Below are 272189 nucleotides of genomic sequence, written 5' to 3'. Positions count from 1 at the left end.
ACCCTGGGATCAGCTGGCACTGGGGGTCAGGCTGTAGTATTGGATTGTAATGTTATTGAAGACAGCCTTTTTTTTTTTTTTTTTGCATAAAAAGGATCATCCTAATGTCTTGGTGTTGGGGGTAGGGGTGTAAACATGGTGCAGCCAGTCAGTAGACAAACTGAAAGTTACTTTATCTGACTCACAGGCAAACGTCCACCTGCTGATTTGCATGGCAGTTGAAGTCCAGTAGTTAGTAAGGAATGCAGATTGCTTCAACAGCTGATAAGAATCAGCGGGTTTTGCTATTTCATGATTCATTTGGGTCAACAAGATAAGCCAGGGCTTTATCACATACACTGCACTATGTACCATTTTACTAGGACTTTATGATGTGCAGCGCTGCACCTCATTCTGTAAAAATCTGTTGATTCACATTCTTGCCTTACGTTAAATGACAAGTGCAAAAAGAAGTTGTGAGCACATACCTAACACTTGGACTTCTACACTGATAATACAAACAATATATAGGATATAGGCTATAGGTCTCCCCTGACCCTTTACATAGAGCCAGGCTGTCTGTTTGTCCACTCTCATACCATGTGCATTAAGAGGAGGAAATAAATAGTCTGGCTCTGTCCAGAGGTTAAAAAAAAAAAAAAAAGCCTCACCAGAACCACTAATGCATCATGATACAATGTGTTTATTAGTAAGCATTACAGTTGGCGGTATGTGTGTTTGGACAGAGGCAGACTGCGTCCATCTCTTTCCAGTGCTCCCTTCCACTAAAAGAAGAATAAATGTTGTCATTTTTTTTTTCTTTAAACATCTTACATAAGCGAAGTAAAATCAAAATTTATAATATAAAACAAACAAAACAAAACAAAAAAAAAAATCAAAAAAGTGCGACATTCATCACACATCAACCCTGCACCTTGTCATTCAGTCCAGTGTAATTGACCCAGTGCAGCATTTCTGTAGAGCTGTGTCATCTCCAGCCAAAGAGGGACAGCTACACAGACAGCAACATGACTCACACATTTCATTTAGACTGTGGAAAAAATGTGCCCTCAATATCTAGGATAAGTGTGGCATGGACACTGTCAGCAGCAAAGCTGATCGGTAGGTTGACTGAAATATACAAACCGATGGAGGCTACAGGGTGTTATTAATGCTGAATTTTAAATATACAAACTGTCATTAATGGAAAAGTCCTTTTCTGTAACTCTGTTCTTTGGACAGAAACGAGAAAGCCAATATGAATCAGTGCTAAACTTGCTGATGCAAGTCTACAGTATTCTTTTTTTATGACTCCACACCAGTCATAATAAAACCTGAATGTGTGACTGTGTCTTTATTTTTGCAGGAAATTTAACCCAAATGTCACAGGTGAAAATTATCATAACATTATTCGAGTGTATTGCTGCTTCAGACTACTTTCTAAATATTTAAGTCATCCATTCCTTTTCTGTCAACATGTCGTTTTACATTAGAAATTCATCACACCTTTACACAGTATATACCGAGTAACTCGCTAATATGATCCCACAAATAAACAAACATATTATACAAAGAGAAAGCATGATACTATATTATCTGTCAGTTATCTATGCTAGACCCAGGATCCTTTGTCTCACTTTAATACGAAGACCATAAGCCAGGGTGAAGCGCTACCCTGTCCAAAGGTAATAAAGTCTACCAACCAGTAGCTCACTATTAACACATTATATTTTCTTTGTTTAATGCAGGCATGTTCTTTCCCCAGTTTCAAGCTTCGTGAAAATGAGCTGCTGGATGTAGTTTCATATTTGCTATTTCATCACATTTTTAAAGCTCAACAATTGTGCAATAGTAGCCTATAAAATACGTTACTAAGTGATAGCAGTCTTAAGTTCTGCTAAAGGTAATCAGCTGTTGGTTGTAGCACTATGTTTCCTTAGACAGCAAGGAATGTATTTCCTAAAATGAATCATTTACCCAGTGGACATCCTGACCAAAGCCTCTAAACACTGTGTGTTCCTGAGAATAGCAAATGTTAGCAATATATTTTAGATGTGGCTATCTTTCATCTTGCGCTGAGGTGACAGAATCGCAGGGGAGGCAGGTGTGATCACTGGTGTGTTTTTGAACAGTTGGTTGGTACGGTACGATTTCCCAAGGGAAGAAAAACAAAGATCTGACTAAAGACTCAAATAGCACATTTTACAACCACCATGTCACCATTTTAGCACATTGGAGCTTTATCACAGACATCCTGTACGACTTTCAAATGTTTTGCCTTGCAGTTTAACACACGTACACCATCAGTAGTGATATATAATAACATCAGCGCTTCGAACCTGTATGGCATGGCTTAGGCTGACTGGATTAGCACAATACAGACTCTGCTCTGTGAGCAGCAGCTTTCTTATGTGAGGTGAGACATGACAGGCGCTTCAGCAGCTCCTTTTGTTTTCCTGCAAAGGAGGAAATGGCCACATTCCTCACATTACCATGTCCATGGGGTCTGACCAAGCCTCCCGTCTGCTGTTTTACTGGGGACAACAGGAGGGCAACCTGAAGCCGCTGACATTTTCTCTGGGGGTCTGGCTAATGAATAATACCGCTGTATGGCCATCCCAGTTCATAACCAGAAGTTTTATCATACAGCTGCATACATTTGATGTGTGTTGATTCATGGATAACATTTTAACAATTTTCTATAACTTCAAAAATTTCAAGACTAAAAACACAAGTCTAAATCATAATGTTTGCAAATGCAGTTGATTTCTAGATGTCTTTTCTGAAAACAGAAAAAAACAATGAGACATCCCATGTTTGTGCCCTCTCACAAACAAATTCTCAGCAAATGCCAGCAGCCACATTTGTGCACTGTGAAACAAGTGAAGGTGAGCAACATTTACACAAGTCTGACTTGTTGCAGGTCTGCCAAGGAACAGTCCCTTGCACCTGATGACATAAGAAATTCCTCACTTGAACATCAAAGTAAACAAGTCACATTGAGCCAGTGAGGAGGTCTAAACAGGACTACGCCTGTGGGTGATACTGTTTACAGATAAAGCAAGGACAAATATTTTCATGGTTGGCCTATGGCTTTATCACTTCAGTGGGTTTCACACTGTTCCATGTCAGCTCAATTCAACTAAATGTAACTCGATTTGATTTACTGAATTCAATACAGCATGTTTCAGGCTTATATTCTTGTTTTTTTTTTCCAAATATATTTCTAATAAACGGAGGTAAAGGGGCATCCAAACAATAATACAATGTCATAGTAGAGTGCAAAAAGTAAAGCTGCTTATACGTCTCTGTAATATGTGGCACTTGTGGTGCTGAGATTGTTCATTGTGTGCTGGCAGGCCTGAGCGTCATCTCTGCAGCTACACCAACATCCTCCTGCCTCATTTGCATAAACAATGGCGTCCAGATGGCCTCACTGACCTACGTTACATCTCACTAAATGCCTGTTGGTCACCTGGATCACTTTATCAGGGTTTTCTCATACTGGTGGGACAGTAGAGTAATTCCTGACACCCAGTACTTTAAGAACAAGACTACAGCAGCCTTTTTCATGATTCACTGTCTGTGACACATCTTTTAATTCTTTACTGTATTCAAAGCGTCTCAACAGCCACCTTCAAAGACAGGTGAGGGCTGTCTCTTCTGTTGCATTAAACAATGGCAGCTTTTGAGGCAATCGGCGCATAACATCCACACAGTGACTCATTCTGTTGAGGATGTGTGAGTGAAATATTAAGTAACAATACTGTATGTAATGTACATTCACACTTCCACCTTTACTAAGGTAACCTTTGGGTTTTTATTATAACATTGTTTGTTTTGTGTGTCTGGGAACAAAATTACACGTCAACCAAATTTTTACAAGCTTTTTGAATAATAATAAAATTTTAATATAAGTTATCTTGTGTATTTTAAACATGTTATATATAGTAAATTACTTGTATATTGAAACGTCACTGTATTTTAATTAAGTTAAATACACCACTATGATGTTCAAGCGTTGCAAAGATCATCTGATGCTCACGCATTCCTTGTTGCCACCGTTGCAGAAACCTTTGGAAGGTGCTGAGCTCAATTTATCCATTTCAGAAAAACAAGCAACTTGTGTTTAGCTCACAACATAGATCTTGTGTCAACAGATAACATGAGCATTCTTTTGAATGCTTGAGTTGTCTGTTTGAATGCTGACTAATGTTTAGCAAAAAATAACTTCTTTGAAAGAAGGTTTAGGCAACCAGAAATGGCATAAACAAGTTAGAACTCATAAAGAATTTATTTCACCAACACTGAAGGCTTGCCATTGTTTTAGATTCATTCACGGATATGTTTTTAATTACACTGCTGAGCGTTACCGATCTTCAAAATAAAAAAGGTCAGCTCATTTTCAAGATGTACATTTTGCGATTTCTAATGAATTGTTTACTTTTTAATTCAAAGTATGGTATTTAGTGGGATATCACAGGGCTTGAGGCTAGAGGGCAGATGTTTGGGGGAAACAAAGCACAGCACACACTATCTCCTGCCCTCCAGCTTAGTGGCAGATGCACCTGTCACCCCCCCCCCCCCCCCCCCCCCCCCCCCCCCACAATATGGACTTGTACAACAAGAATGCAGTGTATGCAAAACACAAAGCTGACCAAGCATAGCCAACAATTCAAGAATACAAAGGGAGAGACTTTAAATATATACACTAGGTATTTTACATCCTCTACAAAATAAATCTCCCATCTGTTTTCCCTATAGAGGAGACCTATTCAAATCTAATGCTTTTCTCTGGCCCAAATTCTTAAAGCCATTATGTTGAGAGCAGGTGTAAGAGCCATTTAACATCACACCAGCTGCAGTTCACTTACGACTGTGAACAAATGTTCAGGCTGTTAAACAGGCCAGACGTTGTTGCTCATCTGAAAAACTTGCCATTTTAATCCACACCATCATTTCTGGATCCGAGTCACAGTCACAACAAGTGAATCTCACGTTACAATCATGTGGGTATGCGCTTGCGCATATACACTCACCTTCCCCCTCCCTGTCCATTGCAGGCCTGGTGCTGTCCTTGTGGAAGCAGATGGCTGGGTAAAGCCATCACTTCCAGGCCTGATAAAGTTGTCTCCTAGGGCCATGCTGAGTGCAGAACCCCCAATCTGCTCACAGGCCAATGAGAGGTAATGGATGCCTCAGTGCTTCAAGCCTGGAAACGACGCTGTGTCAGACAGAGAACAGGTGGTGGACCTCTGCGACAGAGGCCAAATACTTAAAAGCCCTGCTACTGGAAGGCAGGGGTTAAACATTGGGATTTCCATCTCCAGGGCAGAAGGGAGGATTTGGACTCTTTGTCTAAATTCTGAGCGTATAACATATAATTTTGAGCACAGAAAAAGATTTTTGGCACCCACACATGTTTTGAGCAAACAAAAATATATTGTGTGTTTTACTGTCATCCAAAAAAAAACAGAAAATAAAACCTCAATGTTAACACACTTATAATGCACACAATCCATTTTTGCTCACACAGATTAAATTAGTATTTTAATAATAAATTCTCATTAAAACCTAATTCTGCTTGTTTTAAAAGACCTGAAAATATTGGTGCAGAAATAAGTTTGTTTACATTTGGATAACACAATGCGCCTTTCAAAAAAGCAAAGTACTTCAGGATTTCAACTAATAGATGAGAAACTGATAAAGACAAAACAGGGGTCCATCCCCAGGATATGTGACTATTTAGTTTTTCCTTGGATATATTTATTATTGAATCTACGTGTGGTAGCAAAGGTTATTGTCTGAGAGCAGCGCCTGACACAGTTTCCTCTGTCTGCCCCCACCTCTATCCCAAATGTCTGACTTTGTGTTTCTGGCAATTTGCTCCCATTGTGCAGCACTTCCTGATAGGAGGCACTCTGGAGAACTGGGCTCAGTCAACTGCAAAGGAATGTGACATTCCTTTCTAAAATTACGGATGTTTCCTTGGATTTCTGGGACAGATTTCTGCCATTTTCCCTGTGGTGTCTGGAGAAAATGTTTCTGGATAGACACACACAAGAGTGTATATTTTAAACTGGTTGCAACCTGAGGACATCAACTGTTTATATTAACTGGTAATACATGGATGCATATTGTTATTTTGTCCCCATCACTATTAATAACTAAAATAAACAAAGTGAGTATTTTAAGCAGGATAGGCTATATGAAACTGGAAATAAGCTGCTCTGCATATACCTGCCATGTCCAGTGTAATGATGATACTGAACTTGTATCATGAATAACATTTAAAACAATGCTTCCCAACCTTTTTGACTTCTGACCCAAAAGCAACGTCTTGCAAGGGAAACTGAGGAGTTTGGCTCTTAGCTACAAGAAGCCCTTAGTACATCCATCTATCCATCCATCCACTTATTCCATCTGCTGGAGCCTATCCCAGCTCTCTTTGGGTGAAAGGCAGGGGTACACCCTGGACAGGTCACCAGTCCATCACAGGGCCACATATAGACAGACAACCTCACACGCTCACACTCACTACTATGGGCAATTTAGAGTCACCACTCAGCCTGCATGTTTTTGGACTGTGGGAGGAAACCGGAGTACCCAGAGTAAACCCACGCAAGTACAGGGAGAACATGCAAACTCCACACAGAAAGGCCCCTGCTGGGTTTCAAAGCAGGAAACTTCTTTTTGTGAGGCAACAGTGCTAACCACCAAGCCACAGTGGTGCCCTAACATTGTGACCATTATATGTTTATCTTCAGACTTTTTAGGGTGGTCTAAATCAAGCTGTAGTAGTAAGAATAAGAGAGAGGACAAATCAGGCATCCTGTTTGAACAAAGAGAGGACTTTCCATAAAATAAAAAAATCAAATTCTGTTACACCTGGTTAAACTAACACACATTTTATTTGTCTTTTTTTGTCAGTCTATACTAGTATTTAACTAAATACTATCAACAGAGTCAGTAGGTCAGTAACTGAGTAATGAAATTCATAGCCCTCAGATTTGAACAACTGAAGCTAATGTGTGATGTGCTGTCTTATCCTTCTCTTTGAAATGCTTTTATGTTGTAGCTGAATCTACTTTTAGTCACACCTGTTAAGTGTAGCAACATACAATTCTCAAAAAATAAAAGAATCTGTTAATATTTATCAAAGGTGCAATGTCAGCTGAGGGTTTTTGTAAATACAGATCTAAAAGAACAAACAAGGGGGGGGGGGGTTTCAGACGTCAGGAATGAGGAAATCCCACCCTGACCCTGCAGATAGAAGACAGGAAACAAAACCATTTGCATACAAATTTACCCTCAGTAGTGCAACATGTGCAGCTCAGGGTGAGTTTGTTCAAAGCGTGGGAGGAGAGCTGCAGACCACTGATAGTGCCCTGTCAGGTGGCCATTACGTGCCTGATGACATCCACAGGCTCTGAATACAAGGGGGTGAAGACAAAGAGGACCCATTTATGTCAAGTCCAGAGATGCCTTTAACTTTAACCTCTCATGAGCTGAACAACAGCCCAGAGCCCAGAGAAAATTTGTTACATTTTCTTACTTTTAGGGACAAAAGTATTTTTTTCATTTGACTGGAAATCTTATAAACTGACAATATATATATATATATATATATATATGGATGGGTAAAGCCATCACTTCCAGGCCTGATAAAGTTGTATATATATATATATATATATATATATATATATATATAACTGAAGCTAATGTATATATATATATATATATATATATATATATATATATATATATATATATATATATATATATATATATATATATATATATATATATATATATATATATATATATATAACTCCATCCCTGTTGCGTAATGAACAGATGCTGCACATTCCTGGCCTTTCACTGTAAATTTTAAAGTGGCGTCACTTCTTCTTAATAAATTAAACTGACAAATGCATTTTATCTGTGTAACTCAACACGTGTATTTCAAAGCTGCCATTAAAAGCATCTTTTAAATTTGCTGAATCAACCCAGCAGCTGCGAAAGCCTGTTGATTTATGGTGCAGTCGCCCTGCAGATAGATCACCAGAGGTGACGACAACTTTCTCTGTGATCTTCAGCAACACTGACACGTTTACAACTTGTCTCATTAAAGACTTAAACATACAGAAGCACCAAAGTTGACACAGGCATTAAAGGAGGGGAAGCAGGTTAGGGTCATTAATGATTGAGTCTGAATTGGCTTTGGAGATAAGGCAGAAATATGGAATTTCAAGCTGTGGTACATTAACGCAAACCCAGTGGTTTTTAAATGTCATTAACTGTGGCAAGGAAAGCAACGTTAGACGTGTTACATACAGTGGGTACGGAAAGTATTCAGACCCCTTTAAATTTTTCACTCTTTGTGTCATTGCAGCCATTTGCCAAAATCAAAAAAGTTCATTTTATTTCTCATTACTGTACACTCAGCACCCCATCTTGACAGAAAAAAACAGAAATGTAGAAATTTTTGCAAATTTATTAAAAAAGAAAAACTGAAATATCACATGGTCATAAGTATTCAGACCCTGTGCTCAGTATTGACTAGAAGCACCCTTTTGAGCTAGTACATCCATGAGTCTTCTTGGGAATGATGCAACAAGTTTTTCACACCTGGATTTGGGGATCCTCTGCCATTCTTCCTTGCAGATCCGCTCCAGTTCTGTCAGGTTGGATGGTGAACGTTGGTGGACAGCCATTTTCAGGTCTCTCCAGAGATGCTCAATTGGGTTTAGGTCAGGACTCTGGCTGGGCCAGTCAAGAACGGTCACAGAGTTGTTCCGAAGCCACTCCTTTGTTATTTTAGCTGTGTGCTTAGGGTCATTGTCCTGTTGAAAGGTGAACCTTCGGCCCAGTCTGAGGTCCTGAGCACTCTGGAAGAGGTTTTCTTCCAGGATATCTCTGTACTTGGCCGCATTCATCTTTCCTTCAATTGCAACCAGTCGTCCTGCCCCTGCAGCTGAAAAACACACCCCACAAGATAGTTGTCTTTGTGGAACTTTCTCCCATCTCCCTACTGCATCTCTGGAGCTCAGCCACAGTGATCTTTGGGTTCTTCTTTACCTCTCTCACCAAGGCTCTTTCTCCCTCGATTGCTCAGTTTGGCTGGACGGCCAGGTCTAGGAAGAGTTCTGGTCGTCCCAAACTTTTTCCATTTGAGGATTATGGAGGCCACTGTGCTCTTAGGAACCTTGAGTGCTGCAGAAATTCTTTTGTAACCTTGGCCAGATCTGTGCCTTGCCACAATTCTGTCTTTGAGCTCCTTGGGCAGTTCCTTCGACCTCATGATTCTCATTTGCTCTGACATGCACTGTGAGCTGTAAGGTCTTATATAGACAGGTGTGTGCATTTCTGTTTTTTTCTGTCAAGATGGGGTGCTGAGTGTACATTAATGAGAAATAAAATGAACTTTTTTGATTTTGGCAAATGGCTGCAATGACACAAAGAGTGAAAAATTTAAAGGGGTCTGAATACTTTCCGTACCCACTGTAAGAGAATCCGTGAGTGTCATAGAGTTGGGTACAGTGTGATGACTTTAGCTTCCTGCATATTTCAGTAGGTACTGCGAGGAAGTTGTTCTTGAAATGGCCAGTTTAAAAAAAAAAAAATCCCTTTCTTATCTTGATGTTCTTATCTTCCCTCACCTCCCTGTCAAGTGACAACAGCTGCCTTAATGTACTGAAGCGTGAAGTCTTCAAGAACCAAGAGTGTACACATTTTTACACTGTCCACTACAGTATGCAATTTGTGGTCACTGTGTCTGGTCAATATAAAAACATATATATTCTGGACACTCACTATTGCCTTGAAATGATCAAACATTATTTTAGCCAAAGCTGCAGGATTTGGACAACAGGCAACATTGTTTTTGGTTTTAGCAATCTTGCTATTTCAACACATTTAAGAGTCAAATCTGAAAAACCTAAGCAAACCAATAGGTGATAGGCCTAGTGATAATACCTAATCTATTTCATCTCATGATACATAGTAAATGTGTAGTATTTCATTTCAATATTTTAGAGCTGCGGAGAGATAACCCTCTTCATTTACGCTTAGAGCTGACGATAACATCACACTGGCTTGTGCAACCTTAGTGGCTATGTCTAGCAGCCCCTGGTTGTCCAAGGTGGTCCCCCATCTAAGTACTAACCAGGTCTGAGGCTGCTTAGCTTCCGAGATCTGCCGGGATAGGTCAGTTCCAGGACAGTGACGCTTAGGGGTCACCACAGCGGATCAATTGATCAAAAATGCATATAAAAATAAGTGGACAAAAACCCTTTGTGTTGTTTTTTGTGAAAAGCAGAAAAGAGAAACAAAACTTCCACACCAAATCAAAATCAATCATGCGGATCACCTGGCAATAACAAATATGGGAACAGTCCAAATATTCCTAATATTGATATATCAATAAGGCCAAATCACATGGTTTCACAGTATTTTGACTGGTGCTCTTCTAATCATATCATATCAAAGTGATGGACCAAACGCCTGGCAGTCTGACATCATGAGCGGAGCAGATGTCAAAGGCTGAAGGTGTGAGCTATGACATAATATAAAATATAAAAAAAACAGAAACCTGCCACCAGTTTAATAGAAAGGAACAACTTGAGAAAAGCAAGAAAAAAAAAACAATTTTTGAAAAGCAGTTTATTATTCTTCCTATCTTGTTAATCATCCCCTAAACCCTAATATTTACTTACTGATCCTTTAAAAGGGTCCAAGGGTGACAAAACACTGATCAGACCACAGGCAGCAGAAACCAAACCTTTACCAACCTGTAACCTCTGCAGGTTCATGGTTCAAAGGCAAGTGAGAGTTAAAAAAAAACAAAACAAAGTATGATGGTAATATCAGATTTTTGCTAAAGGTAAAACTTCTTACTTTTCAACAGCGTCACGGAAAGATGTTTTTTTTTTGTTTTTTTTTTAAACCAGAAAGTTGGAAGGGAGTCACTTCCTCAGGCATTTCATACAAATCAAAACATGTTCAGCTGTTTATGTCACTACGAGTTAAAAAATGTAAACGCACTCTTCCTCTCACCAATTCATGTGTGTCCCAGGAGATTGGTGTAGTGTAGATTATAATCAGTCGTTTTAGATTGTTTTTCCAACTTTTTCCTGTGGTTTATTTTTCAAGTGAAGTATATCACAGCTCTAACAGACTGAATGGCACCTGACCTTTGCTTCAAAATACTCATTTTCACTGTAATATGACAGTTGGGGGAGGAAAAAAAAAATCCAGTTAAAGTGTTGTGTGCTTTTAGTTTAGCTTGTAAACAAACTTGTGGCAGGTTTCTGTTTTTTTATATTACGTCATAGCTCACACCTTTAGGGTCTTTAGGGTCACGTTCAGTCAAACCTGTGCATGTCATTGCGTAACACAGAGAGCGAGGGAGAGAAAATGGAAAATGGAGCTGGCCCTGGATGTTCGTGGTTACAGGGCGAAATCTGCAAACTAATTGCATGAGACAATCAAAATGGATGGCCTCATTAGCTGTGAATGAACAAGGAATGTGCTAAATAGTTTTTACATAATGGAACACACCATTGGTGCATACACGGACAAGCTGCATGAAAAAAAAATTCCTGCCCTGTCTGGGTTACATATCTATAAAAATATGCAGCCAGGGGAATCCAACTGTAGGCCCGACCTCCATCCTACAGCCTCTGACAGCCTGTAGCATTCACCTTCAGCCTTCAGAAACCCTTCTCCGTCATGTTGCACTTGCCATTCCCAGTCACAGTCAATCTTCACTCTCCCTGACGGCCTAATGCTTTGGCTGGTAATCTGAACATGCAGTGTTGGGATTAAACATTCCAGCTCCAAACCCAGCCAGCAAACACCACAGCCTTTGCATGCTGGCTCAATCCATCTGCACTTTCAGGGTCCACTTGTTGCATCAGTTTCCACCTGCCACCGCAGCCTATTCCTCTGGCTGAACGCTGCATCACGCAGTCTCTATGCACAGCTTCAGGAAACAGAAAGCCAGATCCAAGACCACTGTACCCCTCCAGCTCCCAGCAGCCAGCTGCAACCCACCACATCAGATTCTGCCAACGGTTTGCTGCTCTCAGCATAAGCAGATTCAGTCTCAGCACTAGCATCACCCTACAGGCATCTGGCCTCCACAGACATCAGCAATTATTGCCTGTATTGGCTGTTGCTACTGTTTGCCAGTAATTTGAGTTATCCAAGCAATCATCAGTCAACGATAAAGTGTTTACATCTGCTGGACAACTACTAAGGAAAATTTGATTTAATGATACTGTATTTTCATTACCACACTCTGTTTTATCTGTGTCTTTACTAACATCTGGCTCTTCAGCCGCCAGCTTAGCCAGATAGCTGGCCACTTGCTGCTGGGTTTTTAGACATTTTTCGCACTTACCAGCTGGAAACCTCTACCTGCTGTAACCAAAAACAGTGCTATTAGAGTGGTGACAGTTGTGATTTGTGCAGCTACACTACACCAACTTCATAAGGCTTAATGAAAACTGAGGGAACCTGCAGGTTTGGGATGATATCATCTGTAGGTTCATCGCTATGAGCCGCCGTCTTTCACAACATATGCTTTCATTCGAGAAACTGGTGCTGTCAAAATATTGATGTTTGTCACTTCTGATTAAATCATGAATGCCACATTTTAAGTTGAAATGTATAAGAGAAAAGATTAGTGGTGAGCACCTCACAGAGTAGAACATCTTTACAAGAGTAGGAAAATCACCAAAATCCAGAAAAGGATGAAGGAGGCCACTCACGCGTCACCAAAAGGAGCGTGTGATAACGACGTCATGACCATCACAAGGAAGCTCATCTTCCACATCTGTAAAAAGCTTCACAAAGTAAAGGTATGTCTGTGTCATGTCACACAGTAATTTTATGTCATGGTGTTCATCCTGATACTTCCCATACTTCGTCCACCACTGTTTACATGCATCACCAGGCAAACAATCCCACACTGTAAGCGGGACACAAGCATGCACGTAACACACTGATTGTATTGTGGAGTCTTTTCCTCTTGGCCTCTCTGGCACAGCTCCCTTAGCACGGAGCCCTCAGCGGGGCAATAAGAACGCGCCCCTCTGTCTCTGCAGGATACTTGAAATCTTGCAGTGACCGTCCGGAGTCGCACTGCACGAGATGAGTCTGGCCACAACCTGCACCCTCTCATTCAAACCCCACCCGCCCAGAACAATAAGACATTCCCATAAAAATAAGGAACATGGTTTGGAGATAGAAGTGGGACATGGATGCATGCGAAGCACGACAGGCATGTTCTCTGAGGCCCCACCACGGAATGTGCAACAAAGAATGCATGCAGGCTGCAACAATTGTGGGAAAAGTTGTCTTATCTTATGAAGGAAGTTCAGCATAAAGAGACATGTTTGTCATGTCTGCCAAAGGGCAACAATCTGTGATGGGTACTCCATCACTCAGAAGCAGCATGAAGGATGCTTAAGAGAGGATTCTCACTTTATGGACCACTATGATAACATTTTTCACACACAGAAATAATCATTTGTCAGACAGACTGACATTTTGCCATTTTCACACTCAGAAGCCTTTGGCAGTTGACTCTACCTGGTTTAAAAAAACATCCCCACCAACCTCCACTGGTTCTAAGCAATCACACAGAGATAAGTAATCCCTCTAAAATCTATCGTTATTCTCCTTTATACCCATGACTAGCTATGATCTTACAGATAAGGGAAATTCCTGAAACAAATACCGCAGATGTCTCCTTCCCTCCAGATGGATTGATAATATGGACTGATTTTCCCACATGGTATTCACAAAGTTAGTTCATTCAAGGGCAGAACTTAACAGATAAGTTGGCTTTGTGTGTTTGCTAGAATGTCTTTTGTGTGACATAAGGTGTTCAGTGTTGTGTTTGGACTGTAGATCCATTCCTGCAGGGAAACTAACTTTCAAGCCAAGGACCTAGATGCAAGCCCCTAAATTACTGGGCCTTACCGGGATTCACATTCATTACTGTTGACCTTAGTATGACAGCAGTGCATTTAATTGCTCCCTCTGCTGCTTATTCGTGGTAAAACTAGCCATGAAAGACTCAACACTCCAAAACCACCTTTGCACTTGAGCTCTCCAACACTGATTTGCAGCAATAATTCATATGTTATCTCCATGAGTAAAATGTCACATAAAACCGTTTGAACCGGAATGTTAATTGAATGTAATGGTATTGCCAAAAAAAAAAAAAAAAAACCTACTAAAGCGCTAAAAATATGTTCACTGGAGGTAAAACAGTGAAGTAAAACAGTTGGACCAAAGACATTCTTCAGTTTATTTTTTTTTTGCATATTTCAGTAATATATCTTCACACTACAATAGCCTTCATTTAACTAAAGACAGAATTTTCCTTCAATATCTATGACTAAAATGTGTCAATTTGACAATTCTCATCACAAGGTCGACTTAATCTCATATTTTTCAAAGCTTTCAGTCACATTTCCTGCTCTTCCTTGCGCAACCACTTGTTTAGTAATTATTGCCAACATGTTACCAAACTGGCGTTTACTTACACATTCACAAGACGGAGCAACATTAGCTTTCAAACTAGGCATTTTTAGTTTGAAATAAATGTGTAGGTGGCTAATGAAAGACACCGAAATGAAGGAGCTAGTGTTTTTTGAGACACAAAGTCAGGTCAACTCAGACCCTGCTGCTTCAGTTTCTTTGACCATTTCTTTAATATTATGACACTGGTTTGGGGAGCCAATGGTATTAAGGTACAAAACTAAATTGCTGGAATGGCCCTTTAAAAGCATAACATAATCATTTAAAAAAAAAAAAAAAAAGAGAACACCTTGAGAGATCAGATGCCTTGATAGGTTTGAGAGCCCAGTGCTGGCAATTTCATTTATCCATCCAATCAATTATCAACTTAACCATTACTCAATCAGCTTGCAGCTTAAAGAATTTTCCTGGGAAACATTACGTAAATAGTGCTCTCTGGACTTGGATCGGCTCTTCCCTTTTACTAGGCCTCTTGAAGGAATCTCCACATATTAAAATTTTTTACCTCCCTCCAGACAGCCAGAGGAATGCCTCCCTTGCCAGATTCCTCAGTGCTGTTTGCTGGGGCTTACAGCACTAGTAACACAGACTACCGAATACCAAAGTGAGAAGTGACTGGACTCAGACAGCTGAACATTACTTCTGTACTGTTGTTGTAACAGTAAGACTGCAAAAATGAAAAACACATATTTCTTGACAATGATTTTCCACTTTATTTCCATTCTATCAGTGTGTCCTTCATTAGGAAAGTCATAAAATATAAGAACCCCATCCAACCCCCTTGGCCTTTCAGTGTTCAGTGCCCCACATGGTTGATATTAACATTCCATAAGCTTTCTAACAAGAGGACAAAGCAGGCCGCAGGGGAAGGTTCATGACAGCGCTGGCACGGTGCACGCATTCCTGCGCTAGACTGGCTGGAGGGCCTCTGCTGGGTGGGTGGTGATGGCGGTGGTGCTGAAGGGGTTTGGGACATGAGTAAACAAGAAAATAAAGAGAGCTACAGTATGAGTGGTCTTCTCTCTCTCCCTGCTGTCTGAAATGTCTGGACAGACGTGTACATACATGTACGCATGGTGTTTTCCCAGTTGTGACAGATGTGCAGGGAGGATGGACAATCCTTTCATTCACAGCAACATTTTTTTCCTCTGGATGTAAATCTGAAGCGCAAATTAACGCCGCATTCCGGGCGATTTTGAAAAACTGGAATACACAGCCTCCTACAAGAAAAACTGCGAAGGAACCCCGCTTAATGTCAGGAGTCCAACAAGTAACTGTGGTGGAATTCAGCAACCATAGTCAGTTATGTAAGGTCACGTAGAAAACACCATCAATGGTCAACACAGTTTTAAGGCCATTTCAAACAGAGTGCAGACAAATTCCAATCATGATTTGATAAGGAAACCTGTACTTTAAAGAGGCCATTTCGTAGCCAAGTGGCTCACTCACAAAATTTTAACATTAGGTTAGATACAAACCATCACTGTAAAGGAAATCAAACATACATAAAATCATGTTTTTTTTCTCCTAGCTGCAACACTCATATGGCAGAGACCGTACAAGCTGGAATGCAATGCTCCATATTGTAAAAACACCTTGGGCACAAGAGCTCACGTGACTGGTCAAGTTGAACATATCCAGTGACATACTCCTGAAGCAGGTGGGACATATTCCTATAAAAACTGGAACAAATCCGGAGCCCTGGCACACTGCCTGCCGTTAGCCGTAAGTAACACTTGTGCTTTTCTTTCTTTTAGCCCTTCTAATTTTTTTTTGCCCTTTTCCACCAGATTACAAGCTGGCCAGATGAAGAGCATTGGGAAACGTAATGTATTTTTGATGACAGCTATTATAGAATTTGCATCGTAAACCGAGTATCTTTTTAGACTTACGTGTGTAATTTGCCAACAGAGTTAAAGACGTAGGGGATGTTCCTTGATTACTAAAAAAAAAAAAAAAAAACCCCTCAGGTGAACTCAAAGCTCCCTTACTAAGTGTACAGAACACACATCTCCAATACCAAATGTCCCACAACTGTCATTCTCCACAGCATCCACGTTAATTAAGCACATGATCACACACAGTTTGTGGCACTGCGATTCCACACACTTTCTCCGATTTATTCCGCCTTACTCAGTCACTGACCATTCTGTACAGATGTCTGGGCAGAGTCGGGGCCTGAGCGATCAGGTAGGAACTTCAAGACTGTCCTGATGTTGTTCTCTCTCATACCCTGGATGTGGGTGTCCAGTCTCTGAAAAAGCTCATTGGTCCGTAACAGTTCGTCTTCCAGGAAATGACTGACCATGTCGTCTGCAGTGGACACTGACACATGCTCCTGGGGGGAAGAAAAACACACGAATGTAAGACTCTTCGCTTACAAAAGGCAGGAGCAGTAAGACAGTAGTGTGGACTCTTTGTGATCAGACTCACCAGTGGAGAGGTAGAGGGAAGGGGTTTTTCTCCAGACACAAGATTCAAAGAATCTTCAGAGCTGGAACTTTGTACCTGAGCAGCAGGGCTGCTTAAATTTGATGTTGGCATTGAGTTTTTCTTGGAGAGTCTACTGGAGGAGGAGGAGGAGGATGCAGATGAGTGAGGCCTGCTGTTCTGGGTCTGCTCTGTGGGGGACTGGGATGTGGCCTGCAGCTGCTGAAAGAGCCTCTGGATCTCTCCTTCATAGCGAGTGGTGGTCTCCTGCAGCGTAGCTCTTAAGCCATCTTCATTCCTACAGATTAAACAAGGTTCAGGTTCTTGATCCTTTGTATGTGTGTGTGTATATTTACGACCTACCTGTCCTGAGCCGGCTGTGGGTGGTCAGGTACGGCATGGCTGAGCAGGGCTTGTTCATATTTCTCCTTGTTGGACTCCCCAGCTTGGCCGCTCATCTCACTAAGGGCCTGTCGTAGCTGTCGATTCTCCTGTTCCAGGCTGCCCAGGGATGAGACATAACTCTCTCTCAGGGATGCAAGTGAGGAGTCCCCCCTCTGCAGAGAGCCAAGTGATTCAGGGCATCAGCAGAGAGACAGATGAATCAGATTTACACACAACCACCAGATCCAAATTAAGACAAGAATCCTGTCTGCAAAGCTATGCAATGACTACATAACAACTATGTCAAAGCAGACAAACCTTGGGTGACTGAGACTCCAGTCTATGCAGCAGACCTTTCAGATGATGGTTTTCACTTTGTAGAGTCTCCAGCTGTGCCTGAATCATCTGGGAAAAATCAGAAACAGGAAAAGTGTGACCTACTTTACTAAACCAGTCAGCAGATGACAGTATGACACCTCTAAACCCTTAAGAAAACATAAGGGCCCAAAACACAAAGCTCTTCTCAGGAATCAGAGCTTTCTGCAGGCAAAAAGTTACAAGCACAACAACTGCAATCCTCGACCTCCTCTGAAAAGCTCAATAAACCCTAATGTAATAACTTCAGTTTCATGTTTCTTCTCTTACTTTGAGCTCCATTACTTTCTGCTGTGCCTGCTCCACCTCACTGTGGAGCTGCTGCTTGACATCAGCCAAAGAACCGCTCATCGTTGTGATGGCGAGGTCACGCTGGTGCAGCTCGCCCGTCAGCTTTGACACCTCCTTCCTCATCCCCTCCACCTCACCGCTGTGAGTCTGTTTGGCCCTTTGAAGCTCTTCTCTGAGCTATGGAATGAATCCACAGAGGCATCAATACAGGTGATATACTGGGCTATGAAGAAACCACAACAATAAAGAAACCGCAATAGAACCTTTTTCATTTCAGAAAGGCAAGAGTCACGTTCAGCTTTAACACTCCTCAGTTCTTGCTCTGTCCTTGAATGGTTGTCTCTCTGTTGGCTCATCTTCTTCAGTCTGAGCAAAGCACAAAAACATCAAACTGATGTTGATAATTCAAAACAAACAGAAAAGTTACACATCCAAAATGATAAAAACATGTGCTTATGAAGAGGCTAGTGTTCACCTCTCTTTCAGACATGCCAGTTCAGCCTTGAGATGCACTTCACATGCTTGAGCACAGTGAAGCTTGGTTGCAGTTTTCTCCAGATCTTGCCTCAGGGTTTCCACAGCACTACAGCCCTGAGCTGTGAGACAGTCCTCCAGAGAGCTGCACACACAGGAATATCCACTAAACATTGTCATTTCACCTGTTCCTCGCTTTTCTGTTGGACTGCTGCAGACCAAGCTACTGACCCCGGGAGTAACAGTACACACCGCCCTCTTGTGGGTGTGTTCCTGAACTGCGTCATAAGGCTTCACATACATTACCGAGAGAGATTCACCCACCGAATGACTTGATCTTTAGCCTGCACTAGTTGTTTCAGTCTGGCAGCTTCATTACAAAGTCTTTGGCGCTCAAGACTGGCTCTTCGCACAAATGCATCCTGAGAATCCAGCGTGGCATGCAGTTCCTCCCGCTCCTCTGAAAACACCTGCACAAAATCAGCGGCAATTGTTCTTTTTGATATACAGTTTACTATCAGATGATGAAAAAGCAATAAATGTCCAAATGAATGCAATTAAACCTAAAGAATATTTGGCATTTTGATTGAAAAATAGCTTAAATAATAAATACATTATCAATAATCTAGGACATTAGGGGCCCTGCTATTTGCTCCTCTCGTCCTGCTCACCTGCTGATCTCTCTGGTGTTGTCCCAGCCACACCTCGAGGGGTCGGAGTCGTTCTAGTTCCAGCTCCTGTGAGTGCAGGCTGCCCTGAGCCTTCTCTAGCTGAGTGCGCAGACGCTGCACCTTTGAACAGCATTCCCTGTGCTCCTTCTGGGACTGGACAGGTAATGTCAGAAACTATGTGTGAAAAGTCACCTGCTTTTACTTTACTTCAGAATTAAACACTGTCTGACTTGACATCCCATGTATGGTTAATATTTTGCTTTTACTTTCACATGTGTGAGCTCATCAGTCAGACTCTTATTCTGGGCCTCCAGTGCTGTCAGTTGTTTTTGATACTGGTTGCACTGCTGCTCCCACTCTGCAGAGCGCTGATGATATTCCTGCAGGGAGAGGGATGGATAACTATGTTCAAAATAACCACTAGTTGGCAGTGAAGGGTAATTTGTAGGTGACTAGGGTAATGCGAAGAAAAGATGGGAGGGGAATTGGACTGCTGTACCTTTATTTTTCCATGGAGTGCTGTCACCTCTGAAAGATCTGTCACTTTTGTGCTTCCATTGATCTCCTTGAGCTGTTTGCGCTGACACTTGTAGTAACTTCTCTTTAATTTTTCCAACTACAAGAAAAATGTTAATGCTTTTTATCAACATATGTCTCCACTGTAAAAGGATTTTCTAAATTCTGGTGCAATATTCATATCAGGAGATATATCACATATGACTGTCAAGCAGAAATAAAAGTCCACAAATCTGTACATTTCCACTTTACCCAAGTGTTTTCTAGATTTTAAAGAACTTAAAAGAGTTTAACAAAAAGTATACCTACTGATCGATTAACTGACAGACTTGACTGATGTTTATTGCGCAGTAGACAAGTTGCCTCACCTCTTCAAAGACCTTCTGCAGTTGTTGCTCGTACTTGGCAACTAGCTCTTGTCGACCAGTCTGGGTGTCCTTTAGCTGGTTTTGGAGCAATCCAATCTATGATGATGGGTGAAAATGGTGATGTAGGTTAAACATCAACATTAAAAAAAAAAAAAACATTATATAACACCAGTGACATGCAACCATTCTGGCTAGAAAACATTAGCCCCCTCTCAACTTTTGTCTCAGTTCAGAATGAGAGTGACTACGACTCAGGAGTCACAGTTAAGTCATCACAATAAATGTGAAAACCCTGGATTAAATATAACTGATTCAACTGCAGTGAAAAACACTACAATATAACTTCTACCTCACCTCCAAGTCCCTCTGCTGAATGAGATTTCTGGACGTCAGTAGATCCTCTTCTGCACTTTTCAGCCTGTGCTCCATGGCCTGCATGTCAGTCTCCCATTCAGTCTTCTGACGATGGATCATAATGTCAATCTGTCGCATCAGCTCCTGGAGCTCTGGCTCACATGATGACAGCACAGAGCTGCAATACAGATGGCAAATCTCAGCACACAGGGGTGTACACATCTCACCGTTTGTCTGGCTTTAAGACAGTCTAATTATATTACCTTAGATCAGCATTCAGCAGATATCCAGAGGAAGACTCCATTTGGTTGGAGTCTTTTATCAAGTCTTTTTAAGATGACTAGCCCAGCAAGCTCTATGACAGTACTCAGTTACCAGTTAGCGTTAGCCATAACGTTACTGAGCTAAAGCGACGTCAGCAAACGTTAAGTTGCGTGAGATGAAATAAACACTCAAACAACTAACGTTACTCCAGATTACTTTGCACTGTAGCATGTGTAGGTGCCGTAAGCAGACAATTAATGTCTGCAGTATAGAAAACAAACGGTAGAAAGTAACATTAATTTCTAATTTCGGTGTGTCTAACTGCTTTTGTTGACATCGCTAACTGTGCTACGCTGTTCAACCGTTACAGCTCTATCGAGTACATTTGATTTCCTGATGTAAGGCGGTAACTCCACCTCCAACCTGTGACCTCAGCACGCTGTACGTAGACCTATGCGTTAGAGCCAAAGAGTTTAACGTTAATATAAGAGAGGATAAGATGACGCAGGGCGAAAATGGGTTCATTACGTGATCCGTGCGTGAATGAAGCCTCTTTCCACGTCCTTTTGTTCGATTACATAGGGCAAAATTGCCACAGATTGCTGAGAAGACGGCAACGACAGGTAATCCATATTATCATCAATATAATATCAATGCATATAAATCCAGTTGTCAAGTCAGCCATTAAATTGTGCTTTCCGGTCTCTTTGAGCACGTGGCTCGTTGGTCTAGGGGTATGATTCTCGCTTCGGGTGCGAGAGGTCCCGGGTTCAAATCCCGGACGAGCCCAATCTTTTTGATTACCTTCGAATAAAAAAAATGTAACCAATTGTTACCATACTAACGCGAAACGTCACCTCACTGTTAGCAGTGTTAACGGTACAACATCTGTAGCATTAACGTACCTTTTGGATTTGTTGCGGTCGTTCTGGGCCTCATTTCGTCCCAGTGCATGTTGCACTTAAAGAAATGGTCCTAATTTATGTACTTGAGAATATACTACGTGTTAACCTAAAATATTTCGACGTCACTAGGCTTTAGCTTACATTAGCTTGTGTTAGGTCGAACAGAGGTGTGAGATATTTCATGTATTTTACAGATTTTTGTGTGGAGCTCAGCTCATGGAAGTACCCGGCTCAGAATGACACACCACCATAACAAATAATTTCAATCAAGGGCGGGTTTCCTATTTAACACCAACTTTTACAATTCAGTGTTGTGGCTCGTTGGTCTAGGGGTATGATTCTCGCTTTGGGTGCGAGAGGTCCCGGGTTCAAATCCCGGACGAGCCCTAGTAGTTTTTTTTTTTTTTTAAGGAAGATACTTTTTTATGAACTCAAATTTGTAACTAGGGCTTAACGTTTTGAATTAGGGGGTGAGGGTTTTACCATATCCATTATCATTGTTTGCCTAATTTCCCCCTCCCAACCTTTTTTCAACACTGATTTCTCCACCTGCTGTTTATCAAACAGTGAACAAAGAGCTGCTCTGCTCTCCCAGCTGTTGTTTTGTGAGGGACTGGGCCGTGAGAAGACAGACGCTCCCACCCCACAAACACATCAGACACTCCCAACAGGCGGCAGACGAGCCAACTCTCCCCTCTCCATTCGCGGCAGTGCAGTTGTGCAGCGCAGTCTGAAGGGACAGGTCCATGGTTTAGGTCTGGGAGATTGTCGAGGTTGTTCTGGGAATAACATCAGTAATCGCACTGTAAGTTGGCTGTGTAGATTTACGTTTTTAATCTTATCTTAAACCCTTTTCCTTCAAATATAATACTTACTAGCTGTTTGTGATGTAATATTTCAATACTTTGTTTTTAACAGAGGGAAATAAACTGGAATTGTGGGACCTGCAGCAACAATCTGCCCTTGTAATTAAAGAAAACAACAAAAAAACTGGGACAAATACTCATTCTGTGACCCACCAGTTTGGCCCCACCATGGTTCTGTGTGAGGACAGCGAGTGCAGCATCTGCTTCTTGCCTTACTCTAGGACGGACAGGGTTCCCCGTATGCTCCACTGCAGACACACCTTCTGCGAACTGTGCCTGCAGACAATGTCGCAGGTCAGGAGCGGGCTGCTGACCGTGGGCTGCCCTTTGTGTCGTCGGGTGACCTGCATTGGCCGTGGCCTCAGCCTGCAGGAAGCACTGTGGGTCAACAGCAGGTTGTGGGACCAGATACCAAAAGACGTGGACAGAGAGGCCGGGGAGCAGGAGGAGGACGGGCTGGAACAGGAAGCCGAGGAGGAGAGGACAGAGGCTAAACTGGAACCTTCATTACAAGCACAAGGGTGGGTTTGTCAGTGTAGACACGTGGACGTTTAACCCAACAAAAATACTTTGGTTGTGCGGTTCAGTTCCTGTTCAAGGTATATTCAGTCTGAGTAGTACTACATATGGTGGCAGAGACACATATAAACTCAAAACAGCGTGACCTTTAACCTCTCTCGTTACCATTTATTTTCAGTTTCCCTTGTTTTTCTGTAAACTCTATATAGTGTGACATGCTGCTTCTGTAGGGTGAGTGTAAAAATGTTAAACAAACAGAAAGTGAAATTGTGTTATTTTAGAGCCTGACTCCAAACAATTCCAGCCATACCTACCCATTCACACATTAACGTTAATTACTAGGTTTGTCCGCAGAGCTTTTCATTAGCATGTCACCTCAGCAGGAGTAAAACATTGTCTAAAACAGGAACTTTGCCTTTTCAGTGTTTCCTTAAGGTCCTCCGGAACAAAACTCAAATTGCCCACATTCTTCAGAAAGTTCAATCTGATCAAGCGCCACCAGGAGAGGATCATGCCCGGCAGCAATATGTAAGTTCTGACCGTGTGATAAGTGACTGTGATAGTAGAGGTATCTCTGTAAAAAAAGGTATACTCATTTATTTATTTTTTCTGGTTTTTCTTTTATTTTGAAGAGAAATGAAATCCTGGCGCAGGCTTTCAAGTGAAGAGACCATTTAAAACAACGTGGACCAAGATGCTGCAACATGTTGCAGCGCTCAGGATATTATTTATGGATGGTAAACTAGAAGACCTGACTCAGCTTTGTCAGTGGGAGTGAAACTGAGGCCGTTAAGACCAGGAATCCATTTGAGTCCCTGTCAAGATGTTGCTTTGTCCTCAGCCAAAGGTGCCCTGTCTTACCATTATTTATTCCAGACCTATTTTTCCCAGCTGGTGCTGTGGGATTTGGTTCAGCAGTCCCAGTGGGGCTGACACCCTAAGACCCCCCCTCATAACAGATGGTCTCCTGAGGACACTCTCTGTTTTATTACACTACCCCTGCATGTAACGTATTGTTTTATTTATGACAGCTACTTGACAAAGTATTTAATAAAACTATTTTTTGAAAGTAATCTTTGCATATCCACTATTTAATTCTGGTGTATTAACAGAAATATGAGCTCGAAAGAAAAACATGACAATATTCTACTTTTCCTCTGTGCATCTTTTATGGCACATAAAGTATTTAAGTGACTAAAAGAAGAAGTGAAGCCAGCAGATTTCTGAGCAGCATAATGCGAATATTACTTTTTGTAGGCTTGATACACAACAAAAAAACATCACAAAAGACTCACTCAGCCATGACAGTGGATTATAAACTCCATTCACTGAGCATCTGGCAAGCACTCCATGATAGACGACATCAGAATTTAAGCTCATCACTTTCATAGAAATGGCCTGTAGTATTCTGTGCCAGTTCAAAAATATACAGCAACATCTCCTTCTGGGCGGAAGAATTAAATCTCAGTTCCAGGTCACCGTTTGGTATTACAGTCTTCATATTGAGGTCATGGCCTGTTGCCTGTTTGGAGACATGCTGGATGGAGCAAGAAATCTGTTAGTTGTCACACTGGTTTGGTGGCCAATAACTGTAACGGGCTGTCTCAACAAGCCCATTAAATACACTTTATCATCTTCTCACAGATGGTGTGTTATTCTGCCTTTCAGTACCATTTATAGATTCCCATATTTCAGTATATTAACCACTGTGACTGACATGTCCTCTATAACGCCAAACAGGGAGCTGCATCCAGTTTCTAAATGATCTGGCATCAGATGGGTTTGGCTGTCACAGCTGCGGTCTGGGCTACAGCAGGAAGGCAGCAACCCAGCAGAAAACTAGCAAACAACAGGGTGGTGGAAATGGCACAGGACCAATTTCAGTTTTGCAATGCTTGTAATGGCTCCTCGTGAAGGCTTAAGTTTGCTGATCACTGGGATTAGGGTTAAATGGAGCAGGAAATAACTCCCAGGGCCGACTGGTGGTGGTGGAGGAAGTACTAAAATCATTTACTCAAGTAAAAGAAGCAATACTACAATATAATTAGTATGAAGTAACATATAAAATGAATACTCAAGTAAAACACAAGTACCTCAAAAGGGTACTTCAGTGTAGTACTTGAGTACTTGTGTATTTACTTGGTCTGGTCAGTCTGATTAATGACAGTTACTAAATCGGGAGCCACAAACATATTACCTGGGAGGAACTGTGGTTATCAGTCTCTGCAACACACTGGCACAAGGCAGTGTCCACACTACTACCCATTACAACAAGAAGTACATCCCTACATGGAGTACACTGAGTGTTTTGTGTGCCTGAATAAAACAGATAGAAATACAGTACAGGACCAAAAGCGCAACATACTAAGACAGACCAAAGTGGATTAGTGACTGGGTACAGAATCTGACTCCACACAGGCCCCAGGGTCACCCTGTGACAGCAAAGCATTTTTACTTTTTTATACTTTGGTTTTCACTTCAACAAAGCTGCTGCAGCTTTGTACTTGGATACAAATATGAGCATGGGATCAATCTTTTTTTGTAAATTTCAGTAAGCATACAAATAAAAACATTTTTCCAAAACGTCAAAATTTCCCTTCAGGTAGATCCTGCATTTTCAGCTAGTGTCACTTCTCTTCCGTGAGCACAAATCTGCTTATAATAATTGAAATGTTTCTGTTAATATGATACCCACATAGTGTGTGTTCTTTCTTTCTTAAATTTGCATTTATTAAACTATAACCAAACAAAGTGGGAGGTTTTAAAAAAAATGGGGTCAACATCTATCTGTTTTTGCCCTGGGGCCTGTTTGCAGGTTAATCCAGACCGGGCCAGTAGAGCAGGCTGTTTGGATGACAGGATCCACTCCCAAGTCATCAACAGAAACTGGGGCTATCTGTTGTTGTGCCAAATAGAAACCATGCACGCCACAACTTGTTCACTACTTGCTCGTCACAGCTGTTGCTTCATGATTGGTAACCTACATAATCACACATGTACATCGATTTACTGACTTACATGTGATTTTATTATCACATTACCTGTTCAGAGTTTTAGGCTAAAATGATTAACAAGACATTTACAAATCAAGCAGATCATCAATAAAGGAAATGAGAACTACAAGGAAATGAGGCTACAAGAAGCCACAACACAATAGGTGGAAAGACAGAAGTATGAATGACTTCAGATATGTACAGTGTTAGAGAAAAATAAAAAAAAAAGGATTCTGCCTGACTTTGGTAATAAGACATCTTTATTAACCATTTGAAGAGACATGCTAGATCTCTGTACAGTGTGATGGAGAACCAGCTCTGGACTGATCAGGTCTGCTGCACAGAGCTTTGACAGAACATACACACCCTCAGGGAACAGCCATGGCCTCCATCCTCAAATGCAGACCCCTAACACACAGAGACGTTTGTTCCTTACTTGGTCCATGTCCAGGGAATGTAGAAATGGGTCTTAAAGAAGTAAAGGTGGACACTGCTATCATATTTAAGGGCACTAAATACAAAAGAGTGTCTACGGCTACCCATCAATCAGTTTGTCCTTTTAAAAATAAATATGCACTACGTAATTCCTCAAAAAGTGCTCTTATTACAAGGCTGTATGGTCAGTGATGAGTGGTACATTCTTATTTCCAGATAATAAATAGGCAGCAAGATAGAGGGTTGTACTTTTTTTTGTTTTTTGATTTTCAGGGATTCAAAGTTGAAGTTCAACCTATCTTCATCACTCCCAACTCCACCAAAGAGCATGTTCAGTCAAGATCTCCTGCAATTTATGATCCATCTCAGTCTCTCTTATTGTTATTATTGTTATTTGGCTCATTATGTTGGTTAGAAAGTTCAGTTGTTTTCACAAGAGTGCTCCCCTTTATTGAACGTGTGATGATTCATAAATGTTTTCCACTATTCTATGACACAATAACTCCAAATGTTCTGGAGGTAAAGATTTTTTTTTTTGTTTTGTTTTTTTAAACACCATGTTTCTAAGACTTACATTGTGACTCTAATTCTAAAACTTTCCTAAAAAGTGCAGTAAGATTTCACTTCAAAAGATAAGTTAAATCAAAGTAGTGTTCTCAACACTGGCCGACTTCATCGGCAGTACGTTATTATATCAGGCTCTGGTTGAAAAAAGGAAAAGAAAAAAGAATCCAAATTTAACATTGCATAACGCCAACGTCAGTAGTCAGTTTTAACACAAGCAGCAAAGAAAACCACCTCATCTCAGTGGGAAAATGTGGGGTGACAGTTTCTATGACAATCAGACAGGTCTTGAATTAAGTGACTGTACATTTGTAATGAAGCTTTTCATAACTTCAAGTTAACCTGAAACATCTACATGTGCAAATTAGTCTTTTGTCAGGAATAAAACAGGGTTACAATGTCCAAAGTCTGCCATTAAAATCTACAGATCACACAGGGAACTTTGTTTTTATGCTCCTCTGTTTGATTCTCCACTGCTCACTTGTATGTGCAGACTATCATAATCACAACTACCAATATGTCACACAACAAGGTGTTGCAAGTGGGGAAGTCAATGACATCCTGCAAACGAATGGTGGCCTACACGGTGCCGTGAGGTGGTGAGTATGACACGACTAGGCAGTGGCCCTCTATTACAGTATGACTGCATTCTAACGTTGCCTATACAGAAAGCACACATTTACACGCACACGCACGACAAAAAGAGATTCTGAAGTCAAGTATACAAATCCAAGTCAACAGTAGTCATAAACAAAAAGACTAAATGTTATCAGAGTGCATTAAGTCACTGGTGTATTGTTACCATTTACATATTCCAACTTGTGTACACTGGTAGACAGTACCTATGCTCAAAAACTAGGCATGCATTAGATACTCAAGATGTTATTGGTTCAGTTTGTTCTGTAAAGAAAAAATTATGGATCCAGGGTTATGGGCAGGACCTCTGGACAGGCTGTGAATGTTTACATTTAGGTAATAAACCTTGGTTGGTGGAGATGGTTAAGTATAGGTATAAATTTGAAAAAGCTAGGTAGGGATTAACATCTTTGCCCATAACAACAGTGGCATCCATAAGGATACGTTTAAAAATCACCTCTGCATCTAAAGCTCTTTAACTCAGAGCTCAGATGTTTGCAACTTAAAAACAAAAAAAAAAACAAAAAAAAAAAAAACACCCATTCCAGAGAGATTTCCCTGCATATAGAAAAATACAAAAAAAGAATATGGGGAAATTTCCTTTCCTACCTAAAAATGTATACACAGAAAATGGAACTTGGGGATCTGTTTTTTCCCTTACATCTTCATCTATTTTTTTGCAAGTTGTAAGACGTTTTGGCAGTTTCGTTAACAAATTAAGCTACACTACTTTAGAACCAAATTCACATATTACCAGCTCCAACCGATGAACAACAGGTGAGGAGGCCAGATTCTCAACGTGCAAAGTCAGCTGCAGGTTCACCAATAGGAAGCAAAATAACAAGCATGTGGTGTAAATGATGTTTGTTTTTAGTTGGGGTTTTTTTTTCACGATGGGTGATGAGTATTAACAGGAACAGCCGCCTTCAGTAGTCTGGGGCTCCTGTGGTTTGTCCAACTTGATGTCGATCACTGGAAAAAAATGTTAAAGAAACTTTGGAAACACTTGGATCAGTTACATGCATCTTAAAGGATCCGTGAGCTTGTATACTACTTTAAAAGTGGAAGCGGAGGCCTGAAGCCTTCTGTAATTTTCTACCATGTTGTGTTCAGAGACCAAACCACAGTGTATCTTTTAATGCAGGTACGGTGTAGTGCCACTTTACTACCACTAGATGATGCTACTTTATAAGGCTTGATTTATATTCTACCTCAGGCATCAATAACTCGGCCAAATGCAGCCAAAATACTTCTAATGTAACAATAAACAACACAACTTACCACAGAAATGCAGTTTTTCTGTGAAGTAGGTGCTGGAAATGAATATTCTAAAAAAACAACCTCTGACATGTGCAAGTTAGTCAGCTCAACAGGGAATCCTCTATTATTAGTGGGGTAGTAAACTGACAATGGATGCTGGCACTGCAGTGCTACAATTTAAGCTGATACCCAGTGGTTTGTTAATGAGTTGTTTGCTGTATGTTGGAATGATTCTGGAGTGTTTTTCACAGTGCAGATAAGGTGTTATTCCCAGTCAAACCTGCAGACCTATCCACAAGCGATAAGAAACAATACTGTGTCATGGCGTTTACAGTAGATGCTCCTGTATACTACAGCCAGCAAATGTGTTTACACAGCAGCTGCATGCCCTTACTTACTATTCATTTTATTATTCTTATTCATTATTCATTTTTGTCTTATTATTCAAACGTTATGCATGTATAAGGAGGGAACCTTAAACCAAAAACTGTGGCCAACATTTATGCAGGTGAGTTTGAACACAGCCCCACTGTAGCTTTCGGATGCACTGAGAATGAACCAAAGCAGTGGAGATGTGGACCACAAAACCAAAACGATGACCACATGCAGTAGTCATATGTGTTTTATATAGTATGCAGTGAAGTCATATGAAGGGTAGTCTTTAAATGCAACCTATTTTTGAGTGCTCCAATTTGGTTTGGTTCCCTGGAATCAGTGGAATCTGGAGGCCTTATCTCTGCAGTCAGCATTAACAAAACAAATGAGCAGCATCAGGCCTGAATATTTTACGTCTCTGATTGTGTGTGTGTGTGTGTGTGTGTGTGTGTATTTAGCTACAGTCTACAGCATTTTCTGACAGCAGTCCGTAATGAGTCCTGTTACTGTGCGACTGTACTTTTAATACATTTGCTCCAAACCTGTTTTCTGAAAAAATATCTAGCTATGCTCCACTATGCTGTAAAAAATGCTCCACTATCTTCACAGGTTAGTTTCTAAATCTGTCTGTTGCCTAAAAGCAGTAAACCACAAAACCAAAACAATAAGAAAAAAAAAAAAAAAAAGACTAAAATGTTCTGTAGAGCTGAGAGGAACCGCAGAGATGTGCATTAGCTCTCTGTTGGTTTGTCCTACAATACTTTTCACATCACACACAGGAATTTGCTCCACTGTTAATATAAAAATATTGATTAGATTTATTGATTTTGCTTTACAAATACACATTTAAAAGATACCAGTTGGTAGCTGTCCTACTGGTATCTGGGGAGAGTGCCTTATTGTTATTCAAGAGACAGCACAGGAACTGACATACACTGACACAGGCATATTTGAGTGAATCTGTGGGGTCTAGGAGGAGAAGCACTATCGTCTGTAGAAGTATTTAATGATTAATGCAGAAAATACAATGGTAATGTTTTAGCTTGACCAGAACACAGGATCAAGTGATGCACATGCTGATGCACATTGGCACTTGATCGTGCTTCGCCGACAACATACTCTAAAAATAAGGCTTTGTTTTTCAAGGTTCTGAAGAGAGTTCTCACCAAATGTCTCCATAATAATCTCCAAAATACCATGTGAACACAACTTTCTCAAACAATCTTGGAGCTGCACCTTACTTTGGCTGCCCTTTTCTGGTCAACATGACTCTGCTCTGATTAATTTTGCTTCCTGACTCTCTTATTAACATGGCTGACCCCAGCACTTGATGTAGGTCAAGCACCCTCCACTCTCTGTCTGCAGTGATAATATGCAGTCACAAGGCACTGGCTGGTTCTCAAAAAGGGAGCGGTAGACTGTGCCTTACAGGCCTTCAAATCCACCATAAATTAGCATGACCTGTCCGTACCAATGGAGGGTTAAAGGGTATCTAAATGCCTACTGAAATGAACAAATCTAGGACTGTATTCCTGCCTCTACACATTTCCTTTTTACATCACATTGTTAGCTATGTCCTACCTCTTCACATTCATTCTTCAAATTCTTGTATATTATAATCCATAAATTGTTCAGTAATATAAAAAAGAATGTAAATATCCAGTGCACCATGCCTATATGCACTGTCACCAATACCACAGGCACTTTGACGCCTTATATACAGCATGTAGACCATGTATGTATTAGAACAGGACTAAGCCTTATTTTTGCCCCTCGCCCAGTGAGATCAATACTTTTTACAATGCAATAACAACAGGAACTGTTCCATTAAGTGACAGTGTCAGCAGAGGCACAGCGCTGCAGAGGACCTGTCATCAACCGCCATCCATCCCCACATCCCCACACCTCCACCTCCCACTGCTCACACCCACATCCATTACGTCTCATTAAGATGGAAAAAAAAAAAAAAACCACGGAGAGATAAAGATAATTGGCTGAATGGAAGTAATGCATTATAACCAAGAAATATGGATGCCTGCAATAAAAAAGCAAAAGGCTGATTTCAACAGCTCAGAGGTCTGCTAGGTGACTGGGTTTACTAATGAGGTCGTGCTGTAAGTAAAAAGGTTCAACGGCTGGCTGTAAATGTCGAATATGGTTATAACCAGTAGTGCGCAGGGAGTCCACGTGCAGGCATTCCTTCACTACACCAAGGTCAGCATCTGATTTCTGTTGAAGTTACAGCAGATAAATGTTGCAGTACTAATCAGCACATATGGTGAGACAGATTCACACTGACCGAGTAATGACAGTGCTATATGCACATGGTTAAAATCAAAGGCAATTTCGTAATTCATCCACAGTTACCATAGAGATGACACCCTGCTTTGTGTATTGATGCTGTCAGGAGGAGAAGCAGTGGCAGCATTAAATGTTGTTGAGCTACTGCATCTGCACAGAAAAATATTCATAGACTATGTTTTGGTTGCAAGTGGCAACATTTCCAGGACAACAGAATTGAAATCAGGCAGAAGCAAGTATTACACAGTATACACAACTTACAAGTAATGTTGAAAAGATGATTAAAATGATACATGGCTAAGCGTACCTACACCAGAGCATCGTTAGCTCTGTCTAAACTACATCTCTGTTGCAACTGCACGTTTTCTAGTCTGCCTTAAAACAATTATCAAGTGCCCATTTGTACATTGCAACAGGATGTGTTTGTTCTAATCATTCATCCTGTCCATTAAGAGATCACGTCCTAATGCTATTTTAACGGAAGAGATAGTGGACAAAATACACAGTCCTTGTTCCGTGCTACACTCCAAAGTTTTGTTGAAGGTAATGTAAGGTTAAAAAGGTTGTTTTTGAGAATCAAACCATGTATTGTGCGTAAATACCTCTTTAAACCAGAATAGTGGGTTTTGGTCCAGGTCTTGTATAATTGTACTATTTTACTTGGACAGAAAAATTTCACATCTAACTAAGATTGTGTTATTGTGACTCACATCCACTATATTAACAGATGTAAAAATCAGTGCTAGAGTCTGAGAGGAACCCAGAGAGCCTGATGAAAATTACAGCTAAAATTTGCATCAGCTGCTGAATTCATCTCCTTTGACATCAGACATAAATGTGCATTTCTCTGCTCCGTGTTGACTCCATAGAAAACAGATTGAACAGATTCTCTTCTTAAATGTAATCAAAGCAAATAAAATCATGTCTAAAGATGCTCTCAGTAATTGTTATATTCCAATTAAATTCGCAGCACTGGTTGCGACTTCCTAAAGGAATAAAATGTTAAATGTTTCACTTAACTAATTTAGCTTTATGGGAGTGGAAAAGTTCTGCATCCCCTGACAAATCTGCCACAGGTGGAGCTGTGACATGCTCTGCTGACAGCAGCAGATATGAGGTGCCAGTTAGGAGAGCTGTGTGCAGCTGCAGCAGCAGCAGCAGCAGCAGCAGCAGCAGCAGCATGGGTTGACTGATAGCTGCATGCTGAGACTCCCATCACTGGTTTAAATGAGGAAACCTGCCAGCCCACCTCAGACAAAACTGCAGGTGCCTACTCTCTGACAGACAGGCTCCCACCTGCATTCGTCAGGCACCAGTGCTAAAAAACAGTTAGCAGGAATGTCACACTGAAAACACAGGCAGCTGGCACTTATTTAAACATGTGCCAGAATAAAGAGTTCATTCATGAAACTCTAAATTTAGAGGTGAAACATGACAGATGCCATCTCATCAGAATTAAAATGTTTCCTCTCACCATGCAATATTTGAACATGACTATTACAAGAAGTTTTCCCCAACACAAGTAACATGTAAAACGGTCAAAGGATACTCCCTTCTTTGCTTGTTTCTTGCATACTTTCCATCCCTGGAAGAGCAGCTGCCACGCGACGAAACAGCTGCAAAAAAATAATGATATGAACCAAACTCAGGAATTGTCAATTCTTTTAACATTTAGATATTCTTATACATGGTCAAATAATTGAACTGAAACTTGAATTTGCTGACATGACATCTCAGTGGATAATGTTGACAGGTCAGAACAACGTGAACACTGCAGCCTTTAGAGGCAGGACTGCGACCTTTGTTGTGCAGGTTTCACGCCACCACGTTCCATCCTGTCATTTTGTTCTTACTGCCAACAATCCTAAAGTTGAAAGTTGAAGGTGAAGAATAGGCTACTCTGTCCAAAGGGTGAAAAGGCGAGGCGCCTGCCAGCAACACCATTCACTGCTAGACACAATACAGCTTGCCTTCGTCTAACTGCTTATTGACTCAACAGACGGTTGTTGTTTTTATCAACGAACAGCTGTTTCAAGACAAACGACTGTTGTTGAGGCAGACTGTGCTCCCCTTTGTTCTGAATCCCCCCCCCCAACATTATCTAATTAAATGTTACTTAAATGTTAGGAATGCACGCCACAGTTTAGTCTTGGTGAGGTGCTGATAATGGCAAATACAAAGGAATAAATACTATACTATCACCAGTATTCACAGTATTTACAGTAACTGCAGTATTCGTATGTAAAACGAGACCCTTAAAGGTACCATGTGAAGTTTTTGGCTATTACAGCCATAGAGCAATATTTTGAAAAAGGATTCATGTTGTGTATCTTATGTACACACACATGCAAGCATTTCAGAGATATTACTGCTGCTAGTTTCAGTGTGTGTATCACTGACCCACAGCTGGTGGCAGTAATGCCAAGAAACACAGCCAAGCAGAGAGGAAGAAGCAAGACCTAGCTAACAATGATGAAAACAATGTAAAAAAAACCTCACTTTTTGTTCTTTGATTTCTGCAGTGTGTTTGGAATCACTGCCGTGTTGGAAAATACCTGACACTGAGACTAGGTGTGATCTTTTTATTCAGTATTTAGGGAAAAATATGTTGACGTTTGTCCATATTTGTTTTTTTTTTTTTTTTTCATGTAATGACTTCGCCTTCAACTCCGGGTTCTCTCATTCGACCCACGCTAAAAATGGTAGTGCTGTGGTGTTCATGGGTCTTTTTGTAACAGTGTTCATGCAATAACCCTAATATGGAAATCACGTTTAAGCGCCTTTGTTGATCACAGGTTAGGGTTGAACCAACTAAGATGTACTGTAAGAAGACAGTGTTGACAAACAAGCCATAGCATGACAAATTATTTTTGATAAAGTTGTTTTATAATATGGAAATCCCAAACTCTCTCTGAACTCACTCACCTGTTTGACGTTGTAACCTGTTTTGGCACTGGTCTCTATGAACATGACGCTCAGCTCTTTAGCCCTCTGTTCACCTTCCTCAATTGTGATTTGCCTGTGGATAGAGGGTAACTGTCAATAAATCACTGCAGATTAACACATTAGAGATAATAATACACCATCTACAGTATGATGACATCAATCAGAGGGTGATTTTCACATATTAAAATGCAACAACGACAAGCAGATACAACACAAAACTCACGGTAAACCCACTAACTGAATGTCCTTTTATTCTAGGCTACTGAGGGACACAGCAGACTTAATTAGCTAATGACTGAAAATGATTAATTACATTGTCCTGTGAGAAATTAATAACAGCTGATTTGCGCTGCATTTTAATGAATCTGGCAGTGATTGTTTGGCTCTCACTGTGAAACAGAGATTGTCAGGTGTCCATTAAAACAAATAGTCAGTGCAGTCCTGCTGACTCTACAGCCTGCACAGCCATTTGTTAAAAACATCTGCCTTCAACAAAAACCATGATGCAGCCGGTCTACTTATTTCTTTGTTTCCTTCAATACAGAAAAAAAAAAACTGAGCTGTTAACACAGCAACATTATATTAAATGACCCTTGTCTCCTTAAATGGCTTTGCATCACTGAACAGAAGAAAGAGAAATAAAGTCTTTGTAAGCTAGGAAAAAAAACAACATTTCAGCAGTGAGAGCTGGAGAGGTATTTACATAACACCACCTGTGCTCCTGTGGATATTTCTACACGCTTGTGCCTGAGTCCCAACTTAAACAACACCACAGTTTATTCATCATCAGACAGGCTGTTGGCAAGAAAACTGCATAATGGATGCACAACATGTGGCAGCTTAGCAATATTCATGCTTGGTAGCAGAACATTTGTAGCTTCAGAGCAGTTTGGTCCAGAAATATGAGACACTGGTTCTCACTTAAGCTCCTAACAATGACATCTATTTAACATTTGTGTTAAGGGAGCTGTACCATTACTATCCAAAATCATTACCAAGTCAAGACGAACACAGTCAACTCTACTAAAATCATCCTGCCTACAATTTTTTGTTTCCCACACGCTATTTAATTGCTCATTAATGACGCAGCAATCGGATTATTAATATTAACAATGCATGAGATGACTGTGTAATGTGACAGCTGTCACTTGGCTTGACAAACCCACTGAGAATTATCACTTGACTCTGCTGCTCTCCTCAGGTCTACGGAGCAATTTAGCATCTTTCAGCTCATTGTTTTGTTTTATTGTGTGCAATTTATTGCTTTGGTTCACTCTCCAGGCTTTCTTCACCATCCTTTCCCAGCAACAGGAACAGCCTTTTTCAAGAAAGCTCTGATAAACCCACTGCACACTACCTGCCCAGCAGAAAGCATTAGCAAGTTGTTGGTGAACACAGTAGAGCAGTTACTATAGGTGGTAGCTCCAGCTAGATATTTCCCTTGGGATTACTGGTAGAACTAAAGAGTGATTATTGGATTTACATTTGCCAGTTGGCCTAAACACAACTGAAATGGCTGCTAATGTTGCTCTGGTTCTGATGGCTGTGTAAATAGGCAACTCTGTTCACCATAACAACTTTATAAGGTGACAATATGTCAATGTCACCTTATGCTTTGATCGCTACTTCAACATAGTATTGATTGCATGGATATTGTATTACTTGTGTTATGCTTGTGTACCTTATGCAGAATAGAAAAAGCATGACAACAAATTTTATATTTGATAAATCACCTCAAGCTCCCACAGAGGCTCCAGATCATTGAGATGGATTGTATTTAGTCAAATTCCATTAATTTTAACACGAAAGCACGAGCCACTTAGCTGATACTGTGTGGTGTACAATGCAAGATTCCTTTCATGCAGGACTTTGAGGGCACTGTACTATGTAACTGTCCACACTTTTACTCTCCTAAGCATTCCCAGATCTCCTCCAGGATGTCTAAAAATCAAACTGCACTACTTCTCAGTAATGCCATACACATGAATTTTTACTTTCTTCTTAATGATGTGAAAAGTAAATGTAGATGTTTTGTTGTTGATGTAGACTAGGACAATGCAACAAAACTGCATTATTGACTCCTTTTAGAGATGCAGCTACACACACAATATAGAAACACCTTTAACATGTAAACTACAGAAAACCTCACACTGACATGTCTGATGACTTGCCTCATTTTTCAATGTCAGCCACATTATTTAATGTCAGATCATCCATCGCTACTGAAACTCTGCCAGTCAGTGGGTACATATAACACAACCAGCATAACACAACCAGCATTTAATCTTGCATTTAAAAGATTCACAGGTGTGTCCAACCAAATTTGCATTAGGAATATCACTATGATTGACCTCAATTTTCTCTGTAATAAATAAAGAAGAAAAGGTGGGAAAAAGAAAAGGGAAATGTGTAAGACTCATATTGGTTGAGACAATGCAGTTAGAAAGTGGAGCACTGAAAAGCTGTAGGGTAGTGTCATTGAAAAATCATTAAAATTTCATTGTAATTTTTCTGCACTGATTTTGGGCCAAAAAACTGCAGTAATGAAGGTGATTCACCTTTAAGCAAAGTAATTTAGGAAAGTAGGGTGAGGTAATGCTAATGCAGGAAATACCCTTTACTTCTTTACCATGGAACATTTATTAGGGTTTTAACTTACAGACCTCATTAAGAGCCAACTAATTTGAAGTTAACATAACCTATAAATAAAAGGGAAAACGTAAAACGATTTTCAGCACTCTTCTGCTGGAAGCCACCATTTTAAAAGTTCTGTATATTTCACTTAACAACACCCCCAGTCGCGGAGTTATAGCTCAGCTAGCACAATATATTGAGATAAACAGATGGCAGATGCTATAAAAGCATTCACATATATACAGCTCAGTCTTCATTTAATCGGGTCTTAAAATGCTCCTGAATACATTTAAGAATTGTAAAATGCATATATGTGCAGAGTATATATATATATATATATATACAGTGGGTACGGAAAGTATTCAGACCCCTTTAAATTTTTCACTCTTTGTGTCATTGCAGCCATTTGCCAAAATCAAAAAAGTTCTTTTTATTTCTCATTAATGTACACTCAGCACCCCATCTTGACAGAAAAAAACAGAAATGTAGAAATTTTTGCAAATTTATTAAAAAAGAAAAACTGAAATATCACATGGTCATAAGTATTCAGACCCTTTGCAGTGACACTATTTAACTCACATGCTGTCCATTTCTTCTGATCCTCCTTGAGATGGTTCTGCTCCTTCATTGGAGTCCAGCTGTGTTTAATTAAACTGATTGGACTTGATTAGGAAAGGCACACACCTGTCTATATAGGACCTTACAGCTCACAGTGCATGTCAGAGCAAATGAGAATCATGAGGTCGAAGGAACTGCCCAAGGAGCTCAGAGACAGAATTGTGGCAAGGCACAGATCTGGCCAAGGTTACAAAAGAATTTCTGCAGCACTCAAGGTTCCTAAGAGCACAGTGGCCTCCATAATCCTCAAATGGAAAAAGTTTGGGACGACCAGAACTCTTCCTAGACCTGGCCGTCCAGCCAAACTGAGCAATCGTGGGAGAAGTGCCTTGGTGAGAGAGGTAAAGAAGAACCCAAAGATCACTGTGGCTGAGCTCCAGAGATGCAGAGTGGCCCGACGGAAGTACAAGACACATGAAAGCCCGCATAGAGTTTGCCAAAAGACACATGAAGGACTCCCAGACTATGAGAAATAAGATTCTCTGGTCTGATGAGACCAAGATTGAACTTTTTGGCGTTAATTCTAAGTGGTATGTGTGGAGAAAACCAGGCACTGCTCATCACCTGCCCAATACAATCCCTACAGTGAAACATGGTGGTGGGAGCATCATGTTGTGGGGGTGTTTTTCAGCAGCAGGGACAGGACGACTGGTTGCAATTGAAGGAAAGATGAATGCGGCCAAGTACAGAGATATCCTGGAAGAAAACCTCTTCCAGAGTGCTCAGGACCTCAGACTGGGCTGAAGGTTCACCTTTCAACAGGACAATGACCCTAAGCACACAGCTAAAATAACAAAGGAGTGGCTTCAGAACAACTCTGTGACCGTTCTTGACTGGCCCAGCCAGAGCCCTGACCTAAACCCAATTGAGCATCTCTGGAGAGACCTGAAAATGGCTGTCCACCAACGTTCACCATCCAACCTGACAGAACTGGAGAGGATCTGCAAGGAAGAATGGCAAAGGATCCCCAAATCCAGGTGTGAAAAACCTGTTGCATCATTCCCAAGAAGACTCATGGCTGTACTAGCTCAAAAGGGTGCTTCTACTCAATACTGAGCACAGGGTCTGAATACTTATGACCATGTGATATTTCAGTTTTTCTTTTTTAATAAATTTGCAAAAATTTCTACATTTCAGTTTTTTTCTGTCAAGATGGGGTGCTGAGTGTACATTAATGAGAAATAAAATGAACTTTTTTGATTTTGGCAAATGGCTGCAATGACACAAAGAGTGAAACATTTAAAGGGGTCTGAATACTTTCCGTACCCACTGTATATATATGCATATATATGCACAGTCTTAGCCAGAGCTTTTGTTTTCTGCTGTTATGGCAGCTGTGAAGCTTTTACTGACAGATCCAGTGAGATATGTCCAGGAAAAAACTGCCATCACCAGCAGTTTCCACAAGTGTGCCAATGGGAATTTCTTTCTGCAGCTTGTGGCACATCCGTGACATTTCTCCAATACTGTAACAATAACAATAAAATGGTGCACAATGGGTGGTTAGCACTGTTGCCTCACAGCAAGAAGGTCGTGGGTTCGAAACCCGGCCTTTCTATGTGTGGAGTTTGCATGTTCTCCCTGTGCTTGCGTGGGTTTACTCCGGGTACTCCGGTTTCCTCCCACAGTCCAAAAACATGCATGTTAGATTGAATGGTGACTCTAAATTGCCCATACGAGTGAGTGTGAGTGTGTGTGGTTGTTTGTCTTTGTGTGTCTATATGTGGCCCTGTGATGGACTGGTGACCATTGCTTCATATTTGACAGGTAGCAAAAGTAGACAGATAATGGGAAATAGTCTGATTTTATAAAAGGAAGGAAACCTCCAATCACCAGACAGCACAAAATCACAGCTGTTTTTGGCACTAAAATCAGTCAACCACACCAAGTCAGCTGTTTCAGCCAAGTGTGGATTTGAGAAGTCTCTCCCAGCACAAAAGCAACCCAAACAGCTGTCCAGGCTTGCTTTCACAACGTCCCAGAGGACTCTGATTAAGACGGCACAACAGCAATAATACAGATGAGAAAATGGGTTAATGGTCCACATCATTTATTTGTCAGCCTTCTAACTTCAACTTGGAAATGTGCTACAAATGACAAAATATACTCTGTATATTGAGTACACAAAAATAGGCGTGCACTGTGTCTAATATGGAAAACACTACATGCGTGAAATAGATGTTTATTATAGAAGAACCGTAAAGTTGATGAAGGTTAATTTTTCAAAACATAAAAGATGTATTTTGCAAGAAAGAAAACACCATTTTGGTTAAAAAAAAAAAAAAAAAAAAAAAAAAAAAATCATACCCTCAATGCACCCACCAAAAAAAATTCCATATATCCAAACAAGTTGAGAAGAAAATAAATGTAAAGTGGATTGGCTTAATTTTATCTGCTTCTAAAGGGCATCAGAGAAAAGACATTTACATTAAAAAAGAAGAAACTTTAGAAAAGATCAGCCACATTATTGGAGGGGTCATTTTGTTTTCACATTTTACTCCTTACTTTACATCTGAAATCTATCTCCAGCAAAGCTTTTGTACATATGCACCATTAATGTAGTTTGACACCAAGACAGAAGTAATTTCACGGTTCATTTTACCCTTTATTTTTTATTCTTCTTTGAGCACTATATATTTCTGCTTCATGTCATTTAATTTTGACATTTCTGTCTGCATCCCCGCCTCAGATTAATCTCACATTCCTTAGCAGCTGTATTAAACATCCTGTCTCATCAGCATTTCATCACCTCTCCTTAATACAGCTATATGCGCACATACATAGTATACATAATTCTCATACAGTATACATAATTCCCTTGTGCCTACACTTAATGATTGCTCAAGTGTCACAAGGGAATAAATCACTGAATAATTTCCCCAAGCCAGCAATAATTTTCTCATTTCAAAGGAAGTGGTCTGAAAGGAACTCCTTATAATAAGAAGCAGCTGAGTCCCCTCATGTCCCATCACAGTCACTACAATAATACCAAATATGAGCAGTTATGCTAATATGTGCATTCAATGAGATTTTTGCTATATTACATAACAAATACTACTATCTCATACCTGTTTTCACACTGATGTGGTATTAATATTAAAATAATTTGGTAAAATATTAATATAATGACTAATTCAGCAAGACACTCCAAATCATCTGCAGGGGCAGCCTGTGGAGTCAGCCTGTTGTTTTTATCAGGTTTTGCACATCATGGTTGCCATGGTGTTAAGACATAAAAGGAAATGCTGACTAAAAGACAAAATGTGACACAAGTCCAAAAGTTAAGAGTCAGCTTCAGTAGTAACTACAGTACGTACCTTTTATCTGCCAGGTCTGTTTTATTGCCAACAAGCATAATGATCACATCACTTCCTCTCTCTGTTCTCACGTCGTCAATCCACTTTGACGTCTGCTGGAATGAATTCACGTCTGTCGAGAAAGAGGGGAAACAAAGCGGAGTCAAATTAAAAATGCTGTTTGTACAACTGCAGCAACATTCAATATGCCAGCACATCACCTACTGTTACTGCTTTTAACAAAACTATTAGCATGTCACCTGGATATTTAAATAATGCTTGATACAGCACGCTGGCACTATTTTTTACCAGTGAGAATTATAAAATAAACTGAACATTACTAATCACAATTATTATTCAAAAATAAGACACCATTTAGCATAGTATTTGGAGAAAATTTCACATGGTGGGTCATATGAAAATTTTATACATATAAAAGATCTTACAAATTAAGGTCTTAATGTAACAGTTTTCACAGTAGTGAAAAAACTGTACATAATAAATCCATGTTACACAGTACATTCCTAGCTCTGTAGCATATTCAGGTTCTTAATAAATCACATTGACCTTGACACATTCATTCAGTATACAGGCATGTTGGCATGCAGACCAGAAGGGTCGTCGTATTCTTGGACTGGGATTTTGATGAGACAGACCTTATGTCTATTTCAAGATGAAAATACAGAAGGGTTTTGGAAGATGCTAATCAATGTTTTTTTTAATTAGTATTATTTAATTTATCAAATAAGGACAATAAATATTAATACACATTGGTGTAAATGTGGCAAGAGGTTTCATCTGTAGTAAATCATTGGTTACCATATTACATTCATCTGCTGAGGATTAAAATAAGATTGAACTAATGCAATGTAGATATCTAATGTACGTTTTCTTTCAGTCATGGTTACTGGATCTTACAATGATTTGACTAAGGGGAGGTTAATGTGATAAGTCTGATCCCATTGCTCAGAGGATCCAATTTTGAAAATATTAAGATGACATTTGATATTTGTGAAATTTCATCTTGGACATCGACTCTGGGAAATCCATTTGTCACACTGTTTCAGTTCAAGCTTTTGACCAAGAATCTTTATAGTGAAAGACCGATTAGCTCACTCTTGTCAAAAAAAATGCACCTATAACAGAAAAAATTCAAATGTCATCAAATGTCAGAAAAATTTGTTTGGAGAGACACTGACTTGTAATGTCGTAGACCACCACAGCCACAGTGGAGTCCCGTATATAGCTGGGGATGAGGCTCCTGAAGCGCTCTTGTCCCGCTGTGTCCCAGAGCTGCAACCTTACCTGGGGTTCAGAGAGAGAAAGCTGAGGAGGCTGAGATTATTCAGAAAGTCAGAGAGCCTGGAAACAGTAGGCTCCCGCCAGACACACACAGGCTTACACAACACATGCACAGCACACACAAGATTCACATAAAGGCATTATTTATATACTGTAAATGGAGTCCTCATGCTGACACCTTCAAGGTCATGCTGCTGTATGTAAGATTCCCTACAATAAAGACGTGCACATAGGTTTCAGTATCATATGCTACAAGGATAGCTTACTGTCAGTAGGTCTAAATGCATGCATGACATTGCCATATGAATAAACAGACAAACACTGTGTTTTTCTCTCAGAGAAACAGTTACTGCACCGTTGACCCATCCCAGACATTTAACATCTTTGTCATGACATTATAAAGCTGTAACTGAGCATCTTACCGTTCGATCTTCCAAGTACATGGTTTTCGACAGGAAGTCGATTCCAATTGTAGCCTGGTTTAGGGAAAGAAGACATCCATGGATCAACATCACTGTAAATACCATGAAAAGCCAGTAGTATCATTTATTAAAGAACTGAATAATGGAAGATACAGAAGACAAAGAGGAGGAAAGATTGCTGTAAGATCCATAGTTCACTGCAGCCCTGATCATATCACATAATGCTTTTCTATGGGGATAATGAAAATAAGGAATATAATGCAATACAAAAAAACAGCAGTGTAAAAAGAAGCCTATGTGAAGCTTATTGTATAATGATTCAGCTCTGCATCAAATGTTGAGGCCAGTTTTTATATTATCTTTTGATTCAGTCTATCTTTAAACTGGAGCAGGTTACAGTACGTCAACTATTTGTGTGAAACCAGTCCACTTCTATTATCAGAACTGCATTGTTTCAACATGTTGTATATGCACTGTTGTATGGTTTTATGCAATGAAGACCCATACCAGTCCACTTTTTCCATTTATAACGGCAATCTAATCATTCTCCTATTGTGTCATAAGGCAGATGGCACTGTGTTCCCTCTTCTAGCCATGTTTACCTTCCACAGCCAGGCCCATGGCTTTCTACTTTGCTGCCTGCCATAATACCATCAGGCACACTGGCTCAGACAAATCAAAATGTAGAAATCCGTGTTACCCACCAGACCTGCTCATTATAGACATGGATATTAAATTCAAACAAAGATTGCTTAATATAAAGATCAACATTACTGTGCACTGAAATTGAATGATAGCACCATGGTATTTGGTAACAGCAGTAACTTCGAGTGTTTTCCAGTCTTGATAATATTTCTTTGGACAGCATGCACCCTAAATATTTTTATATGGTGTGAAAGACTTTCAATTACATGTGAGGGCACATGGGTGGTAAAAGCTGCAGCTGGACTGACCCATGGTTATAAAGTATCCCCCAGTTGTGTGATACAGCCCATATGACCCCAGATGTAATCTGCAGTACTGGCTGGCTGGAGAACTTACTGCCACTGAACGATAGGTTCAAAGAGTACTTTGATACAATTTCAGAGTATTTATCTGTACCAAGACACATTATGATACATTCAAACCATATGTGAGTAAGCAGGTGGGTGGATCTGTTGTGTATGTCTATGTTAGGCAATTCAGCAGGGTGCCCACTACCCACTTTGACAGAACTGGGCATCAGCAGCTTGATCACGCACTGGTTTCCTTGGCGATGCCAGCTACCACAGCGGACTAACTCAGAGTCTGGCATGAAGACAGGATGTCATTTATACTCTTCCTTTATATTCACTCAGATCAAGCACTGATAGGCTAAAAATAATCAGCGTCACAGGGTTTTTAAAAAGATTGTCTACAGGTTAAAGGGAAATATTTGGTAAAAGTGATCATTGATAACTGACAAACATAAAATTAACTGAAATTAAAACGCTTTGAATCACCTGACAAAATCAAAAATTACTCACATAATAGGTTGAAGAAAGTTAAAAACTCTTGAATATGAAACTGATGATCACAGTTTTTCTTTGGGGACCGCAGAGATGCTGTCGGCTTTTTCTGGCCTCAGGTTTAAATATAGTATCCCACACAGACAGCTATACATGAACAGATTAGATCACCAGAAATTATTAATATTTCTTCTAAATTTTTAAAGAGTGCACATTGTTGGAAGACAGACTGTGGCTCTTTTGCTCATTGTCAGTGACTGAGGCACAAAATGCTTTTAACAGAGCTGAGGAATTTTACTTGAACTTTATTCCTATTACTTTAAAGGTATTTTGGACTTTTTAACTTGAATATATCTTTAAGATATTTTTAACATGCAAAATCATCATTAAATAAGTTGATTTTGATTTGAGTTTTTGATGAAGACCTCAGGAGACAGTTTAAGAGTAATCAACTTTTACTGCTGTGTCCTAAAGAGAGTTTTAGACAAGTCACAGGAAAATCCAGGTATTGCAAACAAAATTACTATGATCAAGCCAGGATTATTCAAGGGTACTCTATGTTACTAAATGAACAAACTAAAATCATCAAAACTAGTATTAATAACTTAACTTGTCTTTTCTCTGCATATGTAAACACAATAAACAGCATTGAACTGCATTTGCAAATAAATATTTTTCATTTATTTATCACATATGTGTATATATTGCAAATACAATAACTGTGAAACTACAAAGTGAGATAAGGAAAGCTTTTAAAACACATGTACAGTGTTTGACTGCAAAGTATATTTAGTCAAACTCAACATACAGTGGGTACGGAAAGTATTCAGACCCCTTTAAATTTTTCACTCTTTGTGTCATTGCAGCCATTTGCCAAAATCAAAAAAGTTCATTTTATTTCTCATTAATCTACACTCAGCACCCCATCTTGACAGAAAAAAACAGATATGTAGAAATTTTTGCAAATTTATTAAAAAAGTAAAACTGAAATATCACATGGTCATAAGTATTCAGACCCTTTGCAGTGACACTCATATTTAACTCACATGCTGTCCATTTCTTCTGATCCTTCTTGAGATGGTTCTGCTCCTTCATTGGAGTCCAGCTGTGTTTAATTAAACTGATTGGACTTGATTAGGAAAGGCACACACCTGTCTATATAAGACCTTACAGCTCACAGTGCATGTCAGAGCAAATGAGAATCATGAGGTCGAAGGAACTGCCCAAGGAGCTCAGAGACAGAATTGTGGCAAGGCACAGATCTGGCCAAGGTTACAAAAGAATTTCTGCAGCACTAAAGGTTCCTAAGAGCCCAGTGGCCTCCATAATCCTCAAATGGAAAAAGTTTGGGACGACCAGAACTCTTCCTAGACCTGGCCGTCCAGCCAAACTGAGCAATCGTGGGAAAAGAGCCTTGGTGAGAGAGGTAAAGAAGAACCCAAAGATCACTGTGGCTGAGCTCCAGAGATGCAGTAGGGAGATGGGAGAAAGTTCCACAAAGTCAACTATCACTGCAGCCCTCCACCAGTCGGGGCATTATGGCAGAGTGGCCCGATGGAAGCCTCTCCTCAGTGTAAGACACATGAAAGCCCGCATAGAGTTTGCCAAAAAACACATGAAGTACTCCCAGACTATGACAAATATGATTCTCTGGTCTGATGAGACCAAGATTGAACTTTTTGGCGTTAATTCTAAGCGGTATGTGTGGAGAAAACCAGGCACTGCTCATCACCTGCCCAATACAATCCCTACAGTGAAACATGGTGGTGGGAGCATCATGTTGTGGGGGTGTTTTTCAGCTGCAGGGACAGGACGGCTGGTTGCATTGAAGGAAAGATGAATGCGGCCAAGTACAGAGATATCCTGGAAGAAAACCTCTTCCAGAGTGCTCAGTGCCTCAGACTGGGCCGAAGGTTCACCTTTGAACAGGACAATGACCCTAAGCACACAGTTAAAATAACAAAGCAGTGGCTTCGGAACAACTCTGTGACCGTTCTTGACTGGCCCAGCTAGAGCCCTGACCTAAACCCAATTGAGCATCTCTGGAGAGACCTGAAAATGGCTGTCCACCAACGTTCACCATCCAACCAGACAGAACTGGAGAGGATCTGAATGGAAGAATGGCAGAGGATCCCCAAATCCAGGTGTGAAAAACTTGTTGCATCATTCCCAAGAAGACTCATGGCTGTACTAGCTCAAAAGGGTGCTTCTACTCAATGCAGAGCACAGGGTCTGAATACTTATGACCATGTGATATTTCAGTTTTTCTTTTTTAACAAATTTGCAAAAATTTCTACATTTCTGTTTTTTTCTGTCAAGATGGGGTGCTGAGTGTACATTAATAAGAAATAAAATGAACTTTTTTGATTTTGGCAAATGGCTGCAATGACACAAAGAGTGAAACATTTAAAGGGGTCTGAATACTTTCCGTACCCACTGTATTTACCTACTTCTACTTTTAGATTGTAACTGTAGTTACCCAGAGAAAAGAAAGAATAGGATGACTGAAAACAACAGTGTCCTAGTAGTGGGTACACTACTGTAGTAATGGATTAGCCCTGAAGTATAATCAGGATAAGGGATGTTTGTCACTTTCTGTTGAAAGCAGTCAGATTAATGAAATACTTAAAAGCTTAAAGTTGACATGGGGAATTTGTTTCTTGCTTATCTACATATCCAGCAGATACAGGGTGATATAAGCATTCATTTAGAGTTGAAAACAATGATCTGAAAATTGAAGAGCTTAAGGGACGTGCAGAGAGGGGTGATAATTCTTTGTGAGTTTATTACAATAAGAAAAACCTTTCATATCTATATAGCAATTTTCTCCATCATTAATGTGGCAATTTACTGGAATAGCTTTTATTCCAAATAACAACCATGTAATCCTGTGGAGAAATGTACCAGTGAAACAGATGCCACAGAGCACTGCCGATTTGCCCATCTTCTTCCAGTTCATTACACCTAGAGGTTATGATAAATGACCACAATTACAGTTTAATGCAAACTAGAACGTGAACATCAAATATATCTGAAGTAATTTTCAATGTTGAATTTCTGCTTTTACACAAGTAAAGAGAATATGAATAGTTTCTCCCCCATCGCTGTAACCATTAGGACTTTTAAGGTCCTCAATCTGGCAGGGACACTGATAAATCAACAGACCTTGAGTCACAGTGAGGATACTGGCATTTACAAACTGAGTTTTATTTGTCAGCTAACCAGTCTGATTAATGTGAATTATACCACCCATCAAAGAGGAAATAATTCAGAATTTCTTTAGAAGCAGCAGGTTGCATTTTGTAACATTTGCAGACCATAACAATAACACATACATCAGTAGTGCCAGTTGACATTCATAACTAGTCTATTTAACTCACATTAATCGTGTCACAATTGCATGGGTAGATTGCTATCCCTATGCAACATTAATTTAATTACAATTTAAACCCCAAAATAGCCAATTAACAATTGCATAATATATAGAACAAGAAAATCCTCACATTTACGGAGTCACTGTACAGCTTGACTGAATTTCTGGCATTCCTGATAAAAACATTAGCAATTATCAAAATACTTGTGTGTCTACCTAAATATGGAAATAATGTTGTACGGTACTGTTAATGTAGAACATTTTGCTGAAATACTGAAATATGATTCAAAGAGGCTGAATTCCATATATTTTTTATACAGAATTTTTTTTTGTTGTTTTTTTATGTTCAGTACATCAGCTTCACCAGATACTACACTAAGTAGCTGAGTATTCAGGCAGAGCAGACAGATGCAGTCACAGCCTGGTGGCCAGGCCTGACTGACAGCTCCACCAAAGCTGACAAAAGCGTTCTGCCTCTGGAGGCCTCTTGAGCCCCTCAGCATGTGCTGCCAGGCAGTGAGGACGCCCTGCCTCTGTCTCTCTCGGCTGGGTGGCTGCTTGATTGGACTCTGCTGCTTCAGAAGCAGCAAATCCGGCTCGCCTCACTCACATCCCCCTGTTAACTAAAGCCACTACCACACTTTTCATCTTTCTGATGACCCTTGGTCTCTAAGTATACTGCTACTCTGCCTTCACAGCATTGAACTGGATCTGCTTAAATCTAAAAGCGTGATGTACATTAAAAAAAACATGTGGTGATATGTAAGCCTGGAAAGCATGACACTTCATAAATCTTCCCATCAGGACAGATGTCTCCTGCAGGCTCACATTCATAGAGTATTTTCACTCTCGCTGGGCAAATCTTGCCTCCCCTCTGTGTAGCAGCATAAACACTCAACCTGAGCTAATGCATGCAGCATTTTAATTAATACTCAAAGGTCTTGGGAGTTGAGCTAGAAAAAGACTGCAAAATCATTTACAGCCCTACCTGTCACTGAGCCAGGGAAGAGATGAAGTAGCATTAACATGCGCGCACACATGCATGCAAACACAAACACACACAGTACTAATTTTAAAAAAACAAAACAAAACATACATTTAGTAGAGATTGAGCTTTTACTCTGATCTATGGCCATAACATAATTATTAATCCACTCTGTAACAAAAACAAGAAGGTGAGTGTGAGAGAGCATTGAAGAGGTTGTTTTTGTGAACACAGGGATAAGTGGAGGATTCAAATTACTTTGTTTTATACACAAATAAAATAACCATCTGACTGTTATATTCCTCCCTGGCTGCTGTTATCATTTGGTGCACAGGCCATTGCAATAGCGTGGTGCAGAGACTGACATTAAGCAGCATATGGGGATATTATTAAATAAGCAGATGCTATCTGTCTGGCATCTGTCTGCCTAACATGCTGTCTGCCCACTTAAAATGGGAAGACATGGCTGAAAACGTGAGGGTGAGGAGAGCTCTCTGTCCCTCCAGGCCTCATCAACATGAGACTGCTGTAGACAGCCATTTGTCTAGAAAACCAGGTTCGCCTTTGCTTCTCAGAATGACTGCACTTAGTGCTGACTTTGACGGTTGTAAGATTTCAAAGCCGTAATTTATCCCGCTGCATGCAGGCTGTGAGTTACAGTGGTGGCCTTGGAGTGAGACAGACTGCAGATGCCCACATTCACATTGGGTAATGGTACTTAGGAGCGTGCTGCTCTCCGAAATGATGCAGTAAACGATTGTGTCACATTTACTATTCACGTATTACGCCTTATTTAGAAAGATATTAACCCCACTACAGTCATAACATATTGCACACTACTGGATTGGAACTAACATTTTTAAGTAGTTTTATTGACATTTACCTGCCACAGACATCGGTGAACCTAACCTGAAATATTTGCATCATGGCCCTGTGTTTGGATTTAACTTAGTTGTCAAAATAGTTTTTTGAGGCAAATTGCTGGAATTATGCAGTAATTGTTTTTGAAGTACCTTAATTTCCTCCATGAATTTTGGTGCAGCCACTGCTGGAGGTCTAACAGTATTGGTGAATGGCCCAATCTCCAATCACTATGTTCCAATTTTGTTCGGAACAACAGCATGCACCTGGCCTTTCACCACAATATCTTGGCCTCATGTCTCTCCATGTGCACTCCATTCTCAACTGTGGCACAGCTCTCTGGCGAGGCAAACCTCCCAAGTTTGAAAATTTCTGAAATAGATTACTGAATTGGAAACAATTCCTTATTTGTTAATTTCAGTGTTAAGGCACAATCAATCGATTACAGACTCAAAAAAATATGGAGGCAGTGCTCCACTGTATCAGCTAACCATCCAGAAAAAACATCCCACTTTTAAAAAGAATCAGTACCTTTAAGACAATGACAGTGTATTAGGTAAATCTGTACGATAATAACTCCACATTGTTACATCCACAGCTGACCTTCCTCAAATATAAGCCCATTACACAGCAATTTCTGACAATCAAGTGTTTGAAGAAGCATTTATCAATCATGGAGACAGAGCAGCTTACAACACAAAAAATATTAGCCCTACCAGTCAGTGTGAAATACTTGACTCTGTCGTCTTTTTACATCTTATGAATGTAGGAATATAAGAGGATAGAGCAGCAACAGCACAGCATCGCAGCACTAACACAGACAAGTTAATCCACACACCATGAGCTGTCCAAATCTCATTACAGCATAGCACAGTACTTTAATGAGAAAAGTAAGAATAATGGCTTGTTTTCCCCTCCCCTCCTTTTTTGGGCCGGGGTTGGGGGTTCTTGAATACAAGTACAAAACTATTTTTGACCACGTACAACTCTCCATCTAGTGCTCTGCAAATCTCCCAAAGCAAAAGAACATTTTAGGAAATCTGCTTTTTTGTTTTCTGTCAGAGTTGGATGATAAAATCGCTACTAAGTCACAGCCATGTAACAGTCCGGTACATAACCCTCACCCCATAAAATTGTCATTACTTACCCCCTTTTGTATAGGTTTTGTGCTATGCTGATGAGCTGCTGCTGGAAGTTTTATAGTGCAACGAAAGTGTCTTCTACACCTACCCTGTTTGTTCTTAGGTGAGGACTATCAACATCTGACAGTATCAGTTTCTACATTGGATTTTGGTGCTTGTCCTTCTTGATACTCAGAGACAGATTAAGCTGAATTTCTTGCTTAAATTTTTATGAAGCCAAAGTTACCTTGAGCTTTCTTCACCTTCAATGTTCTCATAAACTGAAGGTATTTCAGTACTTCTTTAGCTAATCAGCTTATGGTTATTCACACAATTCACACACACTAATAATACTGTACGCTCCCTTAATAACAAGCCCGAGTGAGCCAAAAGACACACACATACACAGTCTACACTATATGAGAAAGAGGGTGGAACAGCTTTGTGAGATTTATTTTTAATTCCTTTTTTATTACTATATAAGTAGATACTTTCTGCTTATGAAGCAATAATACTGCAGATTTTATTTAAAGGTCTTTTGCATGTCTGCAGATGCTTGCAAAGGCCTCTATAAATGCTGCGGCTGCATAAGCAATATCCTGTTTTTAGGATGACAAGTGAGATTAGGCTGCTTTGCGGAACAAGGTTAGAAATGGTTATTGCCTGAGGGCACACAGTGCTCTTGATGTTGTTCAGTTCAAAAGGTGTCTCTTTAAACATCCATTTTGGCTGTAACATCCTCATTTTACATCCACACACAAAAACTGCTATTTCTTGTGAATTCATTTTTATTGTTATGCTAGTAAGCCTTAATTATTTTACCGTAAGTACAGTCTATGTCTTTGATTTATGTACAGATGACAGGCAGAGCAAAGTGTGACTGGTCAACAGTAGCAAAGTTGATCATTAAGGACAATGATCTTACTTCCTCAGTGATGTAGTAGCACTGCAGTAGCACCCACCTGATATGTGTTGTCAAAGCTGTCATACATGAACCGTGTGATCAGGGACGTCTTTCCAACTGCAAGAGAAGAAAAAGACAGAATATGTTAACGGAGAGACAAGAGGCCTTGTCTTGTTGCATTCAGACACTCAGTGAATCTAATAGTGGGATTGGTAGTGATGGTATCTGCCATGGCTGTCACTGCTGCCCAGGGAGCTCATTACTGTGTGTAGAGGTAACCAGGAAGTCAGCAGTGGCATCAGAATCCAGATGTAATTACAGTGCTGCTGTTACCAGGCTCATTTTGTGTTCCCAAAACACCTACATTTCCCATTTAATATTTCAAAAAATGTGGATACAGAGGTTGAGATGCAAAGATACTTTAAAGAATGATAGGAAACCCAAGGGAAAACTTAAACAACCAAGATCAAACACTTTCCTCTGAGACCTTACAGTATGTTTTGTTGACATTTATGTTTGTCTCTCACCTTAATAGCACTAAAACTGGATGGCAGATTGACAGACTGATAGTTTAACACATCAGATGGCTTTCACAGGCATGAAAACCAGTTCTTTCAGTCATCTTCTTACTTATGGCATTGGTGACCTACATGAAAACACTGTTACTGCCCAAACTGGGAAAAAGATCTGGTTATTTCCCAGTGGGAAATACCTGAATATATGTGTTTCTATGCACCAATCACAGTGTGGCAGCATTTCAACCAAAGTGGGATGACAGCTGTGAGGTTATTTGATTATGTTTCCAGTCCATTGTGAACCTAGTCTGGTCAAACCCCTAAAACAGTCGTGATGAAGCAGCTGAGCTTTTGAGTGTTAAACTCTTAATGACAATGGTTTTGACTGAATTTTGATTTTGCCTTTTTAGTTGTGGATTTTGAGTCACCATCTTAACTCAATTGCCACAGATGAGGCTGATTTTCCTGTGATGAACTGGCAATTTAATGGGAGGAGTTGGCGGCCAGGGTTCATCATGGGCAGTCAGTTGCGGCGTCTTATAGCAAGATGATGGCTGGCAGCTGGAGAGTGTGGATGTGAGGCGGCCGGCAGCTGGAAAGAGCAGACATGAGTTCGGCCCAGCCACTGGATGGGTGGCAGAGAGAGATGGAAAGTGCCCGAGAGGACAAAGCAGGTGGCCGTGGAAACGACCCAATGAAGCCTCAGCTGTCATCAAGGATGATGGCAGGGAAGACGCAACCTGCAGTTACCGCTCCTGGGGGGTCCAGACAGACAAAACCAGAGAGGTATGTGCAAGTGGCATGGGCCGCACCAGGCGGCAAACAAAGGGAAACTGTGTCTAAGGAGGGGTTGCCAGCTGAATTCCATAACAGTAATAATTTGAAAATAGTCCTAAATAAAGACATTGAACTGCCAGGTATGTGTGTGTGTGTCTGTGTCGTCAGGGCTGAAAATCTCATGGTGGCGAGGAAATACACCACAGTTTCTTACATGCTACCTTTATTTTTACCCTCCAGGGAGAAACAAGAAAAAAGGGCAGAGAAAGAGAAAGAGAGGTATAAAATGGCTCCCCAGCTGGGAATATAATTTGGATAATGTGGCCACGTGTTATCAACCCTAACCAACAGTTTATGCCCAAGTTCTGAATATTTACTGCTATAAAACAACATTGACAAAAGTACCAATACTTAGTTGTCAGTCAGATTATTCTTTGTTGTCAATCTGTTACTTAAAATGTTAGATCCTATGTTTCCAAACATACTCAACCATTAGACTGGATGCTTTGAACTAATGATCTGATGCTCTGTGGCAAAAGTATTCACTGAATTCACTGCCAAGAATCATTAATACAGGTGTGTTATGGTGGCATGTATGGACAGATGACTAGAAAACACCAAATTTCATTTCAATAGAATAATAAAAGGCATATTACACCAGACTTACTTAAAAAAGAAGGCTGGTTGACTTATTCATTGATGGCATATATGGTTTTCACATATTTTCCTCAATGATTTTATTAATGAGGGGACTTAATCAAAGCAAAACAAATCATACCCTCTTCTTATATCTATTGAGCAGCAGTACAAAAGGTTGACTGACACTTGGTAACTTATATCCCTCTAACTCCACTGGTGCATATCCAACATAGGTTAAGTCCAGTTGGTCACTCAACACTGAGCGGCTTCTGAACCTTTCATCTTATTGACTCCTGCCTGAAAACCTAAATCTATTCAAGAAATACAACTAAGCGCAACACGCAACGTATTTCTGTGCAGCCGCCATTTCACATTCGTTGCTTTGAAATATTTGTGGATTTTAAAACCATTACCCATGTATTGTAACAGAGCATTCAAATTTTGCAGGCACAGGCTCACTCGATAAACATAATCTGTCATTAAGTCACAGTTTATCAAATGGACACAGAGCTTCAATTGTTTACAGAAAGAGATTTAATCAGGCAGACTAATTACATGTGTCTGTGCCCTCACTTGGTTTCATGTCTGCAAGGCAGGATCTGATGTGCAGCTACTGATTACGCTAATGATCTGATGCTAATTTATCAAAGAGTCATCTATCTTTGCCCATGATCTATCCTACTTTAGACACACACCACCTAATTTAACACTTTCCACTTTAATATTGATGGTCCGGTTAAACGTCAGCATGACTAATCTAGTACCGTCCAATTTTGTGCACATAGAGGCGTGGTAAAGACAATATTTGTCTGAAGGGTGACGTCTTTTCCAAAACTGCCAATGGAATTGGAAAGTGGAAAGTGTTTATCTGCTCTGATGTACACTAACACTAACTAACTACTGGTAACTAACTAACACTATTGGTACTTCCAAGACCAAAAGTTAGTAGCAGTAGCTAGCCATATTATTAAGTTAGATTATAAGTTACTGTAGATGAGGTAAAGACGAACTAAACTCAAAAGTCCACTTTTCCAGCTTAAAACCTACGTATATGGATATAGTCTGGCTGATTTATTCAGGACCAAATTAGTGGAAGGTACAAACCCAATTCCAAAAAAGTTGGAACACTGTAAAAGTCTACATAAAAACAGAATGCAAGATTTGCAAATATCATAAATCCATATATTATTCACAATACAACATAAAAGAACTGTTATCATAGGTGCAGTATGCGGTGTAGCATTGTCCTGCTGAAATATGCAAGGCCTTCCAATCCAGATAAGGTCTTTTTGAAAAAGACCAGCATATGCTGGTTTAAAACCTGGATATACCTTTCTATATTGATGGTGCCTTTCCAGATGTGCAAGCTGCCCATTCCATAGGCACTAATGCACTAACCCCATACCATCAGAGATGCAGGCTTTTACGCTGTGCACTGATAACAAGCGACAAGGTCCCTATCCTCTTTAGTCTGGAGGATGCAGCCATGGTTGCCCAAAAAATTTTTGATTCGTCTGACCACAGAACAGTTGTCCAATTTCCCACAGACCATTTTACATGAGCTTCACCCCAGAGAAGACAGCAGTATTTCTGGATCATGTTCATACTGTATATGGATTTTTCTTTGCATGACAGAGTTTAAACTTGCATTTTTTGGATGGCACAGAGAACTGTGTACAGAGACAGTGATTGTTGGAAGTATTCCTGAACCCATGCACTGATGTCCATCAAAGAAACATGCCTGCAATGCCATCTGAAGATCACCGGCATTCAGTATTGCGTTTTGGCCTCTGACTCTTTTAATGATATTATGTACTGTAGTGAGCAGCATGGTGGATAAGTGGTTAACACTGTTCACAGCAAGAAGGTTCCTGGTTCAAAACTCAGCAGGGGCCTTTTTGTGTGGTGTCCCCAAGGGGAGAACATGCAAACTAGGTTTTTCTCCAGGTACTCCGATTTACTCTCACAGTCCAAAAACATGTCACACTGACTGGTGATGTAAATTGCCCCTAGGAGTGAGTGTCAGTGGTTGTTTGTCTCTATGTGGCCCTGTGAAGGACTGTCCAGGGTGTACCCCTACCTTTCACCCAAAGAGGGCTGGGATAGGCTCCAGCAGATCCCTGTGACCCTAAACAGGAATAAGTGGGCATAGATAATGGATGGATGGATGTACTGTAGATGATCATATTGAAAGTCTTTACAATTTTATGTTAAGGAACATAATTCTAAAATTGTTCGACAATTTGTAGATGCAGCTTTTCACAGATCGGTGAACCACTGCCCATCTTAACTTCTGAGAGACTCTGACTCTCTAAGATGTTCTTTTTAGGGTTGTATTTTAATTCTACATATTGTGTTACAAATATGTATAGGAACTGCCCACTATAGGATGAAACCCAGCTACTGCACATGAATTGCAGGGGAAACACTATAACCCCCATTTCAGATAGACGAATCTACCATGAACCAACAGTGTGGATTTATCATTTAGATGTCATGACTTTACTGTCTCATAATTTCAGCTCACAGCTTCAATTCATATGTATCATTATGTACTCCAAAGTGAACATGATGTTTCAGAAGATTAGAAATGTAATTGTTTCACCACGTATCGATCCCTTTATGAAAGGCTCTGAGTGAAAGAGTGGAAATTAACCAGGATGACACTGCGGGTAAACTGGTTGTGCTACATACAGGCTTAGCTGCAATGCCATCCAAAGCCTTAACTAAGACAAACATGCTATGTCTCTGAAGATCTTATTAAAATCTTCTTGTGCGACACAGTGTTGGGAATTTGTCGACTGAATTTCCGACCAAGTTATTTCACACCTCTACTCTCTCCCTTCAGAACTGCTCGGAGGACAATAATGAAGGAACTGTTCAAGAAGATGCAAAACCAACAGTGTCAGCCACAGAAAGAGGCACCATGCTAATTGCAGAAACATGCAAATTCCTAAATGAATTAATGTTTTGCAGAGGAGAAGAAACTAAAACATCTGTGAGAATACTTGTGGAAAAGGTCGTCTGGCATACATGCCAAATGGCACAAAAAGACCCCCTGGGAAATGAGGCAAATGAATTCAGCCAGCATCTGTTCCACCAAAATTGGACTAAAATCAAGAGCCAAAGATTACAACAATAATATGAAAAATGGCTTCTGTACTATCGTTCATGTAACGAACTTGAGGTCTTGTTGACTGTAATGGGAATTTTTCACTTTTTCATAGACGAATGAAAATCAATATTTGCAGCTGCACACCTTCCAATACAAAACTGACATTACGGTATGTGGTTTAGTTCTTATTTTTCACCTTTGTTAGGCAGAGAATACCTTCACATTAGTGGCTATGAGAGAACAGAACATGGAGGATTCAGAGTCTGATCCAACATCCTTGCTGCTGACTCATCCTCCTCGACCACTAAGCAACATGAGACAGCACTCTGTGTGCCATTCAGTCACTGTTGAAAGCTTCAAAACTCAGGGACAGACAGTACGCACTTATTTCTTTCTCTAACTCAAGTAGTATCTGGGTGAGTGTGGCATGAGCAAAATCTGAAGAGACGTCAGAATTTCTTTCCTAGACAAGGAAGGTATATCACAGCAGACACTGATTTTGCTTGGATGTACGTATAAAACAGCACGATGACAGAAGATGATGACTATTACATAACTGGAATGTCACACGATGCACAAAAGAAAAGCAAAATAAATGTTCCAATGCAACCCACGGTAACTTCCTAATGTTAAGAGGTTGAATTCAGTGTGTTATTTCACTTTTTGTCAGTATCTTCAGATATAATTCCAGGTTGATTTGTGTGAATTTAATTACTGGGTTGGAAGCAGGAAGCTCAGGTACACTTACGGCTGCAATAATTCAGGGAATTTTCTGTTTTCGGCTAAAACGAAATGACTAACAAAGCAGATTTTTGATTACATTTCTGAATTAGCTCTGCATTTCTAAACATTTCGCTCTCATAAGCTTTTCATCCTCTATGCCATTAATGCTGAATGCTACTTTAAAGATTATGATGGGATTCAAATGATTAGTACAGTAGCGTAAGTCAGACATAAATGAGGAATCTGAAGCTGCAGCAATAACCTCTTTTTATTCAGGTTGGCCTAGTGGTGTGCTCTCAAAGGGCAGTGGGTATACAGAAAAAACCTGTAGCTAAATAAATTTCTAATGGAGGAATAACGTTCAACTACAAGAAGTTCAGCCCTACTTTAATTGACAAGCCAATACCACAGCATAATCAAAAAATGTTCTGTAATGAGAAACTATTTTTAAAACCGACTAATTTAATGTCTTTTCATTAGACAAATATGGTGTGAAATTGCAAATTGTATTAGATACTCAACACTGTATTCTCTTTAGGGTGAAAATGATGATACAGAATTTATTGTTGGTGCCCACTAATTCAAGACCATCTGTGCAAATGTCTCATCTTGACATTTAGGCTATTCACTGTAGCTTTTTCTTCAGTGTCTGGAAACTTTTTATTACTGTCTGACTCAAAGAAAGGGGATAAAGTGTACAAGTTCCTTCTATGCAAATGGCCACCTTAATAACTAGACAAAGCTGTTCTCTATTCACATGTCCCCTGATGACAGGAGCTAATTCACCCAAACCACCTCCATGTGGCCAAGCCAAGTTAACCAAAGACCCAGTGGGCCTCTTTTAAAAACAGTTCATTCCAGTCCTGATCCGCTACTGGACTCAAAGGGAAGCCTTAAAATGAATATGCTAATGTGCTGCTCTTATGTTACCTTAAGACTGTCTCTGGGACACTGCATTGATTATTGTGATTTCTTAATAATGTCCCAGTTAGGAGCAATACCTTTTAAGGACTCAACAGATAATTTTACTTAGATTGTTGCAAGCCTAAATTTTATAGTTTTGGAAGTGCTCCAAAATCTTTTTATGTGTATATAGTTCTACTCAGATGGCTAAGGTAATTTTAGAGTTGCTTTTCTGTCACAGGAGGGGTTATACATGATGAATTCAGGAGGTTGCATAAGGCATTTCAATATTTAACATCGTTGTGCAGCACTGTGTGAACCTGATGACATCGGCTGCCATTTAGAACTGCAGTAAGATGAAGTCTATATACTGGCATAGAAACAGACAGCACCAGTACATAGGACTGTCTAATGTCAGTAGGCATCTCTTCAAGACTTAGCCTGCTTGTCTTGTCTTAGCTGCACCAGAACTAGTTGCAGTACTTTCAACCAAAGTGGAATTATTTTTCGACTTACCTATTATAAAGCATCATCATGTTTAGAGTTACTCCATTAGAGAGACATTAAGGAGAAAATAGTCTATATTGCACCATTGCCTTTTATTTACCCTCCACTGTCAGAGTGAAAACTTCTGCACAAGAGCAAAGATTTGCAGTTATGAGACTGAAGTCAATGGTGCGACACATCGTTTGAGGAAACTGTATGAACTTAATAAGCAAAAGAGATAATGTGTTAGCAAGCTTGTTTGCTTAGAGACCTCTTTCCCCTCTTCGAAATAATTGTGTTTATTTATTGGAGTTACTTTTAGGCATTTATAAAGTGTATCTATCTAATATTACATGAAAAAGTACTCAATTGTGAACAAAAGGCCAGAGGAAAGTCAATTTGAAAAAACTAACACTAGTCTGGTCTGGGGAAGATGAGCCTGCCAGCCTGTTCACTACCACCTACTGTTTATAGTCACTACATCACCAGCCCCAGTCATTTCATTTAGATAAGTGAATGTCACTAAGTGGTGCGACCACCATTTAACTCCCTCCTGTGGCATCATGAGGGTTATTTTCTCAGACTTTAAAAAGCTTCTCCCAGAGCTACAGAAGATAGACAACGTCATATAACTAATTAAGAGGCTGAGAAGTGCTCACCATGCTGAGAAACTGACATTTTGCACACAATCAATGGCATGCTTTAAATACAGTATGTCCTTTAAATATAATTGCCACTATAGAAATTACCTTTACTGACTCACTTCACTAAATTCTTAAACTAGACTATTCGAACATATTTTGTTGACTGTGCAGGAATTTAACACGTACAGTAACAAACAACCACAACATCCCTGGGTATATACAACGATACTGAGTTAGGCATCAAATATGTAGCCACCTTACAGACAGCTTAATAAATAGTAAGACAGATAGGGGATTCCTGCCTAGTGGGTTTTCCAATTACAGCCTTGGTTTTAATGAAGTCTCTATTAAGTGTAATGCTTCAAAGACTTTGTGGAGTGAATTAGCGACACAAGAGCCAATTAACGGAGAGATCCAGAGGTGCTGCTGCACCAACCTGCACTTTCACCACCATGTCTCCGCTGAGCACAGTCAGCAGACACCTCATCAAGGCATCGCCTAAGAACTCAAAATGCTGTTTTATGGCACGTTAAGGGCTCTACATAGTCAGGATCACATTAGGTTCTGCCTATTCCTGCCATTTGTGAACTGTGAAAACATTAAATGACTTAGTTAAGGATTCTCTCATTTCTACACCTAAACAATGATAAGTGACACAAAATCAAATGTTAGATATGCTACCATGAAATCAATAAATCCCAATACCAGATGAATTGAAGATTTACAGAAGTTTCATCCCAACTTATAAAAACAGTTCTGCAAACATTTTCAATTTAATTTGTTTGGGCAACTTGGGCCTTGTTTGGGCACCCCACTAGCAGATGTCAGAGCTTGCTAATTCATTTTATAGCAACTAAGAGTCTTCTCATTCTTGATTTAGGATTTTTCAACCAGTCTACAGACCACTTCCAGGTTCTGAAACATTCTTAGGCTACCACAGGTCAGGGAACCATGAGGTCTGTTCTCAAAGCTTCAGCTGGGGTTGTTCACCAGTAGTTCATGGTGGATGTTGAAGTCTGTGTTGCATCACTGCCACGTTGTGGAAATGAGCCTCTGTTTGGTTTCAGTTTCATGACTGACTGCAGGGCATCTGCATTCAGATTTTGCTGATATGGAATCAATTCTTCCTTTATCTGAGCACTGTTTCCTTTGCCACTGACTGCCACACAACCCCAAAGCAGAACATTTCCACCCCAATGCTGGTCCTTTTGTTCTACAAACACATTTATGGTGATTGTGGCAAAATAACTCAATTTTATCTTCATCTGCCCACAGGGTTTAATTCCAAAATGAGTCTGACTTTCCCAGATGTTGAAATGGTTTCCTTTAGGAAACTTTTCCATGTTGGCCTTGTTTTTGAATCATCGCTGCACAGTAAACAATGCATCACCATTCCTGTGTCAGCAAAATCTTGCTTGGCAGTCACGTGTACAGTAAACATGCAGTTTTATATCGACATTTTCTTTCAGATCTTGTCTTGACTGCCACAGTTGCCCTTAAACTGCAATTTCTTAATGACATTTTCAAGAGTGGAAATTTCAAGCTGGAAGTACATTCATACTTTTAATAGCTTTCTGTTGCTTTGTAGACTTCAATTAGTATCATTTCACAGTGTTACCCCAGGGTGTGGAGTGAATTTATCAGCTCTGGAAATGTCATCAGCTGACAATTCCTAATGTCAGTTCTTGACCTGCCTTCTAAGTCCATACAAGTCAATTAAGTCCTAAATACAAAATGAGATTTTAAGACTTTACAAGTAAAAGGGTGTCCAAACCTTTGAACATGCCACTGTTTGTTTTACTTTTTTCAACAATGCAATCACATTAATGTTGGTTTGCTGCAGGGGCTGTACTGAAATCAACTAAATATATAATTTGACCAAATGTGAAAATAACATGAATTATTCATCTATGGACTAAGACTAGGCACACGTCATATGATAAACCTACAGGTACTATTTGTTTTTGAGATTTATACAGCTGAACAATAAATCCAGCCCTGAAGTTGTGTGCCAAGCAGCCAGGTAAAACTACTGTCAGTGGCTTGGCGGTGGGCATCAGTGAACACCCTTGAGGGCTTGGCATCCAATCAGAGCATGGCAGTGCTTTTGGCATGGGCCCAGCTCCCACTTGCAAGGAGGTGGATAAAAATAAAATGGTGCGTGTCATGCCTTGCCTTCATATAACACCGGGATGAGAGCTTGGCACATTGAAGAGAGGCAGACATCTAATATTTATCAATGCATGAAGGAGCAGAGAAAAATAAGAGGTTATTTATGATTGTCCTTGCTGAGGAAGGAGAGCACAGAGATATGGAGAAGATACAGACCAGTGGGAGATATACTGAGTCTTGCATCAGTGTACTTGTTTATTCATAGTCATAGCAGCTGGCATACAGAAGCTAATAGGAGAATGCCAAACAGCAGATGGCCCAAAATGAATTTTCTGGATTCTAACTTAACATATTACACACGCAATTACAAATCAAAAGAAACTGTCACCCTAAGAGCACTGAAAAATCTTTCTGAAATGAAACTATTGTAATTGAACAGTCATATTGCGCAAATAGTGACAAGCTCTATCTGAGTTTAAACAATTCATCAAATTCTGTGTTTTTTTGGTCAAGACCAGTCATGCAAAATGTAGCCAAAGGTACAATCAATCTTCTACTATCAGCCACTAGGTAAATGGACAGAAGGATTATTTTCAGGCAGGTTGACACGCCCTCATTTGCAAAAGTTTTGTATTGCTTAATATTCGCCAACAAAATATATAAAAGTTGTAGTGTTCTAGGATGTACTATTGTTGTCAAAAAATACTGATTTCTCAATATATAAACTTTAAATATCTGAAAGACTTTCAATAATCTTTTTTTTTTTTTGATATTTGCAGTATCAATATACTGATACCAGCTGTGCTTTCTCGCTCTCTTCTGTCCGACAGCGGGTTGATGCACAAATGCTGCAGCTGTGCCCACACAGTCCCTCAGACACAGAGTTGTCCTTTAGTCACACGTCTCACTTGATCCAGTTCAGTGTTGTCAACTAAGTGACTTTCTCACTAGATTTAGCAACTTTTAAGTCCCCTTTAACCGCTGTTTTTCCAAAAACAAACAAAAACATCGAAAAATTCAGTCAAGCGGTTTTGGAGGTACACCAAGTTCAAACAAAATATATGTTAAATTTAACATGAAAAATGGTCCTTAACATATTGTATGTAACATTTTCCTTAAAAATCTGGCTACTAAAACTTTTAAAGAAATGTATAAAACGTTAGCCTTTCTTGAAGCTCTTTTTTATTTTTATTATACCTGGGCTGCACGACTGCACGACTGACCAAATCAGTGACTTCTCATATAGATGTAAGGAAGCTGACCTCATTCCCATTAGACTGTGAGGTCTTGAAATCTGTGCCACATTGATTCTTTTTGTATGACATGGACTGCACCTATGAAGAAATTACAATGTGCACTCTTACCAGAACACAGCCATTTACCAATACCTCTGAATAATGGATGAACATGCTTTCAAACTCAACAAAGGCAGAGTCTCTCGTGCACACATAAAGCACTCAGAGAGCCATTTCAGCACCTATGTAGACTAATGAGGCATTTGATGTTACTAAAAGCAAAAGCAACAAACGCACACACACATACAAACACAAATACATACACAATAACAAGGTGTGACACAAGTTTTGAAGTATAAGACCTTTGTGGTGTTTGCAATTGCCTTGGGAAAAGAGACAGAAGTCATATGTCTGCCGTTGGAGGCTAGGGGGCTTGAGAGAGACCAACTTGACATTTTAATGCTTAAATTAGATTCCATTCTCACAAGGCAGAGGACAGCTGGAGGCTGGAGAAATGAAAACAGCATCCTCTTAGAAAAACAGGACACTGCTTTCATTTCTGGTCTACCAGACATCGGCGTACTACTTGTAGTATCAAGTGGACTCATGTTTTCTTATTACTTTCAGAAATTATTTAAATACAAGGGACCTATGAGAAAATCTCATTGCTTACATTAAAAATAAGTGTTAGAGTGTCCGACGGCCTTGAATAAAAAAATTTTTTTTTAAAAAAAGTCTCTTCAAGTCAAGTAATGTTAAATAACTCTGCCAACATCAGGGAGAAGATGAAGTGACATGTCCTCCTCCTCTCTCAGGTTTCCTGAGTGCTGACACTCACTCCAAACTTTGTTATAGCTGCACACTTTATTACCTGTAGCATGAAATCTGCTGTATAGCTCTTTCCTTTGGGCTATATTTTCACTTACATTAGGAGTTATTTAGCATAAACAGAAATGTTTTTTACTTTTTCAGCGGTACAGTATTATATTCAGTTGTGCCAAGAGTCCCATCTAACGGTAGTGACTACTCGACAAAATGACTGCAAATTTACACATATGAGTCACTTTGCTATCGCAAGTCGCAGGACAAGCCAGAATGCTAAAAAAAAAAAAAAAAAAAAAAAGTGTGACTTACAGTCCAGAAAATACGGTAAGTATATGTATGATTCGACAGGAATATTAATAGCACTTTATTAAATTTTTCATAACGTTACATTTAGAGAATTTTTCTTTTTCTAATCAAGTTATTTATGCAATTGCTAAATTTTAATTGTGATACAGGGGCCAAGCACCAGACAAGCACGTCAGTGATACAGAAACGAAAGTAATTACCTATCAATCCTAAACCATGGACATTGTGCTGTGCTGATATATTGCAGTGCTTTCACCACACATTTTGTCACTGCTCTGTGACATTCATTAACTACATCCACACTCATTTTTTCCTTTTGCTGCAAGAGAACACAGCTTCTCACTGGGGAGCTCTGCAGAAGCTGCAGATGCTGCAAAAGCATCTGTGAAATAGTATTAATTCTATTTTATCATTCAGTAAGTATCACTAAATACATCAGTGATGTTTTGCATGCGCAATGCAATGAATGCATCAAATTCTGGTGGAGACCTTGTGATCAACACTTTCAGCCCTACTTTCCCATCACCTGAGGTAACTGTTTTCCCCATTCATCTGAACTGATAAGATGAAAACACATCCTCTGCCATAATTCCTGACATCCCAGCCTGCCCAGCCAGAAGAGAATCCCATAATATATTTCACCCACAAGGTCAACAATCTGAAATTTAAGAATGAGTGCATGAGAGTGAAATTTACAAACAACACTGTCATTCTTCTTCAGTTTAAGTGTGATGCCAAAGGGAGGCTTTATCTGCAGCAGGCAGCACTTATTATGTTTATAACAGATTCATTTTCATGAGTTTTTAGTCTGTCGATTCAGGTTATCGATTGTCACAGCGTCCTCCTACATCACCAGAGAACAATGCTTTTAATTAAACAGTGATACAGTACAGCCAGCTATGCTCATTAATTTTAATGAAAACGTATAGAATTCTTCAATACGGAACAAATACCACTTTTGCAGCTGAGAGTATTTTCATCTTCCCTCCAGGAGTGACACAGAGGGACCCAGAAAACTAAATAATGTATACATTTATTTGGTACACCAAATCGTTATGTCCATTCTGCTAATTAAACACTGAGAAATTATATTTATGTAATAACTTGGGCTGCAACAAGATGTTCAATGGGAGCAGATCCAAAATGACTCAAGGAAAGTCATGGATTTGAAACAAAAGAAACTTGCGGCCATGCCTGGGAGTGGGAGTAAATTGTCGATGGACTGAAAACTGAATGTCTGACAGATCTCTGCAGTTTGGTTAGTTTCCAGCTAACGTAATAGGAAATGACTATGAGCTTTCATCTTGTTACTAGAGTTTCTGGACAAAAACTGTATAAACCGGACTACGGTGAATATAAATAAGGATTTATAACTTTTGTCTAATGTGAATGAAAATGACATTTCACATCAGCACATCCAGGTGCCTGGAATCCTCATAGGACTATGTTGGGCTAATATTAACCAAAGTACAGTAGTGGTAACAATGAAGTTAGATACTGTTTTATAATTCGGTGTGATGCCAATAATAATGATGATACAGTGGCAACTCACCCTCTGAGCCATTAAATCAATTTATCATAAAAATGATCTCTGCTTAATTGATTTGCAAATCAAGCTTGTTTAAATTCATATTTGTCATATCAGCCAGTCAGTGGTTGTAGCGACTCCATATGTAGCACAGTAAGCCTTTTAATCTTCTGTTTGCACAACATACTTTCAATCCGGATGCATTTAAAACCACCACCTCAAATACACTGTACACCTCTAAATTCCAATAAGTGAGTTTTTAACACTAGGAAGCAAAAATATTTCAAAACAAACTCAACAACAGAGCCTTGAAGTCTCATGTCTAACAGAAACGGGGCAACACAGCCATCCCTTCTTCTTTTTGTGGTCCTGGCAAACAGCCATAGATATTCTGCTTTCAAGTGCACAGAACTACCAGTGAGTCAGACTACCTTGACACTAAAAAAAAAAAAAAAAATTGATATTTAGATATATATTGACATATTTTTTTTAAAAACAATATTGATATTCCAGCACCTAATATCGATACTCCCTCAGGCCGTAAGGGGTTGCTGTAGTTTCTCCAGCCTGCAGTAGATGGGGCCAAAATAGTTTAACTCAGTTACCAGTATACTGAGATGTGCCTGCTTATTATTAGATTACATAATGGTACAAAGCAAGTTGTATTTTTAAAATGATGTTGAGTATTGCAGTATATGGCATTATATATTGGTATTGTATCGTATCGTACCACACTGTATCGAGGTACGTAATCATGACGTCCTTAACAATACCCAGCTCTACTGGGCACCTGCTATTGGCTACAAGCACCTCGCAGACAAAATATTTAGGCTGTTAATACAGAAAGTGCAACTTTATGCAAACTTACATTTCAAACTAGTTAGTTTAAATATAATTTGCACAACATTAAAGGCATGGGAAAAAAAAGGAACATCTAAAACAACTAATTGCCTTCTACCGCTACTCTCAAACTGGCTCAAGGCTGATCTCATACTATTAAATTCTCAGTCATTTACCTTTAGATCTTTGGTCCACACCAGAAACAAAACAAGCATTGTAACCATTGTTTTTGGGATCAAGGCTTGACTTTGCTCCAAGGCTCAACTCTCCCATAGCTACAAGAGTGTGTGGGACATAGTGTTCACCAGCTTCTAAAGAATCATTCAGGTTCCAGGAAGAAGTAAAAGACAAAGACAAAAAAAAAAAAAACAGAGCCTGGAGATGCCATGCTGTCCATCAAAGGATACTGACAGAATGAGCAATATGAAAGGGCTACAGAAAAAGCATTTGAGTATTTCAGTAGCTTACAGTAAACACTGTAAGCAGGAATAAGAACTAAGAATGGCCATCCCTGAATATGCTCACATTATGACTAAGCATTAAAAATGTTATAGTGATCCTGCATTGCTGTGGCTCTGCAGCATGTCTGCCACCTGTTTCCTTGCAAGATGTTGGGTCGTGATTTACTTCTTTGTCCACTGAGTTAGGTAAAACCCTTGATAATATAGTATATTAGACTTATGATGGTGACTGAGTGTTCAGCTTGCCTCTGCTCCATAAATCCCCATAGGACCCTGTGCACAGTGCTAATGGGGCATCTCAAAGAGTCGATGTGGTCATAGAGTCAAATCTACTGTTTTCACCATTTCTGATATAAAATACTTTAAATGACTCTATGGGTGAAATGATTCCCTAAGAAAGCATTACTAATTCAAAAATCTCATCAAAGCTTTTTTTTAAGCTATGCAAATAAACATAGTTCACTGTGTTTTGTAAGTCTCATTATCTGCAATACAAGTCCAATCCAGCTATTAAGTGTTAAAAATGCTTGCTGTGCATAACCATCCACTCCACTTTTATCTTTTGGATATTTATTTTATAGATTTATTTTGCTTTTTAATAAAGCAAAATTATTTGTTACACTATTACTCTATAGCTGCAGCCCTACAATACCCATCAATAAATAAAACCCAATGAGCAATTTTAAAGCAGGTGTGAAGGCTATATAACAGGCTGCAATGAGGCTAAGACAGCCTCATAATGAGGGCTCATGTGGGGAACTGGAGAAAGGGTAAACACTGATGGAGACCTGCTGAATTCAGTGAAGTGTCATGTCCCATGCTGGGTAAATGACAGCCTTCCTCCGCAGCAGGGATTTTATTCACAGAACCCTTCTGTGTTTATGTTTAAATGGGATTCGTTGTCTCTTTCCTTTAAAAGATCTCACATTAGGCAAGAGCCCAATCAATTTCTAAGACACAATTTAGTGAGAATGGCCTGCAAATAGTCTCTGTAGCTGAATGGTTTAAGGCACTTTAAAACTTCCTGAGTCTTTGCAAATGATGTTCTTTAAAATAACAGGCCTACAATTTACATTTGTAATAAGAGCAGCATGCAACCTCGATATTTTATTCCTGCTCTTGTAAAGTTGTGTCGTCATAGTTTGCTTCCAAGCTCTTTTCCCTAGCACACAGGCAGACTGAATTGAAGCAGACAGTTTCTCTATATCACTGCATGGGCAGTAGACAGATTTGCAATCCTGTTTTATTCTGGCCAGAGTGTATAAGTGAGGGCCTTTGGGAACACACCCACTCAGCTGTGCAGCTTATGTATAGAGCTACCCTGGCTCTGCTTGGTATCCCCTGGCTGCAGACAAGCTCCTGAAGGACTGAAAGCACCTCTTAATAAGTCAGAAAATGTTACAGTTTATTAAAAAAAAAACAAACAAAAGTCATTAGTGTTTTTAGGCATCTGAATTTCCCTAAGCTTTTTCTTGGATGTGCAATTGGAAGTTAAGTGTTTGCATATACAGTATAAGTGTTTTTTGTGGAAGAATGCTGGCTTGAAAAAACAGGAAGAATGCTGGCTTGAAAAAACAGCTTTGGAGGCTCTTCTCTTTAGGATAGCATATAAATGACCAGTTGGCTGGCACTTTGCTGCAATTGAAGGCTTTTGATCAATTACCCCCATTAATGGGTGGCTGAGCCGATCAATAGCAGATCAAAGCTGTCAGGGAATTGTTTCCCCCCCATCCATCAGAGTAGAAGAGCATTTTCCAGGAAGAGGTAATGAGATGTGACATGAAAGAGATGACCAGTTATCTTTAGATGCAGTTAGATTATCAAATGTTAGGGCGACCAGAGCTGCTGCTTGAGCAATGCAGGCTGGACCCCCACAGACTTTAATCTTTCTTCTGGAACATCAGGATTCTGTAAAGTACATCCCTCATTCATAAAAAAACCCTACAAGCTAAAGGTCTGGTAAGTCTATTTACTCCACAGATTATCAGCTACACTACAGCATCCAGGCTCAGTGAAATATGATGATGTTAAGACAGACATATCCCTCAAGAAAGCAAATATGTTATGAAAATGTAACTATTGGTAACACCTTTTAATTGAATAAAATTTTAGATTTCAATAAAGCAAAGCCCTATAACCTACCAGATTTTGCACTAACCTGCAAAGCTCAGCCAACATGAGCTCATCTGCAGCACCCTTCACACACCTGAGGCTCTCTACAAAACAACACACACCCTTGCAAAACAAGTAAAGATTTGGTTTTGACTCATTTTCAAGACATTGCGGTTTTAGCGTTTTCTAGGATAGGATTTCAAAAACCTTGTGGCTATTCTGTTGAAACGTACTGTTTATCGGGTGTGGCATCCTATTATCCTGGTTCATATACCACACAGCACCAAACCAAGCTCATGTAGAAACATTTGTTGTTCATTTCCTAAACAGAATGTGGTTCTGCAGCAATGAAAACATAAATCTGTTCTATTAGCCAAATGTTCTTTCACACATGCACTCAAGTCTTCAAATTACCACATGAACATGGCACTTTGTTCTGTTTCAAACTACAGAAGGATAAAACAGTTTCAAAACATGCTTGGCATATCTGTGCTTTCCTGTCCATTAACACCTAACATATACATCAATACCAACATATCTGCAAGAAGATAATATTGGTAGAACCATCTCATGTGCCTGCATCCATAGATTTTCAATAGTCAACATCTGCTCAGGGGCAGTTAAACATAGTTAAACTTATCATTTCAAAGTATTTTGTGTGTGTGTGTGTGTCATATGATGACAAGAAAGAAGATTTCTAAAACGTTAGTCTAAGCTAGTCTAAAAAGTGATGCTTTACATAAGGCCAGATAAATATCAGGGCAGCAGTGAAAAAAATAACATCGATCGAACGATCTTATTCATAGTATTAGACTTACATTTACCACAATGTTAAAAAAAAAAAAAAGGTACATAAAGATGATCACTTCAATTTGTGTTTGAAGGCACTGTGATATTTGAGACAAAACAATTACAACCAACCAACCCACATTGAAATCACAGCTGTGTTCACAACACATATTAGCATAACCAGCCTCCTCTTAATTCACACCAGAAATATTTGTCCCTGTTTCTGTGAGGAAATGAGTACACTTAACTACACATCAAGTCCCGGATGCAGTTTTTAGAAGTCAGTTTCAAGTCAAACCTGACAGGTTCCTGCCTATACTAAGCCACAGCCGTGCATACTAAGAGATGGAAGATATGCTACTCGATAAAAAACAAAACTGAAAGATAATTTCTCTGCATAGACCATGGTATGCGAAAAGGTTGGAGAATGCATTATATTGTTTAGTGGTTTATAGTTACCAGTCCTGACAGAAATGTGATTTGGCTTTTCTTGGCATCAGGACTTTTGCACTTACTTATCATTGTACAATTTTGGTATAAAAAGCTGTATATTATTGATGTGTGTAAGTGTAGTATCTATATCTGCATTTGTGGTTTCAGAGCCTTGGTGAGGAAATGTGTCTGCTGCTCCCTGCATTGGCAAGCCAAAACCCTGAGTTTCATTTGCTCAGAAAGCTGTTTCCTGGAAACACAGTGATTGATGCATTAGACAAACATCTAAACCCTACTATAAAGCACAGTGGTCAGGTGGATTCAGCCTTATTTTGAAGCCAGTGTTAGTCCATGCTTTTGCAATCTCTGTATGGGGAAAGATAGAAGTTTAACTCACTAAGCAAAATCTCATGGCAACCATGTGGATGCATCCACCAAATGGATTCCCATCTCTTTGTTTGAGGTGAAATGAAACATGCAGCAGGGGATTACCTCCAAATTATTTGCTTTTACCATGCAGTACCGCTCCTCTGAAAACTTGCCTATGGCAATAATCTATGAGCCAGGAAATGCAGTGTGGTAATCTGAGGTGTGCTGACAATGACCTGGTCAATTACTCTGAGGCTGCAGCTAGCAAAATGCCATTTCCACCAGGAGCGTGGATACACAGTCTTGGAAACAGCTATCTGGCCTGCCTAAAGCTTTCAGCTTTCTCAAGGAAATCTTTAGTGAGTCTCCTTTGTACAGGCAGCGTAGAAAACACCCAAAGAAGTATGCAGGACAGACTTCCTGACAGCACATTTAACATTCTGCCTGCTTCCACCCACTTAATCTGGAGCTCCCACTTCTCTGACGTTAGCTGATTCTTTCATGAAAAACAGTACATCATGCCATCTTTCCTTTTTTAGACACATTATTCAAACACTTCCACCATTACAGATCTTCACTGTACACAGGCATTATAAACCCAGAAAGAATGCTGCAGCCTCTGTACTGGTGCCCCTGTTCATTACTTGAGTCCAGTCTTGTACATTAATAAATGATAGTGGTGGAGCTGATGGTATTCACACCCACCTGGGCACCAGCTGCAACTACAGCAGACATCTCGGGGAGACACAGCACCGTCGGAGACAACCCAATCAAACACGAGGCTGTCGCCGCCACAGTCTGGATGGTTGACAAATAAAGTCCCCTCACTGATAACAGGCACACACTCACAGACCTGCACAGCCTCCAATGGCTTTAGAGTTCAACATTGCAAACCACTTTGCCACATGTGCTGCAGATGCCAAACACAGCATCTCCTTCTAAAACCCGACAAACCTCCAAGACTACATAAGGCTGAGACACGCTCTTGCTCATAACATTTCACAGCAATTACCATAATGCACATATAGCAGTTATGGCAAATCTGTGATACTGTGTTACCTACTATAGGAGCAATAGAGTCACTCTGCATCTCTACAATATGTGTGGCATAAAATATTTCAGTGATTATTGCAGGTATGTCTTATTCCGGTATTAGAACACAGACAAACAGATGCATCCAAACATTACAACTACTCTACATTTATCTGCCAGTGAAAAAAAAACAATGAGGTCAAGCCATAACAAATATAACAGAGAGTTGCACCGCTATGAAACTGAATTACTAAGTGGTCCACTTTGCTTAGGAAGAGAAGTGATTCACTGAGTTGAAATGTTCTTCATTAATAATTCAGGCCTACTGTGTTACATCCAATTTATGTTCATATATGGCACATCCATCTGTAATTCTTTTACATACTAAACACCAGACTCCCCACATTTCCTGAAAGACTGACAAAGAGGAGCCGAAGCCAACCTTAAGACAACCACACACCTTCTTCTGCTTCACCAGCTGGTGGCTCTACATCCTATGCCCACTGAGGCTTCTGCATTTATATGCCAACTGAACTGAACATCAAGTGCTAATGTATATACAGTAAGTCATAATAAAGAATATAATAAAACTTTGTATTTGTATGTGTCTAAAATAAAGTTTTATGTGTCACACACACTACTATGCTTTTAATACTTTCCCTTTCACTGAATAAGTAATTATGTCTCCTTATTTCCCCAGTTTGACCAGAATTTTTAATGCCAAAACATTCTCCCAGCATGTTGTCTGGCGAAACAGTGCATCAGTCCCTGATATTATGTTTGTGTATCCAAATCCCCTTTGGCTTGCTACTTGGCACTTAATATCATAACACTGCACAAGAGCACAGGCCTATGCCCTTTCTGGGATTTGCTTATATTATACAGCATACATTCAGAGCAAAAGGCACTGTCAAAATGTAGGGGAAGAGCATTAAGATTTATGGGTCAAAAAGAGTGAAGAGCACTGTGTTACTCTGATTCATTAGGCTAATTATTTACGTCTTTTTACAAGAAAATCTGGTTTTAAAAAGCTATTTTCAGCTTCTTATGTGAAGAATTTAATCTTTTCTCTGTTTTTAGCTCATGGTAAAGGTAATGTCTTTTGTCTTGATTGTTGGTCTGACAAAAAAATGACATTACATTGGACATGGAGAAAGCTGGGTACTGTTAACTGTTTTTTGACATGCTTGGCTGTAGAGCTATTATATAGATTATTATATTAACATAGATTTACAATTATTTATAAGTATGCCAGTTGTAAATGGAACAACATAGTATGTAATATATGACTCAATCTATTCTGAACGACCAGTACAACCTACTGAAGAACTGAACCATGAGTAATGTGTTTAATACGGCTTCACGAGATCTCTGAATTGACCATAAACCGACCTGCCCTATTCAAAACACAAAGCAAAGCTAAAGATGCAAATCATGTCTCAGCCAGCTCAGTGAAAATCATTTCGTTGCCACATTGCAGCCTCAGAAAGGCAGAAGCCTCTGACTGTCTGAGGGTGTGGGCAAGTGGAGCTTATGATAGATACACAGATAAACACACATAAATCAGGGATGAGTTGACATAAAAAGTCTCAATGATGAATATTTTGTGCTGTGATTAGATTTTTTTATACCCAATCCAGACCTAACAGAGCAGGTCTGCATGTAAAAAGACAAACTTGGTCAGCCTGAGCTGGCAGACTAGAACAATACCAGTGCAGAGACTGCAGCCACACAAGTTACTGTATCTCATCGCCACGGACAACCTGGGTGTGTCTCAGCTCACAGGAATATTTACCAACTTATATCCTCCACAGCATCAGAGCCTGTTCTGTCTCATTTACCGAGCAGGATTCATCAGCAACAGAGGCTGCATGTCTCAGCGGTTCCGGGAGGTTTCAAACTAAGAGCCACGATAAAGGTTTTCTGAGGCCAACATAAAGCTCACATAGCGCCTCAGTGATGGTTTACTACTGAACTGCCGTCCCATCCCTACGCAAACTAAACACACACATTTGACCAAAGAAGACGTTGAGTTCTTCAGTGTGAACCTCAAACTCAGCAACAAACCCTACCGCCCCACTAGCTCCTATATCTGAGCTGTGTTTCTTCTTAAACACAACTTACTGGCCGCAGGTGCAAACACACCGCGGAAAAGCAACTTCCAGAAACATGTCTTACCACTCTGCTCCCCAAGAAAGACCAGCTTGAATTTTCTTAAAGGGTTCCCGAAGTCACTGCCCACGGACATGTTGACAAGCAGGAGGGGGACCTCAGGACACCGGAGGACAGTCTGCGGGGACTTGTGTCTTCCCACTCGGCGTCGGCTGGTGAAGATGCTGGAAGGAAAAAGGCGGCGATGTCGTTTGTTTCCCGTTCAGCCCGCTCTCTCTCTCCGTGATGGGGACGCTCCGCTGCTGCACCGGCCCGTGACGCCAGGGCTGAGGCGTTTTACCCGGGGCTTGTGCGCATGCGCAGCCTCCCCGGTGAACTGACAGCCGTGCTATACAATGACGTTATGTTTGTGGAGGGGGTCAATGCGCTGCTGGCCCTGTTTCATGTGTCTGCAGGAACTTCGCCTTCAACACGAAGTAGAAATACAGGCTTTCTTTAAATAATCCCAGTACTCCCTATTACAAGTAAACTGAACTCTTAATTGTAAAACTGAACTAATAGGAACAATGGCCTATATGTTCTATATGAGGATGTTGAGCAAGTATTCAAAGCATATTATCCTGTCTTTAAATTTTAGTCTGTATGAATCCAAACCACATGCTAGTCATATGCACAAATGGACATTATGTACCTATTTATTTCATACCTGTGTGTGTATACATTCAACATATAGTTATTACCTCTGCGGGTCAAGTTTGTGCCTTTCAAACCCAAGACAACATATAATATTATTAGATTTGCACAATAGTATAGTATAATGTACTATCATAAAGACAAAAATGAAAAAAAGAACCTGCTGCATAATACAGAATGAATTATTTGTATATTTTCCTTTGCCAGTGATGTTTACACATTGGAACAACCATACAATTACACTGACAGATAGCATAATCTGCATGGTTAATTCAATTTAAGAGTGACAGTGTATGTACTTTATATCTGAAAATTCATTAGCATTGCAATAAAATCAAGTGTTCTATGTGACCACATATGACATGAGTATTGCTGTTATCACAGATGTCTCTGTGTGAGACAAACCTCTATAAAAAGATAAAACTTAAATATTAAGCTAAACACTTAATTAGTTACAGAGTATGTTCCCATTGTGAACAGAAACCTGACCAGATTCCTACCTTATAGGAACACATAATATACAGAGTTCTTTACCTGTTGTTTGGTCAGACTCTCATCCCTGTCTCACATGCATGTAAGATGTTGTGAGGTAACACAGAGGGGTGTGTTTTAGCAGTCCTCTTGTAATATAGTGGGATATATTGTCAGAGTATTTCCAATCATTAGATTTAAAGCACTGAAACACGTAAAACCCGACCACTTGAGGCACTAGGCATGGAAGTGGGCCTACAGAAATTGAGGTCAGTGCATGATCATCTTGGGTGTGGTTTTCTCCCATGATGCAGCTCTGCTCAGTACAGCACACCGTCCTTCAAAAGGTTTCACACCACAGCAAAGCTTTAACAAAGAGAGAGGACTGGATCAACAGGAAGTCTCAGCCAGGTCACAGCAGTCCTTCGGGCCCCTTCTCCAAACTGTATTCCTGGGTGCGCTGCACCTTCCAGCCCAGCAACATCAGCAGAACGATGCCCATGACCTTATAACCCACCTGTAAGCCCAAGTATCTGCAGAGAAATAAAGATAAATAACTGTCAGTGGTGAGGCAACTGTGCTGTCACATGTGTGTATGTAATTTGTGAGTGGCAGGTTTTCTAACCGGTTTCTCAGGATGTCATTATCATAATAGCCACAGCTATAATTCCTGCCACACACACGCTTCCACCAGATACACGATGAATCAATGGCTGTCCCGAAGAGAGCAGGAGCTGGTAGCCAGGCTACAAGAGAGAGGAAAATTGAGTGTGTATTCATGGTAAATACATTTTATCTACATATGTAGAATAATGTACTATAACCACTAGAGGGCAATCCTGTATTTGCCTCAAAAAATGTTCAAACATATGAACTGATCTGGATTTGGTCAGAGCACTGATGAATGTAATTCAAAGATACGTATAATAACAACTCTTGAGCTGAAAGAAACTATAAAACTCAACTTTGTAGATCCTCAAATTATGAAATATTAAAAAATACAAAATTTAAATAAATACTAATCTAAATTCATAACCACTTTAATGGAAATATTTGTGAAAATATCTATTTTCAAAAGTCTGTTTTTATTTCATAATAGTATTTTCCCCATTACCTATTTTATTCTATGTGTATTTTATTTCACTATGTCACTTTTCATAATGTAATCCATTTTATCCATTATCCATACCACTGGAGCTATCATCTATTTATTACGTATAAACACATATAATGAAATGAAAAATTTATTTATTTGTTCATCTATATAATGAGTTTATTAATGTAATTACTTATAATTTCTTTTTAAAATGTATTTTATATTGGGCCATTAGGGGCACCTTACTGTATTAATGTAAATACTAACTAAGTTGGTAGGGCATGTTGGGGCTTGGGGGCATAGCACCACACACAGAAGACTCACTTCCTGACTTACCTAATACCCTCATGAGTAAAAACTGAATTCCTATAGCAAACGACTTCTCTTCAAAGGAAACAGATCTGAAATGAACAGAAAAACAAATTAAAAAGTCAATAGCTGCATTTTGTATTGGTGCATTGTGTCATTCTTGAACATAATCTGAGTTAGCACATTTGTTTTCATGACTAAAAATGCCAACATTCACACTTGCTGAAGATCAGTGATCAAATCTGTTCGAGTATTACTTTATAAATCTTTGCAAAAGGTCATTTCTCAACTGTGCCATGTGTGGTAGTTTATTTGTTTCCCATTCATTCTTAGCACTCCTACACCAAGGACCCAGGGCATTCATTTATTACCTTTTGTGTTTGACTTTATAGACTTCGAGAAGTGCCTGGCAGAGACTATTAAAAGCAAGAGCAGCCTAGTGTTTGACTGCAGCATTTGAAACGGTCATGAAAATCTCTTTTTAAGAATTCTGAGTAGAAAACACGACGGAGGGAGGGTCCATGCAGGCGTAGAGAGAGTGTAGTGAAAATGTGTCGGCTAAAACATTTGTGTGGTCAGATATAAATATATTTATTATGGTTTGGGAACACCAGAACCTAATAGGTCACTAATAACAATAAAAATAATAATAAGCCATCAAATCACTAGTAGTGGCACTACTAGTAGTCACTAGTAGTCTGAACACGAGGGCCAGCAGATTACGTCACATCATCTATTAGATGAGCATTTGTAATTTTGAACACATAATTGCAAACAAATGGTGCGGTCCTTTCTTACCTGAGCACCATCATGTACATGGGGTTGTGAGTGAGGCAGGCGATCAGTGATGCCAGAGAGATGATGAGTATGACAGGCAGAAGATAATGAGGGCAGTTGTGTGGACAGGGAACTGGGCGGGCGTGAAGCTCCTTCCCAGATATACACCGGCAGTTTGTATATAGCTTTATTAGGAAAGAAAGAGAAGAAAAAAAGATTTGTAAGGCAGAACTCCTTTTAAAATCTCAGCTGTGTACAGGTTAAACAGATAAGATATACCTTGTCAGGAAGTGTGCTAAAAGGATGTTTTGTTACTGTTGGTTTCGCCCTGCTTCCAGTCTGAAATGCTATGATAAACTAACCATCTCTTGGCTCAAGCTTTATATTTAGCATGCTGACAGGCAATAATATCAGTCTTATTCAGCCTCTTACACAACTTAAAATAATGGCTATATAGCAAACTGTAATGCTCACACTTCTAGGTCAAAGCCATGTCTTCCTGGCAAAAGGCAAAATTCAAAGAGGAAGGGTTTCACTTCCTTTCACAATTTGATTTTCTTTCTGTAAAAATCGCAAGATAGCTCATAAAAACGTTTTCTAAACTTTTGTCTAATACCTAATTAAATTCCATTTGTAATTGATTATTTGGTCATCCGCGTCCACAAGAAAGTTGAAATAACTGTGATTTCTGGGGATCAATCCATTGAACTAGCTGTAGCCATTTGTGCTTCAGTATTACACAGTGGACTTTCAGGTTCCTTCTAACTGACTAATAGTCTATTAGCACTCACAAAATCCACCCACTGGAAAATTATTCACAAACTGTGACATCTAAATGCTGACATTTTGTCCCTTTTAAAACACTGTGACTAATAAGCAATGATTTGACACTGACTGTGTGCCCTGTTGGGAAATAGCTGACATCGCTGAATCACAATGTCGAAATAATAATTACAATAAAATTTTGACACTGAACATTAATGCTGTAACGTTTGCAATCCACAAACCCTTAGCTGATGAGACACATATGTAGGTCTGGGATATGAAATTTGTGATCTCTTTAATGATTATATGGCAGATAGGTCAGAAGTAGTCAGAATACTGGGATAGTGAACCAAGATGTTGTAACCTAATTTGTGTCTTAATTCTAAAGGGCAAAGAACAGATTTCAACACAGACTGTCAGTGCACATTAATGGCATTGGCATATTTGAACTATGCATTCTGGCAGTACTCACAAGGAACAGAGTTAAAAGGTTAATTACAACTGTACAGCCTAATTTACACATGTGGTAACAGGACAATAACTAAATGCATATGCCTTATATAGTATTTCTGTCAGAATCAGGTCATTTTACTGATTATTGTTGATTTACTATATGAGTCATTCATGACACATCTTCTCCAGATAAAAAAGGCAATAAAAAGTCCCATTTTATTAACTACAGCACAGTAAGGACTGTGAGTCCTGACTTCTTATGACCTGCAGGTATTTGCAGGAGTCACTGACCTGAACCCTGTGGGTGTTGTTGGGGTCTTTAGTGAAGTTTGTGCAACCTGCATGACAGGGAGAAACGTACTCGATGCCATCAGAACCACACACTGGGTTGAAAGCACTATCAGGACAGCTGCAGTTGTCCTTACACGGATACCTGCGAGAACAGAGGGAGGCTGAGAACCCTAGTGATTCATATCTGCTAGTAGACAGAGACAAACAAAAGCCTCTTTCCTGACACATTATGATTTTTTCAATTTTAAATATAATTCAATTTACATACAATGAACTTAAAGTACTCAGGCACAATGGACATTTTGCTTGTTTTAATATTAAACGTATAAAATTGCTGCTTTTGCAGTTCAGTGCTTGGTGTTCACCAAGTATAGTATTCAATTTCTGCATAGAATCTTTTTTTCTTATGTTCTCAAAGTTTTTTAAACCCTGTTTGAGAAATTCATGTCTAATGTCTTCCATCCAGCCACTCTACCATAAACATCTGACTGATAGAGAGCTTTGGAAGTGGTCCTCCTTCCAGCAGTATCTTGCACCTCCCCATTAAGGACTTCTGAAGCTCTGTTAGAGTGACCAGTTTATTCTTGGATAATCTCTATAAAGAGTCATGATGTTTCTAAACTTCTTCTATTTCACAGTTACTTAGGCAACTGTGCTACTGGGAACACTTAAAGCTTGAGAAAACCCTTGTCCTGATCTATGCTGTGCTGTAATTTTATCACCAAGGCCTACAGAGAGATCCTTGATACTTCATGGCTTCGTTTTTGTCCTGACATACAATGTGAATTGTGGGACCTTTAGAGACCTATAGCCTACACAGGTATGTGTAAATTATGCCTAATAAATTTTTTGTCACAGCTGGACAATCAAGTTCTACATGCATCTCAAGGAGAATTAAAGACACAAGGGGCACCTGAACACACAAACCCAAACAAAGGAATAGGATTATATTGCACCTTGTGACCTGTGTACTTAATAAATCCCCAAAAATAGTTTACTTGCAATATGGTTCTCACATTTCAGAAACAGCATTTCCAAATGGCAGGTGTTAGGACCTTGCATGAATATTAAGAGTGTCATATAGTAAGTTAAAGGCTTAGGGTTATGTGGCTCCATATAAATAGAAACAAACTAGAAAATGCCCAGAAAGTAAAGCTTCCTTTCTGAGATAAAGTGCTCTTCACACTCACTCGTGACCAGTGCCTATGACTTTCTGGGTGGGACAGCCCATGAAGAAAAGAGGGATACAAAGGAGGGTGGATGTAGTCAGCATGACCACAGAGAAACGTGGGATGGTCTTCAGAGAGAGACCTGCCCTCTTCATGATGACCCCTCCGATGAGCATCCCTACAGCTACTGCTGGCAGATTCACAGCACCTGGGAACCAGAAAGAGCTTAGCTATCTCTGAGTAAAGATGTCATTTATTGTCTACTAAAGATGTCCAAAGAGAACTCCTAAAAATCAAAGACAGCTTTACTTTAGTTCTTTGCTAACGCCCTGACACAAAAGACAAGTGTGGTGAAAATACATAGCCATAGTTGGGCTGACACCCTGCAGAGCATCCAATAAATAATTTTAATGGACTGTTTCATTTCACCTCTAGAGTTCATCAATATGGTTCAATATATACCATGTTTATGACTTACGCTGACACAAACTGCAAGGTCAGTTGTGATCTAATATAGGATCTGTTCGTGCATTTATGCAGGACCTACCTACGAGCAGGTTGCTGTAGGTGGCTGCAGCGCCATACTGTCGCTCCAGAAACTTGTTCAGGAAGGTAGCTAGACCCGCAATCACAGAGGAGAAGCAGCACTGGGCCAGGACCAGTATCAGGAAGAGGGGGCTCAACAGGAGGTGCACAAACATTCTGGGAAACACTAATTACAGATATTCACATAGAGACACAATTATCAATACTGAAAATGACTTCAACAAAAAAAAGTACCTCTGGCTATTTATCTACAGCTATCTTGCAAAACATGTCAGCAATATAAAACTAACTTATGCAATATATGAGTCCAACAAGTGGATATAATAATATAATAAACTTACTCTTCAGGAATTCAAGTAAAGAGATATCTGGCTTCTTGAAGTCATCGTTCATATCACTTTCACTTCCTGTCACCTTGAAAATAATATGCAGTGTAAACTTTTTATATTGGTAAAGATGAACGTCAACAAACCTGCTTCTTGTCTGACATGAAGTTAAGGTTTTCTAATAATTAAGATAAAGAACAACCAAAACCAATTATTCTCCAGTTGGGAAAGTACATAAGTCGCACATAAGTCGCTTCATACTAATAAGCTTAGCAGGACACTTAATTACATTAGATGAAATAAAGGCCCTCCACCTGTTGAAAGATGTTTTATTATTGAAATGGCAACTTTTCACTGAGATTTGTATCAATCATCTTTAGATCTTTATATTTTATATGTTTGGACTAGGCGAATTCCTTGACAAAGCTGGAAGAGCAAAAATGTGGACTATTATATTTTGGAGATTATTTACAAGGACTGCACAATTACAAATCAATTATGTGCCAGTTATATTGCTGAATTATACATCAATACTGAGAAACCTTGTTTGTATTTCAAGATTGTTAAAAAAAAAAGGGGGGAAAATAATCTTGCAGTGCTGATTCAGGGCCAGGAGGTGTCAGTAAAACATGATATATTCAGTAGGTAAGGAGTATTAACACTCAATCTTACAATTTTACATTTTATAACTACTACAGAACAGGATAACACCTCTACATACTCCAAAAGACACATTTAATAAACATTTAGTACTAAAACATGTCTGTATTGCATTTAAGACTGTGCAAAAGTGTGACTTACATTATCCTCTGACTGCATGCTACGAGGGAAGAAGAAGTAGGGGATGGAGGTGAGAACCAGGCAGCCCATGGTGATAAGCAGGCCCATCCACCAGGCCCCAACCCAGCGGGGATCCCCATGACTCAGCTCTTGTTGAACTTCTGCAGGAAACAGCAGTGAATACAACAGCGAATACAACTTGTCTATTAAAAAATTCTGAATGCTTTTAAAGAGCGAATCGTTACCGAGACCAGTTAAGTTCACATCCACATAGATCTTCAAAATGGCTGCACCCACCATGTAGCCAATGGCAGGCCCGAACACAGATACTGCAAACAGGATAGCTGTGAAAGACAAGAGTGTTTGTGAGGCAGAGTTTGTTAAAAACTATAGAAATGCTCTATAATCTTATGACTTACAAATAACAAAGTTTTATCTTTGTCGAAAATGAATTAGTTGCATGGCAACAATCTTAGGTATTAACATTTTGTAATGGTTTATTTTACCTTTGTTGCGTCAAAGCCCCTTAAACATCAAAAGAAGTGAAAAGCTTTCTATCTCCAGTGTCATTCTCAAACTTAGTTTCCCAAAGTGCCAACATAAAAGCACCAATCAGTGCTCAGAATGTAACAAGACCAATCAAATGATATGTTTTCTATGAAATCCATGTTTAAAAGTGTAATGGTGTTTTAACAAATCTAAGAGAATTTTGCAGTAAATCAAATTTACTACATGTCAAACTTTTGAACCACATCTACTAACTGAAAATCAGATTTTAAAAAAAGGAAAAAAAAAAAAGTACCATTCTGTGGTCACAAAAAAAGTATGTCTTCATACTTGACCCTCAGACTGTGTTCTCTTAATCTAATCACACACCAGTTTATCTGAACTACAGGCCATTTACCTATGTAAAGAGGCGAGTTTCCAGGCTCTGCAAAATCATCAATGTAGGAAATCCCAAAAGGCTGGATGGGCACAGAGCCCACACCAAAGAGCAGCTGAGCACTGGCCATCAGCAGCCACATGTTGTTGGTGTCAGTCAGACGCCTGCTATCGTCGCGGCCACAAGACTCAGAACTGCTGGAGTTTTGATGCATGTTGCAAATATCATGCCGATCTGGTTCACAGCAGTTGGTCACACAGGAACAGGGAGAGGAAAAGGGACAATTATTGACAAGCAAGTGAATGCAGATGTCCAACTACTTTAATTTCCTGAAGCTTCTCTGACCCCTCACTGACACTGTATGCCATTAAGGTACTTTATCTGGAGGAAGAGGGAGCTTGTTATTACAAATTAAATGCCCTAGGTGAAATCCTAATCTTCTTGGCTCTCAGTGAGTGCAGAGAGATGATGAATTTCCTTCTGATTTATGCAGAAGTTCAGCTGGAGAGCACCAGGAGGCTTTCTAAATTTGCTGCAGAACACAGTGAGCTAAACAGCTAAATGAAACGTTAGGCCATAAATTGCATTGACATATTTGTACATTCAAGATCCCCTGGTCTGGACAGAGTCACATTAGCTGCAGCTCCAGCACAGCTTCTACTTACTGTGTAAAACAGAATCATATTCATAGGGCTGGGATATGAAGTGAGGTAAGGCCAGCATCATGGCACTGACGGCCATCAGCAGTCCACCAATTCCAATGATACGAGGACGGTGAACCCGATTTCCAAAGTAGCTCACGAACACGATCAGCACGCAGTTACTGACCTGAGAGACAGATGCAAACACATTTCAAAGAGGATCCATTCCAGAGTGAACATTTTCTCTAACCACTTTTCACATTAATCCAGTCACAGTGCATTAAGTTGCAGGTCTTGCAGTTTTCCAACATTACTACTAGAGACCCAAACCAAGGTTGCACTATAATCCAACTTTAGTGGGCTCTACATACAACCCAGGAACAATTTGGAATTGATGTTCAACAGTGCAATGAAATATAAAGGCAGAAAGAAAGAAAATGTATTTCATAGCTGTGTTAACAATGTTAACATACCATACACTGTATTATTTGACATAGTAAACTGAGGGTCATAGCACTAAGTTTATTGGTTTGTCAGAGCATTTTTTCCAGCCATAGCAGTTGCCTGTTAAGACTGGTAAGAGCTGGGGTTAGTAAACCAAAACAGTAAATCTGGTGATAGAAAGCCAGAACAGTGAGCTAAAAGCTAAAGCTTCTGTAAAGCAATGATGACCTCCAGACTTATGCTGTGGGTTCATTACCAAGTGATCCCTGTCATATTACACAGTTATTTGTGCCATTGTGAATAATAAAACCATGGATTATAGCAGCAGGTAAACACACTAACAGGAGATCAGTGCAAAATTAAAACGTTCTGGTCTTGTTTAGTTTGGGTTAAAAAAAACAAAACAATCAGATCTGATGAATTACACTGAGACTCAAACTGCAGCCAAATCTTAACAGGACCTAAGCTGTAAAAGCTAGGTTAAAAGGTAGGAAATGTCAACAGAGTGACATTTGGTGACCCATTCATACTGAAAACCAAAAGAACAACTGCAAAAGACTGATCTCTGTGATGAATTTAAATCCCACTTGAGCATCAGAAAATTCAGTTCCCTCTGCATCGAGCACGTACAGAACATTCTTTCATTATTCCTGAACCCTGTATCTGTTCTAAAACTGTTCCAAAGTACTTCAGTCCCACTGGATTTTGACATGTTTACTCTCCAATTCCTCCTTTGTCATCAGTATCCTTGAAATAAAGCTCTCATAATCTCAAACAGTGTGAGGGCATGTTATTGTTGGCTCCTACCTCATTGAGAGAGGAAATTGTTCCGGAGGAATAGCTGCTGAGGCCATAGCGCCTCTCGATTGTGGTGATGGTGCTCTTGAAGTAGGCACTGTACAGCAGCTGAGAAAACTGAAGGAGGCCATGGCACAAGACGAACAGCTAGGACAGACAGATGGTACAGCAGGGTTCTGAATCATGTAGTCAAATGCAGAAAGAAGACCAAAAGATACAGATAGGACAAAACCTACAACCTGATAGATTTTTTTGGAAATTAATTGATCTATGGCCTGTTTCCTTCTGGCATGTTATAGTTGAACATACTGTATAATATAATATCAGGGCTACAACAAACAATTATTCTATTTCCAAAAGAATACAATGAAGTCCCTTTTCAATGTGTTATTGTCAAAATATGAACCTTAAACAATGAGTTTCTAGACATATAAATAAAAAAAATGAAACCAACTCTAATCAATTTTATATGTGATGACATTTAAACAGATCTTTAATTTTATTGCATTAAAGAAGGCACTTGTTTACTAGAATTTCACAAAGCAAAAGTGAGTGTATCCTAATGAAGCGACATGCATTTCTGCTTTCAGACATGCACTTGAACATTGCTAGACATTATCCCGGTGAGCTGCATGTAAAAACGCATTTGTCTGAGGAATAGGGACCAGACATTTGCTGGAGTTTGATCCTATGAGCTTCACTGTAAAAAGTCGTGGTATCATGTGTGAGCCAGTGGTGAAGCAGGATAAGTTGACAGACTCTCAGAAACCTTACATCTAGCGCGACTTTCCCTCTTGCCAAAAAAAAAAATCCATAGCATCTCTCGGCCATGCACATAGCAACCATACTACAAAGCAACCATAGTTCATAGCAACCGTTCACCTGCTTGTCCACCAATATTCACATTTACAATGTCTAGGATGGAGTCACATTCAGGATGAATGGCCTGAATCAGTGTTTCAGTCCACTGCTTGCGAGAGCTCTGTTGTGTCTCCTGTTGTGGCTGCATGTTTTAAAACTTCAGACTGTAAATTTGATTCTCACGACATTGTCATGAGGTTATATGTGAAAATAGGCATTTAATCCACACTGACTCCGACCTGCATCTGTCATCAAAACAGCAGTGTGTGTGTGTGTGTGTGTGTGTGTATGTGTGTGTGTGTGTATGGCCTTTTCACTGTCAGCTTCACAGACACAGTGGGTTAAAAAAAACACTAAATGTGCCAGAGGAAATACAGACATGAAGCCTAAAAACAAGGAGGTTAAGGGTGACATGGGTTTCATGTCCGTGTCTTAGAGTCAGTGTGGACTCACATCAGATAAAACAGATGTCTGTCTGCTCAGTGACATGCACAAGTTACTGTGTCAATTGGTGTGAGAACAGTAAACATTTTACTGGATGACAGATTATCTGACCACATAAAAGAAAACTAGAACAAGGCACCACCCCTATCCACGTAACAGTGTAAAAATGGTTTCATTGTGAAAAACATGATTTTCACTCTTCTCCGCTTCCACCACTTTCATCTCTGCAGCTGTTCACCATGTCACTGCGTGCTGCTGCAAACAGCTGCATCACTAGATCTAAACTAATCGATTATTACATTTGTTGCCAACTATTCAATAATTGAATTTTATCTATAATATGAATTAGTTACTGCAGCCCTATATATCAGTTTGTTTACCTATAAACCAATAAAAGAAATGACTGAACCAGGCTCTGTGAAAAGCTTGTGATATTGATGGATCATGTGCAACTGTAACAGCCAACTGTATGTGTGCCATTTCTAGCTGCAAGAGACACTTGGCTGCAATCACATTAGAGCATAGTAGACTCAAAGCCTAAAATATATTCCTCCTGAGAGGAAATTGTTTCAAAGAACAGAGAACAATTCAGAGAAACTAAAACATGATGTCTGGTTTTACGTAAATCTCAGCATTTCTGTGGAACAGAAGTTTGTGGTGTTTCTCAACCATGGCAATACAGTAAGATGACCTTTAGTTGACCTAATGGTGTGGATACCTAAACACCAAAAATACAGCGAGTAGATGTGTTAAGTGGAGAAATTCACAAACACACAACATAAAAATGCACCACCACAAGTAAAGGATTCAGCTGCAATCATGAATTATACAAATTTAAATATTCTAAATAGGAAGACATTTCCCCTTCTGGTCAGAAGCCATTGTGAAATCTTTTACAGTCATGAACCCATTCAGGCATAACCAGGACTCTGCAGCAGTCAGTGATTACGTCTGTTAAAATAGTGCCAAAACCTCCTAAACTCAACGTCATTTGCTTCATTTCAGGGCAACAGACATGAGTGGTGCTCATCTTTTAATCTAACCCTTAGCAGGAAAGTGTGTTGAAATGTCAAACTATTCCTTCAGGCTAAGCAAAAGGTCTAATTTTGATTTTGTCAAATAAATGGCAAAGACATCCACTTTATATGAGTTTGACTTGAGTCCACACCTCAAAGTTCATCAGTTTTCTCTGAAATTAGTGCAACTAAGGTACTAATATCTCTATTGCCCCCATCTGGCCTCAGTGTTGGTGAAACTTTATCAATATGATGAATAGTGGGCAATAATTCACCTGCTTTTCTGAGAAGCTGAACAGCATGGCTCCAACAGAAAAAATACATGGTTCAGTCTTTAAGTTTTGGAGTCATTCTCAATTAATTTGCTTAAACTGAAACTGTTTGCATTTTAAACTGATTGCATGAGTTTTATTCTCATGGGATTTTCTCTCTACACCCAGATGTGAAAAGATCCAAGTAGCCCACTAGACAGTCTACGAGTGATCAGTGATCTGGAGGAGCCACTTGCCTGTCTGTGTTTGTGGATGTTCACAGTGCATGGTGCTCATTCACCCAGGAAGAATGAATGCACCGCTGACGCTAAACATAAGTGTTGAGATCAGGAGCAAATTTACTATGAAAACAGTGATAAATCCAAGCTTTCAGTTTGTTTACCGGCTGCCAGGTCGGCAGAATAAACTCTCCATTCAACTCAGAACAGCTAATGCTCCTATTAAGCTTGGCTCTGTGGTTCGTTAGCACACACAATAGGCGCTTTCACACTGTTGCTAATATTTCTCCCCCATTTTGGATCAAAAGGGCTTCAATTATCTAAATGATTGAACAGGACCTGTTTGCTCAGGCAGGCAAAGAAAGTCTTTTGTTTGCGATTTTGGTTAAAACAAAAAGTTTGCAGTTCATAACTGTTTCTTTAACCACAGCTTCAGGTCAACTAAAAATCCACTAAAGCCTTTAACACAGTTGGATCAATATTTACATTGCTGATAACGCCTGACACAAATAGCATGTTTCTGAGAGAATTCTCTGGCGAACAAATTGGCTTTAATACAAGAAAGTCATTTCTCACATAATCCAAAATCCTGATAAGATAATAGAGAAAGTCAATTATTCTTGATGAAGGAATTTTTTATAATGTCAAACCATCAAAACAATATTTACACAGCATTACAAACAACACACAAGAGATGCGGGAGGAATACGGTCGTTGATAAACACTGTGGTGTCTCAACATGATGTCACGCTGTCAAGAAGAAACAGGAATTATTATTTTCCATACTGTTAATACAAGTGATTGAAGCCTATTTGATGTTTGTAAGCAGGAAAGCGGGTGTGTACAATTGGATTCTCCATGGATTAAACACATTTATCATTTGTGAACATACTCAGCTCCATTTGTCTGGAGGTTATTGTCCCAGCCTTCAACCCTGCTGTGAGGGGAAGAATTGAGGGAAGTTTATACTTGAATTTCAAATGCTTTCAGGGACCATGTTAGAGCTATGACTCTAGAGATCCATGTACTTCCATGAGTTTTTTTTTTTTTTTTTGGCTACAATTAAAATCTCTGAACCACTTGGTTAAAATCATGAAACAATGGAATAGCGAAGTATATGAATTGCCCAGGATGGTTAAAAGAAGCAAAAGCCACAGAATCACCTCCCATTATTGTGAAGCAAATAAGAAACAGTTGCTGCACAATAGCATAATGAGCAAAGCAGCACTTTTGGAAAACACGCAGTCTATCTCTCAAATATAAGGGCAGGGAAAAGTGGCGGATCTAGAAAGTTTGATCTGGGATGGCAAAAGGTTTTGGTAGAGTGTGTGGGCTCTTATACAAAATAAGTACATTTTACTTCTGTAAGTGAATCAAAGAAATCTATTTTTACTTATCTATTTTTTATTTTTTAATTTTTATCTATTTAATTCTGCATTTCTCCCACGGGGGATGAATAAAGTATCTATCTATTAATAAAAACTTCCCAGACATTCTTAATCTTAGAGAAAAGGAACAAAACCAGTTTGGGAGATGATCTGGGGTGGGAGGGCAGCTGGGGGGCAAACAGTACAGTAGAGGGGGCAGCTGCCCCCCCTTGCCCCCCTGTAGATCCACCCCTGGCAGGAAATAATTAACTTTTCGCAGCAAGAAGACAAAAAAAAAAAAAAAAATAAAACAAAAAAACGCTGGCCTGGCCTCCCTGTATAACCACAACCTGTCATGTTTACACTTTATTGAGCACATTAAACCTGATATAATACAGACACAACAGCGTGTAGCTTTGTGTGTGTTAGAGCTGCTGAAGATGAATTTTGTTTCCTTCATCCAATGGCAGCTGTTCGTTCTAGTCTTTGTGCTAAGCTAACAAGCTAAGCGCAGCTTCATATTTAACAGACTGACAGTCGAGTGGTTTCAATCTGCTCATCTGAGCCTCAGCGAGAAAGTGAGTTACTGATGGAACCACAAATGTGAGCTATGTATTCAGTGCTAGGTGCACTGAGGTGTGGCAAGACGTGGGCTGGAGCTGAGAGTTTTCAAACATTTCTTATCCCACTTCTCGGGATACAAACATTACGTGCCCCAGAGCAGAAACTTGGCTTGGATGTCGACAGAGATACTCTTGAAGAGAATATGATGGTGTAACCCGGGTGCACACTAGGTGTAGCCCACAGTAGATAAGTTCAAAGCTGTGGAAATAACAAACAAAACGTCCTGACGAAACGAAGCAAATAAAGAGCAAAAGCGGTACAACATGTACTGTTGTCGAGAAAAAAAAAAGGAAAAAAATTATAAAAATCAATGGATATGATCGCTCTCTGTGAAACCACTGTTGACCAGCTGGCTCTGCTTAGTGCAAAGCAATTCGGTTTCATGTGAAAGGCAACTTTGCCAATTTTCTAGTCTTTTGTTGCGACTGCGAGACAGGAGGCCAACCCTAATCAAGAGTTCTGGCATTACAGTTTGACGCAACACAAATTAAAATTTACTGCTCTGCTTTCACTTCTCACCGCCGTAGAAGAGAGACTTGCAGAAATAACTTAGTGACACAATACCTGCTGCTTAGTCTACTTTTTTCTCAACTACTACTACCTAAATATAGCATTATGGAGCTCTGAACTTTTGAACTTTGGGTACATTCAATACTGTCTAGGGCTAAAGGTCACTGAACTCACAAACTAAATGATGCGATGAGAGCTTTAGGATGAGCCAGTTTGTACATCTTGACTTCAGCAGAGGGCGGCTTTAAAGTGAGGATTTCACATGGAAAAACAGGAGAAGATTTGCAGTAGCTGGACCTACCACAGTCTGTGTGAGAACACTGAAGGTAAACACTCTGAAGGGTTTTTGTTTTTCTTTTTTTTTTTCCAGATTAACCTTCACCTTGTGGAAATGTAGGTGTTTCTCAAGTTGTTCCATATTTCGTGGTATCCTTCGTGCTGACAGAATGTTAGCGTATTACTCACACCTCATTCACACAATGGAATGACAAGTCATTTCTCACTAGGTTTTGAAAGCAACCACCACAGTGCAACATGTAGTTTTGTGTCATTATTAGTCACAGCCCTTGAACAAAGTGTTACTTGCCCATTAATTAACAGTGAAGCATAGCTGCTGCTTTTAGAGCACAGCATTAGAAACTTAGTGTAGAAACGACCAAAAATAGATCATTTTAACACTGAATGAAGTGTTTAGCTCTATCAACACTTTCCTATATTGAAATTCACCTGTAGCAGAATTTAACAATCAGAGCTACAACTGCTTTTGATTGACAGATCATTTTAATATATATATATATATATATATATATATACACATACATACACACACACAGCTCAGTGACTTTTTTTTTAATCATTAATGCTCTGAAATATGAAAATGTAACATTTCCATTGATGTAGATTTAATATTTTGAGGACTGGTAAACGGACACACTGACAAACCCTAGAGGGTAATTTCACTTTGGGCTCTGGAGTATTTAATTAATTTACAAAGCAAAATCAGAGAAATAATCATCTGAATAATCATGCAAACAATCATTAGTTTCAGCCTTGGAAAAAAAATAAATAAAAAAATCATGTATTCAATTTTCAGAATTTGCATAAAGTCAGTAAAACAACAGCATGCCTTCACTTTTCAGCAAAAAGAAAAGAGAGTAGTAACCAGTGGTGGAGTGCACTCTGGGGGCCGATATAATTTAATTTATCGTTTTTAATTAAACAATGTTTTGGACAACAACCAGCCCATAAAACAAGATCGGCGGCCAATTGCTTCATTTTCTACTGGGAGTGAGTCAGGAACAAGTGAGTACACTGATACATTTGTCCACAGCATTCATTACTCAGCCTGGGTGCTACCTGAGCCAGTGTGGTGGGTCACCATGGGGCAAAGAACCCAGGGCCAGTTTTTTTGGTTGTTCGTTTGTTTTTTTTTTTTGTGCCAGTCCGGTCCAGTTTGTATGTAACACACGTGCAGTGATCTTATATCAACCAATGTCGACTGCAAGTCTGAGCTGTGACTGTTTGAAGCTATGAAGCGCGACATCATGAGTCAGAGGTTGTTTAAGATGAAGAGACAATGTCTGCGTAAAACTGTCTTTCGAATAAAACAGCAGTAGGCTAATAGACGTCTCCATTAAAATAAACGCAGTCCAAACACAGAGAAAAAGTTCTGCAAGTTAAAAAAAAAAAGGAGACATATCAGAGTAACTCTGCTACAGATGCACTGATGCCTACCTTTATGCTACAGCATGAAGTCCCGGGTTTCCTCATGTCTCCGGTGGGAGTCGAGTCGTCCTCCAAGTCAGCTAGGGAACAGAGGAGCTGTCTGTCCAGGGTTGTGTCAAGACGTTGATGCCTTTGTTGTGTCCCCGGCGAGCTGGGCTGCTTTTTAAATGACTGTCGGTGATGTAATTGGACTCAGCCCACAGCTCCACGCGTAAATGTTTTGAAAGTTGTGAATTGGGAACAGACAGTCCCGCACTGATTGGCTGCGTCACGCGCGAGCCTGTGCAACGCTCACCTGTGAGAGCGTGCCGAGGCGCGTCCCCCCACCGTGAACAGCAGCGCTCAGTCGCACTCCCGGGGCCACTGACACAAAGCTCATATAAACAGCTGTGTTCCTTTTTAATGACGACCCTCCCCTCCCCTCCCTCCCCTCCCCGCTGTTCTCTGTAGCTCCAACGGGCTTAATACTTCACTAATTGCGGTATGCGTCTGTTTCCGCCCGGAGCTAATGAGCAGAGGGCCCAGCGAGAGGAGCACTGGATTCAACCGGGACAAGGCCTGTTCTGTTTCACCTACAGCACAGAATGCGTTAACTTTATCCTGTGTGTTTGTCCACACAAAAGTGTAGCCGAGCTTTTAAAAAAAAGCTGCTCCACGTGTAGTTTTAAGATAAATAGTAAATAAGCAGACTTCAGCAAGTACAAGTTAAAGTGTACTTGCTACCTCTGAATACTCTTACGAACTCTATGTTGATTAGTTTAAAGTTCCTATGTAAAATTGTAAAAAGTGTGTAGATTATGGTAACTTTTCACCTAATGGTAAAATATATGGTTAAATATATATTTTTTCAGATTCCAATTTCATTTATTCAGTTGAGTAGTTTGTGTATTTTATTTATGCAGGCTCAAACATTGTGGTGGGGAAAAAAAACAGAAAATCATCTTCACTGGATCTTTTAGCAACTGAGTCAACACTGGTATCAGCCTTCATAGGCCTGCTCGCCCACTTTGTGTTTCTTTAGAATTAAACAGGACATCCACTTGGAAGGAGATTGCCATTCAAGCAAATTCAAATTCAAATTCTGCTTTCTGTGCGACAAACACCATGACAACACTTGAGGGGAGTTACAATATTTCTGAGGAAGAGAAAAGGTCAACTATTACCTTATTTTCTGCCCCCACTGGTGATGTGTTGAATTGTATCTCACAGATGCTCAGCTCTAATGACTGGCATCAAACATGAGATACATGAAGTAGCCAGAACATCTACACAAACATGTATATAAAAGCAAATTCATCTGCAGTTTTTATTATAACATTTTATTACTGTAAGTAAATGTTTCCTTATGCTCACATTTGCTGTAAATATTATTTGATGTCTGATTATTTATTGTTGAGTGGTAGGTTTTATCATTATAATGTACGCAACAAAAAAAAATATATCTTTCCATATAGAAATAATGGAATTTATGTATATTGAGTCCTATACTACTGGAAATACCCAACCACAATATGGAGGTTTTTGTAATTGTACAATGTAAATTTTTCCCAGGTTGCAAAAACTCCCAAATACCTGGGAAAAAAAGGTTGACAGCTCTGCAGTGCCAGCAAAGCCAAAGTAATGTCTGATTATACAATTCTATATGTATGCTGATCATATTTTATGTTGGAGAGTAAATGCTTAAGGGGCATCACATCAGCATCACATTCACAAATATAAGAGCAACTGATCTGAAAAAGTAACATGGGTTGAGAGATGGTCAGATGGATCTCAGGCTTCTCGTATTTTCTGATGTCATACATGAAATGATCAGAGACTGCATTGGTTGGTCTGGTTGAGCCAGTTCTTTTCTCTCATTTCTTTTACTGAGGCCAGACATCTGTTTCCACATTGAATGTCTGACATCCTCTATCAGTTTGGGTACTAGTGTCTGCAAACTAAGGCCTTCGGTAGGTCTAAACAACATCACTGCATATTTACTGTATACATTTTGTTTTGCAAGGTCTTATGAAGTATTTTAGCAGCTTTTGTAGTGCATCGTTTCTGCTACAGTGTATTTGCTCTGATACAATGTTGATATGGGTTTCATACATACCATATACAATAAATTAATATCAATATATTTCATAACCATCTGATTGGTCAGATAAATGGGTTTCTAACCAACAGAGACCAGAGCTGATCTCTGGTAGTTACAATACTTACAGCACATGAAGTCTGTGTGCACAATGACATTATGCTTCAACCAATCAAAAGTGAGTACATGTGACTACAGGAAATAATAGGAACACCAGATGTAAATGTACTTAAACTTCAAGGAAACTGAATGACAATAACAAAAGGCAGATCCAAACATGAGTCAAGCTGAGCTGAAACCAGATTGGAAGCTCTACAGGAGAAAATACATCTATTTAAATAAATGGCTCCAAGTGGGAATAGGGGCTGTTCCAAATAGCAGGTTTTTAGTCATCTGGACACGTTTTCTGAATAAAACCCAGAAACCTCCTCAAACCTTAAACTCGGAGTGCTGCTGTGAATTTACTTTGCAAACTTCTGCAGAGTAAATCCTACAGTATTGTGACACCACAGTCTGGTAATGAGTATGTACATTTACTCAACATGTGTTGCGGCTGCATTGCATTATGCTCTATTATGACTGCTGGCGGTGAGGAAATTGTACAACTGACACAGGTTCTTTTGACTGTGACGAACCGAAACCCGACAGTGACTGATGGTATTTTGAAAGTATGTCATCTTCAAATGATGTTTGGAAATATGACAACCTGGCTTCACGTCACTGTTTATCCAAAGAAATCAGAACACTGCTCAGGTAGAAACTACAACCACCAAAAATGTAAACGTGAACAATGAATTCTTGTCAATCATGAATTCTTGTCAATAATCAAAGCAATTTAAACTTCCTGCAGCAGACTTACTGCAGATGCAATGCCTACGGGCCATAAATTTAACTGACAGCATGTAAGGACGAGGACTTGTTAAGCAAGGAATTTTAGGATTCTGCACAAATTAGATTTTACATAACTTTCCATTGCAACATAACCAAAAGTGCAGTGTTCATTTGACATCAACTTTAGCCTAAAGCTAAAGAGACAAAACAAAAGCAAGTTGTGCAAAGTAATGAAAGTAAGAAAAGCAAGGATCCTTAGCTCTGCTCTTCCAAGTATTACAGACTAGTGGTAATACAAACCTGTGAGCACAGTTGTAGCTAAATTCCTTTACTCATTTAGCTCTTTTTTTATCCCCTATCAACAAGTGCATGGTTGCAATAATTGAACATTACGGGGATCACTGTGGTTTAAGGTAGAACAGAAAAACATTCTTGTACCAAAACAAAAGCTTCCGCCGTGGCTTGTGTTGGCACAAAAATAAAAAACAATGTAGTAACAGGTAATCAGATCTAAATCTAGGCTAAGTGCTTTTGTTTCAAATTTAACACTATATGCTGGGCAACAAAGATAATGGCATACTAATGTACATTTAAAAGATTCCATTTAATTTGTGGATATGAATTTGGGAAGCAGTTTACAACCTTAACTCAACATGCAGTGACCATAAAGACACATCACAAAGATGTTACAGGAGAATAAGATTAAACCAAGCAGTTTTGTATGTTCACAGTGATTAGTAGCATTGTAGTTACTCAGGAAAATCTGTCAAAAAGCCCTGTGAAGGCCTGTGTTCTGACACAGAACAATCAAGCATATGAAAAAGACAGTATAGCATAAACCTGTTCGAAGGTTTTGATAATGGAAAGAAGATGTACAAAATAAGATGGTGGTGGCATTCAAATAACAGCGTCCAAAAATTCACTCCAGGTGTTGTTTAAAAATCAAGTTTCCATATTCAGCTTTGCAGTGTTGATACTGCATGAGCAGCGGTGTCCACACGTCTCATACACAGCTGACATTAAAACAAAAAAAAAAAAAAACAGCTACGTCATCTCCGCTGACGGCTGGCAGTCAGAAGACAAGATAACTTATCTGTGGCACAGTTATTAGTGTCATCCAGCGGAATTGGTGTACCATTTGAGCTCCAGAAAAATCATCTCAACACAGCTCTGGTTTCCAAGAGGCCTCTCGTACCACGCCCGAGTGAAGCAGCATGCTTGTGAATATGCTTATATACACGAATGAAGCCTCTAAGTCTACTTTGGTACCTAAATCATTTTGTTCTCTCATCCAAACATCATCTATAATTTACAGTTTTACTAAGTCATGTCTTTAAAACCAGGTTGTCAGACACTTTTTAAAGTTTTTTTTTTTTTTTTTTTAAATTGTTCCATGGCACAAAAATGTCCATAAATGTTGGTGTGCTGTACAGATGAGGACACCTTTCCATTATTCCAGTCCTCTTGGTAAGTGGAGAGCAATGTAATTGCCGTTTCTAGACAGTTTCAAACCATAGGAAACAATATTCAACAAAGAATCGTTTTACTTTGCTATGGTGTAAATAGGTAATTCAGCTATATAAAAACTCTAGGAGACTGTACAAAATAAAATCATCAGGCGCAAGTCTGCTTTTTCATCTGATAAGGCACAATTTCATACTTATATTTCATATGAATAGTGTCCAACAGCTTTTTAGTGTAGCTGTTCTTGGGGTGGGGGGTGGGGGACAAACTTGTTTTCACACATAAGCACCCAGTGCTGCGTGAAACTCTGTGAGACACTGAACAAGCTGCTGAAACTTGGGCCGCTCCTCTGGGTCCAGGGCCCAGCAACAAGCCATCACTGCAAACCTGCAACACAGACAGAACAAAAAAAAACAAGACTGGTCAAGGTCAACAACAAATATCAGGATAATCACGAGTGTTTCACAATACAGAGACAAAGACCTGGAGGTCATCAAACTCAAGGCCTATTATTATATTAATTACAAAGTACACCCTTTTGATAGTACACCTTCACTGACAATATGGATTGTATTGTTGTATAACAGGAGCTGCAACTCTGATAGAAGTGAATGAGATCTAATCACCTCTTAATCAATACATGGCCCTAAATATCTAGAAAAGGAAATGTTCACTTCACCAAAGGAAACCATGTTCAGTTATTTAACAGATCAGAGGTCATCATTCTCTTCTTATAGTGCTTTATAATGTTTCAATTTCAGTGCTCTTAGACAGATGGTAGCTGGTATTGGTAGTGTAATAAACTTAAAACCAATGTAAACCCATTAAAAAGGGAGCAAGGAAATAAAAGCACTGATGATGGACTTAGTGTCTCTGAAGCTTAGACATATGCAGATTTTAGTGGTATTCCTTAAATAAAAAGATTAGACAGGCACCCAGGAGGCAGTCTGACTGACAGCTGTGCATCATTGATGTAACAGTGGAAAAGAATCCCATGGTTCTGACTAATATGCACAAGCAGTAGCATATGAAATGAAAATAAAAAATTATTATATGACAAAGAAATTAGTGTTTTTGACCTGTGGGCTGTCGTTCAGACATAATGCAAGATCTTTAGGCGCACTCTACCCAGTCGTCCACTGCGGCCATAATTTGAGCCAAGAAAAACCCTGTTATTATCCAGTGAAAGTGACGGCTTTGTTGGAAGCTTGATAGTGAGGAAACAGGCTCGTTGATGATAATGCTATGGTGGGAAAACGACGCCCGTTCCTTCTTATTGACAGTTGCAGGATGTTGATAAGCTTCACATTAATCAACTCCAGTAGCTTGCAGATTCAGTTTTACTCTGCTCCAGTACTACTTAAACCATGTGGCACTAACGCCAGACTACAATTCCAGCTCAACAGTACACATGCATTGCCACAATGTCAACAAAAACTGTAATAAAGGTTCTCATCCAGCTACGAAAACATGTGAAACTGGAACTGGAGAGGATACTTAACTCCATAATGTTGAATACTGCCATTTTGTTCATCCATCATCCATCCATTATCTATACCCATCCATATATCCATCTATCATCTATGGCTGCTTATATGGCTGCTTATTCCTATTTATGGTCACAGGGTCTACTAGAGTCTATCCCAGCACTCTTTGGGTAAGAGGCAGGGGTACACCCTGGACAAGTCACCAGTGCCATTTAGTTCAGTTGAAATAAATATAAGCAAAATATAATTTTGAATGGAGGTGGACTTAACATTTCTTGTAATAGTATATTGACTGCAGTTAATGTGAAATAATTCTTCTGATAATATCTGCTTTATTGAGCCTTGATTGCTTTCTAGTTGTCATCTGCCAAGGTGTTGTAGAGCCTGATGACAGTGGGGATGACAGTAAGGTGAGTTCACTGCAGCTGCTTCTCTGCTCCATCGTGATGTTTGCGAAGGGAATGATCAGTGTATTCCAGGATGGCCTCAGCCTTTTTCTGTCTGCAACTCTCCACCACAGCCTCCAGTCACTGAACCTGTTTGTCCAGCTGCCTTCCATCCTTCTGTTTTATGCTGCCTCCCCAGCAGACTGCAGCATTAAACAGCACACTGGCTACCATAGTTTGGTAAAACTAGCACCTTCCTGCAGATGTCTAAGGACGAGGAGGAGGAAATGAAGGAGGAGACGTAGGTAGTCCCATGCAAGGACAGCTGTTACATGACACTGAGAAAGAATGAGAGGGTATAGCTGTATAGGCTGGGGAAGAAAGTACATTTGCTGCAGTGTTAAACCTACTGAAGAACTTATTGAGTTCACTGGCTCTGTCCACATCACCCACTGGTGCCCAGTTGTTCTTTGTTTGTATCCAGTGAAGTATCCAGTTAATTTCCCTCGTTTTGTCTATTCCCCTCCATTCTTGATGGTATACTAAATGCAATGGTTGTTTCACCTCTACTTCCGATCTTACTTTTCTCATCACATATACAGACAAAAACAGCATAAAAACACATTATTTACACAATATTTAGTAAAACTTTAAGGAACTTTAAATATGTGGTGCTCTACAGTTTTCAGTGGGGGGTATGGCAGACACTGGTCAAGGCATTTCTAATGTGGCAAAACTATACTAAACTGAGCTTTAGCTGGTAATTAAGTAGCAGCTTAAATATTGTCCATCTCTAGCACAAGCATTGTTTTTAAAGAAATCAATCAATTAATTAGAAATGGAAAATGTAGCATTTGTATTTGCATGTTTGTGTGTGTGCCCTGTAAATTCACATACAGTTCATCTGGACAGTTGATCGGCTGTGCTATTCTGTACCCATCCTTCAGATAGGCTGACATCTCAAAAGGGTCAATGTCGACGTAGGGGGTCTGACCCAGAGTCATCAGTTCCCACAGCGTCACTCCAAAGGCCCACTGTAAAAAAAAAAAAACAACAACAAAAAAAAAAAACACAGCACATGATGAACACAGAGGCCATTGTGTAATACTCCTGTACAACACCTTCAAAATATATAATCAGCAGAAACTGTTGTTTTTAACATGTTATCATCTAACAGGATAAACAGATCCTACATTTGTATCCATGAAAGCCTGTGACGCATGCTTGCATTCAGATGCAAAACGTTCAACAGGAACAATGCCAAAGGTTCTGTTAAAAGAAACATTAGGGTGGCTGTGACGGAGACTGAGGGTTCAAGCTCCCATTTTCAGCAAGGGTCCACAGTGTACGCGTTGTTGGCTAAACCTTCACTGTGACCTCCCATTAAGTAGTAAGGACGAGGCAGTTCCCGTCATGTTAACCAGCGTCACTCAGAATTAACACTTATTTAAGGTTACTCTTTAAAATGAAAGGTGCTATAGTAGATGCTGACCCTAAATTTTAGAATTTAGAAATCGTGCTAATTCAAAGTCAGTGTCAGCTGTTACTAACCTGACAGTGGCATATGAACAGTGTACGCCAAATTGCCAGTGTGTCATAACCTTTAATGGGGTGACAGGACCATTAAAGGAAGGGAAGGGAGTGATTGAGTGCAGAGGTTACGATGATGGGAGGGCATCACAGAGAAAAAAATGTGTTGTACAGTGAACCATGCTACGTCCCAACCAGACTACTCCCAACATTCCCAAAAAGGTCTAGACATGCCAATAGTCAGTCTCTCATTCTGTTCAGCTTGTGCGTAACCACTAACATAAGGGTATGGAGAATTTATGTGTGATGCATTGAGGATGCCACACAGCTCTATGCGCACGTCTGGACTTCTCTTAAAGTGTAGCTGGGTGTTAATAGCAGACGTCTGTTCACTGTAAGTGCCAGGGACCAGGGTGAGTGCCATGAAGTAGTGTGACCATAAGAGGAATGTTGAGGGGTGGGGGCCTATCTGGCTGGTCTCTGAGTGGTGTCTCTAAGGATTTGTTAAGGTTCCCGGACTATCTGCCTCGCCCAATCTGTTATCCTGAAACAGGAAACAGTGAAGAGCCAAAGACACTTGGAGCACACACCTCTCTTTCCTTCCCTACCTTCCTTCTTACCTTGGTGAAGTGTCTAAGAATGGCTCAAATACAATTGGTGCCACTTCCTTGCTCCACCAACTCTGCATCATGCAAATACCATATCTATTGAAAACCCTCAGGAGACAGGAAAAGTAACTTTTTTGTACTGCCCACAGACATAGACTTGCACAGTTGAACTGCAAGAAGTAAACTGTATATCTGTTACAGCATTTCTTACCACATCACTCGCACTGGAGAAGTCATTGTTGAGCAAGCTTTCCAGTGCCATCCAGCGAACGGGCCGGTTCTCATTATCCCCCAGACAGTGGTAATCCATGGGAAACAGGTCTCGAGCGAGAGCATTGTCTGTAATCTTCACCTGCATGTTGTCGTCAATGCTGTCAGAGGGAGACAGGACTGAAAAGTCACGTCTTTGTTTTTTTTAGTAATTACATTCCAAGCCAAATCACCTGAAAGCCACAGGGAAGAACTGAGCACAAATGGCAACAGGTACAAGCCAGGTCAGGGACACTTACACACAATTCCTGGCAGCGAGGTCTTTGTGTATGACCTCCCTGCGAGCCAGATAGCTCATTCCACATGCAATCTGGATGGCCATATAAACCAGGTCTTGTTGAGAGATGGCCTGAAAGGAAATGAGGGTTGTAGTTGAGAAGCACAGGAAGGAAAAACAAAAAAATAGGGAGCAGTGACAGGAGACCACAGCTGACATGACTTTACTGTGGTGAAATTGGTCTTCTGTGTCAAATTGTTCTGGTTTCCTTTAAAATAGAACATAGTGAAACTTGGGTCAAAGATGGGAGTTAAATACACAGACTATTTTGGTCTTTCAAAAGTGTAAGGCTAGTCAACTGAAAAACTTGTTTAAACTAATATGGGTGTCCTATGGAACACATTTCTTAAAAAATAAAAACACCTTTTAAAGACAGTTGGTTATACAATTAAATGCAGGACATTTGTGTTTTTAGCCCCTGCCATATTGCTTAAGTCGTTCTCTTGTGCCAACAGCAGGCTGATGTTTTTGGCTTTTAGACAACATAGACAACTATTTGAAGGATTGCCATGACATTTGGTCCAGCTCTATTGTGACAAGGCAATTAATCCTACTGACCTGATGACCCCTTGACTTTTCTATTGGTTCACGTTTGTAGTTTTCAGTGACACTTAACTGTTGCACAGGTTTTCATGACATTTTGTCATTTGTCACATTCAAGTTTCCCTAATGATCAACTTGATCAACTTTTCCTCTAGTGCCATTAGCAAGCACTTTCTGTTTAGTGCTAAATTAGCATATGTTATCATGCTGAAGTTTAGCACGCTAAAATGTTAAACTAAGGTGTGAACGGTACACATACATGCTAAACATCAGCGTGTTAACATTGACATGCCAAAGTTCAGCCTCACAGTGGTGCTAGTGCAGCTGTAGACTCATTTCTCCTTTAGCAGCTCCTTTAGCAGAGAAATGTAAAATGACTTTTTTAACACTGTTTAATAACTTTGTACGCAAAGAAGGGAAACAATCCGACTGATGTGACTCACAAAATCTCGCACTCAGAGATTTGTGTCTGACCCTGGAGGAAGTTGTTTTGTACTTGGAGTTCTGAAGCACCTCTAGACATTGGCTCGAGCAGCAGTCGTTTCTGAGAGAAGACTAAATACCTTGAGCAGCTCCTTATTCTGGACTATATATAAACATACTAAATACCTTCAAAGTCTATTTTGCCTTCGAGAGAGTTCCTGAACTATAGTATACATTACATTCTTATCTCTATGTATCTGGATCTTGCACAGGCAGCTGTATGAACCCAGCCTCAGACGCACAATGCAGAATTTTTTAAAAAAATCTTATCTGACAGCATACAGTAAAACAACAAAGTCTTAGCAACCAATGGACAGTGATAAGAACACTTTGTCAAAAATTCAATGTGTGTAGCTGGTAGCAAAATTAAGCACCATGCAATTTGCTGTCAGTGGAAAACTGACAACTGTGGAAAAGGTCAACACTCAACACCTTTCTCACACTCTACTGTGCGAACCAGATGTTCACTTTTAGAATGAATAGTACACTGCAGTGTTGTGCTCCTTTTTCCCCAGAAGTGTATCTAGTCCATACTGATACATATCAGATTTACAGCTTGATGTTTTATAGCACCAGCACTACTTAATGACTAAGTCTTTCTCTAACAATTGCCAAAACTACATAATGAAATTTTTGAGAACGAAAGTTCTGATGTGTTACCTGAAACTTTACAAAGGCGTTCTGATTAGTGCAAATGGCTGGCAAGCTTCATCTTGTGATTGCAAAGTGTTTGCTACATCTTTATTTTGGAGGTGATTGATTGGTTGGATCTTTGCAGCGGCTTTGCCAAGCACATCAAAGACTCCCTGGGGTTAACCTGTACAAAAGCTTGATTGTCTTTACATGGCGGATAAAAATCTCTGCCCTGAGCACTGACTTCATGACTCTATTAACAGTCATTCTAATAACAGTGTAAACAGTAGTTACTGGTAGGTGCTACTTTGCGTTGATTGTTGCAAACATACAAAAAGCTCTTTCAGCTTTGACAGTGGAAGAGAATCTGGATGTTGCTCCAATATGGGGGATTTATTTGAATAATAAAAAATGTAATGCAATTCTATATATGGTTTGGATTAATATATATCTTGGTAGTGCAATAAGTGACTCATGTTTAAAGAAAATGTATGCTTGGTTGAAGACTGACCTGTGGGTTGTTAGCCTCAGCTAGCTTGCACTGACGCAGGAACAGCTTTAGATTACCCCAAGCCATGAAAGGCAACAGCACCATGGGCTTTTCTCCATCCTCTGTACACACATGACTTATGGGCAACAGATTTCTGAAAATAGAGAAAGACCAACTGAGGAAACAAAACAGCGTGTGACCCTTACCTATACTCTTTATAAAGGTGTTTAGAAGTTAAAGGGGTTTATGGAATTGAGGGTTATCTAAACACCTGCCAAACTGTGGAAGAGGAAGTTTCAGTTAACATCAACTTGCTAACCTCTAAGAAAAGCAAACAGACAATTGTGCCCACATACGTACAGTGAAATGTCAAGTCTCCTAACAATTTCAGGGCTACTGTAATATTTAACTACACTCAATGCATTCATCTTAACTGGAATCAGATATACAAGAAATAAATGACAGTAGTACAGAAAATGAGCTACAGTGGAATGTGCTAATGTTACATTTACTTGTCTGTGAAGATTCTCAGTCGTTATCTAGAGGCTGAGTCATAGCGATTAGACTTCTAGTTTTTAGGTTGAAACGTTTCACTACTAAACTAAGTAGTGCTTCGTCAGTCTAAGGGAATGCTGGTATGGAATCTCAAATTTATCATTCATGTTGTTTCACTCCACCCCTAGCCTAACTAGGCTCTGTAGGTGAACTATGTAAATGGGATGAGAGTAGTTAGACCCACACTCCTGAGTTGGGTCCACTTCACACCTGGCCTGGCCTGAGTAGGCCCGATAGGTAACGTGAGCAGAGGTGAGGTTCGTTAGGATCTGATGGTAGACTCATGTGACCATCTGAGCCACAAACTGGGTGTAAAGTGTGTTCTCCCTGCTAGACATTTAATGTGTTCCGTAACTTCCTCAGAATAGATGAGGCTACTCGGATGAGTAGTGAAATGTTTCGGCCGAAAAACTAGAAGTCCAGTTGCCATGACTCAACCTCTAGATGTTACATTTACTGTATGTTGGAAAATATGTTGTGTCTCCTCCATAGTCTATGTGCTCTATGTGCAAAAATGTGGTCTTCTTTCGTCAGTGCCAAGTCATTTAAAAGATGACCACAGGAACTGCTCTGACGGAGCGCCGTGGTTGTTTAAAGAGAAAAACAGATTTTTTTTTTACTGCTATTTAAACAACAAACTGTTGCAAAAGTGAACACGGACGATGGAGAAACCAACATATGTCTGTAACACTGGTACAGGTTATTACTGTGCTTTGGTGTGACAATGGCCTAGATACAAAACAGCTTCTTAAAGTACTTTTCAATAAAAGAAAAGCAAACTACCTATGATGAAGTCCGCGAAGTTTGCAACTTTCAGTCAACATCATGGTCACCTGCACCTCAGATGCATGATCTGAAAAGGGAGACAGAATCTGATTTAAAGAAAAGACAGCGTCCTTGTAATGGCCACACCATGCAGGAGCAGTTGGAAAGATAAGGATACATTTACCCTGTGACCCTATGTAGTGTTTGATTTTTTTTTTTTTGTTTGTTTTTGTTTTCCTGCACAGGTCTCTCTGCCTGTTCGCCCGCCAGTCATTTCTAGTGGAAAACTGACTTGTGCCAATTTTTAATCTGTGTATGCAGCTTTGCCATCGTCTGGTACTTATGGAAAGCAGCATTGTTCCTTTCCCAAAGGGCATGAGGAGGAAGTAAAGCGCTTAACAAAGTCAAAACTGGCATGAGGATATTGTGGTATCCACCCCTCCCTGAGTAAACATGAGAGAATGGAGAGGTCAGAAGTCAGCTGGCAAAGGAAGCTGACACATGCCGCTAACAAAGAACTTGACAGTCACAAATAAGGGTAGCCTTTCACTGACGTGCAAACCTTGGAGCATGAGTAAGACTCGTAATTAATTTACTGTCAGACTTACAAGCCTGCTTACTGGATTAAAACCAGGTACTGCCTTGTGCGGAAACCATTAGTAAAGTACCTAATATTTCTGATAGGCAGAGTTGACATCCTACAGTGCATGCCAAAAATTTCACAATGTCTGAACTGTTAAGATTCAGTCCAGTGACCTTTGCCATTCATCTCTCATCTGGCCTTACAGCCATGCTTTGGTCTAGTAATGCTCATTGAGGATTAACTTATTACCATTAGAAAACCCACAGTGAGTTGCTCATTAAAATGAGAGATGGTACGCTTACAACGCATTAGACTTGACAGTATTTTAATTTATTTGACAGCTCTGCATTCAGCGCATGTATTATGGCAAGGCTAAAGCACATACCTTTCACTGTCTTCACAAAGACCTGTTTTTCCTTGCTGGGGTCCTTTTCATCCAGCAACACACCGTGGAAGATGCGGCCAAATGTGCCTGTAAAAGACAAAACCACAGGGTTTATGTGAGGAAAAGGGCAGCAGAGAGACAGCCGGAGGCAACACATTCAAAGATTGAAATGTCACCTCGCTCACTAGTTTCCACGCTTGGCTGATCTGTGGACAGAGGTCGACAGGCTTCTGCTTAAAATCTTTCTTAATGGGATTAGGCAGTTTTGGCTCTTGTCTCACTGCCATGAGCCAAAACGAGCAATTCAACAGAGCTCAAAGGAGCTTTCATTGCGAAGAACGATTCAGTAATATATACGACAAGGAAAGGCTAAGTGAACACTTTCATCATCTCCTTTGTCTAAACTGTCACTCTGTTGCTCTAGGACTTCACTGAGGTAAAATGCCATTTAAGAACATAAACTATCAACATAAACTTAGCACAAAATCTGAGCCCTAAGGCTGACTATGCCTTATATTTCAACAGGATGAAAGACGAAGCATAACAACAGGGTTAGTGTTTAACTGTCTCTCTGCTGCCCCTTTCATGCCTGTCTAGACCTGCTGGCTCCCAGAACACAACTCCACTCAGAGTTCACCCCACCTCTGAAACAAGTATGTCTTGTAGTTGTTGGTTCTTACTTATATCCCTTGTTTTTAATATCTCTTTTGCATTTGCTGTTATTTTGTATGGAGGCTTGGACAGTGTGGATAGCTACCCATGTTCGTCAAGACAAGAAGTTAGATGGGTACACCAATTACATCCATAAAGGATGAACAGTGTCAAAGAACTGTTCATGCAAAGACCTGTTCGATTAACACAACCTAACAAAGTACACACACTCGCAATCTACAAAATCTAGTCACACCTATAGCGAGTAAGATAAAACACAGAGTAGGCAACTAATTGGATTTCTCTAACTAATTGGATTTCTCTAACAAAACAGAACTGAAAAGCTACTGATCAACCCAACATAGAGGCCATGTGTGTTTGACACACAAGATATATTGTTGATAAAAGCAGAAATACATCTTAATCAAGCAAATTATGGCCAAGTAAGAGCAGTGTCAGCTCAGGGCTAGCTTAGCAAGGCTAATGGGGCTCTGAAAACCATTATTTCCAGTGGCTCGTGTCGCGCCACGACAGTTTACCGAACTCTCAACATATGCGTGGTCAAAGTTTAAACTAGCACACTGTGTATAGCCAGAAATGAGGCAACCAGCTGAGCACAGAAATCAAAATGGAGGAACGTCTGCTATTGTGTGTGTCTGAATTCCCTGAATTGTACAGCACCTCCACGCATTCATTGTATGACCTTTTCATATAGGGCTCTACAGAATAAAACCTGTCTCCCAAAAAACTAATTTCCACTGAAGTTTGCATATCAAGTGTCTTTTAACAGGGGCTGTATGGGTCAGACAGATTTCAGTTGCTGACTGGGAGTCGGGGATAAACAACCAAATTTAGTCTCACTAGAAATTTTGAGAACTCCATTTATTTTGTTCTCAACTAAGAAGCCAGCTCAGTGTAAACATTATTGTGCGTGTCACATTCTGTCTGAAAGGGCCTTAAGGGTCCACTTTAGCAGCTCTGGGTGTACATGCTTCGTAAATGCTTTGTTGATGTTAATGAACTGATATTTAGCAGGTATACTGTCCTTTGGGAGCCATGAATGTCTACACAAATTCTCATTGTAAAATATGAAATAGTTGTTGATATATTTCAGTCTGCACCAAAATGATGGACAGACTAAGTGCCATTGCCATCACTATCACATTTAACCCACATTTAACCCTAACCCAACATCACTATCAAGGAAAAAATATATATAAGACTGAGTAAGACTGAGTAAGACTGAGGAGTTCAGTTTTAGCTTTTATATTGAAACTGGTAACAGTTTCCAATAAGTGCAAAATAATTTGAGCAGGTTCAATTTCAAGACAGAAGCAATGACCATAAACCAGTGAAAGCCTGCATGTGACATTTACAAACAGAACACCCACACTTTTCTCCTCCACTGTGTTGTATTCACCCTTGGGTAACTATTACATCATTCACACAGCCACACTAAACCCCAGTGTGGGCAAACCTCCAGAAAGTGAAGTACAGTCTTGTTCAGTACCATCATGACCATGACAGTGCTGAATTGCCTCCAAAAGCATCCCGTGTCGACAGCAAAGACCGCTCAAGTGAAACTGAAGCCCAAATAGTTGCGCTCATCTTTGATATACAGCCAAAGGGAAAGACTCAGAAACTCAAGTGTCTAAAGCTTTCTGTCAATATGTGATATACCTCAGGAGGAACAAAAATTTGCTATTTTAGGTTCATGGCAGGTTTTCACTGACACTGATTTGATGAGGCATGCTCATATTTTGCAGGAAAAACATTTATGTTAATGGGCCTCTTTCACCACAGACACATACAATATATAAAGATGATGATAGTGACACATACAAATGTCGAAGCACAAACATTAAGGAAATGTGCTGCAAATTCAAAAGCACGCATAAAAATGTAGTCCAATATATACTGAGTAGTGATGGCGCAGGACACAACAATCTACATAATATATTATAGTACATTAATTTGTCTCTGCACCCCACAAAAGAAAAAGAACAAAATTCAGTTTTTCCGAAGATGGAAAATTCTTGTAGTTTGCCAACTTTATTCAAACACTCCATTGTGTACTTTCTGGCTTCTGCATAGTTTTTGCCTTGTCAGAATAGAGAACATGATGTTTATGTTTGGAAACATCTTAATTTTCTAGATTTAAAATCTGAATAATCATGAATGCCACATGTCCAAAAGCTGCTGGTGGAGCCTTATATCAGGAAAAGCCAATAGTGAGAAGATTCTTCATGAATTACTATTCTTCATGATGACTTAAGCATGTGTCCTGTACTGTAAAAGTATAATGTCTACAGGCGCTTTCAGACCAAACAGTTCTATGCATTCAGTTCTAGGAATTACCCCATTGAGGAACAGACCTGAGAACTACACACCTTAAGGGCCTTTTTTCTCTTCACATTTACACCGCCAGTAGTAACATAAGCTGGCTGATGTTTGCTATAGCGATGTCATTTCTTCACGATATTCAACAACAACGCTAGCAAAAATGTTCACGTTTCATTCTGATCCGTCTAAATCTCTCCCTCTAAATTTTCTTTGTTGCACAGGCAGCCTGGGCTACGGCGTCAGCCTATTTGAGGAGTTTGTTTTTTTATTCATGTAAAACTGCTGTTTATGAAAATAAACTTTTACAAATGTTAGTTGCCAAATGTCTTAATTCAGTATTTGACAAATCAATGTAAACGTACATCTCTCATAGTTCTCATGGTACTGAAAAGTACCTTCTTTGAAGCTGGAGCTAAAAAAAAAAAAGCCCCCTAAAACACTGTTCTAAAAACTATTACAGTTCTTAGTTCCTGTGGTGTCTACAGAAAAATGAGGAACTTCTTGTAAAGGTTCTAAGAACTTCGAAGTTTCATCTGTTCCGGAAACACTTTATACCTGATAAAATGTGTCATCCAATTTAAATACCTCTAACTGTATGAGAATGTTGTCTCTTACCCATTTTACACCTAAGTCTTAAGAAAATCTCAAAAACAACTTATGACTGAGGATCCTTTTATCCACACAAATATGTTAACAGTGATATAAACACATTGCATTCTTAACATTGTTAATGCACGCAAACATATCCCTGGAATCTCTCACTGCTCTTATAAGGATAACACAAAGTATTTATATTTTTAAACAGGAAAATATGCTTAAAATGAACAAAGTTCATCAAGATAGGCTAGGAGTAGAAGATTAGAGCCTCAGATGCCTGGTATGTTTATGGTGATATAAGCACTACACTCATAACATTGTTAATGCACCCAAATATATCCCTGGAATCCTTCACTGCTCTTACAAGAAAATATCTTTTCTTAATATAAAATGAGCAAAGTTCATCAAGATAGTCTAGGAGCAAAAGATTAGGGCTTCATACGCCTGGTAGAACAGACAGCTGAGCCCACGCCTCATGAGAAAAGAACATTTTTAACACTGATAGACCTGTCTTATATTTATATTTCTTATTTTTCACAGGAACGTTTTAACGTTCTTTAGAGAATTATCAAGCAAAATTCTCATAACTTCAATACACAGTAAAAGACATAAAATACGTGTATCGCTGCGACGTCTGTGTATGTCTTTTGTAATATGCAGCGTTGATCACGGTCATTCTGTTCAAACCTCTCTGCCAGGCTGGCACTCAAAACTGCATCTTACAAACACAGCTACATTCCTGAGCAAAGCAAGGGGAAGAAATGTTAACCACACCACATGACACAATCTGTTCTCTTGGCTCTTCAAAGAGCTGCAGATCAGACTATATGAGTTTGTGTTCCACTTTTCAGTCAAGCTCTATAATGATCACACTTCTAAAGACTACAGAAGACTTTTGTGAGGTACGTTTAGAGAGAGACAAATACCTTCATGCAAAACATCTCGCAGTGTGACTCTCTCCCTTGAGATGGCAATGTCTTTCACTTTAGCTTTGGCCTCCATTAGAGTGACACTCCTCAGATCATTTTTCTCTATGCGGAGAGATGGGTAACCTGTGAGGATGGAAAACAGTCACATTAAAGGTACATATGATCCAAATGAAACAGATGAGATTTACACTATAAAGCAACTCGGGGACTTCAGGTGTGCATCATTTTTGACAGATACATTTCAACACAAAGATTTCTACTGAAACACACAGACTCCTGATTTGAATTCAAAGAAATCCAGCAATTATAAGAAGGAGTGAGCAAGACACGCATAGTACCCTATACTTGTTGCATCAAAGCAACTTCATGCAAAGTCCTGTATTACAGAACTTCCATTACATAACCTCCCTATGTACTCACTGTCACAGCGTTCTTAACTCAGATAGAAAAAAAAAAAAAAAAAAAAAGCACACGTACACACACACACGTACACACACACACGTACACACACACACGTACACACACACACGTACACACACACACGTACACACACACACACACACGAACAAACTGTGTAAACACAAACCCCTTTATATCAACACACTCCATGTGTACACAATATGTCAATGATAAGAGATAACACAGTCTAACCCCTGGTGTCTGCTCGCTGCTGGTGTGGACAACTCTGCCAGGCTGAACTGTACAGCTGCTTGGACAGACTGTAGATACAATGGAAAACTCACTGACAAACAACTTCCTGCTAGCCAGTGACAATCAAGCCCCTGATTATGAGATTTATATGTGATACTGTATACAGCAAATCTGAGTTGAATGAATACACAGATGAGATAAGAACAAATGATGGCTTTAATCTCAAAATAAATTGAAAAAGACAATAAAGGTCTTAGACTGAGCCCATTCAGGTTGAAAGATACAGACAACAGGCAAAAGTTAAAAAAAGCTTTGATTAATGGTTTAAATCTCTGCTGTAGCACATAAACTACAGTAGGAAGTAACATAGTACAGATTAATGCTGCCCCCCTGTGTGTCAAACTTTAAGCACCATCTATTTTGAAAAGACTACAGTCACCAAAAAAACTATAAAACACACATGAGGACAAGTATTTATGAGTATAAAAGTATTTATGTTTATTGTGTGCCATTAATACTTTGTCACATTTGTATAACAAAACTACACGTTTCCACTGGAAAAATGAACTGATGGCCCAGATATTCATGGCTGAAGAAGATTTTATAGGTCAGTGCGACAACAGCCTGAAACAGTGGTCCAACAAAATACTAGTGCTACAACTCTATATTACATAATAACTCTGTACAGCACAGTATGTGCAATACACTAATCTTAATAGTATACTGTTTAGCAATTAAATAAACAAGAAGTCAAATACTTGAAGATGTTAACAGGAAATAGTTATGACACCAGATGTTCTGGAGCTGTTCCACTACCTTGGGTATTTTTTTCAAACGTGGGCAGTTTCTCAAATTTCCTCAATTCTGGGACTATGAATGGGGTCACAACAGTTTTTTGTTATTGTTATCATTGATATGAAGTATCACATGAAATTAAACTTAAAATACATAATTTATTTCAATATTTTCAGATTAAGGATGCAATTCTTGTTTTATTATTTAATGCATCTAAAATGTCAGAAAACAGTAAAAACGATGTCAAAGGCACCACTTCCCAAAGCTCATGGTAAACTCTTCATATTATTACATGAGGACATTTGATTTATTGTGATGGAAAACAGAAAACAAGTACCAAATCATCACAATCTAGAAGGAAGGAACCAAGGAATGTAAATGATCAGAATCGTTGCTGATTAATCTACTTTGCATCAACTACTGTTTCAATTTTAATTCATGGCATATTTCTGTGACTTTTCTGTTTAAATTGGTACTTTTGCCCTGCTGTTCATAGTGCCCTTAACTGGCAGCATGAAGTTCAGAAAACATCGGATAAATAATTGTAAAGGTGTTACCATGGTGCACATGACAACAAAGCAGCATTAAGGAGTTCTGGCTCAAGCCATTTCTCACAGCTTCACTGAACTTACTTTTGGTTTCATGAGGGGGAGCACCAAGGTTTTGGAAGGAGGAGGCAGCAAGCTGGAGTATGGGTGCAGAACCAGGGTGATTGTCTGAAGACAATGGGGGAGGGAGTGAAGAGTGGGAGAAAGAAAGAGAGAGCGAGAAGTGGTTTAATGGATAGCACAATAAAATTAAAACATGACCTGAAAGAATGAATGGATGCTTCCTGCAGCTGTAAATTTTCAGCTCAAACAACAATCATCCACCAAACCAGGCATGCTTGCAAGCTGGAGTTGCAAAGGAAAAAAATGGGTGGATGGTGGAGTTAAATAATAACATTTAGCAAAGCATAAGACATTAGGAAAATGCAAGTGGGTCATCTCACAGGAGGTGAGATGTGGGTTGTATCCACAAGAGGGCACTAATGGATCAGACAATGAAAATAAGGCAGAAACAACCACTGGTGTGCTTTCCAAGGCACCACGTGTGGAATGTTACCAGAAAAAACAGACCAAAATAAAATTAAATTAAATTTAAAAAACAAACAAACAAACAAACAAACAATTCTGTTAAAATAAAATAAAAAATAATAATTAAATAATTTTGTAAGTGCCAGACCATAAATTTGTAACAGTCCTAGCAAATGCTGAGATTAAGGATCTGTTTGCAGGCCCCAATTTACCACTATTCACATTAGCATTTAATGTAAACTGCATGTTAATGAATTTAGTTGAGAATGAAAGTTTAATGTTTAAAAATTATTTTAATGGAATCTGGAACACACATTTTGTTCACACTGGACATTGACACATCAGCTGTCTCCAGTGTTTATAAAAATCTAAGCTATCAGACGGCTTTAAGACTGCAAATAGAAAAAAAAAACAAAAAAAAAAACACGTAGCCTTGCTTATCCCAGGGTAAGAAAATCGGCATACCAGCACTTGTAAAGCTCTTTAAGTAATGTGTTATATCTCCTTTGTTTAATCAATACAACTGAAGAGTAACAGAGTGGCCATTTTCTTTTGCTTCCCATTTGTTTGCAAAGCTAAGCCAAAGGGCTGCTGGCTGCAGACTTTCTATGTATATTTAACAGACAGATGTGGCAGAGGTATCAGCCCCTCATCTAACTCTGCACCTGAAAGTGAATAAGAATATTTCCTAAAATGTCAAACTTCTTTTTAAAATTCAACTGTCAATGAAAATTACACAGGCAATGGTAACGGACACACACAATAGTGGTGTATGAACGGTTTACCATATGTAACAGGTACAAGTTATATTATGGTCAAGTATAGTATAAGTTTAAATGGACTACATGATGAGAGCAGGAAAAAAAAAAAAGTCATGTGACTATGACTAATACAGATTTGTATAAAAAGCATGTCTCAATATACATATAACAGTGGATGCTGGGGTAAAAGTAGTGATGCTTTATTAGTGCAACCCTGAATCTTATTTGTGCATTTACACTGCCATTTTATTTCAATGCAAACTTACCCCATAATTATAGAGTGTGTGTCAGCCAAGAGAACAAGAGCTGGGTGAGTAATCCCACTGACACCTAACACCAAAAACTACTAACAAAGACCTTTTACTGGAGGCAGTGTGCTAGAGCTGAGATAGAACTGTCATGCTGGTAAGACATTCAACAGCACAAGCAAGTTAGTTCCAATACTCCGAACGCACATGTAGACAGGTTTTAGGCGTAGCACATTTACATCAATCTAGATCAGTACTCGCCACTTCCTAATTAAAACTGCTTGTACAGAGTTGCAGTGGTGATATTTACACATTACACAGACAATAATAAGGTCCACACGCAGCAGTAACAAAAAGAAAGAAATTAGTGCAGGAATTGCTCTCTTCATTAGAGTCTTATGATGCCTGTTAAACTTACAAGGTCATTCACAGTTGATTATTGAATTTGAAAAAGCATGCATGCTTGTGGATGCCAGTGCGAGAAGAGAAACTAAAACTGACATTGAAATCAGACTGTTCTTAAGTCCTTCTAGGTGCAAATCTGTAATTACCTCTACAAAACACTTCTAGATATTTTGAACAGAACATGTACTGATGTTGCATCTAGTTACTTATGTTATGGTGGGGAGTGCCAGGAAAATGTCTTACTGGTAACAGGGGCTGCGTTGTTTGGAGTGTCAGCCCTCAGGTACTGTGTGGTCTGAGTGGACGGCTGAGACAGGCCCTGCGAACTTCCACTGTCACTCACACTGAAAAACACAAAGAGGAACAACACTGAGTTATTTTTGAAGTTTCTATTACGTACTCCTAGTAACTATTTATTAATAGATTATAATGTACCCAGTGTCTTAACTTAGGAAATCCTTGGTATTGTGTAAACCTATCCAATCGAAAGTGATCAACTACGTAAACAATAAGAACCTGTTGCATCACAACCTGCAACACCAACTTTCTGAAAGTCTTCAGAGGACAAACAATATATTGAACTTCTGCAAAATGATGGTATGACATCATGACATGGACAAATACAAAACTAGAAGTTTTATGTAGTAAAAAAGAAGGAAAAAGTCAATTACTCCATGATTTTCAAGTGAAGTATAAACTAAATTGGAAAATAAAATCAACACAGTTAAAAGTAGTTCAAACATAGTAGAGCAGTTTACTCATAATCCAGTACAGTTCTTATAATCTGATACAACCAGATACTTCTCTTCAACAGTATCCTTTATTATTTCATTATTTATTCATTATCAATTAACCAGACAATATTTTTTGATCCATTCATTCCACAAAAAAAACACCAACTCCATAGAGTCCAGGGGTATAAAGTCCATAGACCAGACCAATGAGATCATGAAGCCACCTTTGGGAAAGCATTACAGGAACTAGTTTAGCACAAACATTATACTAGACAGACTTATCTGACATTTCAGAAAATATTCAGTTTGAATTTATCACCGCTTCAATGGATACCATCTAGAATCAATAACAAAGAGAGGATGAGCTTATCTCATTTCATTTTGGTATCTGTTAGCCTGTGTAGCTGCCTACAGGCATCTGGAATGAAGATTACAGGAAGTGAACAACAGGAAAGCTAAAGTGCAGGTTTCAACTTGATATAACCCTCTCTGCAGAGACGACCTATTTTGGTCTTTGAAAAGACTGTGTAGGAATACTAACATTCACAGGTGACTGATACACAGCTGTAAATTTACTCTGTTGTGTGCTGGTTTTCATCACTTTTAAAGAATAAGTGCATCTGTGTCTTTGGATCTGGTAGAAGCAAATGAAACAAACCTGTCTTCCATCTCTACTCTCTTCATGCTGTGCAGATGCAGGATGGCCAGGATGATGGCCACAAGGAAGATGACAATGCAGCAGACACTCACACTTATATAAAACACCTGAGTGGAAGTGGTGGGGGTGGTCACACCATCTACTGATAAAAACAAGCCATGGGTTAAATATAACAACATCTGCTGTTATAAAAGAAGCAGAGCAGAAATATGAGGTAAGGAAACGAGACAAAGACATGGCTCAGTGGAAAAGAAACTATAAGTACACCAAGGGCTCCACTTATGGATAATGGAAGTCTCGAATCATAGAAGCTGTGCCGAGCTTATGTGTCTGAGAGCTTTTCTCATCACCTCGCTAAAAGCCCCTGAGGGCCCCAGGTTCCTCAGACCTACCCAAGCAGAAGGGAGACAACCCACTAATGGTACTTTGTCATTGGGGCAGTGGGCTTACAAAGAGTCTGAATAAATTTCTGGAAGAGGACAACCATGGCAAGGGGTGTGGATTGACAGAGTGCACTTCAATAGAAGAATGACTCCTTCTCTTTGGAAGGAGTCCTTCTCTGAAATCATATGCCTTGGCTATGCGAAGTCTCGCTAGCATGCACTGCTAAACAGAGAGACCCTCTCATTCCTAACTAAGCCTGTGCCTTAACAGACTGATGTCACATACTATAGACAAAGCAAGGAGCTGGTAGATTGGGAGAAATAAAGCAAGATGTAGATGGTTACTTACAGTCAGTTCGTTGAAAAGTGTTATTGTTGAGCGGAACAGGAATCTTTGGGTCAGAATCTATTCCTGTTCATAGGAGGAAGAAAGAATTACATTAATTTTAGTCACTGTCAAAGTCTACTAAGTTTACGGCAAACACAACTGAGACAATTCAGCACAAAATATTGTTTTGTGTAAATTACAGATGGGAGCTTGTCAGGTTTGAATTAGTACCAGACAAAAAAAAGTGTAGAAGCCTTAATGAAAAACTAAGGCAAAATTCCTGTCACCCATGTAGTGAGGAACTGCTGAGTATTTTTTCCACTTCTTTAGTAAATAAAAGCAACAAAGTCAGGCAAGTCTCTCCCCCTCTCATTAGGGAATACAATAATACAGAACCAATGAATGTTATGTGACAATTTAAATGTCAGTAACATAAAAAAAAATAGTCCTAGTCCTAACATTGCTACAGAGTACCAAAAAAATACTAGAAATATAAAAATAACTTGTTTTTGACTAAATATCACCATCCAGTATTCTAGATTTTGATAGCTCTTAGCTAACAGGACAGTACAACATGGTTAAACCTAAAAAAGTTGTTTTTGCCAAGTTTCTAAAAAATACCGTAGGTTCCTAAACAGCTCATGGAATTCTTGACAAGTGTCACTAGTTTAAACTCCAAGTCAGTAAGCTCAGGGTGTGATTATAAAACACCATCTATACATTACTGTGTTTTCCTCTGTTGGATCACCACTGGAAAAGCATTGACAGACATGATTGCTCAGCATACAACCCAAAATAAGATGAGAATGCATTTGTTCCCATGGGTCATATGGCAAGAAGTCTTTTGAGCTGCATGTAATTATACTCAGTTTGAAAATAGAAAAAAAGAACTGAACAAAAAACACAAAATATCAACCCCCCACTGTAACTTATGAAAGTATCTGATACAATTAAGCAAATCGCCACACAATCCACAGTCAATGTAGACAGAGTTATAAACCAAAAAAAACTATTAGGTATCACAACTGTATGTGCTAAGACGTTTCTAATGGGTCAACCCTACTTTCGTAAATACTTACTTTTAGAACACATTTTCCTCCTCTTGAAGTTGAGCACTGTGTAGTTGTTGGCATGGATGGTCAGATTGAGCTGCACCGTCACAAAGGCCTCTCCTTCCACCTTGCCAGTACAGAAGAGGTCCACTCTAAAGACTGTAGAGGAAACACACAGACCCATACCACAAACATCATTTACAGTAGGTAAACTTGCACTCTTGAGGTGCATAATATCTATGCCAGAAATCACAGAACATCAGTGAAATAAATTTTTTATATTATTTCAGGCCTGAAATAATTTTGTTGTCAGTGCTGCTTAATCCTAGCAGTCATGCAATTGTTATAATGTTGTAAATGTTATTACTGCAGCGTGACGCTAAATTATTGTGCACTTTTCTGTTCAACATTTTCAGAAATATTCCTATCTCACTGCAGATAAAGCCAAATAAGTTCACCCAACAGCAAAGATCACTCATTAATATGTTATAGCTCATCCTTTCATTCATACAAAATTGCAGCATCAAAATGACAGTTTGAAGTTTTACAAGATGCTATGTTAGAGACTATTCTTGGTGCTGAGCAGTAGCCAGGCAAAAAGTGGAGTATCCAGAAGGTTACTGTGAAACAGGCAAGTAATAAACATAAATAAGCAACTTTTTCCTTTTGAAGTGAACACTTCCCTAAATGTTGAACAAAATATGAAGCTATGGCCAGGAGACAGTTTGCTTAGTATAGCACAAAAACTGTGAACTTCAATGTTGTATGTACGAAGCAGCAACTAAATTAAAATGTCTCAGTAGTTTTTAAAGTTCCCTGATCATATCTAGTTGCCACAGAACAAGCTGGAGAAATGTGGATTTGCAAACACCCTTTTCGAAAAGAGAAAAGGCAGATATTGCCCACCAGAGGGAACATGGGGCACCTCCCCCTGACTAGATACGTTGCTCCGTGGCTGGTTCATGGCAACTGGGTTCTCCACGTGGAAGCCAAGCCGATAGTCAACCTATAAACAAAGAATGAACTATGTCAACAAAAGTTATCAAGACAGAAATTACTAATGTTGAATGTGTGCTCAGTTAAAAATGTATATAAGTTATGGGTGTAAGAATACAACCATCTCATGATATGCTTTAATTCAATCACAACATAGTCAACGCAAAAGGAATAAAAACAAATGTTGCAGTTATGTTTCTGTTTAGATTTGTAAATTCCCAAAAATAAATTTTCAAAAACTTGTTTCTTAGTTAAGCATTTCCCTTTCTAGATTTGAGTGAAAAGTCCAATTCAAACACTGTGTACGTTGGGGAAAAAAACTCACCATTTCCCTATGGCAGAGCAGATAATGAGGGCTGAAATAAGAACCCATAGTTGTGACTATAACTGTGATGATGTCAATGTAGATGTTGTAGCATGTCAGCCATTGTGTAAGCCATAGTGCATCGGCAGAGCTTGCAAGTTGTCACTGTTCAGTGCAGAACTGTGGCCCCAATTTCTTACCTCCATGCTGGGATACCAAAACGCTGCCGTTCAGCTTAAAAATTTGAATTTGTTTAAAAATCTGCTAAAATAGCTATCACTGATGGACATCACGGTCAAACATTAACACAAATAAATACCAATAATAATAAATGGCACGGCTTTTGAGTTATAACTTATTGACTTGATGTTTTTTAGTTTCACCATGCACATCCTCACATTTCTGAATCACAAAACGTCATTCCACTGTGTATTGTTACACCTCTAATTTAAAGTAGTTATTCAATCATTCACCTTTGTCTTGGAATGCCATGTAAAGTGAAGGCTGTTGGTCTCAATGGGCACAGGCAAGGTGAAGGAGAGTGCATAATGATTCACCACATCGTCTCGTACGTAGTATAGCTCTGCATCCAGGCCTGTGTGAGGACAGAGGACATTAAACTGTTGCAGATTTTAAAATGTTGACATCACCAAACATAAAAGACATCAGTTTACCACAAACTTTCTAATCTGGAGGTAGATTTAAATACACAGAACAGAATGAGCCTTGGGAAAATGGGAAAATATCCATTCAAACTGCCAGCTTGGATTAGGGAGGGTTTCCCCTAAATAAGAAAGATGGACTAAAAACATCTGTTAGTACTTAGTGCCCTCTTAGTACCAAAGTGAAAAACTTCAAAACATTCAAGTGAGACAACGTCCAAAATATGACCACAATTTTCTCTTTTGGAAAGAAGAAATGGATGAGCAGAAGAGTTAAGAGAAAGGGAGTGGAATGTTTAGATAAAAAAATGAGAAACTGTATAAAACAGCCACGATGTGTTTAACCATTCAGTCTTTGAAAAAACTACAGCAAATGAATATCTGCAAACTGAACATGTGGTGTTATTTGTAATCACTCCTTCAAAAAGTCATGCATGTCTACTGTGTGCTGGTGAAATCCTGAGCACTGGCCCAGGGCAGTGCTATCAGTCCTTGAAAGCGTCTGTCTGGCAGAGTGGGGTCTGTCCATCAGTATCTGAGTATCTAGTTTAAAGACGGGAAGAATGAGCCCAGGCTCCCCTGATACCCCCAGGCTGTCTCAGAGCTCCGGCTCAGAGACCTTTCTCACATTGGCTCAATTAAAAACATTCTCAGGCATTTACCAACTCAGAAAGGAACGGGCCTTATGTAAACTAGTGTGCATCCAAGCCCACAGAGTGAGATTTATGGCTTTCTTTTTACCATTTATTGTAAGTTAACCCAGTGTAAATGTTTCCAAAACAATGTTAAAAATTACATTTTGGGTAGGCTTACAGTTAGGCTGATGAAGACCAGGTGATTTATTTGATTAAAAGCCTCAGTAAAAGTTAGTAAGTCGACCTTGAGTTAAATTTCTTTTGATCAAATACAGATTTGTGTAGGTAAGATAAATATCAAAATGACAAAATTATCCTCTAAGTCAGCGGTCCCCAACCTTTTTTGCACCACGGACTGGTTTCATGTAAGACATACATGAAATTAAAATAAAACTATGCGAAAAACATAAAAATACCACTAGTCAATAATGGAGCTGTCCTGAGCTTGTTTCTCTGCAACGAGGCGGTCCCACCTAGGCATCCCTAACTTTTTTTTTTTTCCTTTACATTTTAGCTAGCTTGTGTGCTTAATTTTTGGTATCAGATGACTGAAACAGGTACATGTCAAGCACGTCAAGAGGAACAGACGGATGTTATTAAAAGAGAACCTGATTTTTCAAAATAAAATATCTTTGAGAGTAAGTATGTCAAAACAGAAAAGCCTGATATGATGTTAACAAATTGCATGGTGTGTCAGACAGACACTCGAAAGCCCAAAAGATATTCAACTGATTCACTGGCTTCTGAAAGATCATCTACTAATTGTTTACTGGACTAAGTATTTATACTTTTAATTTAGCTGGTCTGTATTACAATTGGTATAAGCATCGTATTAAAATATTCACAGGTTGTGCTATCCATATACAGACACAAACACAACCATGCAGTTCAGTCGTATAATAACTGCCTGAAGACAACTTGTGTGCTCACTTCTGTCTATCTAGCCAAAGTGCAACAACTTCAAAACAGGAATGTGAGAGGCTGGCAACAGGAGCCTGTCAGTGTACACAGACTGAGGAACAGGGAAGGAAGTCGAACCATGCACTGCAGTTTAATCCCTGACACACAGACTCTGCTCTCTGGAATGGGAAAACAACATTACAATAAACTGTGCCGGTAAACAAGCCTTAGTGACTGGTCGCAACATATGACGAGCCTGACTACATCATCACATTGATGCAAGCATATCTAATGCCAAGAGACTTCTTAAATTCAAATGGAAAATAATATGGTGATTTTGAATTCCAGCCTGATAACTTGGCAGCACGTTGTGTTTTGACAGATTATTTCCTGCTGAACATTTCCATTTCTCCATGCTGGTGTCGAGTGATTAACAATAGCCAGGGCAGGACAGACTGTATCACCTACACTGATCTGAAAACACTAGCTCTAGGACTCTTGAGCATAAGGAAATACCAATAACAGAGTATACCAAAGTTAAGGCTTCATTTTTCCTGAGTAATGTAATGGGTCTTCTATTGTCACACTTCACAAAATAAATGACACCAAATTTGGTAGGCGAAACACAGCAAATAATACATCTTTTTTAAGACGTTATGACCATACCAATCTGCAACCTAATATTCAGTGCTATAGTTCACTCTTGTCACGTGATTAAATGACATGACAGTGCTGATTACAAATTACAGAGAAACCTCATCATGTGCTTAATCGGCAAGTCACACAGTACCGCTGGTTAATCAAAATCACAACTGAGGCCCTGGAAACATGCAAAATGTAACTTCTCTTACTCAGGACACTCCTAGCCTTATACAACTCGGCTGGAATATCATACAGTTTCTGAAACCTTTCAGTAAGTGTATACCAGTCCATTCACAACAAAACCGAATGTTGTTAAAACCCAAGTGGGACACCACGAATAAATCTGTGTTTGACTGTTACCTTCGATTGCACTGGTCACAAAGCTTTTCCATGTACAGTATCTATATCATATCAGTAATGCATTCAGACATATTTAAAGTAAATTCCAAACATATCCCTGAATAGTGACTTCATGAAGTTCCTCCTGACCATGGCAGAGCAGCCACAAAATTGATGGACCAAAACTATGGGCCTCCGCTTCACTTTTAAGCCAATGTAAACACATGTAGATTTGCTGTTAAAAGTGGCTTGAGACCAAAACCAGAGGATTTGACATTAACACAAAATGACACGGTTTGACTCTTCCTAGTAGTGTTGCACAATGTAACAAAACCACAATACCGATATCGCAATATCCTGCCATTAAAAATGGTACTATAGCTCTATAAGTGTTGGCACTTGAACGACAGTTTTAATAAGAGCAGTATATTCCAAGTTATGTTGTTGTGTGTATGTGCAGGACTCATATTTTTTCACTCATACCATCAAAAAAAAAAAAAAAGGGCTGGCTCAGTAGTCTACAAGTGCTTTTCCCGCCCATCTACAGCCTGTAAACAAAGCAGACACACTGTTGGTAAAACATGTTTCAAATCTACACAAACCAACAGAGCCAACAGTTCCAACTTGGCAAAGCACCTCGCCTGACAGACATGCCGACTTATATAATGTAGATAATAAAATAACAGTGCATAAATAATTTAAAGAGAGACAGGTTAGCGATTAGTGAATAGGACAGATAACATTTGCCAAGTCAATGGAGTCTGATTTCTTTTGCAACAAGTGAACTTTTTTCACTATGCGAGTTTGATGAGGAAATTAAGTCCAACTGCCTAATTTAACTTTATCTATTTAGCTGTTACATTACCAGTGTGACTAACATAATTCACTCCTATTGTTTTATGACCTCTTTTCACGTTCACCATGGAACTGATACTGACAAAATATTTTTTCCTATGTGCTGTCATTTATAATCCCATTTCTTTTCCTGATGGTTTAGTCTTTTCTGTGGCATCGTTTCAGTATTGGTATGGAGATACCTAGGCAGGTACCGAAGTCATAATTTCAGTATAGTCACAACACCACTTCCTACACTTGGCCATCCAGCCAACTGGACTAACCCTAACACTAACCCTGGGCTCAGTCAAGGAGGTGATCAAGAACCCAAAGATGAAGCATCCTTAAGTGGCCCAACCAAAGCTCATGCAGACTTAAACACCACAGAACATCTGTGGAGAGACCTGAAGATGACACTTCAGATGCTACTGATCCCACCTGATGAAGTCTGAGAACTTCTAGGAAGAGTGGGAGAAACTGCAAAGCTTGCAGACTTACGCCAAAAGACTCAGAACTGTACTTGCTGCCAAAACAGATTCAACCATGTGCTAATTTAAGGGAAAATGCTTAAATATTTTTGTAAATGAGACATTTTATTTTCTGATTCTGAATAAACATTTAAAAGAGAAATCTAAACACACTTTGGCATTTCTGGGTAACTCAGTGGGCAAAATGGTCATTTTATCTGTTTAAAATGAAATCTACTACATTAAATATGCAAAAATCGATCTAATAAATGTGCTAAAAATGTTTCTTTTAAATACAGATGTCAGCAAAAAATGAAGGACATTAAAGCAACACACCAGGAACAGTAACTATGGGGTCGCTTCTACATTTTTGCCTCTACAAAGTTTTTAGCTGATATGCAGTGTTGTCTTGCAAGCTGTGGATCACATTGCAGACTTTGAAAGCAGAGAACAAAAGGTGGCAGTGGCCAGGTGGCAGGGACCAGGACAGATATAACAAAGACACTCTTGTGTGCACAGTCGTCACTACACTACAACTCCCAAAGCCTCCATCCCTGAGTGCTCAGGAGATAAACATGAGCTTCAGCCACTCAATAGGAAAATAGTGGCCGCAAGGAGTCAAGGAAGGAGAAAATGAGGGCCCGCATGAAACCTTATCAACTGGAAACTCCAAACAAATTCTCAGGCATGAATGAGGCAGGAGAGGGGGAAATGTTAAAATATCAGACAATAGGGAAGCTAGAAAGGTTTTGGATTGTGTTAGATGTAAAATAGCTCATATGATATAAATCTCTACAGATGGATGAGTAGTCATTTTCATCAGCTGACAGGTTAAAAGGTCAAAGTAGGACAATTATTATTGCATGTATCATCACTAACTTAATTGCACACTGCAGAATTATAGAATAATTCAGCATTAATGCACTGAAGCACAAAATCTGCATTAATTTAACTGAAACTTTGCCAAACAAGCTACACCAAGTAACAAAAATGACAGCTTGGTCAGGCTGACTGGGTACAGTGTGAACACAGTTTCAATTTATTGTACATGAACTAGTATAATCACATCACCTTGAAGACCTCAGCATCTTCTTTCATGTACAAAATTTTTCCTATGCAATGCTCTTAACTCACTCATACCTTTAAATATGACATATTCAACACCAATACTTGTAGTGCAAAAGGTTGTCATCACAGTTCCTGCATAAATGATGACATATTCACAGTAAAATTCAGACTGGAGAGTGCTTAAGGTGCTGATTTAAATAAACACAAGACTTGCTACTTCGTTTAGAAAATAAAAGCCCACCCCAAGAGTAGCAGAGCTGCCTCTACCATAGAACATGTACTTTCACTTTTCAAACATATAATAGCTCAGTCTATTAACTGTTTTTCTTTTTTATTAAAACCTTTAATTATAACACAATCTCAAACTGACCTCAGTGTTTGTCCAAAATGCACCATATATTTTAAAGTTCATTCTGTAATATTTCATAATAAAAGTCATAAAGTCAAAATTTAAAAACCAACATTTCTGGCTTTGAATCTCCAAACAGCCATGCCTTGGACTGGGTTAACAGCAGGAAATCACATCACATGCCATCTCAGCTCAGTTAGCTGGCAGATATGTAGGGCACATCAGAGCTGCTTTGCTTAGCTTTGCTTTTTCTGTGGAGTTTGCTCTGTACAAAGTCTACAGAGGTCAGGGTATGAAAACAGGGAGGGAGAACTATTTGTCTTTTACTTTTAACCTTCATCAGACAATTTTGAGACAAGGAACTGTATCTTCCTACAGAACAAACAGCTACCTAATCACAACCATTGTCATAGCATGCATTACAGGTACATTATGAGGTATGCACTTACAGGAGATGGTCAAGATAATCAAAAAAGGACATCGGACAACAATAATATCTGGAAGGTTTGACCATGAGGATGGTGCCTGATGGTGCAGAGCTACTGAGGGGTTTCCCCACTGCAGTTTACTGGTCACTACATTGCACAGTATTAGCTCGATATGGAGGAACAAACCACCACTTTTAGATGTTTTCTAAAAAGCATCAAAGGGTGAACTGAAACGGAAGGCACAATAATGATGTAGAATAAGGACGCAGGACAGTGAAGTACAACCAAATATCTTGACCACAGATATCAGCTAAGCATTTACAGGTTTAACACTGCAAAGACAACCTGGTTGCATTTGAAAGTATTTTACAGCTCAAAGAAAAACACACATTAAGTCACAATCTTTGTGGTTTTCTTTGACTCACTTCAAAGAGACCATACATCAGTTTCCCTCTTTTATTCCATGAAGTTGCCCGAGGCGCACAAGGATGAAGGCAGGGAAAGGAATCTGAGCAAGCCTGTCTGCCGCTGTCCCATTATAGGCACCTCATTGATGCTTGCATGTTGCTCAAAGGGGCTCCTTAGTTTACTCAACAAATAGCAAATGTTTGTGGCACAATGACTTCATCTTGAGGCGACGAAAGGGTCATTTCAGAGATCTCACACACGCAGTGTTTTTGGATGCTGTTTTATATGGGCAGCTTTGTGAGCACAGCGGCAGTTTGAAAGCCCCGGCTGTGTGCCGTCAAATATTTTTTTGAATTTTTGTTAGTTCAGCAAAGTGTTTTTCCAAACAAAATTTATCTCCCATTTCCCCAAACGGTACAGAAAGGAGACGGCTTGGAAAGCATCTGATTTCAGTAACTGCTTCTTTTTTCTATTTCATTGGCCTAAAATTACATCAGAATAAACCCAAGCATGACAGTTGCTTCTGCAGAAGGCACACAGCACTGTCCAAAACCTTATGACATTTATTGTCAAACAAACAGCAGGAAGAAAAAAAAATTGGTATTTGTAATTCTGACTTTTACAGAAAGGCAGCAGCTTAAAAAGCATGTGGTTGCTGTACAGAATCTCCAGAGCACATCAGCTTGTAGACAAAAGATGTGAAAGCAGGGGCTCGTCTATTCAGCCACAGGATCCTTGGAGAGTGGCATGAAGGAAATGAATGCTGCTGCCAATCAGCCCTCACTGTGCACAGGCTCTTTTTCAAAGCCCCTACTTGCCTTTCAGCTCTTTGAAGGGTGGGGGTGAGGGGGTGTAGCTGACATTCACGTAGATCTTCAGAATACATGCATGGTTTTACAAACTTCACCATATTTATTGTGAGACCTGGCTGTTCTACATGTTTTCATGCCAGGGCAGAGGAATTATGGCCAAATCACCTGTTGAAAAAAATGACTATACTCCTAAAATTAGAATTAGATTAGAATCTATCTAGCACCGCAGTTGCACAAAGCATGTTTTCCATTCCCACACATTGAAAAAGTATTGGAAAAACTTATTTTTAATTGGGAACTGCTTATTTTGTCTACCAATCATTCATTTTGGTTGGGAACTGGGTTTGTTTTGACAGGGGAAAAACTCAGCAGTACTACAGTGAGCATTAAGTATACCATACAAGGACTAGAAAACAGATTCTTTTAGTGCTTACTTTCCACCAAGAAAAATTCCTCAGAGTAATGTGTTAGGGATCAAGACCACTGATGACTCTACCATGGAAAACTGGGCTCAAAACACTCTATTATTATTAGAGGAGAGAGCAAATATGTGTTGGATGTACAGAAAGACTTTTTTTTTTTTTTTTTACTTCATCCCTAGTCATCTAAATGAGCACATGGATGGTCAGAATGCCAGGAAAGAAAGGACATCAGTGAAACCAGTCTGAAGTATCCCATCATGTTGAGTGAGAGTCTCATTCATTTTCACAATTTGCTATTTTATTGATCATACAAACATAATTGATTCATTATTTCAATAATTCTTCAAGCTAAATATATTATCTGGCTACAGCTTTACCCATGTGGTTTGTTGACTCGTTTTTTAAAGCATCACTGTAAATACAGTATTTTTATGTTTGCTGGTGCCTGCTGCTCGATGACAGTAGCTTGTGATTATATTTCTCTTGCAATGGCCAAACTACTGACTGATTCGCCCATCTCTCCTGGAACTGAATAATTTCCTAAATGTAATTTAAGGCATGACTCATTACATTTTACCCTTTAGAGACCTTCAAATAGCTACACTCCAGCTACAAGCAGTTCCTTCCTTGTGGCTCTGGGTTTGTATCACAATAACTGTTTTATGGATTTTTAGCATTTTGCAACTGCATTCCAACAAAATCTGCACTATGTGGACATATCAATTGAATTTGAGCTGGTCATTGCAGCAAAATTCAAACCAGGAGTCATGGCTTCTTAATACTCACCTTATGTGGGAGCAGAAGGTAGGGATGCGTGGGCAGTGTGAGATTCTTTACTTTACTTCACTACCCATTAGTTGTATGCAAAAACCATCAGGGATACTGCCTGTATGTCATCCGTAGACATCAGCTGTGTGTAAAGCCAGACTTCAACTCAGGCATGGCGCTTTCCTGTGCGCTTACCTTACCGACCCCTTGGGAGCCAGGCTGTTTGGTAAAGTTATCAAAATGAAATTCTGTACATACAGTCCATCTGCTTAAAAACAGAGACCAAAGCAATACTGCACTATGGTATTTTATCTGCTACAATGATCTCTTTGTGTGCCTTTGCCAAAACGTTGATCTGAGCAGGTGGAAACACGAGTGAATCCTATAATCCTTTACAATCTATTTTATTGTGTTTCACGTATTGTGTTGTGTTCATTGTGTTTCACTGTATGGGTGGTTTTTTAAACATACCTGTACCCTCCAGTTGTGAGCGGCCACTCGAGTAGATTTGTTTCTGAACAAACTGAAGTCTTTTAGAGCGCCCATCGGCTTTTGGAAGCAATGGCACCTGTTTCGTTTTACCCAGTCACGACCACAGCAGCTGAAGGCCAGTGTTTTCTAGGAGAGAGTGCGTTCCCTGAGAGCTTGTGGCTTCCCTGTTGAAATTTTGGCCTGAACTTGTGTGTTTATAGAAGCAGGGTCCAGGCAGTTGAGGTAACTATATGAGACTCCCTCATTAGCTCTAACTTCTTTAGTCCGCCAGTTGGAGGTATCTAAACCACTGTAGCATTTAGAACACATTTTGTCCGATACGCCATGTATATAAAGTGCCAAGACAAGCAGCAGATGTTTCTGAACACACCATTTTTTTGTTTATCTGACTTCATTATTTAGACAAAATGTATGTAGCAAGACGTAGTCTACATATTGCAGTTTGCAAAATTCAGGCTTTCTATTAATAAAATGCACAATGTATATAATTTTCCATTGTCTGTGCAGTTAAATTGTGAGTCTAAGGTTTGAATAACTGGTATTGCAAGTAATTCTGTACCTACACAAGCAAACTGTAGGCCACTGTGCCATAAGACTCCCTGGCCACCTATTGGCACTATGAGCATGATGCCAGTTTCACCCACTTCCAACAAGTTTTTTCCTACCACTGAATAATGTAAGTTTCTGTCCACGCATACTTTAGGCTGCACACATGTAGTTGTCAAACATTAAGAGATTTCTCCATACCACCAGACGAGGTTTCAGGCAAACCACAAGAGAGGCCCTTCTCTGGCAACAGAAGATTAACTATAGTGTGATGGAGAACGAGAGTTAACAAATGGGACAGAGTCAGCCTACGCTCTAACACCAGCCAGATTATAGGGACATGAGCTGAATGTTTTGAAACAGCAAAATGAGTGATAGTTTGACTCTCGTCTTGTCTTTTTTTTTTTTTAAACCAGTTTCCACATTTTGAAACACTGCAGTGCATGTATCTTTCCACAACCCATGAAAAAAAATACACAGCATACTTCACATGTTGCATACATGATGTTTACGTTTTGAGTAAACATCATGCAGCACATTAATGTGAGAAGGTGCAACAAGAGTTTCCTCCCTCCACAAAGACATCAAACACTAGCGTGTCTACACCTTCATTAGACTGTGCACTCACATGGTAAATGACTACTTTCAAACTGCACTCTCAAAACATCTTCACTAAACCCTACATTAACAACTTAGCACCAGTCCACATACTGGCTCGACCTTGGCACCAGTATGGAGGATGAACAGTGCACAGACACTATTACAGCCAATGTAACAAGGGCAAATACAATAACAGCTGTCCAATCATCAAGAAGACACAGGTCCACTATGTTTGTGTGCATTTTGTCTTAAACACAGATGGTTTAACGTGGCCAGGGCACTTACATATGCCAGTCTCCATGGCCCAAAATCATACACAAGACATTGTGCATCTGGGTCATAGACCCCAGCAGCACTATGAGCAAAGCAAACAAAACTGAAACCCCTCCAACTTAAGACCCAACCACAAATATAGAGTATAAGTTGTGGTTTTTAAATAAATCGTTGTTTGACTTCCTCCCTTCCACGGCTCCTGGTGACACATCAGCATACCTTACTCAGTGCAGTCCAGGAGTGAACACACCACAGCTGTTTTAATAGACTCTCTTGTCTTGGGGAATACTAAATAATATCTACTGTTGGGCCCAATTGCAATAAATAACAGTTTCACTGATGTAAGTTAAAAGATTCACACATACTTGTATATAGGCAGAATAAAATCAAAAAAGTAATCTATGAACCAGCTGTTGACTACGCTGTAGGGGGGCACTTCATGACAAATGTTAGCCTGATATGTATTGACAGCATTTTAAAAAGGAACTGTTACTTTCTTCAATTATGTTAGAATTTACATAAATATTTACATACAGTGCCCACAGTTTACATGAATACGGATGCATTTTTCCTCAGCTCTAACTGGTCCCTGAATCCTCATTTATTCCAGCGCAGCTTCATGTTACCACACAACTAGAACACCTAAGACACCAAACATTGAGGATGACTGTCTGTGTGCAGCAGATGTAGCCCAAGTAATGAACTGTAATGCAAAAAAATAATGCAAATCTCCACTCCAAGCAGTTTCAGAAGGAAAATAAAAGATGTGACAGTAGTCTCACACACACACACACACACACACACACACACACACACACACACACACACACACACTCAGCGTAATAGTCTTACAAAGTCTGAAGCAGTCGGCTGTAAAATCAGGGCTTACCTAAGAGCTTCTTGACCTCCTCCACACTCATGTATATGTTGACACTGGGTTGGTGGACGTTGTTCTTGTTGCTGCTGCTGCTCGGGCTGGCGATGCAGGCGGCCCCCTCCAGCAGCAGGAGGAAGAAGAAGCCCCCCAGCCTCCACAGCACGGAGTGTGGCCAACCTCGGGGCTCAGACGGGCTGCCAGAGCCGTGAATCAACCCCAACATAGCAGCGGTCGCCTGGCTCGCAGTTGTTCTCGGTGTTGCCCAGTCGCCAATATCTTTCTCATCCGTCTCTAAAGTTAATCCCGGGAGACAACATTACTAGTAACTTTACGACGCACGCCGCTTGTAGCCTTAACTCCGTCCCACCAGTCTGTTTTTGTCCTTTCTGGTTAGCGGAGGCAGGCTAAGTTAGCCGGAGCAGGCTAACTTCAGTCGGGCTGTGCTAACCGTCACACTGCCGTTCAACGTTTGAACGTTCACGGAGATTTGCGACGTTTTCCCAACAGGAAAGGCACCAACCGGATATCTCCACGCTAAAGTGCCTTGATTTTGCAGGCGAAAGTGAAAGGAGTTCCCCAGAGTAGCGAGGTGGCTAACACATCCAGTTTTCTCCCTCCACGGTCCTGGTCCCGGACCCTTTTCCTCGGTTTTCAGTCGGAGCAGGGAGAGAGGGGGGGTGGGGGGTGGTAGCGGGGGCGCTCACTGCCCCGAATACACCAGCTGCCTTCAGGGGATAGTGGGAAATATGTTGGTCTAACTTATTGAAAAATTAACGAAATAAAAGTTGGTGGACTTCATCACATTAAAGACAAGTAAATTGCAACACCTATATCTAAAGCTTCAACATGTCTACATTACTGTTATTGTGTTATCCGTATCGTGTCTTTATTGTTGTAATTGATGCGTGTGAAGCCGAAGTAATCGCATATCTTATCAACTATCAATTGACTATATACAACGTTTAATATAGACACAGGACTGATAAAGAGATATCCATATATTTTAATAAACTTTCCATTTAACATTAGCCCTCCAATGGGCAGTAAAAAATCTGTAGGTAAATAGGAAACGTAAAGGAATTCCGAGGTTCCCTGAAGGCAGCACGAAAACCCGCAAGTCGGTCTGGAGAACAAGTGGTATGATTTTCTGAAACATGCCAAAACGAAAATATCACAAAATGCTGAGGAATCTGCCTTTTGGAGGTAGAGGGTAATATTTTATTCAAGGACATCAAACTAGTATTCTGACATCCTTAAAATGAAATTCAGGGTATGCTTTTATTATGTGTTGGTTTCAGGGGTCAGGTCAGTGGTCTTCAGTCATAGCCTTCAGTGAGAGTTACTGGGCAAACAGCATAAACGCTTTTTCTTGGCTGTGAAGTTCACATAAAGTAAAACATTTTCCCTCACATGCCTAATGACAACAATAATTTATGGATGGATGGGTTTTGCAGTATCTACTGGTAAAACAATAGTCACATGCATTAGAAGAACAGCAGATAAGTGTCTTATTATGATGTTGGCTGACAACATGCACTTTGAACAGAAGCTCTGTTGGAGAGGCTAAATGCCATTTTTCTAAAGATTTCTCCTAGTTTGGTGTTTGATGATGGTAGTGGAGAGCATTCCAGAATTTCCCATTTCGTGAATGAGCAGACCATAACATCTTTTTCACCATCATCAAGCCGTCCAGTAACCTCTCCTGCCCTGAATGGCAGTATCTGAATTTGTACAGTTCTTATTTATTTAGGTTTTCCCTGAACTGCTTATCTGCATGTGTGATTTCAGATAGTGGCTAATGCTGCTATTCATGGACCATGTATTTTTTAGAATCTATGGGTTACTTGGGTAAAAATATTTTCCAATGACATTGTTGACCATGTCTTTGTGATGGTATTTTAATAGAAACAAGTAGTGGGTCCTGAAATGATAAAATAGGTATTGTAGTATTTAAAAAAATGTCATCTAAGATGAAAATATTAAAAACGCACTGGAGACATCAACGGATTTTAACATTTTTATTATTAAAATATTCACCTACAAAAGGTCCTATAAACACTATTTACAGTATAACCAGCAGTGAAGCCTGCTAAGACACAAAGATACAACATTTTTACACAGAAAACACTGTGCACCATTGTCAAAGGAAGAGATGACTTTGTCGAGTGTGGAGAAAACACATTTCCCATCATCTTTTTAAAGAGATTATGAGGCTGGCATAAAGACTGCAACTCTGAACACTCTGTACAGTTATTTCCCTGAGGGACAAACCCACAGCTGAATCACAAATAAAAATGAAAAAAAACCTCTCTTAATGTGTCAGCATGGACATGGAAATGAGGTAAGTAAGGTCTCTGGTGCAGTGCACTGCTTACCATTAAAATTAGCATACGTATGTCTTTTTATCACAATTGATAGATGATTTGGGACATGTTTTATTTGACTGAAGCCTCTTCAGGAGGCGTGAAGCTACAAACAGAGCTCTCAGGAATTAACAAATGTAAGCTCATTTTCAGATGAGTGACGGTCTCTTTCTGAAATGTTACAGTGGCTCCTGACAGGGGTTTTCAGCACAAAAAAAAGACCATAATCAGTTACTTCAAGTAGATTATAAACACCAAAATTGAAGTAAGGAGGTTTTTCATGTGACAGTGATGTCACATGACTGTCCTTTCAACGGTATCCAAGTGCTCTAGAAAAAAGAAAGATTCATATTTAGGATAAGTGTTGAACAGCTTGTGATCTGTCATAGTAGCAGTGATTATATGTGGTTGGAGGAAACATTTCACCACAAAATCTCATTATGTTAATTGTATTTAAAAAAAAAAACAAACAAACCTTCATTGTTGTCTGTTTGTTCTTCTGACTGTTAAGAAAGTTAATAGCATGTGAAAGGAATTGTATTGGTTTATTTGCTAAAAATAACTTCATCGCTGTTCAGATCGTTGAACTTACTCTGACTCTTCTTGGGAAGCATCGGTTCACAAACCTCTCGATAACAAACATCCTGCTGTACTTTGTATATCCTTTTGTACCTGAGAAGTAGAAAAAGTGTTTATCTGTCTGATCAGTTAGGTTGCACCTGATCTCTACAATACTTCAGCTTTGCAGTTCAGATGTTTAAACAGTGCATATGTCATGGCAGGAGTAAGCATGCAAGGTCAGGCCAGGAGATCTGATACAACTTACACATAGTGGCACACTCCTCCCTCCCAGATGGGCACACTCTTAGTTTCAGAATAGAGACGGGTGCAGGGGTGTGGCACTCGCTGGCATGCTGCAGACAGTGGTCACACAACATGAGGTATAAATGTTTTAAGTACTGTCAGCAATGAAAAGTCTGCTGGGTTCTGTCTGGTTACGGAGTCGTGGGATGGACCTGTGCTCTTCTCTCTGGCTGATGGATGGTTTTAGGAAAGGAATGTTTAAACAAGCTGATGCTGGATGTTTAGGTGAAGAGGAGAACTCAAGAGGGGTGAGGGTATGTCCAGTGTCTCCTTATACACAGCTTCAGCAACACCGAATTATTAATGAAATCAGGTTGCTGCTAATTTATCAGGTCTTCACTGTTGTTGCTGAATGTATTCCTAGATAAGTTTGAATAAGTTTCAAACTCTGGCACATTTGTGAATAATTCTTTGTATACTCTTCTTATTTGAAATGTCCATTAACACCTTTCTGCTTTAGATATGGACATCAATGACTGTATTGATCAGATATTTATCACATCCAAGTCGCAAATGTGATAAAGACATACGTATGCTAATTTTAACTCACCCAATACAGGTGTTTTTATATCACTAAGGCACTAACCACTGCAGATAATGTATCCCTCCTAGCTCTACATAAAGTACTACTAGTAGTAATGACCAAAAGACCTTTCCTCCAGGAAAGTGGCAGCTTCCTATTTATAGCATGTCACAGATACATTTAATACAGGCTGGCGGCTCAACTCACAGCTTGTTCAATGCATCTTAAAAGGTACCACGAGTTCACAGACTACAGTCCTTTATAGGTTTGGGAATTTGGCTTCCTGAGGAATTTGGAACATCAAACATCTTTAAATTTATTATTATTATTCAGTGTCAGATGTAAAAATGAATTTTATGCTTCTGTTTCTTTTTCATCAAACTTCATTTAGATTTTTTAATAATATTCTCTCTAGCATTATGCCAGCTGCAATGCTAGGCCAGGCCACAGTATGTGGCATGGGGAAGGCAGTAAAAAAAAAACACAAGGAGATTTCTGGACATTGTCCAGAAATAATGCACTGCTGTGTCATAGAAAGCACTGAATCCTCTTTTAAATCCACCCCCACTCGCAGAATAAAAGCAACACTGGCTCCTTAAAAAAAGAAGGAAAATGCTGCAGTGCACATAATATAATGCTTTGTGCCCCTGCTTACAGTGTATTCATGGTGTGCATTCATGCACCAAAACCTTAAACTTATCTAATCCATTCATAAATGTCACAGGGCCAACTGTAAGTGGACTGTGTTTCCTGCTTTGACTAAACCAAAGGTCTTTTATACAGCTTTGGTGCTCTCCAATGAGAAATCTAACTCTGATTAAAAAGTAAGTTCACACCCAGAGATGTTACAGTTACACTAAGAGAAAACAGATTTACAACCCTTGGGAGCACAAAGACAGGACTGTAAATCGTACAAAGACACTCGAGACATTCAGACAGCTGGTAAGCACACATCTTTCAGCAAAATAAAGTCTTTTTAGAAAGTCAGGTAGACACATATCTGAGTAGGCATTGATGCTTCTGTTTTTCTTTATGCCTTATGGATAGAAATGAAAAAGAAGGTACTGCTTTCACTTAAAATTACTAATTAATTTTCCATACAATTTACCCTACAGTACAGTACAGAGACCTTGGCATGTACTGTATTTACAGTATGTAGAGTTTTTAATTCAACTGGCTGGTTTTTCTTCACACTGTGGGAGCCTCACCCACATGGTTGGGAAGACCATGCAAAAACAACACAGAAACTCCCACAGTGAGGAGAGAGTGGTAATCATTTAGCTACTGTGCAACAAATTTCTGAATTTCTTTGTAAAGGTGAGGCATTGATAAAATACTGAGGACAGTCGATTACAGCTTTGAAAGGAGTTTTCGAGATGGAAGTGTTTGGTCCACCAGTTGACCCCTTTGCTCCAGACTGACACATCTTAAACACTATTTCTACTACAGTTTGTACAGACATCCAAGGTCATCACAAAATGAACACTTACCAATTTGGCAAATATGCGACCTTCCTCTACTATTTTAAACTAAAGGATGAAGAAAGCACATAAACTTACACAGTTCACACTGTCTGCCCTTAAACCCTGTGGCACATTCACAAATGAAGGAGTCATCTCCGCTCACACATGTACCCCCATTCTGACATGGCAGACTGCGGCAGTCCTGCGGCGGCTCTGAAAGACAACAGCTGCCATTAACATCCACAGTACAGAAAGAGTATGGGTCTCAGATTACAGGCCCACTACTCTACATTATCCACAGTTGATCCCATATGTTCATAACCTCTAACTCTAACACCACTTCCCATGGTTACCAATCTGCTTTCCTGAATGTTATATCTTTCTCTTTCATAATTCTCCTCATTGTCATTTCAATCAAAGCACTTGAGCAAAAACTCATAATAACAATAATAAATAACATGTCAAACACTAATAAAATATCTTTTTCCAACAAACATTAATATTATGCATTGTAAATAGTATGTGGCACAATCAGCATGGATTAATTACATATACTGCTGGTGAAACATTTGGGATCACCTCCATTTCCATCAACCCAATTTCTGGATTTTATTTTTGACATTTAAGTTCTGCAAGTCCACAGATTAACCTTAAATGCTAAAGGCTACAAAGGCAGTGTCGGACTATTACTACTCTCTCTGAAGCATTATCCGGACAATACAGCACAACAGGCAGTAGTACTGTATATTTTATTACAAGTTATTACAAGAAAAAGAAAATTAATAATGGACGTCAGGACAATGACACGTCCAGGCTGTGTTAGAAAATAATGATGGAACGCAGCACAGTCTCCAGGTTCTCCAGGTAAAGAGTGAAAGCAAAGAAACCTACAGGACGGAAGTGCAGCACATTTTTGTGGACCTCTCCAACAGTGTTATCTCTTTCAACAATATTTGATTTCAATTGCAGAAAGAATGCCACAAATATATTTGGCTTTTGAGTCACAAAGTTTGATTAAATTTACTTAAACCAATTCACAATTTTCTTTCATCTCTAAATGTTCACTTGTGTTATGCTCTCAGTTCAGAATACACTGAGACATTAGACTGAACTACATACACTTTTATAACTACTGGAAAACTGGGGTAATCCCAAACTTTAGACTGGTAGTGTACACAGATCTATTGCATCTATTGGAGCAAACAACAAAACACCTACCAGGCTTTGTTCTCAAACCTTCTTCTTGGATTTCTAGTGCAAGGCTGATTTTGTTTGTTGTTTCTTCCAGCTTCTCTAATCTAATTGGTGGGTCAGGTCCTGCAAGGCAAAATATTTCCTGTCATGAATTAGCGTTAAGAAGGCAAAATAAATCACTCAAGCTAAACGGAGATGTTGCACTAAATGAGACACTTCAAAGGTTCTGTGTACATTCCTCAGCCTTGAACAACGAAACATGACATTACCGATTTGACAGTATGGCCAAAGTCATATTATGACATCATGGGTGTAACACTGTTAAAAGGGGGAGAGCAACCCTAGAAAGGAAGTTTATTCTCCAGAGCATAAGATAACATCTGCAAAACAGCAATTCTGATGAGGCTATAGTCTTTAAGCCTCTGCACTGGTACATATTAAGACAGTGAAAACACATTACAAAATATTAGAAGAAAGGAAAAAGATTTTTCCTGAATGTCATTGTTTTCTGACTTGTCTTGTTTTATCAACAGCTGCTTGATAAAGTGGGTAAAAAAGAGGGTCTGTTTTTCAAAAAAAAAAAGAGAGAGAGTCCGGTTTATATTAGAGTGCCACGTATATTTCATCCAGACAGGCCATGTTCAGGACCATATGGTAAAAATACCGTGACCAAAGTTATTCCATCTAAAAGAATATAAGAAAGTAAAATGTTTTGTATTGTTTGGACATCCCAAACAAATCAGAATTGTTTTAGTGTTTTGTTGTTACTTCTTAGCTTAATGGATGGCAGATAGAGACAGTTCTGTCATATTCAATTCACCTGCCTTTAGAAGCAGAATAAAAAATTTTATTCAGTAGTTATGTCAAAGATTGACATGACAATATTAATTCTTCTGTGAAATACTGCATGTAACACACATTAGACATGTCAAAAGTGTCAAACTGCATTACAGTGACTCACCACAAAATATTTATAACATGTTGCTCCTTATTTTACTTACTAGCGCGATGTCGAATGGTTTTTCGAGGCAAGTGAGTGAACTTGGCTGTTATCTTTCCCCTTCTGTCACTTAGTTCAGTGTATCTGCAACACAGAAAAAAAAACACTATCTGTCTAGCATCACCACTTGAATTACCACATGGAAACAAACTCTTGTCACTGTATGCGGACAGTTTTAATAATCATCCAGATCCTGTCATACCTGGGCAATTCCTCTGAGTTCTCTGTTTCTGTTGTACCTCCTAGGTCTTGAGGCTGAGATGGGGGAAGCCTGCGTCCAACCTGAGTTCTCTGTCCAGTCACTGTTGGCCTTTCTCTTCTCTGTGATCTGGGAACCATTGGCACTGCATCAAAGGAAATGAATGCAGTATTAGTTTTGTTTTTATTTTTTTGGTAAAAATCACCCACGTATGATTGCATGAAAGATTCAGTAAAGTCACATTCTAGATATGAGCAAAACATCCTAAAATTCCACTTAATGACACATTTTCATGTCAGTGAAAGGGTTGAGAGCCTCTCGCAGACTCACAGGTAGTGAAGGTTAGGTGCCGAGGTATGCTGTGAATCTGTTCTTTCCCTGTGTTTTTGACAGATGTGAGAGCCACATAGTAGTGCTGTCCTGGTGTCAGTTCACGAAACGTATATGATCCCAATTTCCCATTGGGCAGGAAGCGACTCCTGGTATTCAGTCCTCGGGTCACGTTGACCACAAAGCCATCTGGGACGTTTCTCGGGTGGCGGCTCCAGGTGATCAGTGCTGAGTTAGTGGTGACATGTGACAGGGAAAGGTTCTGTGGGGGGAGAGGCCCTGAGGGAAACACATGTAAATGATTTGATTGTTGCGTAATTAAATTGAGCCTTAGATCAGTGATTATTATCATTATTTTCTCTATTAGGTCACCTATGTTCATTGCTTTATTATTAAAAAATACTTTGATTAGAACATTAACTACTTTTAATTCTAGCATCCAGTTTCCCTAGACGGAATGTTGTTCCTGATGGTAAATGTCCTTGATAACGTAATTTGTCCACAGGTTTATTTTGTGGTTTTTTTTCCATATTTTCTCTTGCTAAATATGTATTTGTATTTGTTAATGGGATACATTTGGTTATGAAGCCTTTATTAAACCACGACATATGTATATAAATAATTTGTAACAGATGTCACTGTGGACACTAAATTCTTATACAGGGTGGAATAAAAGAAAAAGGCATTAAATAAACAATTCGTGAAATTCTACACTTGCCATAACAAAATTCAGTTTATTATAGATGCAAACTGCATTTCCCCAACAAATAATATCAGATGACAAAGTAACTCTTTCTTTGGAATATATACATTCTATACATCTACATCTATAATAAGATGAGAGGCTCCTAAAATCATAAATCTTAATCATTAAACACTTGCTTTGTTTTGGGCAGCCAGCTGATCTGTGTAATCTCTTCAAAATAATGTATACAGTGGCACTGACAGTTTAAAAGGTGTAAAAGTAACGTACTTGTCCAGAACTGCAGAGGTCCCGCTGAGTGGCTGGTGGAGGGAAACTCATCTGGTCTTATTCCGCTCTGAGTCAACACATCCACTGTGTACATCTGACCAGGACGTAATGAACTGAAAAACAGAAAGATGTACACACCATGAACAAAGGGTGTTACCTCAACTCATCTTTCTCATGTTATTGCTAATAGCTTAGTAAGTGTGATGAAATAATGCTCTCTAGTGGTTGCAAAGTACATTTTCCAAAGCCATTCAAAGTACAACACCACAACAGCACCATTTAGTGGACACAGGGGATGCTGCAGGTGAGTAAAGAGGAAATTCTGTGTTGTCATTGTTCTTTTGAAGCAGAGTGCAGACCCTGACCTGAAGGTGTACTCAGTGGTGCTTGAGTTGAGCACTGCAGTGCGAGCCTCACTCCCATCTGTAGGCAATAAAGACACGTGCACCCTGCTGACTGCTGCATGATGAGCTGCCTGAACCAACCAATGCAGCCAGACCTGAGATGTGGACACATTGACTACCTGCAGTTGCTCCACCCGCTGAGGTCCTACACACAAACACACACACAAAGTTGAAGATTAATGCATTCAAACACGTGTGCAAACACAGAAGCCTTCTCTCTGCTCTACTCTCTACTGTGGTCAAGATTGTGCTCACTGGTGCGTATTAATGCGGTGGCGGGCTGGCTGGTATCATTGCTGTTAGTGTTGTGTTTGATGGAGAAGGTGGAGATGTTGTACAGCAGGCCAGGCACCAGGTCCCGCATAACATGGATTGACTGCTGCCTCTCCAGGAAATCAGTTTTGTGACTGCTCCAGCCCAGGGGGGCATAGGTGACAGCAAAGCCACTGATCAGGCTGTGCGAGGGCTCTGGCACATCCCAGCGCAGCTCCACCTCATCCTCATCCACACGTGGCACATGGAGACCAGAAGGAGGCAAAAGGTCTGGAAACAGTGGCAACCACATGTATCTATACATTAAATCATTATAATGATGTCTTAGAAGCACAGGATTGACTGCAGAGTATAGAGTGATGAATGCCAAGCTGATTGAAGCGGTGTGGTGTGAATCTTAACTTACCTTTCTCACAGTCTTTGCCTGTGTGTCCTATTTTGCAAACACAGTTGTAGTTTCCTCTCTTGTCACTCAAACATTGGCCACGGTTTCCACAAGGTTTAAGAACGCAAGGGTCGTCCACTTGGGGGTGACAAAGACAAGCATTTACAACAATATAGTCTGTGTCATAAATGAGTGTTTAAGCTGATGACATGACCGTAACAGACTTGCAAGGCAGTGCAAAGCCACTTACACATCTGGCACTGGTCACCAAAGAAACCGTCTTTGCACACGCACAAATAATTCTTTCTGTAACCCCGACACACACCTCCATTTAGACAGGGGTTGGAGTCACACATGTCGTGCTCTGCACATAGATATTTACAGTGATATTGCATTGCTGTCCAGTATATTCCATATGTTGAAATGTTTGCTGAATTTTAAAAAAAGAAGCTTGTGTGAACACTGTACCAGTTTCACAGTTCTGGCCTCTGAAGCCTTGTGGACAATGACAGACGTAGAAGCCAGGCTGGTCCTCACATGTACTCCCATGTTTGCAGGGTTCCGACAGGCATTCATTTATGTCTTGAGGAAAATGAAGCACACATACACACATATACGTCATACAGCATGCTTGGAGAACACACTGAATTTCTGCATTTAATGTTATGAGCTTGGTCAAGGCATACCCGTTTGACAACGGTTTCCAGTGAAGCCATCATTACACTCACACCGGTAGGATCCAACCTGGTTTCGACACGTGCCACCATTAAAACAAGGCTGTGATAGGCACTCGTTAATCTCTGTAATAATGAGAAACAAAGAAATGAATCAACCTCTCTTTCAGAGTATAAACTGGAGTTTTTTAAAACGGATTTTAAAAATTTGTTTTTCTTCTGAGTGGGTGTGTCTGTGTGTTGTGTGTGTTACAGACCCTCACAAAGTGGCGGCTGGCTCCAGTCTCCCTGAATACCACAGATGCTCTGAGTGGCTCTGGGCACAGATGTGAAGCCTGCGTGGCATATATACACAGCCATGGAGCCTGGTGTTGTTGAGGAGAACTGGACATCAGCATGCTTCACTTGTGGAGGCGGCCCACACCCCAGCTCTGAAATGAATATAAACACTCTGATAATGCCAGCATGGCTGCAGTGCAACACAAGCTCACAAACACGAGGCTTAAAAGAGCTCATCCAGGACATACTGATGGCAACAGAGGTGTTTTCCATTCAGGCTGTTTGTTTTTGTCCTCCTAAAATTACCTCTATCATGCAACACTATGTAAGTGTGTAGACATGAATCATCAGGTCTAATCAGGTTTCACTTTATATAGCTTATGTTTCCGTTCTATATCTGTAAAGGTGGGACCTTCAGTGCAGCAACACTGCTAAGATTATCTTCAGACGGAAAGTCAGTATCACTACACTTAACAGCTCAGGGTATCTATTAATGTCGACAACTGTGTGGTGACACACAGTCTGCTTACCTGCAGAAGTTTGTACTGAGCTCCTCTTTATTTCACAGTGTCTGCCACTGAAGGCCTCAGTGCATTCACATTTATATTTTCCAATGTAGTGAAAACATGTTCCTCCATTTAGACAGGGGCTGGAGGCACATGGATCTGGCTTCCCTGGAAGAAAACATTCCCAATAAGAGTTAAAAATTTATAATAATGCAAAAGAGCAGCCTGAAAAAAAAAAAAAGGATTAATAAACATGTCAGGCAAAAACAAAGTTTGGGGCCATGAAAAACTAGGAACTTCTAACAGAAAAATAGTAGATGATCTAAAAGTTCTTGTTTGGAAGAAGAAAAAAAAACATAGAAGGCAGTGTCTGAAATAGCAAGGTGCTAAGTTATGTAAGGTTTTGTAAACATGCACAAGAAAGTTAGTCAGATTTAAAATATATAGGTAGCCGGTGAAGTGCCATAAGCAGTATAAGAGTCTAAAATTACTTGAGATCTATAACTTTATTTGGACATACAACCAAAGATTACTTGCAATGTTTGTCTTTTTACTTTTGATGTGAGAATAAGTAGAATCTGCTGACTGTGCATTGGGCTTAAAAAAAAGTGCTTATCCAAACATTTATACCAGTGAGACACTTAAACTGCAGCTGCTTGGAGATTAAATAAATTTCTGTCTTCTAAATCTTTTACTCAAATTTGTGAAGAACACTTTTTGTTTGTTCATTCGGTACAAAATGCTTTGAATATTACATGGTGGTGCTCACCCACTTCACAGTGCTTTCCAGTGAATCTGTAAGGACACACACATCTGTAGCTCCCTCCTTCTTCCTTACAGGAACCTCCATTGCGACAGGGACCAGAAGCACAAGTATTGAGTCTAACTGGAAAGAGACAGGGAGAAGGGAATCCTTAAAGTTGAGACCACTCCAATTTGTAATCACACAAAATAAATCTGTTCCAGGACACTGCAATTCCAGTCATAATTCAAGAAAATAGCTCATAACTCACTCATAAGTACAAATTATCATAAGCCTTTGAGCGTTGTAATATTTCAAACAGCATTACGTGTAATGGCATGTTTCCTGATGCAGTAAAGCTGGATGTGAGCTTGAGCAATAACCCAAAACTCTAAGGGATATTTAACTAAAGGTGCTTCATAAGTCCATGGGAAATTGTGTGAATTCTTCTGGTGATTTTAACAATTATGCTACCTTTCTCGCAGTGCGTCCCCCAGTATCCGTACATGCATTCACAGGTGTAGCCTCCATCCCGCTCGTAGCAGTAGCCCCCATTCAGACACGGAGAGGAGTCACAGACCGACTGGGGCTGTACTGAAAAACACACACCGAGACTTGACTGTGTTCCATTGCACTGGTAAACCTCCTAAATTTATATTCAAGCTTGGCTTGGACCAAACGTTAAAAAGAACACAGATTATTTGACATTTTATGATTGGCTTAAATACAAATCTTGCGTGAGCATTCAACGACAGCATAAATCATTCTGAAGTTTCTCCCGACATCGTAAATGGAAACTGCAAATGGGACCATTCAAACAGAAAATGACACTTGACAAGACCAATGAGTTTAAAAAATGTGTTTGTCACTATAGAGACCAGCTGCTCATGCAGGGACACATGCTACATGCCATGTTACTGGGTTGGTGCCTGAGGCCTTACCATAGGGGTAGAAGTCCTTATGATCTAGCTCAGCTGCACTGGTCTGACATGTGCACAGGTAGGCTCCCCCATACTCCAAACAAGGGCCTCCATCAGGACACGGCCTGCTGTTACTGCACGGCGTCTGGGTTACTTCTGAGAGGAAGGGAATGTGAGACAGGTTCGGACTGTTTGGTTTGTAACCTCACAGTGACCCAATTTATGATCGCACTCATCAAAGCTCATGTGAGACACCTGATAGGATAATATGTGTCATACCCACCAAACTGACAGTAGAGTCCAGTGTACCCTGAAGGGCATTCACAAGTCCCATTGATGTCCATGCAGACACCCCCATTCTGGCAAAGACATTCGTCTGCAGACACAGTGAGAGTGCGTGTGTGTGTGAGAGAGAGAGAGAAAGAATGGGCGAGAGAGGCTCATAGCTGGAAAATTTGCTTGAGCTACTTGAAAGCAAGTACTTAAATTATGTTAAGTTTTGGCCTAAATGTAAACATAGGGAGAAGGTATAAATGGTCAACATGTGTTCCATATGCTGAGCGTCTTTCATCTGCTATACTGCAAACTAATTATTGATTTGCTGTCATTTCTCTTTCCCTAATCTTTTCCAACAAAGTTCATAGGACCAGAAGATTACCAGTCAGCATGCTGCACATCCGCTCCATACAAATTGTAAGAATGTTTTTATTTTCCTCTCCTTCCTAATTGCAGCAGTGGATCAAAGGAAGTGGCCATATCACAGCTAAATGGCTCCCCTTTGAAGTCCCAGGAGCTCAGTGGAGGGTATTATTTTTCTGATGATATGGAGCATATTTTGTGACCAAAATGTATGGCCCCGAGGGCAATTAATGGATTGTTAATTTGCAAGATCCACTTTCATTGGCCACCTGTGCGGCCCAGGCCCTTTGATCTGAGAGCCTGATTAGGCACTTCTGAGTCCCACTACTTTCTCTTCCTTGGAGGATCATGCTCCTTTTTCCACTGCGCCTTCCAAGTGAGCCAGGCAGGAAAGTATTTGGGAGATTTAAGAGAGCCTATATAAGCACTGATAGTTATTTCAGCTCAAGGGTGAGAAGTAGCATGCATTTGCAATAGCTCAAATACTATTAAAAAGCTTTTGGTGGGGAAAAAAGAAAAAAAAGCCCAGCAACTGTTTTCAGAGGGTGACAGTAACCTCTCATGGGAGCCCAAATTAGCTTTAAAGGGGATACTAGTTATTTTCTAAAACAACTATGGTATGATATAGATATTATAACTAAAAAACGATGTAACATGTATTTATGAAAGAATGTTAGCAGGTATGAGTTTAGGATGATAGCGTTTTACATATTTCTGGGTTCAAATTGGCCGATGGTTATGTAAGCAGCAGCTGTGAAACTGCAGTGTGGTGCAATGGCCAACTTCCAGAAAAGCAAGTAGCGTTGTGGAAGCATGCATATTTCAAAAGCTCTGTCTGAAGAAATGACCTGAATACCAAAGACCAGCTTTGACTCATAAAGGAGCCTTTTTAAGTCTAGACAAAGCACTTCCTCTTGTTGGTAAACTAATAAAATGAGCTGTAAAACAATTATTCACAACATCAAGCGACTGGTTCCTGTAGTAAACTGGGCGAGGCCGTGTCAGTTTTGATAATTACAATAATTCATCATCACAGCAACCTCTTCCAGGGCACAGTTCCAAATTCCTGTGGGATAGCACAGGTCTTCTTCAAATACCCAGGTATCCCCTCTACCTGCCAAATGTACAATACCTTCACACTTGTCACCATAGAAGCCTGGAGCACATGTACAGTTGTAGATTCCCGAGCTGGTGTATTCACAAATCTGGTGCTTCTTGCAGTCATCCTCTTCACACAAGGCTGCAGATGGAAAGGCATGAAAGGCTTTTGGTGTAAGAATCAAATCATACATGCAAAATTTTGGCACAGTGTTACCGGTAGCTGAACGTGCATTTACCTGTTTGGTTTTCTGTCTCAGTTGAGTTGACGTGAAGCTCCATCAACTCTGAGAGAGGAAGGTTTGAAGATAGTTTAAATGCATGAATGCTTCATCCAAATAACAATAAATGCTACCTCAAAAATACAATGGGTGTGAATAGAATTTTAGTAATTGTGATCCAGTACATAAAAACAATATATAAGAAATGTCTGATGATATCAGCTTGGTCGATATTATTCTTCAACGTTAGTTTAACACAAAGATAATGTGCAGGTATTGACTCATATGCTCACATAGGTAACAAGGAAGGCCAAACAAAGGATTGATTGTGGTCACTAATTATAAATGCTGTGATTTCAAGGTACTGAAATCTGTGACCAGATTTAGTAACACTATAGAGTCTTAAGTACATACCAAACACCAAACATCTGGGTTGACCAGATGTTGACATGAAGTGAGGTGTGCTCTACAGACAAACATACAAACTACAGTTTCTGCTGTCACAGCTTTAACACGTGTGGTTCTTTACAATTCTCAAGAATTTGTAATTTATTAAATAGTGTACAGGTAATAAATAATAATGGAAATATTCTAAGTGGGAACATAGTGGAAACTTCTACAGTAAATCGGTCATAGAATTTGGTGTAACAATGGAATGGAGGTTTGATACGTTTCCCACTGAGTTTGTCCCACTTGGAAAAATGCTACTTTGCAGTGACCCAAACTTAAAAGCTAAAAAAGAACATGTGAATATTTTCTAGAAAGAACCAAGTCACCTGTCTCACAAAGCGTTCCAGTGAAGGCAGCAGGACACATACAGGTGAAGTTGGCCACTTGGTCGACGCACTCTCCTCCATTCAGACAAGGTTGTGGTTCACATTCATCTATGTCTGGAGGATACACAAAAGTCAGTAAACCAAAAGAAAGAAGTTTATCTGTCTTGATTCTGTTTCACATTAAGATTTTTCAACAATCACATGGATATTAAAGATTTCGCAGTCTAAGACACTCAGCTGGGTTAAACACATAACCTTTTGAAGTCATAGAGTTTCATTGACCAGGTGTCTGCTCTTAAGACTAATCCTGTCTCATGCATAGAAACAAGGATTCGTGAACTGTGCAGGGCCTGATAATTTAATTCCCAACTGGGTTGAAGTTTCATTAAGAATCAATCACCAAGATAAATCAGATTAGTAAAGATCCTTATGGAACCTGACCTGACTTGCGTGAACTTTTTCACTGATGCTCATTGCTGGAGTGTGTAACCCAAAGAAAAAGAAGCAGTTATTTACAAATCAGTTCAACCATAACCTCAACTTGGACCCATTTGTCTAGGTGGACTGGGAAACTCTTTGGACAAAAACATCTGCCAAATGACTGAGTTTGATGTAGAAAGCAGCAGAAAAGATTTCCTAGGAAGGGAGATGCCTATTTTTCCCAGCACTGTGAAAAACCCCACTCACCTGTCTCACAGAGGACGCCAGTGTAACCTGGTTCACACACACAGGTGAAACTGCCTTCGCCTTCTACACACGACGCGTTGTTGAGGCAGGGTCTGTCTTTGCACTCATCAATGTCTGCAACATACACACACACACACACACGCACTCAAGGAATATTTACTCAGCTGATTAATATATCCGCCACACAGCTCCACTCACTCTACAAGTATGTGCTGCTGGCTGTGAAAGGTATTAGAAGAGGTTTGATACATCTCCATGGGCTGGACTGTGGGAATAAGTACAGAAGCTTCATAGAGCCTGGACCAGGAGATTCCTAAATACCTTTTTGTGTGGAAACTGCTTAATGAGGCACAAAATTCTTCATCCTTCAACAAATAATTCACATTTTTAGGAAATTTATGCATTTCCACGTAATTCTGAAGATGATTTATCTCTAAAAATGCAATGATAGCTGGAACAGATACTAGCTTTGAGGTAAATTGTTAATCCTACCTGTTTCACACAGAATCCCAGTGTATCCAGGAGGACACTGACAAATGAAACTGTTAATCTGGTCTTTACAGGTCCCTCCATTCTGGCAAGGATATGAAGCACACTCATCAACATCTACAAAGACAAGAAGAAATACAAAGGAGGTAGTATGACTTTTTAATTAGAAGAAAACATCTGGCGAGGGCAAAAGTCTCTGGAGAATGGGACATGAAATTGATACAGGTATTAAGGAAATACCCGGGTGTCCTTTTGGCAAGTCAGGTGAATATTTTTTTTTTTTGTTTTTACAAGCTAACATTACTTGTCTTTAGGTAAATGGGTATTCATTCATAGTGTGTGAAGTTTGTCAAGCACAACAGAGCAGGAAGCAGTGTCAGGCATGACTCACCAATCTGGCATCGTCGACCGGTGAAGCCAGCTAAGCAGGAGCAAGTGAAGGAGGGGTTGCCTGTAATACAGTCGTCAATGCACTGGCCTCCATTCAGGCACGGTCTCAGGTGTGGGCACACTGACGCTGTAAGAGAGGTCAATGCAACATGAATCCTGAAAGGAACTGTATGAGGAAAATGAAGAGTAGATGAAATAATCTCTTAAAGCAGGTCTCACCGGAGTCATTGCAGCCTCCCACTTCCACATTTGCGTCGTCTATGCGGAAGACCCATCTGCCCGGGTAGCCCACGTTGGTGGTTCCCTCAACGTTCACCACATCAGCTGTGCGAGAGCCGGGGATGTTGAAATAGCGCTTGCCATCACCAGCATTGAAACCTGCCTGGGAATAGTGTACAAAAAGAAAAAAGACAGACATCACAAAAGATCGCTGAATCACAGCACAGACGCATGGAATGAGAAAGCAAATAATACTGCACATTCCACATCTGACCGTCATCATAAGCACATAACCATGTGATCTTACCTGTGCTGCAATCCCTTCCAACCCAGCCAGGTTTCCTCCACTGCTGGCGTGCATGCCCGTGGTCCAAGTAATGTTATTGTACTGGAATATAGTAAAGGAAAGCTCCCCATCTGTAATGAGCACCACTTGGAAAGTATTTACCTGCATAGAGAGGAATGGGCTCAGTTAAACAATTTCCTGATCTCTAGGAAATTTAGTAATAATGCATGTATCTATAACAGACTCTTCATATTAAGAGTCCTAAATATCAGTTAGGCTAGGCATATCATAAAGTTTTCTGAGATTTTTATAGCTGGTAGCCTTTCACCAATTTGGACAATTCTGTTTGGATGGTTAGTATTATCCTAAACAAAAACATGTAAACACATTTTTAAAATCAAATCATAATTTCCATTTTTTTAAAAAGAGCGACTCCACAGTTTTTTTCCTTTAGCCCTTGCCATCTGCGGAAGTGCCCCCTAAGGTACAAGTACTCCTGGAATCACTAATCTGGGCCCTAAAGACACTTACACAGAGAATTAAAAAAAAAAAAAACATAGCTGTTTAAAGAGTAACTACATGGAAGAAGATTTGTAAAGCGTGTGAGCTCATACCGGTGTGAGGTCGTTGCCTCCAAAGAAAGTAACTTGGTGCCATGTTGAGATGAGGACCCATGTTGCATTGAAGTTGTGAAACTCCGAAAAGTACATCCTGACATCCCTTGAGGCCCTACTCAGAATGGAAGGCTCCTGAGTCTCTCTGTAGAAGACTCTACCTGCCCGCCGATTGTCCACATCAGCCCAGAATGGTGCCACAACCCTCCTGTCCCCGGCGATTGGAAAGGCCTGGGGTGTGAACTGAGACACCTCCCTCAGGAAGGATACAAGGCCATTGTTGTTAACCTAAGAAGATACAGTTTGAGTTAGAGCATTTGAAGAAAACTGTTCATAATGTATTTTATTCAAAATGTCAGATTTAACCATTTGTAAGTATAGATGGGTTTAGAGTGGAAGTGCTGAGGAGGAGAGGCGAAGGTGAACAAACACAGGATGTTTGCACTTCCCTTGTAGCAAACAGACGCTACCTTTATTCTGTGAAATAACAGCAGCTGAGAAAACCTGGTTTCTGCTGCTCACACACCCGCTAAGTCGTCACACCGGCAAGGACATTCACGGTGTCTGCCAACAGCAACGTAACAGAAATAAATTGACCTTTCCTCTTTGTCCACATTTCTGCTCTATGAAAAATGCACTGGAGCAATAGCATAGTGAAATCTCAACTTCCTAAAAGATCAGCTTTAAACTGTCGATGGTGTGTTTGCTGAAGAAATTAGGCAACTAATTGATAAGTTAACTGAGATAAAACAATCTAATTACTCCTTTTCTCTGATTTTCCTAATATCTGCATTCGTGTGGTACTATTGCAGTTACGTTAATTTATCTTCTGGACAGTTGGCAGGCAATATAGCTAACAGTTTCCAATGCCAATTTACACATCCAGAAGAAAGCTCAGAGCAGTGTCAGCATTAATTTAGAGACACATTACTGTCCACAAATGTCAGTCCAGTATTATTCTTCTTTTTGCTCTGTGGTGATTTCCAACAATTCAACTGTATCTGACTCTTGATGTTTTTCACCACCTTTTCTGGTGTTTTGGTGCCAGACATTTGGTCTATTAGAGCATTTTTTCTGCTAGAAACAGCTTCCTGCCGCAGCTGGAAACAAGGTTGAGAAAAGGCCTGACACTGAACCAAAACAGTTAATTACAGGCTGTGAAACCGAAACAAAGAGCTTAAAGACCCCAAAAGCATTGTAGCATTGAAAGGAGCTGTACAGTGGCGTGGCAATCTCTGTGGGTTTGTCACTACAAGTGACTGCTTTCAGGTCACAAAAAGGCATTTGATCCATTGTTAATATAAAAATATTGACTAATGCAGCTTTAGGCTGTGATTTCAAAAATAGATTATAAAATTAGAATAAAGCAACGAACAGTAAAGAACCACAGATCTGAGAAAGCTATTGTTTTGCAGGTTTCTCTGCCATAGTAACACCTCATAGGGGCACTGTGGATTGCAGAAAATGTAGATTATTGATAGAAGACTGACCAGGTGTACAGGAAGTAAATGAGAAATGGTCCTGGGAGGGGTGGAGGTAATTTATGGGACAAAATTGAGTTAGGAGTAAAAATCGTCTAAGAGTGATGACTAATGAAGAGATGAAGCCCCGGAGTGACTTAACAAAAAGCTCGGGCTGGCCATTGAAACAAAAAGTTCTTGGCAAGCTGGTAAATGGTCATTTCATGATAGATTCGGGATTTAGCAGTAAAATGTAGGCAGAGAGTCCTTATATGAAACAAATTAGCCAGTGTCTATTCTAACAACCCGCTAAATGTGATTGATGAGAAAAGCTCTTCAGGCTGAAGGGTTACATGCCCATGAAAGGTCTTCTTTCACACTCCATTAGTGTTTATAACCAGCATGGAGAGATTCTATCCATTATGCCACCTAGTCTGGTTCTCATAAACGCTAGTGTGCTTCTCTGCATTCAAGCCGAGTGGCACGTGACAGTGACAAAGTAACATCAGATGGCTCCACTTTGCTCACTGGATGTATAAAAACCATAGTTTGAAGAACTTTGCTGTAAAAACAGCAGAGGAAGTTTTGTTTGGCAAAGCACAGGGGCTCAGTTAATTGCCCGACCACAGTCTTCCCTTCTGCATCAGCATGATGTGGTGAGAATGTGGCCAATGTGGGGGAAAAAGAGGACAGACTGCAGGAGCGGGGCACAGAGGTCAGCCAGAGCATCATCTGATACTGGGAGGAAAAGAACAGAGAGAGGGCACAGGGCTGGATGAATGTAAGGATGTACATGAATTACAAACCTCCCACACCCACATACCCACTAATGAGAGACCTGTGGTGGCAGTGGTCTGGAAGTCACCCATCTTACAGCAAGATTAGTGTATGAAATCATGCTGAAAACTAAATAGAGCTTATAGTCCAACACTGGAGTATGTTTAATTGCCTAATCCAATCTCTTGTTGCGTCTTGAACTATTTAAAATTGTATTCTGTCATTTTAAAGATTTTTTTCAGGGACTACTTTAACATGGAAATGACCTTTGAGGAATTTAAAGTGGACTTTTTTTCTTTACTTCATATCACATACTTTTCCAGTTCTGATAAATTTCAACCAGGCTAAAAACTAGTTCAAATATCCATTCTGCATACACTTATGTGAGAAAATGAATTCTGGAGCTTCCTTCTGTTATGACGTAACATGACCAAGGTCCAAATCACAGGGGAGAGAGGTGCGATCAGTCAACCTTGTAAGAAGCATCTCTCTCGCGCCATATTTCTTTCCCTCACTCTCAACGATGCCACTTCAATCTACAACTCCGATGTTATTGTTTGGGAATTTTTTTGCTGGATATATTCAGGATTTTGCTTGGGTGGTTTTCTTCAGAGCCAAGTAATTTATGGAGTAAAATAAACTTTCATCTGCCTTAGGTCAGGCCAAAGCAAACTGCAAAATGAAAAAGGTGGCCATGGATCAGATCAGGAACATTAATTTTCCTTGTCAAAAATAGGTTTCACAGTTACATGCTTATCCAATTATTTGACAAAACAAAAGGAAGTGACTACAGTCTTAACAGCATGTACAGTTGGCCAATAACGCCTTAGTCCTGGCTCACCTTTATCTACAAAGACTTTAGATTGAGGCCATAAATCCTGTCTGCAGCAGTGTGGAAGGACCTGAACACAGTTCCTATTGCACAAGTAATGTGGCTGGTAAAAGGATCTCAGTGCATCTCAGTCTGTATATTTGTAGGGAAATGTACTAAGCTAAAATCTTAACTTGAAAATCACACAGAATTACAGAGGAACTTCACATTAAGTAATTGAATTCTGTGAAAGTCAAAACAAATGAGGCAATTTTGACTGACATTACGTTTTGCTTACAGATACTAATAAGAAATGGGCTATTCATTGTAAAAGACATGAAGCAAAAATAAAATGTGAGACTGTGTGGCCATAATACACAGAAACACACATGCAAAGAATAAATTAAAAAACAGAACTTCTAATGCCTGTATTTGAATGCATTTACATATAAAATTTCAAGATTAAAGTCTTTTAAGTAATAGTTCAACTTTTGTTTAATTGCCAAAAATATGTCAACATGTTAAACACAAAGCTAAGGCCAGGAGATGGTTGTCTTTGCTTAGCAAAAGGCTGGAAACAGGGTAAACAGCTTGCTTTGGCCCCGGCCAAATGTTGTAAAATTCACCTGAAGTTCACTAATTAACATCTTGTTTGTTTAATCTGAAGAAAAATTGGAAAACAGACAGTCCTAAAGTCTTGTCGTCATTGTGACCTTAACAGGTGACTAGCAAGAGATAGGAAGTCACTGAACCCGGCCAAGATAAAGTCGCATATGTAACCCCCCCCCCACGACCCCAACTTGTTTTTACACAAACAAGCTTCCACTGTTTATGCTATGCTACTCTATTTCTCGGCTGTGGCTTTGAATTTAAAAGGATAGACATGACAAGGGTATCAATCTTCTCATCTAACTCTCTTTGAAGAAGTGAGACTTTATGTGCAGATATATCTACTACATGGTGGATTAACTGTGTGTAACATTAGACAGTCTCTCAACCCACACATGAATGTAAAAAGCACCCATGTAGAGTACAAAGAATAACAGTTGATGCACATATCTTTGGGCCATACATAGTGGTGAGTGGAACTGAGCAAAAGGAAGTGTACGAAGCGTTGAACCTCTGCTGAAGAGCAGATGAGCATGTGCAATCTGTTAGCACGTTTTTGGCAAGAAGTTTATTTATATGTAGTGTTTCCAGTTACAATACAGGCATCATCCTTTACATTTTAATCCTACAAATTACAGTCTGTGTTTCAAACATAAGAGTCCACAAGAGTTTATCTATGTACAATAAATGCCTTTGATCACAAACTTCTATTCTTACATCTGCTTTAAAACTTGTGTTCTTTCTTCTATGACCTTGGATGTCCTCCTTCATGTTCTTTACACTAGCCATCTGTAAAGAGTAGTTAATCCATGAACTGCATTGTTTGGAAGCCCCTAAGACACTTTACAGATACATCTGTGTTTTGTTAAAGTGCTTGGTCATTTCTCAGATAAAGCAGCTGAACAGTTCCAGGGGGAAGACCCCTGCCATGTTATCTGAGGCATGGGAGCAAGGGAGGGGAGATCTGGGGGAGGAGGAGAGATCCCAGCAACATGTGAAAACTCCCAGACACAAACCATAACAGAGGAACAGCCTGGTTACCGGGAGGCAAAAGTGGAACTGGAATAGGACCAAGTCAGGGGGACCCATGTTCATAAAGGGATTTTTAGGGGACATCAGAGATCACCGTGAGCAAGTGTCACATTGCTGTGGCAGTCTTTAAATCCACTGCTGTATTTTTTCATCACAGCTGCTAAAAATAGCATGCCTTGCTTCAGGAAGGGACAAATGCTGATAGTTAAGACTTTAATAGGATCTACTGTGGGGGGTTTCAAGATTTGTGCTGCAGAACTGAATCAGTTACGATAATCAAGTAGGACAGCATGCACAGAACATCTAAAATCTGTTCACTTCTACAGCTTCCATGTGGCAGTAGCCCAGAGGTTTGGAACAAACTCCTGGGAGTAACTATTCATAAAAATTTAGCTTTTAGTACTCACTGAAATATTACATGTTCAAAGAAGCTCTCCGGTGGCAAAGATTAACATGTGGCCCATGCGTTTTACAGCAGATGTTTAATAGATTCAGATAAGGCATTTAAAATGATCCTGACTGTAATTTCAAGTGCCTGCCACAATCTGTTATGCCTTGCGTGACTACAGAATTACAGTTGAATGAGATGCAGCGTGAGCTACAGGATATCACATCACAACTACCACAGCACATTTCAGAATGTTGAGTACTCAGATTTTTATCTTTATCAGATGATAATTCAATATAAGATCAACAAGCCAAGCAACCAGCTACATGTCTGATCCTGTCTACTTTGGCTATTGTGTATCAGTATTATTACAGGGAAAGAGATGCACTAGAATTCATTGCAAAACTCAAAACAAACACAGCATGTCTGCAGTTGTAATATACAGACACTTGTGAGTCTAGAACTCTTCAGAAAGAAAAAAAAAATTACACTTATTAGTGTGTCACTAAAAGAGCATGGTGTATAGAAAAAAAAAAGAGTTTTAAAAATGTCTTCACTGAGCGACTCACCTCACCCCCTTGGCACAGATGCTTAGATTAGAAAGACAACCTTTGACCTTGCCCATTGTTGCCATGGTTCCTCAGTTTCCCCTGCCCATTTGTTTGAATAGTGAGGAGGCAGGCGGAGCTCAGTATGGGAAGTGTAGGGGGGTGGAGGGGATTCAGAGAGTGAATGTGGATGCATTACCACAACAGGTGGTGTTGATTTAAGGGAGTTCTGCCTTTCCATGCGCTGGAACCGAACCCAATACATGACAAAAGCAGATCAAAGTGTGTTTCACTGTGGTGCGCGAAAATCCTTGTCAAGCCATTCGGCTTCCTCCCATGAGCACTGTTTCTCTCTCTCTGGCGTGCATATTTTCCCCCCACTCTCTCTGAAAAAGTACTGCTCACAGATGCTCCGCGGCAACAGCAAAAACACAAACTGTCATTTCCTTTAACAACTCTTTGTAGACTTATTAGAACAGGGCTCACCACTGTTCTCCTAATAGTTTCTCTCTCACTCTCCTTTGGTGCCCTCAGAGTGCGAGAAGGGCAGATGAGGGTAAATGAGAATGTCATAGAGGATTATTATTCTGCCCTTGGGGGGAAATTACAATATTCTATAAACAAGGTTACACACCAGACCCTGTGTGCTCACGAAAACATATACAAACTCTCAGGGGGAACTGCAATGTAGAATTTGGCTGTGTGCCAAATATCATCTCCCTGAGGCTTTTATACAATCCACACCATGTCAGCTCCCATTGCCAACTGCCAAGTGCATACACACATACGTGCGCTGACCCATAGGGACATAAACATACACACATCAGTAAAAACACACTGATCTGTACTCACATAGAGCCCTGTGTGCCTGTCTCCAAAGAAGGGGAAAGCAACAGAGATCTCCACCAGCCCGGAGCCTCCGTCGTCCTGAGCGATGGTCTGGGAGTCCCCCTTGTCCTGGCCAAAAGGGTAGAAGCCCTCCAGGGGCACAGCGGGTACCACCCCAGGCAGCAGGTCCAGGGAGAGCAGGGTGCAGAAACAGGGCAGCAGGGCTCGCAGCACCAACACCATGGCCTCAGCCACCCACGGATGGAGCTGTCAGCAGGTACTGCAGAGGGGAGGGAGGAGCACACACACCTGAGGCAAGAAGAGCAGAGCAGAACAAGACAAGACTGTACGTTCCTCCTCTCAACCACAGAAGTCTGAATCCTCCCCTGACGGCTCTAGGGCTCTGCCTCTTTCTCTCCTCACTTGTCCCTTAGTAGTGAACTGGGCTTCTTGTTTGAGACAGGGGAATACTGTAGATTCCTTGCATACTGCTTGCTGCTGGGTACTGCATGAGCTACACTCCGTCTCACTGAAATGAAATGAGGGAAGGAATGAAAGAGGGGGAGCAGCGTGATTCAGCTGAGATGTTTTTTTTTTTTTTTTTTTTTTTTAAACAATCCAGCGATTTGGTCCCTGATGGTCAGCTTAGAAATATCCTCAATAAAAGCTCTATTCTGCCTGCCAAAGGGGTTCTTTCAGTTTTGGCCCCACCTCTCCCACAGGGATTCACTACCTTGCATAATTAGCTGCTTCCAGCCAATAGCTAAAAAGAGGCCGGTAACTGGATAACCATGGGGCGGATCTATGATAATCAAAGGGCTGCTTTAAAGAAACTCTGACAAGATTTTCCCCTTTCAGTGAAACTCCTACTATGTACAGTTACCAAGGCATGGAAGGTTACACAGTGAGGAGACCTGCATGTGCACTGCTGTGTACATGCAAACACTGTTCAGATAGAATATTCAGACAAAAAGTGAAATTAAAGGAGTGAAAAAAGTTACTGGCTTTTGAATTACTTATACACAGTAGATGCACATATGGATGAAAAAACACAACATACTTGTGGTTTGTAATCAGCAAAGGGAAGACCACATATTAGTTCAAGATTTTAGGGTTGTGAAGGATTACAGATGGATAGCAAGTGAAATGTTCAAGGAATGATGATTCCCCCAGACTTGGAGTCTGCGTCTTTGAAAGAAGACACAGAAGACAGCACTGGCAACAGAAAGCGAAGGTCACTCTCTCACCCACAACACTAAAAGGCTTTTAATGCTGAGAACCAAATGCTAGAACTCACATGCCATGAAAGGGCAGTGCTGTCCTTAACAGAGTTCATATAACAAAGTTGTGTGGCCAGCAAAATAAACATCACTGATGATCACATCTCAACATCTTTTGAAATTCTTCTCTGATACACCCAGTTTTATTAAAAACAACTACAGTACAATGTTTCCACACAGTAATATTGATTGAGTCCAATACAACACATAATAAAATAAATGAGATCCACTATATCTTTTTAACACCTAATAAATCACAGCACCAGGAAAATCAATTGAAAGCTGCAAACATTTGTTGTACATACATATTCCCATTAAGCTACACAAACAATGATTCTGACATATAAAAAGTGGCACTTGATGAATATGATAACATAGTGTATGAACATTAACAAGAATAAAGCACAGAAGCTTTACATCGCATTGTTTCCTGAAAAATAACATTTAAATGTATAAATAAACTTGAGAAATGTGAATTGTAGCAAACCAGAGGAAATCCTTAAAACAATCTGGCACACTCAGTCCACTTATAAACAAAACATTCTTTGTTTGTTGTTGTTGAATTTTCCTGCAGATTAAAGTAATCCAGTGAGCACATGTATGGGTGGAAGCAAACGCCTTGGAGTGTGTTTGTGTGTGTGTGCGCTTCCAAGTGTGGACGTAGCTTGTAATGTAATGTTGGAGAGTTGCCAAAGGACCATTGAATGAGGAGGCTAGAGGTGCTACATACTTTACTGCATGGTCTCTGCCTACACACCAGGTTGTAGCATCTGATTAAAATAGCCGAGCCGTCTTCTCATCTCCTCATCTAGCTGCTCTTTGAGAGTCTGTACCTATTGAAAACAAAGAAAGGGGAAAGTAAGCAGAGGAACACAAAAACATGGACATAAAGAAATAAAACATCCCAATAAATGAAAATGAAAATACCTGTTCTTCCAGGCACTTGACCCTCTGACGATGGGCCTTCTCCCTGGTCTCCAGGGCTTGCTCTGCTTGGAACTGACTGTCTCTCAGACGATCTGTCTCCAAATCCAACTCTTGGTGATGACGGGCTGTCACCTCCAGGAGGTGCTGTGCATGAGAATGTTCCAACTGGGAGGTATGTGCCTGAAATGATTGGAAATATCAAACTCGGGACTTGTTATGCCATTGTTGGTTGCTATAATCAGTGATTTGGGGGGGGGGGGCACAGATGTTCAGAGGTTACTGAGTTCAGGACTTAGGCAGACTAGCCAAGTAGAGAACATATGTTGGCCGAAGCCTTTTTTTTTTTGATAAGTGTAAAAGTCAAACACATGTTCTCTTAATGTAAAATGCATTGTAGCATTGGCAGTTACCCTTTGAGTGCAGGGATATCTATAAAGAAGTGCAACTATCTATTGCATTCACTGAAGCAATAGAAGTACCTTCAGTGACATCAGAGAGGGTTACACACTCATACAAAAACATTTGATGTAACAGTAACTTTCTACATATGGCTTATTCATTTGAGAAATTAAAAGGCGTACAATGTAAATGACACTATACATAAATGCTAGATTTTATAATTTGTCTAATGATAATACCTTTCATTCACATACTGGCTTCTCTGACAGTGGAATAATTCAGTAGTAACTCATACATTTATTTATATTGATATTGAGGCTTGTTATAAATTATTGACCCTAATCCTATATTGTGACTCCTGCTCCATAATCCCAGAGCCTCTCACCTTTAGTGCCTGCACTTCATCCTGCTTTTCAGCCAGCTCCTGCTCCAGGTTGCGGATTATTCGCCCCAACTGCTCCATTTCTTTGGCTGCTGACACCGCCTCCTCCTCCCCCCTCAGCCTCTCCATCTCCACCTGACAACAGCACCAGGATGACATAATGTAAACAACTTCACCTGGATTGCTCTGCACTCGTGTCTTACTGTAATGTGCATAGCAGACGTCAAGCACAGAGCTATGTATTTCCATCATCATTTCCACACATTTGCAAAGTTGAATATGTGGAGAATAGAACAAACAGTATAAGAGAAATGACCAACTACATCATAATAAAACTTAAATACAATCAAATTATCTCCTGCCTAGTTGAATGTAACTGCCCATGTATGTGCTGTAATGCTTCAGCAACTGTTTGGCTTCACTTGGTCCAGAATGACCAACACTAAACACATATTACTTCAGTCCTGGCTTTTTTATATACATGGGCTTCCAGCAGTTGTAGAATTCACTCTAAGATGCATTTAATTGCATTTAAAGCAATTTGTGGTTTGGCTCCTTTGTACATTGTAGATATAAGAGGGAGCTATATTCGTATTAAGCACCATGACTCTGACCAAATGTCCAAAAACAGTTTACTGTTCTGTGGTCCAGATTAGAAAAAGGAGGGGATCGTGCCTTTACTGTTTTAGCTGTAACATTATGAAACTACCTCTCACTTTCAGTACCAAGGTAGCTGATGCTACATTAAAACATTTTTATTTGTAAATATTAGTATTTTTTATAATGCCATTCTCTTAACAAGATATTGTTTTCACAGGGACCATGGGTATTCAGTGACATCCCGGGAATTTAAATTTCTTGCAGTCCCTAGGCATTGGAAACAACTACAGCAATATAATGACCAATTAAAATATTACCAACTAAAACAGTAAATAAATAAATAAATATTGCAATCTCTAAACTTGTACTAGACAACTGATCAAGCAGCAAGAAAAAAATATTAAAAAAATGCTAAAATATAAAAATACAAATTACACAGAAATACAAACCATCATGAAATTGTGTCAAAAGATGCATATTCATCTTAAATAAAATAACCCATTTAATGATCACATTGCTAATTTACATGTTAAATTGTGATAATGTAGAACATTGTCTTTTTTTTCTTAAAAGTGTATTCCAGACCTTTGCAGCATGTATGGAAAAGGCTGAACACACAAATTCAGTGGAAATACTGTATATGGTACAGAAAAATCTCTTCTTACAGAGGATCTTGAACATTTTCCAAGCAGATGGACACAAATACTGAATAAAGATGGAGTGAGATTATTAACAATTTGATAAAACTAATAGCATGGATGAAAGTTTATAACACTATTAAAAGTACAAAATTAATACTTTTTAATAATAAATCCATGATGAGATCTAAGTTTTTTTGTCAAATATTTTCAGTACATGCTTCTGCAGTGGCTTATGAGCTGTCATTCTGGCTTGAGGCCAAATTCTAATACAACAAGAGAAGAGAGAGAAAATCATTTAGCACAAAACAGTGTCAACAGGCAATTGATTTCTTATAAATTTGAAATTGCTAATATTTAAAGTCACTACATGAATTATTTTTTAAATATGTTTTTCAAATGAGAGGTGACAATCAAGTATAACTCCAACATATGTGAATTTTTGAATAAGTTGCAGCCTCTCATCATATTCATACATCATGTAAAACACCATACTTCATTTTAATGGTAGAAAACATGCAGGCTGCTTTCCTAATATTTAGAGTAAGATAGCAGTGGGAAAGCCAGTTGGCAATCTTAGACATGGCAGCAGACAGCTCAAGAGCCACCTCATCTGCTGAGATGCAGATAAATCACAATGTTTTAAGCATATATTTGTGATTGTACGTTTGAACAACCTCTGGAAAATCAGTTAAACACAAACTAACTGAGAATAATGCAATTTCAATTCTCTCTATGTGCTCTACATGTGGCAAAATTGATAATAAAGCAGACTTTGAACTTTGAACTAAACAATAACAACTCCACAACAGATCCCTGTAGAACACCCGCAGGACAATGAGGATATGTTTCACTCAACCTGAATACATTGTTTAGGCATCTTAAAATACATTTCAATTCATTTTAATATATTAAAAGAGAAATTAAAAGATGAAATCTTAGAAAGAACATTCTGATTTGCTCTAATATGTGGTGTTTTAATCAGAAACTGGATTTACTGGATTTAAAGATGAGTTATAAGAATAAAATAAAAACCTTTTGGAGTGCTCAAGTATACTATAGTAGACAGGATAGCTCACCTTTTCCAGTGCCTTCCTGAGGGCTGACTTGTCTTTACCAAAGCGTGTCAGTACCCTTTCCATCTCTGCTCTCTGACTCTGTAACTTTTGCAAAGAGTTCTGAAGATTGGTGACCTTGTCTTGGAGTTGCTGCTTCTCTCTGTACAGCTGCTGGGAGCTTCCCTGTGCTTGCAGTTCAGCTTCTTGCCGCTGCATCAAACTCTGGGGCAGTAAATCAGTCATACATCAAAACTGAGCCCCAGCCTTTGTATCTGTATTTACATTTTAAACTCAATGTGACTCACCTCCTTCAGTGCCCTGTTATGTTTTTCCAGCTCAGAATTTTTAAGCTCTATGTCCTCTTGGGCTCTTTGAAAATTCTGGATCCGTTCTGTTAGTGTGTGGTTCAACCTCTTATTCTCTGAAAGGGTATTTCGTGCCTTATCTAGACGTTCCTATGGGCACAAGGATCTTGACAATGCAGTTTCATCACACCATGATTTTGTACCTAAACTGACCTAATATTTCTCACCTTGGTTTATATTTGTCTCTTTTATAGCTTTTGACATATTGTTGCAAGTGACAGCACAGCTTTTGAGGATATCATTAGATTTATACCAAGAATGTCATGTTTTTGTTTCCTCATGTCTTTGAAGTGCAGTCCCAAACTAAGACCGGAAACCTCTCCTGAGAAGCTCTTAGAGCATTAATGAGCTAGCCTGAGCATTTTATTGCTTAGTCTATGAGGAAAACCACAGCAGTAAATGTAAATAAAAAATGCTCATTCTGAGCAGAGAAGGCTGTGTAGGTGCACTATAAATCAAAGTATGGCTATTAATCTTATTTTGCCTCAATCACACAAAAAAGGCATACAATTTAAAAACATGCAGTTTATGTTATTTGTCTTCAAATTAAATTCTGACCCAAGTTTCACTGTGTACTTTAGGTATTAGACCGTACCTGCAGCAGCCTTCGATCCTGCTCACTGGAAGTCAGAGCCCTCTGCAGCTGTGATATCTGCTCCTGTAGGGCGCCAGTGTTGGCTCTGTTGTCACTTAGAGTATTTGTTAATTTGTGGACCTGCTCTCTCAAATGGCTCTCATGCTGCTCAGCTCGAGCCAATGATGTGCTCAGCCTCTCCTCACTGACCTTCAGAGCTGCACACTGGTCCTCACTCTCACCTAGCCTTCTCCTCAGGTCTGTCAGTCGATCCTGCAGAGCCCCCACCTCTGCATCCAGCTCTGCTGCCTTGAGTTGGGCCCGCTGTAGCTCACCTTCAAGGGTACACTGGGAGAGCTCCAGATGTCTCACTCTATTCTCTGCTGTTTCTAAAGACTCCTTCAGCTTCTGTTGGTCTGCATTCGCACGAGATTCTAAGCCCTGCAAGAGCTCCAACTTGTTCTGTGAAGAAATGGTAAATGATACATGGACTTGCATAATGCTTTTCTATGCATCAACTCACGTTACACTATTTATTCCTTTACCCATTTGTGCACACACACACACACACACACACACACACACACACACACACACACACACACACACACACACACACACTGATGGCAGCAAGGCCGTCATACAATCACGCACACACACCAATGGAACAGCTACCATACTTCGACACCAGCAACTCCACAGTTGTGGACATCCCGCTCTCCCTTCTGAGCCACAGCCTCCCCAGAACATTATCAGGTGCCACTAAAAGTGTTGTGTGCTGTTTTATTTAATATTTATCTTTCTGCCTTTAACATACTGTACCTGAAGTACACTGGATTCAACCTCAGCATCTTGCAGACTAGTCCTGAGTTCAGCTACTTCCTCCTCCAGGCTTTTCTTCTCCCTCTCAATACGACGTGCTACTTCTTCCTTGAGGGAGAGGGATGTGTGCGCTTCATGCAATCGTTCTGCCAGTTCTCTTTTTCCTGTAAAAGATGTGAAATATGCTGTATGTCTGAAGAGAATATTCATATTGAATGTATGTTCAGTGGATCCACTGGTTTTCTTACCCTGCTCCGATTGCTTCAAGAATTTCTGTAGCTGCAGCAGCTGGGTGGCTGATCTATCCTGGCTGACCTGGAGCTCTGTCACCTGCTGACTAAGACTGACTATCTGAGCCTTGGCTTCATCCTGAAAGATAGGATATGAACATAAGTTTACAAGAAACACACAGACACATATCTATCTATCTATCTATCTAGATATAAAGATAGACATTTAGACATAGATATTCATTTATTCAGAAGTTCAAATATACCCTGTCTCTTTGTGTATCCCTGAGTTCCTGCTGGAATTCCCGAAGGGCTGTGTACACTAAATCTGCATCTAGCTCGTCATCTTCACCATGGGACAAGGGCAATACACATCTGTCTGTCACATTCTCTCCTCCTAACCAGAGATGATACTCATTAATACATAGGTTTCTAGCAAAAACACCATCATGACACTTCATTATAAAAATGTGTGATTATACCTTTAATTTGTAAGGGGCTTCTCCAGGGAGAGGGGGACCGCCTATGTGACCCAGGTGTACTAGAAAGCCTCGCATGGCTGATGCCAATAGTGCGGCGCAAAACTGAATACAATCCTGTCAGCTTGAGCTCCAGAGCTTTGCATTTGCCATCAGCCAGGCCCAACTGCTCTGTCAGGTTCTGGGTCTTGTTTTCAGCACGGCCAACCTGCACGGAGAGTTCCTTGACCTGGACCCTGTTGTGCTCTAGTGCTTCCTCCAGCTGGGCAGTGGTTTCTCTGTGCCTCTGCTCACTCTGCTGCTGATAAGACTCTCTCTCCTGCAGCAGCTCTTGGCTCTGCTTCTCCACAGTCTCCATTTCCACCAAACGACGCTGCAGACCTGCAACCTGCACAAGCATAGAGACTATATGGGTACTTTCTTTCAAAGTGGAGTTATTTAATAATACAAAAACGTATACATCATTAGGAAAAAAATGTAGACACTTTTCAATTCATGCTTTGAATTTTCTGTCAGCTGTAACTACACTTAGTTGCTTACTTTGGTTTATCATTTTTTGCATATATACAGATGTAGATATAACCAGAATAGAAATGCCCACTTCAGTCAGACTATAGATATACAATATGCCATCCTTGCTCTACTTGATGGTCTCTAATAATCTTACTTAAAATCTTTTGTGTTAAGTTAACTTTGAGTGTTTGTAGAAGTCGCTGATAAGGTTTCAGAAAATATTTTCAAATGCCCCAAAATTATGACTGGGGCATTAAATTGACTGTAGACAAAGTCACAAAATAGTTCAGACTAGGATATCAGTATTTGTTGGATGTAGTTTTAAAAAGGATATGATAACCAGATTCAAATTACACATAAAAATGTGCAATTCTTTTTGAGTTGGTCTTGGAAACAGCAGACAAAAGTTGGCATATTCACTTAACTGCTGGAGTCATGAGAACTTGAGCACACTTAAAATGGGATTATGGTGCAGAATACGATCAAAAACTACTTTACTGAATGCAAGACCTACTTTTTCCACACGTTTTGTAACTCTATTAAAATACATACAAATTCAAGTTTTGTCTGAATGTTCTGAAAATTTAACAAAGAATTAATCCACTGTTGCTCCCAAAAGGATGACCCATCAATGGTAACAATACAATTATGCGCAGGTCTTCTGTTTGTGCAAAATGACAGGTGTTCTTCAAATATACAGTATACAGTATATACAGAAGTGGAATGTTTCCTCTCATGGTGTTAACAAACTAATTTTCAGAGGTCTTCTACCTCATTCAATGCTGCTTCTCTGCCAGCCTCACACTCCAACACTCTCTGTTTGAGAGCGAAGGCCTCGCAACGCGCCTCCTCCTCCTTCTGCTCCTCCTGACATACCCGAGCCTGCAGTTCTTGCAACTCCTGTTTCTGCCGGCTGCTCTCACCTTCAAGGACCTTTACCTGCTCATTTTAAGACAGCACAAAACTATTTGAAGATCCTTTATTTAAAAGAAATCAGCTGGAAAGCCATGACCTTAATATTCTTTCACCTGTCTGCGCAGCTCTTGCAGCTCCCTGCGTGCCTGCAGGCGAGACTTCTCCAGCTCTCTCATACTGGTACGGAGAGTAGTTGCCTCTTGGTGCATCGAGCCCTTACATTCCTCTAAGATTGTTACTTTCTGCTCTCTCTCCTCCAAAGTTCGTCTCAAGCTAGTAAAGATATGTTTAAAGGTAATTTCTACTAGAAGATCTCAACAACAGGATTTATAGAAAACCTGTAGTCCTGTGTAAAAGTTGTACCTGCTGTTGTCACTCTCTGCTCTCTTGATTAAAGCTCTAAGCTCTTGGTTTGAGGCTTGGATGGCCTCTTTCTCTCTGGTCTCATCACCCAAAACCCTTTTCAGGTCGAGTGCTTCTTTTCGTTGCTTGTCCCGTTCCTCTGCACACTCCTGCAGCTCTCTGTGAGCCTCAATCAGCTCGCTTCGCCCTTTAGTAAGTCCATCCTCTGCTTCTTGGAGCTGCCGACGAAGGCTGTCTAACTTTATGTCACAGATTAAGGATAAGGAAAGGCATGATATTGTATTCAATGACGGCCAACTGGTCTTATGGATAACAGGTTTTGTAAGGTTCTATATAAATAAATAACTCTTATTATTATATTTATTATCAAAATTTTGAATACAATAGACATATAGTAATATTGAGTTCGTCCTGGTTTCTTGATTGGTTGTCAACCCAATCCAGAATTTACTTAATGGTATACATTTCAAATGGAAACAATGGGTTAATAAGCCTTAAACCGCTCTTAAAACTTTTTTGTTTTAAACATAAACTCACTAAAAAGATTATTACCCACAGTACACAAGGAGCTCAAACACATGTACTGTATATAATAATCACATGAAGCAGGAAAAATACTTTGGCACACACTCAAACTGATTTTGGATCAGATAATACCTTCAACCTTCATTGTTTGAAAGCGAAACCCCGACATCTCCTATTTTAAGTGCTATGTGTACAATCTCAAGATACTGCATGACCTATATTATAGCATTATGCAAGTCCACTGTTTTATAGCAACATTCTGTGTGTAGCAGGAGAAATAGGGAGGACAGAGCTTATCTGGGCATGGATAAGAGCCAGTTGGGCCTGTAGCCAGGTGCTGTCTCTTCCCATCTCCTCACTGCAGCTTGCAGTGTAAAGAATCCACAGAGATCAACATGATAAACAGCAGTTCCCCCTAAGGTGGTGGGGAAGGAGTCAGAGAGGGGTGGAAGAGGGAGGATGAGGAGCGCAATGAGGAGGAGGACTGTTTTGTTCAGAGGCCACACAAGATGGTTCTTTCTCATAAACTCTAATGTGAGAAAAAACAAGCCAGTGCTGATCCGGCCAATTATACTTTATTTTATCTGATTTTTGGGTGGGGAGTGGAGGAGAAGGGCAGAGAGTATGAGGGCAGCAGTGTTGTGCTATGAGGATGGGAGAGGGGGACCTGGAGTCCCAGTGGAGCCAGACTCTCGCTGCTGCTAGGGAGAAAATAAACACTCCCCCACTGGCTTATTTACACAAGGGGTTAACACAAACTTTGATTTCATATTACAGTACTAGAGACCATATCCCCCCAGCGTTCTTTTCTCTTGATTTCTTCCTTTTTCTTGCTTTCTAACTTCATCATACACTCTCACTCCCGCTTTGTCACTGTCTAATGTGAGAATCCTGACATGGGATTAGAGAAAATAATCAAACAAGGAAATGTGCAGAGGTGGCAGCCAAATATGACAGTGTCATTGAAGCCTGACTTGATATATGGTGCTAGGGAGGGCTGTCCAAACCTCAAAACCATTCTGCTCTGGCTCCACACAGCCTCATTCACTATACTTTGACAAGACTAAGGAGACAGAGCGAAGACAGGATCATCCTCATTTTTGCTTTTTTATTGAAACCAAATAGTCCCACACAGATAAACAATCCATTTTTCCAGGGAAATTAGGCTTTTAAATCAAGTCATGGTGAGGCCCTTACAGCTTCGCAGCTTACAACTTAATGAGGTGACTGTGAGCTTGTTATTTTACTAAAACACCCAGTGACCCTATGCCTGGGATCCTGACCTCAAGTAACCCCAAGAGTTGAGATTTACACTGTCATTTGGTGCTGAGAGGTCTCTCACGGGGCAAAAATGATAGGCCAATGGTACTTCTATCTATATGTTAAGGTCAGTGGAATTTTCCTCCAACATGTATTTCTTGAGAAGAAAAAGACACACAAAGCAAGAGCTGAGATACAGTGGACATCACCTCCCCTTTATGGGTTTTGACCCTATAGACGCTACATTTGATGGCAATCCAATGCTAGTAATGGTCTGAGGTGCCAGCCAATGTTCACAAATGTCTCTGGTAAATGGCTCTCCCTCACCCTGGTACTAATTGGTGCAAACTCCCCCTCACCTTAAAGGCAGAACTGAGATCTCCGATCTCATGCCAACTCAAACAAGCCTGTATTCTATCCAGTTCTGTGATCCTCCTGTACATTTATCCACTGACATCCACCTTTATAAACTAAGACTTGCTTTATATTTATGTCCAAATCAAGGTCTGAACATTTACTAAATATTGCCAATAGTTTTTAATGAGTCATCACTGCAAGGAATTATTACACACTGTTGCCACTGAACAGACAAGTGTGAAGTTTTAAAGGGTCTCACCTCCTGCTGTGCATGTTCTTTCTGTTCGTTCAACTCTCTGAGCTGCTCAGTTAGACTCTTCTTCATATTCTCATGAGAGTTCAAAGACTCTTCAAACTTAGTCCGCAAGTCCTGCAGCTCAGACTGAAGCACGGCCATTGCATTCTGGAACACAGAGGCTCACAAATCAGATCACTGAATTTTATATACAGAACAAAAAAGTGATCTGAACTTACATGACGTGGTCAGATTTTACCTTATCCTGCTCCCGTTTGCTCAGTGCCTCCCTCTGCTTGTGCTCAAGATTCATGTCTGCTGTGGCCAGGTCCTGCTGCAGGCTGGCTAGCTTCTCCATTAGGACAGATTTCTCTGCCTCCTTCTGGGATAAAGCCTGGTTACAACAGACTGCAAGGTCAGAATTATTTATATATGGCTCACAAAAAAAATTTAGTCTGACTATTGAGACTTGGACATACAGAAGCAATCATGCATCCACTGAGGAGCAATGAATGGACTTGCATTCTTCAAGTCCACTTTCGACATTTGGCTTTTGATGGGCACACACTGGCAGCTGGGATGACAAAATTTCAGATGATGTGGTATATGAAAGTTCTTTGACCCTTGGGCTACCATAAAACACTCCAACATTTCAGGTTTTTATGAACAATTTAAAAACACACACACAACAAACTCTGATGACCACCATACACACACACACCTGCTGCTTTTCAGCCTCAGCCTGCAAAAGGCTTTGGTTGCAGTGCTGTTGCAGTCTGGCCAGCTCCTTTTGCACCTGCTGTAGCTCCTGCTGGCTGCGCACATGCAGCAACTCGTACTGTCTATGCAGCTGCTCCTCAACCTGCTCCCGCTGAGCCCTCAGTTCCGCACACTGCTGTTCCTGTCAACCACCAAACACACACACACACACATACACACATACACACACGCACGCACGCACGCACGCACACACCTGAGAGGTTTATAGAAAGCTAGCAGCAAATTTGATTTTTCAACCATGGAAGGTGTACTATACCTTTTGCAGAGATTCTGCTTCTAGCTGCTCTCTGTGAATTTGCTCTTTGTTGTTCAGGGTCATTAAAGCATTCCTCTCCACCTGGGCCAGCTTTTCTTCTAATTTACTCCGCTCCTGTGCAGCTTGTTCAAACTGGTGCTCTGCATCCACACGCATGCGAGCAGCATCACCTGGACAGACATATGTACCCATACCCAACTCAAACTCTCATGCAATCATTAGGTTGAGACACCTATCACACATAGAGGTAAGATTTCATTTGGAGTTTTATTTATAGGGGATTCTCATCCATGTCTTAACATGGAACATGCTAACTTAACACCACTTATGTGATCCATATGTATTTCAGTGGAGTGGTGGGACCCTGGTCAGCTGAGAAAGCAGCTCAGTAATCCTGCAGTCCAGCTGTTGCAGAGCTCACAGCTGAAATATGGATCTCTTGTGGGCTGTTGGAAAGGCTTCATGGCCAAGGGTTTGGCACAGAGGATAGCGGGGTCTCTGAAGGAGGGGGCTACTCACGCGTCAAGGCCTCGTTAGCCAGAAGCAAGCCACGCCTCTCACCCTCCATCCTGGTACATTGGGCCTCCAGAGACGAGGCAAGTTCCTGGCTCTCAAACATAGCTTTCTCTAGGGACTCCTTCTCTGCTCTGGAACACAGTGGTGAAGTGGTTTAAGTGTTGCAAAAAGACCTTTGAACCACTAGGTGTAAAAGGTCATAAAATCCAATGATCCATCATGATCATTGTTTCCAAATAAAACCATGTTACTTAAAGACTCTTGTTACATGAAAGTCACCATGCTTTACAAAGTAACATTTGCTTAAAAAGTCTAAATTACTTTAAATACACATTGGCAGTCAGTCTGACTTACACAAACACACACAGACACACATACGCTGGGTTGTTTATGATGCTTTGAGGACACTGTAATGACTTACATTCATTCCTTACACTCTTAAACTAACCATAGCTGTAACTAACACGCCTAACCCCAACCTTGACCTCAAACAATGAAGACAGGAAAAATTACTGCAGCTTGTGCTAAAAGCAACTGCAGAAAACCAGTTTTAAATCTGAAACTGGTCCAAAAAATAGCAGAGGTCAGACCATGCAAACAACTACACACACACATATGCAAACATACTCAGACCTAAGAGCAACCAGCTCCTGTGTGAGACCACAGGCCTTTCGGTCAGCAGCATTTAACTTGACATTCATGGCAGCCTTGTCTTTGGCCAGCTCCTCCCTGTCATGGGTAACTCTCTTTAGGGCTGTGGTCTGTGTCTCTAGTTCCCTCCTGCACACACACAGCTCCTCTGACAAAGTCTGCATCTGCCTGTTGACCTGGAGACCAACACAAACAAATTAAAATCCCATCAAGAAATTAATTCATACTTTTTTGTGCAGCCATAATAAACACTATACAGTATATATGCATGTTAAATCATTACATATTAAAATATACATATACAATATACACACCTTGTGATATAATTATGAGAAACACATTTTTCATGAGCAGGAGAATGAACAGCCCATGCAAATCCTACAGTAACAGCTACATTATTTTTGGGAATATGGATGCATTGGCCTGAGACTGGACAATTCAACCTCTAAATTTAAGCCACATTTGGTTCACTGATATTTAACTCTACAAACTCTGTTTTTGCTGTAACACAGCATAAATTGTATTGAATGTATGCAATTAATGACAGTGTATAGGAAATGCAGAGCCATAATAAATGCACTACCTGAAGCAAAACAAAAATAATTAGTGGGGTTAGGATTTTTTTTTTCTAATTATCACGTAAATCGTTATGACCACAGGACCTATTACTAGCAACAAAAATAATGAACTAGGCAAATGTGTAGCTCATGTGGAACTTGTTGAATTACAGTATATTATATTTTAAAACTCCAAAAACAGATTAATGTCTGAAGGTCCTGAAGTGAGTAGTCCCATAGCAATCAACCAGTGACAATGCTCAATGCTGAAACAGGAAACTAATCTTTATTATCTCAAAATAGCCTTGAGTTTCCTTGATTTACTGTGTTTTTATGCTGAGCTGCTGACATTGCACAGTGGTCTAAAATGCCAACTTATACAATTTCTCTGAAACAGAATGTTTGAAAAGCAACAATCACAGTAAATTGATTTTAAACAAAGTTAAGATTAAACCAGACTAACTAAAACATAGCACATGATGTCTTTCAGCCTTCCTTAGGTAAATATTAAAGCGTATATTTAGCACCGATGTTATGGATAGGAGTAGCAACCAATAGGGGGAAGAAACATGAGTTTAGTGTGATGGAGGCCACTTCAGGGCTTGTTTTATACACAGCTAATATATTTTTACAGACAAGCTATCAAAAATGTTTGGATGGAATATGTCAAATTGTTTAGGTTTGTTATAGCTGAGCTCAACATGGATATCCCAGTCTCACTTTTAGAACAGATAATAAAACAGAAGAGGATTCTTTTCATTCTTTAGAGGACAAAACAGGAAGAGAAGGGAGAGAAGAATGGGAATACTTGAGGTGCTAATTTATTGGCTCTTGTGCTAAATCCTACTGCATATTATATGTCTATCTATTTATCTTTTCTAGTTCACATTTATTCATGAAGATTCCTTCCTTGTTAAGTCCCAAATCACTCATAAAATACAGAATGGGGCCCAAACTGCTGTCCATATCCCATTTTGAAAGAAAAAAACTTGGCAGATGTGGCTAATATCTCCAATACATTTTAATGTGACAACAAGCTCCATGAACCTGGTGAAAGCTATTAATAACATCAATGTTCCCAGGTGGTGAGAGCTTGGAGGATAGAGGCTAATGTGTTTGATAAGTTGGGGATCCTTGACCTGGAAGTGCTGCTCCAGGGCTTGAGCATTCTCCTTCTGCAGCAGGCTCAGGTCTGTTTCTGCCTTCTGGCAAAGATGCTGCAAGTGGCTGTGGGAGCTCTCCAGTGCTTGTTTCTCAGTGAGCAGATTCATCATCTCCTGTTGCAATCGAGCTATCTCCTCTCTGGCTGCCACCCGCTCCATTTCAGCTTCCCGTCTACGTTCACCAAGCTCTGCCTTCTCACTTTCTGTCTGAAAGGGAAAACAAAAATCACTTCTGTTCTGTCCAGCTCTGCATTACATCAACATGACAGGGCAGCCACTCACAGAATACCTGTAGCAGAATACGATTAAGCTCCACCTTGTCTTTAGCTAAACCTTCACTTAGCAAAGCCATTTTGGCCAGAGAATCTTTTAGGGCAGCTTCTTGATTCTGCAGTTTGGTGAGGGCTAACTCTTGTGCAGCACTCTGGGACTCCATCTGTGGAGTGCATTAAAACTATTAGAAGGATTTAGACTAGCAGGGTCCTCAGGGAGAATGCAAAGCACATCAGGCCACCTAGTGCAGACACATCAGTCTACCTTGCTGAGAGCCAGAGCAAGACTGGCCTTATCATCCTCCAAGACTTCCTTTTGCAGGGTAATATGACTCAGAGCCTCCTTAACTGTCACAAGCTCCCTGCGCAGCTCAGAGTGCTTCCCTTCAAGCTCCTCCAGACTCCTCTCACTGAAACACAAAATGTAGAGTACCGTATACAGTACATGACTCTCTCACACTGTTTCTTAAATTATTTGTATGAACAAAATTCCTAAACATCGCCACTTTCTCGGTTGGACAATTGTAGGTGCCAAGGGCCAAAACACTGAGGGAGTTACTTTTTTGCTGTATTGCATGTCCTGCTCCAATTCTCAGCTAATCAAATTCTTTTCAAGCAGAAGAAACCCTCAGAAAGAGGACCAAAATGTTTCCCTCTTGCATGAGTGCAGTGATGCGATGTAAATCATTTACATTTTCATCCAAATGTCATCTGTTTGCATTACTGGCCAGAGAATGACATGTGTTACTGATCTGAACTCTAAACAAACAGAGCTTGAAAACAATCACGGGTGACAAGATGTGCGTTGTGTAATGGTCATTCTTCCATGCTGTACCCTCTTTGGGCCTCTGTGCGCTTGCGTGCCAGCTGCATCTCCATATCTTCTCTCTGCTGCCTCAGGAGGTCCCGTTCTCTCTGGAGCTCCAGTGATGAGCCCCGCAGTACCCCAAGCTCAGCATGCTTGGAGTTTACCTCCTGCTGCAGTCCTGACAGCAGCTCCTCCAGGCTGCTCTTCTCACTGAGAGACATGGAGGTACAGAGAGGCAGTGAAAAAGAAAAATAGAGCTTATGTGGAAGACAACTATTGTCGAATTGTCTGAATAGGGCAGCTTGGACACATCATCAGTGAAGATCATCAGTGATAAGGAAGAGTGAACCTTAATAAAGCATATAACCAAAATGGAATATTTTGTCATTTGTCATTATCATTACCAAATATAGATTGTCCAAAAACAACATCCTTTTGGGTTAATGAAAATTTCACATCTAACAAAAAAGTTAGATGTGTAACAGTACAACTAAAGTAGCCATTTTTTATGTACAGTTTTGAAGCACAAGCAAAATCTGGAAAAAGTATAATAACTGAATGATCAGGAGGTACCTGGAGATGAGCTCCAGTGAGCCACGATATCTGTTGCTGTCTCTGAGGCTTTCCTCTAAGGCTGTTTTAGCCTCCTGACTGTCCCTTCTTAGGCATTGAATCTTCTGCTCTAGTTCTCTCCTCTCAGCATCCCTTGTCTGCTGTTGATTACGCAGCATGTCCACTTGCTCCAAGGCAGCATCTAGACACCCACGCAGGTCCTGTGGTTTGTACAGCATGTGACACCATGGTTATGTACATTTAGAAACTTGAGTGAAATACTGTCACAATGTGACAGAATATTGTTTCTCTAATATATATATATCCTGTGAAATATATGAACAAAGAGTCGAGAAGATGAAGCACCTGGGTTTGTTTCTGGTGCTTGGAGAAGGCACTCTGCACAGCCATAAGGGTAGTGTTTCTCAGAGGTGTCCAGCCATGCAGAGGTGAGAATGACACAGTCTCAGATACACCACTATCATCTTCTCCATCAACGAACTGGACATTAGTCAGAGTAGGAAAAAATTAGGGTTTATCAAAATCTGTGTAATCTACATAATCATCATCTATAGTTAATTTTTTCTGACCTGGTGAATGTGAAATAAAACCTTTTGGAGGGATTGGATCTCCATGTGGAGGACCTCCATCTCTGCTTTATCCTCTGTTCGCCTTGTCTCCTGAGCAGGAAACCATTTAAGGTCAGATAAGCAGCACACATAGAGCAAACATGACATATCCCAGACTGCAGGCCTCTAGACAAGGAAGTTGTAGAGTTTATCAAACCTAAAGTCCAGACTTTAGTCAGTTTAGCACCCTTAACCACCCATCTATCTGCCACCTCCCATTTCTGATTCCCAGGGTCCCACCATCTTGTCCAGAGTGATCTGCATGGTGGTGAGGCTGGCATCCTTCTCACTGTTCTGGCTCTGGAGGTGCTTCACCATGTCAGCCAGCTCCAGGATTCTAGTTACACCAACATGCAAAGAAATAGACAGAGACTTACACACACACAGAATTCCCTGAGCAACTGGATACACAAGACTGATATGTACTCCTCCTCTACAAGACCATCAACACTATCATGTTCTCTACATAAAATCATGGGATTAACAATGACTTTTGATAAGATAAAAAGGCAGCTTAGATCCAGAATACAAAGGCAGTGACAATCCTGCAGTCTTTGCCTGACATTCACAGGAGATGGTACAAAATCTTGAATGCAATAGTCACTTTAAATGGCTTGAAGTGCAAGAAATTGATCATCAAAGTCTGTGATGGATTAAACTTGACTTTTCATTCAGTCATTAGAAACTTGTGATTTCTGCAGTTGATCAAACGGCTGCACTTCAAGATCAGAATTATTAAGCAATAGTCATAGATGGTGTTTTCAGGAAAAAGGGAGAAAACCATATAACAGGTTTTGAGATTACTTTACCTAGAATTAAGTTCAACTTTTTCTGCATCCCAGCGGCCCTGAAGCTGCATGGCCTCTTTCAGCTTGTCCTTCAGCTGCCTCTCCAGCGCTGACATCTCCAGCCCACTCTCCTGCGTTACTCTGGCTTCTAAGTTCATGCAGGCAACATGCAACTGCTGACGAGCAGTGACACACTCCCCACGTATATCAGACAAAGTCCTGTTGAAAAAATGTGCATTTAGGTTTACAGAATGTATAGTAACATATGAAAGATCTGAAAGGGTAAAGAAACATGACGGTCATACAGTTCTAAGTCACCAGTCTAATTAAGAATTGTATTTGAAAAGAATGGATGTCTTTAATGAGCAAGATACTGCCTTTGAAGTGTCTTCACTTTAAGTTACAATGCAGCCCTTAGTACTGCTCACATTAGTAAAACATGATAGAACACATGCCTTATACGGCTCAAGCTTTGACCTGATAGATGATTTCAACAGTGAGCATGGACACCTCAAGCCATTTGTCCCCCCAGTTAGGAAACAATAAGTAGTGGGACAGGCGACCCTGTGACCTGTTCCACTTTGATGCTTGGTTTAGAGAAGTAGATTCTGGTTGCAGTTATGAGTGTGAGACACAAGAGGGGTGGGGGGTTCTTGTGGAATCCTGGATTGCTGGAGGGATTCTGGCAGCACGCCATGCTCACCTGTCAGTGAAAGTCCTCAGCTGGGTGAAAGTGCTCCGCAGGGAGGCAGCCTGGCGCCACAGTGCTCTGAAGCGAGCCTGTTCACGACTCAACCGGGAGGCACATGTCTGCAGAGGGAAACAGACAAGGGAAATAAGAGACTGGAGGGTGGGTGGTAAGGGTTGCATACAGCAAACAATGGCACCTCTCATTTTATTGTTATACCAAACAGATGCAACGCTGGAACTCCTGGACTCATACTGGCACACATACCACATACATACAAATAATTGGATTTCCCTGAATCAACAGATGTAGGACATTTACAGCACGAACACCAGATTGTTTGCACAAAATTTTCCTCCCCCTCAGCTGTTGGAATGTTTTCACAGGAAACAACAACTCAAAAATCATAGCAATGAAATGAACAGGGAATGAGAATGAATTGATAAAACTGGCTATGAATGGAATTCCTACCCCTTGTGAACTCAGCACTTCAATTGCACAATCTCTGTGCAGAAAGGGATAAATTTGAGCTTCCCCTGTTGCCATTCTGACTTGAGCGTTTCATTTTTGTAATTTTTCTCACCTCTTGCTCTTTTCGCAGAAGGGTATCACACAATTCAACGTCTTCATGTGCCTTCCATAAGCTCTCTGTTAGTCCCTGGTTGACAGTGCTTGCCTGTTCCAGTTGTTCCCGCAACACTGAGTTCACTTGGCTGAGACTGGCACACCTGGAAAATAACAAGCCTTATGACACTGAAAAACCATTCGGTACTCCACTGCCATGACAGCTTCGTGTAACACAGCCACAGGACCCAAATTCTATTGTTTATATAGTCAGCATGTCACACTTACATCTAGATCCCTTAGCCTTTAAATCCACACATGCCAACTAAACTTAAAAGCTGAACATTTGTGACAGTTTTATAATGCACGTCAACTTAGATTTAATTTCAACCACATCTGCTTGCAGTCATTTACAAAAATGTTTACATCATTCTCACACCCAATACACACCCTCCTACAGTAATGCATGTCCACATCACTATATTCAGCTATCTGTCTGAGACTGAGTCATGTTTGCATGTGTGTGATGTTATTATGTTGAAAAAGGACTGAAATGCAGGTAAACAGATATTCCAATGATCCCAGTCCCTAGCAGAAACATAAGTGATGGTCGTAGATTTGTGGATAGGCCTGTAAAATCGGCAGTGACTGATCAGAAGCTGTTAAAGCTTCTGCCATTAGCATTTCCAATAACATTCTACAACTAAATAAATCACAGGGCATTAAATTCTGGCCTCAACAGCAGAGGTTGACCCACACTTAATGTGAAGCATCATTAAAATGTTTTGGCGAGAACTAGTATATTACCACAAATGTTTTTTGAAAATGCTGCTGGGAATATCTCTGGTCCACTCTCAAAAATATTTCTCCCTGATTTCTGCTTCTTAACAAAAAATAGAGAAAGGAAAATGGCAGCACATGTCTAACAGGCATATCCATGAACGTACTGCTCTGAGTCTGCATCCAAATAGAAATTGCTGATTGATTTCTGGACTCCAAACTTAGTACACTTTTTTTTTAAAAAACCTAAAAATTCCCAAATATATTACTTATATATAAAGAAAATGTACAACCGTTTTTTTTTATTGGTTTGGTAACCTGGCTATGTACTCTGTGTGGTCCCCATTATTCACCTCTTCTGCTCCTCCTCCAGCTGTGCAGACTTCTTTTGGATAGCCATACTGAGATCCTGCTCTGTCCACTGCTGATGCTGGGCTGAGTCCAGGTGGGTCTGCAGCTAAAACACATGCACATCACCACTATTGCCATCATGATAGTGTTTCAGTACATATTAGCAGTAGTAAGTCAGAAGTTGCCTAATATGTACTAAGCAACATCAATACAATTGCCAATATAAACTCACTGGGGGGCATTCAATTAAGAATAACTTGGATTTGAATGACATAAAAACTCCATGTTTACTTTTCAGTTAGGCATAATTCCTTTTCTGGTTGTTAATATTATCCTTACTAGAACAACTGAATTTAGGTTAATAGGCATAAGAGATGGAAGGACAGAATTCTTAGACTATACAATGCTGTGATAATTAAGATTACAGATAATAAGTCTAGCCTGCAGATAATCTAGATAAGATTTTATCCATATCCATGTGCCTCTATGCAGTCACACCTTCTTTTGCAATATAAATAATTTCTTTATTTGACAAATTTGTTTGAAAAATTTCACGCAGAAATAAATGAGAAACTGCTTAATGATGGTTTTTAATCATGATAGCAAGTGTGAGTTAAGTGGTCAGGTCAAAACGTTTCTATCCCATTCACCATAAGGAGCAGTGTGTCCTCTAGAGGACCCTAGCAAAATGTTTAGACTGTAGTCAACTGTAGTCGTTGACAATTGGGCCACTTTCTGGGGAAAACCCAGTCTGGTAGTGAGGGACGGCATCCATAACTGATCACCAAATTGACTTACTCTGTCTTACAACCCCCAACTGCTCCCCGGGCGCCACAGCGTTGGCTGCCCACTGCTGTGTGTGTGTGTGCACGGTGTGTTTGTGTGTTTTAAGTTTAAGTTTACGAGTTTCTTTACAAATAAAATCACAACTATTAGAGATCAAATTCAGCAGATGCTGAAATACCTGCAATAAATGAATCCTCTACTACAGTAGCTCTTGAATCATCTGTAAGACCTCAGTTATGTTTAGATTGCTTCTCTCCCATAGATCTCTCTGAATTTACATCAGTAGTTGCTTCATCTAAATCATCAACGTGTCTCTTAGACCCCATCCCGACTAGACTGCTTAAAGACACCCTGCCATTAATCAGCTCATCTTTATTAGACTTAGTAAATTTATCTCTAGTATCAGGCTATGTACCACAAGGCCTTTAAGGCTGCAGTAATGAAACTCTTACTCAAAAAGCCTAGTCTTGATCCAGGAGTCTTGGCTAATTATAGACCAATATCCAACCTACCATTTATTTCTAAAATCCTTGAAAAAGCTGTTGCTAAGCAGCTATCAGACCACTTACACAGGAATGAACTATTTGAAGATTTTCAGTAAGGATTTAGAGCACATCATAGTACAGAAACAGCACTGTTAAAAGTCACCAACGATCTTCTCTTAGCTTCAGATAATGGACTTGTTTCTATACTTGTCCTCCTAGACCTTAGTGCAGCATTCGACACTATTGACCACAACATCTTATTACATAGATTGGAGCATGTGACTGGTATCAGAGGAACAGCATTAAAATGGTTCCAATCCTATTTATCGGACAGATTCCAGTTTGTTCATGTCCATGATGAACCTTCAAGGCGCACAAATGTTAGTTATGGAGTTCCACAAGGCTTTGTGCTAGGACAGATTCTGTTCACCCTGTACATGCTTCCTTTAGGCTATGTCATTAGGAAGCACTCTACTAATTCCCACTGCTATGCAGATGACACTCAGCTGTATCTATCTATGAAACCTGTTAACACAAACCAGTTAACCAGACTTCAAGCATGTCTAACAGACATAAAGGCCTGAATGACCAGTAACTTTCTACTTTTAAATTCAAAGCAAACAGAAGTTATTTATTTGGGCATAAAAACCTCAGAAATAACTTTTCCAAAATTATAGCTACTTTAGATGGCATAGCCCTGGCCTCCAGCACTACTGTGAAAAACCTTGGAGTTATTTTTGACCAGGACATGTCCTTTAACTCACACATAAAACAAATCTCTAGAACTGCCTTCTATCACCTGCGCAACATTTCCAAAATTAGGAACATCCTGTCTAAAAATGATGCAGAAAAACTAGTCCATGCGTTACCTCAAGGCTAGATTACTGTAACTCATTACTATCTGGATGTCCCAATATCTCCATAAAAAGCCTCCAGTTAATCCAGAATGCTGCAGCCAGAGTCCTGACAGGAACTAGCAAGAGAGATCATATTTCTCCTATATTAGCTTCTCTTCATTGGCTCCCTGTAAAATACAGAATAGAATTTAAAATCCTTCTTCTCACATACAAATCCCTTCATGATCAAGCGCCTTCATACCTTAAAGACCTTATAGTACCATATTATCCCAATAGACCACTTCGCTCTCAGAGTGCAGGTCTACTTGTGGTTCCCAGAGTTTCCAAAAGCAGAATGGGAGGCAGAGCCTTTAGCTCCTCTCCTGTGGAACCAGCTCCCAGTCTGGGTTCAGGAGGCAGACACTCTCACTACTTTTAAGGCTAGACTTAAAACCTTCCTTTTTGACAAAGTGTATAGTTAGGGCTGGCTTCAGGCAACCCTGAACCATCCCTTAGTTATGCTGCTATAGACCTAGACTGCCTGAGGACCATTGGTGCACTGAGCTCCCCTACCCTAACCCTCCCATCGCTTCCCTTCCCTTCCCTTCCCGTCCCCTCCTCCCCGTCCCACCCTCACATGTACCCACAAACCCACAAACCTGCAGTGTTTATTTGTTGTTTATTGTTGCTGTTCTTTTCTCTCTCCTCTATCCACTGACCCCAACCGGTCAAGGCAGACTTGGCAAACTGAGCCCGGTTCTGATGGAGGTTTTTTCTTACGTTAAAGGGAGTTTTTCCTCTCCACTGTCGCCAAGTGCTTGCTCATAAGGGATTTGTTGGGTTTTTTTGGTTTTTGTAAAGTGCCTTGAGATGATTTGTATTGTGATTTGGCGCTATACAAATAAAATTGAATAGAATTGAATTGAATAGTCTTATTTATTGTAAAGGTGCTACACATACCACCAACTTCATCTTCTCAGACTCTGAGGTTTTCTCCAGGACAAGCTTTTCTAGCTCCCCACACCTCTTCTTGTACTGAAGAACCTGGTATTAAAAAAACATACAGGAGCCCCAATAACACCACTTTTTTAATGTGTAAATTTCAGAATTGTGAACTAAACTTCAGTTACGGCATTTTCTGGACTATAAGTCACACTTTTTTTTTTATTCCTCTGGCGTGTAGTATTACTTATATAGTGAAGTGTCTTATATGTCTAAATTTATAGTAATTTTGTTGATTAGTCACTAGTGTTAGATGGCACGCTTGGCATTCCTGCATTAACATCCAATATTCACTGAATTAAAGATAATATACCGCAGAAAAAGTAAAAACATTTATGTTCACAGTAAACGTTAACTCCTAGTGTAACAAGTGAAAATGAAAGAGCTATACTGCAAACTTCAAGCTGCAGGTAATAAAGTATGCAGCTGAAACTAAGTTTGAAGTGAGTGTCAACATTTAGGCAACCTGAGAGAGTGGGAGGACATGCCACTTCACCTTCTGTTATTGCTAAAAGTGACTTATACTCCGGTGCAACTTATAGTCCAGAAAATATGGTACCTTGTTCTGCAGCTTCTGAACAAGCTGGGCTTGTCTCTGCTGGGCCTCCTGGAAAAACTGCAGTTTTTGTCTGTAAGCTCTCTCCTTGTTCTGCAGTTGCAAGGATCCTTGTGATAAACTGTCCTGGTCTGAGTCTGCTGGTGACTGCAGCAACAGCATCTGATCAAGCTGGATGAAATGAAAACATATGAACTTTAGCCAACTGGACAATGTCACAGGATATTGCATGTTACAATATATACAGTAGTACACATTCACTCTGAGTGAAGTTTATTTTTATTTTCTATTATGGATCATAGCAACAGCCCTACAACAAATCCTTATTACATCATGTATGTACAGCATGTGCTCAAGATATTAATTAAAGTCTATTGCCAGGTCTGCAACTGTTGTTGTAGTGTTGTACTGGGCTGCATTACACTGAACTGTATGGACATTCCATCTTTCACAAGGACTTATTGTACAATAAATGTGTTGGATTGTAGATAATTATTTGTGTGTACTCAAATCTGTAACTCAGCTATTTTATCTCTGCATTATCTGGATATACTAATGATCAATAGTTGGGATAAGGGATAAGTTTGCAGATTCAGATAAATAATTTAGCAGTTTTCAACAGTCCACTGTGAGGTGTCTTTAAAAAAAAAGTTAATGCATGGGAGCTTTGCTCAATGCTTTTTTGTGGTATTCTATGACATCTTCCATCTTGCAATACTGAACTCATGATTTGTAATAACTATCGTCACATAATTTAATGATAACAACACTAATGAGATTAAATATTTACATTTCCTCATAAAAATAGACACCCTGCAATGGTTTCAACAACAGTTGATTGACTAGACAAATATAGAGGTCCACAGCATTAGGGATGGACAAATGGTGGCTAGAATTAAAGACAGGCTTACAGATTGCAGTATTAATATTGCTCTATGGAATGTCCAAGTACAGTATATTTATATATTGGCCTTTATGTATTTATGGCCATTGTATGCAAAGCATCTGTCAAATATCAAAAATCTCAATACTAAAAACACAAATGCATTGGTCTGCCTCTTTGTCTAATCTCATATCCTCTCCCATATCTGAAATCCAAATGTCCTGTAACCTCTCAACCTCACACAACCTAAACTCCCTCGGCACCACCCACTCTCTATCCTGGTGCCAGACACCCTGTCCTCACTAATACAAACCACATGGCCCTATAGCACTACAACACACTGCATGCCTCCAGCTGCCCTTGCCGACTTCTCATTTAAAAAGAGAGGAAGAGAACCCCCTCCCCTGCAACACACTCCAAACCACCATCAAATCAACCCTACGACCCATTCCCTCCCTTCTTTCTTCTGTACCTCATCTCTTCGCTGGGTGCTTAATCTCTCCAGCAGGCTCCCAGAGAGCCAAGACAATAGTCTCACTGTTCAGCACTGGAACCAGCCACTTTGCCACCATTATTAACACATTTTCAAATGCCCTTTCTGAATTTTATACTACAAACTACAAATGACCATCATGCACTTGGCTCTGTGCTTTTGCTGCTTTTCTCTGAGGACCTAGAAAGCACAAAAGCTTCTTTTACTGCCAGTTGTTGAGGTGACAGCTTTTGGGACTGAGAAAGGAGAAACAACATGGGCGGAGTATTTGAAACACACAGAACTGCAGCAGCTGTGTTTAAAGGGACTCCTGGAAACAGCTGTGTGTGGAGCATTAGTGATTATGCATCTTTTGGCAGCAGTATAGCAACAACGCTGACTTACTAACAAGCATGTACTTAATAAACATGCCTTAAATACATGGATATAGCACACAAGGTTTATTACTGCTAAGAGGATAATCTACATTTAGGACCCTTATAGAGGGTCTAATGGTGTTACAACACTGGGGAAAGGGTCCACAGTGCAGCTGAGAGCACACTGTAATTCACCAATATAACTCATAAAGCCATATCTAAATTATAAGAAGAAACTTATAATTACAAAAGGATAAAATATTTCCACATATTTGCCACTAATAAAACTATCCCAGGAAGCAAAGCCAACATAATGACTGAAATCTACCCAGAAAATGAGTCAGTTGACCACCCACTGCTATTACCTCTCTGGAAAAATGCACCAAGTGAGTGTAATGCACACTGTAACAATGAAGGTGTTACAAAGATTCTTTGATTAGGTTGCAGGACTCAGACAAAGGTCTTGTTTACTTTAAAGCAACCCTGTAGAGTTTTTGACCACCAGTATTAAGTAGCAATATTGTACAATCCATATGCACACTCAAGGCGTTTTGATGACATCAAATGTTTAGAAACCCTTATTTGTTTTCAATAAAACCCTAAAGGGCACCTTTAAAGTCATGTATCCCCAAACCAATTTGTGTGAAAATTACCACAATTGACACACTTCTGAAGCTGCAAACTGCAAACCATCAGTAAAAACATTATTAAATCCAAACCTCTAGTTTGGAACAGAGTTAAATTTTCCTTATTTTAAAATTGACTTTCTATATTATCTAAACTCTGTGTGGGCTTCCTAAAATCAAAAACATTATCAGAGAACCTACATTGCAGTAACATTCCAAACCTCATAGATCCATAAGGTTAAGGTTAAGAGCCATAAGGTTAGACAAATACAATACAATTTTGATATACTGTACTGTATGTTCTCTTCAGTCTTTCAGCCATGCAGCATGTGTAGTTTAATAACTACCACTGCTGTGGTCTACTCCTTCTCTACCTTACTGTGCACTCAGTGACTATGTGCCCCTGGCAGCTACTAAAGTTCCCCGCCCTACCCTGATAAGGAGAGTTTTTTCATGCTGTAGTGTGTGGGCTTCTTGCCAGGACCTCGCCTCTGCTCACACACTACAGAGAGGATGCTTTTTTTTAAAGGGTTTCTCCCCACTCACTTGTAAAGCAGAAGGCCAGGGGCTGCTATGGATTAGCCATGCTCCATACAAGAAGCTCCCAAGAGGGCGCCATAACAGTCTGTTGTAGAGACCTCCACTTTCATTAAACTCTCCTACACCACCATCATCCTTCCTTTGCTTGCATCATTAGATCTCTTCACCTTCATCTCATTCTCTACTCGTTTTTCAACACAATACCATGCAGTGGTAATTGTAAAAAGGCACGACAGAGAAGTGAGTAATCTTAGTTCTCCATTTGCCCTAACTCAGGGGCTTACACAGCTTACTAGGGGACCTGAAGTGTGCTCACTGAACACCCTTGCTATTTACGATCTGTCTCAGATCAAAATCACTCCAGAACAGCATCCGTGGCCTCTTAAAGTGGTTTGAGCCCAATCCCAATAAAGCCAGATTCTTTGAGGTCATCCACTACCATACTACAACAATGTTAAAGATGCAATTTATACAAAAGCAGCCTTTTCGTCATGGTATGTTTTATGCCTCCATATGGTTGCTATGGTCCTTTTTCTTTTTTCCAATCCCAAGTATGTGTTTCTTAAGTCCTGCTTAGGTTTCCAAAGTAAAAGATTTTTCAGTCTCCTAAAATGTGCTTTGCATTAGCTTTTTATATTTCTTGATATTTATGATTTGTGCCACTCCTTGTATTGTCTCTTTTGATAAATATTTCAAACAACATCAAGGGATAATCTTGCTTTGATTCATCTGCCAACAAGCAACAAGAGAATCATTTTCAAGGCCCTTGTGAAGGCTTTGGTGTTTGGGCCAAAACTTGCTGCCTTGCTCATGTGGTAGATCAAAATCCAATCCATTTCAGTTACCAATTTATGATTACAATATTCTCTCACTGACCTAATGTCACAATATTTGGAGATCCAATAACTTGCCACTTATCTAATCTTTCAGTTGGGTCTTGTCACATGCTTTTCTTAATTTTTCTCTCTTCTCTCCTACTATACAATAGTAAATTTGTATAATAGAAGTCATATAGATCTCTACATTTATCTATACAGAAATATATTCCCAGGCATGTCCAGAAACTACTCCACATCCTCAGTCCTCTTTCTTTCCATCTCTGACTCACCCAGAGCGACATCTGGCCATCCAGCCAGCATGTGAAGGGTTACAGCTGCAATCGTTTTCCCTGGCTTGGCCTGGACCCAGAGGTTTAATAAAGGGAATTAATGGAGTGCACTATCTGTCAGATTCCTAAACACAGCTGGAGCGGATGTCCATCGCCCCCAAGCTGCCCAAAAAACTTACTATCCTACTTCAACAACATACACGTTCCCCCTTCCCCTCATATTACCCCCTGAGTGCTGACTCTGTGAAAGAGCCCCAGCTGATTGTGAAAGCTGTTTATGTATCATCACTGACTATAATTACACAATGTGGGATAACAAACAGGGAGAATGAAAGTGAGGAGGGGGGTAGCTGCTGTGAGTGTGTTACCATGGCGTGTACTTTTTGGTTATGGTCAACAGCTGCAGTGATGGCATATAAGGATACAACTGATCTTTCTAACTAGGGCCTAACTAAGAATTCGTGCTGTGTGTTCACAAGTATTCATGTGGCTTAGCAGCATGTAACACAAATCAATAATACACACAAACGCCCACTAAGACAGTTCAAGACTTTACAGCTGAATAGACACTTTTGACATGTGAAAAGGAACTAAAAAGTGTGCTCTATGTTGGACTTTAAAGCAGGGTAACATGAGCAGCCTAATGTCAAATGTTAATCCTTTCATCAGAAATTCTGCAAGTGGAAGGGCTTCTAAGTATACAGTATTTTCTATGGGGAATGCAATTAATATTTACAATTTCATTGCAGTTGAACATGTTGCAATGCTCGATTCAAACTGCAACCTAAACTAATGGGTCTGTGCCAGTAGGAAAAACAAGCTAGAAACAGAGGGGGTAGCAGGGGACAGTAACACAATCTTTAAAAACTGGTTTTATCTGCTTCAACTGTGCTTGACAGGGCTCTTATGCAGAGACCCGGGGGATTCAAGATTTCAGAGGTCACTGGTAACTGGCAGTTGGTGTCAAAAATCATTCAGCAAGAGTTTATCTTTATCCAACTAACTGCCACAGGATTGTGTGGGCAGTTGCAGTAGGGTATGGATGTCTATGTCTGAGAAAATGTACTCTGGCAAGGCTCCAAAGGCAACACAGAAGGTTCAGAATTCACCCCCAACGTGTTCTCCAGCCTCCCAAGGCCTTCCAAATGCCAAACTAGGTCAAGGTTTATCCTGGTTCAGGTACAATTTTCTGGGGTCACCAGAGCTCATGCTGAGTGACTTCACAGAGCTACAGAGGAAGGCTTTCAGAGTCCAGGTGTGACTTCACCAGTGCTGCATTAGCAGTCTTCTGTCAGGTCAAAAAGACACAAGGAAAGCCTGGGATTTAAGATATCTACATATGGGAAACAGCTAGCCGCTCTATGCAAAGGTAAAAATTCAGCTTACAAGAACCTCTGAAGCTCATTTATTAACATGTTTTGTCCATACATGCTGCTGTTTAATCCACACAAATATCTAAAATGTAAAAACAACCAAAACTGAAAGGAAAAAAAATAAAAGACACAGAAAGAAGTCATGGTAGTCTTCTGAACACTTTGAAGTTGCCAGGCAACCAGCATAGACTGTATTGCCACTAAATCTCCAGAAAGACTGTTGAGCAACAAATATAGAGTAATGTAGATGGAAACCCCACAGACTGGTTAACTCTCCCCACAGCTGGCTTTAAATTTCCAATTTAAAATGCCAATAATATGTATATTTGCATGAAGCAGTTAGTTCATTTCCCCAATTCTAATATTAATGCTAGCTTTACATTCAGTTTGCTTGAAATTATCAATTTAAACTGAAAGATTTTGTACTGAAGACCAATGAATAATGGTAGTGAATTATGCTCTCAAAATTTGATAGTGAATATGCATTGTCTGGGTTCCTTCTACTGAGTATAGTAGGTGAGACATATGGATATAGACCTTAAGTGAAGTTTGACTATACTGTATGTGATACATATAGAGAGATATGAAGTCTCCCTTAGGTAAGACTGTTGATATAAGCACTAGCTCCAGAGACATGCCATAGCCTATTAAGTATATTTGGCTCTAGAGCATTAATTAGCACACTGCATTAACATCACATAACAGCCAAGCTGCCAAACATGCTGTTGTGCAGAGGAAAAGTATTAAGGAGACGACAGGAACATTTATTGGAAGAGACAACTCACAACAGGAATCTTGTAATGAACCACTTGACTTAGGACACTACTGAATAAAATATTCAGCTGCATGAACAGTAAGAATTTTTTTTAACTTCTTGCTAGGTCTTGTGCTAACCTTGCCACACCACTCTTCAAATTGCTATTCAATGGTGTAAGCAGGTAATATCAACAAGACTTGCTTATGTTTTTCTATTCAGTGTCTTTTTTCTAAAAATAGCAACTAAATAAATATGCTATATATACCTGCCAAGCTAATTAAGTTATAAATTATGGTCTTGGTTTTAAAATATGTTCCAAGAGTAAGGCAAGCAGTGGGAGTTCATTGGATTTAAGCAGTAGAATGAGTGCAGTGTTATCACAAATGGCTGCTTTGTGCACCATGAAAAATGAGCTTTTTCTTTTACAGTCTCAAGGGAGGAGGCCAGTGACCTTCACAATTTCCCCCCAAGAGCAGCAGTCACAACATGGAGGGGCAACGATGCAGTGCAATGAAGGGAGATGCCGGTACCCATGAGCACAGGGGGTCTGAGGCTACCTGAACAGATCACAAGGAAACCCTTCATAGAACCCCCCCTCCCCACATCTTATTTACACTTATAAACACATACACATAAGTACATGCACCATACACACAGATACACACTGTTTTCTTAAGCAGTACCTACTGTAATCTGTAAGCTATGGCTCTACAGCTCTACAGCCACTGATTAAAGCAAAATTTATGACATAAGAATGTATGTATGCCAAGATACATTAATTCAAAGTGTGAGTCATTAAATGGTGCCCTTTTCTTCATAAGTTTTTAATACAATATATGCCAGACTATTTAATGTTTCAACAGTGTTTGTATGTCTGGCTCCAAAAGGCTTTTTATCCTGGAAAGAGTAGTGCTGTACTGATAATACTGTAACCACATTCCAAATGTTAAATCCATGTAGCTTTTTGTAGTCAGTGCAGGTGGCTGACCTTCTCAATCTCATCTCCAGAGAAAACTATATAAATGTACAATCTACAATATTACACACTCCAACTCTTGTAAGAGTTGCATTAACATATGATATTGTAAACAGTGCTTGCCAGTTTGGTCTCAGTTACAGCTATTCTGCATCTCTGTTCACATCAAGGTGATGTCACCCGTGTATTGCATTTTGTCCATCATGTAATTTTTGGTGACACTCTAATGTGTCACTGAGAATGTTTTGCTACCCTGTGTCACTCTTACCCTGTCTGTAAGATTGGCCTGTTTGACTAGCTGCTGGTCACGGTCCATCTGGCCTGGATACAGCCGCTCCCTCTGGGATGTGCTTTCCTCCAGCTCACTGACCTCAGATCTCTCACCTGAGATTAGGAAACAAATCATGCATATAGAAGCATCAATCTTACCACAAATGGTATAATGATGACTACTATTTAGCAAGGCAGATAGATGGTCTTTACTGGATATGTTCAATGATTTGGATGTGTTTTGGAAAACAGCTCTCTTCCCTACCTGCTGGTTGCTCAGCTAGGTTGCGGGTGATGATCCGGCGGATGCGGGTGGAGACAGGCACAGAGACACCAGACTCTTGTCTATCACTTGGAAGTGTCAGAGTCCCTTCTCCACCTGAGGTGTCATCAGAGTGAAGCAGTGACTCCTCCAACTTCTAGAAACACACCATCACAAGTTAAAGCAGTAACACTATACTGAATACTATATTTTCCCTATTAAAAAACTGAATTATTAGCAACTTATTGTGTTTACTCAAAAGTAAAGGTACACATTGTTTAGAATTAAATTGTTATATCATTGGATTATTATTATTCATTTAATACTAGAGAAGTTGCATTTATTTAAAACTACTTTAAATTAGGACAATGCATTATATTTAATTGTTGAGTCAGAAAAAAAAATTAGAAATACCTGTCAAAGATATCTGTCAAAAGTATCACCTCATTCATTCATTGCATTAAACAACAATAGTTTTAGCTGAGTCCAGCTGATAAACTACTAACCAAGTATACATACCATCTCAAGTAACAATTTGTGGGCTAAATTCATTCATTTTAGTAGTGAGAGAATGCAAGTGCATTTCATCAAGTAATGTGTTTAAGTACCATACTTTATACCACTACATTTCAGAGGCAGATATCGTACTACATACTTCCTATACTACGTTTTTTATGTTTACGCTGCAGTTACTGTATACTTTAAATTGTCATGAAGATTACAGATGAATCTGGCCTGCAGCATGGAAAATACCTAAAATTATCCCCAACTTTACCAGCTGCAATAGCGTGATGCTTAAGGACCATTTAGCACAATTAGTACTTTTGGTATTTAAAATATATTTGTATTAAAATTCTGTACTTCTATACTTCTTAAGTAAAAAAAGGTAGTGTCTGTTTTTTTTTTAAATGTTGTAACATAATATTTATACACTGTGTTATTTCTTCTGATTTTGGAGTATTTTTTCTAGAAATGGGCCATTTTCATAGCAGGTATTTTGAATTATGTTAGTAAATTAACTAGGTGTTAACATAAACAGTGGGGCAAACATCTGCGCCTTTTCTACTGTGACACGTGAAAATCTTTCGTTAAAAATGCTACAAATAACAGAGTCTAGCTAACTAACAGTGGAAACAGCTTTTATATTAGCTACCAACCTGAATCACGGCCTCCAGTCTAGGTGAGTGTGCACCTTGTCCCCGTTGAGAAGTCATTACACAGCTGGACGGTCTTTAGCAATAAAATGTCAGCTACAAACCAAACATTTTGCAAACATTAACAGTAGCTCGCTATGGGAAAAACAAACCTACTCTTTCATTACAATAAAAAAAAAATAAAAATAGACGTAATGAACTGGTACCTGCACAAAAATGACCTGAGCGTCGAAAGAAATCACAAACACAACTTTTAGACAAAAAGTTTAGGAGCGACTGCAGCCAAGTAGTTAATACCACTCTGCTCTCAGTCGACGTTGCCAAGGTGACCAAGCGCTTCCGGGCGTTGCCATAGGAATTAGAATGCTGGCTTGGGTGTTTCCATGGCAGCACCAGACGCCATGAGCCAACATACTGGATTCCGATGGGTTAATGTAAACAAGCAGCTTAACAAACTGGATAACTAATATTAATCAAAACAGTAGCCCGCAAACTATTTCTGCAAAGTTTTAATGATTCATAAGGAGCACTCAAAACAGCAAACAGAATTCAGATTTCAAACACATGATACAAAGTATAATTAAACACCTTCTTAGCAGCTACACGCGCCCTAAAGACCACCAAGAATATCTGAGGATCATGTAACAAACTATTCTGGGACACAATGATCCAGGGATAAACATTCCTTTTGCACTGTAACATAGCTATGATGAGGACATGTGTCTCTTTGACCCTGAGCTTAGTCTTGTTAAGACAGAAGCAAATCACGGTGAATCTATGGGGAAACGCTCAGGCCACTGCAATGGGTCTAGAAAGATCGTGCAGACACCACTGTAGAACCAAAGTCTTGGCAGGAAGCACTCCACCTCCCAGGTGTTGGATGCTGGGTTGTAAACCTCCACCTCCACCCCGTAGTCTCCCTCCATACCTTTCCAGTGACCGCCAGTGACAAATAGCTTCCTGTCTAATGTTACCAAGCCGCCATTTTCATGTAGCATATGTAACAACTGGACCTGAAGAAAGGGAGAAGTCATCAAACAGCTAAATAAAACTGACAACTGTCTTTGCTTGAGGCTATTCCTGTTAAATTGGCATTCAAAGAGATGAGTGCACTGTATTTATACTGACAGTATTTCTCACCTTCTGCCACATGTTTGCCTCTGGGTCATAGGAGTAAACTTTCTTAGTGTTGTCAGCAACCAGATAAATAATTCCATCCACACAGACAGAACAAGGAGAGGATAAGTACTTAGGGATGAAAGGCGAACCAATGCTGATCCAGCTGTCTGTAAAAACACATGTAAACACATACATGATTTAGCAGAATAAAGAAAATATAAATGCCCATATTGAATGACATACTGTTATTTTTTGGTTTAGTAATCCAGTGAAAGGCATGGACAGAGCAAAGAAATGTCCCCTACTTAAAAACGCATTGGAAAATTTGTGGCCACAAAAGGCCACAAAGAGAGTTCTTAATATTTTTGGCATTCTGGATAGCAGTTGGTAAAACATGAAAGGAACACATTCACCAGTCCATGGAAATGAAGGGAATTTTCTTGTCCAAATCTAATTTGTATCTTTATCACACCCATGGTTAAAAGCAAGCTGTACTGTATATTGTGGAAACGTTTTAGGCACTTTAGATATTTAGATTCTTATCATGCAGTACTATCAGGGAGGTGTCTGATTGGTCCCAAATTCAATTTGCAGTGTGACAATGAGGCTTACAGTCAGAGTCATAAAGAACTATCTTCTGAGACAAGAAGGATTCCTGCAACAGATGGCCTGGCCCCCACATAGCCGTGATGTCAACATCATGGAGTTAGTCTATGATTATATGAAGAGACTTGGAACAACATACCTGCCAAGTAGTTTGAAAAACTGCATAAGTTTACTGAGACCTGATGCAGATTTAAAGACAAAGTGTTGTCACAACTGATACTGATTTGATTGAGGCTTTGTCTGTTTAATTCACTTAGGAAGTTAATTGATGATGAAGGCATCATCTGTCATTTGATGTAGCTCACTCATATATTCTTAGGAAATGAACTGTGTTACAAAAATTAGAATATGAAGTCTGTGTCATATGGTACTATATATCTGTAATTTATCTGAGGAAATTACACTAAAATGGTAAATGATTTTATACTTGTATATCTCTTTTGTACACTCAAGAGCACTCATAGCACTTTTTCACTATTTTGCCCATTCACCCATTTACACACACAACTTCAACATGTGGACTAATGAAGCCAGAGATCAAACCACCAACCCTTTTATTTATAGCCACCCTGCTCTACCAACTGAGCCACAGTCGCCCTCTAGGAAACAAACACAAAAGTAACATTTTGTTCAAATAACCTTGCAGAGTATCCTTACCTATGACTGGGTTGTAGCACTGCATGGTCAATGCATTGTACTTCACAGCACATGAGCCAATCACGTAGAGCTTCCCATGACACGCTGTGGCAGTGAAGTTAGTCACATATTTTATAGCAGGGCAGGTCAAGGCCCAGGTGTTGGTGTAGGGGTCATAATGCTCAACCTCAACTTGGTCTGACGTTGTACCTAAAGAAGGGAAATGTGAGTAGATTGAGTGATGGGGATGAAATTTTAAAGGGAATGGCAGCACAAAAACACATGTAAAATGCTGCCCTGTTCTTAGAACCTGGCTGTATTTCAGACGATTCATCCAAAAAGAAATGCAAACAGTTTTTAAAAACTCACCGCAGAAGTAAGCTGTTAAGAACAAGATGAGCTACTGGAGTTTATCAGCTTTCCAGTGCTCTGCAGATTTAAGGCACCACATGCAGGTCTGTATTTATTTTCTTACCTCCAATGACATAAATCTCCCCATTGAGTGTTGCCGATGTGTGGTTAGTTCGAGGCCGGAGCATGGGTGCCACAGTAACCCACCTCCCCTCTCTTGTGATGTACTTCCAGGTCTCTGTGGTCGACCAGGTGTTGGTATTTGAACCTCGTGAGCCCCCTGTCAGACGGAGAAGAGCACTTTGTCATAAGTCTGACAATGTTTTGCATTCCCTAAAGGAAAAAAAAAAAACTACTAAATTCTTCTTCAAATCATTTATCATTACTTCTTTGCTATTTGCAAGAAAAGATTTTGCGTTTTTAAGGGTTGCACACATTTGACCCACCTGTCACATACACATCATTGTTCAAGGAGACCATAGAGTAGCCCCATTTGTTAGGGTTGGGGAAATTAGGGAGCTCATGCCACTGTTCTGCAGAGAAAAAGAAAATGGAGATAATGTTTGAGCCTCATTGGGAGAGTGAGGGAAACCTCCTTTGTAACCTGTGTGAAAAGCATGGACAAGAATCCCTTCATCCAACTCTGCACAATAAAACATTAATTTGAAGAACTTGTCACATCCAGAATGCATTCCTTCAGAGCTCTTTTTCTGTCAGCACTAAATTTAACAACCCAGGACGTATCTGTCACAAACTGTTATGAGGACTCAGATGCACGTTTCTCAACAAAGCTCTGCTGTAAAATGGATTGTGAACTTAAACAAACTTGAAATTTTGACAGAGAAAAGAATATTTTTACTAGTCTTTGTGTTGTAAAAGGCACAGTTCTTTGGCAGCAGTCTTTGCAGTCTTGGGTCTCTGTCCTCATCTTCATCTGAGTCATCTTCATCATCTGAGTCATCCAGTGAGCGACCTCCCATTACAAACAGCACCTCTTGCAGGTTTGGCTGTGGACTCTGAGAGTTGAGTCTGTCCAAATACTGTGGTGCCAAATCCATTTTCTAGAAAAGTAAAAGTCATGATTGTTTTTGGAAATCTGCTCAGATTGAGCAAAGATCACATGGAAAAGAAGGAGAAACTAAGAACTTACTAACCTCTCTGTGAATTTTTTCCACAACCTCTGTGCAGCTGGGAGAGGCCTGTACCAGGCTGTCCTTCAGCAGGGTGTCAGCCAGGTAGTCCAGGCTGAGTAGAGAGAGACGGGACAAGGTAAGGAGTTCAGTAAGGTGGTAGAGCCGAGACTCCTTGTGGTGCCTAACCCATTTCAGGATGGCCTCCACACGGGTGCACTCTGACCGGATTTGTAGTCTTTCATCAGACAGGCAAGCCACCAGCCTGTCTTTTCCCAGAGGAGGAAACTCATCACCTTGTTGAACAGCTTCAAAGTTCTCCAAGAGGAAGGCCCACGCTTTGGCTACCACCTCAGGGCAGCCATGGAGCTCCCCAAACTCCAAAATTCCCAGGCAGTTGGTTGCATCGATCTGGTGCTGGAGGTATCGACTGCAAACGGTTCTCACCGTCTGGAACTGCAGCTGGCTGGAGGTGCAAATCAGTCCCTCTACATTGCTCTGGTTGATGGTTAGTTTGCCTGTGTAGGCAAAGTCCAGCAAGCAGCTGAGGATATCAGGATCAACATCGTGGAGCTCCACACGTGCGGCTATACTCTCCACAAAGTTCCCTGAGAACATGCAGTGAAAGTACGTGCTGCAGAGGGCCAGCACACCACGGTGACAGGGAAAGTCCCTTCCGCCTGCAGTCAGCGTTACGTCCACTAGTTTGGGGTGTGAGCAGAGTGAACGCAAGCCTTCCAGGATGCTCTGAGGATGGGAGGACAAGCAGAAGTCCAGGTCATCCACATTACGTACCATTGTCAACTGTATTTCAAAATATAGGTCCACAGGCCCTTCAGAAGGGTTGGTCAAAATCTGGTTAAGTGTTTACCTGCAAGTAAAAAAATATATATACAGTATTGAGCATAAGATAGAACCCTGAACACAGTCTAAAACTACATTCATGGCTATGTGAATGGAAAATCTTTTTCCTAATAAATATTTTTATTTGAAAAACATTTTTGATGTAACTGTGTCTAACAAAGATACAGGAAAAAATGTTGAAGGAGAAATTGTGTCACAATTTTGTTTTAGTCATAATTTCTGTTATTTACAAAACAATGGTTTACTGTACATTGTTTTTCTTTAAATTTACAATGAGTACTAAAACTATATTTTTTATTAAACGGCAAATGCATTAAAGAAGTGTTTTGTCCTCTAATTGTGGCATCACAGTCACAAGGTCTACAAAGTACATTTGGTTCATGATTAGGATGATATGCTGTAATAGTATGACTCGAATCCCTTCTGAAGCCAACACTAAATTACATTTCCTGTCATCAAATACTGTGAAATTAAGTGAAGAGGTAATGAAAAAAACTCACCACTGAAGATAATGGAAATATTGGCTCATCCTTCCAGTAAAAAAGCAGTTTGTAGCTGAGCAGCGGACTAGATCAACATGGGAGTGGGCAGCATGGCGACGAGCTTTTGCCAAGTCACTGGGACGGACTGCCTGTTGTTATTTTTAGGACTGACTGTGACACTGTGGTGAAGTCAGATTCCACACAACAGGCATGGGACACGCAGCTGCTGTTAGATGCACTTTTTGCATTTTCTCAATGGGTCTGGAAGCTAGCACAGAAGATAAAGTTGCCTTAAAAAGATAAGAAGTTAAAGAAGAAGCACTACAAATTAAACATGTCTGTATAATAAGGTAAAAACCAAATAATCAAGGTAACCTATGTTTTACTTTGTAGTGTTGTTAAAATTATTTTAATTTCTGCCTGACTTTCTTGAAAATATTTACCAAATGATGATCTCTTACCAAAGGGAAAAAGTTTATTAACCTCAAAACACAATTACTCAATCACTCTATTTTGTAATAGGGCTGGGTATGGTTTAAAATTGGATGCAATTGCTAATTTCAATAGAAGTACCAAAATAGCTACTTGCACATTAAAAATAGTTTTTAACAAATTTTCTAAAAATTGAACAACAATGTCCAAGTATGTCAAATGCACTGAAGTTTAATGTTTAACACAATAAAATACAGTATAAAATTAAGAAAATTATAATTTAAGTTAGGCAAATATCTGATCGGCATATGTGTAAACAAGTCTAATGTTCTAACATTTAGTGCCAACTTTCAATACTGCAGTTCACAATTCAAAAACGATTTGGTTTTGATACCCAGCCCTAATGTCAGATAAAACAATACAAATACAAAGTATACAAAAATATATTTAAAAAAAAGACACAAGAAACTACTCAAAATCAAAAATCTCTGCCTCTTTCTCTTTCCAAAAAGCAAAACTGCGGTCAATGTATTTACAAATCTCTTCATTGCTAAAGCTGGAAATGTCAGTTCCACTGTAGACTGTCCCCTCATCAGGCGTGGGTGTCTGCACAATCACTTTAGGGACCTGTCTAATCTCTGGAAGGCTGCGTTTCAGTGCCTCAGCAGTGCTGTCAGACTGACTCGTAGTGGTTCCAAAGAACTTTACTTTAATGTCCTCAAATCCATCCTTCCACTCGCGGTTCCCAGCCTCGATGTCCTCTATTACGGCCTTATGAAAGTCCCGGACCAGCTCCCAGGGAAAGCTCCCCACGTGATCGAACACCTCAAAACACAACAGGTGCCTCATTTTGCGTTCGTCCACGGCCAGCTCCAGCTCCAAGATGTGAAAGTAGCCCAGCATGAAGAGATCCAAGGTCAGGTTGTCATAGTCCACAGGCATGCCATCCAGTCGTGGTAGGAACTGCTCTGGAGAGTAGAGGGCTTTCTGCCTATGGAGCCTGTGGATAACACAGCATGGTTATTCAAGATGTATAAACATTCAGTGCAACATTATTGATTTATCTTTTAAGTATTCAGAAAATTGTTAAAAACCTCCATCATAAATTCCAAAAGCTGAAGGTAATGTCCATACTAGCCATACTAGCTTAGTCTGTAAATGAATGTGTCAAATTAGCTCTGATAAATAGCTTAAGCATTAAGTACCAAACGGTAAATTAACATCACACACAAAAAAGGCCCACTGCTCCTTTACTGAAGATGTGAGTGTGTGTGTGTATTCTACAGTATAATAAAAACTTTGGGCAATATGAGAAAAGTGATCAACTTTTGGTGAACATTTCACATGAAGTAGTGCAGGCAGAGTTTAGTACAACCTAGTGTGGAAATAAAAAGCCATGCAATACCTTCGAATCTGTCTCGACGGGACACTGGAGATCAAGCTTCTCCAGTTCCCCAGCATCTTGTTGACAGCACTCCTCTGCTTGAAAAAATGTCCCAGAGAACTGTTCATCATCTTTGACTGGGTGCTCTCTACACTGCCCCTGCAACTTGGCCCAGTTTTGTCACCCGTTCCTGGGGTTCCGTTGCTCATCTTCCTCTCCACTCCATCTTTGCTCTTCAGTGTCACAGTGTAAGCAGATTTCTTCCAGTGGCCTAAGAACAGCACAACTATACGCTCTTTTCTAAGGCTAGTGGTCTCCAGAACACCTGCAACATTTTCACCGTGACCAACATCGCAGTCACCTTTCTGATCTGTTTCTGGAACTGGATTCAAGACTTCGGGTTGCTCGTTTGATTCTGTGGCCTCGAGCGTTGTGGAAGAACTTAGCACAACAGCCTCCTCGGGCTCATCTGACAGAGGTGAGCTCTGTGTCTCAAAATTTGACTTCAGAGTTCTGACAGAGACTCCAAACTGATGGATTTCGTCCTCTATACTTTCCCTGCGGCCCCTGGTGATGGAGTTGTGTCTGTCTGATGTCTGCGAGAACACAGTGATGAGATCAGTGTTGGGCATCTTGCAGTAGGGCTGGTCTGTCAGGTTGGTCATGAGCAGAGACATACTCTTTACGATGCCTGAGATGCGGCCACACCACACAGGTAGAGGAACTTGACTTGTGAAGTTTCTGAACTGTGTGTTGACAGTGATGTTGACTACAGGTGCTGGCAGGATGTGCCTGAGCTCCTCAGCCAGACGAGCTAGCTCCAGCTCGTAGCCTTCACAGTTCTTCTGCATGGAGACATTAGCAATCTGCTGCTCCAGATAGATGAGGTCATCCTCAGTCAGAAGCTCACCAGAGGGCCCCAGGATGGCATTGTGGGCTTGGGAGTACCTCCAGCTGACTTTGGGATATTTGTTCCCATTTTCCTGTATGAGAAAGCAGATACAAATGCAGCATGTCATATTTAAAGTCTTTTTTTTTTTTTTAAATTTCAACTAGCTCAGGCGTGAGAAGAAAAAGAGTAATGATACAATAAAACCAAAACCCTCATCCAACCAGATCCAAACCTCAAAAATATGACTTGACTAGCAATGTGCTGTGTGTTCTGTGATTTGTTATATGTAATTAAAAGATGAATGGTAAATTATGCTTTCTTGTAGCATTTTTGCTAAAAACATGACAAAAGTAATTACACTATTAACGTAATAGATGCAGATTTATTTTATTGTCAAGGGACTAATGACTACAAACACAATTTCCTCAGCTGTTTTGGTTACTGTTTTTGACCTAAAAACAAATCTGCCAAATGTTAAATAGGCCATGATTTTGCAGAACCAAGCCTCATTTTCTCTCTCTAAACTCCTAACTGGGAACATGTTGATCTCAGAGTTGAAAATAAAAAAATTATTTTCGGATGATTTCTGCATCATAAAGTTTGATCATTGTGTAATTTACAGACCCAAGATGTTCATGAATCTCTGTAGTCAGATGTGCCAGATTTAGATAAATGTAGAAGGTTTAGTGCAATAATAACGTGACTGTCTGTAAAAAGACATTACCTTCCTCCTCTGATCCTCTTCGTCCAGCAGTCTGGCCTGCAGCTGTCTCACCATGACTTGCCTTTTCCACTCAGCAATGGGTCGGCCTTTGTCATCATGGGTGGGCACCAGGTAGTCAATATCTGACAGGTTGGCCTCCTCAGTGGGCAGGACCACCATTTTATTCTGCAGATTAAGCAACAATTATTTTGTACCAACAAGCATTCCAGCTTCTAAAAGGAAGCCCTGATGCAAAATGCAAAAGTTAAAATTGCACTTACTGCTTGTCCAGTGAAGACTCCCGATATCCCCGACTGCTTCAAAGATGTAATTGACTTCATGTCACCAAGAAGTTTTCTTTCAGTTAGAGAGTTTGCATCAGGCAACATCATCTTATCAGCAGAGACAGTCTTCTCACTCCCAGCTGGCTTGGTCTGACTGAAACCTTTAATAACTGAAATACAAATCATAAGCAGTCTCTGTCTTACTCAATTGACTGCAGCTTAATAAACGCACATTTTTTTCCCATCGAGCATCGGCTTACAATAACCATTTTAATACACAGTGACATACGGTGATTAAATTAGATTACCAGAAACTTTCCTCTCACCAGATGTTGTGATCTGAACCTGCTCTATTCTACTGACAGCAGTTTTTCCTGGCGGGGCAGGTGTGGATGAATCAGAAGGTAAGGTGGTTGCAGAAGGGGGCTGAGGGTATCTCGCTTGTGGGTACTCCTCACTCTCAGGTTGCTAATTTGAAGAATAAAGATAAGCTGCTTGGTTATAAATAGTGAAAAGAACAGTTACTAATACACAATGGTAAAAACGAATCTCAGGGTTTACCTTTAAATTGTCCATATGTGTGTTACTGCTGTGTCTGTCCCTGCATGTGTCACCCAGGCACCCGTAGTAGTCGTGCCTGCTGGGCTGCAACAACACAGCTGGTGTTACTGTTGCTTGTTGCTCCGCTGCAGTGATCACCTTGATGGGCCTATCTGGACAGGCTGTCTACAAATACAACAAATCCAATTTAATTCGATTTCAGACTTGACAAACTGCAAGAGCAGGGACAATTTCCAGTATTTCGAAACTGTTAAAAAATAAGTGAGAAAACACCACAAGTGTTTCCATTTCCAGAACAGCAAATTCATGCAGGTGATCTTCATACTGTAACTTCTTTCTTCTTCTTTTTCTTCGTCACCACAAATAAAAGTGAAATTCCTCGTATAAATCGACCCACACCACATCTACCGTAATATTTTCTGTGCGCAGACAGCTTTTCTTTTTTAAACAAACCCAACCTTGACTACAGTGATGTCTTGATATACTCTACACTGAACATGAGATTTGTCTTTGTCCTTTCATATATATTCCCACACTTCCCACCATTTTTCTACACACATACATCACAGTTGCCTTTCGCTCTCTCTGCATCTACCCATTTTTTTTTTCCAGAAAACTACAATCCCTAGTGCGTCTATTTACATGTGATCACACTGATTACAGATTTAAAAGCTTTGTACCTTTATATACAGTATATACATAAAGGAGCAAAACAAGTGCATGGGATAGTAAGCAACCTTGAATTATTGGCAGCATTTCACATCAGTTCACATACAAGGAGGATGTAGGATGTATGGAAACATTTATATCCCCTTTAATGAAACTGCATTGTCCTAATGCACTCCATGCAGAATGCATATCAGATTCAGCTCTCCAAGGACATTATTAGTAACTAAAACATCAAAGGCAGCCCTAATGCGCTGCTGCATGCTGTTGTGCTTTGTGTCCATGAGGTGGTCCTTGCCATTTCCTCTCACACGGTACTTTGATGTCGAACAGCACGAAATATGCTGTGACACTACTCCGGCAGAGGAATAAACTTCCCCGAAGTTGTGCAATCCACAAATAGATAAACAATAGGAGCTGGGAAAAGGGGAGGAGGAGAGCCTGATTCCTTTGTGACCCTTCTCGTAAAAGTTCAGTGTCCTAAAAACTACAGTGAACTGCTCCTTGTGTGTGTGTTTAATTAGACCCAGTGGTCAGAGAGCATTTGGTTTTCATCAGCACCCCATCACAATTGCCACGCAGATATAGATAGCTGAACCCTATTTTGGACTGGATCCACCCTCACTCTGTCGAAGACCACAAAGCCCCCGATCAGTCAGAGCTGTCTTATTGTAAGACATGCAGCACCAGTAATCTGTGGTGCCTGCGGACCGAGCCATGGGAAGGTTTAAGGATTTCAGCGCACCATGTGTATTTAAGAAACATGTCTTGTAATTCTCTGCTCTGGAATCAATCATTAAAACAACCTGCTTCCCCATGAAATATTCACGTTCTCGGTGATAAATTGCAACGTGGAATGTACACAGAGGGTATACATTATACACACAGAACACTATAGTGTAAATACATGTCCACTCACATGTTAAAATACTCTCAGGTTTCCTGCATGGAGGTAAATGGTTGCGGGGCTAATAACAATAAAGCCACAGTGTTTTTGCCAACATTTACAGCTTTTTTGCATCCACTGTAGCTAAACAAGACAAATGGCATTACTTGGCCACTTCACACTTCATACTAGTCCACTGTAAGAATCACTAGATCAGAAAAATGTATCTAGAAAGAGCACATGATTCAAAAAAGGAAAAAAAAAAGTCTAATTTACAAAAATCAACAATGACAAAATACAGTAAGGCCATAAGCATGAAGCATTAGTCATGCCTAACCGTAAAAGGCCATAACTGATCAGAAACTAGGACTACACTGCCAAAACATCTGCCATCTAGGGCCGTCTTTTAACAGAAATGACAAAACTTTCCCTTCATTTTCCAAAAATAATTACTCAACCTGCCCAGTCACTTACTTATGAACAAATTGTCAAAGAAAAAAAAAAAAAACAATGTTATGAAGCTTAAAAAGGAATAAAAAGAAAAAAACAGCAGTAGAATAAGGACAAAAACAAACCGACCTAAAACACACTAACCTTGTGTCTGAATAATACTCCCGGTACACACCAGTATGTCTTTACAGTACAGTGATACTACAGACTCACCGACCCGTGCAGCCGGATGTCCAGTGTCACAGCCACTGCGTGTTGAAGACGTGACGCTATCTTAAGATCACCGGCCACTTGTTTGCCACCATCATGAGCATCTACTCCAGTGGCTTCAAGGGCCGCCAGGTAATAAACAATAAACTCTGATCGGAGAATGCTGTTAATAATTAAGGGAAAGGATAGGATGGCCAGTAATGTCGCTAATGCATGGACAAAGCAATGTCCATGGCGTTGCACGAAGAGAGGTATCAACGGAAGACTTGTCAAAGCAGCTGGAAAGAGGACATTTTATCCATGCACATTCAGGTGATTTTTTTTTTTTTCCACTTGGGACAGCTGAATAAAGAATTGAATCTTTTTTTGTGTGACAGGAAGGAAGGGTAGGGGGGTAAAATCCACCTGAGATGATTAGTAAAATGTTTTAGTGGAAAAAGAATGTGACACCATAGGCTTGAATGGATGACTTTGTTAATGTGAAAGCCTGAATTAGCATCACGGTTTTTAAAGTCTTTAAACAATACAGACCTGTGCATTTTCAAGTTAATAAGGCTTTAGCAGTCTGTGTTAGACTAATCAAATGAATATATACATATATTAGCAGCAGTGATGCAGCCAGGCTTTGCAATTCAGAAAATTCTGTAAAAAAGCTATGAAGACGTGTTTTGTTTCTCAGTGCAAAGCAGAGAATGTGGTCATTTAGATTATGTCCTAAAAGACACAGTGATGAAGGGGAATGACAATGTGTTTCCTCTGTTCAAGTATTCTAAAAATACCATTCTCAAACAACAGTATCTTTGGCTTGATCGCTGAGAATGGAGAGCAAAAGCCACAAATGTGTGTGAAGTAAACCTCACACCACATATTGTTTATTTGATTGCAGCTGTTCTTGAGATGCGAGATGAGGAAGAGAGGTTGACAGCTCTGAACGAGTATGACCTGACTGTGAGCAATCCAAATATGCAGAGAGGCCAAATAAGCAGCATGTCCCAATCCATTTAGATTGTTCCTTGGAAATGAGATTAGCTGACACTTTAGAACCGATGAAACCCATTATGTGTGCAGCACTTTGCAAACCAGAAATGTAATTAAGGCACGTCTACTTCATTCTGATCATTTCTGGTGCAGTGGATTTACATACAGTAGCCTGTTTTCCAAATATTATTAGAGTTTCAATTAATTAACTGCTATTCCAGGTTCTATCAGATGACCCCTTTGTTCATATCAAGCCCCAGTTTGAGTGTCCAACTCAACGTTGCCAAGAAACATAATACACCATTGTGTCTGCTACCAACATTACACAGTATCCAGAGGTGACAATCATAGCACTTCCAAGTCCCTGGAAAAAACATGACACACAATCAAACGTGTGGTTGAAGCCAGTGACATCCTGCTCTCCAAATCCACAGAGGGATAGAGTTGCCGGTCCCAGGCATCAGTATGGTGAAAACACTGAAACTTAAGCTCATGGATCTCGTATCGGGCTCAGCCCCTCAGCCCCTGGGCCTTCCACCTGAGCCGCTGGAGAGGGGTAACTGATAGGCCCCTACCTGGTGGCGGCGGCACCACATGCCGCAGCAGCCTACGCGCTAATTAGTGCTCCATTGTTGATGGGAGGATTATTTCTGAAGGGAAGATCAGCAGCCAAGCCTCGCTGACTCACTATCATCATCCTCTTAAGAGTATGAGTGCTGCTCTTCTCTGCTGACTAACATCATTGTGTAGCCTGTGCCATAGACGCAGAGTGAAGTGTGATAGGGAGAAACAACAACAGGTTGCAGCTAGACATCTGTGAGGCTTTATGGTTCAACAACTCTGCTGACAGAATGCTCCCCATAGGCTCTTTCATTGAACTGTATTCAGTCTTTCCTTAATCCTATAAACCTAATTCTTATGTAGCTATTTGAAAGGAAAACAAATAAATCAAGATATAGGATCAGAGCAGGCTTCACGCTTTAAACTGACTTGATTAATCTGAGTTAAACAGACCACCTTTTATAGATCCGAGCCCTGACCTAAACAGGTAAACCATCACAAATAAGGTTGTTTACACTAAAATATTCATCAATCTCATTAAGTGGTGTCATACATTTTGCATAAAAGTGTTCATCTCAGAGATCGATCACTGGCAAACTGAGAACGAAGAATCGCTTTCAAAGCATCATCTCTTACAATGCCTTATTAAAGCCTTAGACTTCGTTAACTCTGGACAAAGTCATCAGACTGAGTAGCTCTGGAGAAAGACAGGCTTGACCTGAATGGAATACTGTGTATGTCACAAATTAAGAAAATGCCAAACTAAACAGCGGGGCAGTACCGGTACACAGAGAGGACATAAAAACAGGGAAATGTGCAAAATAAAAAAATGCTTTCGGTGAAAAAGGTCTTACATTCGTCTCCATGGCACGGAGATATCTGGCGCATTCATAGTGTCCATTGTACTCTGCCAGGTCTGATGCTGTGAACCCATCAATATCTTGATCTGAAGGGTTTGCTTGATCAGCCAACAGAATTTTACAGCACTATGGGAAGAAATGGGACAATATAAGATGAAGAAACAACAATATGCACCATTCAAGCATAATATTTTTTTAAAATTTGATTATACAAAATAGTTACAATTACAGAAATAAAAACCTAAAATAAAAACTTGCATCTAACCTCCAGCTCTCCATTCTCAGCAGCATCATGAAGTGGGGTTCCTCCCCAGAAATCTTTGATAACCTTTGATCCCATGTGGAGAAGCTTCTCCAAGATGCAATAATGCCCCCTGCTGGCAGCAAAGTGCAGAGCAGTGGCACCATCTCTGTCCTGGCAGGACAGGCTGACATCAGTATATGTCACCTGTTTGGAGTTCACAAAAAAAAAAAAGAAAGAAACACAACAACAGATTAAAAAAAATAGATACAATTACAATTCATTGTAATGCAACATGAAATTGAGTTTCTCCTCTGACCAGCCACACCACTACAGCTTCGTGGCCCATGTGAGCGGCGGCATGCAGGCAGGTCATGCCATCATGGGCCCTCAGGTGAACATCAGCCCCACAGTCCTTCACAAGGTACTCAACCACATGCAGATGTCCTTCCTGACAGGCCAGGTACAACTGAGTAGCTCCGATTCCTGTCTGATGGTTCACACACCTAAACTCCAACAACAAAAACAGACATAGACAAGGTTAGGTTACCACCAAGTACCATCAGAACTGAGCCTGATACTATGCCCAGAACAATGCGCCAATTTAATATTCACATGCTAAAAACGTGCAAGTAAATATTTTCACTTTTTTGTTACTTTTACATTAACTGTAATAAAGAACCTGAATAAATTAACTAAAGTGTAAATGAAACCAAAAGAAAACAAAACAAAAAAATGAATTCTAATACAAAATTTAAAGAAGTGGCATTGTATCCCAGTTAAAGAATCACAAAAAGGTTCAGATTCAAAAAGGTTGTATTTATTGTCAACGAACAAGCCCACTGGACACTGTGGGGCTGCACTTACATTGACATACTGTACTATAACAACCACAAGGCTGACATGTGATCGACATTCTCTAGGCATGAATTATTCACAGGTTACTGATGGTCACTTGTGATGGTCTGACCCAGACGGGCATCATGCAAATTACAGACATACTCTCCTGTAACATCTAGGTGAAAGAAAGAGCAGCATACTGTATCTTTAACTAGCCCTTAGTAAGTGCTGTGTCTCAGGTTCAGGAAATAGACTGTTCATTTTAAACTTAAAGGTGTGACGTGTAAAATGAGAAAGATTTAGCGGCATCTAGTGGTGAGATTGCAGAATATAATCTTGGCAGAATACCTAACACTCAACCGCCCTGTTTACTACATTTACCCAGGTGCCTGATGAATCAATAGTTTCAAACAGGTAAGGTCCCCGTTGGCTGCAGCATAATGAGCAGGAACAGCTCCGCAGTTTGTCTCCACCTCTGCCACGCCTCCAACTGAAAGGAGCCACCTCACGACCTCCACACAACCGAACCGGGCTGCCAGGTGGAGGGCAGTACCACCAGCAGCATCTTTATCCTGTACACATTCACAAAGATTGGATTTATATGGTGTTATTGTAGACAAATTAAGTCCACTACGGTTATTGTAGACAAATTAAGTCCAATACAGTGTAGGCTCCTAACACTTGATTATTAAGATACAAGGGGGCAGTCAGTACTGATACAGATAAGGGAGAAGATAGAATGTTAAACTGGGGCATTTCTTTTCTAAAGCTACAGTACAGATCAGATTCTTATGTGGACCACCAGTTAAAACATTTGGTGGTCTCAATCAACAGCCAATAGAAACAATTATATAAAAACATTAGATTTGTCCTTTAATGTATGGCAGGATTGTGCAAACTCACTTAAGATCTCACCCACCCAATAGTGTATAATGCTGTTTCAGAACAAAGCAAAGAACCTGTGAGAAGAGTAGAATTTCAAGCTTGTTGTACAAAGATGAGTCATTCAGATGATTTAAATGGAGAAACGTCCTTGCACAGTTAGACAGTGTACTGGTTTCTTAATGAGAGCGAGCAAAATGAGAGAAGACAGAGCAGTAGACTTTTGAGAGAGGAATCTCAAAAAAATGACTAAAAAAACAAAAATAAAAAAAGTGTTAACAAGCCACAATGCTTTTGGTGACACGTTTATCCTTTGAACAGATAAACAGAATGTGCATCAGCTCTATGTTCGCAGAAATGAAAATAAAGGTTTCATCATCCTCATTGTGACACATGGAGGAGTCTGAGTTCTGTTATGGGGTTAATCCAACTGAAAAGTCTATGGAAGGAGCTGAAACATGCAATTTGGAGAACTGGAGCCATTTGCTTAATAATTGTGAAGCCAAGCTACCAACTGAGAAACTTAGTCATATTCAGACCTATGAAGTAAGTGATTTTTTTTATGCCATGGCATTTTCACTAGATAATTTATTCCTTATGTTAATGCAGTTTCTCTCACTTTCTCTTTGTGTAGAGTTTTGTCAGCAGATAAACCTACCTCAATGTTACAGCCTCCTCGTTCCACCAGCCACTGTAGCTCCTGGACGTGACCAGTGGCTGCAGCATCATGTGCTGGCGTGGCCCTGTTTGAGGCCCGAAGATAAGCTGGCAGACCCAGCTCACTCACCAGGAACTGCAGGCACTGCAGGCGTCCGCATCTGGCTGCGTGGTGCACCGGGCTGGCACCTTGAGCATCAGTGATGACTGCTGAGAGATGTCCACCAGAGGCCAACTCCCTCAGGGTTGCAAGATCCCCTGCACGAGCTGCCTGAATGGCCCGATGAAGCACCATCCCTGGCTGCTATGAGTATTTTATGGCACACGGAACAAGCTCCCTGGAGCTCTTTGGATCCCAGCAGGTTACCATCACACTCTCACATGGAATAACTCCCAAACAAACATAAAACTCATACACTCATTGGCTTCCTGAGCCAGGAAAGTGACACTCTAGCAACAGCCAGCTGGCCAGCATGGCTGCTGGGGAGAGAGAGGAGGTCAGAGCCAGCGAGATAGAAAGGTAATGAAAGACGGGCGGTGGCGCAGCACTCGCCTCCTTTGTGTGGCAGTGACCATATGTTGGCACGCACAGCCATGCTTCACTGGAGATGGGGGAGCTGAGGCAGCACGGAAACTTAAGTAATGGCAGAAGTCAGAGCCAAGTCATGGCGGATTATTGTTATTATTTTTTACAAGTATTTTTAAAATTTATCTTAGTGGGCACCATCAAACAGCTGATAAAGATTATAATCTACATGGAAACGGTTGATTTGATCTGCAAAAAAAAAAAAAGTAAAAAGTGAATGTGAATATTTTATTTCCAAAAGGCTTATACATATCGCCCTGACTCCACTTAGCTGATTAGCTTCTCATATGACAAGGTGGAAGCTGAGCACACCATCTCTCCATAACATCACTCCTTGGCTCACTTTAAGTTCTTCCCTTTTTATTCTATTATTTGACCCATTTCACATAACTAGTCAATGTAACAATAAACATTTTTTTATTCTGACATATAGAATGACTTAATCTGGCCACACGAAGACCCTCAATTAATTTCTTCTAACAGCTGCACGGTTTTCCTGAGATCCTCCACAACTGCATCCACATCTTCTTTGGTCGTCCCCCTCCCGACACTCAACCTCAAGGCATTACCTGCCACCTCAGTGGGCACGCCGCAGCTTAGAAGGATGTGGGACGGCCTGTGGACAGACGGACGCATTGCATAGAATGTCGAATTATGTAACTGAAATCAATATGGTGTCAGGACAAAAACATTAACTGATGGATTCTTTTTACCTGTTTTCACTGTCTGAGTGGCAAGCGGCACCGACGCTGGCCAGCAGCCTCGTACAGCTGGACAATACCCGCCAGCCTACATCAAGGGAAGGAGAGAGAGAGAGAGAGATTAATCATTCAAAGCCTCTGTAGTTTACAAATAGCCCTGCGCAGGTCATGAACTTTCTCTGACAAACACTGGTGTAGGGTTAGAGGCCGCTGTTTGGACCAACAGGGCAAAACAGATGTAGGACAGAGACCAAAGAGTCATGACATCACCTTGTAATGTTGGACCCAGGATGGACACGTTACATGTGTTAGGGAGGATATCAGAGCTGGGGTAATGGCTGTTGAAGTGGATCTTGTCTTTAAAAACGGCCTAAAAAAGAAACCATATACCACTGACGGGTCAATATAGGTTATCGATAGTCACTGAACAAAAAGCCCTGATAAATATGATTACAGACACAGACAACAGAACCATTTGCAACTATCATAATCACAGCAATAATATGAAATTTGTTTCCATTTCTGTCTAAATGAAACTGGCCTTACCTTCAGTCGTTTTTCCAAGTAAAGTTTCGTACTTCGCATATGACTCTCATAATCTGGCAGATTAGAGGTTACCAGTTCTGCAGCCTAACACAGACATCATAAATCAACTATAAAAGAAGCATAAAATGATATGGTGTTTAAGTAAACTGCCTGCCAAAAAATAAATATCAACTTATTGTCTTTTAACACGTTAAAATATGCTACAAAATTTAATTAATGGGATATGGCATGAAAGAAATATGTTTTGTAGGATTGCAAACACTAAGAATAAAAAAACAAAACTTTAACAAGACAAAAAAACACGATATCACCTAAATCGGTTTCATCGGTCTATCACTAGCATAATATATATTGTATTGAACATAATGAGGTAGAGCTTCCACTGATAAAACTGTAACACATAATGAATATGTAATATATCTCTATATCCCCTTGTGCAACAGGTTTCAATTTCAATTTGCAACTAACAGCTTTACTAAATCATAAATCATCTACTAATACATTAAATATCAGTTTGAAATCATTAATGATGAGTTATTTTGGGTTGCCAGGTTCTTAGAATAAGCAAACCATATGGCTGCTTATCTTCCAGAAATGGAATTTATTAACAAATAATTATTTGTTAATATAGCCATTTGTTATTTTTTTGTCATTTTGCCAGTAAGCAAGTAAAAATTCCTAGTAAAAATTCCAGTAGCACAAACCTTTCCCAGACCAGCAATCATTGGTGTGTTTTCGGTGCTGTAATATTCAGAAAGAAAGCAATTAGACCCAATATTTACATGTGCAGCTCTCAGATCTTGGCTATTTGGTGCTTAATTGAAGAATCCTCAAGTAAGACAATGTAGCCATGTTACCCTGGTCTGAAGTTTCTCTCTTGTCCTCCTCCAAACAGCATTGGACACAGCGGTGTTCTCGCTCCGGGGCCGTTCACATACAAAGCACCAATCCGAGGGGCATAAAACTAGAAATGCAACAAAACCTGTAAATAATGCGTTTCTGTTTTCCTTCATATGCCAACTAAAGATATTTTAGACAACAGATTTCTGACCTTGTGTCCCACTATGGTAAGGTAATCCACACCCAGTTCACAGGCATCTACTCGGATTTTCCCCAGAGCCTGTGCAGCATCAGTGTGGAGCAGGATCCTGAGCTGCTCACGCTGTTTGTTGAGCGATTTTATTCTCTGGCAGATCTCCTGCACTGGCTGACAAGAGGAAGGTGTTTCAGCATACAGGCCTCATAAGACTGTAGTGGTATAGAGCTAAAAAGCCATAAAGTTTCTAAGCCTGTATCTCCTCTTACCATGATAACCCCTGTCTCATTGTTTGCCAGCATAACAGAAATCAGACAGGTGTTGGGACGCACTGCAGCGATGATATCCTCCACTTCCACACAAGCTGTCACCTTAGACACAGGCACAAATGTGACCTCTGTGACAAAAACACAATTGTACATTACAAGTGAAAAAGGGGACTAGATATAGTAGTAGACACCAGTATCTATCTATGAAATTCTACCTTCATCTCACCCTACCTGCCTTGCCATCTCGTTGCAGGTGCTCTGCTGGTAGTTTGACTGAGTCATGTTCTACATTAGATGTGATGATATGTGGAAGGCCAGTGCATCCATTGTGGTTTCCTTCATCTCGCTCTGCCGCCCTTTGGTTTCTCCTGAAGTACTCTACAGCAGTCTGGAGCACCAGGTTATTGGCCTGAAAGAAGAAGTCTGCAGTGAGCCACAGGCGCATGGATGGAGTACTCACCCAAATATTTCTACTACCACACAAGTGGAGACGTGATAATTACAGAATGGTAACATAAATGCTGTTACCTCTGTTCCACCTGAGGTAAAAATGATGTCCTCTGCTTTACCACCAACCATTCTCGCCACATTCTCTCTGGACCGACTAATGATTGCCTTGGCCTTGGCGCCTACAGATAACAAAATGATTTATGCAGAAGTGTTGTGAAGTGAAAAGCAACAACATAACTTTTACTCAGCACTCTGGGAAAGCTAATAAGGAAACAACCTCTGCATTTTCTACTCTACACCACTCTAATGATATTTCGACTTGGGAGTCAGTATTCTTCACCTGCTATATAGTTACTACTCGGGTTCCCCCAGGCATCCCGCAGGGCTTCAGTGATGGCCTGGATCACTTCTGGCTCCAATGGCGTAGTGGCATTGTAGTCCATGTAGATCCTGCTACTGTATATTACAAAGATTTCATCTCATTTCATGTAGTTGCTGTATTAAGCCAACTCTATACGCTACGACAAATAAAAAAACATCCAGCGCATTAAAAAGCATCAGATCAACCTAGAGTAGGACTTCATTTCAGTCAGACTGAATGACCAGCCCAAATCAATTACCTGTCTTCTGAAGAATTCTGAAAGGCCTGGTCAGTGGAGGTGATGTCGCCACTTTGTTTAGCCATGACCCTAAAAACAGAAGAGAAACTTAGCAGGATGTGTGATTAGACTCATTTCAGTGATGCAGCTAACAATAAAGCTAATCTTCTGAATTTATAACCTAGCTGCTCTCTCACATGTCCTGCTTGGTTTCCTGTGTTTGCCTGCAAAGGGCTGTGTAGCTTTAGTTTAACAGCCTTTGTTAGGCAGCCAAAGTATTACTCCCAGACCAGACTGGCTCTAGGCAGCAGCATTAATAAAATACTAGCTGCTCATCTTCACAACTTTATTATTACGTTAACGTTATTTAGCTCCTTTGCTACAGTTTCCAGTAGCTCTCTGGTACAAACTGTGGTTCCGCTTAATTCAGGACAGTAAAAACACAGAGCTCACCGGGACATTAAAAAAATAACCCGTGTTATCCGTGGCTAACTAACGCTGACTTACTGCTCTGCTCACATTAGCTGGGCTAGCTAGTTACAGCTAACAGCAATGTAGCGTTAACACGCTACATGAAATGACGCTAAGTTGTCACAATACGAAGCTAATGCTACTGTTCAGCCAAAGATGCTGAACTTCGTGGCTTCGTGTCTGACCTTATGAAGTGATGTGAAATGTCCTGAATAGATTTACAACAGCCCGGTTCAATCATCAGCTAGCTACCCTGTTATTATGACTATTACCCCACTGGGTTGCCAGATTTCGTAAGGGAAAAGCTCTATAATTTAGGAGGTCACAAACCCCCTAAAACAATGTATGAAGTATAAGACATCATTTTTTATGTATATCTCTTGAATTTGATAAATGAATTGGACTAATTGAGAAAATCTATCATTAAGTAAATCGAATTACTGTTGCTCATTTAAAGTTTCGATTAAGAGAAGGGTTAGTTTACCTGCTACTTTGCTAAAGTATTTGGGAGTCAGCGAAAGTCATTTTATTTGTCATATGTCAGCGAGGAGCTGGAGAATCATCTAAATAACGAACAAAACACAACCCCACATGGATTTTCAAAGAGACCCAAAAGCTTAGCATTACATCCGGACATGGCAACTCAAGCCTCTGTTGTCATGGTAACACCTAGGAAGCTAACGCAAGGCAGACGCACAGCTGTTTTACCTAAAACTGCTACACAATTAAGTTTTTATCTAACACACTGGGTCAGAACCTAATGTATGTGTTTACGTGTCACAGTGCAAAAGCTAAAGCAGTCTATTCTAAACAAACACAGGACTCGATTGCGTTGTGTTGCATAATTTCCATGTTTATTTAATATATGACAATGTGTTTAGTGTACACAAACATTTGACGCTAAACTCCAACACTCAGAGACACTGACTGAACTACTTCCCATTTAAGATTTTATAAATGGGTGCAATTTTTATAAGCTGTTCACAGCAATGATGTTTATATACAATGCAAAATAATATGATAGTGCCAAAAAAGATTAGATGTGGAAGCACAAAAATGTACATGATATTCCTTCAAAAAGGAGGGATTAGAAAAAGTAGGTTCAGTGTCAGATCATGAAGGTAGAGGAGATACAGAAACAAGTGTGATAGCATTACGCTGTACAAGATGCAATGCCTAACAGGGCCATAATAAACCAATTACATTAGTGGACAAATTTTAACAGGTGTGTTCCACAACCCCCTTAAGGTTTCCCTGATACCTACAATCATTAAAGAACAAGACTGTAACTCCAGGAGACGTGTCAACAGAAGAGCAGAGTATTTTCAAATAGCAACCTACATTCAATGTGATTTTTTTTGAGTGCACCAACAAACTTTGGTCGGCTCAAATGTGACACACTTTAAAAGGCCCTATGAAAACAAGAGGAACAATCTCAACACAGAGATCAGATTAATCCTGGGCTCATGTTTTAAGATTGGGTTTTCAAAGAAATGAGGCGACAAGTGCTTGAGACAGTGCAATGTGCAGAACAGCAGGATATTTACTCCACGATGATGCCATAGCTGGATAAAATACAACCCCAGTTTCTGCTGAGTAAGCCTGTGATAGACTTTGATCACAACATTTTGGTTAAACATTAAAACAAAAATAGTAACAGACTTGTGATTGTTTGATTAACCACACATACTTACATGTAGGGCTGTAAATTTTTTTTGGATTGGATGACTTTCAAATAAGAAACACACAAAATACTTCCCCCAAACCTGGGGAAATATGCTTTTAGAAATATTGTACAGATTATATCAGCAACAATTATAAAACATAATCGCCCACTCAATTTTACTGTGTCATTAAATACAGAAAAAAACATTCTTGTTGCAGCCTTTTGTAAAGGTTTAATGCTTGGAGATGTCCTAATACTGAAATGTCATCACTGTCATGGAACATGCTCTCTAGGCTGGCTGACCTGAGGCATGCTCCATCAGACTTCACACAACATCTCATAACTTGTTATATAATTACTCTGCAAACAGATTCAATTCATATTATAGCCAATTTTAAGAAAATGCCATAAGAATGGCACAATAGCATTTTTCAGTGATCAGCGGAAGGGGTTGATAAAGGAGTGCAGTTTTGCTGCTTGCACTTCAACACTGTCAACAACATTGATTTGTATTTTTCATCTGAAACACAGAAGACTTTTGTATGAGTGAAGCACACTCCATAATATCTGATATCATGCATCTGATTAGAAATCTAACCTTAGCATAAATAAAACCTGTATGAATAGGCAAGTGATGATTATGATGAAAAGCAGGACAGTGATGATGATTTGGACATTTCCAGAACAAGATTATAGCAGCATGAAAATTGTGGTTTCAAAGCAACTGGTGCAGAGGCATACTGTATAGTATGATTGAAAAGAGAGGCACTACATTTAATCAATATACATATCATTCAGAAAACCAGTTGTGAGGAGTTGTGAGTTGTGGCTATACTTTTTCTCATTCAAATAGGTAGCTTTGTGCAGTTTAGAGTAGATAGATCACCCTAATATTCTATACCTAACATTATACTTGTCGGATGTACTAAATGTTAGTTGGGTCAACAGTCAGGTGTAACTATCCTAAAGGGGATAGTATTATTCAAGTCATTTTCAGCACAAAGAAACTGGCCAATCATGAAGTTCTTAGCATATCAGTAGTATGAATTCCATGGGGGAAGGTTGTATTTAAATGTTAAAGGAACTCATATTAAAAAGTGCAGTGTGCAGAAATTGCACAGTACTACTATTTTAGAAATATACCTGTCTTTGTAAATAAATACATGCAGAAATAAATAATAAAGCTGTTAAATACCTAAATATATCACATTTTAAAACATAAAGTTCAGGTAGAGAATAATATGAAGTTGGGAGGATAGATGGGGTGATATTTGATTACTTAACATGGATGTAGATACCCTCAGTGCGCCTACAAATAGCTAAAATGACATGGATTTATCAAAATGCCATAAGAACGAATGAATTTTATCATATAATGCCATTCCCTTGCCAGGCTGTGTGCTAAGGTTTCTGATAAAATTGAGGAATAGGAGGCAGATTGCTCAATGTCAATTTTCATGGACAGACAAATATTTTTCAAGAGTTGCACTCCACTGTTTTTTTTTTTGTTGTGTGCATTTTCTAGTTGTACACTGTATGCAAATAAGTTTAGACATTGTACATATAGCTGTAGAGAAGAGTAAAGAAGAATCTGCATGTTTGCCTATTTACTGATGCAAATGTAGCATTGTGATCCTCACTGACATGGCAGCATTAGGTAAAAGTCACTGCATTTTTTTTATAGAATAAATGTATAAGGCTCAATGTGTCTCGGACAACAACTACAGTACATTACCATACATATGTAATCTGACATAAGAAATTGTTGCTACTTCCTCCGTTTTTTTCATTCACCCAGCTATGAATAAACTCCAGTACAGTACAGTGACAGCTTTTTGAGGTTCTTCAGACTACAAGACTCACACTGCAGCAAAAGCCTGACATTAAATGGGCGCTTTGGGTGACGAGGACACTAGTGACAAATTGAGGAAAGATGGTTGTTGCTGACGGTGGTGGTGGGACAGGGCTCAGCACAGGGGGAGGGAAAAGGACAAGGATCTATATACATTTTAGTCTTTGCGTTCATCTGCCATTAGATTTGTTCAGTCTTGTTTTACATCCTCATCGGTCCGGCTCGTCTTCTCGACAGCTTTGACCTGAGAAGCAGAAGAGAAAATGTATATATATTAAAAAATGTTTTCCATTTCCAGTCCATTTTTACTTTTACCTATGAAAGTTTTTTTTTTTTTTTTTACCGAATTGTTCCAGCAAGGAGAGGATTAAATGCATACAGCCAGTCATGCATCTCTTTGTCGTTAGTGGCTTGCAGCAATATTCCGCGATGTTCTGTACACACAGCAAATGTGTTTGGGGTCTGTCGAAAGACACAAAAAGCTTTAATACACCTCCTTTTCACTGGTAGGAGAGCAAGAAGAGGGAATTTCAGGGGGTTTGGTGAATCACCTACCTTCAGCATTGCCTGCTGGTCTTCACTGTACTCCACCTGGGCTGAGGAGAGATTGAGAATAGCTCGCTCTACCATGTCTCTTTCAGTGTTGTAGATGTAGACATATGGCCGCCGTACCACCACATAGCGCTTCACCCACCCGTTGGTATGTGGCTCCAAGAAATGTATGTAACCTTTCTTTGATACAATGGGGCTGAAAACCAGAGATCAAATGTTACCATGTGCAAAACCAAGACATTGTCTCCACAGCTCATAGTGATGACATTTTTTGTAGAGTTACTGTAGGAGACTCACCTGACTCTGATCTCTTGGATATCAGGAACAAATTTGCGGGTGCGAGGTTTGGTTTCTGAGGCTCCACTGGTGGACTTCTTGGCCTCTGCATCCTGCTGTGTGTCAGGGCTGGAGCTGACGGCACCAGAGCGAGGTGTAGGTGGCCTGTAGTACCAAAAGAAGAGGATTTTGAGCCCTAATAACAAAGCAGCTGCCTAAACCTCATGGGACCAAAGTACTTTGCAATGAGATTACTATCCTCATTTCTGCATCTTCCACTACAACTACAAGTATTTTACTTAACAAAAGGGATATGCAGGCTGCAATACACAGCATCTGGCCAATCCAGGCTGCCACACAAACATACACACACACAATAAAGGCCACAGTGGTTACCAATGATGAAAATTAATACAAATCAGTAACCATACAAGCATGTCTTTAGACTGACCTGAGTTCAGTGTTACCATAGCAACCCTCAACCAATGAAGGACACGTTGAGGAGGGTGTGATTGTGTTCAGAGCAGAGATCGAAGTGGAGTCTCTTAGTGTTGTGACAGACATCTCTGAGATCTGTAACATGCACAAACACAGTGATCGTTTAACTGTGAAGAAACAATTGACAGACATTCCTCAGATTTTCCTCACATACATGTTTAAATGACATCCTTTAAAATACTACCTTGCTTTCACTGGCGCTGATACACACATGGCTGTATTCCCTATTGAAGGAATGAGTGAGCAGCCGCAGGCACTGTGTGAGAAGGACAGAGAACTTAATGAAGATGGACAAATATGACAGAAAAGCATATCTGTGACATCATAAAATATGTAAGCACTCTATATGACTGTTTAGCATCTGACATAAATGCATGTTAATGCACATTTCCATTTGTCATGACAGAGATCAAAACACTGGATGAACTCTTCTAACAAAACATTTGTTAAATTAAAAAAAAAAATTGATATTGACAAAGTAATGATGACTGACCTTGGCTGCAAGCTCCTTCTGTCGCTCAGTGGTGATTTCAGAGCTGGAGCTGACTTCCTGGTCTACCTCAGGGGGCTGAGGAGACTCGCTCAGCTCCTCAGTGACACATGACTGCAGGAACTCTTGGCCCATTAGCAAGGTAGACTCCAGTTTCTCTCTCAACAAGAGGTAGTGTTTGGTCTTCTCCACCTGATGGAATGGGAGCAAAGATTCCAGTCATTGCTTAAAATATGACAGAGTCAAGTAAATAACCAGTATCACATATATTTAGGTTATTGTTAAAATAACGTAATTAGTATAATGAGTAATAACTTAATAAGCTATAAAATACATATAACATATGCCCCTCACATCTTGAAGTAGGCTGAGTTTCTCCAGCTCCCACTGGTGGTCCAGAATGAGGCTGTCACTACGAGGTCTCCACCCAGCCAGGTTCTCCTCCCCACGGACGTAGGCCACTGAGGTGTCCAGCACCCGCCTGCGTCTCCTCTGCATACCTGGGTAGGGACAGGTGCACAATTAGAAATGTTGCAGAATTAAGATTAATGCATACTGTTAACTTGGTCTTGAGTCTTGCCTGGACTTCCAGCATCTGCCAGGTGACATAAGGTGACTTCATAGACTCCAGTTACACGGTTTCTAAAAAAACAGAGCTTTGTTAGCAGAAGCTGTATGAAAAATGCAACAAGATGATTTTCATCATTTGGAATGTCAAACTCACCCATCTGCTGCTCTCAGGTTTCCAGTACCAAAAAGGTTGCGAATAGAGCGGGAGGCTGAGAGTTTTGTGTCCCGAGAGTAAAACACCATGTAGATATCTTTGGTTATGACTGCAGGCTGGGTGCAGTTTTCCATCTGCAATTAATAAAGCATTTTCTGACATTATTCCTCCAAAATAACCTGCACATCACCTTTGATACTGTAGGAGTTATTTCTGATTCTTAAATGCAAGCACTTGTACAGTACCTCCACATATGCCGACAGAGTCATGTAGATCTTCTCCCCATATGGAGTCACGCGGTTTAGTAGCAGAGAGTTGTGCATGGCGCTATCCCAAGCAGCCTCAAAGCGGTAGAAGGTCCTGAGGTGGTTTGTTAAATGAGAACCCAAGAAAATAATTCAGCACTCTAAGCATTAAATCAGAAGTCACAGCTAAACTCATGATAAAGTTTATCAACCTAACAACAGAGGTGTCAACATAAAAAACAGGACAAGTTCAAACAATGCTTCAGTAATCCAAAAATACTTCACTTACAGAAAGATGTGCACTAAAATTGCATTTGATACACTGACAATTCTGTTATGATTTGCAAAAAAAAAGAAACCAATCACAATCAAGTTACTGTTCACATTGTACAATGTTTAAACATTATTGAGAAGATTCAAATTCTTAAAAAATATGCTAAAAAAATGCTAAGTCTTTTTGCATGCAACAGGCTGAGATGATGTTCTGCCATGTACAAAGCACCAAAAAAAGCAAAGAGAGCTGAGATGACTGTTGGTACAGATAAAAGGGGAGGGGGGATGAGAGACAGCCAGATGAAATGAGGGACAGGGCAGTGAAATACCTATGGTCAACTCCCAAGGAAATGCTGTGAGAAAGAAGAAATCAGCAAAAGAATAGAAAGTGAGAGTCAGGAAGTATAATATGGTAGTGCCCTTGTGTGGCTAGGATGGTGTTTGTCTTTTTCATACTGTTATCTCATTGTGTAAACACTACTGTGGATAGTGCTGCTCACTCATAACAGTGGAGAAATCCTGTGCAAGGTGCGGACTGACTTGACGCAATCTCTACCATTGGAGAGGTCAAATAACACACAACTATTGCTCCAGTAAAACAATACTGCTCTCTGATTTACTCCATACATTAACATACACATTTTTCTCCATTTTCTATTTCATAATCACACAAAGCCGTTATTCTTCTGGCCTGCAGCCTGGTACTGCTTTAAATCTAAAAAAGATAATCCAAGCAAGAACTGTAACTGTAAAAGAAACCCAGTGTTTCTGTAAGCCATAAAAACAGCCTGAATGGACTCTTCATGAGGTTCAGATGTGGGGCCCAACTGGCCTTGGACTGCAGTGACCTTGTGGGAAAGTGAACAATGCAACATCCAGAAAAAAGCAAACAGCCTGTAATAGAACTGCCTGCTGCTCAGTGAGAGTTATGCAGTCATGGTATAGAAATGTCTTGGTTTTTAAGTAAATAGCAAGTGCACACACACACACACACACACACACACACACACACACACACACACACACACACACACACAGACACTTGTATTTCTGTCTTTGTGACAACACTTATAGCCAGCACAACTAAATGTATAACTTCAAACCTAACCCTAGCCGAATTCTAATCTTAACCAAGTCTCAAAAAAGTCTGAAAAAGTGAGGACTGGACAAAATGTCCTCACTCCGATTGATTTATGCTCAAAACGGTCACCACAAAAATAGAAGCACAAGTACTCACACGCACACGCATCACAAATGCACACATGCACTGCTTTCCCAGTAGTAGAAAACTGTTCACTTATACTATAAGGAAGCAATTTCCTCTTCACACTACACCAACATGTACTTCTCTACATTTTACTACCTACTAAAAATGCAAGAGCCAGGACTGAAGTCATGCTGCTGGCGTAACATGTGAGGAACCATTTGTTTCTGATGTTTGGCAAAGTTTCAGTGAGGTACATGCAGGTTTAAAAATATTCACAACATTGCAGCAATTTTGGGCAAAACGCTACTGGTGAAGTAATGGTTCCCTGGATTACATTTTAATAGCTGCATTTGAATATGGTGCCAAAAACGATACTGTAAGTATGATGTGATCCATATTACAGAGCTTGAGTAATAGCAAATGACTGGTGTTCCTGTTAATATTCTGTAGCTGTGATGGGAATCACTCTGTCACTTGGGATTAGAAGCAACAAATAAAACCATATCCATGGATTCAAAATATTGCTTCAGCAATATGAAAACAATAAAACAGAGTGGAGTGAGGAAAAGTGTTTTTCCGAATTTTACGAATCTCTGGCTAAGGATGCAACTCTTCTTGCAACCCTTGTTTTAACAGCGTTGTAATAATGGATCACTACCACCCTCTACTGGCAAACAGTACTAATGCTAAACTCTATCCATCAATGGTGTTCATGTGGATGTGACTTTGCTGCCTTTAAAAGGGAATCTGTGAATAAATTAATATCTTTTAATAATCAGAAGGATTAGGAAAAAGTTAAAAGATACTTCTTAAAAATGTGGGCAACATTTTTAAAACCTTTGTTTCTGTCCAAAAAAAATGACTGTGAGAGTGACCAAATGTTGGCTGTATACTTCCTAAAGTCAACCTTTCAAAGATTGTTTTGCAGCAACTGCTGAAGTGGAAAGAGAAAGTGTGATACTGGCCCCACGACACCTCCAGCAGAAACACAGCCAAGGACAGTCCACGTGAAGTGAAGCGAGCCATGCAGACCCTGTCCATCATAACCCGCAGCCTGATAACAGCTCAAACACACACCCAGCACAGCAACAGAACCAGGGACATGCAGAACCACTTCCCTCACTTGTCATGAAAGGGAAAAAAAGGAGGAACAGATGAATTGCTGACAGTAATGACAGAGTAGAAGAGAGGGAAATAAAATCACTTGAGAACTAGAAATGACAGGGCGCAGAGGACAAAGTTACAAAGGATGAGGTGTTTGTGGAACTTAAGAGGATGAGAAGAGAGGCAAAATAATATACCTAGGCATGTCCGAATCAAGAAACTGTCTGCAAAAGCAAAAAACAACATTCCATTAGTGGACTGGAGGGAGAAAAATGTTAGCATCCATTGATACCTTAGTGTTAGTATTGGCCAGACAGAGCAGAGACCACACGGGATCACAGCCTGACCTGGTGCTGAGCCCTTTAAACCCAATTCTTAAAAAGATAATTTTTGTGTTGTATTGATGGGTGCAGCACCATCAGTCAAAGAAAGGCTGGTCGGGGAGACAACTGGGCAGTGCAGCTTGGAGCGTTTGGTTGCTTTAGACCGAAACTCAGTAAACCCAGGTTTGGATGATCATGTTGGTATTGATATGTTTTCAGGAGTATGGTTGGGAAAGCAAAGGGTTTAAGCAAAAGCCAAACACAGGATCACAAATGCATTAACAACAAATTTCTTTTAGAAAATAAATAGTTTTAAAATGACACATATTTAGCTTGAATGACATAATCATTGTGACTAAAGGACATTAACTTAAAACCTAACTGATATTTGTCCATGTAACAGTAAGACATTATCTCTGATACATTATACCACTAAAGAGTTATTGTGCCACCATGCAGTGGTGATGCTAATTGTAAGTGATCATGGATGTTAAAAGACAACCCAGTGAACAAAAGTGGTTATTGGTTATTGTGTCTACTGATAACTACTGTATTTCTTGAATAAATAAGTTTTCCACAATGTAAAGAAATCTAGCACCTCCTACTGGAGGTCATAGTTTGAAAGAGCTATATAATTTTTTACTAATTCTTGTCCTATGGTGAATTTTATGATGTTAGTAACACTAAAACACAGTGTGATATTAGCAATGACATTGGTCTAATGGTTGTTTCCAGTGAAATGTTGTCCAATTATGCCCAATGCATGACATCATACTGATTCCAAATGTTTAAGATGTCTTAGTGAGTTTGTATTACTGTACTTTTGTGACACATGCTTCTGAATAAGATAGAAGGACTTTTTTTTTTTCACACTGAGGTGCTACATGACTAATTTGTTCTGGTTAAACAGAAGTGGTGGAGTAAAATGAGTCCAAAAGCTGGTCAGGTTTTGTTAGTATATCTAATCATGGTTGAGAAATGAGATGGTTAGAGGTAAGAAGGTTAACAAAGTGAGATGCAACATGTACATGGAATGATGACAATCAAACAACGAGAGCACAGATTACCACCAAGGAGGGTCGCATAGCCAGCATGGTTGAGAATTTATAACTACTGATGTGGCAGATACGGGCTTACAAAGCTCCTCTTAAATAAATCAAAGGAAATTAGTTTCTTATTGCTCATCGTCACTCTGGATTGACCTCCTGACGTTACAGAGTGAAAACTGCAATATATTCATGCATGCAGTAAAAAAGATAACAGTGCAGATGAACTTGCTGAGGTTTGTTATGTCATTCAGGTAATGCATCGTCCACCATGCTTTCTTTTCCAACTAGTAAAGCTAGTTCACTATGCCATGCATTTGCAATGTGTCGTGTTCCAGGAGTTGTCACAGAATTTATAAATCAAGGTCCTCACATAAGACTGACATAAGAATCAGAACCATGTGGTGGTTTCCAAGTTCAGCCAAGCTACCACAATTGTAGAATAAATGTATTTGTAGCCATTGGACATTTTCATTTTCAAGCTAACAGAACATACAAAAGATACATTTACCCACTGTTGTTCTTTTTTTTTTTTTTACAGAGATCTGGAAAAGTAATGGTTCACCAGTGCATACCTGTCATCCTGCATGGGCCTGACATACCCAGCAGACAAGATGTTGAGAGAGAGAATATTGGGGTCAATGATGGTGTCGTCAGCTTCAGGGGTGTTGCGGAGACGTCCTGGGAGAGGACAGGTTCCTTAGTAACAGCTCATACATGCTGTTGGTGAAATGCTTGGTTTTCAGGGTAAAAACCCCTGGAACCAAACTTACCCACAACAAGCTCACGGACTTCCTTCCATTCTATGTCACTTCCTGATTCATGTACAATAGTAACAGTGATTCTCCTCTGGAGGCCCTGTAAAGGTGAAGAAAACCCAGATAGCAAAGGAAGAAAAAGATGTGGTCATGTTCAAATATCTGCTCATAGAGTGTCCAGGATGTACCCCGCCGCTCGCCCACTGTCAGCTTGTAAGCGACTCTGGCGCCCCCACCACTCTTTACAGTATAATCAGTACAGATAATAGATGGATAGATGGAAATGTGTGACTGACATACTTGGTGCAGTAGGAATGTGCCATGGCAAGGCATTCCTCCTCTGTGGTCCACCACTGCAGGGATGTAGCTGGAAAGACACAGATGAAAATGAGCTTGAGTCAATTTATAAGACAAGAAAGATTTCTGTGGTCCTAAATTTCCAATAATTATCATACTTGTGTATTAAGCATTTAATCTCATAGAAAGTCGTGCAAATTATTTAAAGAATCTCCTGAGGGAAAATAAACCTCAGCACTACATGTTTTGCATGGAGTAACAGAGGACACTCACTCTCCATTGGCCTCTAGCTCGCAGATCTCAAAGAACACCATGAGATCATATTTACAGTGGCAGGGTCCTGCCTGCGGGCGGGTCATGGCTGTCAGTTTGGTGGCAGGTACTGCATTGGAAAAGGAGACCAGGAACGTTATAAAGGAAGATAGTTTGAAAATACCACTAACCCTACAAAGGAAAGAGAAAGGGAAGAAAAAAAGGAATCAGTGGTGCATGGAAAGAGAGGAACCATTCAGTCCTGAGCAAGGATACTCTTTCCTTCAGCAGCTTTATAAGCAAACCTTATAGAAAAAAAGAGCTCTAAACGTTTTTACACAAGTCTTTCTTTATGCTGTTAGCTTGTGTATCTATAATCCTGCTACACTTTGATTCTCACTAAATCAAACCATCCTCTGCATGAAGAAAAGCACATGCACAAACTCCTTAAATACTATTCTCCTTCAAAAGTATCTAATTTTTGTTTTTGTCATTATCCTTCTTTCCTAGAAATTATTTTCTGATTATGAACTCACTGCTTCCTCCAATTTAAGATGGTTCCCAAAGGAGTTCAGATTCAAGAGAGAATGTGCATGAAAAACAGTCACATGCAACCCAGGGGTTGTGCCCAAGCTCAAGCAGCAATATACTCATATATAGGCTATCATAAATATGAAGTTCTATGTAGCATGTTATGTTTATAGTATGTAGTATGTTTTACTGTATGTACTTCTGTACATCCATTTGCACATTGCACAAATGATGTATACAAAATTGCTTAAGAACTGTAATTTATGTGTATTTCAAATAGCTCTTTATCAGTTTCTAACTCTTTAAATTTTCAGGATCAATCAGCTTTTATGTAATATAAAAAATATACAATATAATGCACAATATAAGTACATTTACATCTGAGAGAGTATTATACTCAGTACTACTGTACAGAAAGGCTCTGTGATCCAGTTCAAAAGGAGCTCGTAGAGGGAACTGCAGGGAGAATCCACCACGCACCGCAGGTCAACAGTAAACACACAATACACCAGAGATCCAATCCAACTGAATCCTCACACAAAAAACATCCCTTTTTATATTAACACCTCACTCTTAAAACTGGAACAGCTTTTTTTTTTTTTTTATTATAGGCTATATCAGAAAGATTATAGGCTATATCAGAAAGATTTGACACATGATAAATGTTGGATCTTTTTGTGATACTGTAGTTCCCCATCTGCAGAAAGGTAATAGTGTCAGTTACAGAACCAGGAAGTGACTGTACTGTTGACACCTAAAAGTATAAAATGTCCTCTTTGAAACAGTGGTTCATCAGTTAACTGTAATTTGGCCTAACAGTGTTTGGCTTTGCTGTTCCTTTGCTGTACCAAGATAAACACTTGAAATAAAAAAAGATGTTCAGTTATAGGATTCTCTTGGATTTGACATCAATAACCAACCCGGCTTCTGAGCTTTAATAACTGAACAGATAGAGGTGGGTGGAGCTGGCAATTGAGCTTGCTCGTTTGCTTCCAGTAGGAAAGAAGCAGCCAAGCCAGCAGCAGACAGAGCGTGGCCTGACAGTGAGTCCACCAGCGCCCCACTGAACACATCTGGGACCAGGTATCGAATCAGGTCCAGCGATTTCTCCCGGTCCGGAGAGTCATCGGAATCCACTGCTCACACCCAACAACATGAAGCTAAGATGACATGACTGGCAGGCAGAACAGTACCAAGACTTTGCAACATACATAAAAGGTGCAACTCAAGAAAGGAAACTCCTGTTTGGAGTTTATTTACTGTACCTGGTTTGGATAGGGGCATCACTCGTGGGAACTGTCTTCTGCAAGGACGTAGTGGACTGGTTATGAAAATAGCATCACAAAATGATGTGTCAGTGTAAAAACAACAAAACACATATCTTTGTCTCTGCACTTCTATTTGCTTTCTTTTTAAACCTTTATCACAGTACCTGATGACATCTTTACAGAGAGGAAGAAAAGGCTGTTTCTGGTAGTGTCCAAACACCTCAAACACAATTGGCTGAGTTTTGATGTAGTCAACAAAGGACTTTGTAACTTCAACAGCAATCTATAGGAAAAACACAGTGGTGTTTACTTGGCCTTTTAAACTTTTCCACTTTATATCATTATTCAGGACCTGTGCTGATGCTTCTTACATTCTGCACATGGTAGAAGCCAAGAGGAGGGCCACGGCCTGTGTTTTTTAGGGGTTCAGTGGAGAACGCCTCATCATGGCGGTGGATGAAACTGCAATCAAACATAGCATTATGACTAATCTTGAAAATTATAGGAGCAGTTACATGAAAATTTTAATGAATGCTTACTTGAACTGGCAGAAGATGTCTGCATATTCTGCAGAGATGCTGGATGCCTGCAGGACAGTCACCCTGAAGGTAAAAACATTCCCAATTCTGAGGTGCTCCAGAGCATCTAATGGGCCATCCAGAGTGGCCTTCAGCGGATTCTCCAGCTCATCTGAACCAGCTGAACACAAAGAAAAAAATCACAGGTAGCTAGTCAGGTTGAGCTAATTTTCAGTACACTCAGCTGTGTAACACCATTAACCATGGATGGATGAGGTTTGGCAAGGATTTGGGCCTTGGACTGTATCCAAACCCTTTCTTTGGACTAATGTCAGCCCACAGAGCCATTATGAGTCTTTGAGTCTGCCAGGTGTCTAGCAACTAGATGTGTCCATTCACACATAAAATACAATTACCTGCACATGTGTTGTTGTTGACCTCGTCAGCTGAGGGTCCCATTTCTGTGTTCTGCCCCTCCCCCTCCACAATACGAAGCTCCTCTTGGGAAATCCCTGACCGGGACAGTCCAACAGAGCAGGACTCTGACTGGAACTAAATGCAAGGGGCAAAACCAACTCTGAACAAACAGTTTGCAGACAAGTCTTGTATATAGTACATATGATTTTCAATACCTTTTCATATTGCTGATCCTCAAATGATATTTTGGCAGTGCCCGACTGCCTCACTCCTGAGCCGTAGTCGGGAGCTTCCTCATCAGCTGGAGGGAAACACAAAGCACCTTCACTTCACTCCCGCAAGAAGTCAAACACAACCTGTCCTTTCAATACCTTTATACCTTTTATCTCAACAGTGAGGCGAAGGACCCGAGCCTTACCTGATATGGCCTGCACTGCCACACGAAGGAAGCCCTTGACTTCTCCCTTCTCACTGACAATGGCCACACGATGGACAAGAGGAACCGGGTACAGTAGGTTACTGAGATATACAAAAGCCCTGCATAGGAAAGCAGAAAGAGAAGAGAGCAACAATAAAGGATTAAACATAACCAAGCTAAGGGTATGTGTCACACTTGATAAAGTTCACTGGACTGGACAACTGAACACAGAGCTGCAAAGCAACCAAACAGAAGCTGGGACTGCTCTTGCGATGGCCATGGCTACCCTTTACTATCGCTTCTTAGGGGCTTTCCCTCACCATTTAGAAATGATTATCTTATCAGGAAAATTGAGGGTTGCATGCAGTATTCAAAACATTTGTGCTTTACTAAATAAAGCTTGGTGAGGCTAAGGAGCATGTGTGTAAGGGTCAATTTTGAAATCTTCAAAGGATTTCTAAATATTAGAAACCAACTCAATACTCAGCTGGAGAGCAGATGTTTTCCTCATCCTCAGAAAATGTTTCCTTATACTGCCTCAATATATTCTCCTGCACTAATGTGCATCTTGAATGTACCACTTCACTAAATATCAAATGTATAGAGCCAAAATGAATACTTGAGGCATTAGATATTTAGATTTGTCGCTTGTTGTGACAATGTGGGAACAACTGCACTGCTAATGTTTCTCTGTCTTGATTATACAATCTCTAGCTTTTAACTATAATACATAATCTTGCAGTCAAAGACCGGGTTTTCCATGAGCCAGTAGGGGTAGACATTTAAGGGTGGAGTGTAAAAAAGGCAGAGGCTTATGACAAGATTGGTGAGGTGCAAATAAGGCATGCTCAGGACAAAAAAAGTGAACAAAAATGCTTTCAACTTCTCGACTCAAAAGAATTAAAAGCAAATGCAACAGAAATCATCATACGAAACATGGCTCAGCTTGAATAAAAACTGCCAACAGCTTGATATATATTGTAAGCTACACCAAAAACGAATGACATCAGAAATCAAAGTGCATCTCCTCAGTTGAAGTGCTAATTTGTGCAAAAGAGGGGCACTAGTTCATCATCAGACATATTCAAATAAAAATTGAAAAAAAAAAAGGTCAAAATGAAAAGACTTGTGCTCTGGCATGCCTAAAAGAGACAGCCGCAGTAGAAACCAGCTCTTTCATCTTGAGATGTTGAGTCTTCTTTAAAACTCCACTTTGCTATTTCACATGAATCATTTTCTGACTGTTTCCTACTTGTTCAGGTTTCACAGCAGGATGAAAACATTTTGCTGTGGGTTCCTGTGTTATGTAAAGCAGATGTCAATATACTCCATGAAACCTGTCAGTGCTTTGGCAAGTGAATGCTCCTATTTAAAAGCCACTACTTATACATTTAGCCACACATAAGCAGGACACACACCTCAAGCAGCCCTTGAGCATCAACACTGCTTTGATTTTCATGTTAACAAGTGGTATGAATTGACCCACCCTTGGTAAGTAGAACTGGATTATGAAGTATTTAGTCTATCTCAGTGTGTAAAAATAAATAGTTAGCAAAAAATAAACAAAAACAAGCATCTAATTTGATGAGATTAAACAAAGAAAGCAAAAGATAAACCTTAAAGCCCAGAAATGTCTACTCCAGTGTCCACTCAGTAACATATTCATGAAAAAAAATCTGTGTAGTGGTTTGATATTTGAGAACATTTGTGTCTCAAACATTTGAGACAAGGTGACAATGGCAACAGAGACGGGAAATAGAAAATAAAGTGGATAGTTTGACTTGGAATACTAAGCAAGAAGCAGGTTTTTAAGATGAAAGGAATAAAAATATCAAATCTCCACTGAAGCTATCAAACTGAAACGCCCCTGACTCCATGTTGACATTACAACTACAGCGGACAAATCGCAACTGAACAATACAGTGACAAATGACTGTAAACCAAAAACGAGGTTAATTTAGACCAAAAATCTGTTATCTATGTAAGAAAAGAAAAGAGACTCCTGTTCTGAGTTTATGTACTCATGCACACACAATCCAGTAACTTTTGAGTACTTTCTGAAAACATACTCTTTTACTGTATCTGTATTGTGTATTGCATTTTCAAAAATATCTGTGCTGATATCTGTTGAGGGGAAACAGACCCTGCGTCTCAGCGTGAAAGAGCTAGTTTCCTCCACCAGCATGCTCCCGAAACCTCACCAACCTTCCCACTACACTGAATAATGGTGAGCGGTCGTAAAAGGGATCCTGGCCTTCGCTGGAGCCTCGGCAGAGCTCTCCCTCATCATCATCATCATCATCATCATCATCATCATCATCATCATCATCCTCTCCCCCGAGCTCCGAGCACGGGTCGTCCAAAAAGATATCATCGTCCAGGTCCTCCAACTCCTCCAACTCCTCCTCCCCTCGACCGTCCCGCTGTGAGTCAGCCAGCTCAGTCATTTCAGAGTTGGAGAGAGTCGGGGATGGGGTAGGGTCACTCATGCGCTCGCTCATGCATGTGTTGAAAATGGGATTTCTGGTGCAGCCAGAGACATGGGAACTAGGTTAGTACAGTTAGAAGGAAAGCACACACTTGTTCAAACAAGAGGTTCGGTAGAGGACCATATGGAGTGGACCAGTGGAGAAAACCTACATCCGCCTGAGCTAAAAACCACTCTTGCTGACTGATTTAGTGGATAGCATATAGTGGAGACAGAGAGGACAGACGGGAATGTTCAAGCAAGCTACAAAGGTATTTAACTGCATATACCAAGAGAGCATATGCTGTATTAAAGCATGCCACAACATGAGCATGACAATTTACCGTTAAGACATGTACAGAAATATGAAGACCGTAGCACAGATTCATTTGCCAGTTACTTCCAGGTATTGCTGCAGCCAATTATACTTAGCCTAAGGTTGTGTGACTGTATATATAACAACAACCTTTTAAGTACATTTGTGAGTCCCCATTAATTTTAACCAGTGTTGGCTGCAAGTGTTAAGCCTTTTGTAAAATCAGCAGTGCTCTATTATGAGTGTACTGATGTTAGTAAGCTTTAGACTCTTTGTAATACATGTTTTTGGCTTTGCATAGGTCTAAGAACAAATAAATATTATAACTAACACTACCACAGCCAATTCGGTAGAGGTGGTGCATTAGCTCCAGTTCAGTACGCTTGCCCTTATTAATCACCCACTGTAAATATAGATATTATGAATGATGTGACAATACATTTCAAGGGGACATTTTTCAGATTGCAGTCTAATCAGTTGTACGTGTCTCACAGAAACTAAATGACACTGAAGGCTTAATATGGTAATTATTATGTAACATGGGCATGTGACTGTGTAGGACCCATCTGCAAAAAGAGAGAGAGAGAGAGTTTGGCAGAGAGACTGGGAGGCTGCATGCCAACATGGGAAAGAAAAGACACAGCAGGCTTTGAGTAGGAGGACTGAAGAAATGTCATTCTCAAACATTTCACAGCTTCTTTTCTTCTTCCCAATAAAAAGGACATGCCTGGCGTCAATGAACACAATTGTGCTGAAGCTACAAAATCCAGGGTCAGCACAAATATTTTTACAGTGGCTTCAGAAAAAAAAGACATTTAAAGCTCACAAAAAGTGGTAATATACTGAATTAAACCTTATCAGTTAACAGAAGCAGTTGTAACAAAGATGTGTTCGTTTATTCAATTTAAAATTCTACGTGTTCAAATGTCTGTGTGGTTGCCGTACAGTATGTTTATTGATAAAAGATGCCCAGTAAGTCCTTCATACATCTAAACTGTCACATTAGTTGAAACAGAGGTTTGATGCTGCACTCACAGCACAGACTGGGAACACCAGACGACAATACAGTATGTAGTGACATAATGAAGTGGGCTGCAGACTGCAGTACTTCATGCCAGTGTCTCTGGCATCAGCTGACCACACGCACAATATGTGGAAATTCAACAGTCAAAAGATTCCCATAATCCTGAAGGGAGAGGAAGGCTTTTGTTTACTGTTTAGGGCCAGAGGTGTTAAACATTTACCTGCCAACCAGACGGAACCAGGGAAAGCGGTCGTAAAAGGGGTCGCCTCCTGTCATCACATTTTCACAGTCCTCAGAGGTATTATTGGGCACATCAGCAGCACGGTCATACATCTCTCTCATGAGATCGAGCCTCTGTCTGCAAAGAGCAGCAACATTCACAACATTAAGTCATTAATGAATGAATGAAGTAATGAATTTATGCTCTACAGCATGTTACCTGTTAAAGCTTATCTCTCTAATAGATACTGAAAATATCTCTTTTGTTTCCACAGCATATTAGTAAAGTCACAACATACATTTTTATTTACTGTAGTAAGCATCAGAATTTTAGAAACATTACAGCATATGAGGACTTGGTGCATGTTCCTGTACCTTAGCTTTTCTAATGTCCAGTAGTGAGTGGCTCCATTCTTCTGATCCTGCACCTCCACAGCCACAATGGTGCGTGGGAAGTGACGCTTCTCTCTGTCTTTGGTCGTCTCTGGGGGCACCAGATCTGGAGGCAGGGGGGAGTAGAGTGTGTCTGTCAACAGCACAAACTGGAACTGGACCTGAAGAGAGACACAAAGCATTGGCACGGTCAAAGAGCCATATTACCACATCATGCCATTGATACAATGGATTAGGTAACATGTTGGACCTTCTTCTTGAGCTCCACACTGATGGCATTGGCCTCTTTGAGGAAAATGGCATTTCCCCACAACAGATCACGGAGTGAGGTAAACTGGTAGCACCTCCACTTACGGAAGCTCCACACGGCTAGCTCTCTCTCCCTCTCTGTCCATTGCACTGTGAACAAAAGATCAGAAAGAAAAGATGGTGAGGATTTTCTTACCAACACATATACAGTGCATTCAGCAAGATTTCAGACCCGCTTCTCTTTTGTTTTGTTATGATGAAGCTTGAAACTACAGTTGTTTAAATTAATTTTTGTCTCATTAATCTACACTTAGTACCACCTAATGACAATGTGAAAACAGAATTTTACAAAGTATTGTAAATTTATTAAAAAGAAAAAACTGAAATATCACATTTACATAAGTAGCCTATTTAGACCATTTGCAACATGTGAAAAGTAGCTCAGATGCCGCCTGTTTCTGTTGATCTTTGTTGAGATGTTTCTACACCTTGATTGGAGTCCACCTCTGGTAAATTAAGCCTCACCTCAAAACACATAAAGCTGCTTGGAGTTTGCAAAAAAGCACAAGCACAAGATTCTCTGGTCTGATAAAACTAATATTGGACTGTCTGGCCTCAATTCTAAGCACCTCTCATCAGCTGCCCAATACCATCCCAACAGTGAAGCATGGTGGTGGTAGCATCCTGCTGTGGGGGTGTTTTTCAGCAGCAAGGACTGGGAGATTGGTCAGAGTTGAGGGAAAGCTGAATGGAGCAAAGTACAGAGAAATCCTCAATGAAAACCTGTTCCCCAGCGCTCTGGATCTCAGACTGGGCCGAAGGTTCACCTTCCAACACGACAACAATCGTAAGCACAGCCAAGACAACACAGGAGTGGCTTAGAAACAATTCTGTGAATGTCATAGAGTGGTCCAGCCAAAGCCCAGATTTAAACCCTGTCAAACATCTCTGGAGAGACCTGAACCTGAAAATGGCTGTCCACTGACAGTCCCCATCCAGCCTGACTGAGCTTGAGAGGATTTGCAAAGAAGAATGTCAGAAAATCCCTCAATCCAGGTGTGAAAAGCTTCTTGCATAATACCCCAAAAGACTTGAGGCTGTAATTGCTGCCAAAGGTGCTTCAATTAAGTACAAAGTAAAGGGTCTGAATACCTATGTAAATGTGATATTTCAGATTTTTCTTTTTAATAAACTTACCGACAGTCCTGTTTTCATATCATCATTATGTGATACTGAGTGTAGATTAATGTGAAAAAGATTTATTTATACAATTGAAAAAAGTGAAGGAGGGTCTGAATACTTTCTGAATGCACTGTTTGTACAGCTGTACAGTATGTTATGAATTATGATTATGAACTACCTTCTTCTTCTGGCTCCTCTTCTTCTTCTTCAGGGGCTTCTGGGTAGTAACGGTCCACTTGCTTCTGAAGCGCCTCCAGCCTGCTCTCATAATCCTACACAATTAGTTAATGAAGACCCATGTCAAACTGTCTGGTCTTAGCATTCCGCAAATTTTTTAGCAGCACAGACCAACTGAATGAATGAGTCGATTTATATGATCAGTGAAACAGAGGGAAAAAGCTCATTCAAATTGTGTATTTGATGTAAAGCATAAAAAAAATATTTTGTGAATTATTTTAATTTATGTTAGAGGTGAAGAGGATTACTGTAAAGAGGATTAACGTGATTTTAGTTAGGTCTAGTTTCCTGATTAATAGCAGCAGCACACTCAGTGGTGATGACAAAGCTGCTCATTACTGTACCAGTCTTTGTTGCTCCAGAAGGATGTTGGCCTCCTCCCTTTCTTTGCGATACTGGTCCTCCAACTCTTGCAGCCTGAATATATAAACACACAAGAACAAAAGAGGGTTAAGAGGGCTAATGCAACACCTTAAGGAAAACACTACTTTGATTTTTGCACCAGAGTCTTGAAGGTTTCTAGAACAGCATGACTTTTACTAGACAATGTACTCCAGGCTTTATAATGTGGCAGCTATAAAGGATAGGCTATTAAGGTGGTGTAAACCTGCTTACTATCTACACAGCCATTCTTAAAAAATGAAGTTGAATGCCTCAGTATTTCCGCACCTCTGTTCCATTTCCTGTTTCATGTCAATGCCCTGTTTCTCCAGCAGCTCCCTCTGGGCAAAGGCCCAGTCCACAGGCTCAACAGGTGTTTCAGCACAAGGGGTCCTCTCCCTCTCAGCCCTGGCCTGCACAGGGTGATTGAACCGGAACACATGGCTCTTCCCCAGGATGATGCGATTTCCTGTAAGGGTATTAAAAATCTGAATGTAATAAATACAAGCATATAGAGTGCAAAACATTTATGTTGCTACTAGTATCTACTTTATGCAGAATGAATGATGAAATGCAAAAATCAATAAAGCATATGGACCTGATTTGAGTACAGTTGGCTCTGTGACTCTCTTTCCATTGACATATGTCTCAGCTCCTTCACAGGGCTCTAGCACAACCGCTGCTTAGGAAGATAAAAGGACAATGTCAGACCTCATGTCCTCTCTGTCAATATTAAACTCTGATCTACACAGCTATAGCCTGTGAAGCCAGGTGAAGACTGCTCACTTTCGTCCATTGGACCAGGAGAACTAGTAAAGGTACAGTGCTCATCCTTGATGAAATGGCCACTGAGAACTATGTCCTGACGGCTACTGGCATCCACCCGACCCACCCTAAAAAACAACAAGTGACAATACGAATAAAAGTACACATCATCTGAAGACTCTTTTTTTCTTTGTGAATAATATTTCATCTCTTCTTCCTTCAAGTTATCATTATTAAAGTGTTTAATCATTTTATTTGAGTATTATGCTAATATTAAAACATAGGGTGTCAGTATCAAACCTGGTGATCCCATCTTTAATGTAGTACAGCAAGCACTCAGACATCAGAGGATCCTCGTTGAGGTTTACCAAATGAGGCGTCTGACACAGAACATGGAAAAATTTATTGACCATAAAAATAGCAATATAAAAAAACATTTATTATCCATATGTTATTTATGATATAACATATGCATACTGTGCACATCAGTGAGCCGAAAAGCAATCTCACCCAGTAGGAAACAACAAACAATCAGTAATAGTTAAAGTCACACAGTCAAAGTCACTCCCCACAGCTTCACAGCATGGGTGCTTCATGAAGTCTCAGTCAGATGTTATGGGGCTGCAGGCAAACAGCCATAAATCACTGAAATGGGGGCACTAACATTATCTTTCCCCCATGTTTACACCCACTGCTGCCTTCAGCAAAGCAAGGGAGTGTTTGAAAGAGTAATGAATTAGATTCAAGATAACGCTTAATGAAAAAGAGAAACCCTCGTCTGATCTGCCCTGGCATAGATCTTCTGAAGTGGGACTCAGCACTCAGACAAGGAGGCAGCTTTAAACACTTTAAACACAGCTACAAACCTCGTTGGGGGAAAATAGCCCGACTGTGTCGATAAACACAGGCTGGGGCTTTCTAGGAATACCGGAGGGCTTTGGGGTAAATAAAAAAACATTTATTGAATAACTTAAAAGCATTATTAGATAATATATTAGCTTATACAGTGTTACGTCACAAAAAGGTTTTGCAGATGCCTAATTTTCTCACCTTCTTAGGGGAAAACACACCGACTGTGCCACCATCTTCTCGCATTGCTACACCCATTTCTGCCAGCAAGGCCTCCCTGTGGAGGAATACTAATTATGTCGACCAATATTTAAAAGTTATAGATTCAGTTTAATTTCAAGAAAATAATATTAAAAATTGAATATTGTATGGTAAGGTATATCTTACCTTTCCATTCTAATTGCTTCTGTTCTCCGAAGTTTTTCTTCCCAAGTCTCATTAAGTTCAGCAATGATTTTCTCGGTTTCCTGGCATTTCAAAAGACAGTGATAATTGTATTCTATTTTTTTCCTTTTGTCTTCAAATCCCATGAAAACAGTAGTATATAGCTTTTTCTTTTGTGCCACAAGATGCACAAAAGTTATTGAAACTACATCAATAAGCTACACAGTTGTAATGAGTGACATGTTGCTTCATTAACACAAACATGGACACCCTAGTTTATATTTAGTAAATCCCACTTATGCTGTCCTGTTGCTATAAATACTCAAAAACACAAAATCCAAATGAAAAATAATCCCTAAAAAACCCCTCAGCAGAGGTCTGTCCTTACACAGAAATCTTATTGTGATTTGGCACAAGATAAATTGAACAGAATTGAATAAAATGGGCAAAAATACTACAACCTTAGACGCTTGTTTTATGGTATTCATGGGAGTTGACAAGCTGTAGTCTTTCATTACTGAGAGGGTTACAACTACAAATGTTTGGTAAATAACACTGCAGATTTAGCCGCAAAAGCTTTTGGAATATTCAGTACAGTGTTAAAGTGTGTATGCAGACTAACTGCACAGTGGGTTATTCAGTGTTCACCTTTAGCCGCTCGATGGCCTCCTCACTGCCGGGGCTGAACATGATGCGGTCGTGTAGACTGGCAATGGATCCAGCACGGCTGGACAAGGCAGAGAGAGACGGAGAGGGACTCATCCCTGTCATGGCATTGGTCACTGTGGAGAGATCATCCCTTTGATTCACAGCTTGGCCTTTATTGTTATTGTTCTTGTAATCGGATAGGTCTGTCGGGGTGGGAAGGGGCGCGGGGAAGTGTACTGGACGTAGGGTGGAGAAAATCAATAATAGGGAGTAAAGAAATAGAGAAATGCAGACAGATAAGATAGGAAAGAGAATGGAGAATAGGAAAAAGAAAACAGAAAGAACATATATGGCTTGAAAAAATCTAACTCACAGAGAGAAATTTCATCTGCTAGCATACAAGCGAGGGCAACACCAGCAGAAAGGCACGCGCAGAGGGGACCAACTTAAAAGATGCAACAAGGAGGCCATCCAGCCATGACCAACGAAAATGCAGCTATTATACAAAGACATCAAGCAGAGTGTCATATGCAAGACCATTCAATACAAGTAAAATGTCAAATATTTACTGTTTGTCTGCCATTTCAGATAGAAAATCTAGTATGACACAGGGATTCATTTGCTCAACCCCAATCAAGCCCCTCTAACAGGAAAAATAAAATTAGTCATACTATATGAAAATTACATGAAGTTTATGGTCACACGAGAAGAAACAGAATGACTCATTCGCAACAGTCATATTTCCTGCAGAGAATACTGGGACGTCAGAACTCCCAATTAAGATTATTATCTAAAAGCAGCAAGATGCATTTGATGCTCAATGAGCTTCTCTAAAATTAGCAATGTCAAATTACTGAGACAGAAATCCATTTCTCTGGCAGAGAATCAGACACAGTGGCATGTTTGTTTGTATAGCCTTGAAACAAATGTCATTGGACATTGTTTAATGATAATTATTATCTTTTCTCTTTATCACAATAGTCTGACAGCAGACCTGACTTTACATCACCCTGCCTTCTGTTCAGTGTATTATCTTGGCATTGTTGTGGCACCTTAAAGGCCTATAATAGATGCTACACAATAAAGAATATCAACCCTCCAGGTGCTGCTATGGCAACACAGAGCAATAAACTCAAAAGTGTATCACACCCATCCATCTGGACAGGCTGCTGCCCGCTAAGATGAAACACATAATATCACCTGTGCTGTGCAGTTAATGAAGTTGTGTACTACGGAAAAACAGTAAAAATTTATGGCATAAAATGAGATGACTACATCAAAGATCCAATATAATACAAGTGATTACACCCCCTCTGTGACTGAGGGCTGTATCATCATCTTATGTTTAGTGTGTGCCTTCTCATCATGGATGCCAACAGGAGATGATAGAGCCAGACAGACCCTGCCAGGGGAATGGGCCGATACATTTTCTACATCAGGGAAATTACAGACAAGGCTCAAACATCTCTCCTTATGCTACATAATCTTCCATATTGTACAGCTCTGCCTTGTTGCTTCACAACTTCACAAGGAATTAAGCTCTGTTCCACCAGTGTCACAGCCATGAAGCCATACACAGATCTCTACAGCACCATCACATGGCACACAATGTACTCCAGCCCATAAGGACCTGAAGATTACAGCCAAAATGACAAAACCTGAAAATTTACCTTAGGCCTGGACATAGTGCTATATATACTGTATAACATTAGCATTAGCTACATGTATTTTATTAGATATCCCCTAAAATATTCTGATCAATTCATCCTGAAACTGTGGTGCTGCAGAGAACACAAAAGGGTACTATTTACAGTCACAGTAAGCGCTGGTGATGCTAAGCTGCCACAAGAGCAAAAGCAAGAGTCAGAAAACACACATTTCAAACCCTGTATCTCAGCACCAGTTGCTCGATATGCTGGAAGAAGAGAAGACAGGGTGATAGAGGGAGGGAAAGAGAAAAAGAGACAGTGTAACACCTTTATATTACGACATTCATGGATTCACAAACATTCACTTATCATTTGAACACCTGAGCCTACATAAGTAAACCGGTTTGGCTCAACTGCTGTGACAGTGTGAGAGAGTAATGAAATTCTTACATATTAAACTACAAGAATGGAATCGAAAAACTGAAAGATACAAAGATACAACTTCAAACTAAATTTCACCGTAAGACACCACAAGTACTGATTGTTTAATTTTAACTCCATGCTAAAAGACAACATGACAGAACAGGCAGGGCTGATTCGCAAGTGAATGATTGCAATGCCAGGGGTAGAGACTAAAGGTGATGTTTGCTTGTGAAACACTAATGTCAGCTATCTCATCTTACTAGCACTAGAAATTAAAGCTTTTAACCCTGGGCCTTGCCCTTTGTCAATTGTGGTACAACCCCTGTCTAAAAAGAATCAGTATTTGTTCTTCATTCACATCCTAATTTGCTTTGTGTTCTGTCTGAATGCAGCTCAGAACACACACAACGTTTGTGAGTTTATGAAGAATAGAAGTGCACTGCTTGTGTGGAGAATTGTGGAGGCTGAGGTGAGGCTGATAGTGTATCATTGATAATAGAGTGCATGCAAACAAAACATTGAAACCATTAGAAGCGGTATGCAATTAAATCTGGAGACAACATTAATGGTCAAACAAATCAAATAATTCCTTACTCTCAATGATGTCACCCAGGCCCTGAGCGAACAGGAGCTCTTTCAGGCGAGACACCTCCTCCTTCAGTTCACGCACCAGTCTGTTGTTGGGATCCTCATTGATGACAGCGTTGCAGCGAATCTGTTTGGCGCGGTCTGCATACCTGTGGGTATAAGGGATGGAGCACTAAGCATGGTGGCACACGTGAGGGAGGAAATAACAAGACACAAACAGACACTCATATATATGAACAATTCCCCTGACATCACACATTTGCGAAATTCTGTAGCCAGGACTGCAGCTGCAACTCCTGAAGGCTGTTTGAAGTGTGAAACTGCTGCCAGCTTCATCAGCTACGTGGAAAGAAAAAGCTGTAGCATGAAATGTGTTGCTCTGACCTGAGTGTACTGAGGGTCTCGTCATAGTTGATGTCAGCTGGACTCAGGGCTGCTATCATCGCAGTGCGAGAATTTCCCCCTGACATAATACAGAAAAGAAGCTGATTGTCAAGAGCTAAAGGATCATGAAGAAATATAAGCCTGTGAAACAAAGCACAGTGTTCATACCCAAATTTTCTCTCAGAAGCCAAGTCAAAACTGAATCTCTGTAGGGGATGAAGCTTTCCACTTTTTTCTTCTTTTTGTTCTGAGTGTGCAATTAAAACAGAAAATGAAGATAATATTAGCTTAAGAACAACAATAGAAAAATAAATCAATAACTTCAATAACTAATATAAATAAATTACCTTATTTGGCCCAGAGTCCTAAAATGCAATGAACAGAAAAATTAACATGTATCCTATACACATAACATTCTTATTAAATAAATATGACAGTATGGTACATACCACTTCAGCCAAAGCAGAGATAACTTTCCCCAGTGTGGTTAGAGATTTGTTGATATTTGCTCCTTCCTAGGATAAAGCATGAGGCAGAGAATGATATTCACATTAGAAGCAAACACATTACTTACCTGCCCTCATACTTGTTAATGATATGGGCCAGTAAAATGTCTTTTCAGAGCTGGTTTGATGAACATTTTCACCTTAAGTCTGGTCCCTTTGGCTCCAGTAGAATCTGCCCTCTCACTCCCAGCCAAATCCACCAAACTTATTTTGCTGACCTGCAACAGAAAGCCCAACACAACACATTAGCTGACAAGAAAAAAAGCTTTTCATCTTTATTTCAGTGACAGGCTTCATTGAAAAAAAAAAACATATCTTCACAATGCTGCATTATCTTTATGACCTTCAAGCCATCATTGATTTCCAATATACAAGCAAATGTAAATTTGTTTAACCGATCAGCTTATAGATGAGCAGTGGCAGCAGATCAATGGTAAACAGGTTCACTTGGGATGTGATAAAATCCCTCTACCTTCTCAGAGGTGTTGTCAGTCTCAGCATCATGCCGTTTCTGAGTGAATATGATGTTAAAGACAGCATGCGAGCGACTGCTCGTCTCATTCATGTTGGTGGCAGCCACAGTCCTGTAGAGATGTGAAAACATTTATTGCAGTTTGTGTAGCAAGCTGTTTTAACAAGGAGGACAGATCTTTTACTATGGATAAGCAAAATGACTAGTGTTGCTATTAATATTCGAAGTGCACTAAACACAATAACTGAACATTATTAAAGGATTTTTGGGTAGAACATTAATAATTAAGTCAGCCGAATGTGTATACAACACAAAGAATCTGAGTTTGTGTATTGACATTTTTTACACAGCTGTAAATTCTTCCCTTCTCTGAAATGTCTTTGATGTATTAGCAATGTTTAATTTGTTTTAACATATTTAAACCACATTTTGTCTTTCATTTTAATTTTGTCATTCTGTAGACTGCCTGGAATTAACCAAATATGCTGGTACTAATGAGCAACCAATATTTGTACTGACAAAAGAGGTGACTAAATGGATGGACAGCTCCGTCACCTGGCCTTGTTGCCTGAGTCCATCAGGTCCTGGATGTCATTGTAGGAGGTGACAGCCAGCTTAGACAGGTCCTCCACATAAGGTCCCATCAGAGGATGTTCTCGCACGCGCAGGTTCCCCTTGTTTTTTGGGTTCAGCAAGTCTCTCACCCGTTCACAGTAGATTTCCATGTAGCTTACCTGTACCGATTCATAATATTACACAACATGTGATGAGTTCAGCTTTGCTGTGCATACTCTCCTATACAGTAGTAGGGCATCCACACTCACCTCTACAGAGTAGGACATGCTGTTGTCTGTATTGTCACTGATCTTAGTGAAAAGATCTTCACATAGCTGGAATGGGGGAAACAAAACCATTAACTCTGAAAAAATCTTAATTGTCTTGCATTTGATTTATTATCATGGTCAAGTACCAGGGGAATTATTCCTTGTTGGTCCTTGACATCCTGTTTCCCCATCATGGTGTAGGACTTGCCAGCGCCTGTCTGGCCATAAGCAAAGATGCAGACGTTGTAGCCCTCGAAGGCATGCAGCAGCATTTCCTCTCCAATGTCTTTGTATACTTGCATCTGAGAGGCATAATTGACGTCCTCGGGCTGAGCGCAGAGATCAATAATCAACCATGTAAATCTTGAAATACTTTGTAAACTTAACAAATGCAACCAAAGTGATCTACAGTAATCCAAATGTGTGTGTGTGTGTGTGTGTCTTTGTTCGGGTGTGTGACCGTCATTTGCACTGTAGAGGTGCAGAAACAGTTACCGTGGTGTGGGACCAGTAAGAGTAATCAAAGTTGAAGCTCTTATTGTCCTTGGCCTGCTTGGGGTTGATGATGGCTGAAAAACAGGACAAGGAACACAGGTCAGGAGGAGGGTGAGAGCCACCCATGTGAAACTGAATCTGAGCTGGGTCAGCATCATGTTGTTCTAACAGAGCTTGAAAGGCCTCAGTCACCTCTTCTCTCTTTACCAACAGTGCAATAGTCCATTGTACCAATAAACATGTAGGTTGTAGACTACAGTGAAATGCTGCAACACTCATTACAGAGAGACAAGGGACAACTTTGCCATCCTTGCTTCCTAGTTTCTAATTTACAGTTTGGCCTGCTGCTGCTCGTGCCACTTGAAAAGGTCAGGTTGCTAAGTACCAGGCTTCTCTAGCACATTGGCCATTTTAAGACAGCTCAGAGTTTGTCAGGCTAAACTCATCTTTTAGAAACCTAAACATGAATCGAACATCAGCTTTGATTTGAAGTTTGTTGGGATCAGTTTCCTCTCTACCACCTGTTTGTAAATCACAGGTGTCTGCTTACAATTAAAAAAAAAAAGTCACAACCACTACCAGCCATTACAACTTTATTCAAAGGAGAAAGCACCTTTTCCAATAACAGATCAATTGCTTTGTTTAAGGCGTTGTTTCTGATTTATGACGGTTTATGATGTCACAGACTGAGGTCTGGTAAATTCAAATGCCCAGGGTAATCAGTGATGACTCAAGCAAATCTTCATAGTTAATTTATGTCTGATCACATCATTTCCTACTGATATCTGACCTAACTTGATATTAAATGTCTGCTCTGTGACCTGCTACAACTGAATCTGAGGTACCCATTAACCTTATGATGACACATCTTTTTCCGCTCCAGTTCATCTCTTAGCTATGTTACTTCCATTGTAGTGGAGAGCCCTCTGGCTTTTTATTGATGCGTAGCTGATGCAGTAGAAATGAAATGTGATTCATCAACAACTGAGCCACAAGTAGAAACATTATTCTCAAAAAAAAAAAAAAAATTAACATATAACAAGAGAATATGTCTTTTGTAGAAAATACTTCTACAAACAAACATATATAATAGAATGATTGGGCCTATTGTCTGTTCATTCTCAGGATTTTGAAATTTTACTTGGTATTTAAAGGTGAAATCTGAGATGAATAAATGCAAATTTCTTTTTTAATAACAGAATCTATCATACTTATGTACTGTAATCAATGAATTGTATGAGAATACTACATCACCTGGTAGCACTGCCACCCAAGAACAACTTATCTCGTGTGGTGAAAATGTTTCCTCTTTGCTCCCAGAGCTCCAGACACCATTTTCTCTGGTAATGCAGATGCGGTCGATAATAGAGGAAAAAGCCCAGGGCTAAGTACACTCTCAAGTAAGTGTACACACTATTATTTCCTCCCTACATTGCTATTGTCTTTCCAGCTATGAAATATAGGCCAGTGTGGCTCTCTTGTGTTTTGGCTTTCAGGCCCATTCCTCATGACAAAGAGATGAGGCCTCATTTAGGAGCATGACGTGTTCAGGTACTCTGGATGATGGCCAAATATAAACAGCCTGTATACAGTGCTCTCTTTCATCTTCATCCAAGTAGTGTATTCTACACTTTAAATATATGAGGTTTGCAACTAACCCCAGCTACAGAATCAGTTTCTGCAATCAGAAATATATTCTATATTCTATACTACCCAGTTGCCCTCCACAGTCTCCTGTCACAAATGCTCTTCTGTAGTACTGTGTCATGAATGTGTCATGACATCATCATAATTAGAAATTCTGGTTAGACCTGAATATCTACTTAGAATTGAGCAGGTATCTAAGAGTAATGTGGAAATGGTTATTGGTGGACTCTGATGCTATGGACCATTACAAAGCCAAGCTTCTCAGATATTCTAAAAATCAACTGTGATTTTGCAGTTATCTACAAAAAAAAAAGTCTGGCTGGATGATAAAAAAACATCCATCTTAGTCTTGGCACCTGTCAAAACTGATCACTAACCAAAGAAAAAATGCTTTTCTGTCGTGGGAAAACAGGAGAACCACCGAGAAAACTAGTGTAGTGTAGGGTATGGTTTTGTTGAAACTGCAACTGTGAAATGGCCGCTCTAAGAGAACCTCTTTAGGTTTACGTGATGAAATATTACAGTCTGATCATGAATAAAGGTCCCACAAGATGTCAAGCTGCCACATGGTAAAAACAGCAGCTGGTTTTCTTGGTAAATCAAAGTGGCCTGGACCAACAAGAAAACCATCAAATAAACCAAATTTAAACGGAGGTCTGCATTACTGTACCAAACCTCTAAAATGAAAAATATGAAAAAGTATAAGATGTGACTACTTATCCGATTAACAAGAGGCAATACGTCATCCTCCTATTGCTTACCCATCTTTGACTCTGCTGTGATTCATGCAGGACCCACCCTCCTCCCACCAGATAGAAAAGTGCCTTGCTCTCAGATAAAGTAATTACTTCAGATTGGCGGTGACTGGAAGTACAGTGTATATGAGGATTGCAGCAGCAGAGCTGCCTGTTTAAATTGCAGTCAGTAGCTTGGTGACATTCTCACCAGGCTTGCATGTCAGTCATCCCCATCTGAGGCTCATTTTAGCAGCGTTTCACATTAAGTACACATTTCTTTTTAATCGCAAAGTGTCGAGATTATAGATGATGCCTGGTCTAGAACTCATATCATTGAGGACAAATGTAATTAGACAGAATACAACAGCAGCTATTTTTCATTTGGGAGTGTGCTCCCATACCTCATCACCAGAGGTGTTCAGGAGTGCATGGACATAGCTGCCAATTCCACACATTTATCAGCATGATGTTGAATTTACTGCCTTTTACTAGTGAGTTTTAAGTACCCCTAAATGAGCCTTTTATTTTTACAACACACAAATCACATCTTATGAACAGAGGGATTGTTGAAGAGTAAGTACTTTTTCTTTAATAGTTTGTGACTCTTTGAAATGAAAAAGCTTATGGATGAATAAATGTAAACTTTCTAAACACTCAGGAGCTTAAAATTCGGAATAGAAAAGAGATACAAACGACAAATGTTCCACTGTTAACATGAATTCTTGCAGCCTGTTCTAAAATAACCCTTGTATATTTACTATATAGGGCAGGATGTAGATCTGTAAAACATCAATTCATTCTAATTTCCAATTTTTTCAGTCTGCCAATTTTTTAATCAATTAGTAATTTCATTTCTAAAAGGTCAGACAAAAGGGAAAAATGTCCATCACGATTTATTACAACCTACAGTATGGTGACATATTCTGGACCATGTTCTAAGCCCCCCAAAATATTTATATTAATATCATAGAAGAAAACCAAATACTCACATTTTATAATCAGGAGTAATTTTTGCTTTGGTTTATAAATTTGATTTTGATGATCACTTTTGGGGATCAAAACAATTTTAATCCCCAAAAGTTTGCTGTTTCACAAATATAATAATAATTGTTCCAGCTCTGTTTTTAAAATTCTACACTGTCCTTTAAACAGTAGTTTAGTAGCAGTTTTGTATAGATGTCATTTCATGGTCATTTCATTTTATTCCCCAAAAATGAGTATTAGAATTACTATTGGGGATTTAAAACACCTCTACATATATACTGTAATGTACGTTGAGTCTAGACACTTTTTTAGAACGTTACCAACCCTCACCATTATCACTCAGTTATGGCCACATGTCACATCACATTATAGTGGTGCCTGTCTGCTGTAGTTAATTTAAGCTATTATCATATTTTCAACATCCAATTATAGTACATTGCATGTGTGTCTTTGTCATGCTGTTGGGTTTTTAACATTGTGACTGAGTAATGCTGGTCAGACTGTCACGGCTGACCTGCCCCAGTCAATAGGAGAGAAAATGTGGCTATGTCAGCAGGTCTGGTCGAGGGGATATGAACCCACTGACAGAGAGTGAAGGTGAGCTACACAGATGCTATATTCAGCAGCAGCGGCAGCAGCAGCAGCACTGGGCTCAGGTGGTGTGCTAGATGCTGCTTTAAGCCAATGTGAACCTAGTTTATAAAGCATTATTCTATAAGCAAGAGGCACGCTAGATGTCCAGAGCAGTAAACATGTTGCAAATGTTGAAATGTAAAGCAGCTGCATGAATCCACAAGTTGTCATTGTCTTCTCAGCTGTCATTACAACTATTCACATTTATAGAAACTGACTTCAAATTGTTAAGTGCTGTATATACAATGATCTTTCAAGTAAAAAAAATAACATGCATATTCTGCTCAGGTTTTCTGCTGCAAAATACAGTAAAATACATCCACCAATAGTTGCAATGTGTGCACCTACTAGGCCTCTAAAGAGAGGCCCATTATTCCTTCAGCCATGTCCCCTGCATCTTAATTAATGTCAGCGTGGGAGGGAAGGTTTCTCAAACAACAAGACTAATGCCATTCTCCTGCTTTGTGGGAACTGGGCTATTGACCCACAGGAGTGTCAGAGAACACAAAGCAGAGAGTGAGACAAACACAAAAACCCAGAACTCTTTTTTTTCTCCTTCCTTTTCTGAGCCCAGACTACAGAAAGACAAGGAGGCATTGATGCCATACCTTCTCCAGACACTGCAAACCAATGGGCTTCTTCATGACATCAGCCTGCTCACATTCTCTAGTTCACATCCAAATCCACTGTCTCAGTTTGGAAGAGAACAATCTGTTCTACTGAAAGACCTGCTCACTGAGAGCAGTTGTGTGTCTGACCAACATGAAAGAAGTTTAATTTCTAGAATAGAAAGGCTGATGAAACAGAATCGTGACTGAGGCTGCGCTACAATCTGATCATACCGGCATGCGTCAGGCTGTAAAATGCTCAGTGTGGGTGGCTTCCTTTACTACATCAAACTGAGATGTCAGCTTGTTTTATTGTTTCCTCTTTCCCAAACTCTTTTATTGCAATTGACCAAATTACCAACAAGTGCAACATTTTAATTAAACTGAGGAATCAGGCCTTAGATCCAGATTTAACTGAATGCAGGCTTTGTGTTAATGTGTGTCATTAAATAACATTAATTTTGACTGTAAACCAGAAAACATACATTTTTGTAGTCCTTTTTGGAGATCTGTAAAGATGTCTCCAAACAAATACCCTTTAATAATAGTGTAGTGACTAAGCAGTAACTGTACAAATTAGCATAAAGTAAAGGTAACTCCACTATGATTACCATGTCAGTCAAATTTAGAAGTCACATTTGCCTGGATAACATGATTCTGAAATCAGATTCACAAAGGATATTTTAGTATATCCACAAAGTGAATATTCAGTATTCCCACTGGACCACAGAGCCTGTGATCTAAGTTTACACTGTTAAAAGAGACAGTGCTAACAGCTGAATATTAAGTAATTTTCCACTGCTGTAGAGCCACATTAAGAAGCTCTAAGCCAAGGCACCAGTCTCCTTGAAGGTGTCAACTAATTTTCAAAACCATCATACTGTGAAATCTTTGAGAAATGAATTCAAGATAGGAATAAAATTATATTTTTAAAAGAGTTTTATAAATGATCTGGTGAGGACCTACATCGTGAAATGCAACAAATTTGACAGGGAAAATATGATGGCCCAAAAAGCCACCCAGCTTGTTGTGTAGTCACCCATGACATGAGGAAGGAGGAGGGAGATTACTAAATTAGGCCAAGCGGTAAATATTTCAGGAAGCCTCATTTATTATTAATGAATGGCTTTACCTTGCAAAGCAGACTACATATCGAGTATCTTTCCAGTCTCCTCTCGACCAGTCTTCACTCTGCGAACTGCATAACCCAAGGAATGTGGGACATCTGAACGCAACATGCAAAACTGGACAACAACTTTTACTGCAGATTTTGCAGAAAATCATCGCTGTCGTTTACTATGAATAATTTTATAATGACATAAAAATGATGTTTTTTCCAACTGCTCTCTGCCATTATTGTGCTTAATTTATATTAAGCATTAGTGGAAGATTTGAACAAAAAGCTGCATATTAAAACACTGATTAAGGAGTCATTTTTAAATTAGGTTTAATCTGGCAGACAAATAAACAACAGGCCTCGTCCTAAATAAATATCAGGTCAAATATGCAGGAAGATTAAGAGATTTCCAAAGCAAGTGATTTCATTTTGATAATTCCTCTGTTGCTCGCTCTATTTAGCAACTGAAAACATCCTTGCAATGACAACAGAAGATGGCATTTTCTCTCTCTAAAAGCTCTAATCTCAACAGGACACCTCTGAAATCAAAGCTGATTCTGAAAAAATTGCTCTTCTTACATCCTGAAATTTGCACAGTCACCCCAGCTCCTATGCAGATGAAATCAGTATCTTTTCATAAATCCCCTCACACAAGAAGGTCGGACGTCACGGTCTGCAACAGAACAGCTAGAAAAGCTTAAACTTGTGTCTTCTGTTTGCCAAAAAGTGTCCGAGCTCAAGCTTACAGCTGGCTTGGTGCCTATTGGCTGGGTGTGTATGTTTTTACTGCCTATGCAGTTTATTCTCTATTAAATTCTGAATTTAAGACAATAAAACACATACAGCATAAAAAGTCCAATCTTTCAACACATGCTGTAGGTGAATTAATTTCTTGTTAGTTTACTTACTGGTGGTGTTTCCAGACATCTGAATGATGCATTTGCTTTCTTTTTCGATCTCCCTTGAATTGAAGGGGCGGACACGCACCGCCACCTTCACAGAGGCTCCAGCCATGGTGCTGTCTTCCTAGCACCTTGGGAAGCCTTCCTTACAGCCCAGCTCTGAAGAAGGGAGCAGATAATGAATTCTAATTGAGATCATTTAACCAGCATGTGTCAGTTCATGAGCAATTGACATGCAGCAACAGACTTCTCCTACCTGCGTGGCATGTATAGTGTTATGCAACAAAACTGAGGTATAACTTTAACATTTCTTTTAAAAAAAACTGCAAAAGCACAACACCTCACGGCTGATGTCACCAGCACAATAGAAGAGGGCAGGCATGCATGGTCAGCTACAGCCACAGGAGATGTATAATAGAGCTAGCAGCAACAAAAGAAGTGCAGCAGCAGCATCTAAATGTCAGGTTATGTCTCTGGATCACAATGGTTCTGGACTGAGCCACAAATCCAGGATCTGGCTCCATTCAGTGGCTCGGTTTCATAAACAGCTCTCAGCTTGTCATGCTGTCTCCTAAAAGACTAAATTTGGAAATTGTGGGTGTATTAAGAGGAACCATGATTCATCATCTGTGGCGATCAAATTACAATCATTTAATGTCTTCATCAATAAGCTTTAACAGTGAACAATAAGACATGTAGTATCCCCAACATCCCTCAGAGCTGGAAATATCCCATTACATAAAGCTTTAATAATTTAAGGCATAATAACAAAACAAAAAAAAAAAACGCCATTTCATATACTTAATTTATGCCAAGGTTTGGAATAATGTTGAATTTGCCTCAGTATTCAGAGCATGTTCCAATGGGTTTGTGACTCAGACAACTATCATTATCATCATTTAGTGTTGTAAATTTGCTGTGTCACTGTGCTTCCTGGCACAACCCCAACAGCTGCCACCTAAAACAGAGTCAGCTGCGAGATGAATGCAGGCAACACTGTGTTTTATTGCACTGTAGGTTTCAAACGTGCACCTGAGTGTGTTAACACATACTACACGAAGCAGAAGATTTCACCACCCCAGTTCAATACCGTGCTGAAATGATGATGAACTTCACATGATGACAGTGTGTACCTTATGTACACTCAATGTACCATAAGAGATCTCTTACATACCAATAACACTGAAGATGTTTTTTTTTTTTATTTTCATGGCCAACCAGCTGATGATGCTGCTGGGCGGCCACCATTTTCCCAGTGACAAAGCCTAATGTAATATACTACTTGTACTTGAGCATGACGACAGCTTGATGCGTTTTTTTTTTTTATACTTCTTACTCATAAAACAATATTTAATAATGCTTCATTTAAAATGACAGCAAATACATAAAACACGCGTCGGTGCTGGCTGAGGGCCTATATTTTCGTTCAGGCTAAAATGGATCATTCAGAGCTTTAATGACTTTCTGTAAAATTAGTTCTTGCGTCATTTTCAGGGCTTATGATACAGCATCTCTACATTTAAAGCTGCCTTCCCTTCGCCCAGTGACAGCTGTCATTCACAGTAATGTCATTTTGTCTCCTTACTATGTGTCCGACACTGACAGCCTTTCCAGTGGCCGCACCCTATGCCCATCTCTCTCTCTCTCCTTCCCCCCAGGGGGGGGTTGAAGTAAATAAAGACAGCGTCATTAAACCTGCGGAACCAGCGGGACAATGGAGAAATGGAAATAAAAGCTAAACCTACTTCTTCAGTGCCGGTGACGTCTTGCTCCCGTCGCGCTCGTCCGTCTTATCCTCCTGCTCCGTAGCTACCTTCCACCCCCTCCGGTCTCCAGGTCTGGCACTGCCCCTGCTACCAGTCTCTCTTCGTCATTAAAACGGGAAGGAGGGGGGTGGGGGGAGGTAGGGGTGGGGTGGGGTTGAGGTTACCACCGACGGTGTATCGTACCCACCCACCCCTTTTCCCTGCTTTGGGACCCAGGAGGTGTTTGTTCGGTCCGGCCCGTTTCTTTCACCCTGCGAAGAGTCAAAATGGCTCTGTTGTCTCCGCGTCTTCGGCGAGGATGCTCAGCCTCCACCGAGCCGCTGACATCACCGCCGAGGGAGGCAGCAGCATCGATGCAGCAGAGAGGGCGGGGAGCAGGGGTTAGGATCCCTCTGAAACGCCTCGTATCAAAGCTGGCCTACAGTAAAACATTTTAAAGTTAAAAAAAAAAAACACACACACACACAACAGGGTAGAATCGTTTTCTCAAATGTGTATAAAAAAGCCCTGTTTAGCTGGGCCTATTGGACTGGTTTGAATGCAGTGGACAGCAGGAAGAGAAACGCATTTCTTCCTGAATAAAGTTTAGTAGGTCAAGCCAGGGACATCATGCTGAGAGGACACAAACCAGCACAAAGCAGGTCCCTGTCTGTTCAGTGGAGCACACCATTCAGCAGAGTCTGGACACAGAAACAGCATTTTCCTGTAGCAGAAATGTTGCTTCTTTTGTCCTATGTATATTTTTCTGAAGTCATGAAGGTTGTGTTATAGGTTGTGTTCCTACTGCAGTAATTTATAAAAGTTAAATGGTAAACATGTACAGTTGTAATAAAAAAGTAATGGCAGTGTTTCTATTTCCTGGTTTTATGAATAAATCAACATACTATTTCTAAGCTGAGAAAAAAGTCTTTATTCAACACACCTGTTAAACATACAAAGTGATGGTGGGAATTTTTTTTTTTACTGGCAACAGTGTTTTAATAACTGGTTGAACCACCTATGGCAGCAGCAGCAGCTGTGGATCAGACCTACACAACGTTCAGGAGGATATGTGGATCAGTCTTCCTTACAGAACTGCTTCAGCTCAGCCATATTCTCCAAGGACATCTGCTGTGAACGTCTCTCTGGAGGTCTTTCATCTCTGTTGGGATTTGACTGAGCCACTCCAAAAGGCAGATTTTGTGTCTCTGAAGCCATTCTGTAGAAGAGTTACTTCAGTGTTAGGGGTGAAAAAGACCTGATGCTGTGTTTACATGCATCCTACATGCAGAACATATGTTTTTATTAGTAGATAAAGCTTTTTGTAACATACTGTTGTAGTTCAGTAACAGTAATTTTATCAGACCTTAGCAAATGTTTAACTCTAAACAGACCAGACAAAATGCAGCACGTGGAGAAACGTTCTCATATGACACTAATTGCTGAATTGAGAGGACCAGGCCTTCAGGACAGTAATGTCAGGACAGTAGCTATAGGTTGTTTCTCTGAGAGAAATATATTTTATTTTCACTATTATCCATTTAAACAATGCTGCATAATAAAATAAACACAGTAATATTCTTATAGTACAATAAAGTCTGAACAGCAGCTCTATTTGGCAGTTGGTTGTTTCTGCTTAGGTGTACTACTACTTCTCAATTAACCGCCTACATGTTAAAATGTGCTTAATATATTTTCTCTGAATAGTATACTTCTTACTGTAAGGAAGTTTTTATATATATGAATGGGTTTATGACAATATTTTCCAGTTTTGTATTGTGATAAACTACAGTGCATGAAGTTGGACATGAAGTGCAGCAGCAACAGAAGGTAGTAAGATACTTTGTCTGCTCAGGTTTCAAGCTGAGTGGAGCACAATGCAATTGTTACTTTGCTCTTACACAGTCCCACTTCTCTCTCTCTCTCTCTCTCTCAGACACATTTGCTTCATGCGTTACATCTCTCTTGGGCCCCCTCTGTCATCTCCACTTCTGTCTGATGCAATTGCTTTATTTAATTCATCAGCATTCACATTTTAAGGACTGATGCATGCAGTGAAAGAACATGCTGCTCGAAGAACAGCATGGTCTACCAACGTAACACAGAAAATATAAGAATTGGGTGTGAATCACACCAGATTACAAAGGATGATGTCATACCCCTCTACCAACCACACGCTAGATGAAGCACTCCCAAATACACTTGTCCGCCCTGTCTTAAAGGGAAGTAGGTATAGCTGACGGCACAGTTTTTTTAAAGTGAGTGTGAAAGAAATTGTCATTAGATTATTTAGGAAGACCAGCGTCAACTAAAGGAAGATGGATGTGAAGCCCATGGGAGTGTTTCTGCCCAACCATCCAGCGCTGTACTGCCATGTCTGAACTCAATGGCACAGGAGTCTGAATAATTTACTGAGTGAGTTGTTACCTTAAGCCTAGTGTGACAGACATGTTTTCTTAAAGAGATGCTCTTGGTGTAATCTATCATGGCATTTAGAATTAACTCTCAGCCTAATCACACTGAACATAAGAGAGAGAAGCAATATTATTAATAAATATAACAATGAATTATCATGTGGAGCAGCCCATTTAAAAAATATTACATCCAATAAAAGTAAAATACCTATTGATTAATGTATAAACATCACTTTAAAGATTAGCCTACTTTTAACTACGTAATATGCTGATTGGTAGCTTAATCTATAATAGTCCTCATCATAACCATAATAATATCACAATTAATTTGATGATTATAGATTGTATTACTAATCTGAATCTACTCAATCTGTACTTACTTTCTACCACTGGATATTCTTGTTTAGCTCTTTTTGTGGTGTCTCTCCTTCTGTCACTGTAATGACAATGTGGGAAAATACATTTGCATCCTGGCTGCTGTCTATGAGATCAACTCCCCCTGGTGGAATAAAAATAAATGAATTATGTAGACAGTTAAAAAGCAAAGTGTAACATACAGGACGTGATTGTAACAAGACATTATAAGATAATTAAAAAGGTACCATGAGCTTCTGTCTGCTTCATCAGCTCAGATGTATAGTCAGGATCATCCAGAAGGTTTGTTTTCATTCCAGAGAACTTTGTGGGTTGATGTCAGCATGCAAGTCTTCCAGATCTGATAATGTGGGCACATACCCCTTGTCAATAGCGTCATATCAGCTGCCTCTTAGTGACTCCAGGGCAACTGGTGAGAAGCGCTTCACATGAGTGTTTCCTCATTTTCTGAGTATCGGAGCCGTTTTTCCCAGGAAAAACTGAGTAGAGATATGGCAGAGCAGACATGGATACGTTTTCCCCTGATGCATCAATGCCTCTTGCACATTTGATATAACATCAATTGTTCTAAATGCAATTTTTAGAGAAAAAAAAACAAAGAAAAGGACCACATTCACCTAGATTAATGGAGAACAGTTTATTGTAGAGTTCAGTGACACATTGCAACACCATCGTCCTGACATGTAACCTCACTTTCAACAAAATCTCATGACAGCGGGGAAAAAGTCTTTCATTGACGGATGTGTTTCGTAAAGCAGGTAGGCAACATCTCACTGACATTTCACCATTACATGACTTGCATTTTACTGACCACTTACGTGGTGGTCACCTTAACATTAACCACAATTTACATCCATCACAGCTAGAGGGGATGACAGGCTTTGTCTGACCAGTTTAGTGTGAGCAAAACAAGTGTATCCATCTACAGTCTTAAACATGGGATTAAAAGCAGAGTGTTGAAAGTCTCTGTAAATGAAGATTCTTCTCCTGGTATATTGCTCAGACAACCATAACTCAGAAGGCAATACCTTGCATGGAATAATACATATTTACAGCGTGACACTGTGTTGAGAAAGTTTGTTAAAATCACTCCTTATAGAAATATTATGCCTTGTCACAAACACTGCAGTCTATCTTGCTGACCACCACAGAATTTGCAGTGTCAAATCTCTTAACCAAAATAGCACACTGCAAATGACACCTGAAAAGTATAACGTCTGTTACGTAATAAATAAGCTTGTCAATATAATGGACTAATTTAAATCTTGTATCATTAAAACACTATTAAAATAAGTCGTAAGGCTGGCTTTTAGCAGCACCTTTCAATGGAAACATTACAGTACTGAATGTACTGGATTACAATAATAAAATAATATGTGTTTGTAGGTATGGGAATACAGGTACATTTAACTACAGTACAGTCTTAAAGCCACTTACCCTGCCAAACCATGCATAGCGCAGAGGATCATTGGCCTGCTGTTTTCACATAAAAAAGGGCATTGTGAAGTGATTTCTCAATTACATAAAGTATATGATGTCAAAAATACTCAAGTGTGAATAACTCACAGTGTTCTTCTTATTACTATGTGTGATTTCATTCTTAACCATTAAAAATATTGGACTTTATTGAAATATTCCTGTGTTAACTAATTACACCACAAGATTCTCATTGAATTTTCACTGTGAATGTAAATGGCCCCTGTGCGATTGGACTCAAATGTCCCTTCGCAAGTTAGCGAACAGATTTTGAAATGTTTGTTAGGATAAGCATTAGTTATTAAATGACAACTGAAACCCTTCATAGTGATTTATAAGAACAGGTTTCAGGTTTATGTGAGATGGCAAACAACTGGCTATTTCACTACTATTTGTAAGATCTTCAAATGCCTTCTGCGTGTTTTCAAAGAATAGTTGAAAAACACTATTACCCGTAACTTTTATTGTCACAAATTTACTATTAAGAGCGATATGAGCTAAAAAAAAAAAAAAAAAAAAAAAAAAGACACTTTTATGTGGCGAATTGTTCACTGAAGGAGTGAGGCAAAACTGAAATACACAGGTTAATGAAGAAAATTGTTACTAGCTAACTAATACATTTGGGGGCAGAAAACACTTAATGGAAAAGTTCAAAATTTGTGGAAATATACTTATATTTGTTGTCTTTTCCAAGTATTGATATCAGCTTCATCTCTGTATACTCAGTTTAAAATAGAAATGTTAGCACATTAACAACAAGACAAGGGAAACAGCTATTACCCAGCTGGGACTGTATGTTTGCATGTTTGTATGTTTGCAACAAATTCCAAGTATATGGATGCATCGGTAACTAGCTTGCTGGCCATCAACTGGAAAGTCTGTGCCAGAATGACAGCTTTGTTTTTAACTTGGTAGCCATGACTATAATAGCTACTGCCATCTGTTTCCAGGTTTTGTGTTAAGCTCATACGAGCAGACTGGTATCTGTACATGTGCTGAATGCGCAGAGATGAAGCCTCATATCAGCCTAACTGTGGGTGAAATGACAAACGTGTATTTCTCCAAACCCTTTGGGAATAAAAAAGGAGCCAGTTCACTGGGATGTCAAACAGTTAGATTGGTGTGAAGAGCCATGAGCATACTGCAACTTGAGCCATTGTAGACTCACTGTGGCACCACTTCCTTCAACGAGGCCAGGGCTGAATGGATGCGGACATGAAGCCTGTTCTCAAAATCGTAGCCTGTAAAATCCTCCTAAAAACGAGATAGATTGACAGTTGAAACATGTAATATCCTGTATTTCTCACATTATATAGAAAAATAAAAACAGGCTAATTTTGATGATGACTATTTTACCTTTGCTTGAAGTAGAAATGATCTTCCCTTTCCTACTGTCTGGATTCCAATACACAAAAAAAGACTAGGTGACTCATGTTACATTAAAATCCCTTTTCACATCATCAGGCAATCCTAAATATTTGAATGTTATGTGCAGCAGATTCACCTCTGGTTTGGCAAGCAGTATACATCCCAGCTCATAGACAGCATACGGCTGGACATATGAGTTGATCTGTCGTCCGTACTCATCTCTAGCAGCCAGCTGGAACGACTGTGTCACAAAATAAATGCAAAGAGCAAGATGAGTAACATAAGTGTAGAGCATTTGCAAAGCAATTCGGTGCTCATTGTGTGATACCTGAACAGCATCTCTCATATTTCCATGACACTTGTGAATGGCACCAAGAAGGAGATGTTTCAGGCCTCTGCATGTAGCGTCATCTAAACTCTGTAACACTGAACAGGACACGAGAGAGATTATCACATAAGGTTAAATGAAATCAGGCAGCAGCTAAACTGATTACGCTGACATGAATCATGTAGGTTACACTCACCCTGATTCATTATCTGTAGTTTAGTTGAGGAGCAGTTCGGAAGCGCTTTCCACAGATAGAGCACCTCGATTACGCCGAGAATGCATAGCTCTCTGGTGGGCGAGATCTTTCTCAATCTCTCAGCCTGCACACAGGAATCACACAGGAAAGGCAAACTGTGGTTATACATTCATGGATCCTTTGGCGAAAAAGGTCAATATTTGCAGTCAAACCTACCCTTTTGACAGCAAATTGTTCTATCTGGTTGTTTTTTCTCTTGAACAGCTTCTGCACATCTTTGAAAACTCCACTCGCTCCATCCAGGTCACCTGAAGCACCCTGACACACTGGACAACAACAGAACGTACTGTGTGTATAACACAGAGCATCTACTGTAACATCCCACCAGTGTAGGCATCTGTTAGTGTGTGTCAGGCTCACCTCCAGTCAAGTAGGCGTAATAGCACTGTGACCAACGAGACTCATTCTTCAGCCTTTCAAACGCCCTGTACGCGTCTTCGAAGTTCATCTCTATCATGCTACACCAACCTGATACAAAGACAAGCAGACAACGAAATGAACCCCTCAGAGTGCTGTACCCCTAGTGCCAGTATGTCACAACTAACCTGATGAGAAGACACGTACCAATCTCATAGAGACACACATGTTGGATCTCTCTTTGGTCTGATGCAAGCTCTAGTGCATCATGGAAACAGGCCAAAGCACTGTTGATATGGCACTGAAGACAGAGGAGAGAGCACACACACCAACAGGTAACAGAAATTATGCTGGACATCCACCACATGCATATGTTAAATGAAAGTTAGATTATAATTAAATGATGGATCAGATGTTAGTAAGTTAATGAACCATCTGTCATGCATATCAATTATATGTGCTTGAGCAGAAGCTGCTAAACTCGATGATGGAAGATACTTTGTGTGTGTTTGGCGAACACTGGCTTTATCCGGCATTACACACATAAATAAATGATTACAGCTTGTAATCTGTGAATCACTACAGCCTTATCAAAGTTCTGCTTAGCTGGCACTGATTGTTACCAGTGATGAGCTTGCTGCACATACCTCTAGCCTCTGAACCCGTCCTTTAAAGAACATGAAGAGTGATGAGTTCGGGTACACCACCGACTTTCTCTGCAGAATAGCCTTGGCCTCCATTAGCCCTGCATTTGTATCAGAGCCATCTAGAGCAAAGAAAGGCAGCACTACTGTGTGGTACCACAAGAGGGCCAACCTGAGCAACACAGTAAGAAACTCATGTTAGACTGCTTTAACAATTTTCAGTTTTTTTAAAAACCTTTTAAACCTCAGCCAGAATTGAAATTAAAGAGGCAGAGTGGTGCAATATTACACTCTATGTACGGTATCATTAACTGCTGCATATAATACTGTACATTTCCATAAAATAGGGGACTGTCTGAAGTATTTAAACTATTATAGGGGAACCCTCTAAAATACAATATATGAAAGTAGAGAGGTAGAAAGTAGAAATTTTAAGAGTATAACATGTTTTTTACTATATGGATTTTGAATTGTTTTAACATCAGTATTGTCATTAAATGTATGACATTTTATACATCCACTTGATTAATTTAAGCACAATATTATATTCACTCTATTTTGCTCTGTTTTGGCTTCTACCCATTACTGAAAAAAAAAAAAAATCAGTGCCAAACTGTCAAACTGTTCACCGGCCAATCGCTAGTTAACTGTGGTGTTTGGTGCTGGAGAGATAATGGCCAGTGGGTGAACCAAAATAATGAGGACGTGGGGCCTGAAACTCAAATAATCAGCTGAAAGACACCAAAATCCCCATAAAAGTGAGGGGCACTGCAGAGTATGGTGATGTGATACCTTTCTCATCACACACCCTCAGCTGAACCATTGTTAATATAAGAATATTGCTTGGAGGAGTTTTAAACAATTATAGCTAATTTAAGACTAAACTGACATTGGTCTTTGAATTAATACAGTCCTAGTATACTCACGTAGCTAGTGGTGCTTTCATGTCCTTGCTCTCGCTGGCATACATAAGGGAGGACAGGCCCTGAAGTCTGTCGCCAGGGAAGCCCAAAAGATTGATAATCTTGAGCAGGTGTGGTGGAACCATAGAGATGCACAGATGGAAGAGGCCGTATCCGAAGCTGACGGAGCCCTTGAGCCGGTCTAGGGCCTCGGCCGTCACGCTATTCTCCACAGATGTGTTGTGGTTGGCGTTGTCTGCAGAGACGGACTCCTGGCTGGTGGAGGGTCTTCGCTGACAGGCCTCCTGCAGCTGGCTGATGTCACTGTGGCACTTATTGTACATTTTCCATGCCTTACGAAGAATCCAGCCTCCTTTGATATACGCTGTTAGTAGAAACAGTACGTAGGATATAGTTAAGGCGCGTTTGATTCACGACATGCTCAGGTGGAAAAACAAGACCATAATTTTTGGTAATGAGTTTATTGATGCGCCTGATCAATGTGTGAATGCAATTTATAAAAATATTCATGATAAAATAATATAATTAATATTCTTTAGCCACACTATAGGCATAACGCTAGACACATCTATCATTTGCTCCAGATTTAAATACCTTAATGACTGTTAGAGCAGTAGAATTGTAATCATTTTGAGTCCTTCCATTATTTTCAAACAAGACATAAAAATAGCCCTTAAAACTAATCATATTAAAAAAACACTGCATCATATTACCTCTAAGGTGAATAATCAAATCAATGATCAATCAATTTGATTACCTGAAAGCTCCTGTTTGACAAAGGAGAGCACGGCGAGGTACACCTGACAGTCAGCAACAATAATTTGTCTCTGAAGGCGGTCTACGACAACAACGCCTGACCTTTGGGAGTCCATCTGCAACAGGCACGTATGAATTCAAAGATTAGTATACTGCATACAGACACCCTGCAACTTTCACCACAGGCTTGCATCCAAAGCAACAAGGAGCTTCCTGATTGACCCAGAGCAAGCCCAGCTCATGACTACATTTCACAGAAGTACCAATTGAATCTGTAAGTGAGCTTGACATGATCTCGCTGCTGACACCATCACTGGGCCTGATACTGATGATGTAAACACTGTTATCTGTATGCTAGTCTGCCCTGGCTGTGATATTAGTAGATCTGAATGTGTAACTTGCTGGTGTTAATATGACATAGATTCAGTACTAACTGTTATCAGAGTTTAGTTTATGGGTTTGCTATTGCCTTCTAACAGTCCATACTGTTTTACACTCACACTCTTCTTGATCTTGTTCCTGATAGTCTCTATGACTCCAGCACTGTCACTCTCACACAGTTTCTCAGTGGTCCTCAGGTCATCACAGGCTGTTTGCATCTTTTCCTCCTCAAATGTCATCATGGCATTCTGCAATGAAATGCAAGAAGTCCTTAAAACCATAGTATAATTGTGACATTGTTTTGGTTTTTCAGAGCAAATTGACAAGCTGGCTCACAATCTTATAATACAAGGGAAGAAGTGTTATGTAATATGCCTCAAAAGAAGGCAGGGACAAAGGGCTCTTTCTCCATAACAATGAATTGAGGAACACGGTGACAGCTGTGTTTGGATTGCAAAGATGCTACCCAGCTGACAGAATCAGAAAACCATTGCTGGAATGTTGCTCAGTCCTTTTCAGTCATGATGAATATGGCAATATATTATATATATATATATATATATATATATATATATATTTTTTTTTTTTTTTTTTTTTTTTTTTTTTTTTTGATTGACAATTCAAGATGGGATTCATAGCTCCACTGTATGTATGTAACTATCACTGTGCATGTTCGAATGCCTCCCATGAAGGCCAGATGTCACCACCCCCACCACCTCCAGAGTCATTTAATATCTGGATGGCATCGTTTCTGGCTTGATGGTGCATGAGTGTTGACATGGGAGGCAGTGACAGAGGGAGAGAGAGAGAGGGAGTGTATGTGAGTGGGTGAATACACTGAAAAATCACCCTCTCCCGTCAGGGATGGATACAGTGTTATAGTAATGTGCTTCTCTACAAGATCAATGCAGTTCTCGAGAGGAAGACACATCGATTATGTTAATGGATGGAAAAGAAAGGGTGAGGATGCCTGAGGAGGTACAGCCAACCTGACAGATTGGATCATTTCAGGTCTTGATACTGTTTAGTTTCTAGTGACCTGTGAGAGTATGGGCTCAAAGCTGATATTACCTTTGGCATTTTATTTGAACTGTTAATGATTAGCTGAATGGAAACTCACCAAGAAACTGACAAAACTGGCCCCAAAGCTCATCAGTGGGCTCTGGGTCCTAGACAGAACACAAAGGAAGAAACCACAGAAAAATACTCATGAAAAATTACAATAAAATCTCAATCATACCCCTAATACAGCATTGAAACTTTTCTTCCTGAGGAGAATATATTTTTTCCCAGCACAAAGTCTCCTATATATTGTAACTTTCCCTCCTAACACAAAAAGAGCATGTGCAGGATCAGCCCTTATGTACTATAAAAAGCAAGTGTCCAAAATGGGATTAGATAAATAACATGAAAGTGGATAGTGCACATACTGGTCAGCCTACAGGTGGATAGATATATAGCAGTGCCATGATCCTCTCTGTTAAGAGGTGTCATCTGCCAGAGAAGTCCAGGTAAGTCACACACCTGGAGGCCACATTGCCTCAGTCTCTGATAAAATAGACTAGGAGGCATTTGATCCATCCTTCCACCTTTATTTGAAGCATGCTGTGATAAGCTACATATGTTCTGTCAGATGTGTAGTAACGTTATTGCAGTACAACATCGTTAATTAGAGAAAAACGATTTACCTGTATCTCCTGAAAAGCTCGTCGCTTTCTTTGAATCCGTTGTTGAGCAGCATGTTAATACCTTGCAGAGCCATCTCAGCATCATCTATGTGCTCTGCCTTCTCCTCTACCTGCTGCTGCTGCTGGGACTGCTCGGGACCCGCCATTGTTTATACCACAGCTCAGAGGTAGTTGGATTGAACCGGTGCGACGGAGGACGAAATGCGATCTCGATTCTTGTCTGAAACAAACCCGCATTGGTTTATTTCCGATGATAGCGGAGAGGAATTTAAAATGAGACGCACCTCTGGGTGGTTTTTTTTTAAAAAAAAAAAAAAAAAAAAAAAAAAGAGCAGTGCAGCCTCTGCAGGCTCCAGACGTCTGTGCACCTCCTGGATAGGCCAGTGATGCCCAGACAGGGTGGAATTACGGTGCTCTCCAGCTATTTACAAATATCATCGTACTTGCATGTGCCTGTACGTTCAATCACAAGCCGATATCCATCCATTCGTCCGATTCCTCTCTGTGCAGCAGCAGCAACAGCAGCAACAGCAGCATCAGCAGCAGCATCAGATGTATTACATAACGAGGATCCAGGCTGCCGTGCTCGCCAGTCCCACGTAAATGCGCTCGTCAAACAAGCCTGGCGTCATAACGCACAGCGTATCGCCGGGAGGACGGAGGGGAAGAGGCTCGCCGAGGAGAAGCGGCGTCCTGTCAGCCTCCGTCCCTCAGACTCGGGTCCGCACTCACAGGCTCGAAAACCCAGCCCCCTCCGCTGACTGTGAGCCAATGGCCGCGCAGACGGAGCAGGCTGCAGTCACGCTGCTGACAGACATGTGAGGAGAACCACGACTCAGACGGAGCTGGACACGCCTTGGATTTGGCTATTGGTCGTCTGTGCGTAGGTTTGCATGTAGTTGCCTGCACCACTGCAAATGATTCTGCAGACGTTTGAGATTTGTGTTTCTATCACTTGTCAGGTTTGATAAGTGTTTGGTTTCTACAATCCATCTTCTCATGTAGGAGGAAGCTAAAATAGTGATGCTCATCATGTTTAGAGCCTGCCTTATTAATAAACCTCTTTGTTTTCAAAGTATGAGTGGGTGATACCGCATAGGTTTCTAGCCAAGAGTAGCCTAGTTCCAGGCCTTGATCACGATACTTTGTACTGTTGGAAGCTGACAATGTAATATCATGTAAGGAAGAGTAATATGTTATTTATTGGACGATCAGTAATAAGTTAGGCCCACTCCTGTGATATATTTGTATCCCCACCAACCATGAGTCATGTCTATGTACTGTTTAACTACAATTAGGCTATTTCAAACTGGCTGATGGACAATCTGTTTCTTTCTACTTCTAAATAAAACTGTGAACAGGAAATTGATAATCAGCATTAGTGTTTGTAATCTGATCAGCCCTGAAAACCATGGACAGGCTATTATTTCTTATACAAAAAAAAAAAAAATTCAAAATTGAAGCTCCTTGAAAAGAGGGAAGCTAAATGCTCAGACAAAGCACAGTATGTTTTTCTTGATATTTGCATAACCAACCACGCGGAGACTGAATGGACAAAGAAATGCACAAAAGACAAGGTAAACAGGCCCGATTTCCAATCTCCCACCAAAGAAAACATGAGCTACTGATCATCTGCTGCTAAACACATCCTTGCCTGAGGAGCAAGTGTTATGTAAAGATTAGGAGTAAAAGGACTGTGTCGCACTGTTTTTTGATAGTATCTGAAAACACAAATGAAACACTGGCTCTAGATGCTGTACCCTCCCTCGTGCTTGGAGATGGGGGGATGGGGTTGTGAGATGAATACAATTTCATATAGGATGAATAATAGTTTTATTGTCATGTGAGTGACTACAGGGTAAAAGCATCTTTCTGTGACTCAAAAAAACAAAGTATGGAAGGAAGAAAAACAAAAAGAAATAAGTTACTTGCCATGTTCATGTCAGGAGTTTAAAATTTTATCTAATAGTCCAAACCCCCAAATTATAAAAATAGGCTACTTAAGAAAAACAGCAACATTTTACATTTAAGAATGTCATGAAATACTGATGGTGTGGTGGTGAAGGAGGAGAGGTGAGGACCCAAGTGCAGGATAGCAGCTTTATTTCCTGGATTTTCCAGGGCTCAAGCACAAAACATAGATCCGGACTCGGATCTCCTGGGCTGGGGAGCCCGGAAGGGCTCTGGCGACTGGGACGCGGGGACCGGAGTTCTAGAGGCGGGGACGCTGGCGATTGGAATGCTGGAAACTGGAACACAGGCGACTGGAACGCCAGGAACTGAGACACGGGCACATTGGCCGGGGGTTCGAGCGTTTTTGCTGTGGGTTCCAGTTCTGGTACTCTCGCCGCGGGATCGAGGGAGTCTAGGCACCACCGCCGAGGGGAAGCCGAGATGTCAGACAGGTCTCTAATAAGGCGTGCAGGTTGGAAAACAGGGAGGCCATCTCACGTGCCTTCCCCCTGTTCATGTACCATGGAGGGATGCGAAATTCCTGTTCCAACTTGCCGCTCAAGTCCAAGACCTCTTGATAATCCTCGGCGTCTTGTAAGCAGCCGAGAAACAGCTGAAGGAGCCACCCGCTCCATTTCTCAACAGGTGTCCTGTCGGAACACACTAACTACCGAGGTATGCTACTTTGTGAGTCTGCGCATGCGCGCGCATGCGTAGCATGATTCGACAGTCCATTTTACCCTGTCGAATCATGCTACCTGTGGTAAAATCTGATATTTTACCACAGGTAGCATGATAATTCGATAGGGTAAAATGGACTGTCAAATCATGCTACCCCTGCCCATTTAGTTAATATTACAGGGGTAGCATTTTTCGATAGGGTAGCGCGACTCGACAGAGTCCGCTACCGATTCGCGCTGCGGTAGCATTTTTCGACAAAGCAGCAAGACCCGACAACACCGGTGTCCTTCCCTCGCTGTCCGCTGGGTCCAATCGTGGTCGGAGCATTCTGTCATGAAACACTGATGGTGTGGTGGTGAAGGAGGTGAGGACCCAAGTGCAGGACAGCAGCTTTATTTCCTGTATCTTCCAGGGCTCAAGCACAAAACATAGATTATCTCCGCCACTCTGCGGACAGGCAGAGAAGGCAGACGGACAGACGGAAACGCCACTCGGCGTGCGGACAGATCTCCACCACTCGATGGACAGACAGACGGAAAAAACTCTTCTCACTTTCAAACATGTTTATTCAAACACTGTACTCCGTGCATACAGGCATTACATGCATCAGTGCTCCGACAAAGAGCTGTTGGGGAAATAAATCTTACACCTTTAATAATTTCATTTATAATTGTTGGAAAATAAATTTACACATTTATTTATTTAATTTATAATTTCATTACTCTTATAAATGTTTATACATTGTTGCAAATAGTTGTAAGGCCTAGTTATGGGGATCGAGGGTTACAAACATTGTCCCCACTGTGTGAAGAAGCAATCAGATGTGAGGGAGAGTCTAACACACACACTTACACACACAAGTAGTTTAGGAGAATGACTAACTGAGAAAATACTATACAATGCTATAGAATGCATGGAAATTAATGTAAACGACTTGATGCTGGGTTAACCATTTAACTTTGTAACCACTAACATATGTGTTGTGCAGGAAAGGTCACAGGGAGAGAAAGGTCTGAAGAGTAGTTTCTACAGTGTGTAGGCATGATAGTACAGATAAGATCAGCCTGCAGAAAGAGCAGGCCCCATATGATACACTGTTACTAAGGGGAGGCGAGGTGAAGTTTCCAGGCTGAGAGAGGCCCTGTATGATACATTGTTGTTGAGGGAGAGGCAAGGTGAAGCTAAGGATGAGAGAATTACAGACTTCAAGGATGAGTTACCATATAAGGAGTTGTTGTGTAAAAGGATGCAGAGGTACAAGGCCCTGTGTCACTGAATGTTTTCTAGGATGCGGAGCAACTCTACACATGAAGATAAGAAGAGGAGGATGGTAAAGTGCCGAGGGGTTGGGACCAACCCAGGGCACCAACAAGGGAAGGTTAAAGTCTAAACAAAAGCCCTCCCCACCTGTAGTCAACCAATAAGATGTGATTTTTGGCAACCTTATAATGTCATGTATGTCCTTTGTTCATCATCTTTCTTCCTGTGAAGTTGGTTACAGCTAACTGCTTGCAGACTGTGATTTTCTGATCAGGAAGTGTGTCCTTGTACAAGTTTTGGAATTTCAATTAAATACTTTTGAGACCAACCAAACTCTTAACCTGTAGTGGAGGACGAGAGGAGTCTCCTGACGGGTGGACCGAGTCCTCAGACAAGGCACGACCCAGGTTTAAACAAAGGTAAGCAGAGCCTGTTGTTTTATACCGAAATCTGCATATTGGCCTTTCCAAATTAAAGTGTATTGTCTGAGGTTAAGGACACCTGTAATTCAAATTATTGATCTATGTTATTACGTTCTGATTGTTTTGCTATTTCAGTTATATTCTTGACACATATTTAATACTTATTTTTGACATTAATAATTGAAATTCCAATCAAAACAAAATAATTGGGTTTAGAGTCCCTGGGTTGAAAAAGACCCTAAAAGCTACAGTTAATTGGGTTTAGAGTCCCTGAGTTAAAAAACTCAGAAAGCTACAGTTAGAGTATAAATTGAGTCCTGGTACCATATATTTTGTCTGTCTAAGTGTGTGTTTGTTTGTGACTCCTGTGTGAAGCAGCGGGAGGGTGGAAACCTGACGGTGATAACACAAACCCTCTGTCTGTTGAAGTAGCACGGAGAAGTGTGTGTCCTAAAATTGCTGTTTGGCTGTGTATATTTGACACGTACTAAGCTGGTAAATGATATTAGTTAAAAAAATCTTGCAATAGAAATCTAGAAATCTAAGAGTGTATATGTGTGTGTTCTAAGAGAGTGAAGGGACAGGAGGAAAAAGTGAGAAGTGTAGCAGAAGAAAAAAAAAAAAAAAAAGGACAAGTAGACATTGGCTGTTGGCCCAACATCAGCTGAGAGGAGCAGATTAAACAGAAGAACACTGGAGAAGCACTAAAATCAGACACACTTTAGTTGCATGCATACAACACACCCACTAGACACTGACATAGATTGGGGTATTCTAATACTACCTGACACTGACATAAATTGAGTTATTCTTATATTACCTGTTTAAAAAAAAAAATCCTATATTGTTAATTTTACATAATAAAAAAAAAAAGAATATACACATTGTATAATAATAATAATAATAATACACACACACACACATATATATAATTTAATAATAATAAATAAATAAATAAATAAATAAATAGATAAATAAATAATAGATATAAGCCAGGGAGACACCATGGGGGACAAATGGCCAGAGAATCAAGAGGAGTTGAAGGAGTGGATAATCCAAAGCATCACAAAAGATCCTAATGTAGCGGATTCAAAGCTTGAGGAGCAAATACTGGAAAAGCTATGGACTAAATGGATCCACCTGAACTTCCTGAACAAAAATAAAGGAGCTGGTCTTCCAAATCAAGGCAACATACAATCTATAAGGGCACATGGAAGGGTCCACTACCAGGAAGCATTAGCAGCATGGGAAGGAGGAGGACAGCGAGGATGGGGACCAACTCATGCCAAAAAGGTGAGGGCCTTTAACAAAATGCACACCAGCGAGCGGGCTGCAAGATGGATGGAGAAAGCATTGGTGAGACTGGAGAATCACCAAAGAATGATGGTGGATGCTAAGGCACAAGGTGACAAGGAGAGCCCTACTCCCAGTGTGCCCTTAAAGCTACAGCTGTACCCAGAGCTGCCTCCCCCATATCCACTTCCTTCAGGCTCAATGAATCCAGTCCCAGCTGTCCAGGTTCCAGTGGTCAAACTGCATGGAGGTTTGCTGAATCTGGATGTCCCAGGATTAGACGACCAGACAGCACTAACTGAGGCACAGGCTGGGGCGAATAAGACGACATCTGAAGTCCTTAAAATGTTGATAGAGGGTAACCAAGATCGAGACAGGCGCCTGGTTGAGCTGTCAGCAGAAATTCAACAGCTCACAGAGAATCAGGGCAGAGGATCCTGGCCAGTTACGCCGACCCCAGGGTCTAATTGTGCCTCATCAGTGACTGACCCGAGGAACCCACCACCGTTTGTGGGACCCACTAAGCAATGGCTTAATGGTGTATCTGAGGGCTCCAACCAGGGAAACAAAGGCCCATTGTCTACAGGCCCCATCACCAGCACACCAGGGCAGAGGCAAGATTTATCTTCAACTGCAAGCACAGGGGCTACAGAGTATGTCCCCTTTGAACACCGGGACTTGGAGGGGCTGATCAGATCTCTGCCGCCCCTGACTGGAGGTGCTGACCCCTGGATAAAGGCCATGGAAGCACACACAGCAGGAGAGACCCTGCATGTAGGAGACCTCAAAGCGGTCCTGAGCCGTGTGGAAGGACCGAAGCAGGCTGAGAACCTGCTTGATGAAGCAGGGGTGGATGGCTGTGTTCCAGACAGTGAACCCTTCAATTATCACCGCAACAACCTCTGGAAAACTTTGAGGGATCACTTCCCCACTGATACTGACCTTACCACTGTAGATGCCCTGCAAATCAAAGACAATGAAAACATCACTGAGTATTGTAAGAGGGCTGCGGAGGTATGGGAGACTCATACTGACAGCCGCCATGATAGTTCATCAGCAATGCTTCACCTGTGGAGACTTCAGTGTGTTAAAGGCCTGCCCCAACCAGTACAAGCAGCCTTGGGAGCAGTAGTTGGTCTACACAAAATGGAACCGAATATCTGGATTGAGCACCTGGGACATCATCTTAGAGAGTACAGGAAAAAGAAGGAGAAGGAAGAAGAGACCTTGAAGCACCTGGCCGCACGACTTCTCCGCCAGCAGGTTGCTGAGAAGGACACTGAGGCCTCTGAGAGGAAGAAGGCCCAAAATAGAGAAAAGAGCAAGATGGTCGCTAATGCGGTCCCTCAGACTGACTTAAAAACTGAAGTGAAAATGGCGGTACACGAGGCGCTGGCAGTTGCTGGTGGCCCAAAAGCCCCAAGAGCAAACTGGGAGGGTCCCAAGCCAGACCCACCGCCATGGCCCCGAGGTGGCAGCTACGGCTGTGGATATACAGCTCTCCCAGGGCCTTACCAATGCTATTCTTGTGGACAGTGGGGACACCTGTCCAGAATCTGCCCCATAAAGATGTATGGCCCACCTAGGGGCAGAGGAATGGGACCCTACTGTGGAAGAGGACAAGGATATGGCACTCATGGACCCTTTATCTCCGGACACTCAACACCAACAGATCCGCCACATCCAGCACAGCTGCCAGCATCATCCTGGGAGTCAACCTATTACCCTCACCAACAATGAAGGGGCCCGGTATCCGGGGCAGGAGTGATGTTCACCCCACATAAAGAGCCAATGGTCTCCTGCCTGATAAACGGTAAGGAATTAATGTTCCTAGTGGACACTGGCGCAACATGCTCCAGCGTCACCAAACGATTCCCCTTGACAGATACTACTCTCACTGTTGTTGGATACCAAGGGACCCCACAGACACAGAAATATACCATACCATTGGCTGTCCAATATGCCAACCAGACAATCACCCACAGTTTCCTCCACGCCCCGGATTGCCTGTTGAACCTCTTGGGAAGGGATCTTCTCATCAAACTTCGACTACATATACTCTGCGGGCCTAACGGCCTTATCATCACCACCAAAACATCAGAATTCACCCCGCCACAAACTGCTAAAATGCTCTACCTGGCTCCAGAGGTAGATCCCCTGTCACCACCCATGTCTGAGGTATACTGGCTACTCCTGCAACAGACCGGTCCTCACACCCCCAACGTGTATAAAGAGTACCTCGAATGGAAACCATAGATACAAACTCTCCTGCCAGTAAGATCCCTGACGGATCATCTCCATTGCACCCTCTACTTCCTGAAGGAGCCGGACGATTTCTATTTCGAGAACTGGCATGCTCCAAAGAATGGCAGAAAAGAGACCGGGAAAATTGGGGACATTATACTGGGAAAAGAGGGTGTAGCTGCTATCTGTCATATTTCAGAGGATCAACTGGAGTGGTACAAAATGGGAGACAACTCAATCCCACATGTAACTCTGGCTGTGTGTTCAGGGCATGAAGCCAAAGCCCTGGGTCCCATGGTTAAATCAGCCAGCTCCATCAATTGGAGCCCAACTGCATCCCCACGGCTGTGGAGAGCAGAAAGCCAGGACATGTGGAAAATTTCCTACTGCTCCACTGAGACAGTGTGTTACCAGCATGTATGGCTTCCCAGACATCACTGGCACGAGCGCACAGACCACCCGGAAGCTGCAAGCTTTCTGTCTCACATTCCACCACACATATGGACTAACGGCTCCCACAACATCGGCCTCCTGGATATGCCTCCCATCCTAATACAAGTCAAAGCGGGCTGCAGCCCTCTTTGGCAGCCGCAGTACAGGCTTCCCACTGAAAAAGAAGAAGGTTTTCACTCCACCATGACTGGCTTGTTGGATGCAGGGGTCCTGATCCCCATTTACCACTCCGACTGGAATACTCCTATCTTGCCAGTGCAGAAGTCCCCCGGCAACTGGCGTATGGTGGAGGACTTCAGACCCGTGAATGATGTCACTGTGCCAAATCTCCAGCCAGTTCCTGATCCCTACCTCGAGGTCCAGAATCTCACTCTGCTGCACACATGTTTCACAGTCATTGATTTGGCAAATGCATTCCTCTGCATCCCCTTACATCCTGACTCCCCTTACATATTCAGTTTCACCTACAGGGGCCAGAGATACACATACACCAGGCTTCCTCAAGGCTTCAGAGACAGTCCCGGCCTGTTCAATGCTGCCCTGAAAACCCAGCTGGTTGACCTCACACTGCCTCCAGATGTAGTCCTTCTTCTGTATGTGGATGACCTCCTCTTAGCAGCTCCCACTGCCCCAGCCTGTCTGGATGGCACACACTCCCTACTCTGCCACCTCTCCACCAAAGACTACAAAGTCAAAAAGGAAGATGTTCAACTGTGTCAGAGACTTGTGACTTTCCTAGGCAGAGAAATCTCTGGAAAAGGTTTCACCTTAACCTCTGCTCATGTTACATCCATCCTGAATCATGGCAAACCCACCACTGTCCAACAGATGTTATCCTTCCTGGGACTGACAGGATACAGCAGAAATCATGTCCCTGTATACACAGATCTCACACAACCTCTAAGAGACATTGTGGCCGAAGCAAGAAATTGCAACCTCACTGCCCCTCTCCATTGGACTCCTGAAGCTGAGGCTGCATTCACAGCTAACAAAACTGCACTGTCCCAAGCTGAAGCCCTGGCCAACCCTGACTTCACTGCACCATTCTACCTAGATGTTTCTGAAAAGCACGGATTTGTCAATGCCGTGCTTTATCAGAAAAAGGGGGGAGAGAGGAGAGTGTTGATATACTACAGCACCAAACTGGACAACATGGAGCAGAGCCAAGAAGGATGCACGCAATATCTGGCAGCAGCAGCTAAAGCAGTGGACAGAACAGCCCACCTGGTCATGTGTCATCCCTTGAAAATTAACACCATGCATGGAGTAGTGGCATTCCTGAACTCAAAAGCCTTTACCCTCTCAGTGGCTAGGAGAACAAAGATTCTGGAAACACTGTCACAGCCCCACATCTCCTTCTACACAGAAGCCACTAACATGGCAGTAGGAATGACCTTGGAGACACATGAACCACACGTGTGTGAGGAAAAAGCTGCCACAGAGATCAGGCTGAGAGACGACTTGGCTGCCACTCCCCTATCTGAACCAGACCTGGAACTCTTCACAGACGGACGCTGCTACAAAGGTGAAGGAGGAAACATTGCATCCTCAGCTGTGGTAGAAGGGACTCCTTCTGAAGGATACATCACTGTGGAAAGTGGACAAATCCCACAGCCGGCATCTGCACAACTGGCAGAAATCATTGCTCTCACCAAAGACCTGAAAAGAGCCTAAGGAAAAAGAGTCAACATCTACACGGACTCAGCATATGCTCACAATGCAGTGCACATAGATGGGCCTCAATGGGTGGGGAGAGGATTCAGGACCATAGCCAATAGTCCTATCAAGCACAAAGCACAAATGGAAGACCTCATTGAAGCTGTGAGCCTCCCTGCAGAGGTGGCTGTCATGAAGTGTAAAGGACATCAGAAAGTAACTACATGGGTGGCCCGAGGCAATGATGCTGCAGACAAAGCAGCCAAAGAGGCAGGAGGATATCAGCCGAGCCAAATGGTGCTGAGACTTCAAGAGACAGAGTTGCCCACACTCACAGAGGAAGACATAAAGCAGATGCAAGCCCAAGCAGGAGTGTACGAGCAGAACGAATGGATAAAGAAAGGAGCCACTCAAAAGTAGGGCCTATGGAGAGCACATGATGGAAGGATGGTGGGCCCAGCAAAACTGTGCATACTCCTATTCCAACAAGCACATGGAAAAGCACATGTGAGTAAGAAAACCACACAGAGAGCTGTGGAGGCACATTGGTGGCATCCCCATATGGCAGCTATACAGGAAAACAACATCACTGACTGCACTGTATGCAATGAGCATAACCTCAAGGCTCCCTACAAGTGCACACAAGGAAGGTTCCCCATGCCTGACGGGCCCTTCAAGGAGATCACCATTGACTACACTGACATGGGAATGGACAACAGAGTGAATGGATATTGTTACCTGCTGGTTATGGTGGACAGATTCACCAAATGGATGGAAGCTAAGTCCTGCAGAACTGAGAGTGCAGCGAATGTCATCACATGGCTGAAGAATGAGCTAATTCCCTGTTATGGTGTCCCCAGAATCATTAGGTCAGATAACAGCACACACTTCACTAACAAACAGTTAGGTGAGGTAGAGAAAGCATTAGGCATCACACACAAGTTTGGCTCAGTGTATCATCCACAGTCACAAGGCATAGTGGAAAGGGCTAATCAGACATTGAAGAGGAAGATAGCTAAGATATGTCATGGCACTAAACTGAATTGGGTGGAGGCCTTGCCTGCCGCCCTCATGTCTATGCGCATGTCACCAGGGTCAAAGACCCACTTGAGCCCACGAGTTGCTAACTGGTCGCCCAATGCCTGTCCCTCCCATGGATCTTCCGGGGGTTCCTGGATTGGATGTGTGGCAAATTAACTGTGATGAATACATGAAAGCACTAACTAGTGTCGTAAACAGTCTGTCTGTGCAGGTTGAGAGAGCTGAAGGGGACCAGCTGGCAACTCCTGAGACGACTCCAGCTGTGCAGGTAGGGGACTGGGTACGAGTGAAGGTCCATAAGAGAAAGTGGGCTGAACCCAGGTGGACTGGACCATTTGAAGTGGTGGAGGCTACCTCCCACTCGGTTCAGGTAAAAAGTAAAGCTGGAGCAAATTGGCACCACCTGACACATTGTGTACCTGCCCCTCCACCCTCACGACCTTTGAGTGAGGTTAGAACTGATTTGACTGACTTCGGGGAGGGCTCCAAAGAAGATAGGTCTAATTGACTCCTATATTGAATTAAGTGGATTTCAGCCCAACCTGTTGCCATGACACCCAGACCTAAACCATGACACCCAATTAGGCATCCTGAGTTCTGTGGGGTCTGGGGAACTACATGTTGTTTGCTTGTTCTTGCTATTTTGGTAGTAGTGCCATGGATATGGATGAAGTGTTAAACAAACAAAAATCGGACCCAAACCAACCACTCTACAGGGAAGTGAGGGACCAGTAAAACCCTGTAGTTATTGATTGTGAGGAAAGGAGCACATGTGTTGTCCAAATAGATTTCTATAGTCTGGTTGATTGTGGGACTGGGAGACACGACCAATGGATTTGTTCAGATAAATATATTTGTGTAATAACCTCCTCAGTCTCAAGGGGACACACAGGGGGCTGTGGGGCTGCAGCCACACTAAACAACAATTATGGCCAAATGTGTGATAGCAGGAATTTTGTAACTGCTAACACCGGACCTTATGATTGGGGCTATACCCCTAAGCCAGATCTGAAGAATAGGGTAACCATTGTTAAATCATCTCAGCCTGGTAATTGCGCCATTCAGTCTTGTAGCCCCCTAATTCTCACCCTAAAAGACCCCAAGATCACTGATCCATGAACATATATCTTGGGAGCTCATGTTACTGGGAGGGATCCTCTGGGAAAGTTCAAATACCAGGTGACAGCCAGACCTAGTCCCACCTCAACATTCAATATTACAGCAAGCACACCAGGGGGGGCTAGTCCAGTAAAATATCTACCGAACCTCACACAGGAGGAGACTCTGGCCCTAGAAACTGGTTATACTGAGAGAAATGAGTGGTTGGATTGGGTTTGGTATACTGCCAAACAAACCAATGTGAGTAATTGTACCTTATCTCACCACAATTCCCTATCGTTTAGATTTGCAGAACAGCCCAGAGGGTCTTAAATGTGCAGTTACCCTGTTCCACAACTCCACCGGGCAGGGCCATGTCAGCCTTTCCAGTATTTATACTGTTGGGGAAATAAATTTTACACATTTACTAACTTCATTTATAATTGTTTGGAAATAAAATCTTACTAATTTCACCTATGATTATTGGGAAATAAATTTACACATTTACTTATTTCATTTATAATTTCATTACTCTTATAAATGTTTATACATTGTTACAAAGAGTTGTAAGATCAAATTGTGGGGATCAAGGGTTACAAACCTTGCCCCACTGTGTGAAGAAGCAATCAGATGTGAAGGAGAGTCTAACACATGCACTTACACATACACACACCTACACTTACACCCACACATATACTCACATATACACTACAACACACACACACACACACAGGTGCTTATACATATACTTACCCACATGAGTAGTTTAGGAGAATGACTAACTAAATACTATATTTACATGTGTGGTGTGCAATGCCATAGAATGCATAAAAATCAAATGTAAACATCTTGATGCTGGGTTAACCCTCTAACTTTGTAATCACTAACATATGTGTGGTGTCCAGGGAAAGATCACAGGGAGAGAAAGATCACAGGGAGAGAAAGGTCACAGGAATAGTTTCTACAGTGTGTATGCATGATACTACAGAAAAGGTCAGCCTGCAGAAAGAGAGGCCCCATATGATACACTGTTGCTGAGGGGAGGCGAGGTGAAGATGTCAGGCTGAGAGAGGCCCTGGATGATACACTGTCACAGAGGGAGAGGCAAGGTGTACTTAGGGATGAGAGAATCACAGACTTCAAGGATGAGTTACCATAAAAGAGGGGGGGGGGTATGTAAGAGGGATACAGAGGTACTAGGTACTGTGTCACAGAATGTTTTGTAGGAATGTTTTGTAGGATGTGGAGCAGCTCTGGACAAGAAGATAAGAAGAGGAGGATGGCAAAGTGCTGAGGGGTTGGGACCAACCCAGGGCACCAACAAGGGAAGGTTAAAGTCTAAACCAAAGCCCTCCCCACCTGTAGTCAACCAATAAGATGTGATTTTTGGCGACCTTATAATGTCATGTATGTCCTTTGTTCATCATCTCTCTTCCTGTGAAGTTGGTTACAGCTAACTGCTTGCAGACTGTGATTTTCTGATCAGGAAGTGGGTCCTTGTACAAGCTTTGGAATTTCAATTAAATACTTTTGAGATCAATCAAACTCTCGTCCATTAATTCAGATAAACGAACACGCTGACAATACCCATCTGTAAGTAAGGTCAAACCCTCAATCCCACACTCTGTGGAAGTCTACAAGCTAATTACACCTGCTTCAACCTCATTGGTAATGGCATTTCGGTAGGTTACCTGCCCCAAGGCTATTGCGCCTCCTACATAGATCTGGGCAATAATCCTGCTAACCTAACTAGAGCTGATTTCCTAGAACAAAAGACTGGAACGGCTGACCTCTGGTGGTTATGTGGACCCAAGAAGTTGTATGTTTCACTACCAAAGAACTGATCTGGACAATGTGCTTTGGTACAATTGCTTATGCCTTTTAAGATGTTTGCCCCAGGGGACTATAGTAAATTGCATGTTAAATTAGCTCAACACTCCCGGACCAAAAGGAGTACGGGAAATCCTGGGGGTTCGTTTGATAATAGAGTGTACATAGATGCTATTGGGGTCCCTAGGGGGGTTCCAGATGAGTTCAAGGCCAGAAATCAGATTGGGGCAGGCTTTGAGTCCTTCCTTTTCTGGTGGAGCACTATTAATAAAAATGTGGATTGGATAAATTATCTGTACTATGACCAACAAAGATTTTGTCAATTATACCAAAGATGCTGTGCGTGGGATTACAGAACAGTTGGACCCCACATCCCTGATGGCATGGCAGAACCTTAGATATGCTCTTGGCTGAAAAAGGTGGAGTACGCAAAATGTTTGGTACATTCTGTTGTACATTTATCCCAAATAACACTGCTCCAGATGGTAGTATCACCAAGGCACTGGAGGGACTCACTGCCCTGTCTGAGGAACTGGCTGAGAACTCAGGTATAGATGATCCTTTTACCAATTGGTTGCAAGGTATGTTTGGAAAATATTCAAGTTTGATTCTATCCGTTTTAATGTCATTTGCTGTTTTTGCTGCTGTGCTTGTTTGCTGTGGGTGTTGCTGTATTCCTCGTCTTCGCAGTCTGGTGAGCCGATTGATAGAGACTGCATTAACCAAGGGAGAGAACCACGCCCAGGCAGTGCAAATGCCAGTGCTTAATGCTTTACACCTTGATGATGTAGACTCTGATGTTGAAGGTGGTTACCTGAAGGTTGAGTTTACACCTTAAAAGGTGTAAAAGGTGGGAATTGTTGGGGAAATAAATCTTACACTTTTACTAATTTCATTTATAATTGTTTGGAAATAAATCTTACTAATTTCATTTAGAATTTTTGGAAAATAAGTTTACACATTTACATTGTTGCAAAGGGTTGTAAGACCTAGTTATGGGGATCGAGGGTTAC

General features: G+C 40.3%; 12 protein-coding genes and 2 non-coding genes across 25 annotated transcripts; 3 read left to right on the top strand and 11 right to left on the bottom strand.

Moving 5' to 3' along the window:
* Positions 1-15224: 15224 nt before the first annotated feature.
* Positions 15225-21028, bottom strand: cep63 (centrosomal protein 63). The gene is made up of 14 exons (XM_026305483.1): positions 20662-21028; positions 20399-20576; positions 20045-20140; positions 19660-19776; positions 19427-19540; positions 19161-19313; positions 18814-18959; positions 18491-18634; positions 18279-18381; positions 17995-18192; positions 17668-17754; positions 17329-17522; positions 16969-17263; positions 15225-16873 (listed from the first exon to the last, which is right to left on the bottom strand). The coding sequence occupies exons 1-14, from the start codon at positions 20700-20702 to the stop codon at positions 16673-16675; spliced, it is 2067 nt and encodes a 688-aa protein (XP_026161268.1). The 5' UTR covers positions 20703-21028; the 3' UTR covers positions 15225-16672.
* A 117-nt stretch (positions 21029-21145) lies between these two features.
* Positions 21146-23975, top strand: LOC113129307 (E3 ubiquitin-protein ligase RNF186). 2 transcript variants are annotated; one of them, XM_026305224.1, is made up of 5 exons: positions 21146-21285; positions 22135-22372; positions 22486-22954; positions 23376-23480; positions 23585-23975. In XM_026305224.1, exons 3-5 carry the CDS (start codon positions 22602-22604, stop codon positions 23628-23630), a joined length of 504 nt encoding a protein of 167 aa, XP_026161009.1. In that variant the 5' UTR covers positions 21146-21285; positions 22135-22372; positions 22486-22601; the 3' UTR covers positions 23631-23975. The 2 variants fall into 2 exon arrangements, with proteins under 2 accessions (XP_026161009.1, XP_026161010.1); XM_026305225.1 differs by having other exon boundaries at positions 21147-21285; positions 22163-22372.
* On the top strand, positions 21380-21451 carry trnap-cgg (transfer RNA proline (anticodon CGG)). Its single transcript has one exon. It is a non-coding gene; the product is annotated as a tRNA-Pro (tRNA).
* trnap-ugg (transfer RNA proline (anticodon UGG)) lies at positions 21883-21954 on the top strand. The gene has a single exon. It is a non-coding gene; the product is annotated as a tRNA-Pro (tRNA).
* A 2210-nt stretch (positions 23976-26185) lies between the features above and the next one.
* On the bottom strand, positions 26186-73752 carry rab6ba (RAB6B, member RAS oncogene family a). The gene is made up of 8 exons (XM_026305441.1): positions 73487-73752; positions 51524-51582; positions 42735-42788; positions 42210-42315; positions 41032-41143; positions 34442-34535; positions 33066-33132; positions 26186-28552 (listed from the first exon to the last, which is right to left on the bottom strand). Exons 1-8 carry the CDS (start codon positions 73554-73556, stop codon positions 28488-28490), a joined length of 627 nt encoding a protein of 208 aa, XP_026161226.1. The 5' UTR covers positions 73557-73752; the 3' UTR covers positions 26186-28487.
* A 534-nt stretch (positions 73753-74286) lies between these two features.
* slco2a1 (solute carrier organic anion transporter family, member 2A1) lies at positions 74287-91251 on the bottom strand. Of its 2 annotated transcripts, none has more exons than XM_026305539.1 (14): positions 90909-91251; positions 83872-84009; positions 82645-82807; positions 82001-82213; positions 81342-81440; positions 81118-81257; positions 80332-80404; positions 79992-80156; positions 79466-79652; positions 78276-78417; positions 76788-76951; positions 76017-76081; positions 75210-75330; positions 74287-75117 (listed from the first exon to the last, which is right to left on the bottom strand). In XM_026305539.1, the coding sequence occupies exons 1-14, from the start codon at positions 90942-90944 to the stop codon at positions 74997-74999; spliced, it is 1827 nt and encodes a 608-aa protein (XP_026161324.1). In that variant the 5' UTR covers positions 90945-91251; the 3' UTR covers positions 74287-74996. The 2 variants fall into 2 exon arrangements, with proteins under 2 accessions (XP_026161324.1, XP_026161325.1); XM_026305540.1 differs by having other exon boundaries at positions 81118-81254.
* Positions 91252-94392: 3141 nt separating this feature from the next.
* ryk (receptor like tyrosine kinase) lies at positions 94393-129368 on the bottom strand. Of its 4 annotated transcripts, none has more exons than XM_026305331.1 (16): positions 128712-129368; positions 117651-117772; positions 116784-116883; positions 115905-116036; positions 114847-114909; positions 114115-114256; positions 112966-113066; positions 110865-110948; positions 108784-108909; positions 104267-104353; positions 103317-103386; positions 102000-102132; positions 99792-99901; positions 99494-99653; positions 98042-98178; positions 94393-95658 (listed from the first exon to the last, which is right to left on the bottom strand). In XM_026305331.1, the coding sequence occupies exons 1-16, from the start codon at positions 128920-128922 to the stop codon at positions 95547-95549; spliced, it is 1890 nt and encodes a 629-aa protein (XP_026161116.1). In that variant the 5' UTR covers positions 128923-129368; the 3' UTR covers positions 94393-95546. The 4 variants fall into 4 exon arrangements, with proteins under 4 accessions (XP_026161116.1, XP_026161117.1, XP_026161118.1 ...); XM_026305332.1 differs by having other exon boundaries at positions 114115-114253; XM_026305334.1 differs by lacking the exon at positions 94393-95658 and adding an exon at positions 97338-97482.
* A 1335-nt stretch (positions 129369-130703) lies between these two features.
* sned1 (sushi, nidogen and EGF-like domains 1) lies at positions 130704-154478 on the bottom strand. 2 transcript variants are annotated; one of them, XM_026305165.1, is made up of 32 exons: positions 153688-154478; positions 147211-147498; positions 146618-146758; positions 146311-146473; positions 146093-146218; positions 145705-145818; positions 145213-145326; positions 144526-144639; positions 143768-143815; positions 143563-143670; positions 142075-142167; positions 141813-141944; positions 141346-141465; positions 140899-141015; positions 140154-140297; positions 139602-139775; positions 139357-139470; positions 139139-139252; positions 138921-139034; positions 138692-138808; positions 138268-138555; positions 137974-138157; positions 137609-137721; positions 136636-136914; positions 136309-136450; positions 136108-136190; positions 135131-135229; positions 134009-134125; positions 131889-131976; positions 131655-131734; positions 131538-131565; positions 130704-131391 (listed from the first exon to the last, which is right to left on the bottom strand). In XM_026305165.1, the coding sequence occupies exons 1-31, from the start codon at positions 153904-153906 to the stop codon at positions 131540-131542; spliced, it is 4173 nt and encodes a 1390-aa protein (XP_026160950.1). In that variant the 5' UTR covers positions 153907-154478; the 3' UTR covers positions 130704-131391; positions 131538-131539. The 2 variants fall into 2 exon arrangements, with proteins under 2 accessions (XP_026160950.1, XP_026160949.1); XM_026305164.1 differs by having other exon boundaries at positions 141813-141947; positions 153688-154477.
* Positions 154479-155035: 557 nt separating this feature from the next.
* crocc2 (ciliary rootlet coiled-coil, rootletin family member 2) lies at positions 155036-187720 on the bottom strand. 5 transcript variants are annotated; one of them, XM_026305519.1, is made up of 37 exons: positions 187610-187720; positions 187407-187499; positions 186253-186406; positions 185986-186101; positions 178609-178776; positions 178008-178091; positions 174943-175046; positions 173829-173973; positions 173261-173367; positions 172579-172776; positions 172010-172106; positions 171731-171820; positions 171507-171641; positions 171162-171361; positions 170616-170798; positions 170046-170190; positions 169798-169944; positions 169485-169715; positions 167771-167964; positions 167141-167268; positions 166622-166791; positions 166307-166486; positions 165845-165979; positions 165610-165753; positions 163209-163447; positions 162959-163118; positions 162702-162869; positions 161421-161805; positions 161205-161335; positions 160957-161077; positions 160709-160872; positions 159908-160348; positions 159253-159402; positions 158969-159169; positions 156655-156786; positions 155871-156050; positions 155036-155776 (listed from the first exon to the last, which is right to left on the bottom strand). In XM_026305519.1, the coding sequence occupies exons 2-37, from the start codon at positions 187461-187463 to the stop codon at positions 155693-155695; spliced, it is 5868 nt and encodes a 1955-aa protein (XP_026161304.1). In that variant the 5' UTR covers positions 187464-187499; positions 187610-187720; the 3' UTR covers positions 155036-155692. The 5 variants fall into 5 exon arrangements, with proteins under 5 accessions (XP_026161304.1, XP_026161305.1, XP_026161307.1 ...); XM_026305520.1 differs by lacking the exon at positions 169798-169944; XM_026305522.1 differs by lacking the exons at positions 162702-162869; positions 162959-163118; positions 163209-163447.
* A 174-nt stretch (positions 187721-187894) lies between these two features.
* Positions 187895-192765, bottom strand: klhl30 (kelch-like family member 30). The gene is made up of 8 exons (XM_026305364.2): positions 192610-192765; positions 191270-192116; positions 190975-191176; positions 190562-190648; positions 190240-190395; positions 189786-189974; positions 188544-188689; positions 187895-188416 (listed from the first exon to the last, which is right to left on the bottom strand). The coding sequence occupies exons 2-8, from the start codon at positions 192041-192043 to the stop codon at positions 188168-188170; spliced, it is 1803 nt and encodes a 600-aa protein (XP_026161149.1). The 5' UTR covers positions 192044-192116; positions 192610-192765; the 3' UTR covers positions 187895-188167.
* A 726-nt stretch (positions 192766-193491) lies between these two features.
* On the bottom strand, positions 193492-204502 carry espnla (espin like a). The gene is made up of 11 exons (XM_026305585.1): positions 204080-204502; positions 203455-203498; positions 202019-202205; positions 201724-201906; positions 201453-201584; positions 196848-197012; positions 196613-196754; positions 196284-196456; positions 196024-196188; positions 194429-195390; positions 193492-194023 (listed from the first exon to the last, which is right to left on the bottom strand). Exons 1-11 carry the CDS (start codon positions 204371-204373, stop codon positions 193492-193494), a joined length of 2979 nt encoding a protein of 992 aa, XP_026161370.1. The 5' UTR covers positions 204374-204502.
* Positions 204503-205007: 505 nt separating this feature from the next.
* On the bottom strand, positions 205008-209027 carry scly (selenocysteine lyase). 2 transcript variants are annotated; one of them, XM_026305111.1, is made up of 13 exons: positions 208922-209027; positions 208287-208355; positions 208007-208122; positions 207745-207845; positions 207448-207625; positions 207217-207344; positions 206963-207118; positions 206769-206875; positions 206616-206652; positions 205912-205995; positions 205636-205735; positions 205378-205453; positions 205008-205280 (listed from the first exon to the last, which is right to left on the bottom strand). In XM_026305111.1, the coding sequence occupies exons 1-13, from the start codon at positions 208975-208977 to the stop codon at positions 205127-205129; spliced, it is 1362 nt and encodes a 453-aa protein (XP_026160896.1). In that variant the 5' UTR covers positions 208978-209027; the 3' UTR covers positions 205008-205126. The 2 variants fall into 2 exon arrangements, with proteins under 2 accessions (XP_026160896.1, XP_026160897.1); XM_026305112.1 differs by lacking the exon at positions 208922-209027 and adding an exon at positions 208719-208909.
* Positions 209028-211891: 2864 nt separating this feature from the next.
* On the bottom strand, positions 211892-246417 carry kif1aa (kinesin family member 1Aa). The gene is made up of 50 exons (XM_026304909.1): positions 246280-246417; positions 244541-244693; positions 237907-237980; positions 237558-237740; positions 237412-237477; positions 237143-237321; positions 236588-236699; positions 236256-236333; positions 236059-236124; positions 235957-235974; positions 235778-235856; positions 235610-235688; positions 235232-235374; positions 234442-234480; positions 232566-232699; positions 231921-232000; positions 231735-231810; positions 230985-231064; positions 230706-230812; positions 230518-230601; positions 230208-230388; positions 229883-229955; positions 229480-229573; positions 228121-228269; positions 227853-228031; positions 227479-227616; positions 223452-223570; positions 223249-223334; positions 223033-223168; positions 222638-222797; positions 222470-222560; positions 222263-222381; positions 222096-222151; positions 220321-220429; positions 220051-220117; positions 219766-219850; positions 219568-219673; positions 217821-217847; positions 215642-215665; positions 215040-215154; positions 214795-214928; positions 214651-214712; positions 214425-214570; positions 214074-214262; positions 213765-213836; positions 213534-213655; positions 213104-213247; positions 212810-213002; positions 212598-212716; positions 211892-212498 (listed from the first exon to the last, which is right to left on the bottom strand). The coding sequence occupies exons 2-50, from the start codon at positions 244644-244646 to the stop codon at positions 212456-212458; spliced, it is 5121 nt and encodes a 1706-aa protein (XP_026160694.1). The 5' UTR covers positions 244647-244693; positions 246280-246417; the 3' UTR covers positions 211892-212455.
* A 3505-nt stretch (positions 246418-249922) lies between these two features.
* LOC113129273 (tetratricopeptide repeat protein 39C) lies at positions 249923-256711 on the bottom strand. The gene is made up of 13 exons (XM_033325173.1): positions 256678-256711; positions 255677-255805; positions 255178-255292; positions 254424-254784; positions 253501-253669; positions 253061-253154; positions 252857-252964; positions 252653-252762; positions 252437-252560; positions 252241-252338; positions 252049-252153; positions 251901-251939; positions 249923-251798 (listed from the first exon to the last, which is right to left on the bottom strand). The coding sequence occupies exons 1-13, from the start codon at positions 256708-256710 to the stop codon at positions 251709-251711; spliced, it is 1575 nt and encodes a 524-aa protein (XP_033181064.1). The 5' UTR covers position 256711; the 3' UTR covers positions 249923-251708.
* Between the last annotated feature and the right edge of the window lie 15478 nt (positions 256712-272189).

Source organism: Mastacembelus armatus, chromosome 4, assembly GCF_900324485.2.
Source record: "Mastacembelus armatus chromosome 4, fMasArm1.2, whole genome shotgun sequence".
Classification (NCBI taxonomy): Eukaryota; Metazoa; Chordata; class Actinopteri; order Synbranchiformes; family Mastacembelidae; genus Mastacembelus; species Mastacembelus armatus.
The sequence above is the reverse complement of the archived record's forward strand: the minus strand, read 5'-3'. Positions and strand labels throughout refer to the sequence as shown.

Coding starts and splice junctions, on each gene's coding strand:
- cep63 (XM_026305483.1), bottom strand. CDS start 20,702: ATGGAGTCTTCCTCTGGATATCTGCTGAATGCTGATCTAAG. Junction 17,264..17,328: donor CCACAGCCGGCTCAGGACAG/GTAGGTCGTAAA, acceptor TTTAATCTGTAG/GAATGAAGATGGCTTAAGAG. Junction 16,874..16,968: donor TTCCCTCTACCTCTCCACTG/GTGAGTCTGATC, acceptor TCTTCCCCCCAG/GAGCATGTGTCAGTGTCCAC.
- LOC113129307 (XM_026305224.1), top strand. CDS start 22,602: ATGGTTCTGTGTGAGGACAGCGAGTGCAGCATCTGCTTCTTGCCTTAC. Junction 22,955..23,375: donor CCTTCATTACAAGCACAAGG/GTGGGTTTGTCA, acceptor TTGCCTTTTCAG/TGTTTCCTTAAGGTCCTCCG. Junction 23,481..23,584: donor ATCATGCCCGGCAGCAATAT/GTAAGTTCTGAC, acceptor TTTATTTTGAAG/AGAAATGAAATCCTGGCGCA.
- rab6ba (XM_026305441.1), bottom strand. CDS start 73,556: ATGTCCGTGGGCAGTGACTTCGGGAACCCTTTAAGAAAATTCAAGCTG. Junction 34,536..41,031: donor ACAGACCTGGCAGATAAAAG/GTACGTACTGTA, acceptor CTCTATCCACAG/GCAAATCACAATTGAGGAAG. Junction 28,553..33,065: donor AGAAACAAGCAAAGAAGGGA/GTATCCTTTGAC, acceptor ATTTTTTTCCAG/TGATCGACATCAAGTTGGAC.
- slco2a1 (XM_026305539.1), bottom strand. CDS start 90,944: ATGAGGAAACCCGGGACTTCATGCTGTAGCATAAAG. Junction 76,952..78,275: donor ACAACACCCACAGGGTTCAG/GTCAGTGACTCC, acceptor TTCCTAATAAAG/CTATATACAAACTGCCGGTG. Junction 76,082..76,787: donor ATGTACATGATGGTGCTCAG/GTAAGAAAGGAC, acceptor TGTTCATTTCAG/ATCTGTTTCCTTTGAAGAGA.
- ryk (XM_026305331.1), bottom strand. CDS start 128,922: ATGTTGGGGTTGATTCACGGCTCTGGCAGCCCGTCTGAGCCCCGAGGT. Junction 116,037..116,783: donor GGTGCCCCATGTTCCCTCTG/GTGGGCAATATC, acceptor TTTCCTCTACAG/TCTTTAGAGTGGACCTCTTC. Junction 113,067..114,114: donor AGAGTAGAGATGGAAGACAG/GTTTGTTTCATT, acceptor TGTGTTTTTCAG/TGTGAGTGACAGTGGAAGTT.
- sned1 (XM_026305164.1), bottom strand. CDS start 153,906: ATGGTGTTGGTGCTGCGAGCCCTGCTGCCCTGTTTCTGCACCCTGCTC. Junction 140,298..140,898: donor TGGAAAGCACTGTGAAGTGG/GTGAGCACCACC, acceptor GTTTTCTTCCAG/GGAAGCCAGATCCATGTGCC. Junction 131,735..131,888: donor GGAGGAGTGTGCCACTATGT/GTAAGTTGTATC, acceptor TCTACTTCTCAG/GTACAAAAGGATATACAAAG.
- crocc2 (XM_026305519.1), bottom strand. CDS start 187,463: ATGACTTCTCAACGGGGACAAGGTGCACACTCACCTAGACTGGAGGCC. Junction 169,945..170,045: donor TTGCTCTGGCTCTCAGCAAG/GTAGACTGATGT, acceptor TGCACTCCACAG/ATGGAGTCCCAGAGTGCTGC. Junction 156,787..158,968: donor TCAGGAAGGCACTGGAAAAG/GTGAGCTATCCT, acceptor TGCTGTTGTCAG/GTGGAGATGGAGAGGCTGAG.
- klhl30 (XM_026305364.2), bottom strand. CDS start 192,043: ATGGTACGTAATGTGGATGACCTGGACTTCTGCTTGTCCTCCCATCCT. Junction 191,177..191,269: donor TGGAAAAAATTCACAGAGAG/GTTAGTAAGTTC, acceptor TTACTTTTCTAG/AAAATGGATTTGGCACCACA. Junction 189,975..190,239: donor GGAGATTTATGTCATTGGAG/GTAAGAAAATAA, acceptor TCCCTTCTTTAG/GTACAACGTCAGACCAAGTT.
- espnla (XM_026305585.1), bottom strand. CDS start 204,373: ATGGTGCTTCATCGGGCCATTCAGGCAGCTCGTGCAGGGGATCTTGCA. Junction 203,499..204,079: donor GAGGAGGCTGTAACATTGAG/GTAGGTTTATCT, acceptor CTCTTCTCACAG/GTTCTTTGCTTTGTTCTGAA. Junction 196,189..196,283: donor GAGTCTTCACTGGACAAGCA/GTAAGTGCAATT, acceptor CTTAATCTGCAG/AATAAAATGGTGGTCCTGCC.
- scly (XM_026305111.1), bottom strand. CDS start 208,977: ATGATTGAACCGGGCTGTTGTAAATCTATTCAGGACATTTCACATCAC. Junction 207,119..207,216: donor ATGAGACAGGGGTTATCATG/GTAAGAGGAGAT, acceptor TCCTCTTGTCAG/CCAGTGCAGGAGATCTGCCA. Junction 205,996..206,615: donor TGATTGCTGGTCTGGGAAAG/GTTTGTGCTACT, acceptor TGTCTGTGTTAG/GCTGCAGAACTGGTAACCTC.
- kif1aa (XM_026304909.1), bottom strand. CDS start 244,646: ATGGCTGGAGCCTCTGTGAAGGTGGCGGTGCGTGTCCGCCCCTTCAAT. Junction 230,813..230,984: donor ATTAAAGATGGGATCACCAG/GTTTGATACTGA, acceptor GTTGTTTTTTAG/GGTGGGTCGGGTGGATGCCA. Junction 213,248..213,533: donor TATGGTAACACTGAACTCAG/GTCAGTCTAAAG, acceptor TTGGTACTACAG/GCCACCTACACCTCGCTCTG.
- LOC113129273 (XM_033325173.1), bottom strand. CDS start 256,710: ATGAGCTTTGGGGCCAGTTTTGTCAGTTTCTTG. Junction 255,806..256,677: donor CCAGTTTTGTCAGTTTCTTG/GTGAGTTTCCAT, acceptor ATTTCATTGCAG/AATGCCATGATGACATTTGA. Junction 254,785..255,177: donor TGTCAAACAGGAGCTTTCAG/GTAATCAAATTG, acceptor TTCTACTAACAG/CGTATATCAAAGGAGGCTGG.